This window comes from Leptidea sinapis, chromosome 13 (assembly GCF_905404315.1).
Source record: "Leptidea sinapis chromosome 13, ilLepSina1.1, whole genome shotgun sequence".
Classification (NCBI taxonomy): Eukaryota; Metazoa; Arthropoda; class Insecta; order Lepidoptera; family Pieridae; genus Leptidea; species Leptidea sinapis.
This window is the reverse complement of record NC_066277.1, coordinates 3,014,648-3,303,005: the sequence shown is the minus strand read 5'-3', so window position 1 is coordinate 3,303,005 and position 288,358 is coordinate 3,014,648. Positions and strand designations below refer to the sequence as shown.

Here is a 288,358-nt window from a genome sequence, read left to right as displayed (position 1 = left end):
CATCCAATTCCACTCAGTTTCGAATACGTTTCCACATCGTAGATTTTTATTTTTCATTTTGTAATATTTTAAACTTATTAAAACTTACAAAAAACCTACAAAAATCAGAGAATAAGGCGAGAACCTAGGAAGAATATGTGAATCGGTTCCACATTCGCGTTTCTGGTGTTTTCCTCTCTTTCTCGGGAGAATCTCGCGAGAATGTGGAGCGGGCTTTATTTTAGTCTTTGGGCATATTGCGTTCCAAGATTCTTGTCCTTTTTTATGGAAGAGGAGGGAGGATAACCGCCGCCTAAATTCTCTTGCAACTCCAGTGGAATCACAGGAGCATTGCCGGCCGTTTTGAAAAGCGCTTTTTTAAGGTATCATGTCCTATGTTATTTAACATTTTTTTTAAATTTAACTTACAAAGAAAACAATTATTTCTTTCTAGAGCCTATTTGTTTGTGAACTGACGTACACTTATCTGATACCTTTAAATATATTTATTTACAAATTACAACTGAAACAATTTTTAAATCATCATTAATAATTATCTTTATATAAGTCATCTAGTTTTTCGTGTCAATGTCGCCATAAATGAAATAAAATTGCGTGTTAATAATTAAATTGTTTTCATTTCATTTTGAAACACGCAAGGGCCGGTGTCCATTTTAACAATAAAAATTGTTTATGGTAAGTATAATAGTCAGTAGACAGTTATTTTTGATCATTTAACTCCAGTTTTTTGATAGTTGACTTACTGATAGATAACTTAATCGAACGGCATTTAAAAAAATTGTCATGTTTAGACTAATAGGAATCGGCGCATGAGTACCAAAAACTATTCGACCTCAATTTATTTATGCGATCCTCTTCAAATTGCCCAATTAATTTTAATTGTAATATTATTTAAAGCCAGACTAACCCCCTTATTCATAATGGTCCGCTAACTTTAAACAGCCGCTTAGGAGTGTTTTTTCTCATTCTGATTTATTTATTTATTTATTCAAGGTCCACCAACACAGAATACACAAGACAATTCATAAGATTGTAACATAAATTTCAAAAATCGTGTTCCTGCAATTACAGGTGAACACATCATGCACATTAACATACAAACAATTTAGTTGTTAATTATATAAAAGTAAATTGAAGTTCTATAACGCTAACATGTTAAAACAATTTAAAAATATAAATTAATTCCACAAATCATTACAAGCCACAATACAGTCACTTCAATATAATCACTAAAATACTATAGTGTAGGTACAATATATTTTGTCAATGCGTTTTTTATTATAAATTAGGTCATTACATTTTATTAATCAGAGTGTCAGGTTTCTCTTAAATTGTGCTACTGTATCTCCAAAAACATCTATAGATCGCTTGTTTGAAATTATAGTGTTGTATTGACGCAATAGCCTATTCAGTGGGGAGTTAAATCCGAGATTAGAGTTTGCTCGATCAGGTATAAACGGTTTATATTTTGTCAGCTGAGGTGCTCTAGTTGGCATGTGAATATTTATCTTGCTCAATAGCTGCGGGCAATCCAACATCCCTTTAATGATTTTATATAAAAATATCTGTTCATGGATTTGCCTACGATCCTCCAAGGACATTATTTTATAATTTGCTAGCCTGCTACTATAGCTGTCAAGATGTCTCGTTTTTAGGCGAACGCTAATAATTTTTAGATTTTTTTTTGGATACTCTCAACGCGTTGTATATATTTGTTATAATAAGGGTTCCAAACAACAGAACAATACTCAAGGCAACTTCTCACCAGCGCATTATATAGTACAATCATTGTTACAGAATTTTTAAATTCCTTGGTATTCCGCAGTACAAACCCGAGCATCTTAAAAGCCTTGGAAGTAATGTTATTAATGTGTTGGTCAAATCTTAGGTTGCTATCCAAAATCACTCCAAGATCCCGAATCTGCTCAACTTGCTTAAGAGGTGTATCACTTATTTTGTACACTATATCTTTACAGTTATTTAGCCTTTTTCTTGAAAATCTCAGATGAAAACATTTCTCAGCATTTAATACCATAAGGTTACATTTACACCAGTAAGCTAATCTATTTAAATCCTCCTGAAGCTTTTCAGAGTCGCTTATAGAATTCACACATCTGGCAATTTTTAAATCGTCCGCAAATAAATAACATTCTGAATGCCATCATTCAAATATCCATATATTTGTACATAGGTCAATAATAAACAAATTAAATAAAATAGGACCGAAATGGGAGCCTTGTGGTACACCAGTTGTCATTGAATATCTGGATGAGTTGAATCCATTTACTGCCACTATACCAGATCTATTTGCAAGGTATGAACTGAACCATCTAAAAAGGCTATTGCAGATTCCCGACGCAGCAAGTTTTTCGGTTAAGATTGAATGGTTAACTCGATCGAACGCCTTGCTGAAATGGGTGTATATGACGTCCACAGATCTAGAGTCTACGGTTTCAGAAATGCTTTCAACAAAAGATACCAAATAAGTAGCGGTAGACTTATTCGCTACGAAACCGTGCTGATGAGTAGTTATAATATGTCTTAAATGCTATGTGAGTACTTTGCAAACTAATTTTTCAAATACCTTGCCTAATACCGGTAATATTGAGATTGGTCTATAGTTACTTACCATTTCCCTGCCACCTGATTTGTAGATTGGTACTACGCGGGCTTGCTTCCATTGTAACGGGAATACACCGCAAGTTAAGGATTTATTATAGATCTTTTCCAGTGGATATGATAAGGGTTCTGCACACTTGACAATGAATAATGCTGGTATGTTATCACAGCCTGCTCTTTTGTATATATTTAATCCCTTTAAAAGTTTAGTGATATCTTCACGGAAAATTTCACATGATAATAAAGTATTACAATTTACTGCATTGTCCCGCCTAGTATAACTATGAGTAGCAACATGCTTATATATTGAGGAGAAGTTGGAAGCAAACAAATCACAGATTGCTTTACCATTAGAAGCTGATTTATCATTCAAAAACATTTCGCTGGGATACCCATTTTTATTTTTATTTCTAGTTTTGACGTGTGACCAAAAGATTTTTGGATTGTGCTTCAAAGATTCCTCAAGCCTTACTATGTATGATTTGTAACAGCAACGATTTTTTAATAAAAAAATGTGATTTTATCGAGTGGATTTTTGTATTTTTTAACTTTAAGATGCCAGGTATACTTCTCTTTTAATAGCCGTATTAAGTCTTTAGAAAACCAAGGCGGATACTTTAGAAATTTAGGTCAACAGAGTGAGAATTAGCAATGCTTTAAGTTAGCAGACTATTATGAATAAGGGGGTAAGTATTTAAATATGGAATATAAAAAAAGGTCGAAAAATAACTATTCCTTGCAATCGTTTAAACAATTTCGGTATAAACAATATGACACGGGGTTGCCCCATGGCAACATGCATTTATATCATCAGTAGGGAAATTTGAAGTGGATCGCATAAATAATTGAGGTGGAATAGTTTTCCGTACTCATGCGCCGATTCCTTCTGGAATACCATGCAATTTGACACTTAACTTACAACTGTCAGAAGCTTCTATTTACCAGTGGGAGGCTCCTTAGATTATGGGTATGGGTATCCACAATGGCGCCTATTTCTGCTGTGAAGCCGTAATGTAAGCATTACTGTGTTTCGGTCTGAATGGCGCCGTAGCTAGTGAAATTACTGGGCAAATGAGACTTAATATCTTATGTCTCAAGGGGACGAGCACAATTGTAGTGCCGCTCAGAATAATTGGGTTTTTCAAGAATCCAAGAGCGGCACTGCAATGTAATGGGCAGGGCGTATCAATTACCATCAGCTGAACGTCCTGCTCGTCTCATTGTTGCCTCATATTTAATATTGAAGCATTTCGCACGGCTTCTGTATCCTATTATTGTATTTTGCGAAATAGCTTGAGTTATAACCTAAAAGATCCTTGAACCGAAGTCACATTTGAAAGGAAAATTGTATTGGAAGGCGCGTTACGTATGTACCTATAAGTTATTATTATACATTACTTATAAAGCCGGTTACACATGCTCACAAAGGCTGCAAAGTGCGAGTAAGGATTTTTTTTAATGAAAATAAGGGACAAGACGAGCAGGACGTTCAGCTGATGGTAACTGATACTCCCTGTCCATTACAATGTAGTGCCGCTCAGGATTCTTAAAAAAAAAACGAAAAATTCTGAGCGGCACTACAACAGTGCTCGTCACCTTGAGACATAAGATGTTAAGACTCATTTGCCCAGTAATTTAATTACTGCTTCACGGCAGAAATAGGCGCCGTTATAGTACCCTTAATCTAGCCGGCTTCCTGTGCAAAGGAGTCTCCCACTGGAAAATATGAATAAAATATGTTTTTCATCATTTTAACCTAGTGCAAAATGGTACACTTAAATCATTGTTTAAATAAATCGACACTGTCATGACTATTGTCATCAATAATTATTTGATCACATCACTATCGCATTTCTGAACTCTGCATTCAACTGTTTTATAATCTGCATATCTGTAAGTACCCAAGATCTGGGCATTGGATCGTACACTTCTATACTAATATTATAAAGCTGCAGTGTTTGTTTGTTTGAACGCGCTAATCTCTGGTACTACTGGTCCGATTTGAATGATTCTTTCAGTGTTGGGTAGTATAAAATTGCTATTTTGTAACACAAGGTGTATAATCGAAAACCTATTTTTGCGTGCGCTGCAAAAGCTATTGACAATAGAACAAAATGATGTACAGGCTATAATATAGGCAATATATTATTACTTATAAAACTATCGCGTGAATTATACTTTATATGGCAAAAAAACGTTTGCCGGGTCAGCTAGTAGAAAAATAATTTGACCAATGAGGTAATGTTGCCAGCTTCATGGGCACGGAATGCGGCCTTGAATTATTCATAACTAGGGAATTATATAATAGTTAATAATAGTTTTTGTTTCTTTTTTGTGTATTCTCTTATGTTAAATATGTAAGCACATTTCAATTGTGATTTTTATATATTTAATTCTCTAAATCTGACTTTTTTGTACGTACAACGAAAATGCTGACTTCGTGGCCTTTGGCAGTGTTTCCAGACGACACTAAGCAGCTTGAAGCGCTCCTGTGATTCCTGTTGAGCTGGAGACAATTTGCAGAGGCAGTGTTCACTAACCATCAGCTCACTCTTGTTGAGTAAAAAATGATTAAAAAAAACTCCGAGCTCTAGTCTATGAGCGGCGCGCGGTGTTATGACGTCACGAGGTTATTTCGCGCCGTATAAAATCAAAATCCTCGCTTTATTTTATTATAATAGTTAATCTGGTATGACTTTTAGGGGTATTCGATGACCCCAGGTGTTCCGGCTGGTATACTACCAGGCCCCTGCAGTCATGGTGTGTACGATGTGTCTTTTTGGCTACCGATAGCACAATGTTACAAGTTTGTTGTAGTGTGTGTTACTTTTATACACCTACACACACAGCCACAAACTCTCCAACTATTACACCTAATCTTGGTATAAATACTGAACTAAAAAGAAAATTCTATTCCAAATATTACTTTTACAGTATGTTAGTTTAATACATAAATATAAAACAATTTAAAATATAAATAGCTTATTCGAAGTGGTCTCTATTGGCTGCAATACAGTCCCTTAAACGTTGAGGCCAGTTATCAATAAAATCACGCACTCTTTCCATGGGAAAATTCTTCACCGCCAATCGTATGGATTGTTTTAAGGACTCCAAATTACCATGGCGTTAAGAGCAAGCCGTACTATCTAAAACTGACCATAAGTCCTAATCCATAAATACTTTTAACAGTATTTATTGCCAGACTAAATACAAAATCGCTTGCGTAGTTTAATAAAGGGGCTTATAATCGCAGTCAGAATTATCATTTGAATAACCGAACCTCCAACATCGGATTATTATACAGGCCGTAATTATTCATCATCATTTCAGCCGCAAGACACCCACTGCTGGACAAAAGATCGCCATGACGATTGGTCCTGCGCTGCCCTCATCCAACGTATTAAATTATTCATTATTTATAAGTTATATGACACAAACTTTTCATGATTGCTAAGCAACTAGGTAGTTTTTTTATGCCAATACGGGACGAGACGAGTAGGACGTTCAACTTGATAAGTTGATACACCTTGCCCATTACAATGCAGTGCGGCTCAAGAAAATTGGAAAAACCCGAAAACTCGGAGCGGCACTACAATTGCGCTCGTCACCTTGAGACATAAGATGTTAAGTCTCATTTGCCCAGTAATTTCACTAGCTACGGCGCCATTCAGACCGAAACACAGTAATGCTTACACATTACTGCTTCACGGCAGATATAGGCGCCGTTGTGGTACCCATAATCTAGCCGGCATCCTGTGCAAAGGAGCCTCCCACTGGTAAGCCGCGAAATAGAAATGGAAATATATTTATTTTAAGTTTTTCATTGTTATTTCAAATTTCTCGCTTTAATTTTTCATAGCCCCCGGCTAAAATACAAATACGCTACCCGTACCTCAATAGGTACACATCGCTAATTCAAAATTGATTCTGAATGTTTTCATGCAGTAAGAGTTGCAATATTAGTTAAACAACTATAAGCTAGTTAGTTAGTTACCGGCGCTTGCGCAGTTCTCATTCTTGTCTAACCGCTACCAGACGTATTGCCTTCAGTTAAAAGTGAACCTTACAGTGCATTGTGAGTTTATTGACACATAAGAGAACAATAAGGTAGGTCTTTTGAAGTTATTTGAGTCATAAAAACCTAAGATAATTACAAATAGACAAATTCAAACAATTCCGTAACTTTTAAAGCATAATTTCAGAAGCCTTAATTTATTTAATTATGATAGTATATTAAATTGCTCTCTGTGTACTAAATAAACGTAAACTTAAAACTACAGACTGACTTAAAATATACGTAATTATATTTAAAACGAGGTAAATAGTTTGAATCCATTCACAAATGGTGAAGTATGTTGACTATGGTAACCAAACCGGTGTAACTGATATTAATTAACTTTATGTACAACCTGATTGTCCTGGCGAGTGATCCTGTGAAGATCAATAGCCTGCGATCTGATCAGCAGATTTATATATATATATATATATATATATACTACACATATTATATTTAATTATATATATCCCTGACTACTAAGCAAGTGGTCCCGGTTTCGAATTCCTGTAGGTGCAATCATTTATATGATAAATATGGATGTTTGTTTCCGAGTCATGGATGTTTATATTATGCTTAGTAAGTATATTGTATTAAATATATCGTTGTCTTGTACCCATAGTACAGGCTATGCCTAGTTTGCAAGATAATTTGTGTAAGAGTGTTTCATTATTCTTATTATTATTATTATATACTAGGTGACCCGACAGACGTTGTTCTGTACATAATAAATAAAATAATGTTTTTATTTGAATTTGTTAATAATATATCATAATATCAGAAATTACTTCGTAATATATGCACCCTGCTGTCGTAATGAAATTGTTTCACAGCAGAACTGTCAAACCGTGCGTCAATAAATTCTCTCATAGAAATTATCATATTAAATTATATTATTGGACACATCAAAGGAAAAACAAATTTGTTGGTTTTATTTAATTTAGCAGTATTTATCCTTTTAAACCTTCTCTGGGCTTCCACAAATAATTCAAGACCAAAATCAGCCAAATCGATCCAGCCGTTCTTGAGTTTTAGCGAGACTAACGAACAGCAATTCATTTTTATATATGTATATAGATAGATAACTAACTGACCTGACAGACGTTATTCTGTACATAGTAAATAAAATGCTGTGTTTTATGAATTTGTCAATAATATTTCATAACATCAAGAATTATTTCGTAAAATATGCTCCCTGTTGTTATAGTGAAATTGTTTCACAACAGAACTGTCAAACCGTGCGTCAATAAATTCTCTTATAGGAAATATGTCGAAACAAAATAAATATTGGAAATAATAGTACATAGTAGCAAAGGCCGGGAAGTAGGCAATTCCAGGTCCAGTATGAGTACTTCAGCTTTTTCGAACTCATGATTTTTTTTTAAACATTCATGTATTTTTCTTTTGACTTCGCTGGAAGCAGGTTTTCCATTGCCAGTTTGGCTTCGGATCTGAATTTGGTGAAGTACAATCAATCTCCATTTCACTCTCTGAACCGTTGAAACTAATATTAATTAATATTAAATTATTTATTAAGTAGGTATGTAAATAACAAATCAAGACGAATTTTCAGTTTTGCCGCCAATTTTTTTATCATCTGTACCGACAGGGAAACGCAAACGTTGTTTTGCCATATAAAGTATAATTCACGCGATAGTTTTATAAGTAATAAAATATTGCCTATATTATAGCCTGTACATCATTTTGTTCTATTGACAATAGTTTTTGCAGCGCACGCAAAAATAGGTTTTCGATTTTACACCTTGTGTTACAAAATAGCAATTTTATTACGGATCCCTAATTTTGAAAAAAAAAACATAGCCTATAGCCTTCCTCGATAAATGGACTACCCAACACTGAAAGCATCATTCAAATCGGACCAGTAGTACCAGAGATTAGCGCGTTCAAACAAACAAACAAACAAACACTGCAGCTTTATAATATTATTAGTATAGATTGGCATGTACAAAAGATTTAGAGACATACAGATTATCTAAAGCTGTGTAACAAAATTATAAATTAGCTCCCTTACGCTGTCAATGACATTATGACGAAAGCAGGTTGACATGGAATTAACTAAATTGAGTTGCTGATTATTTTGAGGAAGTCTATTAAATTGGCGACAAATACGATTGATACGAGTGATATGCTAGTTTAGTATGGCTACGATCATGTTTAAATATGTTGTTGGTAGAAACTGTACGTTAAGGGGTTTTACAAAAATTGAAATTTATTTTTGGTATTAATTAAGTATCCGTTTTATTATTAATTATTTTATGAAGTAGCATCGTGTCAAGCAGCACACGACGCAAACATAGAGGATCAAGTTTAAAATATTTAAGTTTATTATTATAAAAGAATTGAGAAGTTACGTGTTAAATTTAAATCAAAGTCTTCGCAGGAATCGTCTTTGGACAGACTCGATGGTGTCAGCGTAAGTCTTTTGGTAAGGGGACCAAACAGGAGAACCATATTCTAAGACACTGCGAATAAGACATGTGTAAAGATGCATAAGGCTTAAAGGATGCATGAACCCTTTTGTAATTCTTAAAATAAAACCCATCATCTGATTAACTTTCTTTTTTTTTTTTTTTGCGCCCAAGCAAGGGAATGGGCTACCCTCCGGGATAACGACGGGAGGGAGGTGGTGAATGCTCATGCATACCAACGCAGCCTAAGTCTGCGTTGGTATGCTTGTATGTACCCACTAAACACCACCTGCAGTTGGCTTTGGGCAGGTGCCCTCTAAGCCTACATCGAAGGCGACCTTCTCTTGGGGAGAGAGAGGCGCAAGCGGCACTCCCTATGGAGTTTCCGCTGGGATATTGCACAGAAGGTGCTATCTAATTGGAACTAGTGACATCAGAAGGATGATCACAAAATAGAGGTGAATCTAAATGCGTCTGATTGTCCCCGGATGCCAAGAGGCGTTCCAGGTCAGACGAGAGTTTGTTAGGGGGATCGGAGAGGGCGTGTCTGGGCCTCCTGACTTGATAACGTGAAGGAGGGGGGGCGGTATAATCCGCTGCCTCCTTAATCAGGGGATTTGGGTGATTGTCTGAGGACTTAAAGAAAGTGATTAACTTTCGCAATAATGTTATTTATATGTAATTTAAATGACAAGGATGTGTCAAAGTTATTCCAAGCTCTTTAGCACTAGTTTTAATAGAAAGTTTGTAATTATAGATTGAGTCAAATTTAACATGATTGCGCATTTTAGCAAAAGTAAGCACAAAACATTTACACACATTTAAAAACATTGCATTTTCTTCACACCACAGTTGAATTGAGTATAGATCTGTCTGTAGAGACACGCTATCTTCAACACTTTTCACATCGCAAAAGATTTATAAATCGTCTGCATAAATGAGGCACTTAATTTTTATGACTGATATGATGTCATTAATAAAAATGACAAAGAGCAGTATACCAATGTATGTACTCTAAGGTACTCCCGATGGAACAGTTATAGGCATAGAATAAAAACCATTAGGAGCAATTATTTGTAATCTATTGGTAACATATGAAATGACCCACCTTAATAAATCCCCATGATCTCCATACTTCTCAAGTTTGTGGAAAAGTAATCTATGATTCACTTTATCGAGCGCCTTGTGGAAATCGCTATAAACCGCATCAACTTGCTTCTTATTGTCAACACAGGTCACTGTAAAATCTAAATATTCTATTAATTTGTAACAGTTGATTTGTTTTTATCAAAACTATGTTCTTGTGAAGAGATTAATGGTTTAAATAAGAAGTAAATATGATCATAAATAATACTCTTAAATATCTTGGCAAAACAATTCAGTATACATAAAGGACGATAATTACTACATTCAGTTTTTGGACCTGCTTTAAATATGGGAATTACATTAGCTACAGTGACTAGAGATTTTTTGAATATTAACATCAAAGGCAAGTGCAAGTTCTTTACTACAAAATTTAATAAAAAATGAGGGTATCCCATCTGGTCCGGGTCTTTTCCTGTATCCTTTAATGCTGCACTTACTGCATACCACGGTTATATTGCGTCAGTTTTACGGTACGGGTTAATACTATGGGGAAACTCCACTAATATTTCAAATGTTTTACTGGCACAAAAAAATGCCAATGCCAAACATGTACAAGAGCTTTATGCAATGTCAGTCCTCTAGAATCGTGTAGACCATTATTCAAAAAGCACCGTTTGTTAACGCTTACTAATAATTTATTATCTATTAATATCTATTAATTCGTATGTTCATTAAAAAACATGGTGAACTTTTTAAACCAGCAAAGGACTATTCCATATTAGGATTAAGAGATCCAACTCGCCTTCTGATGCCATACTGTAGAACAACACTTCATCAAAATTACGCAAATGTTATGTGTATTAGGGTCTTTAACCACCTTCCAAAGAATATTAGAGAGATGCCTAAAACATTAATGCATAAAAAGTTAAAATTATGCCTAATAGATAAATGTTTTTATAGTTTAAAAGAATACTTTAGCCAATAATAATTGTATATAAATATAATTTTTGAGAGGTACCTACTATATTATTGAATTAAAACTGTGAAATGTTTATTAGTGACGTATAAATATAAAAATTCCAATATTGACAATCAAATATTTGTATGCCGATATATTGGCGAATTGTGCTGTACACCAAATAATTGTTAACAACTATGTTACCACGATTCATACAAATAAATCATTTCATTTCATTTGATTTCATTTCATTTCATTTGATTTCATTTCATTTCATTTCATTTCATTTTGTTCGAATCTAGATTCTTGATCTTTTTCAAAATGTCGTTTTCAGACAGTGTTAACTTGTTTAAAGTGTTTGAGGAACCATCGAAGCAAGACTTTGGTGATTTATTTTGGTTATCCTGAACATACACCATAAAATCTTCTCGCCCCAAATACCGCAGTGTCTGAAGACGAAGGTTTTTCAACCAGTGTGTGTTCCCAGTACGGTACGCAGACGTGGTCGCCAACTATGGGCCTTATGAGATAGCTCATGGTGGCTCAGAGGGCAATGGAGAGGGCTATGCTCGGAAATGAGGAGATCCGTAGGAGAATCAAAGTAACCGACATAGTCCAAACGATTGCAAAACTGAAGTGGCAGTGGGCACATAGTTAGACGGGTAGATGGTCGTTGGGGTAGTAAAATCCTCGAATGGCGACCTCGTACGGAAGTCGCAGTGTTGGTAGGCCCCACACAAGATGGACCGACGATCTGGTCAAGATCGCCGGCATACGTTGGATGAGGGCAGCGCAGGACCGATCGTCGTGGAAATCTTTAGGGGAGGCCTTTGTCCAGCTGTCAGGACGTCTTCCAGCTGATCATGATGGTCATGATGATGAACATACACCGATGCAAAATAATCAGAAAATAGCAAATTTCAAACCCATACCAAGTGCACCAAGATACCAAGTGCATTCTGTGAATCCTCCCAAGCCTCAAAAATATTCCTGATGAGTTCAACACCTGCATCCGTAGTCGAGCGTCCCCTAGTAAAGCCAAATTATTTTATATGAAGTAACTTATAAGTGTTAAAGTGAGTAAGCATTTGGCTTAAAATATTTTATTCAAAAATTTTATTTAGGGTCGGCAACACTGAAACAGGGCGATAGTAATACAGGTCAGGAGTGAGTCCCGATTTAAATATAGGTGTAATTTTACTATACTTCAGAAGGTCAGGAAACACGCCATGTTCAATACAGCTATTAAAAACTAGTGCTAGATATGGTGCTATGACGTCAATAACCGAACTTATTATTTTTACAGATAGATGCACTAGTGTGTAATTTTTCTCGTTCTTGTAAGCCGTTCAAATTACACAAAATACAATATAACTTACTAATCATTGTTCACTACTAAGACCTTTAAAACAATTTTTACAAATTTAACTGACTTTATAAACACTATTCCAAAAACAATATATATAATAAATCAAATCAAATCAAAATCAGTTCATTCAAGTAGGTCACGAAAATGACACTTATGAATGTTAAAAAAAAATTTTCTTATTGAATCTACCGCTACATCGTAAAGGGTTGAGCTAATGAGAAGAAGTAGCACGAAACTCATTGCCACTCTTTTATATAAAGATTTACAGATCATTTCAATTACAATATAATTTGTAAAATGTAAAATGATGCAACAAACACACTCAAACGTCAAATAGTCAATGTCTTATGATAATATGTACTAAAAAGTATAAAACTTGTAAAAATTGTGAACAATGATTAGATTATTTATTAATATTGTATTTTGTGTAATGTGAACGTCTTACAAGAACGTGAACAATTACATACTAATGCTATTTACTCGATATCAAGGAAGTATCTTAGATACCTTCAGATCCTTAGAAATGAAAAAAACTGCTGATACCTAGTGCTAGTTGATACTTATTTACATCGCAAATATGTAAAAGCTAATATTTTTCAGCTTTCCCGTACACGAGATAGTGAAAGAGAATTGGCGCCAGTTGGTAAGAGAGATTTGAAGAAATTTACAAACCAAACAATCAAATTTATATTTCCTCACTAAAGGATTTAAGTTTTTTGGATTTAACCACATTTGAAAATTTGACAAAAGCTATCATAATAATATATGTTGATGTCCGCTTACGCTACGTATACCCTGGAAAAGATATCCAAGTCTAAAAGACAAATTTTATTTAATTCAAGGAACTTAACATTTAAATAACCAATTTAACTAATTATTGTATGTAAATAAAAATATTATTTTCTCTCATTAAAGTTTACCTTAACTTATTAAATCTAAATCCCTGTAGAACGTAAAAAAGTAACAAATAAAACACAAGCCAGTAAATAAACATAAAAACTTTCCCCATTACAATATGTGTTCCCCGTGTGATGTTTGATTAATAACCAAAAAACCTCCGATTGAACAGATCTTGATAAGAAAATAGGGACAGACTGACGAACGTAAAACTTATGGCAACCCTCTTTGTCGTCTGGGTTTAAAGAAATACCTAACTCCTACTCCACTGATGTCACTGTCCAAATCGGGTTCTAAATTCAATATACGCAGCTGAAACTGAAGTAGTGTTTACATTGCTGCCTATTGACCAATAATATTTTAAACAACTGGAGTAAACGCAGTAATGTATAGAAATAGCAGTCGAAGCATATTATGGTGTCATTTATGGTATGTGCCATATTTCGACTTTGATTTTGTGTGTGTCTATATGTATAGAACGTCATTGAGGATTATGATACATTTTATATTCAGTGTGTATTTTCTGCTTTTCTTTTAAACATTTGACTAATGATTGACTGAACCAAGCAGGTTATTTTTCGTTATAAATTTTTTGTATGGTGTATTGTTTTTTATAATAAAAAGAGTTTATCATAGAAGATATTAAGAATTTCATTTATATTAACTGATGAATGTAATGTATACCAATTAGTATTCTACAATTCTCTTGGTTAATCGGTTCGTATAAAATCGCATTTTTTAAAATTATAAACCGGATTAGGGTTGTTTTTTTTTTCGAGTATTAGTGACGCTATTTTTAAAATCCACTTCGAAAGGACAATGATGTTCATCCTCCTTACATAATGGCAGGGCTAGTACAAGTTTCAAATTTGAGATGTTAGCAATGAAAATATCAAGAGTTATTTTTTTATTATTTTTTAAATAATTGTATTGACTCACTCCACCTAGATAGTCCAGACATTATAGTAAGTTCACCTGGAATTCGAGATACCCAGCTGTAAGTCTGAAAATACTTGTATATTGACACCCTAAAAGTTGTCTCAAAACCTACACATGGTAGGGTGTACGCAACTATTAAATTTCAAGGTGAAAGGTCACAAAAATCGGTTTTTGCGCTTTTTTTGTAAATATCTCATTTCCTATGGGTTTTTTGTTATTTGTATTTATAATAAATATTGTAGATAGAGATAGAGATTGCAGCAAAAAACCCATAGGAAATGAGATATTAACAAAAAAAAGCGCAAAAAAAACTATTTTTGTGACCTTTGACATTGAAATTTAATTGCGTATACCAAGTGTAGGTTTTGAGAAAACTTTTAGGTTGTCAATATACAAGTATTTACAGACTTACAGCTGGGTATCTCGAATTCCGAGATTCTTACCTAGTTTAAGCTTAAATGACTGGACTATAGAGCTATGAGCAGTAGCAATAACCGTGATTTCAGATCATAAGATATACTCAGGAGTCACTGCTTTCGTCGTATATTTAAATCACCAAGCATAGTAACAGATCCGTCGTGCTCAGAATTAAAATCATTAGACTTACGATAGAATCTACGTAACCGATCAATAGCAATGTCTGGAGGTTAGTATAATAAGCACAGTGTTATTCGTTTTCCTGGGTTGAAAGACAACCATGTACATTCGGAGTCGCTTTCCTAATGAAAAAGTCTAAGTGCTGAAATATTATTCCTAATCGCTCCTAGGATGCCTATGACTATTTACAGAATCCCTATCACGTCTAACAATGGTATAGCGACTATCTAAGAATTCAGTATCGCTTACTGAGCTATCTAAGTTTGTTATGGATCCCAAATCGAAGTAAAAACCATCCTATATCTCAAGTTGGACAAAACTGCACCCCACGAAGTGATCCCTTCTAAAATCCGTTCATTAGTTTAGAAGTTCACTGGAAACAAACATCAGGACACTAGATTTATATATATTATATAAGATATAAACACATATATAACTCGTGATTTCTATTTAAATTTATGCAACTTCGCGTATAACTCCGTTGTATCGTGCTCCCTTCAGAAACTCTAGGCTAGTAATATATATTACCTATAGGCTTAGTTACTTTTAAATAAAATCTTAGCAACAACAAAACAGTCAACAGACAACAACAAAATGTTTACAAATAGGCATTTTGCTTACGACTGGTTTATTCGTATAACGTTTCCCGCGTTTATGTGCAAGGCTGCTTAACATTCCGAAAACTTTAGAATTATCATTATATTAACAATGTTGTCAGCGATATAGTCAAAATTTTCCAATCAACTCTCGGGTATAACTTTGTACCAATTTTATTTGTAATGCCGCAAGAGAATAATCAGTTTTGTGAGTGTGTTTTATAAAACGAAACACTACGGAGTCCCTATCAGTGGTAGTCAGATATTATACTTATTTATTTGTTAGAAACTTTAATAAATAATACATTAAATTTACTTACAATTTTAATACTTAGGTATACTTATACTTACCAGAGATGCAAAGCATTTTAACAAAATATTAAGATTACAATGAAAATTAATATCGTTGGTTTATTGGTGTTTCTATTAGTGATGTTATTATTATGATATTTTTAAGTGAGCCAATATTTATTTACATTCATTTATATAAATTTGAGTATGCATTGTTCACCAGCTCATATTATGTAATAATTATTATTAAAACGATTTTTAACTTATTTAAAAAAAGAATTATTAAGTGCAGTAGATGCATCAACCCAAAGTCCAAACCCACTGTAAATCAACACAATATAAATTTATATCAGTCTCGTGCCAAAGTTTGGCGAGCCAACATCTCCTGATGATGCCTGGTGTAGAGGCGAAACACGTGTCGTATTGTTTGAAGAAAAATATTCACATAACATAAAAAAAATCAACACATTTGGACATAACGATATATTTGTAAAACTATAAATGTAATATAAGCGTTAAAAATTAAAAAAGACATCTGCGGCGTAACACAGTATAAAATATCTTAAGCTGAAGCGTAATGCGATACGTCTAGTTAAGGCGACACTAAATGCCGGCGACCTTGAGCGATATGAGTTCACGGCTCCTATGTAACAAAGCCAATATTTTAAAAATTCTTGCGTCGAAAGTGTAACATTTTAACAGGCAAAAACAGTTTAATTGCTTACAATCCTCATTATTGGTTACTAATCTGAATAAATGTACCTACACAAAAAAGTAAAAGCTATAAAAACCTACTTTTATGAGAGTAGTATACTAAACAAATGCATCATGCCAAGAAAAAACTTGTTTAACTGCAAAGAAAACTGGTAGTTCATAATAGTTCTGGAGTGTTAACTTCAACAAACAGCAAGCATTAGCAACCTACAAGTAAGACTTAAGGGTATGTGTAACATGATAGTGTTCATAGCTCCAAATGCTATATTTTCACCACAGAACTTGTCTAAAAACACCTTGATTTCTGTTTTTTTCTGTTTACCCTTCGCATTAACCGCGAGGCTCAGTTTCTAGTAATATTATCGTACCAGCCGCGGTATTATTGTGTAAAGTTGAGTCGTTGTATAATACCTACCTACTAGAAGTTTCCGCCAATATTGAAAACTACTTATTTAAGTATTTCCTGTTATGGCCCTATGAATTTCTCGGTACTTTACTCGGTTCAAGCTCAAGTAAGTCCTAAAGATCTATAAACCTATAATATGTAACAAAGATTCATTTTTACTAAGGCCACGCGGAGATAGCGAGCGATACTTAATTATAATTCTGATAAAATGCCTTCGTTGCTTCATGTAGGTTGCGTGGTACCTTTTAAAGGGTGAATATAAAATATAATAATAATAGCGGTGATCCTCAGCTATGTTTTTATCTGAGGGGTGGATCTTTAGTGAGCTTGTTATATATTATATTTGTATTATGTAATCTTCAAAATTATCGGCTCTTAGACACACGCGTCCACTCACTTCCGTCGCTCACAGCGGACTGACTGTATCACGATTCACGACCGCACATGCGCTAGAGATGACATAATGCTGCCTTCTCTTTCACTCACATACACTACAACGAGTACGTTGTCTTTGACAACTAGCTTTCAGCTGACATTGATTAATGGTCATCATGAAATCAGATACACTACATATTATATAGTGGACTGTATATTAAATACCGTGACCTACATGAATAAAGTGATTTTGATTTGAAATAGGTGCTAATTCAGCTCAGATACACCAGTATTTGCTTCAATCTTAACCCTTTTTATTCATATGAGATTAACATATGAAAAACACACAGACATCTATTTATGATCTCAATGCAATTTTAATGGACTAAAAAGGTTAATATTATGGATAGGTAAAGGTAAAAAGGTAAGGAACTCACGTGCACACACGGTGATTAATTGTCCTGGGTAACCAGGACATTGGTTTACAAACACGCGTTATAAGCAGGCCTCCGAAATTTCACTGTATTTCGTATTAATTTAATGTTTATAGTAAGTACCACCAAATATTAAGGCTTTACATTAGGTTTAGTATGATTTATTGGGATGTATGGTTATGGTTATGGCTTGTAAAGTGGCTTTGATCCAGTTCATTTCAGCCCTGTTACACTGCGACCAATGTGATCTATTGTGATAGCCACTGTTAACTATAGCTCACTGCAAACATTGATTCTTATCATGAATCTTATTATGTCTTTTGCAGTGAGCTGATGTATCTCAAATGGTTGAAGAATTGGACTTCCCAAAGAGATGCTACGTTTACGCATTAAAGGACCACATTAAGAGAGAATGTGTAGCGGGGTTTCATCTGCACTATTACAGAATCTACACGCTCTGCAATCTCTGAGACCTAAGATTGAGAGGTGTTTGTTTAATCTGCAGTGCCCCGTTAATGTCCTGGTTAATATGCGTAAGTTTTCTCTACTTAGCCCTAGTGCCTCATTCGCAGCCATTTTGTTGAAGGCTTGGATTAGGGTTTTGGAATGGGTTAAGCCCGGAGTGATGCTCCAGAGTTTATTGGGATGTATGTATCGCGTCACATGAGGTCAGCCATTAAGGTTCTAGAACACACAGAAGTACGTGTGTCTAAGGTAAAGGGTAGCGGCGAACTGGTTGTCAAGGAAGGAAATGACAGGAATGCTATATACAATGCATTGACAGCCTAATTAACCAATCAGACAATCAACACTCTGATCGTGCAGCGTTGCCTATATTTGACGCGAACTAAAACGATACTCAACATTCCCCCCGCCTTGACGGAACCCCTTCAAAAAATAGAACATATAGATAAACAAAAAAAAGTTAATAAGATACTAAATAAACTAAGCCTAAACTTATGTATGCTGATTATACTATTGAAAAGGACTTAATTTTACTATAGGTTGTTTGAGCATACCTTATTACGATTACTTATCTTAGTACGAACGTCGGCAACACGCACGACTCCGTTACGTCCAGGGTGCAACCCTGTCACAACACCGAGAGGCAAATGTAGAGGAGTCGCATTTTTACAAATAATTATAACTACAGCACCGATAGTAATTACTGAATGAAATACACCGTCCAATCCAATCGGATTGGACGGCGTATTTCATTCCTCTCGCAACTGTAGATTATTCAGATATCCCGATTTAAAGCGAGACCAAAAGGATCGGACGAGAGAGTGCAACAAAGATAACTTGAAAGAAGGTTAGTATGTCCGTTACTAAAATTAGTCGCAGGTAGAAATGCTAGCGTAGCGGTTGATAAAAAATGTGAAGGGGTTAACGCGCTAAGATCTGTAGGATCGGAACTTAATAAGTATAGTGGACGACGAGCAACTTCCGAGTCGAAAAATGAGTATACGTTCGATGTAGGATATCGATTTGAAATAAGGTCGTAAACGACACGTAAAAGCTTCGACATCAAAAGAATCAAGCATAGCTCTAGACGAGCGAGAAACCAGTCTTTACAGGTGCCACTTTTGATTTAGAGCACAATAAAGGCACAGTGTGCTGACTACTAACTACATAGGCGTATATAACACAACAATATACTTTTTAGGAAGAGTCTGAGAAAGCTACTAAACAAAGCTTAGATATATCGTGTAGCAGATTTTTATGTAGTATAGCTTATGTTGTAATTTTTTACGACTATTCGGAGAAATACATATTATATATCAAATATTTTACATTCAAGTAGAACTTACATGATTACATCATTATTATTATATTATCGAAACATTAATTATCATAACTGAAACTACAAAAATAGTTAATATAAAATACATCATAAAAACTTTAAAAAAATTATAGATATTGAAAAATAAAATAATAGGTTAGGTTTAAAAAAATTCTATTTGGCGTAAAATGCGCTATATATACTCTCCATATTCAATTAAACATTTAATTATGGGCATAGCTCATATAAATGTGTATAAACTATATTAATAATTCAATATTTAATAAATGCAAAGAATACTATACATTTCATATTAATGTATGAATTGTAACTTACTTAGTACCCACGTGCTTATCAGATTATCCGGCACTATTATTTAGACCACTTTCTTCCATAATTTATAGAATTTTCACTTAACTTTATGAAAGTATAATAATAAAACAATTTAAATAAAATAAAAAGGTTCGAAATACAAGAAAGTGAAAGGTGCGTGAGAAATGATGCGCACCAAAAACGTTACTATGCCGTTTGATGAGTAGGATTTACTCTCCATATTTTTCTCATACCTTATATGAAAATCGATTCCTAAGGAGTAAACTCCAAAATACTCATCACATTTTGGAGTAGAGGAAATACGTCATAGAATTGTAAAATGTTCATGGAAAGTCATGAATTCTGGGAATGTTTGCCATCACTACAGCATATGTACATCATAATATAAAATATAATATATCAAAATACTAACAAAATTATTAATTATTAGAACATATAGCTTGTCTTTTTATTAATAATTCGATGCTGATGTTTTGGAAATTTTCTTTCCACACGCGCATTAGCAGCAGTACGGTTTATAAAATCTCATGTCTTACTAGCCCCTGTGTTTATATAGAAAAACGATGAATACTATTAAAAAAAACTATGTTTTAAACGTGTATTGCTTCCCTGGTAAACATAATATTGGTATTGTAACTTTCCAAGACTATTCGTGTATGCTGTCTTGATTTTATTTGAATTGAGCTAAATATTGTCCATCTTTTCAAATAAAACTATACCTAAGAAAAAATATTGGCCAATTATTATTTTAGCTTACGACGTACTTTATCGGTAATATACTTTATCAACCCTGACTACATCATTTCTGGTTTTCGCTAACTTATCGATATGTTTATTCGTTTTCGAACAACACTAGATATTTTGACAAAAATCAAATCTATGGAGTTCCGGTTACTTCAATTTTTATATGATATTTTTCGCAATTTAAGAAAAAGTTCTGAGGTTGTCATAATCACTTTAAGAATATGAGATTAGCGTTATTGTATTAAGTTCGAAATTGATGTAAAGTCTTTTCGAGATCGCGAAAGGCCTATCATAAAGCATCAATTAAGTGTGTGTATTACATATTTACCCCCTTATTCATAATAGTCTGCTAACTTAAAGCATTGCTAATTCTCACTCTGTCTTCTTCTATTGACCTAAGTCAGAATGAGAAAAACACTCCTAAGCGGCTGTTTAAAGTTAGCGGACCATTATGAATAAATGGGTTGATAGATAAATGTGTGAGTTTGGCGACATCGTTTTCCATAGTATTAGTCATGATGCCACTTTTACTAGTTTTTTCTGTTCTGTGATCATAGATCATGTGATAACATCAAAAAGAGCGCGAAGGTTGATTGTCGACCGTATGACGTACATACGGCGTTACGTGATTGATATCTGTTTTCGATTGCGCCGATGAGCGATACTCACACGAAGTCTTATTATCAAAATGTAATAATTAGTGGTGAAATATAGAAAAGCAGTATCGACCTGTTTTATTTGATAAACATCGTATTTAACGTATGTTTATTATAGTTATTGCAATACGATTTAGATTTAGCAAAGTTATAATGTTCGCGTGGAGTAATTTTTATAAAAAGCGGACAAAAATAAAGTAGATTACATGGGGCACACTAACCCCCTTATTCATAATAGTCTGCTAACTTATGCATTGCTAATTCTTACTCTGTCTTCTTCTATTGACTTAAGTCAGAATGAGAAAAAACACTGCTTAGCGGCTGTTTTAAGTTAGCAGACCATTATGAATAAGGGGGTAAAAGTTTTGGACAGCTAGCTAATCGGAACTATTTGAATTTCGAATGTTATATTTTTTAAACGTTGCAACCTTCTTAGTTATAATAAAAAAAATGCAGGTAATCAATTGTGAATTGTTTTTTTATCACACATCAAAGTTCTACGTACGCAATGTAAATGTAATTAAGAGGAAAAGATTTTAAAGTTTATTTCTCTCTCCGCAACACCGTGCCGCTCGTCTTTAAAATGCTTTTGGGAGAGAAGCATCTTGCTTGAGCACTATGTAGCGATGGTTTGCTGAATTTCAGAGAGGTCGGGTTTCTTTACATGGCGAATTTCGTGAAAAGCGGCGTACAAAAATTATGTGGCTACTGTTAAGCGGCTGATTGAAAAGAAAACCGCGGATGACCTATGAGACAATTCGACGACTATTTGGGATTGGTATGAGCCAAATTCAGAAAATTTTACACGAAGAATTGGAAGTTCGGAAACTTTGTTGTCGTTGGATCCCTCATGAACTAACAGCGGAGCAGAAGCGGGCTCGAGTGGAATGGTGCTCACAGATGCAAATGAATTAAGACCACTTCTACTACTCTTCACGTCAAATTCTAATGATGTTTATGACATTGTCGCAGAAGACGAAACGTGGACTTATTGTTTTGAACCCAAAAAAACAGCAATCTTGTGAATGGGTTTTTGAAAATGAGAACAGGCCAACAAAATTGAAGCAGGCGAGATACGTTGGTAAAAAAATGAATGCATTTTTTTTTCTCAGCTACGGGTCCCATCTACACAGTTCCACTTGAAGATCAAAAGATTGTTAATTGCGAGTGGTATTCTACCATTTTTCTCCTACATTATGACAACGCTTCTTCACACACGGCCAACAAAACTAAGTCATTTTCAGCTTCCGAAAAAGTACAACTCGTCACCGTCCTGCACATAGCCCCGACCTAGCACGCTGTGATTTATGTATTTTACCCAAACTCTAAGATTTGATGAGAGGTTTCACTTTTACCAATCCCGAAGAGGCAGTGATAGCGTTTAATTAGCACGTAGAAAACATGATTTCAGATCTGTGGACATCCTGTTTTAAAAAATGGATTTCGATCGATCAAAAATTCGATCGCATGAAAAAATGTTTCAAATGTAAAGGAGAGTATTTCGAAAATTGTTCTTTTAGGTTACGCATAACTTTTAGTATGACCTACGTATAATTGTTATTATTGTTACAAAGAATACAAGTGTGTTTTTGTGATGATCGTTTAGATTTACTAACAAAAGGTTTCTTATTGGAAAGTGAACGAGATAATAATTTATTTTGTTCGTGTATGAATTCAATAAAGTTATCGTTAATATTCGAGGTTCCTCCACAACGTGTAGATGTCACATTGAAACCAGGTCAAACTTCAGAAATTAATCACAATGTAACATTGACCGAAAGTACTTCAAATTATCGCTCGCATGCATAGCTAGTAAGTAGCAAGTAATTGACAATGAGAACAGTCCAACTCCACTGTTCGAAGTCCAACGGCAAATAAGTAGGGAGGAAAGAAATGAAACTTTAAAAATGGAAGAGCGATCAGAAAGTAACAATGACACAATATTGGCTGGTAGAACTTCAAACGGTTGTCCGCATATTGAGGCAGTAGAAAGTGATCATGGAGATAGAATTAAGGTTGTACATAATTTATTAATTGATATTGAAAACATACATATCAATAGTAATGACCCTAATCTAGAAAATTAACCCTCTACATCGAAAGAAGAAATACTAACTAGGAAACGCAAGCAGAATATAAGTGAGTACCACAGTAGTAAAAAATAAAGTCTTAAAAAATTCTAGTAAAGCTTTCGAAGGGAGCAATTTAAAAAAAAAACCTGAAATAACTATAGGCTCCGCATGTGCATGTAAAAAGGATTGAAGCCAAAAATTCCATTCCCGACTCGTGGTCACACCAGTTTGTCACACCAGTGTGCCTACGAGTAATTTTTTTCCTCGTCGTCACTCCAAGGGATAAAGTTTCCATTATATTCGGATGGATGTTATGGGCAGCACAAAAATATTTATATTTTCGCCCTATATGTAAATGCTGTCAAACTTTTAGGTATTCCCATAACCCATCCGTTTTTAAACTAGTCACAGTTAAAACGAAGGAGATTTCATGCATGCACTCGAAGAAAAAAAATTTAAAAAATAAAGTTTTATACCTCTGATCAAATTTATAGCATTATTTTCGATTCAAAGTTTACTGGCGAAGAAAAACGTGTCCAAGAATTAGAACAGTCTCAAGTTTACGATTTAAAACCACTTATAGAAACAAGTGTTGCGATAAAGACGGTAATGTGATCTGGGCTGACGTAATGGAGTTAAGCGATTTACAAACAAATTACTTGTTTTCCAATTAATATAATTTTGAAGACACTTATTCAGAGCTTGGTGTAAATAGCACTCACACTACCTCAGGTAGACGACGAGGACGGAAGCGTACGAGTAAGCGTACAATTAAGTTTATAAAAGAGTGGAGCTACTTCTCGAAGACCATTCTTTTTTTCAATCGTTGACCTGCTCTGAAGCCGGAAACGAAAATATTGTATAGTAGGGGAGAAGAATAAAATTACAGTTCATGTTACTCACAGATACTTAATGGATCATTATTATTAATAAATATTTGTCTTAAATTTAAGGCTTTAGAAATGGGCTATTAAACGCTCATTTATTTACTTTTTATTAAAAAAAAACTTCGTATTTTTTCTTCTTATAAAAATATAAATATATAGAAAAAATTGCTATACTTTTACACATATAAAATGACTAACGCGACGATATTCACAGTACAAACTACATTACATAAATGTTACATGTACATAAATGTTATTTATTTGCCACCAAGCACTAGTGAGGATATATACTTTGAATGGTTTAAAAGTGTGGAGCGTATCTGCTCGAAGGTTTCATGATGTGAAGTGATTATATTGGGAGACTTGAAACTGTACAGCGCAAGTGTTAATGTAAATAATTATTTTCATTGTTTTCTAAGTCTTTGTAATCTTTATCAGTATAATAGCGTTACCAATATGAATGAGAGAATATTAGATGTGGTGCTCACCAGTGCTGACATGGGTAAGGCCGTACGAGTGAGGGAAGCTACCCTGCAGGAGGTGATCACTAAGATCGACCCTCACCATCCTCCCTTGATGATTGAATTAGAGTACCCATATAGGAGTGAAGTACTTTTAATTGATCCTACAAATATAGATAGCAATTTAGACTGGAATTTCGCAAAAGGCGACTTTGATCAACTTTATAGTTTGCTAACGGATACTGATTTCAACGAACTTTACAAAATCAAAGATACAGACGCAGCTCTACAGTTTCTTTATGGAGTCCTTTATGCAATATTGGATCAATCCGTCCCGAAAAAATTGCGAAAAACTGCACGTCATAGAGTATATCCCGTCTATTACACAAACACAATAATTTGTGATATAAAAATGAAAGCTTTCTATTATAGATTATGGAAAAGTACTAGTGATATATGTTTTTATAGGATATTCTCAGAATTGCGACGAAAAATAAAAAGTGATATTAGCTCTGCATACTCTAACTATATACACAGAATTTCAACACAATTGTTAACAGAACCAAAACAGTTCTGGTCATTTGTTAACGCCTTGCGGAGTAAAGGTGGTGTGGAGATTAAAGTCACACGAGCCGGTAAGGAGTATCAGGGAGTCAATAGTGCAAATGCTTTTGCGGAGCATTTCAGTTCAGTATTTGTAGATCAAGAGCCGCGCTTAGACTGGCAGAGTACCAATGCCAATTCGTACTCCCATGCAAGGCACGTGAATATACAATGCTTCTCGGAGTCTCACGTCCGTACTTCTATCAAAAACCTTAAGGCTGCTTCTTCGCCAGGACCTGATGGAATACCAGCATATGTAATTCGTGGTTGCGTTGATATTTTGATTAAACCAATCACTTATATTTTTAATTTGGTTTTACAGACAGGTAACTATCCCTCAGTATAGAAGAAATCTCGAGTTACTCCTATTCTCAAAACGGGATCCAAGACTGCGGTGGAAAACTATCGGCCAATAGCAATTCTTTCAGCTTTAGCTAAATGTTTTGAGAGTGCCTTGTACGACATAATCTTACCGCAGTGTATTCCCTTCGTTACTGAGACGCAGCACGGGTTTCTCCCACGACGATCAGTAAGCTCAAACCTTCTCCACCTTGTGGATCTTGTATCATGGGAATTAGAGCAAGGCAACCAAGTGGACGTCATCTACCTGGACTTCCAGAAGGCGTTCGATCGGGTTGATAACGACGTCATGATTCACAAATTGGGGATGATGGGTTTCTCGCCAAAACTGTTAAAGCTTTTTGCAAGTTACCTATCTCAAAGAGAACAATTTGTTAAATATGATGAGTTTGTATCTAATGCTTATAGAACGCGTTCTGGAATTAGTCAAGGGTCTAATTTAGGACTTTTGCTCTTTATCCTATTCATAAATGATCTCCCAGAAGTCATACAGGATGCTTAGGTGTTACTGTTTGCTGATGATCTGACGTTGGTCAAGGCAGTAAAGAGCTCAGAGGACTCCTTATCTCTACAAAACGACTTAGATCGGGTTTACAAGTGTGTTGATAATAAGCTGTTTTTTAACCTGTTGAAATGTGAATTCATGTCATTCTCTCGCTCCTCCGCCGTGCAAGAGTTCAATTATTTAATTGGTGATGTGCCGGTGATGCGAGTACAGGAAGTACGAGATCTTGGGGTTGTATTCGATCCTAAACTCACGTTTCACTCACATGTGGAGACTATTGTTGAGGCTGCTTACCGACGGCTTGGATTTGTTCTACGTAATGCATCTCATTTAACGAACCAAGCACTTCGTATCCTTTATACGGCGCTAGTCCGTAGTATTCTCGAGTGCAACTCAGTTGTTTGGAACCCACATGAGAGCAAATATACTTTAATGATCGAACAAGTCCAAAAACAATTCCTTAGACATTTGTTTAAGAGGCAATATGGATACTATCCATTTATGTACCCAACACTCTTTTTACAAGGACATCTGAGCTTTGATTCACTGCAGTTACGTAGGTACGTAGCTCTTACTAAGTTTGTTCTCAAAATAATTCGGGGCAGAGTGGACTGCGTATACTTATTACAACGTTTGTTGCGTTTCTTTGTACCGACCTCGTACGTACGTGCGCGGCGACACGCACTATTAGCGCAGCCACCTGCACGCACTCAAGCGCATAAGCACACGCCTGTAATACGAGCCATCTGTCTTCTAAACTCTGTACTTGAGGTAGCACCACAGTGTGATCTATTTGCCAGCTCGATGGAATGTTTCGTCAAAGAATGTAAGAAAAGATTTGAGAGTTTGATGCCTGTAAGCTCTATAAAATAAGATAACTAGTTTATAATTTACATTGTTTGTTTTTTCTTTAGTATAATATCTTTGTAACGCTTTAGATTTAATCTGTAATGTTACATTGTATCTTTGATAAATAATAATAATAAATTACTTCAGATTTACTAAACTCTCATCGAAGGATATTTATAAAAATAATCAACAGACTTAAGTCATTGTTAACAATGAAAAATATCCTGGTATAGATAAGTGTAAAAGACTTATAATTTATAAACTAAAATATTAGTCCAGTTCTAGCGCATTTTATAAATTTTAATGTTTTAAGTGGACTTTATCCGAATAAATTAAAAAGTGCATTAATTAGAAATGGTAGCCATTATGAATATACTATTTATAGGCCAATAGCAATATTATCAGTGATAAATAAGATTGTTGAAAAAGTAATTGTAGTACAAGTGGAAATCATGTAATAGATCTCTTTCTAGAATACGAAAAGGCATTTGAAACTTTAAACCATAATGTGGTGTAAGCCATGGTGGAGTGGGGTGTAAAATCAATCAGTGCTTCAGAAACTACCGTTCAGAACTACTAGGTTATAAACACGATGATAAATGGAACCATTGGTGAAGAAGCTAAGTTGCCCTAGGTCTGCTGACAGGCTCTGTATTTGGCGCTGTTGTTTACAATGCTTTTTCACAGTCTAGTTAACCTCATGCAAAAGTTGTAATATTCATATTATGTAAGCTGTTGACATGTGCCCATCATATGCATCTGAAAACATAGAAAGTGGACTAACGGTTGTCCAATTCAATTTAAAAATAAAAAAATGGGCATATGACAACAGCATCGTATAGAAAAAGCTAATTGCTTGCACATTTTTTCCACCCACTATATTATGACACAGTTACAAATTTTTACAACCGAATAAAACAAAATGTAATTGTTCAGAAATAGAATGTGTAGAAATTACAAATATCTAGGATTAGTAGTCGATAAAAACTATAATTTAAATTTACATGTTAACGTATTATGCATAAAAAGTACTACTATCTAACTACTAAAAGTACTATTTTAAGCAAATCTTATCAGCTAAAGTAACGTAGGTAATAAATAAAAAAACACTTCGTACTGTGTACTATGCGTTAGTTGATTCGCTTATCAACTACGCTGTCGCGGTCGGTGTATATCATGGTCGTACCTACAACACATTCACATAAGAGTTATATATCTTGCAAACCAGAATTATTAAATATTTGGTAAGAAAAAGATAAAAATAATTGTACAGGTGATTATCGAATACTATATTTCCTTACTCAAGTACTACCTGTTGATTTAAAAAGCAAATACCAAATAGAAATACATTTTTATTTTAATGATAATAAATGAAAGTTCCTATACGAAATAAATATAACTCCAGAAGCGTGAGGGAGGGAAAGTTAATGGTTCTAAAGATTAAAAATTACTTTAAGATTAAATGATATGTGGTGCCAGTCATGTACAACGAGATAGCGTGGCTGAGGAGTGATCCCAAGCTTAAAAAAATCAGTTAAATTAAAAATGAGCTGTTGAAAATCATTAAATAACTCTCACTAACTGTTTTTCAATGATACTTAACATTGCTACATGCTAATTTAGGATAGCTTATCTAAATCGTTTCTTTTTTCTAATAGTCCTTTAATTATATTTAGTTTTAATAGTTTAGTTTAAAGTAAAGCAGTATTTAAGTATGTTTTAAGCGCAATAATTAAGCGCAATAACTTGACAACAATCTGTTTTGGCAAGATATAGCAAGAAGTTAAAAGTGAAAAATGAAAAAGAAAACATTAAAAATAATAAGACGACTTTGAATTTGACGAATCAGTGCTGCCAATAACAAAGCGATTTGCTTGGTATAATCGATTTTGAACCTGTTAATAATAATCAATCTGTTTCTTATTGTTGTTTCAAGAAATATATATATTATTACTAGCTGACCCAGCAAACGTTGTATTGCCGATATTAAAATCGCGATACAAAAGTAACTGATGATCGTAGATGGGTGAAAATTTGAAGTTGTATGTATTTTTTAATGTTGACTCATAATCAAACTTAAAATCAAATTTAAAAAAAATGTCAAAAAAATTAAAGAAAAAATTCGTGTGGACCACCCTGAACATTTAGGGGGATGAAAAATAGATGTTGTCCGATTCTCAGACCTACCCAAGATGCACTCAAAATTTCATGAGAATCGGTCGTCTGATATGAGAGCCGTTTCGGAGGAGTTCAAAGTTTAACACCGTGACACGAGAATTTTATATATTAGATAAACAATATGTTATGGTATTATTGTTGTCATCAGATAGGTTTTAAGTAACAGGATTGGGCGTGTTGTCATACAGCCACAATTTACATATTCATTGGATGTAGTAGCTAATATTGTTGCACTGTGCAATTGTTAGGTATAAAGGTACACGTTACATGCAGTATTAATAATAACAGTATTAGAAAGTAATGAAATAGATCAATTAAAATAAATACTTATTCATTCTATTTCTTTATCTATTATTTGGCAACATTTACGTCATTGAAAAATGTCAACATACAGATCAACTTCCGTTTGTATTTGCGTATGCGTTTTCAATGTTGTTTGTTTTTCTCTGTCATTGCTATTTAACCGACGACTAAGCTTTTAACTACCAGTGGGAGGCTCCTTTGCACATGATGCCGGATATTTCTGCTACGAAGCAGTAATATTTAAGCATTACTGTTTCGGTCTGAAGGAGGCTCCGTAGCAGGTGAAATTACTTTTCAAATGAGACAACATCATATGTGTCAAGGTGACGAACGCAATTGTAGTGCCACTCAAGAGTTATTGGGTTTTTAAAGAATCCTGAGCGTCATTGCATTGTTATGGGCAAGGCGTATCAATTGATATCAGCTGAAAGTCCTGCTCGTCTCGTTCCTTGTTGTCATAAAAAAAGCTAACGACAAAAAAATAAACTTATCCACACAAAAGATAGTGATATTTTTGATAGGCTAGGTATGTGTGTTTGTTTGTTGGGAAAGATTAGGAAAAGAAGAGGTCCACCCTGCTCATCTGTTACTGACATAAAAAAAACCTACGATTTTCTAACCCAAAAGACCACGGCCTGTATATGGGTCTTGCCTCATTATAATTATTATGGCCTCGGCTTTCCACCTGGACCGAGTACTTTACAGCCCTTAGATTCAATTCCTGGACGATGTGCTTATAATAAATGACCGTCAAAATAATGCATAAAATAAGAAAAATGTATTTGCAATTCGATAAAAAGCAGTGATAGTATGAAAAGTAAACTTATTACATTTCTTGGCTATTGCTTCATAGTGATATTTAAAAGTTAGTTTCGAGTCAAAAGCAACACCTAAATCCCGTAAAACAAACTTCCGCTCAAGTGGTATATTATCAATGTTATAGTCAAACAAAATTGAGTTTTTAATACGAGTGAAAGATAATGGAGCATTTTTTTATACTCAAACTAACTAAACAACTATTAGCACTACACCAATCGAGTAGAGTATCAACATCCAATTGTAGATCAATACAGTCACTAACAGTTTTAATTTAACTAAAAATTTTAAGGTCATCCGCATAAAGTAGGGAAACATTTCTTAGCCTAGGGATCAGGTTATTTATATATATGATAAACATCAATGGGCCGAGATGGGATCCCTGAGGGACGCCGGATATGATAGAGATCGTCGTGAGCAGAATCCCTTTACAGCTACTAATTAACTACGATTGGATATATAAGATTTTATCCAACGTAAGAGGCAACCATGCAGACCCATAGTCTCCAATTTTCAGGCCAATATTCTATGATTTACTCTATCAAACGCCTTTTGCAAGTCAGTATAGATAGATTCAACTTGACCATGATGGTTGAAAGCTCTACAAATAAAGTCTGTATTATCCATCAAGTTACTGGCGGTTGACCTTCCTTTAAAGAAACCGTGTTGCTTCTGAGTATAGATTTGTATAGATAGATGTATAGATTTGTTAAAAATCTTCCACACTTAAAAATAATAAGTTGTAACAAGCCTTAATCAGAGCCTTGGACCTAGAGCGTAATAACCGAAACTCGTCGAAGTCCTTCGGATTTTTGGTTTTTTTATATTTTTATGAATACGATTTTTCTCTCCTATACATGCATTCAAAGATTCTGAAAACCAGATAGGGTAGTTCAATCGACCAATTCGCTTATATTTTGTGTTTCTCTTTATTGTGTCGTTAAGTATATCATAAAAACATTTTACACTCAAGTTGACATCACTGTGGCTTAAAATACTGTCCCATGTGTTATTATTAAGTTGTAGTATACAATTTTTTGTGTCACATTTACGAAAGTTGGGCACCATAATAGGTTTATTTTGTAGATATATTTTTAATATTGAATTCAATAGACACGTCGATCTCAATAGCTGGGTGGTGTCAAAGTTACGTCTGTCAGATCTTTCATAAAAAGGTCAAGAGTACGATTATTTGAATTGCGAACATAATTATATTGCGACAGGCCACCCACCTTTAGACCACCAGTAGATCAATAAGTAGCGAAGATTTGGTGTCGTGGGCTTTACTAGGGCACAGACGAGGAAGGGAAATGTTATCGCACGACCATGTAATTAATACCAGGCACATTAAAATCACCGAGAATAATAGTTTTTGAATTAGAATTGTTTAGATTTAAGAGCGTATTACAACAATTATTATAAAAAGTGCGACATTGAGATTGAGAGGTAAGTATACAAGGTATATATTTAAGTTAAATCCACGAGGTCCTCGGTTCTCTCGTACTGTTATCCATATATGCTCTAATGAGCTGTCAAGTTCGGGATATCTAATTGCAAATAGATTTTTCTTAAGTGCTAACAGAACACCCCCACCGGATTGCTTTGACAAACAAGTAGATTCGCGGTCTCTACGAAATACGATATACCTATCATATCATCCACAAATTCACTATTAGAGAAAGAGCTACCTAGGTTTGTTTCGCATAAACAGATAATATTATAATTCTCAATTAGGATATTTTTGTACAATTCCGTTAATTTACTTCTTATTCGGTTAACATTCTGCTAAAATATTTTCATAAAAATTTACTGATACTGATATTAGAAAATCCAAATAACGTAATAAACGTATAACCTTAACACTAAATATTTATGCAAAACCATAAGTAATATATTTACACGTATATATACATATATTACAAAATTTGATTATCAAGACTCATGATATCTTTAATGTAAATAGCGGGTGAGGTGACGACGTTGATGTGACAAGTTGACGAGCGCAATTATTGTAGTGCCGCTCAGAATTTTTGGGCCTTTCAAAAATCCTGAGCGGCACTACATTATTATGGGCATGTCGTATCAATTACCACTCATCTCTAATTTTCATAAAAAAAAAAGTATGAATTGTAATAAAATGTCATCTACTTGCATTATTTGTATTGCTAATATATAGGTCAAAAAATATAGATTTCGGATAAATAATCACCAATATATAATACACTAAAACCTTCTCCAAAACACGCTGCATTTTATGGTATAAGTAGGTATTATTCCGATCGGTTCAGCAGTTGTATAACCGCAATTCATGCCATTGTAATATTTTAATTGAATAATATTATTTAAATACAATAATATTATTTTGAATTATGTAATAGAAAATATCCCTAAAATATGAATTCATATTTTACTTACATGTCGGTAAATGGTCTTTAGTTTCAATTGCATGTTATGCATGGAGTTTAAAATCAATAAGTTTTATTCAAAATAAGACGCTGAATTACTTATTGCATAGGACCTGAAAATGTATCACTCATTCCCATATTATATTATACAGTATGGAAATAGCTTAGGTTAGCATATTTGCAGACGATATACCAAAAATTTACGAAATCCGTGCATTGGTTTTGTCAAAAAGTAGGCTTTTCATTTCGAGCCAATTAAATCGTCCTGTAAGATTTAGGTAACTGGGTCAATGATACAATGAACTTTAATACTTAAATATCTATCTAGAAAAGCTGCCTTTGAATTGCGTCGCCCGCGGCCGTCAAAGAGATGGTTATGCCAAGTGATCCAGCCGTTCACAGAGCACTGGGTCCCCAGCAATTTGAGTTGCTCTGCATTGCACGCGGTCAAATGGATCGAGCTGATACTGGGGTGCGCCAGATCTGAGATTACAGCAATAACTGATGGCCGGAGCTGCGCTTTGTAGAGCGCTAGAATGTGGCTGGCTTGAATTGCCTTGTTCTATTAATGACGCCGAGCTTCTTTGACGCCAATTTGGCTTTGCCTTCCAGATGGCTACTGTTCTGGCAATCGCTCGAGATTTCGAGACCCAGTATTCCGATACTAGGCGAGGCTTTAAGGGACATGATGTCGAAGAGCGGTGATACGAAAAATGGGGTTTTTAGTGGTAAATGCGCAAACTTGAGACTTCTGGGGATTAAATTGGACAAGGTTCAATTACTACTGAATAATATGGTCCGCTACCGGCCCGCGTACGATGATTCGGCAGTAACAAATCCGATACAAGATCGCCGAAAATATTCAAAACAAAAGAATTGCGAATTCAAAACAAAAGAATTGCAAATTTGCTTTGAATAAAGGAAATGTTAAAAAACGTTTGTGTGGTAAAGGTTACTATAACATAAATGACTTTCTTAATAACGCCACAGATTGGGAATGGAGTGACCGCCCTCAGGCTATTAAGTAATAAGTTTTATTGTACAATATTACTTTGTAAACATATTTTTGATGAGAAACGAAAGCCCGCTGAGTTTGTTGCGCCCATTTCTCTCAGGTCTGAGGCATTCTTTTTGGAATGGGTGGAAGTTTTTGACTTTCAATAAGTGAGGTCACATCCTATTTTGAATAAAAATATTTGAATTTGATCATGTGTTTATAGCTTAAGATTTTAGGATCATCATCATCAGCCGGAAGATGTCCACTGCTGGACAAAGGCCTCCCCAAAAGATTTCCACGACGATTGCTCCTGCGCTGCCCGCATCCAATGTATTCCGGCATCTTAACCAGATCGTAGGTCCATCTTGTGGGGGGGCTACCAACACTGCGTCTTCCGGTACGTGGTCTTCATTCGAGCACTTTACTCCCTAACGGCCATCTGTCCAGATTTTAGTATGCCTTCTTTATACACACCTTAATTAGACATTCTCTTTCGTTAACTACTATAGAAGGTACTTTCAAAAAGAGCGTGTATACTCAATGTAACGGCCGAAAACCCCTGATGATCCCTTACCATCAGATGGTAAGCCCAAATTTATATACCGAAGTAGTTATGAAGAATAAAAAAATACAATTTTGTCAACATTTATATTGTAATATAACCAACATGTCTCATATAAAACCAACTTCATAAATATAAAAACAACAATAATAATTAGAAGAACTGGTTTTAAAAAGCATCAAAATTACGTCAAAATTTAAAAGTGAAATTAAAAAAATATTGTGTAAATGTTGAAACAAACCAATGTTATGTACATATTTACGGCCGTTTTCAACAACGTATCTACGGTTACGGATAAATTGCTGTCACCGTATAATGACAAATGTTATCTATCCATAGTTTTGTCCAATATAGGTTAAATGTTAGACGATAGATTATTGAAATGTAAGTAAGCGTAAAAGGATAGATTTGTTTACCTCTAGTAAGTTAAACTAAGGATAGATAGCTTATTGAAAACGGCCGTTAATTGACTAACTGCTAGTTGCAGAAAGCGTTCTATAAGTTAATGTTTCATTATATCACATGCTATATTTGACTGTCAAAAAAAAAGAAAGTGACGGTATTACACTGACCATTTACCACTCAACTGGCGGCTGTCAAAGTGCTTTTGTGACTGTTTGACATTCGCCATTTTGGCGCTATTGTCCATAGCGAGAGTCTGCCGAACTAAAACTAGTGATGAGAACCGCAGCTAAACAAACATCGATAGATGGTGGGAAAATATTTACAAAAAAAAATTGCACTATATTACGTTGATATCTGAAGTATAAATAATACGGAAAACGACCGAAGTTAATTCAAAATGCAAAAATACATCAGAGTACTGTACCTACGTTTCTCTCGCAGCCATTTGTATTAAACGTCAAAATTAATTCTCTGGACACACGCGAGTGGCGCTTTAGATAGGCACAAAAAATTTGCTGTCAAAAATATGGAACAGCCTGTCCAGTGGTATTTGTACAGGTCAATACGGTATTATATTTAATGAAACATTAACTTTAAAGATGCACTGATTCCAAATTCACACAAATATTTATTTGTCTAATGATAACTGATGGCAATGTAGACAATTTCTTAAAATTATAAAACTTGCATATTTCCTCTTTACACAGATAATATTTTCTTCATTTTAAAGCCCTAACACACGACACAATCTTCTTAATTCTAACATCACAATGATTTAGGTTACAAATTTAACGTCTTCGATTTAAATATCTAATCTTTGGAATATAAATTCACAGCCTACAAACATAGAAGCCTCTACGATTTAATTAATTTGCGGATACAAGATTACATCTACTAGGCTCCGTCAAATTGGTAAAACTTTGACGGCCTTACAAATAAAATTGGCATAAAGTTATAACTAATCATAAACCAAGAAAATGTAAAATGTTTACAATTAGACATTTTGCTTACGATTGGTTAATTCGGACGTATAACGTTTCCCGCGTTTATTTACAAGGCAGCTTGTCATTCGGAATACTTCAGAATTATCATTGTATTGACAGTGTGGTCAACGATATTGTAAACATTTTGCATATTCTTTGTTTATACTTAGTTATAACTTTATACCAAGTTTTTTTGTGAGACCGTTTATGTGGATTGTGTTACATTTTTATAATAAACTCCCAAATGATATAAAAATATCACCAATTAAAAATTGTTAATGTATCGTAAAAAAAATACCATTTAAGGCACATTATAATGTGAAAGATTATTTGAATGATAAAGATAGTTGGGATTAATGTTTCTAAATTTATTGTTAATGAACATTATACTCATTTGAATGCTATTGTAACTTTTGTACTTCATCCTGACTTGCACTAAATTACTTATAAATTTTTACAGTGAATAAAGATTATTTGAATAGAACTAGATATCGCTGAGCAACACACTGTAGAAATCAATATAATACTTAAAATTTTCAGTGCAAATAAAGCAATTATGTGGTATTTCTATTAGCCAAGTCGAAAAAATTGCCATTTCTGTACGATGGCTGAACCCTGCACCTTCGCATTCTCAAGTTCAGGATGCATAATGCAGTCTTTAACTCGAATTTCAAACAGGATGAGTCCAACTTAAGAGGAATATCATCACATCTTACTTGAAAATTCTCGAACTATATGCAATAATGTCTTTCGCTTCTTTAAAAATAATTTTAAAGGAATGGGAGTCGTTTTGAATTTGTACGTTTACATTGGAAAGGAATCAAAAAAGAATGAAAAGTAAACATAGTTGTAATATGTAGATGTGTTCATTAAACTTCCTTAACAATTAACACAATTGGACGTAATTCCGGGAAAACGTTCCAAACCACAATCATGTCGAAATTGAGTTAAGAACACAAAACTGGTCACGTGATTCATATTAACGGACTGACAAAAAATGGCAGCCCTACTGTCACTCGTTAAATGACATCGTGACTTAGTAACCCACATGTATAGAATATACTAATATTTATTAAACTTTAAACACGAATTCATAACATCATATTTGGTACCTACACTAGGCGTAGCCTGTCCTGTAGGCAACCAATTTACATTCTATGGTTAGCAATATGAACCGAAAGGTCAAAAAGTGCACTCTGTATGTGTGTGTGTGTGTGTGTGCCTGGGTGTGTGTGTGTGTGGGTGTTAAAATGTTATGTTTGTGGCTTCGTACGTTTTTTTATGAAATACATCCAATTGTGTACCTTATGTTTGCCCTCGTTTCATTGTTGCATTCAATGCTTTGTATCTCGTTATTCTTAAACTTGAAACGAAAATTACGTTGAGATTACCTTCATTTTATTCGTGGTTTATTGGATTTGCGTTTGTGCCATTGCATTGCTTTGAAATGAGAGATTTCGAGATTCTAATGTCTCACGGTGACGAGTGCAATCGCGGCGCTCTGAATTTTGAGCTGTCAAAAATCCTAAACAGCACTGCAGTAGTGGGTACGGCGTATCTCACCTTGTCGTTTATTATTTTCCGGTTGTTTGATGCGTATATGAAATCAAATCAGCGCTGTTACGACTTTAAATAAATTTTGTGACAGTACAATATTGTATTTTGTCAGTAGAATATTGTATATTTTTATTAAAAAGAGCGCAAAAAAGAATGTTGGAAGAGTATCTTGCGCCGCTTCTTCTATCTCAGAGCGCCATTTGTTTCCGAAGCGGTTACTGTATCTAGTATATTAGAAATGACATCAAAAAGAATTCTAAAGAAATCAATTTTGAGAAAATAAATGCCTTTTAAGTAGGTTTCTATGTCATGGAAAGCTTCTACTATGGGCTATCTATACTCTACAATTTCTATCCATTGTTTTATAGTTTTTCGTTGCTAATTGATCTAATATAAATAAGTATCCTACTAATGTAAAACTCTCGCTACTGCGATGTCTCATACCAGTAGAACTATTCAGAACTATTCTAAATTCGTGCGCACAGCGAAAATAAATTTCTTCTATAACGGTCGCACAATGCCTCAGTTCCCTCGAACGGAATTTCTCACAATATCCATTCAATTATTACTGTAACGTGAGCTGCTTACAGTTACCTATTGTCTGATGTGAGGGAAAAAATCCCTACAATACAGATTATCGTAAAGCATTATAAAACTAAAAAACCATTGCCTGTTGCGCAGTATAACTAAAAAAAAACAAGCAATTCCAAATTTGCGCGTGACAACTCTTAACATTATTCAATTTGTATTCAATCTAAGGCTTGGACCACACTACTGTTAAACCGCAGCAGTTTTTAACCGTGTGAGTTTATGAAACAAGAAAATGAATACAAGCGGCCGCACGTCTTGTTAATTCCCGCTGTAAATATATATAGTATATACACGGGCGAGAAAAAAAAAAGGACTCCATGTCACCTTACATAACAGTGAGGCATCAAAACAAGTCGGTAAACTTGTAAATACATAGCCCCACGCACACATTTACACTAATACAAGCCGATCGGCCGCCATTATGAGATTTGCCATCGTCTGTGACAGATTAGTTTGCGTTGCAATAAAATATTTTCAAAATGCCGTTATGCGTTGTAAAAACGTATAAAAACAAAGTATTTGTGGATATATGATTATCTAAGGGAGAAAAAATTGTGTAACTGGTATACCCCGTAACCGCACACACACTAGCATAAAGGTGCTTCACTTGCTAATATCACGGCGCGGAGTCCTTGTTCTTTTACTGGTCCGTGAGTATATATAATAAATCAAAAAAATTATTCAAGCGATATTTTCGAAATTTTCGTTGATATATATTTTTTCTGTTTCTTAGTAGATACCAAAGCAACAATATATTGCTCTTTTAATTCCATCTTCAAACTGTGAAAATTGCGCGTAGTTTCGCGGTTTATAACCGTGGTGTTAAGGCCGCTATCCCAAGAAATCGCCAAAATAGCGCATAATTGAAACCATTTCTTAACGGTTTATGGAAAGTTTTTACTATTACAAAAAATAATTATATATCTATCTTAAATAGACATTGCGAAAAAATTCACCAAAGTATCCTTAATTTTTACAGTTGGAGCTATGTTATATATTGAATTCTAATTGCATGAAAATTAATTTACTGTTTACCAATACTATTTAACAAGACATAGTTTTGTTATTTTTGTAAAGAAAATTGTATTATTTTTGTAATAAATTAAAAATGCTTTTAATTATGAATTTCAAAAATGGCGATCTTGTGCGAGATAGGTAACCTAGCTCCGCTCGATTCCTCAAGGCCGTTGATTCGGTCCCCAGCCTTAACCGCTCTATTAGTAATAGTAACCGCATAGTGCGGCCTAAGCCTAATTAAATGTTCCAGAGAAGGAATGACATTTGACAGCTGCCAAACGACAATCTCATTATTTTTTTTTGTTCGCAGATGAAACCTATATTCTACAAACCTACTTTTTAATTAGATCGCCTACAAATTCAATAATGCCATACACCTGTTTACAATATAAGGGTTAGGACGACTATTCCTGTAGCCATCGTCTGTAAGTCAAATTCATAAGGATATGAACTCCCTTGTCTATGGGCCTCACTATGATGGGTATGGAGAGTAAGCCAATGGCGACCGTTATCAAATTCCTCGGAGTCGGTGGTATTTTAGGAGCTTTGTTTTTCAACAAATTTTGGGATACGGCACATATCCTGTAAAGATAAATACCTACTAAATAATATAATAATAATATAAAATTGACACACTTTAACACAAATTATCTTGCCCCCTGTATTAAGGGCACAAGACAATGATATATTTTATACAATATACTTACTTAAACATACATAAATACATATACACATCCATGACTTGGAAACAAACATCCATATTCATCATATAAATGTTTGCACCTACCGGGATTCGAACCGGGGACCTCTAGCTTTGTAGGCAGGGTCACTAACCACTGGTCTATATTGTATTATATTATATATGTAAATTACTTGTCGTACTATCTCATATATTATAAAACTTTTTGGTCAAATTGCTTAATTATCTTAGGTACCCACTCTTAATACAAGTGGCATCCCTAGAACTTTCACCATGGCTTGAACAATAAATGTAGTGGGAGGCTCCTTTGCACAGGATGCCAGCTAGATTATGGGTACCACAACGGCGCCTATTTCTGCCGTGAAACAGTAATGTGTAAGCATTACTGTCTTACGGTCTGAAGGGCGTCGTAGCTAGTGAAATTACTGGGCAAATGAGACATCTTGTCTCAAGGTGACAAGTGCAATTGTAGTGCCACTTAGAATTTTTGGGTTTCTCAAGAATCCTGAGCGACACTGCATTGTAATGGGCAGGGCGTATCAATTACCATCAGCTGAACGTCCTGATAGTCTCGTCCCTTACTGTCACAAAATAACACAGTAACTGTGTAAGTTAGGGCAAACAATAAAAAAATACCGTTTACAAACAAACTAGGTACTCACAATTTCCTACTTATTCCAATTTTTACTCTCTTGAGATTGTTTTTTTATATCATACTAGCCGTTCCCGCCCACTTCGCCGGGCGAAGATTTTAAAAGGAAATAAATTAATGAAAGAACTCATTCCACAGCTTTGTAGTACGTGGAAGAAAGCTCCTTGAAAACCGCACTGTGGAGGACCGCCACACATCCAGATGGTGAGGATGATATCCTAACTTGTGGCGTGTCGTGTGAAGGTGAAATTCAGCGGCAGGAATCAGGTGAAACAGCTCTTCGGAACACTCCCCGTGATAAATGCGGTAGAAGACACACAATGAAGCGACATCTCAACGCAACGCCAAGTGATCCAGCCGTTCGCAGAGCGCTGGGTCCCCGACAATTCAACCTGCTCTGCGTTTCACGCGGTATATGGATACATACGAAACATGTGATGATATGTGATTACCGCCGCTCATACTCTCTGGCAAGAGTTAAATCGCATGAGCGTTGACAGCCTTTAGGTTGGTACGTATTGTAGGAAACACCGGGCAAGGAATCTCAATCCACAGTTTTGTAGCATGTGGAAAAGAGTTCCTTGATAACTATTACTATTTATTCACTTTGCTATGGAAAACAGACGACTATTTTCTACCATTCTGATAAGATGACTCCTAACTTTCGTTTAATACAAGTGAAAACCTACCTTACAGTGAGAATATATGAAGTGACATTTACCTGTTGATGGTGAAGCCCGGTATAATAACTGATGCAAGAGTTTGCCAAATGAATGCATCTCCAGTTTCCACCAATACTCTTTTTGGTCTTCCATCTTTCTGTAAATTGCATATATAATTTATTTGTATAGGTCTGCAGATGGGAGAGCCGATAGTGTTCTTTGATGTCAGAGATTTCTCTCTCTGTATTTTCCCTTGTTATGGAGTCAGTGAAGGGCAGTTAAAATGAAAATGTAACATTGGGTAGATATATGAGTTGCTGGGAACATATGGGTATCTGCTAGCCAAGATGGGGAGTGGAAATAGTTGGTGGAGGGTTTGACCAGCAAGGGATCTAATTTAACAAAAGTACAGAATGAACAATAGCATAATTGGATAATAATATTTTATCAACTGTAATGTAAATCCTGTAGATGGAGCCACAACCCGACAGTTGAACATGACATACCAAGATCTATGGTTGCTGGTCACTGTGGCACTGTTGCTACTTGCTGATATCATTAGCCCATCATTTTTTCAGCCTACAAACTCTCTTTTGGAAATCCTGGTCTGGCATGTCAAGTATCTCTCTTTCTTTGATTAAATTTCTTTATTCTTTTAGGTAATTGGTAAAGGGGCTTCTGTTTCCGCAATTAGATCACTAAGTTGGGTCCATTTTTTGTGCAGGGTTGGCCGAACATTCCAACCAGCCCAGTTCCTTCCGGAACAGTTCAGAACACTCCTGGGGTGTTCGCAGACTTCCTGGAGTGACCTTGTCTTAGGTACAATTTGAAAAGTTTCAAAGTCAAATTTGATCAAATCAAATTCAATAGCCTAAAAGAAGGCCTCCTGAGAAGAACCACCAAGAAACTCAGCCAGTTTTATCCTTCCCTTATTGTTTTCACAGTAAACACACATTTTTACTGTCTCTATATTCCTATATTTTATACTACACTTATACAGGGATATATCCTACTAATAATAAAATAATAAAAAAAGTTATCATATTTTCCAGTCAAATACGTAAAGATAATAAGATTTAAAAATATGTTGAAACGGGTTCACAGAAGAGTTTAAATCTTGAAGGTAGATAGATTACTATGGAATTATTATATTATATAAGAAAACAAGAAACTCTAAATAATTTATTATTTTTTTTTAAAGTATAACCCTCACTTCTAGTATTAATAATATAAAAAAGAATGCAATAGGTTGCGGGTTCACTTCCAGTATTGTTGATAAATTTTGTTTTTAAATTTAATTTGTGTAACAAGAAACTACTATGTAGGCAATTGAAAAAAAAAATACCCTATAAGTATTCCAACTTTTGTCCGCAGTATCCGCAAGACCATAAGCAAATGCAACAGCGTAGCTTGCTCTCACCACCTTCACAGGAATTAGAGGGCGAAACGACTCACCAACTTCATTGGCATATCCTGCAATTATGGACCTTTTCAGTGACCAATATGTAACTAAGGAGGAGGGGTATGTATTCAGTTACAATTTTTAGAATGTACTCTTTTAAGACACTCATTTCTGCCAATCACTACTAATTATCTTATTTAAAATACATATAATTCGTTTATCACACATATATTTAAAATAATTGAACATCATTGGTTAAAATTCACAGAAATAAAATACAAATAAATTGTACCTATAAATTAATTGTATAAGCAATAACAGAAATAAACAAAAACTTAGGGGAGGGTATTGATAGAGTACTTTAAGGGGCTTATAATACCTTATTTATAGTTCCAAGCATTTACAATCTAAGAGATTTAATTGTACCTCAGTGTTTATTTACTACATATATATGATAAGCAATAACTGTAGTTATAAACTTTGCTCATTAATATCTAATAGGCATTTAATAATCAAATCTTTGCTATGTATACCTAATAAAAACTTACCCAAATATCGCACCCAGGTATCTCGAAAGAAATCAACTTCTCCCATTTTAGAATTTTATTCTAAGTAAAACATTTTAATACGTACTAAGTAAATAATAAAATAATAAAATTTAATAAAAATCAGTTGCAAAGTTAGGTAACAGATATTGCTTTTAAACTATTTTTACAAATTAATTATAGTCCAACAACAAACAAAAGAAATAAATTAAACCATTACATACGAATGAAAATTAAATATTCCTAGAAAAACATTCAAATTTAAATTTTCTATGAATGAAAGTCAAATGACAGTAAATAATAGGACAGTTGACACTTGACAGTCCACACAACGAATTGCTAAGTTAAGGTTTCAGTAGGTATACATGAGCGCGTTCAGAACCTATGCTCGGAATGCAACGTTAACTTGGTTCACGCCACTTGCTCGTTCCGGACTTCAAATATTTGCCACATTTACATTACAATAATAATTATTGATGGTTGAAAAATATACAAAATGCTGCGGGAACTAAATGCAACTACTTTATTCATAAACGAATAGCCTTTGCAATAATATATTTAATAGGTGCACATCCACACATCTTGAGTGGAATGGACATATTTTTCAATATATTACAAATCTTATAAAATATTTTTGCTATTATTAAGACATAACAGGTTTCTGTCTTTTGATCCAAATAAACTTTTCGAAGAATTTGACGTTCAATAAGTGAAGAAAATCATATTAAAACTAACAAGACTAAAGATAATGTCACACAATGAAACAACCTAACCCTGAGCTTCTGAACGCACCGCAGGCTCAGTAGTTAAAAAAAATATATAACAATATTAAAAACTTGGTTGATGGATCAGCTGCTAATCCATCAATGGCAACAATATCACATGATTCTTTGATCTGTCATTTAGTACTTAATCTATCTTATGTCATAGCTCAATGTCACTCTCATTCTGACACGCCGCGACCGTGCGATAGTCTGTTCGGAATTGATGTTGGAATAACATCGTAATCGATATTTTGTAGTGAATTTGATCCTGTAAATATCAGCTGTTCGATACTGTGATTAGTGATAATGTGAAGTACATTGCCCATGCAGTTTCTCGGTGAATTTCATCTAATTTTAAATAAGTTTTATATTATTATTATGCTTATTGCCTGGTAGGTTGTTCTTGTAAAGTGATGCAAAAACAAGAATAGTTGTGCAAAATAAGTAGGTATTTTTAGAGCTTTGTCTATCGAATTAATTTAACTAGCTTAATTATGAAAGATATATACAGAGCACGTTATAAAAAATCAACAAATGAGTAAAGTAAAGCGTAAAAGCGATTGAAAAGTAGCAAAATCTAAATGTTTCAATATAAGATATAGGTCTAGACTCTAGAGGGTAGGATTTTTTTTTGTGTAGAAATATCAATTATTAGGGAATTTTGATTTAATGATTTCCATTATTACTGATAATATAATATCCGAACCGGGACGGTTATAGTATAGCGCTAACTCCTGATGGGTTCGATTCCAGGATGGTTCATTAATTTTAAAAGTAAAAAGTAAGTACACACATTTTACCACTTTAGAAGTGCCTCTCGCGCAAACTATTCAGCTTAGAAAAAATGATATTAATAACCTCAATATCATTTTTGAAGACCTATCCATAGATATGGATTTAGAGCTATCCACACGTATGGGTTTGTTGAAAAAAATTCGAGTAAGTAACTAAGTATGGGGAACCCCCAAAGTTTATTGTTATTTTTTTCTATTTTTGGGTGAAAATCTTAATGCGGTTCACAGAATACATCTAATTACCAAGTTTCAACAGTATAGTTCTTAGTTTCGGAAAAATGTGGCTGTGACATACGGACGGACAGACAGACACACATGAAGAAACCGTAAGGGTTCTGTTTTTTGCCATTTGGCTACGGATACCTAAATAACCGGAATAATCCCTACGTATTAGTCCGTGTTTTACTTATTATATGTCCTTATATTATAATTAAAAACCGTTGATCCGATCGCTTCCAAACTCTGCTAATAAGGGCTAATCTAAAAATTGCCTGAAAATTTTATCTAATTCGATCCAGCCATTTTGGAGTCCACAGGCAACATAATTTCATTCACACATGTACTGTTCTTGTAAATTCCGGGTAGAAGGTATTTTAAGGGTATGTTCCGATATGCACTGCGAGCACTGCACTGTAGAAAAATTCGTTCCGTTATGGACTGCCATTATACTGCCGCAGTACCCTGTGGAAATATATGACGTCATAAATCGCCGCCATATTCTACTGTGAGCACTGGCGTTTTAGAGGTAAGGTACTCGCAGTACTTTGATCACGTGATCAGTCAAAACCACTCGAGTGCTTAACGTTTTATAAACAAAACCTACAGTTTAATCCCAAATATTTTTAATTTGACAGTACTAACAGTAGTAATAACAGTTTTTTTTTAATGAACTAGAAAACTCATTTGAATGCTGCGTCGAAAAATACGGCTAACAGTATACGGGATTGAGTTCCGTTTTAAATAGTAACCAATATAACTGGCTATAAAGGAACGGCTTCACAGTATACTAAATTGACGTCACACTGTACAGTGGTCGCAGTGCATATCGGAACATACCCTAGATGAATAATAAATTTCGGACGCGGCCCGGCAAATGCCAATGAATTAGGACTGGGAAACTTACGTTCACTACTGCATTGTTAAATGTAGTACTTAAGTCTACACAATATATTTACACAAATTATTAGTTAGTGTGTAGGTACATCAGATTCACTAAAAAGTAAAAAAATAATTGCTTACTTTAACACAATCTAATTAATCGTAATTCTAGTTACAATTATTGTTATTTTTGAAATCGGAAGATGAGCGACGGCGAAAGAAAGATATGGAATGAAAGAGAAAGGGAAACTGTAGGAAGGAGAGTGAAACTTGAAAGAGAAGAAAGATTATGGGTGCATACCACAACGGTGCCTATTTCTGCCGTGAAGCAGTAATGTGTAAGCATTATTGTGTTACTGTCTGAAGGGCGCCGTAGCGGGTTAGTGTACTGGGCAAATGAGACTTAACATCTTGTTTCAAGGTGAGGTGAGCGCAATTGTAGTGCCGCTCAGAATTTTTGTGTTTTTCAAGAATCCTGAGTGGCACTGCATTGTACTGGGCAGGGCGTATCAATTACCATCAGCTGAACGTCCTGCTCCTGCTGCTGCATATGATATTATACTAACTACACAATTTAATAAAATTATTAAAAACTTGTTACATACTGTTTACCTTGACATAAATTTATATTTCATTAAAATACTTTTTAAATGATTAAAATGCGTGTACACTGTACTTGTAAAAGCCTATTTTTGCTGTGAAGCAGTGTTGTGTAAGCATTATTGTGTTTCGGTCTGAAGGGCGCCGTAGCTAGTGAAATTACTGGGCAAATGAGACTTGACATCTTATGTATCAAGGTGACGAGCGCAGCTCTTATAGTGCCGCTCAGAATTTTTGGGTTTTTGTTTTCGCAGGGCATATCTATTACCATAAGCTGAACGTCCTGCTCGTCTCGTCCCTCATTTTCATTTTAAAAAAGCTGTATTTTATACATAAATAATTACTTATACCTAAAAGTTAATTTTTTTTTAATTTATTAAGTTACCCGATAGTTTTGTGTCTATATTATGCGTATATTAACATTAATATTGTAGATCTCTATTGTATTTCGATAAAATTCTAGAAATCATCCCCACTATCTGGATGTGTGGCGGTCCTCCACAGTGCGGTTTTCAATGAGCTTTCTTCCACGTACTACGAAGCTGTGGAATGAGCTTCCTTGTGCGGTGTTTCCGGGACGATATGACATGGGTATCTTTAAAAAAAAGCGCGTCCACCTTCCTTAAAGGCCGGCAACGCTCCTGTGACTCCTCTGGTGTTGCAAGAGAATGTCAGCGGCGGTGATCACTTAACACCAGGTGACCCATACGCTCGTTTGCCCTCCTTTTCAATAAAAAATAATAATTTGTACCTACTTGGTAATAATCTGTTATTTTGATACTATAACTAGAAAGTTATATTTAGTAGTGGTGGCCAAGATATAGAAATTCGACCATAGTTCATTTAATTTTCATGTTCGTACTTTATAAGACTGTTTTTTAGTCAAAAACTATAATCACATCAAATCAAAATCACTTTATTCATGTAGCTCACGGAAATGACACTTATGAATGTCAAATAAAATATATTTTTTGTCTTATTGAATCTACCACTATTTCGTAAAGGTTGAAAATGAAAAGAAGTAGTAAGAAACTCATTGCCACTCTTTTAAATCAAGATTTACATTTTCATCGTTTTACAAATCATTTCAATTACAATATAATATGTAAAGTGATGAAACAAACATACTCAAACGTCAAATGGTCAATGCCTTACACGAGTAAGTCGGAAAAGTAAATGGAAATTATTAATACAAAACAAAAGTCATTGAGTACTTTTATTTATTTATTTATTAAGGACAATCAACGGGTTACAATTAATCATTATTAATGAGGTACTTACATATTATTAATTGTTAAATTGTAGACCCACTTAGTGATTGCCACAGCTTGCAAAAGAGATACTAGTAAGAAGCAGAAGAAACGAAAAATAAGATGGGCAAGATATTATAAGATCCAACAAGCTGTAACAGTCAACTAGCTGGTTCTAGTACAATGAACAAATAACACACAATTGGAGCTAACATGAAAATAAAATAAAAAGAAAACCTAATAATAAAATTTTCTAAATCTAGTAAAATATAATATGTATCTAGTACTGAGTACAGTAGCTGCATCATTCACATACACCGTAAAGGCACTTTGCGAGCATTTTATAAGTGATAGCTGACCCGGCAAACGTTGTTTTGCCATATAAAGTATAATTCACGCGATAGTTTTATAAGTAATAAAATATTGCCTATATTATAGCCTGTACATCATTTTGTTCTATTGTCAATAGTTTTTGCAGCGCACGCAAAAATAGGTTTTCGATTTTACACCTTGTGTTACAAAATAGCAATTTTATTAAGGATCCCTAATTTTGAAAATAAAAAACATAGCCTATATTCTTCCTCGATAAATGGACTACCCAACACTGAAAGAATCATTCAAATCGGACCAGTAGTACCAGAGATTAGCGCGTTCGAACAAACAAACAAACACTGCAGCTTTATAATATTAGTATAGATTATATAAATAATACCTCTTTAAGTATATGTGTGTGTATATTCTGTGATATTCAAGCAGTGTTGTGTTATATTTATTAATTAATACATGCATTTTTGATGTTATAATTCTTTAGGTGCGTTATGAAAAAATTATGACTGATGGTAAAATTAAAATTTGATAATAATGCTTAGTTAGTGATGTGACGCCCATCATTAAACGCAAGTAAATTATGTTTACATGATTCAGTAGATCGTGACTTTAATAGGGTCAGTCAAGATATACACAACATAGTTTTTTTAAATTTGCGGAAACCGAAGAACGTGAAATTTAACAGGGTTAGGTTTAAATGGAGAAGAAGTGAAAACAAAAAGTGTTTAAGGAACTTTTCACGAATGCGAGTTATTGGAACTTTTACTTATTCCAGAATTATCAAAAACAACTGACAGATTCAGAAATTTTTCACGTTAATGACTAAAAATGCCGTATTTGTCGACATCGCTTCGCTCTAGTGCCTCGCCATATCGGAATAATATCCCGAATATCTCGAGCGATTGCCAATTCCATGGTCACCCGGAAGGCAAGCCTTACCAAATTGTCTTCAAAGAATCTGGGCGTCATAAGGAGAGCACGGCAATACTTTAAACCATCCCAAATTCTAACGCCCTGAAATGGTAGAACTATATTGGTAACTTCCGTAACTTATTTTGGTAAATACCAGTGGGTGGCTCCTTTGCACAGGATGCCGGCTAGATTATGTGTAAGCATTACTGTGTTTCGATCTCAACGGAACCGTAGCTAGTGAACTTACTGGGCAAATGAGACTTAACATCTTATGTCTCAAGGTGACGAGCGCAATTGTAGTGCCGCTGAGAATTTTTGGGGTTTTTCAAGAATACTGAGCGACATTGCATTGTAATGGCCAGGGCGTATCAATTACCACCAGCTGAACGTCCTGCTCGTCTCGTCCCTATGTTCATAAAAACTCCGAGCGAGCTTGTCGTACAAATCTAGAGGAAAAAGTGGTCAAAGATTTTGAAATCACGAGAATAGCACCGCTGAACTTCTTTCACAAGGCCGCTCAGACTTGTCCTGAGCACACTCAGATAAAGACGTTATAAATATATTAAGTGGGCACTTTAAAAGTATTGATAATAATCATATAAGTGACATATCTGATGATAAAACATATTTGTATATTAGTTGCAATCGTGTGCACAAAACACGATAGTTACTAGTGAAGATATACAGTAGGTAAATATGTGAATTGAAAAATAATCAAGCCTCGATCATATTATATTTTGCACAGCGGCCATTTTGGAAAAAAAATGATCCCAAATTCGTTCTCTGCACCCTCGAAAACCTCGGATTCGATACCAATATTGTTGAAATCATAAATTGCGCGGCGGCCATCTTGGATTTAAAAAAAAATGCGCGTGACCGAAAATTGTGACGATTTGCTATAAAATATCTCTCATACGTCGATAAAGAAGTTTCACTTCAAAAACATACCGACGTATTGAGAACTTCCTCCTTTTTTGAAGTCGGTTAAAAAGAGTTGCCGTTAATGTTCTCACGAGCTCAACTTTTTCCAAACATATGGTAAATTCAGTAATTTAAAAGAAATATTTATAGTGACTATTCAAAGAGCATAGTTTAAGCCTAATTGAATTAAGATTATTTAACTTTCACTTTGAATACATATAACATCATGTGGCGTCGTACATTATAGCCTCCTTTCAATATCTACCAATAAACACAAAAATCTATCCCAGCGGAGGAACTCGGGGTATATAGTACTTTCATAGCTGGCAACATATTTTTTTAATGGCGTCTGTTTTGTTTACAAAATATTTTGCTGTTTTGACGAATGTATTAGCTTAAATTAAACGTTGTGAAATAGTATTTAGGTATGAAATGTAATTTTCTTATCCTAATTTTTATGATAAGACGCTTTGTGACACCCTTTTACTGCACAGTTAGTAATTTTTCAATTAAATTTCATGCACTGATTGTCCTAGAAGTTGACAGAATGACACTGACGCAGCGGGAAACGTATATGGTCATAAACGACCACATTGAAACTGCTTCAATTCGCTTGGGCCTACTCACGTTCCAAGCGTTAAATTGTTCTAAGTATACAACTATAATCTGACAACTTTCTGGGCGACCGTCCCACGGGCTGACAGACGCACTTTGGCGGGAACAGGGTAGTTAAGATGTCAGAGGGTAGGGGCTAGTGTTGCGGGGAAGGGCAACGCGTAAAACTGCAGTACTCCGCTACACGCTGACTTCTTAGTACCCCGTCCCGCCACCGTGCGTCTGTCAACCCGTGGGACCTCCCGCGTCGTCTGCGGTACTCTTGATAATGGATGTCATGTACATGATTTTGCCACATACCTAGTGATTTTTACCAAATAAGTAGTTTTTACCCTAAATATCATGTCATCATGTTGTAGAATGTTTTTTCGACAACCCTTGCATATTTTTAACAACTATACCTACGTCGGGTCATAGTTGTAGGTATATGTACTAATACAAATGTTCTGCGGCTAAATACCTAAATGCCGCCAACTATAGCTTCGGTCTGTGGACTCAGAAAGTTGATAAGCACTTGTGAGGGCTATGCAGCTGAACACGGGCTGGTGTATAATGTTAAAAAGAGCAAGTGCATGGTCTTTCAGGGAGGGCCTAGAAAAGTAACAAAGATGCCACCTATAAGGCTAAATGGAACACCGTTAGAAATGGTTGATCTATTTAAATATCTTGGCCATTTAGTAACACCTTCCCTGAGGGATGACGCAGATGTTGAGCGTGTTTTTTACAAATAGACATTTTGCATATGATTGGTTTATTCGGACGTATAACGTTTCCCGCGTTTATTTGCAAGTACTGGACATTCGGAATACTTCAGAATTATCGTTGAATTGACAGTGTTGTCAGCGATATACCCCCTTATTCATAATGGTCCGCTAACTTTAAACAGCCGCTGAGGAGTGTTTTTTCTCATTCTGACTTAGGTCAATAGAAGAAGACAGAGTGCGAATTAGTAATGCTTTAAGTTAGCAGACTATTATGAATAAGGGGGTAGGTCAACATTTTGTATAAGTATACTTGGTTTATTGTCATAATGCATAATATTATGTCGCCGGTATATTGTCAAGGCCGTGATATTACAATTTCATTAGTGATATTATAAACCGGTAGATTGTCAATCGACTTCATTTCTTACAATTTTGTGGCCTGGTTTTAGTGACGTTGTAATGTCACGGGTACACTATAGTGATATTGTAAGCGAATGATATTTTGACTATCTTACTGGTCGTTAGTTTACGAGGTCGCTTCTGATTACGGTGTGCCAGTGGTTAGTGACCCTGCCTACTGAGCTGGAGGTCCCGGGTTGAAATCCCGGTAGGTGCAAACATTAATTGTACGATGACAATGAAATGTTTGTTTCCGAGTCATGGATGTTTATTATAAGTATTTACGTATGTTTAAGTATTTTATTAAATATATCGTTGTCTCATACATTTTAATATCACTGCAAAACTGTTTTTCAATGTTCAATTTATTATTACAATTAGCGATAAAAAGATGTAAATAATTGGTACTATGTAATAAATATTGTACATTTAGTTAATTTAAGTTATTTGCAGTGAGTGTAAAAGAAAATGAAATAAAGTATTATGAAAATTATGAAATACCCCAATGGTATGTAGTACTTATTGGCTATGCATAGTTATATAATATAATATTCCAATGATATAACTTTATAAGTATCAATTTTATTTGTTAGGCCTTTAGAGTTTATAAAACATATGATATTAAGTACTGTATAAATAGTTCAACTTGATAAGAATTGCGAAAAGAATATATTATTATTATCAATGACTTCACTATGTGCCTTAGTGATCTTGACAATAATTAGCAACGTTATGACTAATGATGACTTGACACGTCGAAGGTCACCTTGACAACTTGAGAATTTATAGTCAGTTCTGTGTAAGTTCATACGGAGACAATATATGAATTGACTAGGTGTTTTTAATTCAGTTATTATACCTTCCGAAGTCGCCAGTGCTCCAGGGCACTAGGGATGTGGGCTATATTATGGGTCCCACAACATGGGTACCTGTAATGTGTAAACATTACTGTGTTTCGGTCTGAAGGGCGCCGTAGCTAATGAAATGACTGGGCAAATGAGACTTAGCATCTTATGTTTCAAGGTGACGAGCGCAGTTGTAGTGCCGATCAGAATTTTTGGATTTTTCATGAATCCTGAGCGAACTGCATTGTAATGGGTAGGGCATATCAATTACTATCCTGTCCTGCTCGTCACGTCCCGTATTTTCATAAAAAAAGATACTCCAAAACCGAGTGTACCGTACAGCACACTATTCCCTCACCAAATTCTGACCCTTATTTTGTTTATAAGATGGTTTATTTTGCATGGTCTTATAGCTTCTTTCAATAGCTTTCAGATACATTCACTCAAATCATCCTTATTATAAGCAATCTATTGCTACACGTCAAATATCACGCGTTGACAGAATGCTGCGCGAGCGCCAAAATCGCGCCGATCTGAGGCATACCGCGCGATCAGGAGCCCTATTACGAAAGTCGAAATACGAAGTTTCGGTTGACGAATCGTACATTTTCCTATTACGAAAGTGTTTCGGATCCGAAGATGGATACGAAGTTCGTGATTAGACATTTATGTCTTTCGTTTACCTTATTCCCAAATTCACTTGACATTTACGTTTTCGTTGTTTGACATTGTTGTGATCGTAACAACAACGTCACTTTTTACGATAGACTTATAGGTTTCGTTTTAGATAAAATATATCCATTTTATTATAAAATGGCACGTTTATTAATATACGAAGAGGTCTTTTTAAACGAAGAAAACCTTGAAAGAGCGACGTCGTCTTCGGCAATATTTATTTAAATCCCGGAACGGAAAGGATAATTATTACATCACTTTCGTACAATTTTTTAAAACCCATTCTAGGCAAAGCCTGGTTAATCTATACATATAAATAAAATTGGTGTGTCTGTTTGTAATATTGAAATTACCGTTTTTTACTACATGTATATGAATATATATACGGTACATACACTAAAACAACATTTATTACAATTTTTGTCTGTCTGTCGGTTCCGGCTAATCTCTGAAATGGCTGGACTGATTTTGACGGGACTTTTATTGGCAGATAGCTGATGTAATAACGAGTAACTTAGGCTATGATATTTTAGAAAAATAATGTAATGATGCAATGTCCAAGAAACGGTCTAATTCTAAAAATAATTTATATGGCATAACAACGTTTGCCGGGTCGGCTAGTCATATATATATAATATATATGTCACACTACACACTGAAACAAACAGGTTTCCGTGCACTGATTGTCCCCTTATAAGATATTCCTTCTTATTTAGATCTTTAATATTTAAGTATCTTACCACTTTTCCAATGAAAAATTTAATGTTATATTTAAATCTATACTAGCATAATTAGTAGACATAAAAAGGCATTTATTTTCTCTTCAAGGAATTTGAGGCTACACAGATTCTCAGCCAGCCTTAAATATTGTTTTTATTTTGAAGTCATAACTTCTTATGGTACACCACTTCGTAACGTAACGCGTTACGGCGTCAGTCTATCTGCCTATCCTTTCTCTCACGCATACGGCAGCGGTAGGCAGGCTCCTCCTCTATCAATACACGGTTCAATAATCATACTAATGATGTACGTACACAAAATTCTATTGTATTGTAATCAATAAAAGATTTTACTGCTAATTAACCATTCCTAACATTATAATATTAATATACAATCTTCTTCTTCGTCGGATTACTCTTGACAGAGCAGTCGTGGTCACGTCAAACGACGAACGATTCTACGCCAGTTATCCCTGGCTGTTGCTTATGGCACATGTGTTGAGGGGAGTATTGGTTAGGGCTTTGATCTGGTCTGTCCAGCGCATAGGGGAGCGTCCTCTTGACCTACTGCCGTTGACCCTTCCCTGAACAACAAGTCCCTCTAAGGCATGCTCTCCACGTCGCGTGATATGTCCGAAGTATCTGAGGATACGGGCTCTGACTAGAGATGAAAGCCTTTCTTTCACCTTGAGCTCTTCAAGTATCGAGACGTTTGTGCGGCGTTGTGTCCAAGATACTCGTAGCATTCGTCTTCAACACCAAATTTCTTTTTGCGTCAATCCTTTGTCTCTCTCGTTCTTTGACTGTCCATGTTTCGGCACTATATAGTAGTATGGGAAACACTAGAGATCTTACTAACTGAACTTTAGTAGCTTTGGTGATATTCCTGTCCCGCCATATCCTCGTCAACTTAATATACAATAAATTTAAGTAATAACCTGAGCTTTACTCAAATTAAACAATTTCAATATTAATTATTCCAACTTACATTTTCAGATTCAGAATACTTAAACTACCATGATACACATATTAAGCGGCAAATCGTAGTGTATACTCACGGACTAGTAAAAAAAGAAGGACTCTGGCCCGTGATATTAGCAAGTGAAGCACCTTTATGTTAGTGTGTGTGCGGTTACGGGATATACCAGTTACACAATTTTTCTCCCTTAAATAATCATATATCCACATATACTTTTTTTTATTGAGACGCAAACTGATCTGTCACAGACGATGACAATTCTCATAATGGCCGCCTATCGGCCTGTAGTAGTGTAATTGTGTGCGTGGGGCTATATATTTACACGTTAACCGGCTTGTTTTGGTGCTACACTGTTATGTAAGGTGACATGGAGTCCTTATATTTTTACTAGTCCGTGTGTATACTATACATAATTTTAGTCGTGATATTTAAAGATACAATAATTACCTATTTACAAAGTTACAATAAATACTAATTAGGTAGTAACATTAATAACAAAATAGGTTAGTAACGTATAAAATAAATGAGTCTACATAAAGTAATGAACGAAATACCTACAATATTTTATTATTTGTTATAATGACGGGTTTTTCTTTTTTAAAGTCCCGTTCAGATTAGTTTAAGTTCATCACTGCTGTCGGGCGTCCCGAGACCCTTTTTTTGTGAAGTATCTCGAAATATAAAAGCGCTTGTGAACTGCTTTTGCACCCCCTCTTGCACCAATACACGCTGCCTAGAGTCCTTCACCATCTCTGAGTAAATCCACGTTGGCCAACCTAATGGTACAGAATGCGCAATTTCTTGGAAAAAAATATTGCTCGTAAGTACATCCTTATCTATACTAACATTATAAAGCTGCAGTGTTTGTTTGTTTGTTTGTTTGTACGCGCTAATCTCTGGTACTACTGGTCCGATTTGAATGATTCTTTCTGTGTTGGGTAGTCCATTTATCGAGGAAGGCGTTTCAAAATTAGGGATCCCTGATAAAATTGCTATTTTGTAACACAAGGTGTAAAATCGAAAACCTATATTTGCGTGCGCTGCAAAAACTATTGACAATAGAACAAAATGATGTACAGGCTATAATATAGGCAATATTTTATTACTTATAAAACTATCGCGTGAATTATACTTTATATGGCAAAACAACGTTTGCCGGGTCAGCTAGTTTCTTATATTGTTATTTTATGACAGTAAAACTATAACATGCGGCTGAAACCGCGGTACGCAGCTTGTATATTTACCGCCAGTTAAATAAATAACAAGATGGCGTACTTATCCGGTAATTGCAGATGCTCAGTAAAAATTTGCCCATTATTCGGTTTGATTTTGTTATTGTGTGTTAGTAGAATTATGTATCACCACCGGACATAACGTTAAAATTTGAAATACCACCCCATCACGTTGACGTATCGAATTCCACATCCGCGCGTTTTGCAAGAAATTGTCTTGCACAGCCACCGATAGGACTTAGGGACCTTCCTGGAAAGAGCAAAGGTACTCCCTCCTTAAAGGCCGGCAACGCATCTCTTGACACCTGTTGTTGTGGATGGCCTTGGGCGGTTGCCTCAGCATTCCCTATCCCGTGCCTGTTTGCCCCCTCTTATATAAAAAGAACTGCTTCGTCGGGGCAAATGTAATTACTGACATACGGGACACAGTGCATCTGTGTGCCGTTATATATTTTTTGTCCCTGGTAACGCTAGTTTTACCGCACAGTGACTTACTCGCTGTTCCAACGTTTTGAAAAAACTAAGTTATGATAGTTGGAAATATCGAAGGCAACAAACAGATAGCGCGGTCGTTCTCCTACAAGATGGACTGACCAAATTAAAGACTCGCCATCCAAATTCGCTACGATTGTTAGAGTCGCGCTGGACAGTGTTTCTGTCCATGGTGGAGGCGAATCATCCGCTCCAGATGCAACCCTAATACTGACCATGTACCTCAGACATGAGGGACCGACCCCAGAGAGAGACTTTTACACGTGAGGTTATTTTTGTTGCATCGCCTTACATATTAATTTATTCAAACAACAAATCTTCTATATTTACAATACTATGACTACATAAAATTAAAACTATCATTACGTGGAAGCGTACCAAGAATATTGGCACCATTTCTGCGTTGGATAGCTAGGCTGATCCGTTGACCGAGATAGCTGCCAGTGCTGGAGTTTCCAGTAGCCTGATTGAGGCGCGAAGATAGTATTTTGAACATTCTCCGCACCTCTGGGCCCCACGGGCCAAGTGTCTCGACACCAAACGGAACAAAGATGCTTGCCGCATTGCTTGCATATATATATATTACGAATGATATATATATATATTATATTGTAATTAAAAAGATTTCTAAATTTAACTGAAAATAAGAACATCAAATACTGTACCGTATTACTGTTTTGAGAAGTGCAACCTTAGAGTTTCTTGTTCGTTCTTCTCTAAGGCAATCTGCCTTCCGAATGAGCTGTATGAAAAAATGAAAAATGACATATTTCGAGTGTAATGCAATTTACCTACGAAATAAAATATTTCGATTACCGCGAATTTCTGTGAGGCTGGAAAAAGATGTATCGAACAACATCGAAAGAGAACTAAGAAGCGAAAGAGAAAGAGTGTGTGTTGCGAGGCGAGTGAAAGAGATGGGAGAGCCTTCGCTGGTTTAGGTATGTGAAACAGTTACCAGTGACAATCGTGTGAAGCTGCTGTAGTTGCGGCAATAAAACCCCGCGTAAATAATTCGATGGCTGTCTATGTTTTGCCATAGAACGCCGCGATTTTTTTATGCGAATGTTTTTTTTTATTTTGACTTCACAGAAACAATGTTTAGTTTTCAGATTTTTCGCTATACTTGTAGTATAAGCTATTATTAGCGTAATTATTTGCTAAACTTCATAGGTCAACGGAAAATAGTAAATCTTAGTAAAGTACTTTACTGATTTTCATGCTGTTTTCACCAATGGATAGCATGGTTCTCGAGGAAAGTTTGAGTATATTGTAATTTATTAAGTTTTCGTACACATTAGCAATATTTGTTGGAGGTGTCTAAAAAAAATAAGCCGTCTGTGAGTTTTCAACAAAATAATAATTGTATCGACAAGTACACATCCACTTCTCCGTGTAAATTTACCTTGAATGCTGTTCAAGGTAAATAAATACTTCAATTGTATTATCTACATATTTGTTTCTACCGCGGCGTGAATTGGAAGGCTTGCGACCAATCTCTTTCTATGTATACTACTGTCTACTAGACAAGCTCTGTGGTCTTAAATAATTGCTCACTTGGTTTCGATTCCGATGTCGCATCTCGGTTAAGACATTAGTCCACAGAGTAGGTACCTTTTATATACTAGTAATACAGACATAACTATTAAAATGGGAAAGACAGAGTACTGCCATCTGTTTGCGTGTTTTGATAACATTTTAACGCTATAGCTGTACATACCTATACCTACTTTAAAATTATGTTACTTAACTATGGTTAGTACAATAATAAAACAACCAAAATTATTATAAGACTCCGTGTTATTTAACATACTATAATAAATCACATTATCACAAACAATAACAAAAGAATCACTGTGTGATGATTATATTATTATGTATGAGTGAACGAACGAACTCAACAGATATAGGTGTAAAGCACACAGTATTTGTTCTTCCAGAAAAATCACAAAACACAACACATGTACCTGCAGATGGTGACAGCCATTTGTCATAAATTGACATTTGACAGTGTGCCATGCACGTGACATTTAAATATTTGGCGTTTCAATGACAGCAGCGACATCTCTGTTCAGGTTTGGTACTTATTATAATGCTATCAAATAAAAATGCTATTGTTTGTTATTACTACTGTAATATTTGGTACTTTATAATTTTGTATAGTTATGCGTGTTCTTTATTCTCGTTGCGAATTGCAATACAAGATTGTATACCATGCTTTAGAAATTAGTCCATTGCGAGTAAGCGAGGAGACCAGTGCACTGTTTTGTAAGCCGTGAACGTTGTTTTCAATAAACTAACACCGATATTGTTTAATGTGACCAATAAAACATTGTCAATACATCTGCGTTTGCAAAGCATATTCACATTCACCACTAGGGTCGCCAACTCTTTGTAGGTCAAGAATAGTAGTTCTAAAACGATTATCCACAAATATATAGCAGATAACGAAGAGATGAAAAAATAATAGTAGGTTTCAAAATCAATCAAAAGGACTAGATTGTAAATCTGTCAAGATGAAAAAATAGTAGGTGGTTCCAAAACCAATCAAAGGACAGCGCAAATCGAGACTGTAAATCTGTCAAGATGAAAAAATAGTAGGTGGTTCCAAAACCAATCAAAGGACAGCGCAAATCGAGACTGTAAATCTGTCAAGATGAAAAAATAGTAGGTGGTTCCAAAACCAATCAAAGGACAGCTCAAATCGAGACTGTAAATCTGTCAAGATGAAAAAATAGTAGGTGGTTCCAAAACCAATCAAAGGACAGCTCAAATCGAGACTGTAAATCTGTCAAGATGAAAAAATAGTAGGTGGTTCCAAAACCAATCAAAGGACAGCTCAAATCGAGACTGTAAATCTGTCAAGATGAAAAAATAGTAGGTGGTTCCAAAACCAATCAAAGGACTGCTCAAATCGAGACTGTAAATCTGTCAAGATGAAAAAATAGTAGGTGGTTCCAAAACCAATCAAAGGACAGCTCAAATCGAGACTGTAAATCTGTCAAGATGAAAAAATAGTAGGTGGTTCCAAAACCAATCAAAGGACAGCGCAAATCGAGACTGTAAATCTGTCAAGATGAAAAAATAGTTAGTGGTTCCAAAACCAATCAAAGGACAGCTCAAATCGAGACTGTAAATCTGTCAAGATGAAAAAATAGTAGGTGGTTCCAAAACCAATCAAAGGACAGCTCAAATCGAGACTGTAAATCTGTCAAGATGAAAAAATAGTAGGTGGTTCCAAAACCAATCGAAGGACAGCGCAAATCGAGACTGTAAATCTGTCGAGATGAAAAAATAGTAGGTGGTTCCAAAACCAATCAAAGGACAGCTCAAATCGAGACTGTAAATCTGTCAAGATGAAAAAATAGTAGGTGGTTCCAAAACCAATCAAAGGACAGCGCAAATCGAGACTGTAAATCTGTCAAGATGAAAAAATAGTAGGTGGTTCCAAAACCAATCAAAGGACAGCTCAAATCGAGACTGTAAATCTGTCAAGATGAAAAAATAGTAGGTGGTTCCAAAACCAATCAAAGGACAGCGCAAATCGAGACTGTAAATCTGTCAAGATGAAAAAATAGTAGGTGGTTCCAAAACCAATCAAAGGACAGCTCAAATCGAAACTGTAAATCTGTCAAGATGAAAAAATAGTAGGTGGTTCCAAAACCAATCAAAGGACAGCGCAAATCGAGACTGTAAATCTGTCAAGATGAAAAAATAGTAGGTGGTTCCAAAACCAATCAAAGGACAGCGCAAATCGAGACTGTAAATCTGTCAAGATGAAAAAATAGTAGGTGGTTCCAAAACCAATCAAAGGACAGCTCAAATCGAGACTGTAAATCTGTCAAGATGAAAAAATAGTAGGTGGTTCCAAAACCAATCAAAGGACAGCTCAAATCGAGACTGTAAATCTGTCAAGATGAAAAAATAGTAGGTGGTTCCAAAACCAATCAAAGAACAGCTCAAATCGAGACTGTAAATCTGTCAAGATGAAAAAATAGTAGGTGGTTCCAAAACCAATCAAAGGACTGCTCAAATCGAGACTGTAAATCTGTCAAGATGAAAAAATAGTAGGTGGTTCCAAAACCAATCAAAGGACAGCTCAAATCGAGACTGTAAATCTGTCAAGATGAAAAAATAGTAGGTGGTTCCAAAACCAATCAAAGGACAGCGCAAATCGAGACTGTAAATCTGTCAAGATGAAAAAATAGTTAGTGGTTCCAAAACCAATCAAAGGACAGCTCAAATCGAGACTGTAAATCTGTCAAGATGAAAAAATAGTAGGTGGTTCCAAAACCAATCAAAGGACAGCTCAAATCGAGACTGTAAATCTGTCAAGATGAAAAAATAGTAGGTGGTTCCAAAACCAATCGAAGGACAGCGCAAATCGAGACTGTAAATCTGTCAAGATGAAAAAATAGTAGGTGGTTCCAAAACCAATCAAAGGACAGCTCAAATCGAGACTGTAAATCTGTCAAGATGAAAAAATAGTAGGTGGTTCCAAAACCAATCAAAGGACAGCGCAAATCGAGACTGTAAATCTGTCAAGATGAAAAAATAGTAGGTGGTTCCAAAACCAATCAAAGGACAGCTCAAATCGAGACTGTAAATCTGTCAAGATGAAAAAATAGTAGGTGGTTCCAAAACCAATCAAAGGACAGCTCAAATCGAGACTGTAAATCTGTCAAGATGAAAAAATAGTAGGTGGTTCCAAAACCAATCAAAGGACAGCTCAAATCGAAACTGTAAATCTGTCAAGATGAAAAAATAGTAGGTGGTTCCAAAACCAATCAAAGGACAGCGCAAATCGAGACTGTAAATCTGTCAAGATGAAAAAATAGTAGGTGGTTCCAAAACCAATCAAAGGACAGCTCAAATCGAGACTGTAAATCTGTCAAGATGAAAAAATAGTAGGTGGTTCCAAAACCAATCAAAGGACAGCTCAAATCGAGACTGTAAATCTGTCAAGATGAAAAAATAGTAGGTGGTTCCAAAACCAATCAAAGGACAGCTCAAATCGAGACTGTAAATCTGTCAAGATGAAAAAATAGTAGGTGGTTCCAAAACCAATCAAAGGACAGCGCAAATCGAGACTGTAAATCTGTCAAGATGAAAAAATAGTAGGTGGTTCCAAAACCAATCAAAGGACAGCTCAAATCGAAACTGTAAATCTGTCAAGATGAAAAAATAGTAGGTGGTTCCAAAACCAATCAAAGGACAGCGCAAATCGAGACTGTAAATCTGTCAAGATGAAAAAATAGTAGGTGGTTCCAAAACCAATCAAAGGACAGCTCAAATCGAGACTGTAAATCTGTCAAACTCATTATGAAGTGCACATTTTGAAGCGAACATTATTACTTTGAGTTGGATGCCATTGAAATATAGTAGTTTCAGCTTAGGGTTGGCAACTCTATTCACCACCCTCTCTGCCTCAATTGTACGCAATTCCAGAAAAACGTTCCAAACCACAAACATGTCGAAATTGAGTTAAGAACTCAAAACTGGTCTCGTGATCATACTAACAAATTCATATTGACAAAAAAGGGCTGCCTTTTTTGTCAGTCCGTCCGTACTGTCACTCTTTAATTGACTTTATGACTTAGTAGCCCATCCCACATATTGTATGGATTACACTAATATTTATTAAACTTTAAACACGAATTCCTTAAAATGTGATGATGTTTGTTGCTTGGAACGTTTTTCAGGAACTACGTCCAATTGTACTTACAAACTTCTTATATAGTATATACATAGTATAGTAGTATACATAAAAGAATTTACTTGCGACAGATTAAGGCGACACTAAATGCCAGCGACCTTGAGCGATATGAGTTCACGGCTGCCGGCCCGCCATGTATCTAACAAAGCCAATATTTTCAAAATTCTTGCGTGGAAAGCAGTTTATATGCTTACAATCCTCGTTATTCACTACTAATCTGCATAAATTAACCTACACAAAAAAGTACAAGCTATAAGATTAACTTTTCTGAGAGAAGTACCAAATAAATGCGTCACGCCATGCCAAAAAACTTGTTTAACTTCAAAGAAATGTGGTAGTTCAAAAAGGCTCGGCAGTGTTAACTATAACCAACAGCAAGCATTAGCAACCTACAAATAAGACTTAAGGATATGTGTAACAGGAGTAAGTAGTGTTCATAGCTCCAAATGCTATATATTTTAACACCATGTTTGCGTGTTTTCTGCTTACTCTTCGCCTTAAATAATATGTTGCTACGTAACAGATGAATCTCTTCAGACAAATTTCTCCATACCTACTGGATATATAACCTACTCTGTTATAACAATATTATGACATTCTAACGTCTAAGAATGCGAAAATGTATCTTAATGTTCAAACAATAAATTTGTTATTGCTCTGCGGACGCGTGACCTGCCTGCAGTTGCATTATATAATATACTAGTGGACCCAACAGACGTTGTCCTGTACATACGTCTTAAATTTGAAAAATCGGTCCAGCTGTTAGGAGGAGTTCTCCCAGCCAGTGTTCAGGCATTATCTATAAATAAATTGAAATGTTTTATAAAAAAATGGCTCTGTCGTAAATCCTATTACTCCACTGCTGAATATCTAAATGATCGGACAGCCTGGGACTAGATTGTGATTATTTTATAGCGACTGTACAATATTGTATATTTTTATTGAAAAGAGCGCAAAAAAAAGAATGCTGGGAGAGAAACTTGCGCCGCTTCTTCTCTCTCAGAGCGCCATTTGTTTCCGAAGCGGTAGTAGCATCTAGTAGTATAAGAAATGACATCTAAAAGAATTCTAAAGGAATCAATTTTGAGAAAATAAATGCCTTTTATGCCTTTTATACTCATGAGCAGGAGAATTATATTATATGCACGGAATTGAGAATCTAAACCAATCTCAAATTCACTGAAACAAACGAATAACTCATCAAAATCGGTCCAGCCGTTTAATAGGTAGTTTAATTGTGAATCTAAACCATTCTCGAAACCACCTGAAGACACACACCAATCTCAAATTCACTGGAACACACAAAAATTTCATCAAACTCGGTCCAGCCTAGGAGGAGTTCAGTGACATACACACGCACACAAGAAATATATATATAAAGATTACTAGCTGACCCAGCAAACGTTGTATTGCCATATTGAGTAATAAAAAAAATTCACTGATTAAAATTATTGGGGTATTAAAAATAGGTGACGACTAATTCTCAGACCTACCAAATATGTCGTACATTAAATATAGCGTACTAAAATAATCATTATATTCGATTGTCATCTTGCAACTCGATCGCGTATCTGTGGATTGAATAGAATAATATTAAAATCGTGGTACAAAAATAGGTGTTGATCGTATCGTATGTACTTTTTATCATGAATCATAATAAAATAAAATTAAAAAAAATATGTTTAGGGTCACCCTTATTTAGGAGAACGTAAAAGAGATGTTGGCCGATTCTCAGACCTACCCGATATGCACACAAAATTTCATACAGACAGCCGTTTCGGAGGAGTTTGGTAACAAACACCGGGACACGAGAATTTTATATATTAGATACCTACTCTTTCAGGAAAGCTTATTTGTAAAAAAACGGTGTCGTATCTTATATGTACCTACTGTATAATAATATTAATTTATATGTATATCCATATTAATTATAATATGATGGCTATATTAATAGTATTGTCAGTATGTGAAGGGGCTTTAGGGTTATCAATTTTAGTTTAAATATAATTTATATATATTATGAACGTTTAAAATAAAATCTTGACAAAGCAAAACTCTACATTTATTTTAAAGAATACTTGCTGCGTGTAACAATACAGAATCCAAAAAAATACTTTATTGGAATTTTCGTCTGTATGTTTGTTGGGGTAAAACGTAAAAACTACTAAATTGATTTAAGTCTAATTTTGCATTATCAAGTGGTTGGGACAACATATTATATAGGCTACGTATATTTTTGCTGCTTTATATTATGATAGTTTTATCAATATTTTGATATGTGTAGTTATAATTATTTTTGATCTAAACTAACAATATTATTACCAGTGGGAGAATCCTTTGCACAGGAAGCCGGCTAGATTATGACTACCACAACGGCACCTATTTCTGCCGTGAAGCAGTAATGTGTAAACATTACTATAAGTATTCCGTTCTGAAGAGCGCCGTAGCTAGCGAAATTACTGGTCAAATGAGACTTAACATCTTATGTTTCTAGGTGACGAGCGCAATAATTGTTGTGCCGCTCAGAATTTTTGGGTTTTTCGAGAATCAAATTTTATGCTCTAAAACTCAGAACCCCACTAAATTTTAGGGTTCCGTACCTAAATGGCACAAAACGGAACCCGTATAGATTCGTCATGTCTGGCTGTCTGTCCATGTATGTCACAGCCACTTTTTACCAAAACTATACGAACTATATATATATATATATATATACTGATGAAACTTAGTAAGTTGATGTATTCTGTAAACCGCATTTAGATTTTTCATAAAAATAGAAAAGCAATAATAAATTTTTGGGGTTACCCCACATATAGTACTGAAACTCAAAATTTTTTTCATCGAACATGTGAGGTATCAATGGATAGGTCTTCAAAAATATTAGATACGTGTATTGAGGTTTCTAATGTCATTTTTTTTTTCTAAACTGAATAATTTGTGCGAGAGACACTTCCAAAGTGGTAAATTGAGGTCCCCCCTCCCCCTGTAACTTCTTAAATAAGACAATTATATACCTAAAATAAATAAATAAATGATGTACATTACCATGCACACTTCCACCGAAAATTGGTTTGAACGAGATTTTTTTTATGCGTATAAGTGACTAGCTGACCCGGCAAACGTTGTTTTGCCATATAAAGTATAATTCACGCGATAGTTTTATAAGTAATAAAATATTGCCTATATTATAGCCTGTACATCATTTTGTTCTATTGTCAATAGTTTTTGCAGCGCACGCAAAAATAGGTTTTCGATTTTACACCTTGTGTTACAAAATAGAACGGATCCCTAATTTTGAAAAAAAAAACATAGCCTATAGCCTTCCTCGATAAATGGACTACCCAACACTGAAAGAATCATTCAAATCGGACCAGTATTACCAGAGATTAGCGAGTTCAAACAAACAAACAAACAAACACTGCAGCTTTATAATATTAGTATAGATGAGAGCTCATTTGCACTGTATAATTTTCAGAAAATTTTATTTCATTTTTCCATTTAAATAATTTTATATAACTTTCCTTTCTATATAACATTTATATTATGTTACTTGCTGCTACGGAACCCTTCATGCGAATCGCACTTGGACGATTTTTGAAGGGTTGCTATCAAAAAATTTAGCACAAAGCTTATATGCTGCTAAGGTTGTCATACAGACTTATTTCTTTCGTAGATAAAACGAGACTTGAGAATAATATTGGTTTATTGAACTAGCGTCGTTTGTCTTTTACGGCCGTTTTCAATAACCTATCTACCTTTAGTTTAACTTACGGATACATTGCTGTCACCGTTTAATGACAAGTTCTTATCTATCCATAGTTATGTCCAATACAGTTATAGTCCAATGCTATCTGTCAATATGTTATTGAAATGTAAGTAAGCGTTAAAGGATAGATTTATCTACCTCTAGTAATTATCCAAACGATTTGAGGTTTCTTTAGTGTTAATTCCGCCAATATTTGTCTTCAAACAATTCTACACGTGTTTCACCTCTACTCGAGGCATCCTCGGGACATGTTGAGTCGCCAAAATCTGGCACAGTCTCGTGCCAGATTTTGGCGTGTCGAATTGTTTTAACACTAAAGAAAACTCAAATCATTTGGATAATTATGGATTTCTGCAAAGTAACGCTTACTTTAATAAAATTACCTCTAGTAAGTTAAACTAAGGATAGAGAGGTTATTGAAAACGGAAGTTAATGGTTATGACACGTATGTACACGCAAACCGATGCTCTAACGTGAACTACGGGGCCCTGTGGACTTTTCTGTAAAACAAAATACTGAAAATAAATAAGAAAAATAAAAAATACTAAAGACGAGGCAGTAAGGGCCCGAGCTATAGCCTGTTCGCAAGAACGAATTAAAAAAATGTACTCTGTGGTCCTGTCAAATCAAACATCAATGGGGGTGCGTCCATAACTTGTTATTTATACAAATCACCTAAGCAAACATTTAATTTGTTATTCAAAGAACTATATTTATTTATATTACTATTATTTAATAAGTACAAAAAAGGGCTTAATGGTTTATAATTTGAAGCTATAAAGCGCAATTTTAAAATGTATTTTAAGTATTTTCTATGCAAAAAAACCGCTAAAATCATATCATTTTAGGTTTCGAAACGCAACGCATATGGTTCGAGTAAGAGAGACAAACTTATGCAACGACTGTAGTGCAGCATCTCTTTCTCACACCGCGGACCACAGACAAATTTCTTTCGTTCATTCTTCATAAGCTATCCAAACGCCATACGGTAAAAGGCACTTCATGGTACGAATTTTAGTGATTCAGTTTAGGTGCGTAAACTGAACTGCATCGGAATCGCATCGCTTACTAAAAGTTGATGGTAGGCCCTCTGGGGGGAAATGTGGAAAAATGTCACGCGCGGGCGAAACAGCTGACACGGCGCAGCGTGGTGTGCGATGTCTGACTCATACATACTCGTATACAACACTGTTACATTACCGAGGCCGAAGCGAACCGAGACACTTGTTGTAAGAATATAAATAAAGGTAATTTCGTAATTATTGCGTAAATAATCCACTAAAGGTTGTCTACAAATTGCCGTTTTAATTAATTGCACTTAATATCAAATAAATCTAAATAAATAACTAGAGGATTCCTAAATATAGTTTGAACAATGATAGTGGGTTGTGTTGACAATGAGATAAACTTGTGAAGTCTGGTTATAGTTGTGTGTTAAACATGAGGAACGGATCGGAGCCCAGGGACGGAGAGAAAGAGAAATTGAACCCAAATGGATGGTAAGTAGTTTCTATAAAAATTTCAACATTGAGTACCTACTGATTTTAGGTCGTACAATTAAAACGTCGTATTCACAATAAGCGCTTTATTAGAATTTACAATTACTTCACTTAATAATGTACGAATATGGTATTATAAGGCAACCATGCCAGACAACTGTTGAAGATAAACTGGCCTGCTGATCGTTTGTGTTAAACTCGTAAGTAACCGATTGACAACTTACTGAACAAAGAGTAGGTTAAGTTGTCAGGAGGCAGATTAGAGAGGTTCTCTCTAATTGTCTATGCAATTAAAGTAAAGTAGACTTATGGTTTTAATATTTGTAACACTGTATATATAAGAAAATTTATTGAATCAAGCACTATTTTGCAGAAATCCTTAATTATCCAAATGTTTTGAGTTTTCTTTAGTGTTAATTTTGCCTGGCACAGGCCGGCTCTGGCACGAGACTGGTCCCGTTGCCTCTCGTTCTCTCTAGTTTGGCGAGTCAACATCTCCTGTGAATGCCTCGTGTAGAGGCGAAATAGTATCGGAATTAACACTTAAGAAAACTCAAAAAATTTGAATACCTGCTGTATATAATTTAATATGATTTATAGAATATGAAATATTATAATATTTTTTTTAAAAACGAGACAGCCAACAATAATTCACAAAATCACCCTTAAAATTTTAGAAAGAAAGAAAGAAAGAAATCATTTACTCTGCAACTTAAACCTAGTATACAAGTAAACTTAATTATTAATTTATATCAACATGCAGAATACTGATCATACCCACAGGTAATATGATCAGCGCTGGTCTTCCGGAGAACCCCAGGTGGTCTAGCTGATTATCAAACTACTTAAAGGTTATACATATTATATGAGGGGTTACAATTACTACAACTAAAATAATAATAATATTACAATAAAAAAAGTACTAACACAAAACAAAAATTACATAATATTTCATGACCTAATTCAATAATTAGTAATATAAATAAGAATACTAAAAGCAAATAATAATAAAAATAACAAGTGAGTATAATTGCGTGACTGATTGGGTGCTAATTCTGCTGATATTAATAAGAATCTCTCTAAAAGGAAATGACAATAACAGGTCGTATAATTTATTTTTAAATAGCACTAGTGTCAAGTAAAAGAGTTTCCTGTACTTTTTGATGAGTATTAAGGAACACTTTAAGTTTACTACGAAAACCTAGTTTATATTGGAGGTTCCTTATTGGAGGGGGGATATTATTCCATATTTTGGCTGACGCGAATCGGAAACTTCCTCTGAAAGTAGCTGTGGCATGACTCTGCGTCAAAAGCTGCGTTGCGCATTGCCGTGGCCTAGAGAACGACGACTTGATGCCCATGACAACTTATCATACAAATATGAAGGAGCTTTATACTTAATGACATCAAAGAGAAGACAAGCGAGATGGAATTTGCGCCTGTGTCTCATTTTAAGGATTGAGTGTCTATTTAAGTAAGGTGTTACATGGGCTCTCAAAGGGATATTAAAACAGAAACGGGCGCACGCATTCTCAACTCTTTGTATAAATTTTTGTGTTTTTGCGAGTAAACGTGGACACTTTACCCTTATTATCGGAATCATTGAGAGCAAAATTTAAAGAAATTAATATCTTGACAGTTGCTTCTCAGAATATTCTTGATAATGTTATGTATGAACATAGGCACATAAGTGAATTTGCTAGAAACTGTCATAACCATAATGTTAACACTAGGAACAGACATAAACTTATAATGCCTACTACTCGGCTTAGTTGAGTTAGTAAGTCTTTTGTGGGGCGATGTATATGCATTTACGACAAGATCCCAGAAAATGTATAAAACGAATGTGTTACGAAATTTAAAAGAATTGTTAAAAAACGTTTGTGTGGAAAAGGTCACTATAACATAAATGACTTTCTTAATGATACCACAGATTGGGAATGGAGTGACTGCCCTCAGGCTATTAAATAGTAAGTTTAACTGTACAATATTACTTTGCAAACATATTTTTTCGATGAAAAAAAAGCCCGCTGAGTTTGTTGCGCCCCTTCTTCTCAGGTCTGAGGCATTCATTTTGGAATGGGTGGTAGTTTTTTGAATTTCAATAAGTGATGTCACATCCTATTTTGAATCAAAATATTTGAATTTCAATTTGAATTTGAATATAGTGTTTAAATAATGAAATCACTATGTAGAGCAAAATGATCTTTGTGAACATTTATAAATTTTAATAATGGTTCCGTTTCCCGAACTATCGTGTAACTTTTTGAAATATTTAAGAGGAGCGATAGATGCCGGTGTAATAATATGTAAAAAATTGTACATTTGGATTTCACTATCATTATTTTTATTATCTGTGGTTATATCAGCAATACGTATGCAACGATCCCCGAAAATGTACAAAACGAATGTGTTACGAAATTTAAAATAATTGTTTAAAAAACGTTTGTGTGGGAAAGGTTATTATAACATAAATTATTTTCTTAATGATACCACAGACTGGGAATGAAGCGGACACCCTCAGGCTCTTTAATTATAAATGTTTATTGTACGATATTACATTATAATCCATATTTCTATAAAAGAAACTGCTGAGTTTTTTGCACCCGTTCTCAGGTCTGAGGCAATCTATTTTGAATGGGTAGTTTTTGAAGTTCAATAAGGTTTTAAATAATATTGATTTTGAATCCTATTTTGAAAAAAAAAATCGAATTTGAATTGAATTATTTTTATTATATGTGGTTATACCAGCACTAGTAAAACACTTGGCTTAAAGGACTTGTGTCCAAAGCCGTTAAAATAAATTATTAAAAAAATTGTAACACTGTCAAAATTAAGTCACTGCATAGTATGGAGGGTACAGACAAGGCGAATCATCTCTTACGGGAGAAAAGTTGAAAAAGTGTACAGTTTATGCTGCAAATAATAGTTCAAAAAGCTTCCACAATGGCACACAGGGTATAGCATGAAGTATGGTGAATTAGCAGTTAAAAAAATTAATAATATTGTCTACTAAAGTATTTATTATTGAAAATTTCAACAATTTACGTTGTACAAAATAATGTTGTAGGTAAATACAACCTTAAAGAATTATTATTGGGAAACGTGTAGCTAGAATGATTAGTATTATTTTATATTTGGCGCTTCTTTTAAGATATACCCTGATGCTACTGTAGCGGCACCCTATGGCGGACACTTTTTCTTATACACAGATGATTCCCCTTGCCTACCCTCCATCACGGACGAGTAAAATAGAAGTACTCCGCGCCGTGATATTAGCAAGTGAAGCACCGTTATGCTAGTGTGTGTGTGCGGTTACGGGGGATACTAGTTACACAATTTTTTCTCCCTTAAATAATCATATATGGCCACAAATACTTATATTATCGTTTTTACACTTTTTCACTACGCACGACGGCATTTTTAAATTCCGATATACTATCTACAGATACAGATAAATTACTACCTTCTACTGTCTATAAGTAGCTGTCAATAATGTGAAGCTGTCCCAATATACCCGATAAGTCATTTTTATCGCCTTATATTGGAACGCGTGAATTGCAATTTTTATACCAACTTCTATCGCTGGTAAGCTATACGTCCTCCAATTGACAGACAGCGTACACGGATAAGGTGAGTTACCGTCGATAAGTTTATTGGGACAGAAAAGCCAACGATAGCTTATCTCAAGTACGGCATTTTTTAAATATTTTATTGAGACGCAAACTGATCTATCACACGATGACAATTCTTATAATGGCGGCCGATCGGCATGTATTAGTGTAAGTGTGCGTGGGGCTATGTATTTACACGTTAATCGGTTTGTTTTGGTGCTACACTGTTATGTAAGGTGACACGGAGTTTATATTTTTACTAGTCCGTGCCCTCCATATGTCAAATATGCAGTGTTATGACAGCGCTTATGCCTGCGGCAACAATAACGGCAATATTTTTATATATGGCTATAAAGGCGCCTTATCAGTATAACGAGCACTGATATACTTAAAGAGCTTAACAGATAACATTGAATCTTTGTCGTGGATTTTGTTGTTAGACACTTTTGGGTGGGAATACTCGAAACGTGCATTTTTTGGTTGAGCTAGATCACAGTTTCACAACCTTACTTTGCTCACCGCCCACTTTGAGAATATGTTTTTTACTAGAGTATTTTCGTGTATTTTTTTGCCTTTTTAGACTATATTTTTAATCTACCCACGCCCCATCTGCGCCATCTCAATGCCTCCTAATTTTCTCTGGGTCTTCTACTGCCAACGCCAAAAACAAAAAAGTCAAAACGGTGCGGGCGCGGAGACGTGGCGAGTTCGTGTTCACGTTGACCGCTAGGCGTTTGCGCGAGTTTGACGTGTTGTCAGAGATTGTAAACATGGACGACGATCTTTTATTTTTAACCGAAGATTCATATCTAAAGTGGGAGATGATAAAGAAAGAGAACGCTATGGTGAATTTCGTACTTTATACAATAATTTGAGAGAACATCCTTCCAGATTTTTTGGATATACCAGGATCTCAAATCGCAGTTCTAGCCTGAACAGCACTAATAAACTCTTCTATACTGAAAGACATGACGAAGACGTGGTACCGTTTCTAGCGACAAGTTCATACTGTTCTAGTTGAACTTACCTGACGTCCCGATTAAATCGCGCGCTCCGCCGCTAGTTCGACGTGAACACACAGAAACATCTCACGCGTTTGATATTGCCGCGCCCGACGCTAGTTTGCCCGCTACTTAGACCGCACGTGCGTTTCGTATGTGAACACTTGGATATTACGCTATATGTTTGATATTTCGTGACCGCGCCCGCGAGTCAACGTGAATGAGCACTTATAGCCCACGTTGAGAACCTATGAGCTAGATCCAAGTTCGCTTATCTATACTAATATTATAAAGCTGCAGTGTTTGTTTGAACGCGCTAATCTCTGGTACTACTGGTCCGATTTGAATGATTCTTTCGTGATTCTTTGAGTGTTGGGTAGTCCATTTATCAAGGAAGGCTATAGGCTATGTTTTTTTTTTTTTCAAAATTAGGCATCCGTAATAAAATTGCTATTTTGTAACACAAGGTGTAAAATCGAAAACCTATTTTTGCGTGCGCTGCAAAAACTATTGACAATAGAACAAAATGATGTACAGGCTATAATATAGGCAATATTTTATTACTTATAAAACTATCGCGTGAATTATACTTTATATGGCTAAACAACGTTTGCCGGGTCAGCTAGTATTCACTAATTATTCATATCTTCTTAGATAATTACTGGGCAAATTAGACTTAACATCTTATGCCTCAAGGTGACGAGCGCAGTTGTAGTGCCGCTCTGAATTTTTAGGTCTTTCAGGAATCCTGAACGGCACTGCATTGTAGTGGGTAGGGCGTATCAATTACCATCAGCTGAACGTCCGGCTCGTCTCGTCCCTTATTTTCATATATTAAAAAATCTTAGAGCTTCTTGCTGCTAGACAACCGATGAAAACATGCAAGGCTTATTAGTTTAGTGTGCGTGACAAGCTACGTCTTACACTCGCGATTTGTATGACACTTTGTGTTAGTGTGCGTGTATTGCTCCAAATAGAGGTTGACTGTCAACCTTAATTTTTTTTTGACGTTATCACAGCTGTCACAGTGTATCTAGACGTATTTTTATACTTTCTTTTGATCTAAGCATAAAATTAAAATAGAATTTTACGAGAAGCTTTCCACAATACAAATGGTGAAAAACGCATTTAAATATGCTAAGTCCTTTCTGAGATTAGTATCTATGCTTTTAAACAAACAAGCCGACACAAAAATTGTATTTTTTTTTTTTTTGGAAAAAAATTTTTATTAAATATTTTTTTCGAGAAACACATGGGCTAATTAATGAGAGCGTAAATTTTGCCGCTGAGAATTTTGAGTTCAATCATTTACCACCAGGTGAACGTATTCATCATCAGCAGCCGGAAGACGTCCACAGCTGGACAAAGGCCTCCCCGAAAGATTACCACGACGTTGCCGCTGCCGACGATCCTGCGCTGCCCTCATCCAACTTATTCTTGAGACGAAAGATCTTAGAAGAAGCGGCAGAATTTAAGACTTATGAATTTCTGACATTCATACGGCCTTACTAATAAAATTGACATAAAGTTATAACTAAGCATAAACCAAGAATATGTAAAATGTTTACAAATAGACATTTTAGAAAATTTATTGAATTAGGCGTTACTTTGCGGAAATCAATTAATTCCGCCAATATTTGTTTTTAAAACAATTCGACACGTGTTTCGCCTCTACACTAGGCATCCTAAGGACGTGTTGTCTCGCCAAAATCTGGCACGAGACTGTCGGTCTCCAGAATCATTTGTATAATAGACATTTTGCTTACGAATGGTTTGTTCGGACGTGTAACGTTTCCCGCGTTTATTTGCAAGGCAGCTTGTCATTCGGAAAACTTCAGAATTATCATTGTATTGACAGTGTTGTCAACGATATTGTAAACATTTTGCATTTTCTGTGTTTATCATCAGTTATAACTTTATACCAAGTTTATTTGTAAGGCCGATAAATAACTTATTCATGTGGCGGAAGGAAAATTTCTTATCCTTTGCAACGATGAGTTGAGGTGTTTGTTTGTATAAAGAAGTTATCTTTACTATAAATGCGAGGTTACTTGGTCGATATACTTTTAATTATGAACTCTTAAATGTTGATAGCGAACCACGAGACTACAATACACTTAAGATAACAGTAGAGGTGAACAACATTTGGCATGTTACTGTTTTAACTTGGATCAAATATTAAATTTGACGACAAGAGAATGCCACATGTAAATTTGTCACTATTTTGGCTTACAAATAAACTTGGTATAAAGTTATATCTGAGATTAAACCAATATGCAAAATGTTTGCAAATAGACATTTTGCTTCCAAGAGATATCCCCACGTCCAACGTGTTCCGGCGATCTTGACCAGTCGGTTCATCTTGTGGAGGGCCTACCACCACTGCGTCTTCCAGTACGTGGTCGCCATTTGAGGACTTTACTGCCTTAACGGCCATCTCTCCGTCGAGCTATGTGCCCCACCCACTGCCATTTCAGTTTCGCAACCACTGTGCTATGTCGGTGACTTTGGTTTTCGGATCTCCTCATTTCTGATTCAATCTCGCAGGGAAACTTCGAGCATAGCGCTGTCCATCTCTGAGTGATAATAAGCTTCCTCGTAAGGCCCATAGTTAGCGACCACGTCTGCGTTCTGTATCTCGTCACGGGCAACACACACTGGTTAAAAACCTTCTGCTTCAAGCACTGTGGTATTTTGCACGAGAAGATTTACAGAGCTTCCCGAACGCTGCACATCTTGGAGTTGGATTTTTCGAGTGACCTGCCCAACTGAATCATTCGTCCAAGGTAGACGTACTCATCAGCAATTTAGAGAGAATAGTTCCCAACTGTTACTGACGTTTTGCTTATGATTGGTTTATTCGGACGTATGGACGTATACAGGGTGTGCCAAAACTCAACGATAACCTGGTACCGGGCGAGAGGCCAAGGTATACCAGTTATGAAAAAAATATCTGTCACTTAGTCACGCGATGATAGACATTTTTCGAAAATGTTAAAAATTTGACACCCTTTGTCGCATTTTTAGGTACTGTGATCGCAATTTTCACAATTTTACAGTGATTTTTTTAATAATGTTATCTCAAATAACAGTGCTATTAATGGTAACCACAAATGAAAGTAATAATCATTGTTAACTAAGTAAAATAAATTAAATTTTGACGAGTTATGGTTTATAAAATTTATGTCAGTCAACTTTGACACTCCACGTTGGAAAAAAAATGTACTACACTACCTATGGCAAGTTTTTTTAAAAGATGGCCCATTTAGTCTAGATTTCAAAATAGTACAACACTAACACACACAAATATATATTTCACGCGTTTATCTGAAAGGCATTTGACATTCGGAAAACTTCAGAATTATCATTGTATTAACATTGTTGGCAGTGATATATATATATATATATATATATATATATATATATATATATATATATATCAATAATTTCCATATTCTTGGTTTATTCTCATGCATAACTTTATACCAAGTTTATTCGTAAGGCCGTTTGTGTTTAGTATGGTCGAATGATATTACAACATCCAACGTGCGGCCGCTAGCGGTCCTTTCAATTTGGTGAAAATCACATTTTTAGGACACAAAAAAAGTTTATTTTCTCGGTAATTTTTTTATTATTTCATTTTATTGTAAACGCTTAGCGAAAAATTTATCGTATATTTTGTTTTGGTATTAATTCCTAATGAAGAGCATACATTCAATGAAGCATGCTTATATTAAGAATTGTTCTCCGATGGGCTACCATTAGATACCGCAGGCGTAATTGGTAAATAATTACCTCGTAATATTGTAATGTTAAGAAATATGAAAGAATGTGGGAGGCTCCTTTGCACAGGATGCCGGCTAGATTATGGGTACCACAACGGCGCCTATTTCTGCCGTGAAACAGTAATGTGTAAGCATTACTGTGTTTCGGTCTGAAGGGCGCCGTAGCTAGTGAAATTACTGGGCAAATGAGACTTAACATCTTATGTCTCAAGGTGACGAGCGCAGTTGTAGTGCCGCTCAGAAGTTTTGGGGTTTTTCAAGACTCCTGAGCAGCACTGCATTGTAATGTAATGGGCAGGGCGTATCAATTACCATCAGTTGAACGTCCTGCTCGTCTCGTCCCTTATTTTCATAAAAAAAAATATGAGGAAACTAGCCTACCTAAATAAGTTTTGTCTACCTAAATATAACAATGTATATGGTAAAAGAACCTGTAACTATGTATTACCAAGGATATTAAATACATTACCTAATGATCTAATAGATATATATCTGCAAAAGAAAAATTTCAAAGTAAAGCTAAAAAATACTATCTAGAAGTTAATAACCAGGAATACCTATGATGTTTATTTTTAATAATACTACTATATGTTATATTAAGTCTTAAGTAATTAAAACAATTATTGTAATGCGAACTTACCGCTCGAACATAAACCTTAGAGGTTTTGCGAGTATGTCTTTATTATTATATATATTAAGATAATTTTGTTCATTGAATGAAAAAATAAAATAAATATTCGGAAAGTACGGCAACTAATGCTACGCCCAAGAGTGTGTACTCGAGCCAGTCTCCGACAATGTGTGATGATGACGTGCAACTTGTTCTGTTACTCTTTGTTAATAATTGATAAGTACTAAAATGGGTTGCGTAGTAAAACATTGGAAAAATAATACTACAAGAAATAAGAAAGACACTGGGATCACATATCATCAGTAAGTATTTGTATTTTTTTTAATGAAAATAAGGGACGAGATCAGCAGGACGTCCAGCTGATTATAATGCAGTGTCGGTCAGGATTCTTGAAAAACCCCAAAAATTCTGAGCGGTACTACAACTCTCTCATTTGCCCAGTAATTTCACTAGCTACGGCGCTATTCAGACCAAACCATAGTAATGCTTACACATTACTGCTTCACGGCAGAAATAGGCGCCGTTGTGGTACCCATAATCTAGCCGGAATCCTGTGCAAACGAGCCTCCCACTGGTAAGGTAAGGTATTAATTTCAATGTAACATAACACGAAGCGTATAAAAGTTACAAAATTTGAAAGATGCCATCGAGGGTCAAGATTATAAGATGCCACGCACACAAGCCTTAATAGTTGCCGTAATAAAAGCTATTGTTCTTAGATAGTGTGGTATCTAGTTTGAGCCTAGCGGAGACCATTCCTTAATCTAAGGAAGCAAGTTATATAAACAGTACGTCTTATAGACTTAACACTTTGCTCGTTGTTATTTATAGCTTTGCAAATTGAATCTTATCTAAAACGGATAAGGCTTATTTTGTATTAATAAATGCTTAACATTTTTATTTTATAACTAGGTACAGAATATGTAAACAATTTGTAGTACTTTATAGGGAATTCTGTATCTAAGGTTTGCTACAATACTAGAAATAATGAAATTACTTGTTACTTTTTCCAGAACGAATAAAATAGTAGAATATATAAATATAAACACGCCTTTCATTAATAAATGACTATCTAAAATGTCATTACTGCAAATTATGGCAGTAAGTATAGACATTTTTTACGTGGCCAGTATAAATAAATTATTTAAACTAACTTGCATAGAAATATTAAAAAACTAGCTGACCCGGCAAACGTTGTTTTGCCATATAAAGTATAATTCACGCGATAGTTTTATAAGTAATAAAATATTGCCTATATTATAGCCTGTACATCATTTTGTTCTATTTTCAATAGTTTTTGCAGCGCACGCAAAAATAGGTTTTCGATTTTACACCTTGTGTTACAAAATAGCAATTTTATTACGGATCCCTAATTTTGAAAAAAAAATAGCCTATAGCCTTCCTTGATAAATGGACTATCCAAAACTGAAAAAATCATTCAAATCGGACCAGTAGTACCAGAGATTAGCGCGTTCAAATAAACAAACAAACACTGCAGCTTTATAATATTAGTATAGATTATTACATTGCTATAGTAACGTTTCTCTTTCTGTCTTTTTTAAATAGTTAAGTATTACTATCTTAATATATATAAATTACGTGACACGTTGTTTGTCCGCGATGGACTCCTAAACTAATGAACGGATTCTAACGGGGATTACTTCATGGAGTGCAGTTTAGTCCAACTTGAGAGATATAGAGAATAGTTTTTATTTCGATTTGGGACTCATAATTATTTTTGTTTTCTATATTCGTTTTGTTTGCACATATTTTCTATGAGGGAATTTAGTGACGCACGGTTTGACAGTTCCGCTGTGAAACAATTTCATTATAACAACAGGGCGCGTTTTTTACGAAACAATTCTTGATGTTTTGAAATATTATTGGCAAATTCGTATAAAACAGTATTTTTTTACTATCTACAGAACAACGTCTGTCGGGGCAGCTAGTATACTATAACCCCCTTATTCATAATAGTCTGCTACTTAAAGCATTGCTAATTCTCACTCTGTCTTCTTCTATTGACCTAAGTCAGAATGAGAAAACACACTCCTTAGCGGCTCTTTAAAGTTAGCGGACCATTATGAATAAAGGGGTAAGAATTTAAGTCATTTTCATGTTTAAGTTGATTCTTTATTTCTTTATGTATAATCGTTACCTATATCTTCTTAATAATACAATAAGTAGTAAATTTCAGAAAGAAACAATGACACACAACACACACACGCGCATAAACACACACACATAAACACACAGACAAACACTCACATACACACACACACACACACATCCTGTTCGTATAACATTTTTCTTTTGTTATTTATTTATTTATTAAAGCACACCACATCATACACAATACAATTTTCTTAATCTAATGTTACAATAAGTAGTTCTAAAGCATACGACTATTATGGTGAACATAAAAATTCCAAAAAATACTCCCTAAATACTTCTGAAAAATAGAACTAATACTATCTAAGCTATAATAAAAACAAAAAAATAAATAATGAAAGTACAAATTATAACTTTAACTTATTAAAATAATGAAAATAACGATGAAAAACTACTTATTTGACAAATGCTGACCAGCCCACCACCGAATATATCAAGTTCTGAATTGGTATCGTTTAACTTATTGTACTCGCGAAGAATTCGAGCGAGAGGCGCCTGAACTCCCAGGTTGGTTTTTACAGAAGGAACTTGGAAGATTCTCTTGATTTTGAACCTTGGGAATAAATATGGGACAGCAAGGTTAATATTCTGCAAGAGGTTACTACATTGTATTGGTCAAATAAGTTTAAGAGTTATATTATAATATGTTTATAGATTAAATGTATGATCCCTAGTTTTTGGAACTATTAATATTCAAATCAAATCAAAATCAGTTTATTCACGAGGTCACGGAAATGACACTTATGAATGTCAAAAAAAAAAAATCTTATTGAATCTACCGCTACTTCGTAAAGGGTTGAGCTAATGAGGAGAAGTAGCAAGAAACTCATTGCCACTCTTTTATATCAAGATTTACATTTACATCGATTTACAAATCATTTCAATTACAATATAATATGTAAAATGTAAAATGACGCAACAAATTGATATAGAAGAGCGTGGCCTTCTGGCACAGGAGTAGTGAGGACACTTAATGGAAGGTAACATCCATTATTATGTTTGTACCATTTTTGTTACTAAAAAATTTTTTCATACATTGATTTTTTTTATGAAAATAAGGGACGAGACGAGCAGGACGTTCAGCTGATTTGAATTGATATTACAATGCAAAATTTCTGAGCGGCACTACAATTGCGCTCGTCACCTTGAGACATAATATGTTAAGTCTCATTTGCCCAGTAATTTCACTAGCTACGGCGCCCTTCAGACGGAAATAACACAGACGGTGGAAATAGGCGCCGTTGTGGTACCCATAATCTAGCCGGCTTCCTGTGCAAAGGAGCCTCCCACTGATTTGTTCATCACGTCTGTGAACCCTGTTTACTTCTGTAAGGTGTGACATACCTTACGTGCCTTCTCTAATTTACAACTGTTATAATAAATTAATAGCGTGATTCCTCTGCAAGAGATTATCGGCAGCGGTGATCACAAAACCGTGCGCTTAAAAAAAAAACTATTAAGAAGCGTAAAATAGCGATCATTTATCCATACATACGGTCTTGACTCTTTTGTTCTTGACCTTTAAGATCATTATTTTTAGCACCAGTATCTGTATCCTGTTTTGTTTATTAAGCTATTGCATAGCTTCTATCGCGGGCCTTGAGCGTGGAGACCGAATCCAGAAATTCCGTAACGAAAATAACCTAACACTCACTTACTAGATGTATGTAGATATTTCGGCACGGTCATTACAGTTGCCGTGGAACAGCGGATATCACGAATGGTTTTTGTGCAGAAGGTCCCAGGTTCGAGCCTGGGGTACATCTTGATTTTTTTTAATTTCTTTATTTTTTTATCACGTTTTTTTAATTTTTATTATTATGACAAGCATTTTTATTTAGTTTCACCTGTCCCGTTGTCTGTCTCTAATCAACTCTTGCATGTTAAATTTTACTCACTTCCCGTTTGCTTTTTTTATAAATTAATTTTATCAAAAAAAAATATTGCATAAATGAATAATTACAATTGCATAAGTTGATAAGAATGCTATGCAATGGCTTTACCGCGGCAGTCCCCGAGTGCCACACGTCTTTTTTTTTATATTTTTGTCCTGCAAATAGTAATTTAACAGCTTTTTCAAGTAGGCCGCAACAGAAGCCTGTATACGGATCATTTAACAGTCCGACATAGAATATTGTTACCTTACTATCATCATCAGCCGGAAGACGTCCACTGCTAGATAAAGGCCTCCCCCACAGATCTTCACGATGACTGGTCCTGCGCTGCCTTCATCCAATGCATTACGGCGATCTTGACCAGATTTTTGGTCCATCTAGTGGGCCTCCCAACACTGTTACGTGGTCGCCATTCAAGGACTTTACTACCCCACCCGCCATCTGTCCATCGAACTGTGTGCTCTGCCCACTGCCACTTCAGCTTCGCAATCATATACATATTTCCCTTATTACACTGTTTCCAAAATTACTTTCTGATTGGTTAAGTTTTGGAGGAGGAAATAGAACAAAAACTCGATTTTCGAGTTTTTAACTCAATAATTTTATTCAGAGTTGCCTGTTCTTACGCGCTGACTTCTGTCACGCCCGCGTTAGCGCGACAGAAATGTTAATTTAGAACTCTTAAATCTGTTTACGTTGAAGATCTACGTAACCTTGGGCAACAGAAAGGCACTACTTATTACTGAATAGAATTCTATTATTATTAGTAAATTGAAGAGTTGCAAAATGATTTACAAAATTTAGACCGAAGGTTGTGCGCCCATGCGAAACTGTCCCCAAACAGACGAACATTTATAATCAGCAATCAGTTTATTTATCACCGGTCAATCACTTCAAGTGTACAATTAAATATATATAATATTAACTTAAATGGATTGTTAATGACCGGTTAAGTAGTTGTTTTATTTCATTTGTGTCTAACATCTAAATGTTATAGTTCGTCCACTGCGATATAAATTGTTCCTTTTGAATGTGTTAGAATTAGTCTCGCCATTTTGTTTAGATCTGTATATTTCAAATATGCGATTCCTTATTTTCAAATGGAATAATTTAGATAATCTGTGTTAATTATTCAAAAATCCTTTAAAGTTTGTAAGATGAAGTTTAAAAAGACACTGTTGTTGTTTGAGAACGACTTTGTCAGTTCGATTAGGAATAGTGAATGCAGTGAAGGTGTACCGCTGTTGCAGGATGATTATATGGATCATAATGGTGTTGGTGATGATAATTGGCAAGTATATTTGCATAATTTCTGCAGTTTTCGTATGGGCCTCACTGTTTCCAAACCATTTTTTACCACAAAATAACGCCAATAAAAGTAAAAAGACGCCTGCTTACAATATTGATATATCTATGTTATACACAAAAAAAGTGAAAATTTAATTTTTTTATTGTTTTCTTTCTAATAAAATGCAAAATACACGAAATGATAGCGCATGCGCAATATATTTCACGCTCTCAAACATACAGTCTGGAGCCGGTGCGGACCCGGCGTCATGAAAAGGCATATATTTCCTTAAGGCGAAGAGTGAGCAGAAAACATGCAAACAAGGTGTTTTTAGACAAGTTTTTTGGTGAAAATATAGCATTTCGAGCTATGAACACTACTTAATCCTGTTACACATATACTTAAGTCTTATTTGTAGGTTTCTAATGCTTGCTGTTGGTTATAGTTTTCACTCCAGAGCCTTTTTGAACTACCACTTTTCCTTGCAGTTAAACAAGTTTTTTGGCATGGCATGACGCATTTTTTAGTACAACTCTCAGAAAAGTTATTCTTATAGCTTTACTTTTTTGTGTAGGTATATTTATTCAGATTAGTAATGAATAACGAGGATTGTAAGCATATAAACTGTTTTCCACGCAAGAATTTTGAAAATATTGGCTTTGTTACATAGATGGCGGGCAGGAAGCCGTGAACTCGTATCGCTCAAAATCGCTGGCATTTAGTGTCGCCTTAGAACTAATGCCGTTCGAATATTTTTTGATGTCACTTAAAGAGAGAGGACGCTAGCAGCGTTATTCCATACAAACGTACCTATCTTTTTTCTCCCTGGATAATGCTTCAAGAGCAGTTATTTTTTGACACAAATTCTAGGTATGCTAAATCTATGTCCCTACGTTTTGATTTTTTCAATGAACTAACTATATACGATGTAAGTAAATATGACTTTTCAAACATCGAAAAAATTACATTTTTATACCGCCGTATTCAGACGAATTCAAAACAATATTGAAAGGTTTTTAAAAGGAAAATGCAGGGACATAGACTCGTTCCTCCAGAAAATATTTAGGCGAATAGCCAGGGTTAAAAACTATTTATGAACGAGTACGAAGTAAGCTGAAAAATAAAACGGCATTTGTGGCCAGCGGCGGCGTACGCGCACCTCTTCAAACGCATTACGCACACAAACACCGACTATTCATGCACACATAGATATATGTGCTTCGGGCACGGCGCGACAGCAATAATTGTTTCTTCACAAATAAAATTTGAAAAACAAAATTTTATGAACGATGCGGGATTCGTACCCACGACTTCCGGCGTTCCGTGCCGGCGGGTTAGCTCAGTTGGTTAGAGCACCACCTCTTTGTGAATTAATCCTAGAAGTGAGAGTTATCACTTTAAAAACATAACATATTGTTTAGATTTACAAGAGCGACATCTCACGTCAATTTCCTAATATGCAAATATTGGGGTTGAGCAGATTATCAACTGTAAAGTAGATCCTGTAGATGAAGCAACAACCTAAGAGTTGAACAAAGCAAACAGAATTTTATAACGAGGCGGTACTCGAACGGCTAGCTCAGTTGGTTAGAGCACCGGCACGGAACGCCGGTTGTCGTGGGTTCGAATCCCGCATCGTTTATAAAATTTTGTTTTTCAAATTTTATTTGTGTATTAATTCTAGAAGTGAGGATTATCACTTTAAAAGCATAGCATATTGAATAGTTTCTTCAAATATTATTTTTTTTTATTTACGCTTGACCCGGGTCCCCTCTTAAAGCACTGCAACAGCTTCTAAAACAAATGGCGCGCTGGAAACGACGCAAGCAACTCTCGCATATTTAATTTTTGCACTTTTAATGAAGAAATATATTATTTTTACAATACTACTGTGCCACACTTGCTATAGCTATAAAATAACCTTCATCCATCCAGGTCATTCCATCCTCCACGGTGCCTATCGGTAGCAGGTAGGCACCGTGGAGCCTATCGGCAGCAGGCTCCTGCTGAATGGTCTCTCGCCGAAAGCAGGAGTACTATCGTATAATAATTATATATATTACATGTAATAATTATAATTTAAATTGACCTAAGTGCTTAAAATATAGAGTTTATTAATGTTAAATCAATTATAATAAAAACTAGAATTTTGTAATGAAACGAGTAATGAATTATAATACTTAATAATAATTTTGCATGCCAGAAATGGCCGATAACATTGATACATTAAAACTATTTACATCCATTGTTACATGTTTTCTAGCAAAATAAAGGATTTATTTATTTATTTTATCGGGATTAGGTCAATGCGTATACAACGTGAACCAGAAAGGGTATAACATCCCTTCAATGGTACGTTATTTGGGTCAAATGTAATAGTATGGTGATGTTTAAGTTTTAATAAATAAATATAAAAAAAAAGAAAAGCATTGTTCAAAGAATATTAACGCTGACAGGCCGATGTTTTCAACCTAACATATTTAAATAAACACATAATGTAAAAACACAGTTACAAGTACACTAGTTTTTATCTTTTAAACGTGTTTTATTTAAATGTGTAACTCTTGCGGAAATGAGAGTAAATACTAACATAACATAGTTTCATAATAAGATTAGAATTAACTATCTTTATTGGGTAATACATAACTACAGTAAATACAAATTTAGAAGTATTTTCAATGTCAGCTAAAGCAAATGCACATACAAAATAACTTTGTCTTCATGGCAAAATGAGAACACAAATTGCTTCACAGCTGCAATGAATCGTAGGCATTTTACTAGTATCTGATATTATGTCACATCTACATTTTTCATCTGTTTAAGGTCAAAGAGAGTTCAAAAAACGGCTGATTAGGGTTGAGGGAATCATAGTTTTTGCGAAAACTTAGCACTTTAAATATTGTATTAAAATATAATGCTAATTCATTTCTGACTTCACATAGTCATTAGATATGACCTAAGGAATGTCTGGTTCAATGTATGCATTGAACCAGACATTCCTACGACCATACTAGAGGTGGGGTTAAGCGTTAATATTGCTTAACTTGTTAAAATGCTTATACGAAAAAAAATAACATGTTACGCAAAACGCTAATTATTATAACACTGTTAAAAATTACAATTCACAAGTAACTATACAGCATTATGTTTTCCTGCTTAGTTAAATTTCACCATTTGTTAATTTAACATTAGCACAACATTTTATTTATGTTAGCAGTTAGTTACTATTAATTAGAATATTAAACAATCTGTATTTTTTTGGTATTTATGAATTAGTTAGTTACTGGGTGTTAGACAGGTCACTAAACTAGGTACGACGTGTTAAATTTAAATATGTGACATCAATCAATGAATTTTCCTTCATACTTAAACAGGCTTAGGACTGATAGATTGAATGAAAAACTCTTGCTGCACAAGTTGCAAACAGCACTTTTGTTCTCACTCCTCACAAAATATCCAAATAGCAGCAGTACGTCGTCGTTCCACCATAATAATAAACAAGTTTTTCTTACACTAAACCTAGACCTAAATATTATATTTAGAGTTATTTTAATATTTTAAAGTTTTTGTACACTGAACACTAATAACTAATACTTATCAACTACTTTGGTATTAGAAAAAATAGAGAATTAATTTAATTACCGAAATGAAACTAAAAATCAAAAATATTTCCGAAACAATAATGTTCGACACGGCCCCGCTATACAAAATTATGACTAATTGAGTAACACTGAAGTTGAACAGAGAAAAAAAACATTCGTTATAATTTCAAATTATTAATGTACCTATTTGTTTTACCTAATTCATTGAAGACTTGGAAAATTAAATGCTAATTTATCGTGCAAGTGAAAATGATAGCTACTGATTAAGTCATAAATAGCAAATTTGATCAATATTTCTCAGGTTTAATAACATAAATGCTAATTTTTCTCATTTAAATAAACATAGACTTTATAGTATTATAAATAAGGCAACAATTTGCATCGTATTTTTCTGTCGGCCACCTAGCGTCACTTATGAAAATTAGTTTATTTTGCAATAATAAAAGTTGTGCTAATGGTAAATTAGTGTACTAAACTTTTTTAGATGGCGTTGAAACATAGTCTACCCATCTATGTTCACTTTTAAAATAAATAGTCTTAGATTATACGTCATCTAGTAGTCATCTAGAACAGTGATTGTATCTATCGAGTATAATACGACATATCGGTTTTCGATAGATGGCACTGATCACAGATCATTAATTAATAATTAGGTACCCGAGTCCTGACTTAAAAAATTAACTATGAAGTTAAGTATAGTCTTTTAGAGTATTTATTAATAACATTGTTAATGGTATTTTCTGGTTAACAGTTAATGTTAATTGTTATAATTTTTAGCACCCACCACTAGACCATACCATACCAGACATACTATGGTATACCCATTTAGTTTCACCTTGTATAAGGATGAAAATACCAACGATCTTAAAAATAATACACAAATGCCTCCAGAGGCCTTAAAGTAGTTTATTGCCTAGGCGAAGTTGACGCACATAGGCAGAATTAGACAGACTTATTAGACGCCTCGGGAATTTGAGCGTTCTGGTCACTCGTATTTGCTGTCCAAAGAGAATTCTAACAGTTTATCTTTCCGCCACTGGACACCGATGGATCACCGGGGCCTAAGCTCTTGCAACACCAGAGGAATCACAGGAGAGTTGCCGGTCTTTTTTGACAGTACCCTTGACGTATCGTCCTGGGAACACCGTGCAATATAGTGATGAGGTTAATTAGTTTGTCAAAATTATGTTTTGTTGTAGGCTCCAGAGCAGGTCCAGTCAACAGTTCAACGTGATCAGGCGGGTGTATCAGCAAGAGGCCTTAAACAAGGATGCCGACTACCATGTCCCCAGGAAACCATGTAAGTTTACAAACATCTTTTTTAAAAATCGAGTATATGGTCATAATTACAGTCGATGTATATGGTTTTTTTTATGGAAAAGGAGGACAAACGAGTGTACGGGTACCTGGTGTTAGGTGATCACTGCCGCCCACATTGTCTTGCAACAGCAGAGGAATCACAGGAGCGTTGTCGGCCTTTAAGGAAGGTGTACGTGCCTATTTTAACGGTACCCATGTCGTATCGTCCCAGAAACACCGCACAAGGAAGCTCATTCCACAGCTTTGTAGTATGTGGAAGAATGCTACTTGAAAACCGCACTGTGGAGGATATCCTAGTTTTTAGCGTGACTTGCGAATGGTGACAATGAGTTTTGCCATGTTTTTGAATAATTGGGTGACGCTGACTGTATCTACGGCCTGGATGATCAAAGCATTTTTCCAGGGAGAGTTTCTTTACCGGCTAGATATCGTGATCGGCCCTGTATTGTACTAAAATAAAATACTATCAGGTTTTTTTAATGAAAATAAGGGACGAGACGAGCAGGACGTTCAGCTGATGGTAATTGGTGCGCCCTGCCCATTACAATGCAGTGCCGCTCAGGATTCTTGAAAAACCTCAAAAATTCAGAGCGGCACTACAACTGCGCTTGTCACTTTGAGACATAAGATGTCAAGTCTCATTTGCCCAGTAATTTCACTAGCTACGGCGCCCTTCAGACCGAAACACAGTAATGCATACACATTACTGCTTCACGGCAGAAATAGGCGCCGTTGTGGTACCCATAATTTAGGTCTTGTTTGTCTCGTCACTTCTCCTAGAAATGTGGAAATATTATCTGAAAACGTCTAATCAACGACTAATTTTGTACAATTTCCATACTAATGTGGTAACCTTGACTTATTCTTATCAAGTAACAGCAGTTGAACGCAACGCAACGTTGCAACTCTCAAAACCAGATATTTAATTTACTCATATTGACAAATAAAAAATTAAGGAAAGGATTGTGTGGTTTTGTGAAACCACGGTAAAAGTGAAACTAAACTAATTAAACACTATTCTTTGCTTTTTCCTCGTTGATCAGTGTTTTGAGACAGATTAGAGATAGACAGATTAGACATAAGATACAAGCTTTAAGGGTAAATGTATACACTTCTATAATAAAGTCCGAGACACTGTTCAGGCATTATCTATAAATAAATTTAAATGTTTTATAAAAAAATGGTTCTGTTGTAAATCCTGTTACTCCACTGCTGAATATCTAAATGATCGGACGGCCTGGGACTAGATTGTGATTATTTCATAGCGATAGAAATGACTGTACAATATTGTATATTTTTATTGAAACGAGCGCAAAAAAAGAATGCTGGGAGAGTTTCTTGCGCCGCTTCTTCTCTCTCAGAGCGCCATTTGTTTCCGAAGCGATAGTAGTATCTAGTAGTTATTAGAAATGACATCAAAAAGAATTCTAAAGGAATCGATTTTGAGAAAATAAATGCCTTTTATGCCTTTTTATGCCTTTGGACTCACTAGCTGTGTCGTTGATTACCTTTGCCAATAAAAGTTTAACATTAATAAATAACAACATTTACATTAAACACTGACAAAAACAAACAAAATAGCGTGGAGCACTGGCACAAATGAGTAATAGTCTATACACTACACGGTCAACTTCTGCCACTGCCCTTCAGCCAAATGCGCTCATGGATACGCTCTCTCACCAACGACCTACACAACACCCGATGGATGAATGTCTCAAGCTGTAGACAGTCGAAGGTGGCGATACCTGCACTATCGCCCAAACTGACACGTAGACTTATGAGCCTCAACAGACATGACATCCGTATAATGGTGGGCACCCTAACGGGTCACACATCACTAAACAAACACCTTTTCACAATCGGCGTAACGGACAGTCCTAAGTGCAGAGGTTGTCTGACCGAAGACGAAACGGTCGCTCACGTAATCCTGGAATGTGCGGGGGTGGCCAACCAACGGGCAAAAACCTTAACCAATACAAGGTCGCTCCAAGAAGTCTGTGAACACCCCAGGAATGTTCTGAACTTCTGGAAGGAGCTGGGCTGGTTGGAGTAACCGGCCATTACTGCACGCAAAATGGACCCATGCTAGTGGTTTAATTGCGGAAACAGGAGCCCCTATACCATACCATACCATACCACTACACGGTCAGCTGCTGTGAACTAATAGGCGCCGTCCGACCGTCACGTGACATGCAACACACAGACGGAAAAGGTTGAGACGATGTAATAAAAGTTTCACTTTCAAATAAAAAGTTTGGCGATAAATATTGCCACAACCACAGAGGATGTAAATACTTCTAATAAGAGGCAGGACTGCCAAAGTAAAAATTGAAATTGAATCTAGTATGAAACGTGCGGTGATTTGACATTAGTTTGAAGACTAGACACACAAGAGTAGACAGTGAAACGTGGTGGATGTCGGATATCTCCGTTTTTTACATGATTATTACTTAAAAAAAATGTCTACCTTATTACGTTGATTCCTGAACTATAAATACCACGGAAAACGACCGAAATTAATTAAATCTGCAAAAATACTTCAGAGTATTGTACCTACGTTTCTCTCGCAGCCATTTGTATTATACGTCAAAATCGATTCTCTGGACGCTCGCGAGTGGCGCTTCAAATAGGCACAAAAAATTTGCTGTCAAACATATAGAACAGTCTGTCCAGTGGTATGTGTGCGTGTGTCGATTCCGGCGCTCTATTATGAAGTAAAAGTTCTCTACTATTACCTAATGTATTGTGCCAATAGTAATAAAAAAACTTCCAATATTTCAGTACGTCGAAGATGCAAGCGGATTATAGAGAACTGCGGCTTCGGCGAGTGTTTGCTGAATTCATTGCCGATTGTCCGATGGCTTCCATCGTACCAGTTCAAGAGGGACCTGGTCGGCGACCTGGTTGCTGGTGCTACTACCGCAGTCATGCACATACCGCAAGGTACAGCACTTTTTTTACAATAATATAGCAAATTGTTATGTTTCTAAAGTGATAACCCTCACATCTAGGATTTATAATAATAATAATATTGACACACTTTTTACACAAATTCTTGCCCCAAGTTAAGCATGTATAGCCTGTGTTATGGGTTACAAGACAATGATATATTTAATACAATATACTTACTTTAACATACATAAATTCATATAAACATACATAAATACATTTAAACATCCATGACTCGGAAACAAACATCCATATTCATCATATAAATGCTTGCAACTACCGAGATTCGAACCCGGGACCTCTAGCTTAGTAGGTAGGATCGCCAGCCACTCGGCTATACAGGTCGTCTATTATTATGGATTAATACATAAATAAAATTTGTTTAGATTTACAAGAGCGACATCTCAAGTCAATTTCCTAATATGCAAATATTGGGGTTGAGCAGGTTATCAACTGTAAAGTAGATCCTGTAGATGAAGCCACAACATGAGAGTTGAACAAAGCATACAAGGTTTTATGACGATACGTCACTCGAACGGTTAGCTAAGTTGGCAGAGCACTAGCAAGGAACGCGAGAGGTCGTTGGTTCGAGTCCCGCATCGTTCATACAATTTTGTTTTAAAATTTTATTTGTGTAATAATATATCCCCAAACTAGGCATAGCCTGCGCTATGGGTACAAGACAACTATATTTAATACCAGGACCAATTTCAGTCAAAACGGACTTGAAAAACCTTATAAATAAATAAATATACTTACTTAAAAATACATATAAACATCCATGACTCGGAAACAAACATACATATTCATCATATAAATGTTTGCACCTACCGGGATTTGAATTCGGGATCCCTAGCTCAGTAGGCAGGGTCGCTAACCACTTGGCTATATGGGTGTTCGATATATATTTTGTTTCTACTTCGTCACGCTCGCTTATGTTATTGTGTGACGGCGTCGTGATCCGGGTCGTTCCCTGCCCTCAAATATAGCAGCGTCAGCGAGCAATGGCTGGTCCATGCGTAGTGCTCGTGAACGAGTCATGCTTGGGGTGACTGGTCGATCCGGTCTCCGCGGACTCTGCTGCTGTTATTAAAAGGGATATACTAATTTTTTTTCTAGGTACATTTTGCGTATTCCGGAATCGCCTCTGAAAATTTTCATGTTATTCAATACACGGGTTTTTGGGGGTGACATAATCCGAACTAGTTTAAATATCTAACAACTTATTGTTTTTTTCCAGGAATGGCATACGCGTTACTCGCCGAAGTTCCTCCGATCGTTGGTTTGTACATGGCTTTCTTCCCAGTGTTGCTGTATGTTATATTCGGGACCTCCCCCCATGTCTCTATGGGGACCTTTGCTGTAGCATGCCTCATGGCGGGAAAGGTAATATTACAACATATTAATATTGAAGTTCTCCTCGTGTGGAATTCAAAATCTGCAGTCCGTTCTTCTCCACAATGCCACCGGTTCGATCATCACCTGCCACGTAAAAATCTTACTTAATTTCACTATCTACGCCGACTAGCCCTTCAGACCGAAACACAATAATGCTCATATATTACTGCTTCACGGCAGAAATAAGCGCCGTTGTGGTACACATAATCTATCGGGCATCCTGTGCAAAAGAGCCTCCCTGGTAAAAAGACTGTATGCCCCTCCGGCTAGTAAGTGACCGTTTCAGTACGCCAGTGCTGGATTTAGCAAGCGCGGGGCACATAGCAAATTCTATTGAGAGGCCCTTGGTCTTGTCTATATGAAAGTATTAAAAATTTAATACTTACTCAATACTTTTTGTATTTGGTTAATTTTTGTTAATAACTTATAGCATATATAGTATATATTATAATTTACCTTCTTCTTCTTTTTCATGACACTCTTGGTCATTGTCATCACGAAATGACATCCTTTGGGGCAGATGTGATTCGCTTTACGATCTTCACCACTTTCCCATGCTGGCTGACAGGCTGGTACTGTCGTTCAATGGACTGCGAACAGCAAACTTAATTTGGTCGTTCCATCGCATGATCGACCTTAAACGCCCTCTGGTGCCCTCAACTTTTCCCTGCACCAAAATGATGGGCTCACTCTCGCACCGGGAGACGTGTCCGAAGAACTTCGAAAGAATGCGACTCTGTACTAACACCGAAAGGCGTTGTTTTATGCTTCGTTGCTGGAGAATGGAGTCGTTGATACGAATCTCCCAGCATTCTCCTGCAGCATCACATCTCCAGAGCATCAATTTTCTTTTTTTTCGACTTGTCGCAAATTTCACGTCTCTGAAAGACAGTACCACGTATACTTAACTTCCCACAAAACCTAAACGGAGGGGAAAATGCGGGGCTTCGTTTTACGCGGGGCCTTTAGCAATTGCTACTCTTGCTACGTAGAAATCCGGCACTGTAGTAAGCTCATTTGATATTTCAGGTTGTGATGCAGCACGCAGCTCACCCGGACACGATATCAGTGTCAAACGTGACTGCTGTCGAAGGTGAGATCTTACTTCTAATTCTGTAATCCTTAACTATTTTTTATTATATTTTGGGAAGGAAATCCTTTTTTATTTTTTACTTAAATAAGGGACGAGACGAGCAGGATGTTCAGCTGATGGTAATTGATACGCCTTGTCCATTAAAACGCAGTGCCGCTCAAGATTATTGAAAAACCGAAAAATTCTAAGCGGCACTACAACTGCGCTCGTCACCTTGTGACATAAGATGTCTTATTTCACGGTACGGGGTGAGAGGCGAAAAAAATTTAAGATTTTTCCCCTTAGATCATTTATACGTCTAGATGGATTGTGATAGCTGTGAAAACGTCGAAAAAAATAGAGGTTGACAGTTAACCTTTATTTTGCGCAATGCACGCACACTAACACAAAGTGACATACAAATCGCGAGCGTCAGACGTAGCTTGCCACGCACACTAAAGTTATATTCCTGGCCTGTTTTCATTGGTTGTCTATCAGAAAGAGGCCTCGAAAATAATTTCAACTACTTTCAAGTCAGGTTTGCTGATTAATCTGATGCGCCAGATTATTTATTTACTTATTTATTTTTAAGAAAACTTACAGCTATTTACAACTATGTCGACATATTGGATTTAAATAACAATAAACCATTTACTAGTTTTCACATATATGATTCTAATTAGATTAAAAATTACTAGAGTTACGCGATTTTATAATCTATTACATTAGTTTAGTATAGAATTAATACTTATTTTAAGCTTATTTTAGTATTTTCCACGTGGTCCAAGATACCGCTAGAAGTTTACATTTAATTTAATACCTTCTTAATATATATAAATTACGTGTCACGTTGTTTGTCCGCGATGGACTCCCTAAACTAATGAACGGATTTTAATGGGGACTACTTCATGGAGTGCAGTTTAGTCTAACTTGAGAGATAGGATAGTGTTTATTTCGATTTGGGACCCATAATTATTTTTATTTTCAATATTTGTTTTGTATGGACATATTTTGTATGAGAGAATGTATTGACGCACGGTTTGACAGTTCTGCTGTGAAACCATTTCATCATAGCAACATGGAGCATATTATGTTACGAAATAATTCTCGATGTTTTGAAATATTATTGGCAAGTTCCTATAAAACAGTATTTTTCATTTTCTACTGAACGTCTGTCGGGTCAGCTAGTATAATTATATAATAAAATTACAGGTAATAATAATATTATAATTAAAGTTAACATTAAATACTTACTTTGATAATCAGGGGAGAAAGTATGTTGAGTTAATTTCACAGCATCATGACGTACGGTATTTTGCCGTGGGGTCATGCTACTGACATTGATATTGTGTTTGCTCTGCAAAAGAGAGCTATTCGTGCTATATATCAGCTTGGTTAGACAGTCATTGTCAGAACATTTATGAAAATTTAAAATACGTTCGCATAAATCGTCACCTTTTTGCTCTAAATAGTGATTTTCATTATTATAACTTATATTATAAACTAGAAATAAGGGATTGCTTGTAACTAATTCTAGTAGGCTTCATAAGATACATAATAGATTTAAGGGAAATGTATACGCTTTTATAATAAAGTCCATGTCGCTGTTCAGGCATTATCTGTAAATAAATTTAAAGGATGTATTAAAAATGGCTCTCTCGTAAACCCTACTACTTCACAGCTGAATATCTGAGTGATCGGATAGCCTGGGACTAGATTATGATTATTTTATAACAATAACAGTATATTATTTTATATTTTATTACAAATAGTGCAAAAAAAGAATGCTGGGAGAGTTTCTTGCGCAGTTTCTTTTTCTCATAGAGCGCCACTTGTTTCCGAAGCGATGGTAGCGTTAGAAATGACATTCAAAATTAATTCTAAAGAAATAGATTTGAGAACATAAATGCCTTTTATGGGTTATGAGGGCGATTATAATATAACACTAAAAACGTTATCAGTTAAAAACAAAACAACAGTTACACAACCCTATCAGCTTATTAGTTTTGGTACACAGTTCAGAGTCAGTATTAGCTTCATAATACGCAAATATATCAATCTCATTGTAACAATAAATTTAATTTCCAGATGTAGATCAAATCGTGTTACAATATACATCTCTTCAAGTTCTCTGCACGCTTACTTTGGCCGTGGGAATAATACAGGTATTTTTGTTTGTATTATTTATATGAAGAACATTATATCATATATATCATCATTTAAAAAGAAACAATTCAAAACGCCAAAAAAAATATGAGTTCAGGTAATGCCGCTATAGATTATGTATATTTAATAAAATAGGCCCCAGATGCGAGCCCTGGAGTATCCCAAAAGAAAAAAGACTATATCTCCTGTGTACAACTTATATTTAAATTATTTTAGCTGTTTTTTATAGTTTGTGCAAAGTGTTATAATAGTAAGCGAAATTTTATATTAAGGACATGCATTCAAAACTTTTACCTGGTCTGTGTTCAAAATATATTGCACCATTGTAGGCATGGCTTAACCTCGTGTTAATCCGTTTTTCAAGAGCGATAGTTGTCAAGTATCACATTATAAATACTAATCTTATATATGTCTACTGCAGCCAGCAGTGATTGTTTGTTTGGTTCCTCAAGGAAGTATTCTTGGGCCATTTCTATTTTAAATCTATGTTAATGACATTATTCACATTATGAAATACGAAATGTATTCTCTTTGCGGCGACATTTCCATCGTTGTGGTTTTTGTCAAAAATGCCTCTATAACAAATAAATCGCTCGTGGCTCGACATTCTCAACTACGACTTTTACATGTTACGGGCCAAATCTGATTGATAACAGCGTTTAAATCGGAATAAAACAGCGTTCACTGAAGATAGACCCTTAGATAAAATATAGGTCTTTCACTTTTTGTAACGCGCTTATGACGTATGTTCCAGGTATTGATGTGGGTGCTTCGGCTCGGTGCGGTGTCCACACTCCTATCAGAGCCCTTAGTGTCAGGGTTCACGACTGCTGCATCCTTTCATGTCTTGGCTTCACAGCTCAAGGACTTGTTCGGCATCAAGCTACCAAAGCTTGGAAGCAATTATAAAGTTGTAATGGTATGTTCTTATGAATTTAAATATTTGAATTAGGTTATGATCGAGTGCTAGGATAAGGGACTGATTATTTTATATATAATTTCAAATTGTTTCTATGTAATATAAGGATTGAAGATTAAATTAGTTATTGTACTATCCTACATCTATCTCTAGCAAAAAAAAATCAAGCTGATTGTAGATGAATTGATTATTCAATGATTCGAGCCGCTCGTCCTTGGATGCTGTAGAGCTGGTACTGGAGATCGCTCGCCCAGAGGTGAGAACAGTACGCTTTGTGAGCCCGAATATCCGATTTATATCACTATATATATTTGCCACTACAAACGTTGGCTTAAAGTGAAGGATTGGTAATTAGTCCATGTCTTGCAAGTTGCCAAAGAACTGAACTTTGCTCAATATATCAACGCCGTGTATTCTGATAAAATCTGTGGCAGTTAGATCAGTGCTCTCGGAACGAGAGAGATTTTTATGCGGAAATTCAAATATTTTATCCAAAATAGGATTGAGTCACATATTAATGGTCTAAAACTTAAATTCTTCTTTTAATGATACTTTAGGACCTAGGTTATAAATAACGCGAATAGCCCTCTTCTGCAACATTAAGATGATATCGACATCAGCGGTACTGCCTATGAACCTAATTACTTCCCCGTTTGTCTTTTTTTGTTTATGTACTATGACGTCATAACATAAGATATTTGTATTTTAATGCTATAATTCTTTTTTTTTCAGACGTTGGTGGAGATTCTAAAGAACATTGTAAACACCAACTTGGCCGCTTTAGTTATATCAATCATAGCGTGTACTGCCATAGCCTTGAACAATGAACTACTTAAGGTAAGTTTACCGTGGGAGGCTCCTTTGCATAGGAAGCCGGCTAGATTATGGGTACTACAACGCCACCTATTTCTACCGTGAATCAGTAATGTGTAAGCATTAATGTATTTTGTTCTTAAGTCTCAAGGTGACGAGCAAATTGTAGTATCGCTCAGACTGTTTGAGTTGCGTTGTAATGGGTAGGGCTTATGTTATTACCATCAGCTGAACGTCATGCTCGTTTCGTCCCTTACTGTCATAAAAAAGAAGGTCCAATTACAAACATACATACAAACACACATATACACCACATCTCCCCTCTGGGTAGAGGTAGGTGGGAGAGAAATTTCGGTCTTCCGTAATCACTGCCATCTGTGCCGTTTAATAAGTTAGCTAGGGTTAAGGGCTCCTTCGTTGGTCTTGGGTAGCACATTTTACAATAAAATACCAGACACCATACTAGGACTCACTGAGCACAAATTCAAGAAATATATTAACGGTTGTTTGACAAAGAAGGCTTACTATAGTATAGTAGATTATATAAAGAATAATGATGCATGGTTCTTGTCTGGTTCTGCGCAGGCCACCTAAAATTTGTATAATATTACTAGCTGACCAAACGTTGTATTGCCATATAAAATATGATTCTCAGACCAACCAAATATATCGTACTACAATAATCATTATATTCGATTGTCATCTTGCAACTCTATTGCGTATCTGTGGATGGAACAGAATAAAATCGCGATACAAAAATAGGTGTCGATCTTAGACGGGTGAAAATTTGAAGTTGTACGTATTTTTTAATGTTGGATCATAATAAAATAAAAGTAAAAAATTTTGTACATAAATTAAAAAAAATGTTAAAGGTGAACAACCCTTATTACTTAGGGGTATGAAAAATAGATAGTAGCCGATACTCAATATGCATATAAAATTTGGTAAAAATCAGTAAAGCCGTTATGTTATTGTCACTCCGTATGGTGAATAAATATATTTCTTTTCTCTTCCATTTCCCATGGTCTTGACAAACTTATCTGGCTTCATCCACTAATATCAAATCATTCATACGAACTCCCCAGCTTGCCCCTCAAGTTGAATTACCCGACCGATTTTTTTTTATTTAAATTGCTATTGCTACATGCGACTTTGATACGAAACAAATAATTGAAGTACTAAATTATCACATGCACCTCGTAGGGCATAGCATAGAACAAAGAGGGGCAGATATCAAAAAAAAATTCACTGGTCGAATAGGTCCCTAAAATCTTCTCGTCCAAAATACCTCAGTCTCAGAGGACGAAGGTTTTTAACCAGTGTGTGTTGCCAGTGATGACATAGGGAACACAGACGTGGTCGCTAACTATGGGCCTTATGTGGAAGCACATTGTTGCTCAGAGGGCAATGGAGAGGGCTGTGCTCGGAGTTTCCCTACGAGATTGAATCAGAAATGAGGAGATCCGTAGGAGAACCAAAGCTACCGACATAGACCAGATGGTTGCGAAACTGAAGTGGCAGTGGGCAGGGCCGCAGGGATGGACGTTGTGGCAGTAAAGTCCTCGAACGGCGACCACGCACCAGAAGACGCAGTGTTTGTAGGCCCCACAAGATGGACCGACGATTTTGTCAAGATCGGAATAGGTTTAATGAGGGCAGCGCAGGACCGATGGTCATGGTGATCTTTGGTGGAGGCCTTTGTCCAGCAGCGGACGTCTTCCGGCTGAAATGATGATGATGATAATGAATCATTAATGAAATATTAACTTTTTTCCAAAAGTAACTTCTTCTAGAAACTTATGAATTTTTTAATAATGGTTTCGGTTTCTGTTCTAGTTATTATAAATTTTCATTGACATTAGGTAGGGACCAGAACTGTGTATGTGTGTTATAACAGAGCGCTTTTTTAAAGATAGTCGAGTTCTCAAGTTCTAAGAGGAGTTGTCAAATCTAATTTGCTTTATTTGTTTAAGTAAAAAAAATACATTCATTTTTTTTTGTCTTTTAGCCGTGGGTGAGCAAACGGAGCCGTGTGCCAGTGCCTATAGAGTTACTCACCATAGTTATTGGAACTCTAATCTCTAGGTTCTGTGATCTGAAGGGCCTGTACGGAATATCGCTGGTGGGGAATATACCTACTGGGTGAGTAATTTAACAGAAATAAAAGTTCGTTTGCCCACATTTCGCGCGTGTCAATATGCGAAATACTACGGTCTAATGCGCGCTATTTTCTCGTACGATTATAATTTATTTGTGAATTTCGGCTAATGTGATATTCATGTTTTCTGTATACTTATTTTGAGAATTGTATAAAATAGGTATGTTTTACGGCGCCTTTTCTGCCTTGAAGTAGTAATGTGTAAGTATTAGTGTGTTTCGGTCTAAAGGGCGTCGTAGCTAGTGAAATTACTGGGCAAATGAGACTTAACATCTTATGTCTCAAGGTGACGAGCGCAAATGTAGTGCCGCTCAAATTATTTGGCGTATCAATAACCATCAGCTGAACGTCCTTCTCGTCTCATAAAAAAATCTAGAAGATTGATTTCTAAAGAAAGTAATTTAAAAATAAGACATATTTATAATAAATCAATCATACCGATTTAATAACTATATAGATTCTTAGATTGAGCAAAGTTTAATTGATATTAAAATTTCTTTCTTATATTTGCTTTGTCACTTACATCTCGTATCTCGTTGAATAATGAGTGCATTTAGAAAAGCTTGCCATATCTAAGCCTTTCTGTCTAGATTACTGGCCTAGTGATAAGGCAACGTAGATAAAAATAATAATAATGAAAGATTATAATAAAAATGATTTAATATTATAAGCAGGTGTCGTTTTTCTGTATTCAGAGACTCAGATTAAAATGTCACTGTAGTATCTAATGACGCCGCTAAAGACCAAGCGAGCCTACTAGACGGTCCGTCATTTATTACCAGTAAAAGCTATGCTAAAACTATGTAAAGCTATGCTATGCTATGTAAAACATTTTTTTTTAACGTGCTTATCACTAGATCTACAAGTCAGATTTCAATAATACTATATTTGTGTATTATAGCGAGATATGTGAGGAATAGTAGCCGAACCTATGACCTTTACGCTAAAAAAAATATATAAATATAAATTTATATTTAATAATTTTATGTGCAAACATTTGTATGATGAATATGGATGTTTATTTCCAAGTCATGGATGTTTAGATGTATTTAGTAAGTATATTGTATTAAATATATAGCACAGGCTATGCCTAATTTGGGGCAAGATAATTTTTGTGTGTCAATATTATTATATCAAAAAATCTCAGCCGTAAATATTTTTTGTAAGTTATTCGGCAGAATAAATGCTGGAGGACTGTTGGATTCGCGTGTGCTTACCTGATGGTTTTCTATAAAAACAACATTATAAAAAATTTCAATCCTTACTTAATACAAAAGTAGTTCGTGATACTATACTCCAATTTGTAATAGTTACCTAAGTCACAATATAAGATATACAGGGACGGAGGGAACTGACCTGGTAAATGCTGGTATTCCTCTGCAGCCTCCGGGGGAATCAAATTGGCCTTTATATAAATCCTTTCTTGTTCTTTTAGTTCGTGTTTGGTGGTCAGGTCTGTTATCACTGGTGAGGTTAGTTAGGTGGCGCGTCCGCCATTAAATTATGAAAATACGCGAGTCGCGGAGCGCTGCGCAAGCATGTGAGCTCATGATCCACCGACAAGTGAGGGACGAAGTAGGGGGAGGGTACGTTACGTACGTAAGTTGAGAGGGCACGGAGTGCGGAGTGGAAACAAGAACTTGACAACTGACGGTGACACTGACAGTTACAAGTTCGCTCCGAAATTAGCAAATGAAATATGGCGCCAACACAATAGGTATTTTAAAACTCGAATTTATTAAATGAGGGTAAAGTCGCGGGAGACAACTAGTTGACTTGACAAATCCCACCACCTCCCTATACAGAAAGGGACTCTATTTCACCCCTAAGAGGTAACTAATCCCCCCCTTTGTATTTCAGGCTACCTTACCCTGAGGTGCCTCCGCTAGAGTTGTTACCAAAGATATCTCTGGACGCGTTTACGATCACTATGGTCACCTACACCATTTCAATGTCTATGGCTCTCATATTCGCATCGAAAGAGAAATATGAGATTGATGCTAATCAGGAACTGTTGGCTCTGGTGAGTAGAGAATATTATCTTCTAATCCCTCAAAAATTCAAAGATATTTATTGTTACCCGTAGGACACAAGGTGCCACTTGGGTTACTGTAAATAATAAAAGAACCAAACTTACATTAATGAATTTACCTATGGCAGTTCATGGCAAAACTTAATATTGACTGGGAAAAGAACATTAATACAATTTTATTTTACAGGCTAGAATAACATGTTTTACAACAAAAAGGGACGAAGCGAGTTGAGGTTCAGCTGATGGTAATTAATACGCCCTGCCGCCGCTCAGGATTCTTGGAAGACCTCAAAATTCTGAGTGGCACTACAATTGCGGTCGTCAATTTCACTAGCTACGGCGCCCTTCTGACTGAAACACATTAATCCTTACACATTACTGCTTCATGGCAGAAGAAGAAGGCTTCTATGCACTGGATGCCGGCTAGATCATGAGTACCAAAACGGCCCCTTTTTCTGCCATGAAGCAGTTATGTGTAAGCATTATTGTGTTTCGGTCTGAAGAGCGCTGTAGTTAGCGAAATTACTGAGCAAATGAGACTTAACATCTTATGTCTCAAGGTGACGAGCGCAATTGCAGTGCCGTTTAGAATTGTGGGTTTTTTAAGAATCCTGAGCGGCACTGCATTGTTATGAGCAGGGCGTAACAATTACAATCAGCCGTACGTCCTGCTCGTCCCGTCCCTTATTGTCATAATAAAAATCTCACTGCCCTTATCGCGGTTGCCTCTAACTGGTGCTATAATGACCAATACAGCGCACTAATTTAATTAAAGGATTTTTAATAATAATAATATTAAATCATTTTATTTCAGGCTACATGGCCCATAAAATAAATACCTTTTAGTCTAACATACATATGATACATAACTTACATCTACATCACATTTTCGCGGCGATGTGAGGTGCGGGTTCGGTAGCTTCCGGCGGTCGGCGACGTCCGCGATACTTGCGAAACATGACCCCCTTCGGCCACAGCTGCACGTCCAGGAAGGTTGATATATGTTCTGTCGGGACGCGAACAACAAAAGAGTTGGAGTCTACTGCGTGACGCGTCACTAACTTTTCGACCCCCAATCTTGTCTTCTCCACCAAGTACTGAATAATCTCGGAAGCTTTGGTGGTGTGGTGAAAGCGAAAGACGTAGATATACGTCGCTGGGATTACGGGACGCAGGAGCTGGTTCTGTCCTATCAGTGCTGTGCCACATTGATTATGACTAGGAGGCCTCCTCTTCTTCCGCTCCACCTTAATGAAGCCATCCCTTTAACTATCATTGTTATTACTTTGCAGGGTGCTAGTAATGTGTTTGGTTCCTTCTTTTGCTGCGCGCCTCTTTGTGCAAGTCTGTCAAGATCATATATACAGTATCAAGTAAGTAAATATACTGAGATTAATTTATTAAGAGTAATGTAAATAAATTACTGGGCAAATGAGAGTAACATCTTTTCTCAAGGTGACGAGAGCAGTTGTGGTGCCACTTAGAATTTTTGGGTCTTTCAAGAATCCTGAGCGGCACTGCATTGTGATGGGCAGGGGTCCGGTTCCTGTCGTCCCTTATTTTTATAAAAAAAACATGTGATCATATGGGGTATAGGGTGTAAAATGCATCCACCTTAATTGGTAGAAAGCTTACGAGTATGATGTAAATAATGAATTCCAGGCGGGTAGTAAGACTGGATTGACGTCACTGACCAGCGCTATGCTGATCCTGTGCGTGCTTCTGTGGATCGGGCCGTTCTTTGAACTGCTGCCCCGAGCTGTGCTGGCTTCCATCATCGTCGTGTCGCTGAAGGGGATGTTCTTGCAGATCAAGGAGTTGGCCAAGTAAGATTACATTTAATCTTTACTTACAATAAGTCATCATCATCATCAGCTGGAAGTCGTCCACTGCTGGACAAAGGCCTGCCCCAAAGATTTCCACGACGCTCGGTCCTGCGCTTTCCTCGTCGAATGCGATCCCGCGATCTGATTGAGAGCAGCACAAAACCGATCGTCGTGGACATCTTTTGGGGGAGGCCTTTGTTCAGTAGTGGACATCTTTATGGAATAGGAGGACAAGCGAGCGTACGGGTCACCTGGTGTTAAGTCATCACCGCCGCCCACATTCTCTTGCAACACCAGAGGAATCACATGAGCGTTGCCGGCCTTTAAGGAAGGTGTACGCGCTTTTTTGAAGGTACCCATGTCATATCGTCCCGGAACCACCGCACAAAGAAGCTCATTCCACAGCTTTGTAGTACGAGGAAGAACGCTCCTTGAAAACCGCCACACATCCAGATGGTGGGGATGATATACTAACTCGTGGCGTGTCGTGCGAAGGTGGAATTCGGCGGCAGGAATCAGGTTAAACACCTCTTCGGAACACTCCCCGTGATAAATGCGGTAGAAGACACACTTCTTCCGGCTTAAATGATGATAGACTGATTTTGTGCGTCCGTGATTAATTGTTGATTTTGTTACAGATTCTGGAAGCTAAGTAAGCTGGATGCAGTCGTGTGGTTGATTACGTTCCTCGTCACGGTTCTCGTAAATATTGACATTGGGTAGGTATGCTTTTAAATTCAGTTTATTGAGCCTCCGCTATTCAAATTAAAAAGTTTATTGTGTAGAAAATTTCATTTCAGATGTAAAATACCTACATTAAATCACTGATGTAATACTTGCTCTGCCAGATAATATAGCAATGGAATTGTAACTTTTTTTATGCAGTAATGTTATTTGTGTATGAGTTTGAAAGGCGCGATAGCTGGTGAAATTACTAGGTAAAGTTTCATAAACTTAGCGAGTTAATTCTTAAAGTGACTAAGCGTTTTGACATTCTGCAGCTCACGGAAATGACACTTATGAATGTCAAAAAATGAATCTACCGCTACTTCGTAAAGGGTTGAGCTAATGAGAAGAAGTAGTGAGAAACGTATTAAACGTAAGAAGTAGCAGTAAACGAAAAGAAGTATAAAGTCCCCGACTCCCGAGTTGTTCTTATCTAAGATATTACTTCGGTGTGAAGCTCTGAGGATTGGTTTCATTTTTATTTTATTTTTCTTTTGAATTGAGTAGAAAGGATAAAGCGAAATAGGCAGTCTATTTTCTGCAGAACTGAGGTTTACACATTAAATGGGTTTTGACAAGATTCATTGTCGCGTCATGTTGAAAAAAGGAAGGTTAATCTTGACCAAATACCTACCAAATGTAAATATTGATATAAAATCATGCGCATTGTAATTCTTTAAAAAAATTTATTTTTACACCAATCCAATAATCAGTGGGAGGCTCCTTTGTACAGGACGCCGGCTAGATTATAGGTACCACAACCGCGCCTATTTCTGCCGTGAAGCAGTAATGTGTAAGTATTATTGTGTTTCGGTCTGAAGGGCGCCGTAGCTAATGAAATGACTGGGCAAATGAGACATCTTATGTCTCAAGGTGACGAGCGCAATTGTAGTGTCGCTCGGAATGTTTGGGTTTTTCAAGAGTTCCAGATGGGCACTGCATTGTAATAGGCAGGGCGTATAAATTACCATCAACTGAACGTCCTGCTTGCCTCGTCCCTTACTGTCATTAAAAAAAATCAAAGTCGTTTACTTGTATGTTAAAATAAAATCAGTATTATTTCAGTCTGGGTGCTGGTATCCTGGCAAGTGTCGGCGCCTTGTTTTGCCGGTCTCAGAAGCCTTACACCTGTCTTCTTGGAAGAGTTCTGAACACCGATCTTTACTTGGACATCAATCGATACAGAGCGGTAAGTGGTATTTTTTATTTCACATCAGGCAAACATTTCTCCTTAATTCATCATTTATACGTTTCCATATTCAAATTCAAATATTTTTATTCAAAATATGATGTGAAATCACTTATTCAAAGTCAAAAACTACCACCCTCAGACCTGAGAAGAACGGGCGCAACAAACTCAGCGGGCTTTGTTTTTTCATCGAAAAAATATGTTCACAAAATAATATTGTACAATTATTATTTAATAGCCTGAGGGCGGTCAATCCATTCCCAATCTGTGGTATCATTAAGAAAGTCATTTATATTATAGTAACCTTTACCACACAATCGATTTTAAGACTGTGACAGCAGCTGTGAAAACGTCGTAAAAAATTGAGATTGACAGTTAACCTCTATAACCTGAGAAGAACGGGCACGGGACACATGTAGACACGGACTAGTAAAAAAAGAAGGACTCCGCGCCGTGGTATTAGCAAGTAAAGCACCTTTATGCTAGTGTGTGTGAGGTTTCGGGGTATACCAGTTACACAATTTTTTCTCCCTTAAATTAACATATATCTACAAATACTTTTATAGTAGTGTTTTCACAACGCACGACGGCATTTCTAAATATTTTATTGCGCAAACTGATCTGTCACAGACGATGGCATCTCATAATGGCGGCCGATCGGCTTGTATTAGTGTTATGGCCCAAAATGTTACTATACTACTATGTACCCAATATACTATCTACCGATAGAGATAAATAACTACCTTCTACTGTCAGTAATTAGCTGTCATTAATCTGTAGCTGTCCCAATATACCCGATAACTCATTCTTATCGCCTTATAGTGGGACGCGTGAATTGCAATTTCCATACACACTTCTATCGCTGGTAACGTATACGTCGTCCCATTGACACACAGCGTGTGTGCGTGAGTTACCGTCGATAAGTTTATTGGGAAAAGTCAACGATAGTTTCAATTTTTATCTCAAGTAAGAGATTGACTGAATATTGGGAACGGCCGTAGGTGTGTGCGTGAGTCTATGTATTTACACGTTTACGGCTTGTTTGGTAAGACAAATAATACAACATAACACTTTGAAAAATTTATTGATTTGTTAGCACCACTACTTCGTTTATCGTATCGAGTTCCTCGTCAGTTTTTAACGACAGGATAATGAACTGCACACAACACATAAACAGAATGTTCAGATAAAGAAAGATCCACCATCTTGTCGAGTCTAAAACACCGACCTGGTATGCATGAGTGAACGGATACCGTTTGTCTGAGAAAACCCGCATTTCATGGCTCTCTAAAATCAAATTTACGTGAAAATGGTTCCATTAAATTGCTTTGTTATGCTTTGTACACTGAAATATTATTTCTGTTTTGACATTGAAATGAAAAATATGTCAAACTTTTTCGAATTTTTAAATTGCTTGAAATGATTCTACTTATACGGCCTTATCATTGACCTGTATAAATACCACTGGACAGGCTGTTCCTTAAGTTTGACAGATATTTTTGTTTGCATATTTTAAGGGCCACTCGCGAGCGTCCAGAGAACTAATTTTTTTTTTTCTTTTTATTTAATTAAATTGCGTTATATGCGACTTAGTTAAACAAAATTGTAGAACTAAATAATTGTAATAAGGCATAGCTATGAACATTCAAATATATTTTTCCTCTAGGTATTCATTAATAGAATTTTCCAAAAGTAACTTTTTCAAAGAGGTTATGAATTTTTTAATATTGGTTTCGGCTTTTAAGTGTTCTGGTATCTTATTATAAATTTTAACTGACATTGGGTAGGGACCGGAACTTTGTAATGTTAATTTAGAGTTAGTTTGCTTAAGATTATTTTTAGAGGTAAGTTGTACCGTATAAATTTTGACGTATAATACAAATGGCTGCGAAGGAACGTAGAATACTATGAAGTATTTTTTCATTTGAATTAATTGAAGGCATTTATTTTCTCAAAATTGATTCCTTTAGAATTCTTTTTGATGTCATTTCTAATATACTAGATACTACTACCGCTTTGGAAACAAATGGCGCTATGAGAGAGAAGAAGCGGCGCCAGAAACTCTCCCAGCATTCTTTTCTTGCGCTCTTTTCAATAATAATATACAATATTGTACAGTCATTTCTATCGCTATAAAATAATCATAATATTTTTTTATCGTTTTCCGTGTTATAGGTACTCGTACTTCAAGAATCAACGTTATAAAGTACACATTTTTTTGTAAATAGTTTCCCACCATCTAATCGATGTTTGCTAAGGTTGTCATCACTAGTTTTAGTACCGCAGACTCTCGCTACATGGCCAACAGCGCCAAAATGGCGAATATCAAACAGGCACAAAAGCACTTTGACAGCCGCCAGTCCAGTGGTATATAGTAGAGGTCAGTGGGCCTTACAAATAAACTTGGAATAATGTTGTACCTTGAGAATGCGAAGGTGCAGAGTTCAGCATTCGTACAGAAATGGCAATTTTTTCGACTTGGCTAATAGAAATACCACATAATTGCTTTATTTGCACTGAAAATTTTAAGTATTATATTGATTTCTACAGTGTGTTGCTCAGCGATATCTAGTTCTATTCAAATAATCTTTATTCACTGTAAAACTTTATAAGTAATTTAGTGCAAGTCAGGATGAAGTACAAAAGTTACAATAGCATTCAAATGAGTATAATGTTCATTAACAATAAATTTAGAAACATTATCTATCAACTATCTTTATCATTCAAATAATCTTTCACATTATAATGTGCCTTAAATGGTATTTTTTTACGATACATTAACAATTTTTAATTGGTAATATTTTTATATAATTTGGGAGTTTATTATAAAAATGTAACACAATCCACATAAACGGTCTCACAAATAAACTTGGTATAAAGTTATAAAGTACTAAGTATAAACAAAGAATATGCAAAACGTTTACAATATCGCTGACAACACTGTCGATACCATGATGATTCTGAAGTTTTCCGAATGTCAAACAGACTAACAAATAAACGCGGGAAACGTTTTACGTCCGAATAGATAATTTATACGTCTATATAGACTGTAACAGCTGTAAAACCGTGGAAAAAAATTGAGGTTGACTGTTAACCTCTATTTTGAGCAATGCATTAGCTCAGTTGGTAAGAGCACTCGGACGGAACCCGAGAGGGCGCGGGTTCGAGTCCCGCATCGTTCATAAATTTTGGTTAAAAAATTTAATCTGTGTATTTTATCGCGATTACAAAAGCACATGTTATAGTTCATGTTTTCATTTCTATCTGCACTCCCGGAGTGCAACTGTTCTTTTTCTTTTCAAATCTAGAATGTTCTAGCCGTCACTGTACTCTAAATTTTCGCACCAAGAACGTTTTATTTCAATCAAAATAATTTATTTTAACCAAATTGACATATTCATACTCAAACCTCTAAAAATATGTTTTTTTAACTTTTCAGGCCGAAGAGATTCCTGGTATCAAGATATTCCACTACTGCGGAGGTCTGAACTTCGCGAGTAAGAATTTATTTCGGTCGACACTCTTCAGAAAGATCGGTTTGTTGAGGCCCGAGGTAAACGAAGACGAACTTACGAAGAGTGACTCCTACGAGTGGGACTCTAACATCTGCTCCAGGGTTAGTATTAATTTTTTACTAGGTATCATTTCAAATACTCGCTTCCTGCGGGATCATGTTTTATGCGCTTTTTGGTCTTACAGAAAGTATAATTACGAACCTAATACTTTTTTTATGAAAATAAGGGACGAGACGAAAATGACGTTCAGCTGATGGTAATTGATACGCCCTGCCCAACGTTGCAGTGCCGCCCAGGATTCTGGAAAAACCCCAAAAATTCTGACCGGACTCCAACTGTGCTCGTCACTTTGAGATAAAAGATGTTAAGTCTCATTTGCCCAGTAATTTCATTAGCTACGGCGCCCTTCAGACCGAAACACAATACCGCTTACACATAACTGCTTCACGGCAGAAATAGGCACCGTTGTGGTACCCATAATCTAGCCGGCATCCTCTACAAAGGAGCCTCCCACTGGTAAAACTAATGTGTGTAAATTATTATAAACAAACTGTTTTATACGAATTTGCCAATAATATTTCATAACATCAAGAATTATTTCGTAAAATATGCTCCCTGTTGTTATAATGAAATTGTTTCACAGCAGAACTGTCAAACCGTGTGTCAATAAATTCTCTCGTAGAAAATATGTCCAAACAAAACAAATATTGGAATTTAAAATAATTATGGGTCCCAAATCGAGATAAATACTATCCTATCTCTCAAGTTGGACCAAACTGCACTCCATGAAGTACTCTCCATTAAAATCCGTTCATTAGTTTAGGAATCCATCGCGGACAAACAACGTGTCACGTAACTTATATATATTAAGATATTAAGATAAGATATATGATATTTCCACTTATGTCCCTTTACGATATCTCGGTAACTGTAAAGCCTAGAAACTTCTTTGCCAGAAATTTTCTTTTCGTGGAGTAGAGGAAGAACGAAATTTTGCGATAAAAACCTGACAAAACAATTTGTTATGTTTTTAAAGTGATAAACCTTACTTCTGTGATTAACACACAAATTAAACTGAAAACAAAATTTCCTAATATGCAAATATTTCGGTTGAGCAGGTTATCAACTGTAAAGTAGATCCTGTAGATGAAGCCACAACCTGAGAGTTGAACAAGACAAACAAGATTTTATGACAATACGTCACTCGAACGGTGGGCTCAGTTGGGAACAGCGCTCGCACGGAACGCGAGTCCCGCATCGTTCATAGAATTTTCTCTTCAGTTTTATTTGTGTAACCTGACAAAATTTTAATTTTCCAGATTCAGTGCGTCATAATAGACGCCACGGCTTTATCGTACGTGGACGCACCAGGGATCAAGAGTTTGGTGTCAGCTCAGAAGGAGCTCGTGGCAAATCAAATTACTGTGCTTTTAGCGGGCGCTAATGGTAATATTACCCTATTTTATGGGAAATTATTTAACGCTAGGGTTATAATAATAATTGTTATTATTCTTTGAGTTTACTCCTTAAGAATCGATTTTCATATAAGGTATGAGAAAAATATGGAGAGTAAAACCTACACATCAAATGGGATAGTAACGTTTTTGGTGCGCATCATTTCTTGCGCACCTTTCACTTTTCATGTGTGTGTGTGTGTGTATATATATATATATATATATATATATACTTGTGTGTAGCAGTATAATATGTAGTATAGTATACCTATCAGGGTGTGCCAAAATGTAACTTCCTTGAAGGACCTTTTAAAAGTTGAGTTCCGCTTTTAACAGGAGTTGTGTTTGGGCATTTCCTGACATATTTTGAGCGTTAATGATTAATTATTACGTTTTTATTAGCTTCTGCTGTATGTCTGTTTGTAACCGACTCCATTGGACTTGATTTTGTTTAGTACCTGTTCAAAGACAATCGTTCTTGAGCAGTAAACTCCAGTCGTGTGTGGTAGCTGACATACACACCTTTTTTTTTAAATACGGTGTACTTACATTAAGGATTGATCTCCGCAGCGTTCCAACTAGATACCGCACTACCTAAGAACAATAGCTTTTTTATTAGGGCAACTATTAGATCCTTGTGTGCGTGACATCTTGACATATAAATACAAAAAGAGTCTTACATATCGCGAGTGTTAAGACGTAGCTTGTCACGGACACTAAAGAAATAAACCTGGCCTGTTTTTTTATCGGTTGTCTAGCTGCATGAAGCTCTATCGAGACCAAAAAATTATCAAAGAAATAAACTTAGATTAAGGATTGGTCTCCGCTGTGCTTCAACTAGATACCGCAGGCGTAGTCGCAAAGTGCGGCAACTAATACTACGCCCAACTGGGCGTTCTCGAGCCAGTCTCGAAGAATGTGTGACTTTCACGTGCCACATTTTCTGTTAAACTTTGCTAATAATTGAAACTAAAATGCCAGGTTGCGTAGTAAAACTTTGTAAATATAATAACACGAAGCGTATGTTACAAAATTTGAAAGATGCCATTGAGTGTCAAGATGCCACGCACACAAGCATCTAATTGTTGCCGTAATAAAAAAGCTATTGTTCTTAGACAGTGCGGTATCTAGTTGGAGCGCAGTGGAGACCAATCCTTAATCTTAGGATATGAATAATATTATATCGTTTCGAACAATTTTTTTGTGTTCAGGTCCCGTGCTAGAGATGATTGAAACATACAACTCATTGGAAACAGAACAACTTCAACTGGACACATTCCCTACCGTGCATGATGCTGTAGTGTACTTCAAACTGTTAGACGCTAAAAAGGAGACAGCAATAGCGATTACCTCGTGATTTTTTTATGAGATTTATGTAAATGTGCAATCAATATGTTTATTTAGAACATACCATAGATAATTTTTACATCTAGACTCAAAAGATGTCGAAAAAAAATAGAGGTGAACTGTTGACCTCTATTTTCGCACACTAGCTGTAAGTTACGTCTAGACGTATAAATTATCTAAGGAATGTACAATGAAATATATTAAAAGGCTGTAGCTATGAGCTTTTACAGCAGATCAAAAAAATATATTATATTGGCATGTTAGTTCTAGATGCTTCTACCGTGTGTGGAAGTAATAAATACAATTTGTAATGTTTCAAAGTGATAACCCTCACTTCTGGGATTAATTACACCAATTAAATTTAACGACAAATTTTATGAACGATGCGGTACTCTTCCACTGAGCCAACCGTTCGAGTTTGTTTAGATTTGGAAAGAGCGACATCTCAAGTCAATTTCCGAATATGCAAATATTGGGGTTGAGCAGGTTATCAACTCTAAAGTAGATCTTGTAGATGAAGCCACAACCTGAGAGTTGAACAAGACATCAAGATTTATGAACTTTACATCACTCGAACGATTGGCTCAGTGGAAGAGCGCTCGCGCGGAATTCTATAAATTTTGTTTTCAAATTTAATTTGTGTAAGTAATAAATACCGCATTACATTGTTTTCCTCTTTTTAATTGGGTCATAATCGCTAACTATGGGATTGTTACCAAACAATTTGTCGAGTTATAGAGTTTTATACATACAAATGATTTAAGTTTTCTTTAGTGTTAATTCCGCTGGCACGAGACTTTGATTTTGATGAGATGATTTGATGAGATTTTGGCGAGACAACACGTCCCGAGGATGCCTCGCGTAGAGGCGAAACACGTGTCGAATTGTTTAAAACAAATATTGGCGGAATTAACACTAAAGAAAACTTAAATCATTTGTATAATTATGGATTTCCGCAAAGTAACGCCTACTTCAATAATTTTTTTTTAGAGTTTTATACTTATACTTGAGGTATTTATTGAAATACTAACTTTTTATCTTTGAGGATAATTTTCGAATAATCCACTTACAAACTGCTGTTTCCGCTGCTGGCAGCGGTCTTCATATATATATATTATATGAATATATACAGCGTATATCCCTTGTCATTGTGGACAGTCTCATTAATAGTATTTCTCTGTAAACTTTAATCTCCTATTTCATCTATGCTCGAATAAATGTTTATAAGTTATTTCTTATAAGTGTCTACATACAAAGATCATGGTTTTATCTTCGATAGTGACGAATTTCCATACAGACTGCAATCCCCTATTTCAGCCCCTCAATTATTTTTTTTGCAATAAAAGGTAATCTCTGTACTAAATTTTATTAAAATCGATTCGGTGGTTTAGGCGTGAAAGCGTAACCAACAAACTTACATTCACATTTATAATATTAGTAGGGATTTGCAAACATTGCTGCTCAACCTCTGATCTTAACATAAGTCGTTTTGTTTACAAATGACGTATGTAAAATACGCTCGAGGAGGTCTATTACCAAAATCGAAAGCTGATGTTTCGGTCCGACACGAAAGACAGAACTTCGAATTAAATCCTATTACCTACGTACGGCGCCTATTTCTGCCGTAAAGCAGTAATGTGTAAACATTAATGTGTTTCGGCTTGAAAGGCGCCGTAGCTAGTAGACTAAACATCTTCTGTCTCAAGGTGACGAACGCAATTGTAGTGCCGCTCAGAACTTTTCAAGAATCCAGAGCGGCACTGCATTGTTATGGGCAGGGCGTATCAATTGCCATCAGCTGAACATCCTACTCGTCTCGTCCCTTATTGTCATAAAAAAAAATTTCGGATCCGAATACTGCGGAAGGATTTCGTTTCGGAACAATAGATATAACCATAGAAAGTTGTACTTAGTTACAATCATATTAATGTCAAACAACGAAAATGTAAATGTCAAGTGAATTTTGGAACAGGATTAAAAAAAGACTTACCCCCTTATTCACAATAGTCTGCTAACTTAAAGCATTACTAAATCTCACTCTGTCTTCTTCTATTGACCTAAGACAGAATGAGAAAAAACACTCCTAAGCGGGCACTCAAAATAAGATCAGAACCTCTAAAACCGCCTTGGGTCTAATTTTTTAAGATGGAAATTCGAGAAAGAATTTATTTATGAAACCACGGCTGACAGCCCGTGAGTAATGTCTCCACACTCGTCTTGCGATATGTCTCCCTCAAGTTTGTCATGTCTCTTCGACACACTATTCACCACGGTACACAAGTACCATATTTTCTGTTCGTTATGTGCTATACATACCTAACGCAATTCACTATAACTTCATCATTCCACCTTCGCACGACACGCCACAAGTTAGGATATCATCCCCACCATCTGGATGTGTGGCGGTCCTCCACAGTGCGGTTTTCAAGGAGCTTTCTTCCACGTACCACAAAGCTGTGGAATGAACTTCCTTGTGCGGTGTTTCCGGGACGATACGACATGGGTACCTTCACAAAAAGCGTGTACACCTTCCTTAAAGGCCGGCAACACTCCTGTGAAGTTGCAAGAGATTGTGGGCGGCGGTGATCACTTAACAACAGGTGACCCGTACGCTCGTTTGTCCTCCTATTCCATAAAAAAAATATCAAGTTTTTCGAACTTTCGTGACAGTTTTTTTGCATGATAAAAATGTTGTACTTAATAAAAAAAAATTGTACTTAAAAAGCCAATAGATTTTGTACTTCTTGAAGAACTTTGCCCACCACTTTCACCACGACGAGTACCTATTCGTGCCAACAAAATAACTTCTCTTTTTGGAATCGCAAACGTTCAGATATTTATTAAATTTGCATATTTACTTCAAGATAACTGTGAAATAATGAGATTTAGATTTAGAGTACAATAAGATTTGTTCCTATTATAAACACAGTGTAATATAATATAGGTTTTTATATTATAAATGTCATCATAACTAGTTATTTAAAAATTATAATTGAATACCTACTTATTTTTTTTAATAATTTAATAATAAATTTATTCAAATACTTACGCACTCGTGAGAAACCTATTCGATAATGCATAGTGTCGGTATACAACACGCATATGTGAATCAGCTGTATAAGGGATGTATATGGGAAGCGCAAGGTTTAAGTACCTATCTATATATATAAAAATGAATTGCTGTCCCTTAGTCTCGAGAACGGCTGGACCGATTTGGCTAATTTTGGTCTTGAATTATTTGTGGAAGTCCAGAGAAGGTTTAAAAGGTGAATAAATAGGAAAATGCTGCTAAATTAAATAAAAACAACAAATTTGTTTTTGCTTTGATGTGTCCATACATAATTTCTATGAGAGAATTTATTGACGCACGGTTTGACAGTTCTGCCGTGAAACAATTTCATTACGACAGCAGGGTGCATATTTTACGAAGTAATTTTTGATGTTATGATATATTATTGACGAATTAATATAAAAACATTATTTTATTTATTATGTACAGAACAACGTCTGTCGGGTCACCTAGTTTGTAATAAATCAGTGCGGATGAAAAATATAAAAAAACATGTGTTTATTATGTATGTTTATATAACATCAGTATAGCATGCAAACCCGACTCTAGGAAAAGATAATTTTGCTGTCAACGACGATCAGCCTAACTAAAGCTCGAAGTTAAAATCTGTCTTTGCCGGATGCCGGCTGGATTATGGGTACCACAACGGCGCCTATTTCTGCCGTGAAGCAGTAATGTGTAAGCATTATTGTGTTTCGATCTGAAGGGCGCCGTAGCTAGTGAAATTACTGAGCAAATGAGACTTCACATCTTATGTCTCAAGGTGACGAGCGCAATTGTAGTGCCGCTCAGACTTTTTGGGTTTTTTTTATGAAAATGAGGGACGAAACGAGCAGGACGTTCAGCTGATGGTAATTAATACGCCCTGCCCATTACAATGCAGTGCCGCTTAGGATTCTTGAAAAACCCCAAGTATTCTGAGCAGCACTACAAATGCCGTCTCCTTGTCTCCTTGAGACATAAGATGTTAAGTCTCATTTGCCCAATAATTTCACTAGCTACGGCGCCTTTCAGACCGAAACACAGTAATGCTTACACACTGCTTCATGGTAGAAATAGGCGCATTTTTCAATAACCCTGAGCGGTACTGCATTGTAATGGGCAGGGCTTATCAATTACCATCAACTCAACGTCCTGCTCGTCTCGTCCCTTATTTTTATTTAAAAAAAAAGCAGATTCGTGCCATGTGCGATAACGGCAAACATATTCGTGACTCGAGAGATAGTTGGGTTAAAATACGTTTAGTGTTTACAAAAGAAATTACAAATCGTTTTGGGCGTTTTCAAAATCCGTAAAACACCGTCCGTAGTAGTCGTAGAACTATTTCTATGGTAGTTTACTCACTAGATCCGGCTTTGTCATCCGTATTTCTTTCCGTCAACCGTAGACTACACCGGACCTTATTTCACGGGTTCGGATCGGATTCGGATCGGACTAGTGCGAAAGCGCTCATACTGTTGTCAATATTACAAGTGCCTACTTAATGTTAGTGTAAGATGAATTAAATGAAATGATGTGATATTTTGTACCTAAGATGAAAACAATTTGTACTTTTATAAGTACATTATTGTTTTAATAAATTGTTATTTGAAATAATTATTGTTTTATTATTCTTTTTTCGAATTAATCCACGAATAGCAGAACTGTGGTTCATTTGACATGTCCCAAGGCTAGATGGTAAACAACTTCAGAAATATATGAAAAAAGATACATCTCATGTTCTTTAGATATTATGGTATTAAATAAAAAAAGCAGATTTTCTCCATTTTTTAACGGATTTTTGTTTGTTTACCCTCTATTTTGAGCAATGCACGCACACTAACTCAAAGTGTCTTACAAATCGCAAGTGTAAGACGCAGCTTGTCACGCTCACTAAACTAATTTTCCTGGTCTGTTTTCATCTTGACGTATAAATTATCTAAGAATTATACGTCTAGATAGACTGTGACTGCTGTGAAAAACATCGAAAAAAATTGAGGTTAACAGTTAACCTCTATTTTGAGCAATGCACGTACACTAACGAAGCGACATACAAATCGCGTGTGTAAAACGTATCTTGTCACATACACTAAACCAGGCGTGATTTTATCGGTAGCAAGTGGCTCTAAATGCTAGACATAAAAAATATCTGAGTTTGCAAGTGCCATCAAAAGTTGGCGCATTTATCCAGGATTCCAAAATGGTACAACACTTTTTGGGTTAATACTAAAAAATGGGTAAAAATATAAAAAACTTGAAGTAATCCTATTTTATGCGAATCCAGGTTACTTAGCAAAAATGATTTTGATTCGCAAAAACTCTTTGGCGGTCCTTTATGGCAAAATTATACCGCGGATAAACTTACGAATTAGGCATAAAAAGCATTTATTTTCTGAAAATGTGTTCCTTTATATTATAACATATATAAAATAAATTACTATATATTATAACACTAGAAATAAGGGATTGCTTGTAACTAATTCTAGTATGCTTCATAAGATATATAATAGCTTTAAGGGTATATGTGTATACACTTTTATAATAAAGTCACAGCCACTGTTCAGGCATTATCTATAAATAAATTTAAATGTTTTTTAAAAAAATGGCTCTTTCGTAAATCTGTATTACTCTGCAGCGGAGCTTAGGGAGAGTTTCTTGCGCCGCTTCTTCTCTCTCAGAGTGCGATTTATTTCCGAAGCGGTAGTAGTGTCTAATATACTAGAAATGACATTAAAAAGAATTCTAAAGGAATCTATTTTGAGAAAATAAATGCCTTTTTACGCCTAGGTTCCTAAATGTATACACTTCTATAATAAAGTCCCAGCCACTGTTCACGCATTATCTATAAATAAATTTAAATGTTTTATAAAAAAATGGCTCTGTCGTAAATCCTATTACTCCACTGCTGAATATCTAAATGATCGGACAGCCTGGGACTAGATTGTGATTATTTTATAGCGATACAATATTGTATATTTTTATTGAAAAGAGCGCAAAAAAAAGAATGCTGGGAGAGTTTCTTGCGCCGCTTCTTCTGTCTTAGAGCGCCATTTGTTTCCGAAGCGGTAGTAGTATCTAGTAGTATAAGAAATGACATCAAAAAGAATTCTAAAGGAATCAATTTTGAGAAAATAAATGCCTTTTATGCCTTTATAATTTGTTTACGTCAGAGCCATTTTTTAATAAAACATTTTTTTTTTATAAATAATGAATGAATGGCACCGACTTAAAACCGATCAAAAGGTAGCACATATAAATAATAGAATTTTATTAATATTAAAGGTAAAGGTGTATTAAATTAATTAATTTTTAGTTATTTGATCATTTTCAGTTTTTGAAGTCGGTTTTTATAAACGGATTTTTTTTTATATATATGTGTGGTGTACTTACTATAAAATTTATGAGCAATTTATTCTAAATATCTTACATAATTTGTACGTCTTAATAGACTTTGACAGCTATGAGCACGTCGAAAAATAGCGGCGAACGATTAGCCTCTATTTATTTTTATGTTATGGAAAAGGAGGACAAACGAGCGTACGGTTGACCTGATTTTAAGTGATCACCGCCGCCCACAATCACTTCCAACACCAGAGGAATCACAGGAGCGTTGCCGGCTTTTAAGGAAGGTGTAGGCGGTTTTACGAAGGTACCCATGTCGTATCGTTCGGAAACACCGCACAAGGAAGCTCATTCCGCAGCTTTGTAGTACGTGGAAGAAAGCTCCTTGAAAACCGCACTGTGGAGGACCGCCGCACATCCAGGGCTGATATCCTAATTTATGAGTTGTCATGAGAACGTGGAATTCGGCGGCAGGATTCATCTATCTATTCATCAACGCACGCACACTAACATATCGCGAGTGTAAGACGTAGTTTGTCATGCACACTAAAATAATAAACCTAGCATTTTGTAATGCGTTGACTTGCAAATTATCTAAGCTAAATATTTCCTCATACTGATTGTACTAAATATTTTGCCAGTATTATCTGAGTTAGTAATTCTTATACAAGATTACGATATTTAATTAAGCAGCTAATACCGCTGTGATATCAGATTATTGATAGCATTATAAGAATTATATTATGTTAAGTTGTTTGTATTAGTGCGAATTATCTAGTCAAAATGAGAGTTATTGTGTTTGGTTCTCTGTTTTTCTTGATTGCGCAGGTGATTATATTTTTTTAATTAATTACTGAAATGAATTTTTATTTACAGGAAACATTGGATGTTAACGTAATATTATTGATAATCCAATATGTTTCGTCAATTGAAATGCAAAATATGTTACAAAATTGTCTAAACACTACTGTTATACTGAAACTTGTCGGATTTCACAATGCTATCATTAATATTTATAAAATTTAAATTTAAAGATATTATAATAAGAGACGTAAATAACCTAATAATTCATTTAGTACCTATGTCTAATGTTAACAAATTCAGTGTCATAAAAGTATATTAATTCTATACTATTCATTTTGTATTGAAAAATTCATTTAAACTATAGAAGCACTTATTTGTTAACCACTGATGCAGTCTTCTTTTAAAAACTTTGAAAGGTAAATCTTTCAATTCATTGGGCAATTTATTATATATTTTCACAGACATGCTGTTACAATTTCTACTAAAAGATGCAGTTCTACAGAAGGGCATTATGAGTTTATTTGGATACCTTGTGTTTAAAACCTTCTGGTTTTTTTTTGTATATTACTGAAGTAGGTACCTACGTTAAGACCTCGAGATTTTCCCTCAAGGCTCTAAAACAAGGGTTTAAGATTTCGTTTCTATTAATAAATCTTTTTTTAAGTTTTTATGTAGATACTTAAATAGTTATGTAGGTTTGCAATGAAACGCTGTTGGCGTTCTGTTAGCTCATTTCATCAAATTTTTAAAAGTTATTTTCCTTTTCCTCCTCCTCGCGTCATTTTCCTCATTACTGAGGGTCGTGACTCCTCCGCTGCATCAGTTTCTCCCGTACAATTTATCTCCATATGCTGCGATCCTTGTGGAAGTTGATGTCCGGAGAAGATCGTATTTGGCCCAACCAGCTCGTGGGACTAAGTCCTCTGGGACGTTTGCCATCTACCTTGCCTGTCACCATCAGCTGTTCAAGATGTGACCCTCTTTACGAGCAATATGTCCGACGAATTCCAGCACCCCACGAAGGCATATTAAGTGTGTGTTAGTGGATAATCTAGTTTTGACATTAAGCTCTCTCAAAATAGACAGGTTGGTGCGAAAAGCGGTTCAAGGAATCTGTACCATTTTTCTCCAGCTCCACATTTCAAAGGCGTCTGTTCGGTCTCTTTCAGCCTTTTTCAGTGTATTCACTACATAACTGAATATGAATTTGCCGTTTATCAACCCTTTTATTTATATTACAGACTCAAGCGGTCATTGAAGAGTATGATGAGACAGCATTCATTGAGACAATTAGAAGTAAAGGTAAGTTGGTAGATACCTTGTTACTATTTGGACGTAACTGTTTACAGTATCTATGACTGTATGTGTTCTAAAAATTAAATAAAAAAAATCTGAATAGAAAAGGCGCTGCTTGGTACCTTGCTGGCATTGTCTTCAAAGAAGCATCCAATTGGTAGATGTACAGTATTTGTACTAATTTATTCAAACAAAACAAATTTTATGACTATATTTACAATACTAAGATTACATAAAATCAAAACTATCATTACGGGGTAGCTTACCAAGAATACTGGCAGCATTTCCACGTTGGAGCTGAATATAAATAGGCCGAAGATAGTAGGTACTTTGTACATTCTCCGCGCCTCTGGGCCCCACGGACATAGTGTTTCGACACCAAACGGCACAAAGATGTATGACTCACTGAAATAGTATAGTATGCAATATTTTATTTTATTTTATCTGGGAAACTTACAGCCATTTTTACAAAATTTTACAAAACAAATTGATTAATAAATGCTAATTACAAGCTTCCACGTATGTTTTTAAATTGCTTAAGCTCAGACTAATATATAACACAATCAATAATGTAATACAAAATAGGTTAAATAAATAATTTCATTGTACACCGTACCGGAAGACGCAGTGTTGGTTGGGCACCCCACAAGATGGACCGACGATTTGGTTAGGATCGCCGGAACACGTTGAATGAGGGCAAGCGCAGGACCGATCGTCGTGGAAATCTTTGGGGGAGGCCTTTGTCCAGCAGTGGACGTCTTCCGGCTGATGTAAATTATCGAAGTCTCCCGTACCCATCATAGTGTAACAACACAACACCGGCCTTCATACATATGTATGGACTCTCAGCTTTCTTATTTGTATTTCGAAGAGTATTTAAAAGTTTGACCTTAGATTTCAGATTTATAACATTTAACTGTACAAAAGTTCAATCGCCGTTGGTTGAGGTGTGGTGTGTATGTACAAATTTACTAGGGGGGAGTGGGAGGCTCCTTTGTACAGAATACCAGCTAGATTATGGGTACACAACGGCACCTATTTCTGCCGTGTAAACATTATTATATTTCGGTCAGAAGGGCGCCGTAGCTAGTGAAATTACTGGGCAAACAAGATGAGCGAAATTGTTGCGCCACTCAGAATAATTGCATTTTTAAAGAACCCTAAGGGGCTGCATTGTAATGGGCAGGGCGTATCAATTACTAACATTTATGAAAATTTAATAAACGTTCACAAAAATTATCACCTTTTTGCTCTTAATAGTGATTATCATTATTATAACACTAGAAATAAGGGATTGCTTGTAACTAATTCTAGTAGGCTTTTTGAGATACATAATAGCTTTAAGGGTAAATGTTAAGTCCCGACCACTGTTCAGGCATTATCTATAAATAAATTTAATGTTTTTCTTAAAATGGCTCTGTCGTAAATCCTACTATACCACATCCACAGCTGAATATCTAAGTGATCCCACAGCCTGGGACTAGATTATGATCATTTTATAACGATGGAAATGACTGTACAATATTGTATATTTTTGTTGAAAAGAGCGCAATAAAAGAATGCTGGGAGAGTTCCTTGCGCCGCTTCTTATCTCTCAGGGCGCCATTTATTTCCGAAGCGGTAGTAGTATCTAGTATATTAGAAATGACATCAAAAAAAATTCTAAAGGAATCTATTTTGAGAAAATAAATGCCTTTTTATGCCTAGGTTCTAACTTAAGTGCTTCTTTTTTATGTTATAATTACATCAAGACTTCGTAAGCACATTCTTACCTACACGAGGACTACAAGTAAAGAGGTCAAAGCAGAACCTGCAAGTAAAGGTAAAGGGTATACTTTAAAAAAGTGGTATATTTTCTAGCACCACAGGGTCGTATTGTAGCCGGCTGGGAGGCAACGGAAGGGCAAATTCCGTACCAAGCCAGCTTACGTACTGTGAACGTGGCTGGTGCTGTCAATGTATGTGGGGGCACCCTCATTCATCATAACTGGATCCTAACTGCAGGGCATTGTCTTGCTGGGTAAGTTTGTAAGGATATCTTTGACAAAATACATTTTATTTCGGAGCTTACCAGTGGAAGGCTCCTTTGCCAGCTAGATTATGGGTGGGGTACCCAAACAACGGCGCCTATTTCTGCCGTGAAGCAGTAATGTTCACTGCATTATTGTGTTTCGGTCTGAAGGGCGCCGTAGCTAGTGAAATTACTGGGCAAATGAGAAGATGTTAATCTTATGTCACAAAGTGACGAGCGCAATTGTAGTGTCGCACAGAATTTTTGGAGTTTTTCAAGAATCTTGAGCAGCAGCCCACCGTTGAAGAATTTTTGATTATGAATAGCATAAAAATATTTAAAAAAATTATAATGTTCTTGCCATCTTAGAAGAGTTGAGTTCTCATTTATTTTTCTATTATTTTCAGCCAAATAACGATAGTGGTCCGCTTAGGTTTAGTAAATATCCATCAACCTGAGGTTATTGTTGAAACAACTAGAAGATATTTTCATCCGCTTTTCGATTCCGAAGAACTTCGACGGACTCAACCGAACGATATAGCTCTTCTTGGGTTGGATCAACATATTACTTATGGACGTAAGTGCGAATTTTATTGAAGTCTATCATAGCGTATTCGAATAATATAAATACTAAAAATACATCGAATCAGAAATGAGGAGATCCGTAGGAGAACCAAAGTAACCGACATAGCCCAGATGATTGCGAAACTGAAGTGGCAGGGCACATAGTACATACAACGGCCGTTCCCAATATTCAGTCTATCTCTTACTTGAGATAAAAATCGTAACCATCGTTGACTTTTCTGTCCCAATAAACTTATCGACGGTAACTCACCTTATCTGTGCACGTTGTCTGTCAATGGGACGACGTATAGCTTACCAGCGATATAAAGTTAGTATGGAAATTGCAATTCATGCGTACCAATATAAGGCGATAAGAATGACTTATCGGGTATATTGGAACAGCTTCAGATTATTGACACTATAATATTCTAGGAATATCATTAAAATAAAGCATAGATAATCCTTTCAATAGTAGTAGCGACAACAAAGAGGATGTAAATACTACGTAATAAGAGGCGCGATAAAAATTGAAATTTAGATTAGTATGAAACGTGCAGTCATTTGACATAAGTTTGAAATAGTAATTACAATAAGGCGACGAAGTATAATCCGGCTAAGTTTGAAAGCGAACAGTTGCTTATAACGCAGTGCATTTCAGCTGTCTCCATTTTTTACAAGATTATAGCCGTCATCTGTTAATGTATACTGCACGTTTTATATAATCGCTTTTTTCTAGATTTTCGTTAGGCTGGAGATATATAAGATTTCATAGAATTGTTAAAATTCGAGCAAGCTTGTCGTTCAAATATCGTTGACGCACGGCTCCGACTCAGTTATGGTTCTAAGGGGCCCATCCCTTAGATTAAGGATTGATCTCCGCTGCGCTCCAACTAGATACCACACTACTTAAAAACAATAGATTTTTTTACGGCAACTAAGATGCTTGTGTACGTGGCATCTTGACACTCAATGGCATCTTTCAAATTTTGTAACATCCTACGCTTCGTGTTATTTTACATTGAAATTAATAAAAAACGAAATACCGATGATATCTGATTTCATTGTCTTTCTTATTTCTTGTGGCATTATTTGTACAAAGTTTTACAGGCATTTTAGTTTCAATTACATATTAGCAAAGTTTAACAGAACATAGTAGTTGCCGCTCTTTGCGACTACGCGGGCGGTATCTAGTTGGAGCGCAGCGGAGACCAATCCTTAATCTAAGGGCCCATCCTTTTGTACTGTGTGTGCCATTTAAACATTTTTGGCTTTAAATTAATCTTTCGACGATTTTGTTTGAAGCCAACATCCAGCCTTGTCGTATTCAGAGCAGTCAGCAGAAGACTTGGGGTGCAGGGCTCAGGCTGATGGTCAGTGGTTTTGGATGGGTCGATGACTGGTGGAATGGTAAGATGTTTCAATTGATCGTTTATATAATATTTATTTACAAGATATTTATTTATTTATTTAAAGATAGTTGGGTTTAAAGCATTTGTTCATGTTCGCATATTCAACTTGACATGCTAAAAAAGATGACCACAGTTCACTCACACAGAAAATAAAATCAAATTGTTCTGACCCAAATATCTTTGGCAATATTTTAAATAGTAAACAAATTTCAAAATTCAACCTTTTTCGAAAAGAAGAACAGAAAGTTAATGACGGTGACGTGAAAGGTGCTGCATCTATACTTTTTTCAAATGATATTCTGGCACCCGACTCAAATGAAACTCTTTTGGCTTTACAAAGTAAACACCCATCACCAGATGCTAATTGTGTTATTCCCGAACCAATTTTTTTTTTCGATAATCATCTACGGGCTAATGATGGTGATGTACTAAAAGCAATAATGTCCTTTAAGACTGGTTCTGCCCGCGGCCCCGACTCCCCAGCATCTTAGAAATCTGGTATGTCCTTCCACGGGGGATGCGGGTAGAGCTTGCTTGGGGACATTGTTCTCTTAGTAAATCTCATGCTTTCTGGAAAATTTTATAGCGAAATTACCGAAATTATATATAGTGCGAATATATGTGCTCTTAAGAAAAAAGATGGTGGTATTCCTCCTATACCCGTGGGCTGCACATTTCGACGCCTTGTTTCTAAAATTTGTTGTAAACATATTTCTCCTTTACTGTCAACTAAATTAATTCCAACTCAGTTGGGTTTCGGCTGCAAAAGTGGTTGCGAAGCTGCAGTCCACGCTGCGCGAACTTTTTTGGAGAGCAAAAATGCTTGACTCTGTTGATAGGGGAGCTCTGCTGAGAGAAGTTAAAAATTCAATTCCTTCAATCTATCATTATATTTGGCAATGTTATAGTAAACCATCCAAATTATTATTCAAAAATCATAATATTTGGTCTTCCGTTGGCTGTCAGCAAGGCGACCCTCTTGGCCCAGCAATATTTAGCCTTGCCATTCATTCCGCCATAAAAAAACTAAAATCAAAATTTAATGTTTGGTACTTGGATGATGGTACTTTGGGTGGTGAAGTTTGTTTTAGATGATTTGAAAGTTGTAATAGAAAGATTTAGCTCAATCGGCCTTGAGTTAAATTTTTCGAAATGCGAGCTTTTTTTCGGGGAAAATTTCCAAATTTCAGACCGGGTTGATACTACCAATAAATTTAATGTTCTGGCCCCCAATATTACAGTTTTGGATAAGAAATCACATCACCTTCTTGGAGCTCCATTATTTCCTGTTTCAATTCCAACGATCTTAAACGATCACATTAAGAAATTTAATAACGTTTCGGACAGATGATTGAAAATTAATTCTCATATGGCCTTAACTATTATTCGGTCTTGTTTATTTGTTCCAAAATTTACGTACCTCTTAAGGTCTAGCCCGTTATGGAAATTTCCAAATTTACTTGATGTGATTGATATTTCACTTAAAAATATTTTAGACACCGTTTTGAATTGCGCGTTTACAGATCGTGCATGGTCTCAAGCCTCTTTATCAATACGGTTTGGGTACTCGCAAAGTTTCGGGCGTGGCCTTACCAGCATTTCTATCTTCAGTTCATGGTGCGCAGCCTTTGGTTACTAGAATTGTAAATCATGTACCAGGTAACTCGGAGATTGTGTATTTGAACGAAGCTAACAATGCTTGGCTAAATATTGCAAACATCCAAAATTTTCACGACGATTTAAAGTGTCAAAAAGCATGGGACGCACTTCTTTGTAAGTCAGCCTTTGATGATCTTTTGATCTCATCTACTGACATAACAGAGCGTGCTCGTATTTTGGCCGTGACACAAAATGAGTCGGGCTTTTGGTTACAAGGCTTGCCTTCTGCGCCGATTGGAACGCTACTTGACAATATGACATTGTCAATATACGTATCACTCCGGCTAGGTATAAAACTGAATGAACCACATCAATGTAGATGTGGCGTTCAGGTCTTGGACGTCACGGGTTATCCTGCCTAAAATTAGCAGGCCGTATCAGTCGTCACGCCAGCATTAATGAAGTCATCCGCAGGGCATTTGCCGCTCTTAATATACCAGCTGTTTTAGAGCCAAATGGTATTACCCGCCGCGATGGCAAGCGTCCTGATGGAATGACGCTGGTGGCTTGGGCACGGGGATGGGCGCTTGTGTGGGACGCTACTTGCGTCGACACTCTGGCTTCTTCTCATGTTCAAGTTACGTCAGTTGGTGCTGGGGCTGCTGCTTCGACTGCCGAAGACAGCAAGCGTCGCAAATATGTTGGTCTCAGTGAGTCATACATATTTGTGCCGTTTGGTGTCGAGACACTTGGCCCGTGGAGCGCAGAGGCGCGGAGAATGTTCAAAATACTATCTTCGCGCCTCAATAAGGCTACTGGAAACCCAAGCGCTGGCAGCTATTCTGGTCAACGGATCAGCCTTGCTATCCAACGCGGTAATGTTGCCAGTATTCTTGGTACGCTTCCACGTAATGATAGTTTTAATTTAATGTAGTCGTAGTATTGTAAATATAGTTATACGATTTGTTTTGTTTGACTAATAAATACTTAATTTACAATCATAACATATTATACAACTAAGTCCTCCGCCGCGTCTGTCTGATCGCGATAAACTCAAAAACTACTGCACCGATTTTCATGCTGTTGTTCACCAAAGGATAGCGTGATTCTCGGTGAAGGTTTTACTATAGGTATAATTTATTAAATTTTTGTATACATTGGCTAAAATAAAACGATATTTGTTGGGGGTGTCGGAAAAAAACCGTCTGGGACCTTTCAACGAAAACGCTGCCTTAACCCTTTGAGATATAACAAAATAATACAGAATTTTTTATGAGATTTCATATTTTAAAGACCGTTTTCAATTATGCTTTACTTTATTTTTCGTTACTTTTAAGTGCATTATGCCCATGTTTGAATGAACATAATTGAACAATTTGATTATTTAATTAGATATTGAAATCACTTTTTAAGAAAGGATTGGTTACGGAAAAACTTTACGTTTACGTATACTTAATCTTTTAATTTCAAAGAGAAATTTATTATTTAAAATGTCTTCAGTATAAACACATATACTCGTACAATAGTAATCGAAAGACTCTTCCAATTTGGCTGTGGGCAAACAATATATAGTACAAGCTTTGGGCCTTATTGCTATTAGTAAAGTTTTAAATGTTGTAAAAATTCTTTCTTAATTTATGAGCCTTATTAAGCTTATATGAGATCCCAAATCAAAGTAGGTATCTATTTTAGAACATTGATGAAAAGTAATGTAACATGTTCGCAAATAACATACAATTTGCGATGATAAATTGGGGAAGATTACTTTACAATAAACCAAATTATCTTGATATTTCAGGTGGTGAACAATCTGACGTCCTACGTTTTGTTTACGTTCGTGGTATTCGATACGAGCAATGTCGTCAACATTTTCCGAGGTCTACTTCCCTCCAACGAGACACGACACTGTGCGCACAATTCTATAATGACACATCACAAGGATCGTGCAATGTATGTATAAAGTATAAACGCTAACAAGACGTAATAACGGCCTTACAAATAATCTTGGTATAAAGTTGTAAATTAGAATAAACCAAGAATATGCAAAACGTTTACAGACGTTTTGCTTATGATTGGTTTATTCGGACGCAGGGGTGGGACAGACGCCTTAAAGTGACGTTTTCAGAAGACTGTAGTGCCATCTGTTAGTTGGCCCGAAAATGAAAGCTTTGTAAGTTGTCACTCGCTTTGAAACCTTTCAACTTTCCTTTAGTTGTGTCACTGCCCACTGTCATAAAATGGCGGCTACTTCTAGCGTTTGCGCATGTATGTAGCTCTCGTGTTCCATTTTACATATTTATACTACTAAATCTATCCTCTATGTTCTATGTTGTGACAAAATTAAATAACTAACTCTACGCGCAATTTCAACATTTATTAAAACAAAAATTGCAATACCTACATTAAAAAGTAGACTTAGTTATTTAATTGCGTCACAACATTAAAAATGAATTTTATAATTTCAAGCTTATATATAGTTATTTTCGGGGCCAATCACCAGATGCCGCTAGTTTTCAAATAGACAGCTCATAATGCGTAGAGAGGGCTCTCTTTTCCCTATATATTATTATACTCTTTGTTCGGACGTATGACGTTTGCCGCGTTTATTTGCAAGGATGCTTGACATTCGGAAAACTACAGTTTTTTCATGACCATTGATGCGAATCAATGGTCATGAAAACGTCAGAATTATCATTTTTTTATTTAGTGGTACGGGCCGCAAGTCTACGGATACTGTAGCTGCCAATCATATTTTTAAAAACTATTTTATCAATGATTAGGGTAAAAACCTCCAGGGTTGAAATGGGCTGGGTGCACGTGATACGATTTACTTAGATTTTTTAAGAATATTGTGGATCACGTTATAGTAAATTGATAAATTAGATAATACAATCACTATGATGTCATTACGTTATTTATAATATTAAATGGTTATGATTTGATTTATCAAACTGAACTAGGGCGTATTCGGTCTGATATGAATACGATATTTGGTGAGTATTGCATGATATGTAGGATTATATGGATGTATTAGGATTATTTTATTGTTGTTTGCTGAGTTCTCGTAACAGGTTTCATCATGCTCGCTTAAATGTCACTGCTTGTGGTGGCGACATGGGATGGGTCGTCCCCTTCCCTAAAATATGGTTGAGGGAGGCGATGGCTGGCTCATGCGTCACGGGCGCTGCTTGTGGTGGCGGGGTGATCCTGTTGCCGGGGACTCGGTTTCAGATTCTTAAAAGTTATTGTGTATATAATCAATGTATATGTATGGATATATACATGTTTATTTATTTATAATCGCTTATAAAATGCTTACAGAATACCTTTATTGATTTATGGTGTATGTGGATGATGCAGCTACTGTACTCAATAACTTTTGTATTAATTTACAATTATTTTTTGACTTACTCGTGTAAGACATTGACTATTTGACGTTTGAGTGTTTTGTTGCATCATTTTACATTTCACATATTATATTGTAATTGAAATGATCTATAAATCTTGATATAAAAGAGTGGCAATGAGTTTCTTGCTACTTCTTCTCATTAGCTCAACCCTTTACGAAGCAGCGGTAGATTCTATAAGAAAATTTATTTTTTTTTGACATTCATAAGTGTCATTTTCGTGACCTACTTGAATAAACTGATTTTGATTGATTTGATTGATATATGATTTATCCCAAAACATTTTTAAAAACAGCATAGGTAATAATTTCAGTAAGGTTTAAAGTTTTTTTAAAGACCCACTCTCAACAGGCTCAACTATTACCACAGAGTAGGCATGGATACTTACGTATTTTGTTTCGATTGCTAAGGGCTTAGAGCGTCGTGACTTTTATGGGTAGCATTTTGAGTTACAAATTATTTACACTTATTTCAGGGTGACAGCGGCGGACCTCTGGTATACGAGGATATTGACCGCAAACCCACATTGTTCGGTGTCGTTAGTTTCGGTCATTTTATGGGTTGCAGGTCTTTCGAACCAGAAGGTAAGGTCATTACACCACAATATTTATTTCTCTTCTTTTTATGGAAGAGGAGGAAAAATGAGCATACGGGTTACCTGATTCACCACCGCCGCTTACACTCCCCCCAAACAAGAGGCATCACAGGAGCGTTGCTGACCCTATAGGTACCGACTACCGACATAATATATTAATCTTATCCAAAACTGGCGCTTTCTAACATTTAAAAATTCACGCATTTCTGATTTCCGAACAGGTACACCAGGGTTTATCACAAATATTTCTATACGTTTATTAGTAAAGTCTAAGCTCTAGACCGATATTATTTTAAATACTCTGTGTTCGTTAGATTTGCAAGCCATAGACTTAGGTCAAGCCTATTTGCCATAAAACACTTTTATTATGAAATAATGCATAAAGGCTGCCCGCATGCCAATGAATTATACGAACAATTTATGGAATCAAAAGCGGCGTTATGTACTTTGGTGTATCTTTTATTTGGAATTTTGATGTCCTACAGACTTAGAGTAGGTAAATATTAGCCCGCACATTGATAATGGGACAGTCCGCAGGTAGAAATAGGCAAACACTTCAAAAACATGACAATGGACGGCAGTCACTGTTCCAAATATTTTAGGTTATGTTATGATATTATTATAATGTTGTTTTAAATATAATATGAATTATATTTTCCAGCTTATGTTCGCCCAGGATACTACCATGATTGGCTCACTGAAGTGACTGGGATCAATTTTGATTGGAATTATGCTGATTATATACCGTTCTTGCGGAATTTCTCAAATTTGGAAGGATCGGAATTTATTAACAGTTCATCAGGATTCAATTAAATTGGCAAACATATTATGCTTTGGTAACATTCATAGAATATAAATATCTACTTACGGATGTACTGGTGCAATATTATAATTATATGATTAAACAAGAAATGTAGTTGTTTTATTTGGTGTAATCTATTATCATGTATCTTAAGCATTCATTAAATTGATTTTTCTTGCAGTTTTACCTGTCTTACTCGTTAACCGTACCTTGACAATCGTTCAAGGATCTGGTCCACATGCTCTTTTTCTTCCATAGCTTTCTTTCGCCAAATTCGTTATATTATGTGGACCCAGCATAAGGTGAAATATATTATCCTTGTGATTGTATAGGGTGTGGATGTTTTCATACCAAGCTCTACAGTATCTACCATTTGGTTGTTTACTTACAATGCAAAGAAATTTAAAAAGAATAGACCAACAATAACTTGGCGGCTAAGGTTTCGCCTTGAACTGCGTAGTGATCAAGTGACCTATACTAACAAAATGGCGTTTGAATTTTTATGTGCGTTCTTTTGGAATTAAAACACAGGATGTGCCGAATAGTTCTGTTTTGTGGTGTAAAAATAGAACAATACTTCAAACCACGCTTTGGTTTCTACAACATTTCCTATCACACTTAGTTTACAAGCGGTTTACGGTAAATACAAATTTTAAAACGTATGTTATTGTGTATAATGCTACCAAGTTATAATAGTTGCTGTTTCTTGGCATATAAAACAACACAATCGTCATAGAACTTAGTCGTATAATAGTTCTATCATAATGTGTCTGGCGGATAGCGATGTGCGGGGCCAAAATATATGATAGGTATCTGATATGGACTTATGGCGTGTTTCAGAACGCTTTTATGGGGACTGCTAACGCGTTAAAGGCTAATCTGAACCATTTAAAAACTAAAATTTTCTAGCGGGCACTGAAAATATTTAGATTTTATATGTTATTGTATATATTAAGTCACATCCATTATTTTGATGTATCAGCTCAAGTTACCGTTTGACATAGGTTTGACAGGTTACGTGAGTCACTTTTTTGTAATTTCAAATTAACAAATTTTTTCTTTTCAGTTTGCTGTTGCAGTAATAAATTCGTTTATAAATAATATTTTAGTCGAAACTTCGTGTGAATTATTTGTAGACATCAAATATACTAAATAAAGTACAAAAAGATGAGTTTGTGGCCGGAAATTTCGACGGCAAAGTCGGAAAACAGGCATGAAATAAAATTATCCGGCGCTGCTATCTCGAAGCGCATTTCCGAGGAAGGTTTAGACAAAAATGTATTCAAATTAACCAATATAAATCTTTTAAATATAAGTGAAACTTGTCTCGAGATTATTCCTGATGAAATCAAACAGCTAGTAAATCTACAATCTCTTCTTTTATACGGAAATAAGCTGACAGTTTTTAACGAAAACATAACCTTATTACCGAAATTAAAAGTGCTTGATATATCTAGAAATCAAATAACTAGTATTCCAGAGAGCTTAAATAAATTGAAAGAATTAACAAGTATCAACTTCAGTTCAAATCAAATAGTTGAGATACCTGCAATTGGTGAATTACCAAATCTTATTAGTTTTGATGTTTCAAACAACAAATTATTGAAGTTTCCGGACACTCAAAACGCTAGTTTACCGCATTTAACAGACCTTAAAATTAAGGGGAATCTGATTGAAGAAATACCAGCTACAATTGCCAGCAGTTTGCCATCTTTGAAGAATTTTGATATTGGTGAAAACCAAATTAAGATCATACCTGGAGAATTAGCTTCTATGGCAAAATTGAAAGGTATTTGATTACTCTTTGTTAAAAAATATTTTGCTTCTTCTTTTATGACTACACTTTTTGTTAATCATCTACTGACTGTAATTATTCATTATGTTCTCTGGCTGTTTTTATGAGGAAGAATGCCATGTTGCCTAGCATTTTGACAGATTCTTTGTAGTATTATTATTCAGTATTTATTTAAAACAAAAAAGCATTACATACTATATACTTTCATATTGTAGCTTTCTATTTATTCTATAAAATATGTGCTCGTTTGGCTCTTTTGGAAAAAGTGCTCAGACAGAAACCGATAGGTTTTGGGTTCCAGTCCCGCATCATTGATAAATTTTGGTTACAAAATTTAATTTGTATAATATCATTTAATCCATTTGAAATATGTTTATCTGTATAAGTTTTGCCATTTGTAAATTATCACTTACCTAGGTGTTGGAACACTGTATCTCAACAATGTATGAAATAATTCTAATAAGAAATATTTAACAAAGAATAATTTCTACATCATTTTGAAGGTGATTTGGTTTTTGCGATTGTCAGGTCCATCTGAGAATAATATATTGGTAATAATTGTGTAAGTTAAAATATTACAGCTATATTTATAAACAAACTAATAAAAAACAATTTTTACCAACAGATAGGCCTTACAAATAAAATTGGCATATTATTTTTATCTAAGAATATGCAAAATGTTTTCTAATAGACTGCTTACAATTGGTTCATTTGAACATATAACTTTTCCCCTGTTTGCAAGATTGCTTGACATTCTGAAAACTTCAGAATTATCATTGTATTGACAGCATTGTCAGCGATATAGTTAATATTTTGCATATTCTTATCTTATTTTCAGTTATAATGTTATGGGACTAGATTGTAATTATTTTATAGCGATAGAAATGACTGTACAATATTGTATATTTTTATTGAAACGAGCGCAAACAAAGAATGCTGGGAGAGTTTCTTGCTTCTTCTCTCTCAGAGTGCGTTATTAGAAATGTCATCAAAAAGAATTCTAGAGGAATCAATTTTGAGAAAATAAATGCCTTGTGCCAAGTTTATTTGTAAGGCCGCTAACATTTAATTCTAGAATTATATTCAAACACTGCACTTTAGTATTTAAGTATTTATATTCCAGAGTTAAACTTGAAAGGCAACAAGTTATCGGATAAACGATTGATGAAGCTAGTTGACCAATGCAGAACAAAGCAAGTCATAGATTATATAAGAGAACACTGTCCAAAATCTGATGCCACCCAACCAACAGGCAAATCAAAAGGAAAAAAGAATAAAAAACAAGACGAACCGCTTCCTGGTGATGATGTCGAAGAACTTTGCCACACATTGAAGATTTTACATGTTGATGATGATCTAATGAAAGTGAAGATAATGGAGAGTGAAGTGTGGAATATCAGGCCATTTATCTTATGCTGTGTTATAAATAATTTAAAGTTCAGTGAGGCTTCTTTTAAGAAGTTTATTCAGATGCAAACAAAACTACATGATACAGTGTGTGATAAAAGGAATGTTGCAACAATAGCCACACACGACATGCAGAAAATACCACCAGGTTAGTATTTGGATGTACCAATATCATATTAAGATAAAGATAGCCTTTATTGCTAGATATTAGATGTATTAAAATGTTTAATTGTATTTCCTCTATTTTTTAATTACTTCTAGCTTTTCCACTGACATAGGCCTACTCTAAGACCTTCCAGTACACTCTCCTGGGCTTCTTAATTTTATTCCAATAGGCTCCTCTGCATCCATAGGACATACATGGTGTTATGCAGGTGTTTAAAATCTTGCCTTTTTCTAGTTCTATGATTTCTTCCAATGACCAGTAGCGTTTCCAAGAGTTACCAAACCTTTTATTGATCTCTTTGTCCATTTGGTCAGTTGGGGATATTGTCTGGCCTAGATATTCATATTCAACCACATACTCTAAGCTTGTACCTCTTAATTAAATTTTAGCCTTTAGCATCATATTGGCCTTTTTAAATTGTCTCGAGTAGGATATATTGAAGAATTGTTTCTGATTTCAATTATAGAGTAAGCCTCCCTATTACTCCTATAACATGGTCAGGCCCCGACATAATGCGGGGATTTCCCACATACATATTTCTGTATGGTGCAATTTGCTTTGTACCGGTAATAGATAGCACATGGGTCAATTGTGTTATTATAAAATTTAATTATTAATTAAATTTGTGTATTAAGACCCTTAATAAAACAGTAAAACACAATATACGGACTTAACTTGTAACATATTTTCCTATAACGCGGCATATCTGTTTATAATATAAAAAGGTATCCAACACCCTATTGTTTCAGTAAGCATACAGTCTAGGAGTCTGTTTTTAAATCTTGCGCCACAAATTTATATAAACCGAGGTGTTCAATAGACACAGTCACACTAATTTTCTTTTTCTGAGCAAATATGTAGTTTTTGTGCAAATTTTTTGTGAATAAAACTCAATAATTTAGTGAAACTTGGCGAAACATAGTTTCTGTAAAGATCAAGTATAAACTTAATAATCATTAATGGTTAACTTTTACTTTACTAACTTCAGAAAAAACACAATTTTTAAAAATTTTTTTTTGTTGAAATAAATCGAAAAGAGTTTAGGTTCTTCTGCTGCCCCCCCAATTCAAGGCGAAAGATTCAAAACTTTTACCAGCAAACATCTTTTAAAATTGTATAAATCTAATTTATGATGACTCTGCATGATGTGTTATTGTTTTCAATTTTTTAATATGTTATTAAAAAAATTCCATCAAAATACCTTTCAATAATTTTGATATTTTTTTTTAAGTTATTAAAAAGAATATCAACAATTTTAAAAATATTTCTGCACAGTGTCAAGTTTTTCTGTGACCTATGTTTTTAATGTCTCAATTTACAATATTATCTATTATATGTAAATATATTTAAGGTGATTTGGTCTACACTGCAAGAGCACCGTCTCAATTAAAACTAACACCATTGTCAAGAACAAAACAGTTTACTGGTGAACAGTTGTTCCAACAGCTGACTGCTGAAGCCGATGCTTTGAGAAAAGAAAAGAAAAGGAATGTCTACTCTGGTATCCACAAGTATGTATTATACATTTGATTTATATACTTATATTGGAAACAACCCAACCAGGATTTACTTGTGCACTTATAGTTCAGGTGGTAGGTGGATTGGAGAAGTCAACAAGTGGACCAAAGTATTGTGATACAACATTATATTTTACATTTCATTTCATGAATTGATACAAAATTAAATGACACATGATAATTCGAGAAGAGGAAGAGGGAAATAATGTCCCACATTCTTCTGCAACACCAGAGGAATTACAGGAGTGTTGCCATCCTTTTAGCAAAGTGTACTTATGTAGTGTATTATGTATGTGTAATTACAGTATATTATAGTGATTAAAACGTAGTTATTATTTAACGAAATAGTATTATAATAATAATATTGACACAATTTATGTTGCCCCAAATTAAGCATATAGCCTGTGTTATGGGTGCAAGACAATGATATATTTAATAAGATATACTTACTTAAAAATACATAAATACATATCAATATCCATGATCGGAAACAGACATCAATTATACCTTTATGTTTTCTATAGGTGTGATTTTTAGAAAAACAAAAGAGCGCTATTGCCCCAATTTGTTATGGTTATATAGGTAGTGTTTTATTTATTAAAGTTAAGATCTATTTTTGTAATACATTTTTCTATTTTGTATATTTTTGTTTCCAGATATCTATACTTACTTGAGGGTAAACCAAAGTATCCGTGTTTGGAAGACTCAGCAGGCAGGATTATTAGCTTTCCACCAATAACAAATTCGGATGACACTAAGGTAAGAATATATCTGAGCACCTTATCAATGTTATGAAGATATAATAATAATGAATATAAGAAAACAAATATATAAATGTAACAACATAAAGTTTTCTATATAAGGATCATCCTACGAGCACAAGTATTCATGAATGAAATTTGGAAAAGACCGTCACTTTCTTTGACCATATTTTATTATTAAATATATAAAATTACTTCTGTGGTGACCCTGAAAAATTATATCTTTATTGTAAAATGACAATCCAACAAAAATTGACATAAGACTTTATTTTCTACTAGCTGACCTGACAGACTTTGTTTTGTCAATAAACGGTTCGAGAGATATGGTAAATGCGTGGGTGAGGGTGTGGGTGGGATCGTGACAAACTATATAAATGTTAACCTTTCTTGAGCTTCAACGAATCTTTACAAAAGATGTCATTGAGATCGCTCAAATAGTTTAGGAGTTATTAGGGAACATACAAACATACATTCTCTATTGCTACTAAGACTACATATACAGTTCAAATAAATAATATAGATCGAGGATTTGGGTTGCTGCTGAATGATGGTCTGTTATTCTTATATGTGTAATAATAACAACTTACTAGAAGACTTTGATAAAACCTTAAAGACTTTGAAAAGAAAGAGAATAGAACCTACAACTCATGTAAAAGGCCAGCCATGTAATTCCTCCAGTGTTAATGGGCGAAAATATATTGATCATCTTATGGAATATTATATTCGTAATTCTGTTACTTATTCGAAAATAATTTTACAGTTTATGGACACCGGATTTTAATAATCGAAACGTTTTATTGCAACATAAATTTTTGTTTTGATTTAACCTGTAATTTTTTTTTTCTATTTTAAAGCCTGATTTATGTAATAAAATTTGCTTTTGAGACAATTAAATATTGGGGCATTTTTTTTGCCTTATGCTCACTTTTATTGTATTTTAATTATAACAGAAATTATATAATATATTAATGATCTTACTCAGATGTCATTCGAAAGTAAATCGATGCTTGTTGAAGTAACCTCACACTCATCACTCGGTGCTTGTAAAATGGTTATGGACAAGCTGCTTCAAGAGTGCTTACTACTTGGTATTGCTGATGAAGAGGAGAATTCTAAGTATCACACTATTACTGTGCAGCAGGTAATTGATTGATAATACTTTTGCAAATATTGACCAAGAAGCAATACCACTTCTGAAATGATTATCAGAAGTGGGATTTAACCACATCACCTTCATGTTAAGAAGGGGAAATTGCCCTCCTGTCAAACTTGGCTCTGAAGTTCTACCAGATTGTGAGAAAGTGAAATACCTAGGCTTTAACTTAGACAGAAGATTCACCTGGATTTCTCACATAAAGAAGAAACGGGAGGAAATTAATCATAGTTTCCGAAACCTTCACTGTCTCATGGGTAGAAACTCTGTCCTGTCTACTGACAATAAGCTTCTAATCTACAATGCTGTATTGAGGCCCATCTGGACCTACGGAATTCCACTGTGGGGCTCTGCCAGCAAAAGCAACATCATGCTTATTCAATGTGTGCAAAACAACATCCTGCGTACCATCACAAGTGCCCCATGGTTTTCCAGAAATGACGAGATCCATCAATCATCCGCTTATAGTCTTGCGACTGATCGCAGTTCCTACATAGATAAAAAAAAAAGAAGCGGGATTGACTGATAATAATGTCAGTAGTATTAGTCTAATAATATGATAGAAAGGGTCTTAATAGCTAGTTAAATACTTATAAGCTAAGCATAGTCTATACTCAATGTCTATTGGACTGAGAATTGTTCTCAAATGGAAATTAAGCTTAGTAATAGAATCCTGCGAAAACCTACTGTAAAGTACATATTTTATTATTTTCATATGTTTACATAAACATTTAATTAATTTGCAGGTAAAAGTTGTGGACATGGAGGGCAACCTGAAGAGTGTTTATCCATCGCGAACAGACTGTGCGTATGAGGGATCCAACATTAAAGTGTACAGGCTACCAAAAAAATAATTGCATTACTCCATGTATTGGAAAGATATCTTCACACGCTGCACTTAAAGTTTATTATTTGTAAATTTCAAGCATTAAATGCATTTTGAATATTAGATTATTATTACATTGAAACTGTTTTGAAAATAGTGTTTTTTTTTACTAGTAAAAGTGACAAATATGTTTTCTGATTTTAAGTAATACACCCAGCACATTACAGTGCAGTGCCACTTAGAATCCATGAGCTCGTCATGATACATACGATATTGTCACTAGCCGAGTATTGTCCCTTAGCTACGCCGCCCTTCTTACCAAAATCCAAATAGTGCTTGACGGCAGGAAATAGGCGCCACTGTGGTACCTAGTCCGCATCCCGTGCAAAGGTAATATACATGAGCATAATTAAACCTAATGAAAAATCTATAGCTATTGCTATTACCACTTTACAAAAATCTGTATCAATAGTACCACTTTACAAAAGTCTGTATCAATAGTACCACTTTACAAAAGTCTGTAGCAATAGTACCACTTTACAATAGTCTATCAATAGTACCACTTTACAAAAGTCTGTAGCAATAGTACCACTTTACAAAAATCTGTATCAATAGTACCACTTTTCAAAAATGTGTAGCAATAGTACCACTTTACAAGAGTGTGTAGCAATGGCACCACTTTACAAGTCTTAGCAATAGTAGAAAAGTGGTACTATTAAGTACGTATTATTATGCAACAGTATACAATAGATTTCGTTTGTAAGGAACCTATGAATGACTCAAAGTCAAATATTTTGCAAAAATTTTAAAAGGTTTTCATTGTTCTTATTTGATCTGTTTTGGATGTACTTGTGGTCAATGAGTTTTATTATTAAGTTTTGCTCTTACCTGTATGTCAAAATTTAAGTTTCTTTCATTAAAAATAATGATATAAACTTCGTTTGTTTGTACCTTAATAGTTTAAATCTATATTACTTGATTTATTGTTTCTATGAGTCAATTACATAATATAGATTTAAACTATTTTATCTGTCTTGTTGGTTAAAATAACTTACTTTATAAAGCATTATGTAGTATAGCTGTATTTTTTACAGAATATTGACAGAATGCATCAAGGTTGCAAATGTGTTCAGGTAGTTTACGGAATGGCCTATATTTTTAAGGCAAGAAAAATAGTATTATGCACAAAGTTATAGTTATGCAATTTCTTTTTTGAATGTACATTATTTGCTTTTTTGCTTATAATTCTTAATGTAAATTTTTCACCAAAATCACGCCAATTAAATCCTCTTGTAGCTTACAATCAATCTCTCCGAGATATTCTCATTTTGGTTAGTTATAAATGCATTAAATTAATTATGATTTAGTGTCCTACGTTGTGACGTTTTCAAATAGATTGTTTCTTGTTCCAAATACACGTGTTATACTTAATTTTAAGAAAAAATAGGGTAGGCGCTACGTCAATATGACGGTAAATGTCAAAGTATGCTGAATAAGTGTTGTAAAGGTTTATTTTGCGAATAAGTTGTCTAATCTGTGATTTTTGTACTGCTTATTAACGTGCATGTAAAAGTTGAGGTAATATATACTACGTACTAGAATACAAAAGGATGTCTGACCTCTCACCTTGATCTTTGGCCAAGAGATGGAGCCAGCTGTAGTCAACTCACTCAGTGTATGCTAAGCTTTTGTAGCAATAACACGTATATGAGTGCTGGGTGTTTAATATGGTTTCGTGAGTCTAAAGTAAAAGTCAAGGAGTGCTCTTTCACCACTAAGTTCTAGATAATATTTTTAAACACGCATAATAATTAATTCTGTCGTTATTTTTTTTTAAATATATTCTATCGTTTTAACTGGTGATGACATGTGATCGGATGTATAGCTGCTTGTATTACCTCAATGCATGTAATAAATTAATGATTTATGTTGTATCAAAATATAAAATATAAAAAAACATTATTGTTTTATTCGTTGTGTGTGAAACTTACTAGGTACTTTATTTTACATGTAACGGATGTTATAATAACAGCGGTATAGATACAGATATATCTGCATTATAAAACAAAACATGTAAGTATGTGTCTGTTTCACAATTCACTCCCCGTGTAGGTATCGAAGTCGTCAGTACTCAGTACGCGCGGCGGCCACGCCAGCGTAGCTTTCCACGAGCGAGCAGACTGGTCGCTCGTCACTGCGATCTTTGTCACGTACTTTACCGATCCGACCGATGTATAATAGCTTCTAAAGGTCATTGCAATCTAAATTTTTTTTTATGATTTTTAAAGATGCCGAGACAATCTGAATAAAATTGATTATTATTATTATGAAATAAGTATTCATGATTAGCTATCATCAATAGGTAGCCCTATTTATTACCTGAGTACGTGTAAATCTAGCTCGCGACATGGTTCCGTTTAAGTTCGTATATACCTAACTAGCTATTTAAAAAGTTCCTACTTTTTTAAGGAAAAATGAACTAAATTCACTATGTCGTGGTCTTCCAACACATATATTACTATCAAGTAATATAGGTAGAATGTTGGTTTAAAATAACGATTACATATCTATTTTTAGTGTAGAAAAACAGCTATTTTTATTAGATGACCTTATGGTACTAGGATAGGTACATTTTTAAGTAAAGAAGTCAACCCTAATGTCGTCCGAAGAGGTAGGAGTCATGCGATAGAAAGAGAGGTAACTTCTGAATGAAAATAATATGAATGGTAATTTGGTGCAATAATTGTGAATTAAAATGTAGGCTAATAGCGCTGTGCGATCTGAATTGCACCTTATTGTAAGAGTCCCTATTTATTTATTTGATTTTGCGGAGTGAGCTGTCTGTACTTGTACTGTTATATATATATTCTTTGCCACAGTTGAAACAAACCTCTAGTCGTTCACTTCCAAGCTCCGATCAATTCGTATATTCTTAATGTAAGTTCTTCTAGTAGCGTCACTTAATATGATAAAATCGTGTTGTTAATTTAATATACCTACTCCGTGATTTGATAAAATCACTTAGGGAATTGGCAAAATATCTGTTAAAATCATATCCCTGTGACATATATTCTTCTAGTGTGTTATTGTCAGATTGTGAATGCGTAAGCCTTTTTACAATACGTATTTAAAAAAAAAAGTGTGTTTGTACTTATATAATGCACGCAAGAAGTTATACTTTTTTGGCCTAACGAAGCAAAAATCATTAAAATGATTTATTCCTCGTGCTATTCTATGTTTTTAGGAAGAACAATGTTGTAAAATTGTTGCAAAGATGGCTTTGACAATTAATTAGAAAATAATGCATACGGCTGTATGGGCTTGAACACTTTGCTTGTTCTAATAATAGACGAAAAAACCAAAAAAAAAAAATAAGGAATGACGCGAACGCCAGAAAATCTTAGGAACCAACTTCAACCTGTTACTTTTTTTTTCACTCTTATCATTTTTTCATAACTTTTAGAGATGTATTATAAAATGTGGATAGATTTCGCATCAAACCCATTTGAATCTCTTAAAATATTGATAAAATATTCAGTAGTCAGTAGTCACTGATTGGTTAATAACTTTCCCACCATTAGAAATTTTTAATTACAAGTTGAATAGAGACGTGATCAAGTGTTGTGAACGGATTACGGAATCGACTGGACAAATAAAAAGAACAATGTGACACAATTTGATGGAAGATAACAATCGATTCGGCCGCAGCGGCACATTAATAACTAAGGCAGCCAATGTCATATTTTAGGCCAAAAACTACACCAAATTTTTATTGTCACATAATATCCGTGGTTTAGTTAATCATTGGTAACAAAACATTCATACATATTATGCATTTATATCTCTCTCGTTATCTCAACAATTCAAACACGAAATGCGACAAATAAAAGAGGTAGGACGAGGATTTCATGGGGTATAAACACGGACTAGTAAAAAAATAAAGACTCCGTGTCACCTTACATAATAGTGTAGCACCAAAACAAGCCGATTAACGTGTAAATACATAGCCCCACGCAAGCAATTACACTACTACAGGCCGATAGGCGGCCATTGCGAGAATTGTCATCGTCTGTGATCTGTCACGGTTTGCGTCTCAATAAAATATTTTAAAAAAGCCGTTGTGCGTTGTGAAAAATTGTAAAAAAATAACATAAAAGTATATGATTATTTAAGGGAGATAAAAATGTGTTAATAGTATCCCCCGTAACAGCACACACACTAGCATAACGGTGCTTCACTTGCTAATATCACGGCGCGGAGTCCTTCTTTTTTTACTCGCCCGTGGGTATAAAATTTTAAATAGAAGAATGCAGTAAAGAACGAATAATCCAGGTTTCCCTCATAAAGACCTAGCTAAAATTAGAATTAGACCCATTCGTCTTTAATTTTAAGTTTAGCTAGAAATATTGGAGTGCAGGCGGGGTTTATACGAAGATTTGGTGGCATATTATTAGTTGAGATTTTTTTAAAAGATTCTCTTATTTTGATAATAATATTGGAGAGTCTCTTTGACCGAACAAGAATTGCGAGAATTGATTGAAGGCAACTTTTGGAGTCTGGAAACATTTTCTTGTCATTGCCAATGTCAGTCGTCACTCGTCAAATATTTAACAATCATCTGACATCATGTTTACATTAACTTACAAAATACAAATACTGAATGCCTACAACCAAAAACTTTAAGATTGTCATTCAACATCATAGTTTTATGTTAACTTTAGTATCATGTTATAATCCTAATTCTATTATTTACAATGCGGCGTAGTCAAGCCCCAAGCCAACTTGGTTCTAGTGATAGTGTGTTCAAAAGTCCTTTGATGAATTATTCACGCCGAAAGAAGCGGGAATGTACAAAAATACCTCTCGCCCAGAAATCGCTGTCACAAACTTTAAATAATTCAGACCACGAGAATCTGATTCGGCAGATACTGAGTAAACCTTTCAAAGTACCATTACCAAATTATGTGTCGTCATATTGTGGTAAAAGTTTAGGTTTAAAACGCACACAACTTAGACGAGCACTGCACGATCCAGATGAACCAAATGCTCTCGTTCTATATCGGCCACCATATATTCCAGAACATGAAAAGATGAAAATGAATCCAAATGACATTAAAGTAGCAGTTGTTGTTGATCCTGTTCTAGGAAACATTCTTAGGCCTCACCAAAGAGAAGGAGTCACATTTATGTATAATTGTGTCACAGGAAACCAAATCGAAAATGCATATGGGTGTATTATGGCTGATGAGATGGGTCTAGGTAAAACTTTGCAGTGTATAACATTACTTTGGACACTTTTACGGCAAGGGCCTGATTGTAAACCAACTATAAGCAAAGCTATTATTGTCTGTCCTAGCAGTTTAGTAAAGAACTGGTCTAGTGAGATACAAAAGTGGCTCGGACAGAGAATAAATTCCTTACCAATGGATGGGGGCTCAAAAGCTGATATAACTCTCAAATTACAACAATTTATGAACACTTACAATGCAACTAGAGTTGCAACTCCAGTTCTTATTATTTCATATGAAACATTTAGAATATATAGCGCTATTCTACATTCATCAGAAGTGGGTTTAGTACTTTGTGATGAAGGGCACAGGTTAAAGAACAGTGAGAATCAAACTTATCAAGCCTTGATGGGACTTAAAGCAAAAAGGCGAATATTGATTTCAGGGACACCAATTCAGAATGATTTGACTGAATATTTCAGTTTAGTACATTTTGTTAATGAAGGAATACTTGGCACAGCTCAGGAATTTAAAAAGAGATATGAGAACCCTATTCTAAAAGGCCAGGACGCTTTAGCATCGGACACAGAGAGAGAAAGGGCACAGGAATGTCTTCTTACTCTTACTACAATAGTCAACAAATGTATGATTAGAAGAACAAGCAGCTTACTAACTAAATACTTGCCGGTCAAGTTTGAACAAGTAATATGTGTTAAAATGACTCCGTTACAAGCTCAAATATATAAAAACTTCATAAACTCTGATGCAATACGCAACAAGTTCTCTGGTAAAGGAGAAAAGAATACTCTAAGTGCATTATCCAGTATTACGACATTGAAGAAGTTATGCAATCATCCAGATTTAGTTTATGATAAAATCATGGAACAGTCGGAAGGGTTTGAAAAGGCTAGGGATCTCCTTCCAAGTAATTATGACATTAAAGATGTCAGACCTGAGTATTCCGGCAAATTAATGATTCTTGACTGTATTTTAGCAAATCTTAAAACAAATACTGATGACAAAATTGTCCTTGTTTCAAATTATACTCAGACATTAGATCTTTTTGAAAAATTGTGTCGCAAAAGACAGTATCTGTATGTACGTTTGGATGGATCAATGACAATAAAAAAGAGAGCTAAGGTTGTTGAAAGTTTCAATGATAAGAACTCCAAGGAATGGATTTTTATGCTTAGTTCAAAAGCTGGAGGGTGTGGCTTGAATCTCATAGGTGCTAACCGTTTAATTATGTTTGATCCTGATTGGAACCCTGCGAATGATGACCAGGCAATGGCAAGAGTCTGGCGAGATGGACAGAAAAAGCCTTGTTTTATCTATAGGCTACTAGCAACTGGCACTATAGAGGAAAAAATTTTCCAACGTCAAGCTCATAAAAAAGCATTAAGCGACACAGTTGTTGATCAAAATGAAGAGTCTTTGCGTCATTTCACATCTGATGATCTCAAAGATTTGTTCCGTTTAGAAGAAAATACTTTATCGGACACTCACAGCAAGTTTAAATGTAAGAGGTGTGTGAACAATATTCAAATATCTATGCCACCTGAAAACTCTGATTGTACTTCGGATTTATCAAACTGGTACCATAGTGCTGACAAGAAAAATCTAGCAGATTTAGTTTTAAAACAATGCTGGGATCTGGCAAAGAGTATTTCATTTGTGTTTCACCATCGTTCTGCCAAAACTGAGGCACAAGATAAAGAAGAAAACAAAGAGAATATACAATCCAGTAAAAGAAGAAAGCTGGAAATTGATGAGGATTATTCTGAACCGGAACATAGTAGTGATGAAGATTATGAATAGTTTTGTATGGTTTTAAATATCATTTGCAGTTAGAGCTACATTATTAAGAATGAAAAGAATCAAAAACAAAAGAGATTGTTGACACAATAGTGAAGAGTCTCAGACCGTAAGTTTTATCTGGATTAATTCCACTATATGTTAACATGTGATAATATATATTTAAGTATATTTCATATTAAAGAAACTTGTCCACAGATCAAGTATACAAATTAGAGTTTAAAGGATAATAGTAATTGTGTGACATTGAAATAAGTGTAAAGATAGTATTGAGTTAGTTATATAATAAGAGTTGTTTTGTTTTATAAATTATGAATTGCAATATATTTCTGATATAATACTAGTCTTTTAAATCCGCAAAAATAAAAAGTACTCATTGAAAACGCAAATATATAATTGTAACAAAATTTATGCATTAATTAGACAATTCACAATAATATGTACAAAATTAATATATATTATACATTATGCATACACAATAAATAATCTATGAAAACTACAACAAAATTAACAATTTATTTAACTACTTTGATCGAAGAATCATTTAACATGAATGCTGTCAAGAAGACATCAATTCTATGCTAGTTAACTTTGAAATTATCATTAGAAAAAAAAAATTGTTAGTTTTTTTTATACTTTCAAGACAGCAATTGGAAAAGGAAGTAATTTTATGAAAAATGGTCTAAAAAACTTGTTTCAATTTTGATTATCTCATTATGCAAAAAATAATTAAAATTAACATAAAACTAACACCACGGCTCCCCGCCCCACACTCAACGTGGAATTTTGCAATATCAGGGGAATTCACTCCAATTTAAACGCCGTCCACCACCACCTTGAGACGGCGCAGCCGGCCTTGTGTATCCTTACGGAGACGCAGATATCTCGACCTAGCGATACGTCATATTTAACGTACCCCGGGTACAAAATTGAGCACAATTTTTTGCCTCATGTCGGGGTATGTGTGTACGTTAGGAAGGATATCTGCTGTCGCCGTCTCGGCAATTTTGAGGGTAGGTCTAGACCTGTCCACTCTCTGGCTCCACGTAGATTTAGAGGACCGCGTCAGCATCTATGCGTGTGTCTACAGGTCCCATAGTGGTAACGCAGAAACCGATCATCTCATGGGCTGCGTGCAAGCGGCAATTGACGACGTGCTTGCAAAGATCCCCTCCGCTGAAATCGTAGTCTTGGGTGATTTCAACGGGCACAATGCCGAATGGCTTGGATCACGTACCACAGACTACGCAGACTCGAACTTGGGTTGCGGCGCTGGGCACAAAGGATCCGAACTGCATAGTTCTTAAGAGGAAATACAACCGTGCCTCCAGATTTTTTAAGCGGAAAATCGCCCGTGCAAAGTCAAAACACGTCGTCAAAATCGGCGAGCAGCATTCCAGTTACCCGACCGGAACACGCAAGTTCTGGTCGTTGTCGAAAGCTGCTCTTGGTTACTTCGGCCAGCCGTCCATGCCGCCGTTGCACATGAGGAATGACACCCTGGCCCATACGGCAAAAAAGAAAGCCGATCTCTTGTGCGCTCTTTTCGCCTCTAACTCGACTCTTGACGACAACGGAAAAACACCGCCGACCATCCCGCGGTGTCAGAGCTCTATGTATAAGTACAATTCAGACGGAAAATGTTAGGCGAGCTCTGTTTTGGTTGGACGTCAGGAAGTCGAGCGGGCCGGATGGCATTTCTCAAATCGTGCTTAGAACGTGTGCCCCTGAGTTGACGCCGGTGCTTACGCGTTTATTCCGGCACTCTTATTCAAAAGGCGTAGTCCCTGACTCATGGAAGTCAGCCCTTGTCCATCCGATCCAAAAAAAAGGAGACAGTTCGGATCCGGCAAACTACAGGCCTATTGCTATTACCTCCCTGCTCTCCAAAATCATGAAGAGCATGGTTTCGCCATGGTCGGTCGGCAGGTGATCTTCTGGTATACCTAACACATAGATGGGCTGCGGCTATTGAAAGCAAGGGGGAAGGCCTGGCAGTTAGCCTGGATATAGCGAAGGCCTTTGATCGTGTATGGCACAAGGCGCTCCTCTCAAAACTTCCATCATTTGGGCTTCCCGAGAGCTTGTGCAAGTGGACCTCCAGCTTCCTCACTGGGCGCAGCATACAAATCGTTGTCGACGGATATTGCTCGAACCCGAAGCCCGTGAATGCTGGAGTGCCCCAAGGCTGTGTGCTATCTCCCACGCTGTTTCTTCTGCATATCAATGATATGTTGGACACCTCCAACATTCATTGCTATGCAGACGACAGCACTGGTGATGCCGTATACATGGGCCATGCAGGTCTCTCTCGGGAAATCGTCGACCAGTGCCGGGAGAAACTTGTGTCGTCTATGTCGCGAAATGGGGTAAATTGAACCTTGTCCAATTTAACCCCCAGAAGACTCAAGTTTGCGCGTTTACCACTAAAAAAACCCCATTTGTCGTATCACCGCTCTTCGACAACACTTCCCTTAAAGCCTCGCCTAGTATCGGAATACTGGGTCTCAAAATCTCGAGCGATTGCCAATTTCGTGGTCATCTGGAGGGCAAAGCCAAATTGGCTTCAAAAAAACTGGGCGTCATTAATAGAGCACGGCAATACTTCAAGCCGGCCCACATACTAGCGCTCTACAAAGCGCAGGTCCGGCCACACATGGAGTATTGCTCTCATCTCTGGTCTGGCGCACCCCAGTATCAGCTCGATCCATTTGACCGCGTGCAACGCAGAGCAGCTCGAATTGTCGGGACACAGTGCTCTGTGAACGGCTGGATCACTTGGCGTTGCGTAGAGACGTCGCTTCATTGTGTGTCTTCTACCGCATTTATCACGGAGAGTGTTCCGAAGAGCTATTTATCCTGATTCCTGCCGCCGAATTCCACCTTCGCACGACACGCCACAAGTTAGTTTATCATCCTCACCATCTGGATTTGTTGCGGTCCTCCACAGTGCGGTATTCAAGGAGCTTTCTTCCACGTACTACAAAGCTGTGGAATGAACTTCCATGTGCGGTGTTTCCGGGACGATACGACATGGGTACCTTCAAAAAAAGTGCGTACACCTTCCTTAAAGGCCGGCAACGCTCCTGTGATTCCTCTGGTGTTGCAAGAGATTGTGGGCGGCGGTGATCACTTAACAACAGGTGACCCGTACGCTCGTTTGTCCTCCTATTCCATAAAAAAAAATATTACATTACAAGCAATAGGAGGCCTTATCCCTTAAGAGCGACTTCCTCCAGGCAACCTATACTGACTAAACTGAAATAGTTTTAGTTGATAAAATCACAGTAGGTGGTGTTATCGATATACATATAATTTAAAAATACTCATACAGTAAATAAAACCAGCAAAAGAACTAATGAATTTGTCACAGTGATAAATAATAATTAAGGAGCATTGTTTTGAGAGATTGAAGAGTTTGAGCCTTTCTGATTTCATCGGAAAGAATTCCATAGTATATATATAGAATAATATAATTTTGTCAATTCTTGAAAATTAATTTTATTTACTATCAACAACAAAGCAAACATTGTAAAGCGGCTGTCCCCAAAAGGTGACAGCCCTATCCTAAGCTCAATAACAATCAGAATTCTGCGCACGCGTCATTTTGTGACAATATCCAGTCTGTTCTCTTATAACTTATATATATTTATATAATTACCTGCACTTCCTAATCTTTGTGGCATAAATAATTAAGAGAGTTATAAAATATTACAATTTCAAATACATGGATACTCAAATATTACAATTGCTTTCATTTTAGTTAATTTTAATCTCGACTGCAACACAGCCGTTATATTTTGATATTTATTCAACATATCTAAAAAAATTATCTGGTTTTTCTTTTTGCAGCCATATTTTTCTTATTCAATAACTTAAGATTCTTTTTAATAGTATACTAACATGATTTATTCACATATAATCAATAACTTTTATACAGCCATAGCAAACTACTCAAATATGTTAATTTATGAGTTTTTCTGGACAATATCACCTACATATATATACATGTATCCATTATAACTATCTATTATTTAAAACAATTTCATATCAATAATATTAACTAAAATCAAAAAAGTAAAACCTAATTTACTAAAATCATTTATAAAATCAGTGATTAAAATTGTTTGAGATTAGCATCCACAAACAATGCACAGACAAAAATTTTATAGTAATTTTAGATCACTATATTTTTATTTTATTTAATGTAATGTAAATTGAACTTTGCTGAAAATTTCTAATATAAACGGTAATATGTTCTTATACGACTTAAAGCCTTTAAACGAAGCACACGTCCCACCACCAATAACCATAAACTTAGCTAGAACAACTAAGTTTAAGCCCATAAGACCAGCTGGGTGGCTGGGAGGAATATCCCAATTTTTCAGCTTCTTCATTCACCTCATACGGCTCCTTGAACACTTCCAACAAATGCCGCACCTGGAAAGAACAAATAATTGAATCATCACTATCTTTTATTAATCTGTGGGTAGGTACATCATACTAATCTGACTGGATGGTTTAAAAGACGCGTCCAAAGCTGTTAATAAATTTAAAAAAAAATTGACTGGATTTTCTGGACCAATCTTTAAACTTTAAATTAAAAATTCATTTCTATTCATTTTTATGTTATACATAGGCTGCACTAAAAGTATCGGGAATGGAATATTTCCACTGTTCGTGTCATATTAAAATCTTTTTAAATGAAAACTCCTTGGTTTTAAAATTCGAATACCATTTATTTATTTAAAAAAAGATTCTCGGTCTTGTCACAAGGTCTTGTCAAACTTGTTTAGTCGTTGAGAAAATGGAATTGACTCGAGAAAATTCTAGAGCGATGATTTATTATGACTTTCGAAGTGGTTTAATACAAAAACAGTGTGCTGACCGGATGATTTCTGCATTTGGTGATGAAGCCCCACCCATAACCACAATTTAACGCTGGTTTGCTGAATTTCAACGTGGACGTGTTAAGCTCAGTGATGATCCCCGTCAAGGTCGTCCATAAACTGCAGTCACCAAAGAAAACGTTGATGCTGTGCGTAAGCTGATTGAGGAAAATCGACATGTGACATACCGCGAAATTCAGGTAACTTTAGACATTGGCATGAGTCAAATACAAATAATCTTGCATGAACAATTAGGTGTAAAAAAGTTGTTTTCCCGATGGATACCGCATTTGCTCTGTGAAGAGCAAACAGCGGCTCGCGTTACTTGGTGCGTCAGAACTCTCGAAAGATTCCACGCAGGATCCTCAAATGCTGTATACAACATCGTATCAGGTGACGAATCCTGGATTTACGCGTACGAACCCGAAACAAAAAACCAGCCACGAGTTTGGGTGTTCGAAAATGAGTTAAAGCCAACAAAAATTGTTCGTTCACGGAGTGTTGCAAAAAAAATGGTGGCCACGTTTGTCTCCAAAACCGGCCATGTTGCGACTACTCCTCTTGAGGGACGGTTAATGCAGAATAGTATGCTAGCATTTGTTTGCCACAGGTCGTTTCTGAACTCCGTAAAGAGAACTGCAACCGCCGCATCATCCTCCATCACGACAATGCGAGTTCTCACACCGCGCACAGAACAAAAGAGTTTTTAGAGCAAGAAAACATATAATTATTAGACCATCCGCCGTACAGCCCCGACCTAGGCCCTAATGATTTCTATACTTTCCCTAAAATAAAGAATAAATTGCGTGGTCAGAGATTTTCATCACCTGAAGAAGCTGTGGACGCCTACAAAACGACCATTTTGGAGACCCCAACTTCCGAATGGAACGTTGCTTCAATGATTGGTTCCATCGTATGGAAAAATGTGCCTAATTTCTCGGAGAATACTTCGAAAAGCAATAAATACATTTTTAAATAGTAATGTTGTGTCACTTCCTTGATTCCCAAATTATATATCGTTATTCAAACTCCCTTGTCATTTGAATAACGATAGGTACTGGAACATTACAATGTACATACAAACAGACAAAATTTTAACTTTAGGTATATATAGCTTATTATTGATAAAGCCATTTGTGTCTATGCTCTCCCTTACTTGACTTGAAAAAAAAATAGAGATAATTACAATGTATAACTGTACCTTATGGAATTTATTATTCTCAGCGTCCGCTATGGCCTCCTGCAGTATCCAGTTCCTCGGAACATAGATCGGATTCACAGAGTTCATGAGCTCAATGCGATCATTTTCATTCACTAAAACAACAACAAAATGTTAAAATAAACAACACATACAGCGACTCAATATCTGTGTCTGAAGGCACAGCACAGGGCTCAGTAATCGGGCCATTACACTACATAACCTATGTTAATAGCCTACCAAATGTAGTTACACAGCACACTGTGTCTCCGCGAATTGGAACAGGTCACAACCTGTTCCAATTCGCGGATGACACCTGTCTGCTAGCCTACGGGAATAATCCGAAAGATGCAATGCAGAAACTACAGCTTGACTTTGACAAAATAATTGAATGGTCACATGACTGTGTCTTATTAATTAATGATAAAAAAAATAAGCTTATGTGTATAAGTTCAAGCCATAATAGAGCAAAATACGAGCCTAGACTAATATTACATAGCCACAATTGCTTACACACCAACAAACATACTTTACACAAAGGCTGTAACTGTAAGGCTATTGAGGTTGTAAGTAATCAATTATACCTGGACCTTGTCATTGATAACAGAATGAACTGGAAAATGCACATTGATACAGTATGTGACAAGCTAAGAGCCCTTCTTGCAAAGTACGCTGTTATTAGGAATAGGGTTCCATTTAAAACGCTTCTATTACTATACAATTCACTAGCTGAATCAATTATCAGTTACGGGCTCTCGAGCTATGGAAGAACTTATAAAAGCCACATAGACAGAATATACACTTTGCAACTTAGAATAGTTAAAACTATTGTTCCAAAAAATATTTAAAAAAAAACTTAAGAAATTTAGACCCTAAATTATTAGAATTCTGCAAGATACTACCATGCCATGAAAAGATAAAACTTGCGATATTAAGTGAAGAATATTTTAACGAAAATCTTAAAGTGATTAAAAAAAAACGATAATGACAAAGTATGTACCCGCAGTATTCGGGAGTCAAAACTACTTTTACTTAGATTTTTTAATGGCTATGGTAGAAATAAACTAAATTACAAGGTACCATTTCTAATAAATAAACTTCCTACATCTTTAAAACAGGAGATAACAATAAAAAATATAAAAGTGAAATTAAAAAAATATTATCTTGATAATTACATAATAAATAATAAATAGATAAGTATGAAACACAAACATCCTGTCTACCTTACCCTCAACAGAGAACAATAATACACAAACGTTAGTGAATTAAGGGTACTAGTAAATAAGTATGCGGTAAGAAAGGTTTGTTTGTTTGTAATTTTATATAATAAGTTTGAAGTACTGATATTATGTCATATAGTATATTCTTAGTTTTCTCTTAGTTTTTTATAACATGCGACGAGTGTAGTACACGGTAAAATCCGAATGGGTTTATATTTGTACTTAAATTAAAGTAAATTGTAAGATACTTTTTTTGTGTGTAAAATAAAAAAAAAACAATTACTTTGAACAAAATACTTTCTAATAGACTAATTAACCACACGAATCGAAAGAATCCAGGGGGCCTAACATCGATATTCGATATATCGTGGCATTATTCGTGTCGAATCCTACTCTTAGTGGCATAGTATTCAATGTCGAAACGATGATTGAACGAACGAAGTATTATTCGATATTGTCGGTCCTATCCCTACTCTTAGATGAAAATGTCAGAGACGAATATTCGAATTTGACAAATAATCAAACGTCACTTTTACGATAATCACACCGACACCTTCTAAGCTGTCGTTGCTATTATCGTTTTAAGTTGCACTTTTATTTTGATTGTGGGGTCAATTTCTTGAGTCTTTTGGTGCACATCAAATAAATAAACATATGCCAAATATTAAACATTAATTACATATTCAACAGGATTTTTCTTTGACTACCAAGTAAATTAAGTCGTTTTATTGATCGTTTATGGGTAGAAAGAAAGTAATGCAAATGGCCGCCTGACAAATACGAAGTCGACGAAAAAAGGTTGAGTTACTTTTTTTTTACATTTTAATTATTCGCAAGTTTTGTATTATTTATTCAATTTTAAATAGTCATATTATATTCATAACATAATTCTTGAATATGTACATTTTGTACAAAATATGTAAATTGTTGGGCCAGAGTCTGTCATGGTTCTTTGCGTCTAAACTATGTTTTGAATTTTGACACTTAACAGCGACATAGCACAGAAAATATTTAGTTTTTTTTAGGTTTGCATATAATTCATTCACACTAACATCGTAAAAAAATCAAAATATTAGTCTATGGTTACGATAACCGACAAGGAATTCGAACATTTGTTTGAGTAGGGTAGTTGCGATATATTCGGAGTATTATCGTATCGTTCCGAATGTATCGTTGTCGATTTTGCGAGTAGACCTCCAGAAGCGTTTTCTTTATCACTTGGCTTTCTCAATTGGGAAATCTAGATCACTCCCAACATACTCTGAAAGACTTACATATTTTAATATACTAACTCTGAAACAACGTAGGGACATATTGTATTTACTTTTCTCACACAAAAGTATTAACAACATTTATGACAACTCCTTTCTTGTGTCTATGTTTAATTTTTGAGTGCCTAGATGCCACTGACATGTTACTATACCGCTGGACAGGTTGTTCCATATGTTTGACATCAAATTTTTTGTGTCTATTTGAAGCGCCATTCGCGAGCGTACAGAGAACTAATTTTAACGTATAATACAAATAGCTGCGAAGGAACGTACAAAACTCTGTAGTATTTATGCATATTGAATTAATTTCGTGTTATTTATACTTCAAGAATCAACGTAATCAAGTGCACAATTTTTTTTTAGTAATAATTTCCCACCATCTATCGATGTTTGCTGAGGTTGTCATCACTAGTTTTAGTACCGTAGACTCTCGCTATATGGCCAACAGCGCCAAAATGGCGAATATAAAACGGGCACAAAGAACTTTGACAGCCGCCAGTCCAGTGGTAAAAATAGTAGAGGTCAGAGCGAGATGCCCACCTTCTCGCAGAACTATTTTGGGGATCAATTCACCTGTGTCGCGATTATGCAAAATTATAAACGATTATAAATGCTAAGAAACATTCAGTGATTCGTTGCCAAGGTTTCGCAAAATGTAAAAAAAATATATTGTAAAATAATAATTAATAAGTATTCTTGATTTGCTTAGTACGTTTATCTTGACTTGTTTGGTAGATTTTGTTAATTTCTTAATTTTATTACATTATAGAATGTTTGTTTTTTAACTTATACTTATTTTATATAACAATTTCACACATAATTTGGCATGCGGTATTCACCTTAAATGCATTTAGTAATAAGACCCTTGTAAATTAGCATAATCTAATTTATAAAATTCTCATGTCGCGGTATTTGTAGTTAAACCCTTGCTTAGTTAGTTAGTAAAGTTAAACGCTTGACCGATTCTCATGAAATTTTGAGTGCATATTGGTTAGGTGTGAGAATCGGACAACATCTATTTTTCACCCCCCTAAATGTTAAGGTGGTCCACGCCAATTTATTTTTTATTTTTAAATTTGTTTGATTATGAGTCAGCATTAAAAAATACATACAACTTCAAATTTTCACCCATCTACGGTCAACAGTTACTTTTGTATCGCGATTTTAACATCGGCAATACAACGTTTGCTGGGTCAGCTAGTTATAAATATAATATTGTAATTACCACTAGTGAATCAAAATAAACAAATATTAATAATTAATTTATATTAATTATATTTAATTAATATTAATACTAAAGCGTATTTATTATACGCCATAATGCTCAAAATTTAATGTTTCAACTACAGCAACGCTTCGCACTTTCAAATGTTACAGCATTCGTAATTATTGCAATCAATGGATTGGACGCATTGCATGGATGCAATTATTTATTTATTTAGTACACTTCTTGTTGGTGTCAAAACACCATATTAACGAAATATAACTTAAATACTTACTTACATACATACATATAATAATATCATATGGTGCAAATGGCGGCTTATAAACTATTTAGTGATCTCTTCCAGTCAACCATTTGTAATAACATAAAAGAGAAGAGTACATTAAACGTTTACCAGTAGGTTCCGCACCTCGCTGCATGTCAGCCTTTACTGAGACCTTGTCTCTCCTTCTCTTTCACTCGATGCGCTACACATACTCTTTTCCTGTTCATCTCTATGTTCCAAACATTATTTCTCTGTCGTTAGTTAGGCGATGAACACATGGTCGATTTTGGTCCGACCGAACCATCGGACGCGGTTCAGGAGGTCTACTCGGAAAATCGACAACGATACATTCGGAACGATACGATAATAACCCGAATATATCGCAACTAACCTACTCTAACAAATGTTCGAATTCCTTATCGTTTATCGTTACCATAGACTAATATTTTCAGTTTTTTACGATGTTAGTGTGAATGAAATATGTTCAAACCTAAACATTATCTGTGCTATGGCGCTGTTAAGTGTCAAAAGTCATAACATAGTTTAGGCGCTAAGGACCATGCCAGACTCTGCACCACCAATTTGGGATCATTTACACATAATCTAAATGTTAAAAAAATATGCCATGAATATAATATGACCATTTAAAATTGAATAAATAATACAAAACTTGCGGATAATAAAATGTAAAAGAAAAGTAACTCAACCCTTCTTGTCAACTTCCAATTTCTCAGGCGGCCATTTGCATTATTTCTACGCATAAACGATCAACAAACGCTAATGTTCTACGCATAAATGACGTAGTAGTAAAAAAATCCTGTTGAATAGTAAATCACATATAATTATTTCAATAATATTTATTACGTTAAGTAATTATTAATGAAACGATAATAGAGATCGACAGCCTAGAAGGTGTCGTTGAGATTATCGTAAAAGTGACGTTTGATTATTTCTGAAATTCGAATATTCGTGTCTGACATTTTCACCTAAGAGTAGTGTTAGGACCGATAATATCGAATAATGTTTCGTTCGTTCAATCATCGTTTCGACATTGATTACGATGTAACTAAGAGTAGGATTCGACACGAATAATGCGACGATTTATCGAATATCGATTTTAGGAGTAGGACCTCTGTACCGGATCGTATTCGCTGGTATGTGGCATTGTCAATCGCACAAAATCTGATAATAATAATAATTTTGTGCGATGGACAACGCGGCTTACTGTCGAATATTGTCCGCTACAAGACCGCGTCCGATGTTTCGGCCGTACTAAACCCGATCATGTATTTATACAAACAAACAAACATACAAAAATATTTTATTTCGTAGGTAAATTGCATTACACTAGAAATATATTAGTTTTGTATACAGCTCGTTCGGAAGGCAGATTTCCTTAGAGAAGAACGAGCAAGAAACTCTAAGGTAGTTATTTTCAGAACAGAATGGTATTACAAGTTCTTATTTTCAAATTAATTTTACAAATCATTTCAATTTTTACAATGCAATAAAATACACAAACGTCAATTACTAAATGCCTTACACGAGTAAGTAAAACAAAATGTAAATTAATAAGTAAAAATATAGTTATTGAGTACATATTTAAAGTACAATACAGTAGATGTATCAATCCACACATACCGTAAATAAAATAAAGGCTATACATTATACTATAGCTTTATAAGTGACGTAGGACTTAAATCACCTATTTCTTAGAGAACGCAACTAACCTTGTTCGTCCGACAAGCGTTGAATGTATCTTCGAGCCCACAGTTCCCATCGTTTCGCTTTCCCCACCTTACTCAGAGCCCACTTATCTTTCAGTGCATCAGTATTCAACAGCTCATCTGGTTTCACCTGGAATCACATCGTTAATCAATTCACTATAAGAAAATTTATTGAATTAGGCGTTACTTTGCGGAACAAAGGTGATGGGACTAAATTTTGTTACGTGTCTCTTCCGGGGGTAATACGTCACAACAGCCGGCCAATCACAGTGCGTCATTTCATGGGACGAGGGTATAAAAGAGCGGCTTCCGGTTCATTTGATTCAGTCTCGTGCCAGATTTTGGCGCGACAACATGTCCTGAGGATGCCTCGTGTAGAGACGAAACACGTGTTGAATTGTTTTAGAAAACAAATATTGGCGGAAATAACACTGAAGAAACCTTAAATCATTTGGATAATTCACTATAACACAATCCAAAGACACATTACCAAGAAGGCTTTCACTAAATCCATTTAATTTGACATATAAGATATAGGTGCACAGCACTAATATTGCACAATACGTCAGCTGTATGGCTACAGAAATACTGCTATAAGCATTTCCTTGACGCGAACTCAGGAGATTTCGCCCATCCAAAAAGTGTCTAACTATATATATTAATATTTCAAATTATACGTTTATCGCGTGCGCCAGTCATGAGCATGTCGGCGACGCCAACGCCATGAGTATTCCCTTCAAAAAGGTCATCTTGCAAAGCTGTCACAACGAATCGAGAGGGCTCACTACATTATATCAGCATATAATGGAAAAGTCAATTAAACGCACTCAACCATCATTCACTCAAGACCACACTGACAAGTGCATGACCATCGTCATTTTTTATAACAATTAGGGATAAGATGAGCTGAACGTTCAGCTGGTGGTATTCGTTCAATTACGCTCATCACCTTCATTTGCCCAGTAATTTCACTAGCTGCGGCGCCCTTCAGACCAAAACACAGTAATGTTTACATATTAGTGCATAACGGCAGAAATAGGCGCCGTAGAGGTACCCATTATCTAGTCGTCATCCTGTGCAACGGAACATCCCCTCTGGTAAATGCCCTTAATCGCTTATTACAACACCTTTAGGCCTGGGACTTCCCAACTCTTTTTATGCCCCGGAAAAGTATACGGCATCTGGTGGCTCGATAAGAGGTTATTATTGAATATGTTTTTATATATCGTCCCAACTCCATGGGCTGGTCTGTGTTGTCTTTTTTTTATGAAAATAAGGGACAAGACGAGCAGGACGTTCAGCTGATGGTAATTGATACGCCCTGCCCATTACAATGCAGTTCCGCTCAGGATTCTTGAAAAACCCCATAAATTCTGAATGGCACTACAACTGCGCTCGTCACCTTGGTACATAAGATGTTAAGTCTGATTTGCCCAGTCATTTCGCTAGCTACGGCGCCCTTCAGACCGAAAGACAGTAATGTTTACACATTACTGCTTCACGGCAGAAATAGGCGCCGTTGTATCTATCAAAGTGTCTCAGTCTACCAATAGCAAAAAAGTTGCACCGACTCTTGTGATGAAAAGTAACTGTAAATGCTGTGAAAGTAACTCAAAGTGAGACGAGCGGTTTTAGATGACGAATTTTTTCACAGCATTTACTACAGTAGAAAGTCTATCCGATATAATATTGTAACGAATGAAGTGAGGAGCGGGTGTCAAATTCAAATTCAAATATTTTTATTCAAAATAGGATGTGAAATCACTTATTGAAAGTCAAAAAAAAAGAACTACCACCCATTCCAAAGTGAATGTCTCAGGCCTGAGAAGAATGGGCGCAACAAACTCGGCGGGCTTTTTTTTTTTCATCAAAAATATGTTTTACAATTAAAGTAACATTTACAAAGTAATATTGTACAGTTAAACTTATTATTTAATAGCCTGAGGGCGGTCGCTCCATTCCCAATCTGTGGTATCATTAAGAAAGTCATTTATGTTATAGTAACCTTTACCACACAAACGTTTTTTAACAATTCTTTTGAATAACGTAACACCTTTGTTTTGAACACTTTCTGAGATCTTGTTGTAAAAGTATATACATCGCCCCACAAAAGCCTTACTAACTCGACTAAGCCGAGTAGTAGGCATCATCAGTTTATGTCTGTTCCTGGTGTTAACATTATGGTTATGACAGTTTCTGGCAAATTCACTCACTATGAACATTCATTACATTATCAAGAATATATTGAGAAGCAACAGTCAAGATGTTAATTTCTTTGAATTTTGCTCTCAATGATTCTCTAGGACTTAGGAGGGAGACGCTAGTGTAGCCTTGTGAAGTAAGTCGAGTTAGTAAGTCTTTTGTGGGGCGATGTATATGCTTTCACAACAAGATCCCAGAAAATGTTCAAAACAAAAGTATTACGTTATTGAAAAGAATTGATAAAAAACATTTGTGTGGTAAAGGTTACTATAGCATAAATGACTTGAATGATACCACAAATTGGGAATGAAAAGATCACCCTCAATATTAAGTTAAATTGTACAATATTACTTTGTAAACATATTTTTTGATAAAAAAAAAGCTTGCTGAGTTTGTTGAGCGCATTCTTCTCAGGTCTGAGGCATTCTTTTGGAATGGGTGGTAGTTTTGGACTTTCAATAAGTCACATCCTATTTTTTAAATACTTGAATTTGAATTGATAGATGGCCCAATACATGGAAATTTTCACAAAGGAATGGTTTATGGCATAGCTCATTGTATCTACCTCAGCCAGTTGTCTGAACGTCCCAGTAAAGTCAGCTGTAGTCTCTTGCATCATACCGAGCAGGTCTTTCACAAGAACATCGTCCCCATCTTCAATTATCGTCAGGCCTAGCTTTTTGTTAAATATTATCCTGAAAATTTAACATAGAATATTATTTCTAATGATTTTTATATGTATTTACAACTTTAGTTGACATAATAGGGGTTAAAGCTTAGGTAATTTATAAGTCTACGAGACTCTTCCTTTTTTTTTATGGAAATATGGGACGAGACGAGCAGGACGTTCAGCTGTTGGTACATGATACGCTCTACCCATCACAATGCAGTGCCGCTCGGGATTCTTGAAAAAACCAAAAATTCTAAGCGGCACTACAATTTATGGCGCTCATCACCTTGAGACACAAGATGTGAAGTCTCATTTGCCCAGTAATTTTACTAGCTACGGCAAAAACACAGTAATGTTTACACATTACTGCTTCACGATAGAAATAGGCAATCGATGCAAACGGTGCAGGTTTATTACTTTAGTGCGCGTGACAAACTACATCTTACACTCGCAATTTGTATGTCACTTTGTGTTAGAGTGCGAGCATTGCTCAAAATAGACTGTCAACCTCAATCTTTTCGACGGTTACCCAGCTGTCACAGACGCATAAATTATCTAAGACTAATAAGTATGTTACTGTCTTTTTGCAATAAAAAAAAAAAACAAAATTATTTTTATTTGAAGTATTTATCCTCACTAGATATACAGTTTTGTCATCTCACGGGAAAGTGACACTCTGTGAAACAATTCTCTATTGCTTCTTCTATTTAAATGTCGCCTTGCGAGCCACGTCCAAAGGTCGCCACTGTTGTGTGTTAAATTAGAATCAAAATCAAATCAAATCAAAATCACTTTATTCATACTTTGACCTACGTCAAGGAAATGGCACTTATGAATGTCAAAAGTTTTCTTTTCATTTTATTTTTACCGCCACATGGGAAAGGGTTGAGCTTTTAATAAAAAGAAGTGGCACTCTTTTAAATCAACATTCACAGCTACATCTTTTTACAAATCATTTCAGTTACAATATATGTAAAGTGATGCAACAAAAATATACAACGCCTAACACGAATAAGTAAAAAAAAGTGTGTGTGTACTTATATATGCACGCAAGAAGTTATACTTCGTTGGCCTAACGAAGCAAAAATCATTAAAATGACTTATTCCTCATACTATTCTACGTTTTTAGAAAGAACAAATATGTAAAATTCTTGCAAAGATGGCTTAAAAAAAAGCGCATACTCCTTCCTTAAAGGCCGGCAACGCTCCTGTGATTCCTCTGGTGTTGCAAGAGATTGTGGGCGGCGGTGATCACTTAACACCAGGTGACCCGTACGCTCGTTTGTCCTCCCATAAAAAAAAAGATGGCTTTGACAATTAATTATTAAATAATGAATACGGCTGTATAGGCTTGAACCCTTAGCCTATAATGGACGAAGAAACAAAAAAAAATAACGAATGACGCAAACGTCAGAAAGTTTTAGGAACCAACTTCAACCTTAACTTTTAACTGTAACTTTTGTGTTACTGTGATGCGCGCGTATCTTATAATTTCACTCTCATATTTTTTTCTAGTATAGCTTAAAAAAAAGTAAATGTTAATAAATACGTAAAACCAAGAGTTATTGTGTATAGTCTGTACAGTAGATGCATCAATCACCGCAAATAAATAAAGGTATTTTGCAAGAATGACCAAAATATTATGCTTATGTCCTACCACTTGCCTAATTTTATCTTCAACATATTTCTCAAGTTCTCTTTGTATATCACGCGCCTTGCGAATCTGTTCCTCTGTCAATATTGGTATCAACGCCTCTAAAAATTTGTCCAAATTCCATAACAGTATCTGAAAATTAACAGATAAAGCTGTAATGCATTATCTGAATGGAAGCAGGTTATTCATTGTGTCTGTAGAACTTATTACAACGGACTTACTGAAGGACTTTCATTGTAGACCCGTGCTGAAGCCTTTGAAAATGATAAAAAGTGAAAAACAAAAAATAGCAGGATGGAACCCATTGCAAAGGAAGAAAATATAACAAAAGTGAAAGCTAATAAATTACGGGCGATCTGAGGTCGGAAGTGGAAAGGGCTTAAGGGTAAAAAACGGTTAATATTGATTTCCAGCGAAGCACAATTCATATGGAAAAAAAGATAAATAACAAAGTTGGAGGTAATAAAAAGATCTACAACTTTTGTTTGCACACTTTTTTCACATGTCCTCAAAATTTATGTGAAAAATTTAAATAACCAACCTTTTCCACTTCCCGACCTCGGATAGCCCGTAATTTATTTTTCTATTCATTTCTGTTATATTCTCATCCTTTTCCAGTGGGCTTCACCCTACTATATACTTTTTGGTTTAAAAAATTATCGACCCTGGTCTACTGTCTATTTTCTACAGAATATATCAAAGTAAGGAGTGTTTCGAAGAGCTATTTGACGTGATTGTTGTCGTCGTCAGCCCGATGGAACCACACGACACATATTTAGATATAATTCATTCATCATTCATTCCTTCGCAGTGCAGTTTTCAACCAACTTTTTGTTACGCACAACCAAATTGTGGAAGAGCTTATTCGCAGTGCTTACAAGACATACAACATGGGTATCTTCAAAAATGTGCGTCCAACTTCCTAAAAGGTCATCCACACTGATGATGATGCGATTCCTCTGAAGAGAGTGCAGGAGTGGTTACTTAACATCAGGGGACCCGTACCATCGTTCATTCTGCTCTTCCAAAAAATAGTTATAATTATATATTAAAATAGTTCCAAATAATACTCGTGGGCAAGGCAAGCAAGGCGTTTGAAATATCGTCATTCGGATGTTTTACTTACGTTTTTTGACCCTTCTTTTACAACTGCCTTAATAAAATTTCCTAAACGTTTGCCCTCTGACTATTCAATAACTTTTTCTAATGCAATTAGAATGGCTTTCTTAATGATGGACAGCTTAAAAATGGATGTTCACCCTGAGACAATTTAACTGAAAAATTTATTCTAACGAATTTTTTTTTTAAGAAAAGTCCGCTGAGTTTTTATCGCCCATTCTTTTCTTATATTTTGAAAAAGGGAATTAGTTTTTTCGTTCGGAGGGTGATTTAAATTTGTATTTATACGTAATCCAACGGACGCCATTTTGATGGATATCGTTAAAACTCTTCTCACCTCCGGTTGCATTTTGTAGGCATATCTGCCTCTATCGTCCGACGAATTTGGCACGTAGTGGTCATAATAGTGCTCTACGAAGCCGTAAGGTCCGTAGTCTATGGTCAGACCCAGTAAACTTATGTTGTCTGTGTTCAACACGCCGTGAGTGAAACCGAAACCTAGAACCAACAAATTTGTGTCAAAGTATTTGTTTTACTCATAAACTTAGTATATTAGCGGAATAGACAACACTCTCCTCATTACGGCGAGACTAAACTTAAAATGTTCATGTGTGATAGTTTTACAGATGTGTTGGTGAGTTGGTGAAGTATGTAGTATTTTGCTTTTAGACAATCCCTATGACAAATATTGATAAACGGCGTCATATTCACGTATACAATATTTTATTATCTAACACATATTTTCTTAAATGATTTTAATCTTGAGAAAATAGTGTTTACTGCGTATACAAAATGTAATATTTAGTATTTTAGTGTCTACGAAAATAAACATCACGAAAGAAGTATTGAAGGATCAGTATTTACCTGCGAAAATTCAAATTAAAAAAAATTTCATTCACTGTGTAACTTTAAGTTATTTAGTGCAAGTCATGATGAAGTACAAAAGTTACAATAGCATTCAAATGAGTATAACAATATTCATTAACAATAAATTTAGAAACATTAATACCAACTATCTTTATCATTCAAATAATCTTTCACATTATAATAGGCCTAGGTAAGATATTAATTTATATTTAACGATACAATTAAATTTTTTAATAGGTAAGTAATATTTTAATATCATTTGGGAGTTTATTATAAAATATAACACAATCCACGTTTTGACAGGAGACTAATAGACACTAAATTGTGTCAAAACTGTTTCATGGTCGTCATCTGTTCCGTCTCTTTCTTACACCTAGGTTTTTATGTAAGAATAGTTATCTCACTCTCACACATGGTTCGTCTATTACCCTAATATAAGTACTAAGTGTATATTTCTACTGCTTTATTTACATCTAATATATAAAATTCTCGTGTCGCGGTGTTTGTAGTTAAACTCCTCCGAAACGGCTTGACCGATTCTCATGAAATTTTGTGTGCATCAATATTATACCAATGGTAGGTCTGAGAATCGGACAACATCTATTTTTCATCCCCTTAAATGTTAAGGGTAGTCCACCCCATTTTTTTTTTAATTTTTAGATATTTTTTTTTATGTTACAACTTTAAAAAATACACACAACTTCAAATTTTCACCCGTCTACGATAAACACCTATTTTTCTATCGCGATTTTTATATTATTCTGTTACATCCACAGATCCGCAATAGGGTTGCAAGATGGCAATGGATTTTTTTTATTTATTACTTTATATGGCAATACAACGTTTGCTTGTTACAGTGTTCGATTGAGATCTGCAGTTATTTCATGTCTACAATGAACAACTAATACTCGCATTAACCCTTTCATGCAGGCTTAGGTACTTAATAATAATATAATAATATTGACACACTTTTTACACAAATTATCTTGCCCCAAGTTAAGCATATATAGCCTGTGTTATGGGTTACAAGACAATGATATATTTAATATAATACACTTACTTAAACATACATAAATTCATATAAACATACATAAATACATTTAAAACTCCAAGACTCGGAAACAAACATCCATATTCATCATATAAATGCTTGCACCTACCGGGATTCGAACCCGGGACCTCTAGCTTTGTAGGTAGGATCGCTAACCACTCGGCTATACAGGTCGTTAATGTAAGTGTAAAATGAAATAAGTTACATAAATATGCATTGATACTCTCGCATATATCATAAAAACAAACAACAAAAAATTTGTGAGAAACATGTTAAATTTAAATTAATCTATTCAGTAGTTTTGCGTTTTGCCTGGACATATAGGCGAAAATTCTATAAACTAATTTCACGCAGCAAGTATTATTTAAAAAAAATATATCCAATTTACTGTATTAAGTATTATTACATGTAAATACCTTGCCACGAGGCGACCATGTCTAAGTTCCTATGAGCCACTTCTGAGAATAGCTTGACGTATCTGTCTTCATCTTCCAAACTGATGTCTGGGAAATGGTGCTGGAATACCACAGACTTTTTATCAGAAAATAACAGTGGGAGGCTCCTTTGTACAGGATGATTGATAGTTCCGCTGTGAAGCAGTATTTCTTTTTTAATGAAAATAAGGGATGAGACTAGCAGGACGTTCAGCTGATGGTAATTGATACTGCCCATTACAATGCAGTGCCGCTCAAGATTATTGAAAAACCCAAAAATTCTGAGCGGCACTACAACTGCGCTCGTCACCTTGAGACATTATTGTGTTGTAAGCATTACTGTGTTTCGGTCTGAAGGGCGCCGTTGCTGGTGAAATTACTGGGCAAATGAGACTTAACATCTTATGTCTCAATAACTAACAACACTTGGTCTAATTACGATAAACGAAACACAGCCATTGCACACATAGACCAAGTATAAAAACTAAACATCGGTTTGGCGTGGCCAACATGAGACATATAATATCCTATATATATAGATACATAATATAACACAAGTGTTCTTTCACTATCACTATTACATCGTAAAACACAACATCGCACCATACTTCCATCTATTGAAAAAAAAAGGGAAAAATATTTATTTTTGTAACAAAAATGGTACAAACATAATAGTGGATGTGACCTTCTATTAAGTGAGAAACACCTGTGCCAGAAGGCCACGCTATTCCATATCAATTAAAATTAACAGTACCAAAAACTAGGGATCACAAATTAAGTCTAGAAATATAATTTAACAAAAGAAAAATATTATACAAACAGGATGTCTGATTGTGCGTGTGTGTGGTGTGTGTCATTGTTACTTTTCGTAAAACACGTATTGTACTATCAAGAAGGTATAACTAAAATTTACTCCGTGTAGTTAAATAGCTCTTCCATTTCCTCATAATTCATGGATTTCAACCAAGTGGTTAAACTTCGTCTACATTCCACTTTGTTACGCGTATAGATCTTGAGTTTTTCATTAATAAGGTTATAAACATGTTCTGATTGTTTCATAAACTGTCGAATTGCAAAAGTGGTGTTTACACTAGTTGGCTTAATAATTACATGTTTTGTTCTTTTCTACAGGTAACAAGGATCAGGGTGTCTTTTAAGAGTAACATGAAGGCCATAAAGTTTTCTAACGGATAGTACGTCGCAGTCTTTATATAATCTATATATAATCGATTCTACTTAAAATTGTCGCTGATGTTGAATAAATGGTGGTTATTTCACACGTTTCACAACAATAATAGCTTATTTTTATAGACGCAAATAAAAGTAAACAAAATATATGTGCAGCGCTGTCAAGTTTGTTTAGCACACCGGGTGTGCTGACCTTGAAAAAACCGGCACGCATTGCGAAACAAAAATCTAATCATTCTATTTCATTTCTTTACATAAGACTCACATAAGTTTTTCTTTTTCTCGTGTGAGTGAAACGGAAGCTATCAATTAGTCTAGTTACTATACTTGGCCTATGATTGCACATACTTATTACAGCTAATAAATAGGTAGCTATCATGAATGGTACTTTCTTAATAATAATAATCACTTTAAATAGACATGTTTTAGCGCCTTTAGCTAAAATTTAGATCGCAATTAAAATTAAAATTTAGATCGCAATGACCTTTAAATATGCTTTGCTTTATTTATGTTTTTCTTCTAAAACTTGACCACATAATGAAATTATTTAAATAAGAATACTTAATAAAAAAGAAATACAAGATGTCTGGAACAGCATACTTATGTATCGGAAAATACCTTTATGACAAAATCAGCGAAGGTAGCCTCAAGGGTGTACTCCTTCTTTCTGCACAGTATCTCGAAGGATCCGATGCGATACCAGGCCGGTGCCAGACGCATCACCACGGCAGCTCGCTCCTGCTTGGCCATACCGCTGTAACTCTTGTCACGCCACACCTTGTGGTCGTCACTCACTGCAACCAAGAGTCACGCAGTCAGGCAAAATGGAGGATAAAAATAGAAAATGCCGGATGCCGGTTAGATTATGGTTACCACAACGTCGCCTATTTCTGCCGTGAAGTAGTAATGTGTAATGATTGCGTTTCGGTTTGAAGGGCGCTGTAGCTAGTGAAATTACCGGGCTAATGAGACTCGCAATTGTGGTGCCGCTCGGAATTTTTGAGTTTTTCAAGAACCCTGAGCGACCCTGCATTGTAATCGGCCGAGCGTATTACGATCAGCTGAACATCCTTTTTTTTATGGAATAGGAGGACAAACGGGCGTACGGTTCACCTGGTGTTAAGTGATCACCGCCGCTCACATTCTCTTGCAAAACCAGAGGAATCACAAGAGCGTTGCCGGCCCTTAAGGTAGGTGTACGCGCTTTTTTGGAGGTACCCATGTCGTATCGTGCCGGGAACACCGCACAAGGAAGCTCATTCGTCCTCGTCCTGCTCATCTCATTCCTTTTTTCATAAAAAAAGTGAGGCAAAATGTAGGACAACACGGTGCTTCATGCAGATGGCATTGCTTGCGGCGGCGTCGCGTTATCACTACCATCATGTTCACGAAGCATCCTTACACAAACATTGAATTCAAGCTCTAAAGGTTGATGCGTTTATATTTATTACTATATAGTTAATTCTTTATCTAATATATAAAATTCTCGTGTCACGGTGCACGGGACCGAACTTCTCCGAAACGGCTTGACAGATTCTCATGAAATTTTGAGTGCATATTGGGTAGGTCTGAGAATCGGACAACATCTATTTTTCATCCCCTAAATGTTAAGGGTCCACACGAATTTTTTTTTAATTTTTTTTAATTTTTTTTTTTAATTTGTTTGATTATGAGTCAAAAAATACATACAACTTCAAATTTTCACCCATCTCGATCAACAGTTACTTTTGTATCGCGATTTTAATATCGGCAATACAACGTTTGCTGGGTCAGCAAGTAACTTATAAAAGGCCTTCGACCGCGTCCCCAGGGATGGTACAGAAACGTGACGCCTTCTTGCCGTAACGGACTGCTGGTTCTTTTGTATTGTCGTGCAGTTACCTCGTAGTTGCGCCTAAAAAAGTTTTCTTCAAAAAAAATTACAAGATAAAAGTTTTATTTATACATTTCTTTTGGCATTTAAATGTCAATGACATGCTACTTGAAATTCTTACCAACCAATCCCGCAGCTCTCGTGGTAGGTATCCCAAGGTGGTAGCAGGCTTCACTGGCGATCATCTCACGAATTGAAGACCGGAGCACAGCACGTCCATCTCCGAAGCGAGAGTAGGGTGTTTCTCCTGATCCCTTCAGCTGAGGTTGCCATGTTTCACCTTTACTGATATAAATAAATACGGTAATATAGCATTAAAACAAGGAGAACGATAATAGTTATTAATGCAACTGTTTGGTAATAAGGGGTATTAAAACACGAATATGGGTTTATGATAATAGTATCACACAAGTGTTTAATTACCTAATATCAACAGTTGCATGCAAGACTCGATCTACACCCATAATATGAAGCTTAATGCTAACATTAAAAAAGACAGTCCTAGTAATCTTTGCATCATCCAAACGAGTGTTGTAATGAAAACGGATGATGTAATGTTGTACTGAATTTCATTACAACACCCGTTTGGATGATGTAATGGTTATTAGGACATTGTGTGTTTTAATGTTGGCAATAAGCTAACTGTTTTAGAATCTTTAATAGAGGATTTAAAGCATCTGTGTAGAAAAACAGGTAATACACAAGGTGTGAAAATCGACACGACAACTATATAAGTGGCTACTCTAGTATTGAAAGTAGTTTACCATTACGAGATTACCAACACTTCGATCAGAAATGCCAGTGGTATCCAAATGTCTTAGTCAAACGGACAAAAACACAAGCACCCAAACTATTTCTCATTGGACAGTTTATTATCAAGACTTATTAAAAGTACACACTTCATAGCACTCCAAAGTGATAAAGTAATATAGTAAAATCTACCTGTTAGTATACTCTCCGAGTATGTGAGCCCTTCCGTCACCAAGCTGATCCGCCCAGAAACCAAATTGATATCCCCCATATCTGTAAAGTTTTGTTAAATAACAGTTAAGTTAGCATATTATGCCATGTGATTGGCACAATTGTTTTTGACACTTCTATCTCCTGTTTGCCAGCAACAAAACACAGTCAAGATATGGATATCTAATATAATAAATATCTGCAGCATATAATAGAACTCTTGCATCTCTTTAAATGAATGTCATGAAGTTCATTCATGAATAATTCATACAAGTAACATATTAAATCAGTTTTTAAAAATAGAACATTCATTTTGTATATCTTTCTTAAATTGCTACCTTTCCACTATACACACACACTATACAAAATAATCTCATTACAATAACCCCTTTTGAGCATGTATTGTAATAGTCATTGGTCTAGTACACAGTTGAATTCCACAAGAATAAAGTGGACTGCGCACAATTAAATTAATCAACTATGCACTGCTTACTAAACCGATACTTGCAATGTACAACTACAGGTATAGTATTACAGTTATATTCTGTAGCAGTACACCTCACCTCAGACAAGCAAAACAGCAGAGCCCCAGGAGATTTTTCAGATACACCAAAACCGAGTGTGCAGTACAGCACCCTACTCCCTCAACAAGTTCTGAACCTTATTTTGTTTATAAGATGGTTAATTTTGCATGGTGCATGGTGCTGGTTTCAATAGCTTTCTGATACATTCACTCAAATCATCCTAATTATAAGCAATCAATTGCTAGATTTAAAATAATACACATTGACAGAACTCTGTGCGAGTGCCAAAATCACGACAATCTGAGGAATACAGCACAATTTGTGATTAGAGTTTCTGTTCTCTGTTATGCAGGACCCAAGCTTACTATACAAAAACCCAATTTTTATCTACTTATAAACAGTAATATGACTAATACCTATGTGACACACAGTATGCACCTTCTGGATAATACTTTCCAGCCAAAAAGTTGGTAAAATCCTCATCATCTGCAACCTTTGGATCTAAGTCAAGTATATCAGTTAGAGCTTCTTCTGATACACAAACTAAGTGCAGCTTGCCAGTTAGTGGCTCAGTTGGCACCTGAAATTATTTAAGAATTTTTAATTTCACATACATTTCTGACTCACAAAGTCTGTTTTGAAATGCTACTATGTTTAGTAGTATAGAGTGTTAAAAGCTTCTTAACTCATAATGATAAAAAAATTATTCATTAGCTTAATGGAAAAAAGTACAAGCTCGACTAACTTCGACAAGGGCCTCTGTACTATGTGTGGACCCTTACTTCTGGGTGCCATCCACCAAGACTAGAAAGACAAAATACTGAGTGGGGATATAATTAAATTACACAATGTGTGTGTGTATCACACTAAAACATTAACTAAATTTAAAGGAAATTAAAAAGAATAAAGAAAAAACATGTGGAAGACCTGTGTGTGTGTGTATCAACCCATGTGTATGGAAATGTACTTCAATATATAGATACTGCTTGTTCAGATATTATGCAATGTACTGATTAGTCAACAGCTTTTCAGTTTCGTCTTAGTTCAGTGACAATATAGTTTTGGTTAAAACACATTTTATTTCAATTTTTGGAAGTTTGTACATGTCAGGCCTGCTATCATAAAGCATAATTCATGCCTTTGGGGATAGGAGTGAGTGTGAAAGTCCATTATTATTATGTACAGAATAAAACTTTATATTAAATAGTCATTTTTGGAGATAGCGATTTGTATACAATTCTTAATGGGTAGAATCAGGTGAGCCTCATCCTTATCGCATATTTCAATAAAAATAGCCACTTCTGCCAATCTATATTTTCTTACATATAATATTTATATGTTTTTGGCATGCTAAGAATAATTTACCTTAGAAAATATGAAATTATTCACAGCAACGGGTACGTTATACTCAGGGTTCTCGCTTATAGGAAGCTCAGCATAGCTCGGTGGAGATTTGAACTTGAACTCTTTAAAATCACTAATCATCTTAGTTAGACTTAACATACTGAACTTTTGTTGACATACAGCCATTGTACACAAAACGCGCCTCATGTATGATACTGAAGTATCTGATGTATACGTTTAATATGAATTATTAAGAAATAATTACAAACAAAACATTGCACAACATTCAACAATCGTCAATCAGTATTTTACAATTTCCAATATCAATTCCTACAGCTGGAAATTGTTTTGATTTTCAAAACTTCAAGGTTGACAAGTGACATCTAACGTTAATCAGCTGTTCTCTTTTTTCTTAATTTTAATGGCGGCATTGTGTTTAATTCAGCTTGCAGTGTAATTTTCATCAATTTCAGAGTTCGACACAAATCATTTATCGCCTCATAATAAAATGCATGTCGAAGGTCTAAAATATTAGTTAAACGTATTTTAAGCCTATCGCATGTTCAATAAAATTATTTATTCATTATCGTCTGTTAAACCTACTATAATGCCTCTATCGTATGCAATGTTGCTGTAGGGACAACGCCGCGCCATTGAGATTTGTATGTCAGTCGGATTCGGGTATTCGTAGACATATAAGTATATAATTAATTGTTTTAAAAAAGATTATAAAAACTATTCCTCTATTATAATATTAAACTACTCCAAAATGATGCAACGCAAGTACGAGTCTATCGCTATCCTTTTTATTTTTAAGAACATAAAGTACGCGAACTCTCTTTCTTTAAATGAACGGACTAGAAACAGCTGCTATACTGTATCTTCTTCTATCGCATGGTATTGTTGGTTGGGTACTGTCAATCGCACATATTCACTCTCGATAATTTTCTATTGCAAATAACATTTATTTATTTTAGAGTGTGTTAGTTTAGTACGTTAATATAAAACAAAAATATAAAAAGCTTATTCGAAGCTGCCAACCATTAGCTGCAATATAGTTCTATAAACGTTGAAGCCAGTTAATAGTTATCAATAGAAGTACGCACTCTTTTCATGGAAAAATTCTTCACTGCCAATCCTACGGATTTCTTTAGGGACTCCAAATTATCACGGCGTACGTTTAGAGCAAGCCGTACTCTCTAAAACTGACTATAAATCATGGTAATGGTGTTGTTAAGGGGCTTCACTACCTTCTCAAGAATGGTATCTTGATACCCTTGTGCCCATGTTAAAGGCATAAAGGAATTTATTTTCTTAAAATTGTTTCCTTTAGAATTATTTTTGATGTCATTTCTAATAAATACTAGATACTACTACCGCTTCGGAAACAAATGGCACTCTGAGAGAGAAGAAGCGGCGCAAGAAACTCTCCCAGCATTCTTTTTTTGCGCTCTTTTCAATAAAAATATACAATATTGTACAGTCATTTCTATAGCTATAAAATAATCACAATCTAGTCCCAGGCTGTCCGATCATTTAGATATTGATACCTTTCCACAAAACTATGGCACAGTCACTCCTTCATAGCTAATACTCCACCAAACCATCACTGAAGTCGAATAGTGCTCACGTTGCACTCTGTTGACTAATCGGAAAGCTCAGGAATCCTCAGAGCTTTGAGCATAAATACGGTCATTTTGTGTGTTAAAATGTTGCCCAATTGTAAAAATTATCTCATCCGTAAACAACATTTTTCTGTGACCTCAAATTGCGTACCGCTTCAGTAATTTTTCAATTATATTTATTTTTATTTTATTTTGGCATCATACAGTCATCAAATTACAATTTTAATGTTATATTATTACTAAAGAGAAGACTTATAGTACCGAAAATTACAATGTTAAATTATATAGCAGTCCTAAACATTAATATAAAGTGTTAACATTTACAACAAACGTGTACAAAACAATAACTTAGTTGTTTCGATTTAACCACCCTATTCTTTTTCAAATTATCAGTTAAGTAATGACCAGTACGTCTCTTATAGGCTGCAAGTCCTAAGTCATCTTTAAAAATACGCGACATGGTTCTAGGTGCTATCTTCATCTCCCGAGATAAAATCTTTTGCTTTCGGACAGGATTTCTTCGAATTCTTTCCCTTACTGCTTTGACCACCTTTTTCGTACGAACAGTTCGTGGACGGCCAGATCTTTTTCTGTCACAAACATAGGTACCTATTAATAGCCCGGTACACAAACAAACCAAGCGTATGGATAGTTTTAAAAATTGCATTTGGCTCCATACCTGCTTTGTGTAATGCAATTACAGCAAGCAACAGAACCGACTGTTTATCACCCCACTCCATTATATCACATAATATTGTCCAATGTATTGGTGAATGTAGTGCTTCAATTCTCTTTGATACACACCGGGAAAGTGTTCGTGATGAAATTTAATCTTTATTTTCATTTAACTTTAATTCATTAACTAGTATCGATTTATCTGTTTATGCCTGGCTACCTGAGAGTTGTGATGGGCAAAAATGGAGAACCTAACGTCTACATATTCTATGGGCTTCATACTTTCGATTGGTATTGAATTTGTCTATAAACCAAACCGGTGAGTTTATTTTTTATTAAATTATTAATTATTCATACCCTGGACCGAAATTTTTTAGACAACCCATATGCATTATATTATTTAACATTACATTGAACATAAAATATGTTGCATCCATTAACCAGCTCGATGGAGGTGGTTGTATATCAGGATCCTATAGTTATTGACAATACGAATTATTATTTTAATCAATTCGAAAATATTTGAAAACATGCTGACAGATTCTCGGATTTTGTTAGTTACGTATGCGGTTCCTCATTTATTAAAATCTTGTTTTTTAACTGAATGTTTGTTTGTTTATTATTAGGTAGTATTTGTTGGTCAACTAGGAGTTCCATCATGTTACGAAAATAAGTTGTTACAAGCTTTCCAGTTGTAACATTGCTTACACTTATAACTTATATACATCGGTATCATGATATTGTCTTATAAATAAATCTTACCTCATGACAGTTGAAGATAAACCCACTGAGTTTCGTACAAATCGGCCGAATAATTTTACTTACTTTTTATTAAAGTCAAACAAAATTTACAATAATTTTGCTAGGGCAGAGCAATTTAGTGCTTTAGAGGACTATAAATTTTTAAGAAATAATAACATGCTGTTAATTTTTACGTAACTTTTTATTGTATTGCGTCGTATTGCAGATGATCCACAGTAGAGAACGCAGTAGCCCAGACTTTCGTACTCAATTTTAGAAGTTAGCTGGAACAGCTTATTTTCAAAGCGTATGCCCACTGCGGCGGTTGCGCTGAAAATCCACGTCGTTCAGCCTCCGGTTGCACTTCGTACGGATTTTTCATGACTTGCATTATAAAATGTACCTGGCATTTAATATTATTTAAATTACTTTAGTTCTTTAATCCATATAATAATACTTATTAGTAAATATTATGTTATATCTGTCATTGTGTGTTTAGTTAAATCAGAAGTTCCTCGCGAATAAGTCGTAATCCCAATGAGGCTTTTTGATCAAAAGCAAAAGTATTTTTTTAAATCGTTTAGTACCTACTGAATGGTTGAAACAACAAATTGTTTAAATTGTCATACTAATGGACAGACTAAGACACGTTGCGTTTTATCTTTTATAAAGCTGCTGATTTAAGGTCGGAATGCATTAGAGCGGTGCTGCGCCGCGCGTCGCACCACGTCCCTCGACAGTACCTATCGCATTACAAGTGAAGTTATCGGTAGTTCATGTTTATTTGTTATGGAAAAACAAAACAAACGAGCGTACGGGTCAACTGGTGTTAAGTGATCACCACCGCCCACATTATTAATTAACAAACGTTGTTTCTATCCTGGTCCTGGCGTTGCACATCAAAATATTTTCTCGGAGGCAACTCTGCTGCGACGTGCATCAAAACACAGTGAGCGCTGCTCTAGTGCGAATGCACCATATGCAATGATTGAAATAATATTTCGACGCACTATGCAGTGCTGCGCAGCGCCGCTGTAGTGCGGTCCGGCCTTTAGATTTAAGTCCACGGTGAGGAAGAGGCAGGCACGGCTAGTTATTTCCATATAATATAATATTGTGAATTTATCAAAACATTGATTACATGACAAAAATATTTTTAGTTTAGGTTTTTGTTCTCATGAAAAAAAGCAGGCTATGAGAGATTAGTGTTATGGACAGAACAGAATCTTGGTTACGAAAAGTTCAAACTTTAATCTTTTTATTAGTAATGGCGAGCAGAGAAAGTGTCATCCAATGGTCATGCCCACGCCAGAGTAGAACATATAAAAAAAATGGCCTTACTACACTAGAATAGGTTCCTTATAATTATTAAGAGAACGCTCATTAGGCACCTTTTCAAAGTCATCTCTTTCTGCGTCAAGTATAGCTTCATGCAGAAGCCAATTTCTAGGTATATACACAGGATTCACACTTAACATACGTCTCCGACGCTCGTCTTCAAATAACCCCTGAGAGACGGCATCAACTGAAATAATGTGTTACAATAATCATTTATTTGTTACATTTAATATTAATATAATTGGAAATTTTTGAGAAATATAATATATATATTTGTAATGTCTTAGCAACTCATAGTGTCATCAAGAATATCAAAATTAATTACTTAAAATATAAACTTGAACGAAAAATCTGTTGATCCGACTTCAACGAACATCATTTACGATGCTTATCTAAAGCTTGCCCAAAAATCTCATCAAAACAGCCCAGCCGTTTTGGAATCCATGGAGAATGGAATCCGTTTGTTATACATGAGTGTAGATATAACGATGCTCATATTTTTTTTCTTATAAATAAAATATCATTTAAATACTAACTCTATATTATACCAAAGAGTACTGTATGACACTTTACAACAATCAATGTCAAATTGGACTTATCCCTATAGACCCTATCTTTTATTTGTAGAATAGTACAATAATTATTATAAATTATATGAACCTATTGAAGTTTTCAAATTAATGTACCTACACTGAATATAAGTATATTTTTTTCATCATTTCAGCAGTCGTGGAAGACGGCCTCCCCCAAAGATCTCCGCGACGATGGTTGCTGCGGTGCCCTCATCCAACCTAGATCTTGACCACCATCATCGCTCCATCTTGTGGGTGGCCTACCAACACTGCGTCATCTGGTACTTCGCCATTCGAGGACTTTACTGCCCCAAAGCCCATCTGCCTGTCGAGCTATGTGTCCTGCCCACTGCCACTTCAGTTTCTATGAGGCTATGTTGGAGACTTTCATTCTCCTATGGATCTCCTAATTTCTGATTCGATCTCGCAGGGAAACTTCGAGCATAGCCAATGGAGTGCCATTACGCTCTGAGCGACCATGAGCTTTCTTATAAGGCACATAATTAGCGACCACGTTACATTTTTTTTTGCTTTTGATTATTTAAACTTCTGTACTAACCAGGTTCCTTGTTTAGCCTTTCTCGGTACTGATCCAGCCAGCATCCCCAAGACGCGTGCGTAGACAACCGTTTCAGTGACCATTTCTTTTCCATCTTTAGTTGATCAACCATCTCATTTGGTTCCAGCTGATTCAGATATAAAAATATTATTATTTTATCGAATGATATTGGAATTTCAATCCGAAAATTTTTATCGTCCAAAGTAATCATCTGCCTAAAAACAAAATAAATGAGCGGCTTCTACTCTAATTTTCACAGTAGTTAAGTAAAAAGATACATTAGTTTTTGCCTACAATTCGGAATTTTAGTGCAAACAATATTGAGTCAATTTAGTACAATGTGTTAATGTACTGCCAAACCAGCTTAAGGACTACAAGAATTCCTCAACTGATAAGATGGAAACTCGTGGATTACGAATAAGCCGAGGAAATTGGGTGCGATATTGTCAAAGACTACAAGCCCCACTTAAATAATCCTGTTTCAAATACCACCGCTCATCATCATTGCAAATTTAGATAATGACGTCAGCTGGATATCTACGTCAGGGTACCAACCTTGTGACCCTAGATTGCTAGTAAAAGGAAAAGACTAAAAGAAGTAGTTAGATCAACCATTACCTATACGGATCAGAGTGCTGGACCGTGAGAAAGACACATGAACAACAACTACATGCAACGAAGTGTAAATGAATACATCAAAGGCTTGTTCAAGGTCTCATCAGCTTTGGGAGTCTAGGCTGATATGATATAGATGTATTATAATAAGGCTGGACGAAAACTATGGTACAAAGAAGGAGGTGAAACTTTTTAATAAACTGAGGATGGGGCAAATTTGACCAACCACTAACAACCATGGATCGCGTATTTTGGCGCCGAGACGTGGAGGCCAGACCGCAGATAAACTTCCCAGTTGCCCATGGAATAAGATCGTGCGTGTGTCAATATAGATAGCAATTTAATAACCGCAATGTTTTAGAGTCTTGTTTCTATTGACTCGGCTAATAATTATTCATCCCAATCCCAATACTAACTTATTCGCCGACTTACATGTAAATCAGAAATACCTACTACACTTAAAAAGGTAAAGTCATGAAATTTACTTCAGCAAGCTGCCTGAATGTTGCCGTGAAGTCAGCCCCAGTCTGCTGCATCATATCCAAGAGCTTTTCCACTAACTGCTCGTCACCCCATAGTTCTTCCCGTAAGCCGATTTTCATAAGAAATGTCTTTCTGTAAATAAATATAAAATATGTCATTAATAGAATCTTCATGCAACCAGTCTAAACTATAACCAAAATGCTACACTGCTCGGGAATCCAAAAATCTTCTATATATATATAAAAGAGAATGTAAGTTTGTATGTTCCCTAATAACTCCTAAACTATTCGATCGATCTCAATGAAATCTTTTGTAATAGATTCGTTGAAGCTGAAGGAAGGTTTACATATATAATTTATATGGCAAAACAACGCTTGCCAGGTCAGCTGGTATCGTAATACTGTTAAAGCTTAGTTTTCTGTTTAGACTGCGTGAAATGGAATAGGAAAAACAAGACCCATGTCTTGCAAGTACCACGTAGCTATCGCTAGTGTATCACAATTATGTTGAGTTCCGCATCATTGCCTCAGTCGTGATTAGCTATTCCCAATAGCAGATCCAGAGATTAGTGTGTTCAAAAAAACAGAAAAACATTCAGCTTATTATATATACAGGGACTGTCCAAAAGAAGCGACCCGTCCACCGTCTCTCGCAGATTATAGGAGTGTCGACTGTCGGCTGTCGCAAACGATTTTAGCTAGGGTATACATTTTGTGCAACTAAAAGCTTACAGTATTTTGTTCTTGCAATACGTGTCCAATGTTTTCAAAATATGCGACATGTGAACTTGCTGCGATGGAGACACGAGCGGCTTGAGGGAGTTTGCGAGCTGACCGATGTTCCAAACGATCACCTGGAATTTAGTTGTTAAAGAGCCCGTACTACTTCAGCTCAAAATCAGATTTACCTCCGCGCACTTCATACTCGCACTTATAATATTTCCGCGCAATAAAGGCGCGGCTTAAGGTAATGCGAGGTCATATGAAAGAAGTAATTTTGTTACAATATTGTATTATGATCACGGACTATTAAAAAAATAAGGACTCCGTGTCACCTTACATAACAGGGTAGCACCAAAACAAGCCGATTAACGTGTAAATACATAGCCCCACGCACACACTTACACTACTACAGGCCCATAGGCGACCATTATGATATTATTGTCATCGTCTGTAACAGAACAGTTTGCGTCTCAATAAAATAATTTGCTGTCGTTCGTTGTGAAAAAGTGTAAAAACGATACTTATAAGTATTTGTAAGGGAGAAAAAATTGTGTAACTAGTATACCCCGTAACAGCACACACACTAGCATAACGGTGCTTCACTTGCTAATATCACGGCGCGGAATCCTTCTTTTTTTACTCGTCCGTGATTATGATAAATTAAGTTGTAACCATAAAACTTGTTTCGATTTATTTTAGATCCATACTTTATTGAGAGCGTTTATAATTATTATCTAGTAAGTATTATGGTATTTTAAAACCTAAAGTGAGTTTATTTGTTACTATTTCACGGATATACCTACACGAAAATAGAACGTTAATATCAACTCAATAAGGTAGTTACGTCAATAAATCTGCGTATCTATAATTTTAAGCTAGCTGTTACCCTCGCTGCTGATTGCATCCGCATTTACAGTGCAACCATATTAGTTGGTGTTCCAAAGCTGTTACATGCATAATATATATATATAAAACAATCATAATATGTAATCTTACAGCAGTTTGCTTTGCAGTTGTAGCTGTACCTACAACCAATAATATCAATTAATACAAATGTCTAATACCTAACTTGTAACGTAGGATTATAGATCGTAGAAATAGTAATCGTGCATAATAACAGTAATAAGCGTATGCCGAAAGATTCGTTCTGACAAGAACATTTTATTTTATATAACGTAATATTAGCTCTGATTTCATAATGCTGTACATCAACTCATAGAATCACACAGATCACCAGTAGTCATCTCAGTGAAGTTTCAAGCATCGTACTTTCTCTCGACGATCGCAGACATACTCACGTGATCAGTCATATGCTCCGCGTTATACAACCGCACAGCAAGGCCGAGCGTCCTCGAATGACGCGTCGGGACTCGGGCGTCGATCGCTATTCATGCAATTTTAATCAATGAGCAATAACGTAGGTGCGGAATGCTCATTGACATCGTATGATCGAGGTTCGACGCGAGTTTACACAAACTGCGATAGCATTAGTTTTAGGGCGAGATAGAACACATAATATTATTCTCAATTCTTATTGAATGAAACGTTTTACTATTGGTTAAAATGTAAGCTTTAGTATTGGTGTATATTTTCTGAACTTGTTAATATTTTTAAATAACGATTGTAATTGGGTAACAAGTTTTAAGGATTTTGTATATATATTGTGTAACTTTTTAATAAATCATATATCTTCCACATATTCCTCACAGTCAAACAGTTGTTTTACAAATTCAACTCCTTTATAATAGTAGTATAGATTGTCATTGGACTCACATCAGGCTGTTTGTCTAAAGCGTATCTTCCTTCACCGTCAGACGAGTTGGCTATAAACCCACCGTCGTAGGAGTCAACAAAACCAAAAGGTCCGAAGTCAATAGTCAGACCCAGGAGGCTCATATTGTCCGTATTTAATAGACCATGTGTAAAACCTAATCCTGAAAATATGTATTATATATTATGCTATCATAATTTTAGCTATGCATACCTTTTTTGTGGAAAAGGAGAGTATACGAGCGTACGGGTCACTTGGTGTTAAGTGATCACCGCCGCCCACATTCTCTTGCAACACCAGAGGAATTCCCGTATCGTCCCAGGAATACCACTTGAGGAACCTCATTCCACAGCTTTATTGTACGTGGAAGATAGTTCCTTCAAAACCACACTGTGGAGAAACATCACATGTCCAGATATTGGGGTGATATCCTAATTTGTGGCGTATCTAGCGAAGGTGGAATTCGGCGGCAGGAATCAGGTGAAACAGCTATTCGGAACACCCCCCGGGATAAATGCGGTAGAAGACATGATATAAAGCGACGTCTCTACGCAACGTCAAGTGATCGAGCCGTTAGGCACTGGGTCCCCGAGAATTCCTGACTACAATGACTGAATTTAAGACCTTGCAGCCCGATAATAACAATATCGTGAGCTAGTGGCTTAATATTCGAAAATCTATAGATCAAATGCGAAAAGTGGCGTATACAGTAACAATAATTCCCGTTCTTTTTCTATATTGCTGTATCTCCGTGAGGATATTTTTAGTCGATTTTTTAACGGAACAACACCTGTAACGGAATTTTTTCTTTTTCCCTGTTTTCAGGGAGGAAAGTGGCACTTTGGCAATCTAAATTTGTTAACGTATTGCTTTTTTACGCATTAGCACGTGGATTACCGCGAAGGTGCTGTAAAAAAAAATTCTATCATCTATAAGAATCCATATCAAATGAATTGCTTAAATCAAATTTATTCAGATTAGATTTTTATAGAGTTTAAAAGTGGACTGTACGTTTTCTTACTGTCTTACCTTGCCATTGAGCAACAAGATCCAGAGACTTGTGGGCAACGTCGGAGAAGAATCTGATAAATCTATTCTCGTCCTGAAGTGGAATATCCGGATAATATTCCTGTGAAATTTATATGAACTTACTTATACTAAAAATATTATGGGTAATGATCGGTAAATCGATATAGTTATATTTTCTACGACATTGCCGGTGGTGGATTAAATTAATTCTTGGGAAAAGCAAAATGACCTGAAATAGGTTTTTTATGAGAAAAAAGAGCGAAATGAGCAAGACATTCATCTGATGGTAGTAGTCTCCACATAACATAGCAGTGCTGCTCATAAATCTTGATTGAATACAAAATTCTATGCGGATTTGAAATTGATCGTCTAATTAGCCGAGTATTGTTAATTTTCGCCAAGCTACGATGCTCTTCAAACCGAAACATGCACATACTAAACAGTTTGCTAAACTTCTCTTCTGGGATTAATTACACAAATAAAATTTGAAAACAAAATTGCGTTACTCGAACCCATGACTTCTTGCGTTCCATGCGAGCGCACTTCCAAACGCGTCAACCGTTCGAGTGACGTACCGTTGATAAAATCTTGTATGCTTTGTATGCGTTATCTTCAACTCTCAGGTTGTGGCTTCATCTACACGATCTACTTTCCAGAAGTGAGGGTTATCACTTTAAAAACATTACAAATTGTTTAGATTTTCAAGAGCGACATCTCAAGTCAATTTCCTAATGTGTAAATATTGGGGTTGACCAGGTTATCAACTGTAAAGTAGATCGTGTAGATAAAGCCACCATTTATACTTTTACAGTTTGCATCCGAACCATACTATATATATTATAATAAAAAAGCAATATTATAGTCTTCTTGACCTTGATAATAAAATCGACTAATTGTTTCAGAACTGGTAACTCGTCGCTCTTCGACAGTACTTCAAGTGAACCGTATCGGAACCACGACGGCGACAGTCTCAGCAATATGGATGCCTTCTCTCGACGTGGATGGCCATTGTAGTGGATATCCCGATTTATTAGATCATCGCTTGCTAGAATATTAAAAAAAAGTTTTTGAAAAAAATTACGACATTAAATAGAAATCTAAATAATAAGGTATCTAATAGAAATGTTATAAGTGGTAATTCCTTCCAATAAGATCTCTACTGCAGAGAACTCATGCAATTAAAGCAAGAAATTTAGAGAAAGCAGCCGGAATTGGTCAACAAAAGGGTGTGATCTTTCATCACGGTAACGCTAGACCACAAAAATCCTTAGCCACTCGTCAAAAAAATGTCTAAGTTAATAAAATTGTTAATGCATCCGCCACATAACCTTGATCTTGCACCTTCAGATTTCCACCTCCACATCAGGAGAGGACTGCCAAAATTACTTGTAAATTTTTTACAGAAGTCCCAAAATTTATTTATATATTTTATCATAATAAATACTTTTATCGCTTCTGGTATTCAACGTAGATAAACTTTGTTTTTCACACTACATAATTTAGACAAATATTTCAATAGTTATGGCGATGACCAACCGAGTGCGTGATACTATGGTGCGGTCTGGCGGCGGGCGAGCTACTCAATAGATTTACTTTAAATTTTACAATTTTAATAAGCGATCACGATAACGATGACATGGCCAGCAACTAGTTACAATTTACATGTATAGATACTACACTAACCTACTAAGGCTGCAGCTCTGGTGGTGGGTATACCAAGATGATAGCATGATTCTGAAGCTATCATCTCCCGGATACAAGCTCTCAGGGTTGCCCTTCCGTCGTATACGCGAGAGTAAGGTGTAAGACCAGATCCCTTCAACTGGATTTGCCATCGCTGTCCCAACCTGGACCAACACAGATTAATTATTATAATAAGTTTCATTCATCTTCGACGTCTGGGAATTCAAGATGCATTAAGCATTATTTTGTTATTTAACGATAGAAATAGCGTGCATCATAAAATTTTGCTCGCATTTGTAGTAAAAAAAAGACTTATCGGTTTAACCGTTTTGTATTAAATATTAAATGGCCTCTCCATTTAGTTTAGTTATTTTTCAGGTAGTCCATGTAATGGCAAACGGTTTTTGCATAAACATTAACTCTAGCTGTTTATATAATATTATGTCTTTATAAAGATCTTATGTACGTAATATTAGTAAGTATTAAAAAATAATAATGGTATCCTTTTCATGTCGTTTCTCCTCTCTCGGAACGAAATATGTTGCCATAGTAGAAGTAGTTATTTAATTAACAACAAATGGAATTTTCAAGGAATAAATTTAAAAATAGTAGGTAACTAAATAACTAATACTAAAATATTGCGTGGTTAATTATTTATATAATACGTTGAGGCTATAAGGCCTAATGTTAGATAAGTTAATTTAATTAAAATATAGTCTAGGCATTTATTACTCTGCGTTTCATCTTAATGAGAAGGTAATAAAGATGATATGAGTTATACTATTACTTGCGGGACAATGACATGAATATGACCATATGGTATAGTTTCCTGTGCATTCCTGTGGTCAGCAATTTAAAAAAAATAAATATTTATTACCTGTTGACATATTCGCCCAGTATGTGAGCTCTGCCATCACCTAGTTGGCCAACCCAGACTCCGTACTGGTGTCCACCATATCTACATAATATTATTGACTGTTAAATGGCCTTTTAATCGTGTATATATTATAAGAATTCTATTCCCCCAGTAGGGCGTTAATCAGTGGATTAACTGTATTTTATTTTACGTCGAGCCTTTAAAATGTACAATTTTAGCTGTAACGAAATTGTACAAAATTTTTGAAGAAAAAACAAGCCCGCTGAGTTTGTTGCGTCTGTTCTTCTCATGTCTGAGGCATACTTTTTGTTATGAGTAGTCGTTTTTGACGTTCAATAAGTGATTAATCCTATTTTGAATCAAAATATTTGAATTTGGACATTGTACGTACGTACATAATATTATTTTCATTAAATTCAATTCATTTGTGTTTAAAGTAGGTTACACTAAAAACTTCAAATCATAATGAGTTACAGTGTCATTAAAAACATCAATTACCTATGAGCGACAGGTAAGGCACCGTATGGTAACTTCTTTCCAGCTATAAATTCGACAAATTCCAGTCGATTACAGATTTCTGTGTCCAAATCCAGTATGTTGACTAGTGCGTCTTCGGAATAACATACTAAACGTAAGTTATGCTCCAACGGCTGTGGGGTTACCTATAAAATTAATTTGCATGAATTCCTAAGGTTGGTAAGAATATTTTTCCTTGAATGGCTTCTATGAAATGTGTGTACTCCGTAAAAAAAGCAGAAAAAACTCTCCACTATATATCTATAATGCAGCATGATAGACAGGGTGGTACTGGTGGCGTTCGATCATTCACCAAGATGTGAAACCACCCGATTGCTTATCCTCGCTTCATTATCCTCATCATCAGCCCGAAGACGTCCACTGGTGGACAAACACCTCCCACAAAGATCTCGATGACGATTGGTCCTGCGCTGCCCTCATCCAACGTATTCCGGCGGTCGGCATCGGTGAAGTGGTCGCCATTCGAGGATTTTACTGCCCCACCGGCTATCTGTCCGAGCCTTGTGCCCTACCCACTGCCGTCTCAGTTTCGCAATAATTTCATATCCTCGCTTACTATAACTGAAATACAAGCTATGAAAAAAGTACATTCGGAAATAACGGATATACGTATTTAAAACATAAAATTAGTATTATTGGCATGACGCAATAAAACCGTTATTTTATATTTTTAAATTTGTCATTTCTACCTCCGAATAGACAATATCAGTAATGTTAGGTCGTATAACTTGATCACAGTTCTCATCAATTGGCAACAAAATATATTTAGGATATTGGCTAAATCTCCATTCAGTAAAATTTTTCATTAATCTTGTTTCGCCTTCCATCTTCATTATATCAAATAATACAGAATTTGTGATTAATTATTACAACACAAAAATGTAGGAATGTCTCAATAATTTTGAAAATGGGTTCAAAGATAATTTAAGCACTACGTTCAATGTGTTATGAAGATTGTGAAGTGTGAATGTTCCTCTAGTGACAAATTATTAATGTACCTGTCATAATCAATTTTATGTGTCAATAATATTTTTTATCAAATGCTAAATAAATAAAATATAAATCATAAATAAACAGAAGACTAGGCAAAAGAGGTAAGCTATAGGTTTATTTTAATAGTTTCAATAATTTTTCTATATGTACACTCTGTACTTCTCAAATTTGAGTATTTGCTTTTAATTTAGCAGGTAGCATTGACGTAGGTACTATAAACAACAAGCCTCCCAATTGCCTATGAAAAGGACGTCAAAATGTCCGAGCGGCGTTTTATATACGTACACATTAATTTATAAAGATACATACATACATAAAATCACGCCTCTTTCCCGTAGGGGTAGGCAGAGACCACTTCTTTCCACTTGCTACGATCCTTACATACTTCTTTCGCTTCGTCCACTTTCATTATTCCTTTCATACATGCTCACCGGTTTAGGGTACTCTTGACCTGGCCTTTTTTCAAGACGTCCCTGATTTGATCTTGAAACGTCCGCCTAGGTCTACCCCTTCCAACACTTTCATTCACACTGGCCTTATACACTTTCTTCGTCAATCATTCTTCATTCATTCTCTCGACATGTCCAAACTATCTCAGCATACTTTTCTCAATTTTTGTCACAACATCTTCTTTCAGACCACAACGTTTCCTTATCTCACTATTTCTTATCCTGTCACTCAGTTTAACTCCTATCATACTTCTCAACGCTCTCATCTCAACTGCATTTATTCTGCTTTCATGTTTCCTCTGCCATACCCAACTTTCACTTCCGTACATGAGTGTTGGTCAAGTCGGTCAGGTCGAGTGTTGGTCGAGTCAACACCCCCTCATGCACAGCCAAGCGAGCCTTATTAGACACCTTCTGACTGTTCATAAAGGAGTTCAAAGCTCCATTCACCATGTTTCCTGCATTCACTCTTCTTTCAATATCACTCTCATACTTTCCATCTCTTGTAAATTTAGAACCCAGATACACAAACTCATTCACCTGTTCAATTTTTTCATCTCCAATCACGATATTGCAGTCTGTCACTACCTCATCTCTTTCAAGCACCATCACTTTCGTCTTCTTTACATTCATCTTCATTCCCTTTCTACCAAAAGCTTCATTCATAGCAGTTACCATCTCTTGCAACTCCTCGGCTGAAGATGCAAGTAATACTTGGTCATCAGCATAGAGAAAACATTTGACGAGTAACTCATTCATTCTCAACCCACTGTCATTCTCTTTTAAACCTGTCAAGCAATTGTTCATGAACAGATTAAACAGCCACGGTGACGCTACACATCCCTGTCTAACACCTTTTTCGATATTAAACCATTCAGTGTATGCCTCGTTTATCCTTACACAAGCACTAGAATCTTTATAAAAAGATTGCAATGCTCGTATGAGAACACTGCAAACACCGCTCGCGGACAATGCTGACCACAATTCATTCCTCACCACTCTATCATAGGCCTTTTCTAGATCCACGAACGCGCAATAGACCTTTTTGTTTTTAGCTAAAAACTTTTCGGCTATGCACCGCAAGGAAAAGACCTGATCCGTACATCCCATTCCCTTTCTAAATCCCGCTTGTGCATCCCATACTTTTTCATCTGTTTCATTCACAACTCTTTCAATCAACACTTTTGCATACAATTTACCGACGACGCTGAGAAGGCTTATACCGCGGTAATTTCTGCAGTCTTGTCGTGACCCATTTCCCTTATACAATGGCACGATTACAGCTTTGCACCAGTCTCCTGGTACTTACCCATTTTGCCAACACAAATTGAAGAGGCGGTACAGCTGGCTAGCCACTATGCCCTGACCAGCCCTCAGCATCTCGACGTTAATCCTGTCATACCCTGCAGCTTTACCTAATTTCTCTATTTCATCCATGCTTATCTCACTTTCATCAACATTTATATTAGTTTCAATAGAAGCTCCAGGATGTTTTTCATGCACTTCCTCTCTTTCAAACACACTTTGAAAATACTCTTTCCATCTCTTTAGCACACATTCTTCTCCTCTTATAATGTTCCCATAAAGATAACAATGACATATTCAAATTCAAATATTTTTATTCAAAATAGGATGTGAAATCACTTATTGAAAGTCAAAAAACTACCACCCATTCCAAAATGAATGCCTGAGAAGAATGGGCGCAACAAACTCAGCGGGCTTTTTTTTTTCATCAAAAATATGTTTTACATTTAAAGTAACATTTACAAAGTAACATTGTACAATTAAACTTATTATTTTATAGTCTGAGGGTGGTCGCTCCATTCCCAATCTGTGGTATCATTAAGAAAGTCATTTATGTTATAGTAACCTTTACCACACAAACGTTTTGTAACAATTCTCTTGAATAACGTAATACTTTTGTTTTGAACATTTTCTGGGATCCTGATGTAAAAGCATATACATCGCCCCACAAAAGACTTGTTAACTCGACTTAGTCGAGTAGTAGGCATTATAAGCTTATGTCTGTTCCTGTTTATTAATTCAAATAAACACCTTAAGTCGTGGCAGTAATGTTCAAGGTCTATTGTATACGCATAGTTACGATCTTGTGCATTGATTAGTTAATAATAATTAATAAGTTAGTATTACACGATTTTGTTGATTTAACTTTCATGAAATACAACACTCCATCCTTTTTAAGTTTGGATATTTTAGACAGTTTTTCCCTGCGACTGCGACTTGACGTTTAAAATGTTGAAATAATAGCTATATTATAGTTAGCCTGTTAAATTTCGCATTGGCTGCACGGTTATCAAAACCTACTATATTTTTTCAGGACTTGAATCAAAAGAAACGGCTACGGAAGTTATTAGAAGTTGAGGCGCCTGATACTTTCATGTTTTGTTTTAGAATTTTGTGGCCGTATGTTACCTTTCTCTGATTTGTAACTCATTAAGAGCTTTAACATTATTCCCTAAGTTACCCTTACCATCTTTGCAGAAAATTTTGAAGGAAGTTTGGTTTAAAATTGAATGTTTTCTGTCAAAATAAAATCGTAACTGTCAGAACACCGGCGCAATCTTAAATCTTTCAGATGAGCTATCTGCAAGAAGTATGGTATTAATTAACGACCTTAGATGCTTTGCCTCAGGTGAAGTTTATTTGAGGCAGTGGCATCGCTCCGCGCTAGTGGCATGCATGATCTACAATCCTACATTTGTTTTACAGTCATTGTTACCTAATTAACGGAACTGTTTAAAAGAATCCTTAAGGGCACAATGCGTGGTATATAGAATCTGAGGACTTTGTGTTATTTTTTATAGTTCCCCGAGTTTTCAAAATATGTAAATTGACTCATGAATTTTCGGTAGGTAATACAATTTATTTGATTTGAAGCAGTCATAGTTATATTAATTGCAGTACTGTGTACTGCAATGTACGTAGTATCGATAGCAGAATCGTGACTGAACAACACTTTTTCGCAAATTATTCAAAATAATTGCCAAATAAAAAAAAACATACATCACTTATGGTCATGGGCTTAGTAGTGACAGTTGACATTGACATCTGACATATTTGAAATTAATAACATAACCTCAAAAGTATATAGTTTAAACCGGTTGTCTGTATTTAGAGTGATTTACCGTTGTTATTTATAACACGAATAATAATTTTACCGTTGTCTGATCAATTATGGTGTATACAGAAGAATATATTAAAGAGAAACTAACAAAGGAACTGGATGCCGTTCATGTTGTAAGTACGATCTGTCAAATTCTATTTTACACGGTGTACAAAAATGTATTAGAATAAACATTTTATTGAATAGTTAAAAAGTGAAATACAGCATATACAATGACGAAAAAATCAGATCCACTAAAGTTTACTGTCACCAAAACTGCATTGCTTCCTGGTTTCTTTTTTGCATTACTTTTGCGTTGGTGTGTTGCCGCGTATCCTTATTCTGGATACAATAAACCGCCAATGTATGGAGATTATGAAGCTCAGCGTCATTGGCAAGAAATTACCGTACAAACACCATTGATAAACTGGTACAGAAATACATCGCACAATGACTTGAATTACTGGGGGCTAGACTATCCGCCACTTACCGCATACCACAGTTATCTGCTTGGACTTATTGCCGACTGGTTAGATCCAGAATCAGTTCGCCTTTTCGCTTCGAGAGGATACGAGAATGAAAACCACAAAAGTTTTATGAGATGGACTGTTTTTTTGAGTGATTTGTACTTTTATATCACAGCAGTTATGTGTATATGTATTGACGTGGAAAGAATAAGAGCGAAAGATGATAAGAATGTATTTAAAAGAACAGATATATCATTCATTATGTTTTTATTATATCCGGGCTTAATTTTAATAGACCATGGACACTTCCAGTACAATTGTGTATCACTTGGATTATTTCTGTGGGCTACTTTTTTTATAATCGCTATAGAGAATGATATATTGTCAACAATATTTTTTGTTCTTGCACTTAATTATAAACAGATGGAGCTGTACCACGCATTTCCATTTTTTTTCTACTTTTTAAGAAAATGCTTTTGTGGAGTGCCAAATAGAGGTAGAAAAGCGCATATTATAAATAGATTTATTTGTTTAGCTGTAACAGTAGTGACATGTTTTGTAATTATCTGGTATCCTTTCATTACTTCTTGGGATAACTTGGTCCCTGTTGTGAAAAGATTGTTTCCATTTCAAAGAGGTGTCTTTGAAGACAAAGTATCAAACTTTTGGTGCACTGTTAATGTTTTTATTAAACTTAAAAATGTCTACACAAACGATGAAATGGTCACAATGTGCTTTTTAACAACCTTAATGGCATCAATGCCATCTTGCTTAGATCTTTTTTTTAGAATTAATAGGAAAAAATTTGTTCTTTCTCTCATCAATGTCTCCTTGGCATTTTTCTTGTTTTCATTTCAAGTTCACGAGAAAACTATTCTCGTTGTAGCAATTCCTGTGGTAATACACTTTCCAGATGACCCATTTATGTGTTTCTGGTTTTTGTTAGTATCAACATTTAGTATGCTGCCACTTTTACTCAAAGATCATCTATTGATACCATATATTGCAACGGGCTTAGTATATATATCTGCTTACAGTATAGTATTAAATTTAGCGCAGCCGAATTCATGGTTTTTGTCATTTTTAAATGCTAATGGAGTGTATAGCATAGTTGCCCCCAATAATAAACATAATTCTGTTTGGTTAAAATTACTAACAACATGTTTCTTTCTATCTCTGCAAGGTATGTTTTGGTTGCATCTTGGCACCATCTTTGTTAAGCCACCTGATAGATACCCCGACTTATTTCCTGTACTTATATCCGTATTCTCGTGTTTGCATTTTATATTATTTTTCATATATTTCCTCCAGAAACAATTTTCAATGCCAACTGATTTGCCTATAAAAATTAAGCCAAAGAAAAATAACTAGTTTATAATATATTTAGATGGTTAAATGTTGTTACACATTCCAAATAAATGAATTAATGTAGTTTCTGTATAGTGTTTTATTTTTTCTTAATCTAATATATAAAATTCTCATGTCATGGTGTTAAACATTGAACTCCTCCGACACGGCTTGACCGATTCGACTCATGAGATTTTGATTGCATATTCGGTAGGTCTGAGAATCGGAGAACATCTATTTTTCATCCCCCTAAAGGGTGGTCCACACGAAAAATTTTTTTTAATTTTTTTTGACATTTTTTTAAAAATTTGTTTGGCTATGAGTCAGCATTAAAAAATACACACAACTTCAAATTTTCACCCATCTATGATCAACAGTTACTTTTGTATCGCGATTTTAATATCGGCAATACAACGTTTGCTGGGTCAGCTTGTAATAGTATATAAACAGTAAGAAGTGACTTTCCATAAAGTGATCTGACCATAAGCTGGGCTTATAGGCTGGGCTTATAATTTGTAAAATATCTTATTAGTTACTTCCAAATTTTTTTTATTTTGTAATTGGCAGACAAAATCTTATTAATAATTGGATGTAGTTCCTGAAAAACGGTCCAAGCTACAAACATCACATTTGAAGGAATTCGTGTTTAAAGTATAATTAATGTATGTATTCCATATGTGTAGGTTGGGCTACTAAGTCAAATTGGTATTTAAAGAGTGACAGTAGGGCTGCCACTTTTTGTCAGTCCGTTAATATGAATCATGTGACCAGTTTTGTGTTCTTAACTCAATTTCGACATGATTGTGGTTTGGAACATTTCTGTGGAATTATGTCCAATTATGGTAATGATCCAACAACCATACACTTAGTATACTAGCGGAAGAACCCTGTGTGAAAGTGACATAACTATCCATACATAAAAACCTAGGTGTTAGACAATAGTCTATTAGTCTCCTGTCAAATTGGACCACATTTTATTTAAGTGTTTTTATCATTATTGTTTTGTGTTTTAACAGGTATTAAATAAAAAATATAATGGTATTAATAAATATAATAATCATGTTCTGTATTAGATTGTGTTGTTACAAATTGTAACAATCCAACTAAAGAAAAAATGACCTGTTTAACATAAAACTCGCTCTAACCAGATTTGGTGGGTAGGTGGAAAATATAAACAAACTATCGACAAGAGTCGACATGAGTACTTTAAGGTTATACGAGAATATAGATAAGCATCTTTTTATATGTGAAAACCGTCAATGGTTAATAGATGAATATTTTTTAACCAATTTATTTTATTTAATACTGTTTGTTTTATTAATAAAATAATAATATATCTATGGCGTTCGTACATTTTGAATGAAAACGTTTTGAAACAGCTTCATTCCTGCGCTGCGCCTACGCCGTTTCTGAGGTTAAGCGTATGCTAAGACGCAGACGACGTAGCGCACGACAGAGCAATTTTTGTAATAATATATGTACGCACTAAGAGCTACGTACGCTGCGGCGAAAATACGTACTGCTCAGACATGCGTCTGTCCTGCTCTGCGTCTCGTAGCGTCGCCACAGATTTCTGCGCTATGCGTGCTTGGTTTTTAACGCTAATTCAACTTTGTACACATGTTTTTCTCCTCGTTTGTATTGTTATTAATCATCGAGACTATTCAAAAAGGACATTTTTGCTTTTGCGCCCGAACAAGGGAAAGGACTACCCTCCGGGATAACGACGGGAGGGAGGTGGTGAATGCTCATGCATACCAACGCAGCCTAAGTCTGCGTTGGTTATGTGGGACTCACGTAAAACCTAGGTGCCTACCCACTAAATACCGCCTGAGGTTAGCTTTGGGCAGGCGCCCTCTAAGCCTTCATCGAAGGCGACCTTCTCTTGGGGAGAGAGAGGCGCAAGCGTCACTCCCTATGGAGTATCCGCTGAGATAAAAAAGACATTAAAAGAGTTAATACTAGATACCTCAAAAGTGTCTTGATGCCTCGCAGCATACACTCGTAGCCTATGTCTGCCTCGCCTGATCTGCCCTGATAAATCTGTACTGTGGTGTGCTGCGTCACGTGCGTCTCAGCATACGCTAAGCCTGATACTCGTTAAAGGCCAAATGTACACGAGTCGCGGTTCACAGCAGCGGCGATACGCATGCAGCGTGAAATCACCGCTGATAACCGCTCCTTCAAACTACACCAACGCGGTTGCCTGCTATTGCTTCACTCTGCACGGTAACTTGTGCAAGGGTGCGCACGCGTGTTGGGTCTGGTGCCGTGACAATGTGTTTGATACCGAGCGTTTTATTGATGAAATACATTGACCTACTTTTTGTGTGTTTGATGTGAAGTTCAACAAAGAACTAAACATATAAAACAAAGTTATGCACTTAATGGTAGCACAATTAGGTGACCTTATCGCTATTAAGCAATCTCTTCCAGGCAACCTAAAGGTGTAGGAGATCTATTTTTAACTTGACATACTCTGTAACAGAAAAATGACAAAGCACTACGCAAATCAAGAATTAAAGGTAACAGCCAGCCATAGCGCTCTTTTAGTCAAGTCAAGTCAAAAAAATCTTTTAATTACTATTTTTTACTTTATAAGTTATTTAGTGCAAGTCAGGATGAAGTACAAAAGTTACAATAGCATTCAAATGAGTATAACAAAATTTAGAACATTAATTCCAACTATATCATTCAAATAATCTTTCACATTATAATAGGCCTTAGATGTTAATTTTTTACGATACATTTAAATTTTTTAATAGGTAATATTTTAATATCATTTGGCAGAATATAACACAATCTATTAATTTGATTATAGTAATTCTATTAATAAAAGAATTGCAAGAGTAATAAACGACATTCCGTATAGCTTGGTCGACGGCAGCTCAGAGACAACCGCTCGTGTATTATCAGCCTAAAATACTTGCAACGCACTAACCATCAGGTGACCCGGCGCTTGTTCCTCCTTTTTATGACAATAAAGGATGAGACGATCAGGACGTTCAGCTGATGGTAATTGATACACCCAGAGCATTAAAATGGAGTGCCATTCTTGAAAAACCCAAAAATTCTGAGATAAAAGATTTCACCTTGAGATAAAAGATGTTAAGTCTCATTTGGCCAGTAATTTCACTAACTACGGCGCCCTTCAGACAGAAACACAATAATGCTAACACTTTACGGCGTAAATAGGCGTCGTTGTGGTATCCATAATCTAGCCGGCATACTGCGCAAAGGAGCCTCCCACAAACTCCCCTTCCTCTCATCCATATTCATAGAAATGTGCAAAAAATAGTTGCAAAGTTCTCACATATATTTATTATACAATAACTCAATACAATAAGACTGACGTCACGTTATGACATTATTCATGGTCATTTATTTGCTAGGAGGTCGCGGACGAGAGCGACGGCTGCGGGGCGAAGTTTAGCGTACTGATAGTATCTGACAAGTTTCAGGGGAAACCGTTGCTAGCCAGGCATAGGTGAGTGCATAATTTAAGAAACGAAAATGTCGGTTGCATTTCTCATTATGTTCATGTCCTCTGTATTTGAAGCGTGACCATAAAAATCTAAGTAATAGCTCGGGGTCTTTTCGCATAATATTAAAGTATGTATAAACTTGTAATAAAATCTCTTTGGTTGTAATATTTGTGTCTGGCATGTTTAGATGTTATTAAAAAGATTCAATTAAAACAACAAGAAATAAGTAAAATGGTGTTTCTAGCTATTTTTCACTTGTATTTCCTTTATCAACGTCGAACGAAATGGCACATATTTACATCCATACTGTAATTAAATGTATAAGAACTTTGAAAAAAAAAACCTTTGTAATTTTTATATGTAACAGAAGGAAACGTTGTTCGCAATTTATTATTATGAAATTACCATTCATGATAGCTACCTATTTATCTTCTATACTAAGTAGGTTTGTCTATGTCGTTGTAACCTAACTAATGTGGGTTAGACAACGAAAGAATTTTGTTTTAAAATTACGATTTTTTTTATATTATAGAAAACCTGCACTATGTTTATAAGACGACCTCATACTAAGTAGGTACCGTTTTAGCTACAAGTCAACCCTAATGTTGTCAGAAGAGGCGAGAGACACGCGATAGAAAGAGAGGCAACTTCTAGGTGAATAAGATGTAGGTTAATAGCGCTGGGCGATCTGAATTACACCTTAATGTATGATCGCAAGAGTCCCTATTTCTTTAATTGATTTTGCGGAGTGCTGCTTATGTAAAATGGCACCGCTGAGGTACTCACCTAAACCGGGATCCGGTGCAATAATGCCCCCCCCCCCCACAAAAAGATCCTCCTCAACGTATCGTATATATATTTTTTTTATGAAAATAAGGGACGAGACGAACAGGACGTTCTTTTGATGGTAATTAATACGCCCTGCCCATTACAATGCAATGCCGCTCAGGATTCGTGAAAAGCCCCAAAAATTCTGAGCGGCACTACAATTGCCCTCGTCACCTAGAGACGTTAAGATGTTAAGTCTCATTTGCCCATTAATTTCTCTAGTTACGGCGCCCTTCAGATCGAAACACAATAATGTTTACAAATTACTGCTTCACGGCAGAAATAGGCGCCGTTGTGGTACCCATAATCTAACCGGCATACTGTACAAAGGAGCCTCCCTCCCATATGTAAGAAGTATGGTATACTAGATCTGTAGTTTATGGTGTGAGCGATTCTTTAATACAAACTTTTGTTACAAGCTAACAAAGGACGAGCTTATCTATAACCAATCATAACATTATGTAAATTAAATCTTAAATTATCCATTTCCGCTTCAGGTTAGTGAATTCAGTATTGCAAGAAGAATTGAAGACGATCCACGCATTTACCCAAAAAACCCTGACCGTGGAACAGTGGAAAAAATGATCGCTTAATGTAATAAATTAGCATAGATTTCTGGACTAGAATGGAGGGTTGTGTTGTCAAAGTGTCGGCGCCTGGTAAGGTGATATTGCACGGCGAGCACTCTGTTGTCTATGGGAAGACCGCCATTGCTGTCAGTTTGGGGTTAAGGACATCTGTGTCTATAACGGTACGTTGTCTGTATTTAAACTAAACAATTTGTTATTTTTAAAAGACATCCCTTACTTCTGCGATGAATTAAAATTAATTTGTAACCAAAATTTATGAACGATGCGGTACTCGAACCCGCGACCTCTCGGGTTCCGTCCGAGTGCTCTTCAAACTGGGCGAACCATTCGAGTGACGCATTGATCGTAAATCTCGGTGTGCCTTGTTCAACTCCCAGGTTGTGGCTCTATCTACAGGACCTACTTTATAGTTGATAACCTGATGAATCCCAATAACTGTATACCTATTAGGAAATTGACTTGAGATATTCAAATCTAGAGGTTTAGTACGCAAATTTAATTTCTATTTAATGTAATGATAAACATAAATACACAAAAAAAGTTGTTAAGAGTTGCGCTTAAAAAAAGTAACTCATGATAACACATGTCCTTACGTTAAGAAGTTATACCTGAGAATAAACCAAGAATATACAAAATGTTTACAAATAGATATTTTGCATATGAAAGTTTATTTTGAAGTATTACGTTTCCAGCGTTTATCTGCAAGTCTGCTTGACATTCGGAAAACTTCAGAATCATGTATTGACAGTGTTGTCAGCGATAAAGTCAACATTTTGCATGTTCTTTGATTTTTCTCAGGTATAACTTCTTAACGAATCAGAAATGAGTAGATCCGTAGGAGAACCGAAGTCACTGACACATAGTTGCTGGGCTGAGCTGGGCACATAGTTCAACAGACAGGTGGCCGTTGGGGCAGTAAAGTCCTCGAATGGCGACCACGTACCAGAAGACGTAGTATTGGTAGGCCCCCCTCAATATGGACCTACGATCTGGTCAAGATCGCCGGAATACGTTGGATGAGGGCAGTACAGGACAGATCGTCGTGGAAATCTTTGGGGAAGGCCTTTGTCCAGCAGTGGACGTCTTCCGGCTGATGATGATGACAACTTTTTACCAAGTTTATTTGTAAGGCCGATACATTCTAGGATGAAGGCTCAATGATGGGTGGATTTGCCGTGAACGTACACCCGAAAGGGAGAAACAATCCTATAACCCGGACGAATTGAAAAGCTGTAAAATATGGTGACTAGCTTGGCCTTTGTTCGTAAAATGATAGATACCTGGAGGTAGATAGGTAGTCCGTTATCAACTTTTTATTCTGTGCCAGTGTATATTATTTTCTTCTTTGTTTTTTTTATCAGTGCTAAAAATTTCCTTTATTATGGAGAAAATTTAAAAGTGATTTGGTCGCCTTTGACTTTTTATTAATTACCATCGACGAAATTGATTCACAACAAATTTTACTGTTAATTCTTTTACAGTAATAAAAACATGATTATATTTGCACGACAAAAATTGTATGACATTTGGTGGGCTGTCAGTGTCTAATAAAATGATAAAAGTTACTTAGGAAATGTATTTTAAAGCGAATTTCGACCTACTCGTTTATAATGACTGTAGAAAAATTATGTTGACCTCTGATATGCCAACACATCTTGCGAGCCCACACAAACCACTTGAAATGCTATAGCCACTTGTGTTTACAATAGTCGAGGTATCATTATGTGGTTTATGTTAAGGGTTGCTAGATAAGCAAGCTTGGTTATTGTAAACAAAAAACGTTATTAAACTATAGTAGTAATAAAACTCATAAGTGGTATTATGCTGCGCTAAAAACACAGAACGCTCGATGAGTCGCGGGTCGCGAAATGATCGAGTCTTTTGGAGATTGAAGATCGGGTCATTCGTGTTTGGAACGGGATTCGATCATTTTGATTCAATCAATCGTGATCAACACATCTCTAGTATAACCAGTATTCTGCACAGGATTCTAATTGGTTTTCAATCATGTTATTTATTTATTTTATTTTATCGAAATAAGGGACGAGACGAGCAGGACGTTCAACTCATGGTAATTGAAACGCCATGCCCATTACAATGCAGTGCCGCTCCGGATTCTTGAAAAGCCTATTAATTCTGAGCGACACAACAATTGCGTTCGTCACTTAGAGACATAAGATGTTAAGTCTCATTCGCTCAGTAATTTCACTAGCTACGGCGCCCTTCAGACCGAAACACAGTAATGTTTACACATTACTACTTCACGGCAGAAATAGGCGCCGTCGTGGTACCCATAACCTAGCCGGCATCCTGAGCCTCCCACTGGTAGGAATTAATGGATATGTACTTATTTTCAGGAAAGAACTGGTACCGATTTCATTATAAACCTACCATCAGTCAAACTCAAACAGAAGATAGCATTAGCAACTCTCATCGATGGTTTACTTAACCAAACTGGCACACAAAATCCTGATTCAGTAGTCCATGAGATACATTTGCAGAAAATAGACGAATTTATCAACAAGTTCTTAGGGAATATTTCTGGAGACCAGCGGAATGCTATTCGCGGTTTCTTGTATTTAACATCGGGCATTTTAGGCGGGTCGAATTCTGGCCTTCTGGATCAGGGTTTGGAGGTGGTGCTGGTTTCCGAGCTGACCATTGGAGCTGGGACTGGTAGTTCTGCGTCGTTTGCTGCGTGTTTGGCTGGGGGGATGATACAGTTCGCGAGGGTTAAGAAGAGTTGTGGAGCAAAGGAGTTTGACGAGAGTGATAGGAGATTGATATCGAAATGGGCGTTTAATTGCGAGAAGATTATGCATGGATCTCCCTCGGGTAACATATTTTATTATTGTTCATTTTCATGATAAGAACTGACACACTGAAGACGTACCTGATGGTATATGATATCCTACCCACTACATTGCTATGCCGCTCGGGATTTTTCAGGACAACCCAATTCTGACCCAAGTTTGCGGGACAGTAATTTTGTTAGCAAAGAAATATCCGCTTCCAAAAAATCCCCAATTTTTTTTATGGAAAAGGAGGACAAACGAGCCCGCGTCACCTGGTGTTAAGTGATCACCGCCGCCCACATTCTCTTGCAACACTAGAGGAATCATTGGAGCGTTGCCAGCCTTTAGGGAAGGTGTACGTGCTTATTTTGAAGGTACCCATGTCGTATCGTTCCGCAAGCACCGTACAAGGAAGCTCATTCCACAGCTTTGTAGTACGTGGAAGAAAGCTACTTGAAAACCGCTTGAGGATCCAGTTGGTGGGGAATGATATCGTAATTTGTGGCGTGTCCTGCGAAGGTGGAAGTCGGCGGTAGAAATCAGGTGAAACAGCTCTTCGGAACACTCACTGTGATAAATGCGGTAGAGGACACACAATGAAGCGACGTCTCAACGCAACGCCAGCCGGTCACAGAGCACTGGGTCCTCGACTTTTCGAGCTATTGCTGTGATATCGTGTTTTTCTGTGGATTGATTTAAATTGAAGACGAAGGAGTACTATTTGGATACCGAATTCTGTTTCTGCTGTACCTACGACTAATTCCTTACTAGTATTTAGGTACTAGTACTTAGTAGTGTGTAGGTAACTACAATCTAGATAGACAAAACAAGCAAAGCGGAAATCGGAATGAAGTAATGAAACAACAGAGCAAGTGACAGAATATTATTATGATCCTTAGATTATGGATTGGTCTCCGCTGCGTTCCAACTAGATACCGCTCTACCTAAGAACAATAGCTTTTTTATTACGGTAACTATTAGATGCTTGTGTGCCTGGCATCTTGACACTCAGTGGCATCTTTCAAATTTTATAACATACGCTTCGTGTTATTTTATATTGAAATTAATAAAATACAAAATACTTGCTGTTGATAATATGTGATCCGAGTGTCTTTCTTATTTCTTGTAGTATTATTTTTACAAAGTTTTACTACGCAACCCGGTGTTTTAGTTTCAATTATTAGCAAAGTTTAACAGAATATGTGGCACGTCAACGTCACACATTGTTCGAGACTGGCTCGAGTACCCCATTTGGGCGCAGTATTAGTTGGCGCACTCTGCGACTACGCCTGCGGCTAGATACCGCATTGGAGCGCAGCGCAGACCAATCCTTAATCTAAGTTATGATCTATGTTTGACGTTTATTGCTATGACGATGGAATTCATATGGGTCGTTAGAGCACCGCCATCTAGCGAACCTATCAGAAAAATAAAATTTAAAAACATTTTTTTTTATATCTGGCAGGTATTGACAATACCACGTGTACTTTCGGATCGCTTGTTGCGTTCCGGAAGGGCATCGAACCGCAGATCCTTGACTTGCGACTGAACCTCCGTATCCTGCTCGTGGACACCAGGGTTAGCAGACAGACGCGAGCGCTCACGGCTCGAGTTGTCGCGCTACGGGAATCGAACCCCCGTGCCGTCGATTGCATCATGGAAGCTATTGATCATGTAACCATCAGTGCTAAGCAGGTTGGAGTTTTTACCTTCTTTTTATTCAAATTCAAAACAGGATGTGACATTACTTATTGAAAGTCAAAAACTACCACCCATTCCAAAAAGAATGCCTGAGACCTGAGAAGAATGGGCGCAACAAACTCAGCGGGCTATTTTTTCATCAATAAAATATGTTTACAAAATTCAACTTATTATTTAATAGCCTGAGGGCGGTCGCTCGTTATAACAATAATAATAATTAATTATTTATTTTATGCATACAACCCATAGAATTTACAAACAGATACATAAAAATTCAAATTATTTTATATAAAAAAAAATTTTAATTACAATTTAAATGAACACAATACGATACGCTTCATTTATATTAAACTTAATTTAAATAGTTGTCATAAGTCACAAATGTCATATTTCCAACAGTGATACATTATTAAATTACTTTTATTTTTTTTATTTTATAATTATTTGGGAAACTCACAGCTGGCTTACAATGACAACTTATGAAATACACAAATTAAAATTGAAAACAAAATTTTGAACGATGCTGGACTCGGACCCGCGACCTCTCGCGTTTCGTGCGAGAGCTCTTCTGCTGAGCCAGCCGTACGAGTCGCGGGTTCTCACATTAAAATAATAGTTTAAAAAACTAAAGAACACGCTTTATATAAAATTCAACTAAAAAATAGAAAATAAATTTAAATTGAAAATAGTGTAAAAAAATATTATATATTTCATTATAAAAAAGCGTGGGGTGTTTTTACAGACATTATTAAAATAATAATTTCTACTACATCCCACACTTTATTATTTTTTAAACTATTATTTATTATTCGTTTTTTAGTTAATTTTTTTAGATTGAAAGAAGGGATTTTAATATTTGCGAATAAAAATATTTTAGTTATATGGAAAGATCACTTAATTCAGCTACCCGAGATCCCCGAACTAGCTCTTATAATAATCAGCTCAGTTAAATCACGCATTAATAATTTATAATGGAAATATAAATTCACCGCCATCTATTCGCTCCTAAACGAATTAGATACTTTAATTTTCTGGAACTGTCTTGACATGTCGCGCGTTTCCTTTGTAGTTTACAATAAATTACTAGATGGCGCTTATTAGTGATTTATTTATTTAAAAATTATATAAATTAACAAAAATCATATTTTGCAAATTGAATAATTTTATTAAATTAGTGTAATGTCTACAAAGTTTGAACGAAATCTAGCCGTTTAAAGTGGGTCAAAATCGCCCCTAAAGAAGTCGGGTAAAAACATACAGGTGAAGCTAATAAAAAGCGATTAAAAAAAATAACAAATTGTTTAGGTTTGTAAGAGCGACAGTTCAAGTCAAATTTCTAATAATATTGGGGTTGAGCAGGTGTCAACTGTAAAGTAGATCCTGTAGATGAAGCCACAACCTGAGAGTTGAACAAAGACGTATTAAGATTTATGAACGTTACTTCACTCGAACGGTTGGCTTAGTGGAAGAGCGCTCGCACGGAACGCGAGCGAAGGATCAATCTTAACATTTTGTCTACCAGTCTGATTTCAATTAAAATGAGGATTTTTTTATTTAGATATTGGAGAATCTGGGCTGTAGTGGACCTAATGGTGACACCAGTTCGGAGTATCAACGATTGGAGGTATGTCTTTAGCTCTTGTTCATTTATACTCCTTCGCCACGCATACATATAGGTACAGAAATCGTGCATGTTGAATGCTGGTCCGGCCATGGAGTATTGCTGTCATCTCTGTTCTGGCCCACCCCAGTATCAGCTCAGACCGCGTACAACGCAGAGCAGCTCGAATTATCTGGGATCCAGTGCTCAGTGAACGGGTGGATCACTTGGCGTCGCTTCATTGTGTCTTCTACCGCATTTATCGTGGGGAGTGTTCCGAAGATGTTGTTTGACCTGATTCCTGCCGCCGAATTCTACCTTCGCACGACACGCCACAAGTTAAGATATCATCCCCACCTCCACAGTGCGGTTTTCAAGGAGCTTTCTTCTAAGTACTACAAAGCTGTGGATTGAGCTTCATTGTGCGGTGTTTCCGGGATGATGTGACATGGGTACCTTCAAAAAAAGCGCGTACATCTTACTTAAAGGCCGGCAAAGCTCCTGTGATTCTTCGGGTGTTGCAAGAGTATGTGGGCAGCGGTGATCACTCAACACCAGGTGACCCGTATGCTCGTTTGTCCCCCTTTTCCATAAAAAAAAGACGGGGCCTGGTGTAAACATCTCCCCCCGCTTTCCGCAAGCCTCGCCTCGCGTACCTGCCGTCGTTGACAGTTATCCTACGCTTACCGTGTTATCCCGCTCATACTGAAGTTGCGAAGCCGTATTTTTTTTAATTTTAATAATGACTGACATTTAGAACAGTTCATGATGGACTCGTAGTCCATCCAAAAGAAACAAGTTTTTATTCATCGCCAACCACGAGAAATGGCGAAAAATGATTCAGACATGTGTGTGAATAAAGGCTTTTAATATATGGATATTAATGGATAATATAATAAACTTAAAGCATTGTTTAAATTTATCGACACACTCATGATGGTCACTTGTCGAATCCAACTCGGATAGGCAGCGTTCGGGAAGCTCCGTATAATCTTCTCGTCCCAAATACCGCAGTGTCTGAAGACGAAGGTTTTCAACCAGTGTGTGTTGCCAGTGATAACTTACGGTACGCAGACTTGGCCGCTAACTATGGCCCTGATAGAGAAAGCTCATGGTCGCTCAGAGGGCGATGGAGAGGGCTATGTTCGGAGTTTCCCTGCAATAAAAAATGTGAAGATCCGTAGGAGAACCAAAGTCACTGACATAACCGAAATGATTGCGAAACTGAAGTGGCAGTGGGCAGAGGACATAGTTCGACGGACAGATGACCGGTGGGGCAGAAAAGTCCTCCAATGGCGACCACGTACCGGAAGACGCAGTGTTGGTAGGCCCCCCACAAGATGTATCGACGATCTGGTCAAGATCGCCTGAATACGTTAGATGAGGGCAGCGCGGGACCGATCGTCGCTCGTCGTGGAAATCTTTGGGGGAAGCCTTTGTCCAGCAGGGGACGTCTTATGATGGGTGATAGGAGTAAAATGCTTTAAATTTTCATATGTACTAAATAGTATGTTGTTTTAGGAACTGTGGAATATGAACCATTGTCTGCTGGCATCGTTGGGAGTGTCTCACCCAACCTTGGAGAGTATCCGGGCCAGTGCGTGCGCGCACGGATTGGCGTGCAAGCTAACGGGAGCTGGCGGGGGAGGGTGAAGATAATATTTATTTAATTTTTTTGTTTGTTTTTGGAGAATCTAAAACTGAATACTTTACAATAGATATAGGATAAAGTAACAAAAACCCATTTACCGATTCTCACAAGTAGCTAGTTGATATGAAACAAGTACAATGTGAGTAATTGAATTTTCACGTGATTGTAAGTGACACCTTTGCCTACTACAACTCAGGCTGATATCTTTGGAGCGTGCTTAAGACCTTGCTTACGTAAAACTTAGCCGAGTCTGATAAAACACAAACCATGTGCCAGCAACAGCCGGTTGCAAAAGTCAAGACTTTTGCATTCGGCTCGCGACTCAATAGCATAGACAGACCACCACAGTGGGATCTATTTGCCAGCTCGATGGAATGTTTGGTCATAGAATGTAAGAAAATATTTGAGAGTATGATGCCTGTAAGCTCTATAAAATAAGATAACCAGTTTATAGCTTTGATTGTTTTCTTTCTTTGCTATAGTATCTTTGTAACGCTTTAGATTTAATCTGTAATGTTACATTGTATTTTAATAAATAAAAAATAATAAATTCTGCTAAGTTTTTCGTAAGTAAAGTCCGAGCAAGTCTAAGCTCGCTCTATAGACATCAACATGAGAAGTAAGTGGGCAAGTGTGTCACTTACAATCACATGAAAATCGTCTAGTTAATTTAAAAATAAAATTTATTATACATATCTACTTAGAGGTGCGTACAGACTGGTGAAACGTATTATTCTACATTTCGTTGCAATTTTGCTGCAACCGTGAACGCATAGTGCGCTAAACCAGCGCATTCAGTACGAACCTCCCGCGTACGTCTGTTTCCACCATTCAGCCGCGAACGCGCACCTTTGTATTCGTTTGAAAAACTCACTCACGGGTCGCTCCGAGCGCGGCTTGTAATTGCTTGCTTGCTAGCGTGCGCGTGAAATGCTCGTTTCGCGCGTACAAGACGTCGAAACTGTGAGAAATTGTTACACAGTGTGTGTTACCTTTCATGATACATCGCTGCAATGTGTACAGCGAATTATTTCATTGCATGATACATCATGTTACGTTACACCAACCTGTGCGCACCATAATAAGTTCTTGTAAAATTTGAATATAAAAATAATATTGATTGGGCACGGGAAAGGGCGCTAGCGTCGGCACTCTAGCTCCTTCTCATGTCCAAATTACGTCAGTTGGTGCTGGGGCTACTGCTTCGACTGCGGAAGACAGCAAGCGTCGCAAATATATCGGTCTCAGTGAGTCATACATCTTTGTGCCGTTTGGTGTCGAGACACTTGGCCCGTGGGGCCCAGAGGCGCGGAGAATGTACAAAGTACTATCTTTGCGTCACAATAAGGCTACTGGCAACCCAAGCGCTGACAGCTATTTAGATCAACGGATCATCCTAGCTATCCAACATGGAAAGTTGATATTCTTGGTACGCTTCCCCGTAATGATAATTTAATTTTATGTCATCATAGTATTGTTTTAATAAAAATAATATTAAATGTTCAGGTATGCTATAGTGTTGGTGCCACCATCAACAGCACAATCTGCGGTAGACGCCTTAACCACTGAGCTGACTTCTAAAGGCTTTGCGGTGAAAGACACACAGCTTGGAGGTCCAGGGGTCATCTTACATTAGAAAAAGTACATAATAATTTTTGCGGGTAGTTTGGGATTTCAAACGACGGTAGTTTATAATTTTTTTAAGTACAACGCTTAAGTACATAATAAATATTTCTTATTCAATATGTTCAAGTTGTTTCAATTATTCTTCAACATTTTTATGTAACGTCAAATTAATATAACTCTACATAATTTCTTTTTTCAAGTTATGTCTGATGTTTGGAATTAAGGATTAGACTATAAACACACTTAAATGATTTACTAGCGACAGTCGTTGTTCTGTACATAATAAATGAAGACTATGTTTATGAATGATTATGAATTTTTCAATAATATTTCATAACATCAAGAATTATTTCGTAAAACATGCTCTCTGTTGTTATAGTGAAATTGTTTCACAGCAGAAGTGTCAAACTGTGCGTCAATAAATTCTCTCAGAAAATATGTCCGTATAAAACAAATATTGGAATTTCCATAATTCATACAGAAGAACTATGTATTATATATTTTTTCTTAGAATATATATATATATAGAAATGGTTTGTTAGGTATAACTGATTACTTCTACATATACAGAGGGTATGTTTTTTTTTATGGAATAGGAGGACAAACGAGCGTACGGGTCACCTGTTGTTAAGTGATCACCGCCGCCCACATTATTTGTGGTAAGTGGAAGAAAGCTCCTTGAAAACCGCACCGTGGGGATGATATCCTAACTTGTGGCGTGTCGTGCGAAGGTGGAATTTGGCGGCAGGAATCAGGTTAAGCTGCTCTTCGGAACACTCACCGTGATAAATGCGGTAGAAGACACACAATGAAGCGACGTCTCTACGCAACGCCAAGTGATCCAGCCGTTCACCGAGCACTGGGTCCCCGACAATGTTTTGAGTAGTAAAGGTTTAGGGGGGTAAAAGGGAGAGGAAAGAGAGGTAGGCCATTTATACAAATTTTTATATTTGGATTTTGGTTATCAAAGGAATAAAAAAAACACAAATTGTTTCATTAATTTTATTAGGTACTTTAAATTATTTAAATAAATTAATAACATTGTAAATAACGTTAAAATAAATTCTCAAATAAATATTAATACTGGTTAGATCAAGATCACAAAATGATTCGGAACGAAAATAGTAAAATTAAATTTAATTACCATTGTAAATCATAGTACTTATTAATGTAAATTGAACACTTTGCTTGGGAACATGAACTATTTCATAATACTTCGCTACAAGTATTAAAACTCTTTGGATAGCAACTTACAAAGAGTATAAAATGTAAACCATAATATTCTACAAAATTTGTAGGTACGTCTGTTTAACTATTTAAATTAGTTTGAATTTAGAACAATGACAGATCCTTTAGAACCACTATTTGTTAATAATGATCAACTTTTTAAAGATTAAAACGCGTGTTATTGTAACTGTTTTTACATTAGATTTTGCGATAAGTCCCCCTGAAAACGAGATCTGGAAAGGTCTTAAAACGTCGGGTTAACCAAAATAATAATAAAAGTTTAACTTTTACGCAAAATCGAATGTAAAAGCAGTTAGAATTACACGCGTTAATCATAAAAAAAACAATAAAAACACGAGTAATGTTCTTTTCGCCCTATTAACTATAGAATTGAGTGGAAAGTCTATAGAAATAACATTTTCTTACATCTAATCAAGGCAAATTTCGTATGCTACTAAAATCTACCAAAATTCTAAGGCAATTTTATTAGTGCACTTAATGAAATTTCAAATTTACAATAGTAAATTTTTATTGTTTTTATCAATATCACATAGTTTTTTTTACAGATTTCTACCACAATTATGGCAACCCATCGCTTAGGATTGGGATTATTATGTACTTAGCAATTTTTTTTGGAATTTCATCATCCTCATTTCAGCCGGAAGACGTCCACTGATGGACCTCCCCCAAAGATTTTCACGACGATCGGTCCTGCGCTGCCCTCATCCAACGTATGCGATCTTGACCAGATCGACGGTCCATCTTGTGGGGGCCTACCAACACTGTCTTCCGGTACGTGGTCGCTATTCGAGGACTTTTCTGCCCCACCGGCCATTTGTCCGTCGAACTATATACCCATGAAACTATGTTTTTTATAGAATTAACTCTACGTAATACATATTTTATATATATTATAGATATGGAATGGATATTGTTATATCTATACATACAGCATAATATATTTTTACTACTAATGAACCAAACAAAACCTAAAATTTAAAAATAAAATTAGTTCCAAATCGTAGTATAATGGGATATAAAATTAATATTTTTTTCAGAATACCTACTGCAATAAAAAATTTGCTACACTTAAAATAATATCTATTAAATATAAAATTATATTTTAAGCTCAAATCTTCAATGAATAGAATAACCAAAAATTTCAATAGTTTTCCATGTTACATTTTAATATTTAACTCGCACACAGTGAGATTTTTTTTATAACTTATACATATTAAAATTTATTTAATTCTCGTCCATTCTCGGCTGGGCCAGTAGACACACAAACAATGAGTTCAAGCTCTTAAGGTTGATGAATCCAATATACGATAATTTATATTTATACATTTAATTCTCTATTACTTTTAATGAAATAATTTATATTATTTAAACACGACTCATATATTGGACACAGCACCTTACAAACTAATTTGTTATGTATTTTACAGCCATTGTAAAATACTCTATTTGATTGAAAAGAGTAGCCGTTAAGTTCCTGTATGTTCTTCTCACAAGCTTAACTTTTTACGAATCCATGGTAAATTTAATAATTTAAAGGAAATATTTGTAGTGACGATCAAAAGCGATTAGTTTAAGCCTAATTGAATAAAGTTTATTTGACTTTGACTTTGGTCGCTGAAGTAACATGGTGGTGATACAAATGGTCTAGTTGACCATCTAATGTCAGGGTGTCGGTATGCGCGCGCATCGTAATATTCAATCTGATAGGTATTTTGTCCATAACGCGCCAAAAGAAGTAAACCTTGAAATGGATGATTGTCTTCCGACGATTTATTGCGTTAATTAAATACCTACCTACGTGTGGAATTACGCCTAAGTTGACTAGTAAGGCATTTTGCTATATAGAATTCTTGTTCGATAGTTTATATTTTAAATTATTTATACTTCTAGAAAGACAATGACAGCTGTCAAAATAAATTGAATTTAGAATTAATCTTTATTTTGACTTTGATCAGTTCACGCACACAAACGAAGTGTCATACAAGTCGCGAGTGTAAGACGTAGCTTGTCACGCACACTAGACTAATATTCCTGGCCTGTTTTTATCGGTTGACTAACAGCAAGAGACTATCTAGACGTATAAATTATCTAAGGTTTATGTCATACTAAGAATTGAACTAATATAACCACAATCTTCGAACGAGGGGGCAGGGGTGATTGTCAAGACAAACACAAGTGCGAAAAGGACAACTGTAACTCCGACTAAAAACCATGAGTAAATGTCTCAAAAAATCAGGAAATTTAGGAAACCGATAAGGACGGAAATATTCCGTGGCGGACTGTTTTAATTTTCTTTTTATTTCTTTTCTCTTTCTTTGGACAGGCTGTTCCATATGTTTCACAGCAATTTTTTTAATAGGAACAAAAAAAGCGTCCAGAGAACTAATTTTGACGTTGACGTAAACGTGAACGTTTTCCTTGTTATTTATACTTCAAGAATCAACGTAATAAAGTACACATTTTTTTTTGTAAATAGTTTCCCACCATCTATCGATGTTTGCTGAGTTTTAGTACCGCAGACTCTCGCTACATGGCCAACAGCGTCAAAATGGCGAATATCAAACAGGTACAAAAGCACTTTGACAGCCGCCAGTATCGTCAGTGCACAACCACAAGCCTCTATACTCAGTCTTTCTCTTTCGTTTCTTAGCTTTCTTATGTTTGTTATATCTGCATCCAGCCGGATACATGTATTGCCTATCACGCTTTCCCGTCACTCGAAGAACATTGGTATCTTTCAATGCGCTCTTGGACAAGAATGCTCAATGTCCACCCATCATTGAATGGGTGGACTTCTCTGAAATATTTAGATACGCGGAGAGCATTGAAATTGTATAATTCGTTTAATTATTCTTTAATAATCTAATTAGTGTAAGTGGCACTGCCGTGCTAATTGGAAATAAATAAATTGCAGTACCAAAAACAGGTTTTGTAAATTCAAATACACTAGACTATCCAAATAATCATAACAATATCTAACATATACCTCATGACAAGTTATATTTACCAAAAGGCACTATGTTATACTTAAATCCTCAAAATGAGATCCAAATTCACTTAACAACACTATACGAATGCTTTTATTCATAAGAAAAAAAAAATAAAACGAGTACTAAGTTACTGGAAGTGATTCCTACAAGCCTTAATCAAAGAGGATGTAAATACTGAGTAAAAAGAGGCGGGGCTGCCTAAGTATAAACTGAAATTTAGTTTAGTATGAAACTTACAGTCATTTGACATAAGTTTGAAATAGTAGTAATTACAGTATCGCGATTGGCGACGAATTATAATCCGGCTAAATTTGTTAGAAAAGAGTTGCTTAAAACGTAGTGGACTTCGGCTATCTCCTTTTTTTACAAGATTATAGCCGTCATCTGTCAATGTCTGAACGTTTCATAGAATCGAGTGAATCGCTTTTTTCTCAGAGAAATTCGTTAGACTGCAATGTAATTCTATGCTTGAAAGTTGAACTAACGCTAGCGTCATATGACCAAACTTAACGACTGAGTTAATGTTATGAACAGACGAAAAATATTATTCGTACATCCTGCAGTGACGTACAATAAATAACTAGATTCACAATCCGAAACAAACTCTGCCTACGTATCTATAAGCCAGACTTTTCGTTCATAACTTAAAGATTAGTGCCACCAAATGAATGTTTTAATATTATCTGTATAAGTTAATATCAACGCTGCTCGGACATATTTTGACGACCTTTTACTAGGCGATCGTAGATAGAAGATGAACAATAGATACGTCACTAAAATAACAATAATAATGTGGCAGAGACACATATATACTTTGGTATTGAGAGTAAGCGAGATACACTGCAATATGTGCTATCCTTTTCGCGTATGCGATTTTTTTGTTTGAAGTTTGAACCCAGTTCATCGGCATCGTTCATCGACAAACAATGGCCGCCGTGGACAATACTATTTAATTTAAATTCTTATTGAATAGATTCTGAATGTGAGTGATTTGGTGTGAATGAGACGTTGTTGTCTATACGTTGTACAAATCGTCCACAATGAAAACATAACACACGTCACAGACTATCGCTATCTCATTTACATACGCTGACAGCAAATCTAGTGTTCATCGTAGGCGATTGAGTATAATTTTTATAATATGTCAATGTCATGCTGTCAAAAAATCATAAGGAACAGAGAAATAATACAAAACTTAACATGTAGACACACAGTATACACTTGTAGTAAGTATAATATACTATAAAGGGCCAAGTTATAAGAGGATTACTTTCATGGAACAGGTAAAAAAGGCTGGAAGGGTAATGTAACTACGTCAGTAGTCACCATCTCACTCACGTCACTATGATTATAATGTTTTCATGTGTAGCGCCTGGAACGGAGCTACGATAAATAGTGTTATAAAGCCGCGATATGATATAATTACTTGTAGCACAGACTTCGAATATCGACCGAGGAGGTATATTTTTTATTCCCGACTCGTGCTCACACCAGTTTGTAACATCAGTATGACTAAGAGTAATTTTTTTTCCTCGCCGTCAGACTACGGATTTCACTACATACTGTCATTAATATTAGTGATATATCAATTTCAATTTTCAGCATCTCAACATTCTCGATAGTTTATATTTGATAGTGAATAATTGTGGACGGAATTGTGGTTTCCCCTCGTAGGGCTTAGATCAGAGGGAACTTTTAGTATTTTTGTAATAAAGTTCTGAAGTGAAGTTTTCCGCTTTCGATCATACCGTGACAAAGATGCTATTGCAATAAGCCAGAAAAAAATATACATTGCTCCCCATGCATGCGCATATAAAGCAACGTGCGTTCGTTATCCGCAATGGATAGCGTCCTCTGCGAAACCCACACTTCTTTTATTGCTAGTATTTCGGTATTTCGATTGTACGTCGAGCGCAGTGTTCGCGTTAGTGTGACAACCTATCAATAGCAAACCCGCGATTGAAGTTGTGTGATTTATTTGAGTGCGTAACGCGCGTACCTATTGGTCCCTGGTTTGTAGTTAAATTAAAGATAGTGATGAGTGACAAGCGGCGATACGAATTAGGAACTATTTCCTTTCTAACCTCTTTTACCTGTTCTGTGATTTCTTTAGAGAGTTAAATAAACATTTGGCAATAAATGTTTAGGTAGGTACGTTTCTGTTCTCGTATTGTGACTATATCATTGAAATATTTGCTTAGAACAATGCAGACTATAAGGAGATTAATTAACATATTTGGATGGTTCCACTGGAAGCATTATATAATTATTTAATTCGATTTTTCGCTACTGCGAACATAAATATTTTTCAACACGTCTATTAATAAAGCTGCTTTTCGCTAATATTCTATGATACTGTTAATTAGCAAGTCTTTGAATGTAACGATAGTTAGTTGAAGTCATATTAATAGTAGATGAACATTTTAACTTTATTATTCTTAATCGATTGAAACTACTCCTACAATCATAATGTAATTAAGATACTTCAAGTCATCTTGACGCGTGGAGCTATGCGAGCGTGTGCTTGTAAATATGCTGCTTAGACCTGTGTGACAGTGACATTCAGCGGCTCAACGATGATGATAATTATTATTGCTCGGACGACGGCTGCCGCGTCATTATCACACAGATCAAAGCTGCATATTTACAAGCACTCACACACATAGCGCCGTGCGTCAAGGTGACTTGAACTATCTGTAGTATGTTTTGCACAGTGATGAAGACCGTAACAACTATAGGCACACTAGAGCGTGGGTCATGTATTCAGACGCCTGCTGGGATACGGACCTTATTAAATAAATTAGTCGCATTTTCATCTATGTTGATATACATTGGCCGCTATAGAAATCTAGGAAAAAAAATTTAATGAGGGGGTTGGTTTTTTCCGCCGAGATGGAGTAATAATGATTCCGCAGCTAGTGCAATAACTAAGCTAATATGCCTAAACCTTGCTATGCTACTAAAAAATTTTGTACCACAACAGATGGGAGTTGTAATTGGTCAACGCAACAGCAGTTAAGAACGTATCGTTACACTGAAACCTTCTAAATACCTGACTACTGTTAGTTTTAGAACACTTCTGTGTTCTAATTGTTAAGGGTTAGTTATCAAATGTGGTTGCAAGTTGACTATCACTAGTTTCAAATGAATGTTGATTTAAATAGTTTATCGGAACATATCAAGGCAATTTGGTGGAGTGACTATACTAAGCTTAATAAATTAGAATCTTGATTGTAACTAGTTGACTGTAGCTAGTTTCTAACTAGTCGCATCTAAATAGGGGACTTGTGCTAGTAGCAGATCGCCTCTGGGTTCTGTGCGCTTGCTAGTTCACTATCACTAGTTCGTAACAAGTGCGCTCAAAATTAGTGCACTATTGCTACTATCAAATTCAGATCGCTTCTTGGTTCTAATTGTTTATAAAAATGCGGAAGCAAGTTGAGTATCGCTACTTTTTAAGTAGTCTATCTAAACAGAGTACTAATGCTAGATCGCGTCTAGGTTCTGATTGTTCCAATGAAAAGAGTGAGCTTGCTATTTGTTCTATCACTAGTTTGAAACAAGTGCAGTAATAATTCGTGGACTAGTGCTAGTATCAAATTAATATCGCTTCTTGGTTTTAATTGATAAAAAAAATGTAATAGCAAGTTGAGTATCGCTACTTTAACTAGTCTATCTAAACAGTGGACTAATGCTAGCATCAGATCGCGTCTGGGTTCTGATTGTTCGAATGAAAAGAGTGCGCTTCCTAGTTCACTATCACTAGTTTGAAACAAGTGCGGTCAAAATTAGTGGACTAGTGCTAGTATCAAATTTATATCGCTTCTTGGTTCTAATTGGTTAAAAAATGCGGTAGCAAGTTGAGCTACTTTTTACCTAGTCTATCTAAATATTGGTCTAGTGCTAGTATCAGATCGCGTATTGGTTCTGTTTGCTCATATCGAAAAAGTGCGCTTGCTAGATCACTATCACTAGTTTGAAACAAGTGCGGTTATAACTAGTGGACTAGTGCTAGTATCAAATTAATATCGCTTCTTGGTTCTAATTGGTTAAAATGCGGAAGCTAGTTGAGTATCGCTACATTTTAACTAGTCTATCTAAACAGTGGACAGCTAGTATTAGATCGCGTCTGGGTTCTGATTGTTCAAATGAATAGAGTGCGCTTGCTAGTTTTTCTATCACTAGTTTGAAACACGTGCGGTCAAAATTTGTGGACTAGTGCTAGTATGAAATTAATATCGCTTCTTGGTTCTAATTGTTTAAAACATGCGGTAGCTACGTGAGTATCGCTAGTTTTAACTACGTAGTCTGTCTAAATAGTGGGCTAGTGCTAGTATCAGATTGCGTCTTTGTTTGGTTTGGTTGTATCGGTAAGAGTGCGCTTGCTAGTTCACTATCACTAGTTTGAAACAAGTGCGGTCAAAATTTGTGGACTAGTTGCTAGTATCAGTCATGCGTCTTGGTTCTAATTCATCAGCAAAAATTAGTATCAGAAACAATGCGAGTTTTAGCTGGTTAGGACTATGGTTAGTTCAAAACGAGTGCCAGTTGAACTAATTAGTAGACTGCTGCTAGTAGGGGACACGTCTGGGATTGATTATCGATTAAAGGAAGCGGTCGATAGTTACATCGTCTCACATGCCAAAAGACTGGACTAATGTAACCCCAAAATCTTCTAAGGCCTTTTTAGTTTTATGACCTGTTTTTCTGTGAACTGAACGCGAGAGCATTTGAAGCGATTTTAGCGCTTTATTACTTTAGATATCTACATTTATTTGGTATGAATTTCATACGGACCATAAAGCAAAATTTTCTAGTATTTTCAACATACTGCCGCACAGTTCGAGGTAAATTCCTTCGTTCAAAACAACGTCTAGATATCTCCTATCAATTGCTAGAATGTCGAAATTCCGTGTTCCGGAAAATAGGCGTTAAAATACGATTTCAATAATCAAGATATTATTGTCTCTTTCGTGTACTGTTATTACGATAGTGATAACAATACAATTGATCATACATTACGCATTAAGACATTAAGAATACGGATTTTTAGCTGCGTTTGCTGGTTAGTCTTCGTACAGTATTTTACAACTGATAAGCCGATCGTATGTGGTTTTCGCCATCTGGTTGCTGGATCAGGGGAGGTGATAGAGGGTCCTCGCTCGATGTCACTGTCGTGGAAGGCTGGAGATCTGAAAATATTAACAAAGCTTATAGATATAACGAACGTATGTATAACGAAGAACCCGCTTATCGAAGTCTACCAGTTAAGGCTCCTTTGCACAGGTTGGCGACTAGATTATGGGTACAACAACGGCGTCTATTTCTGCTGTGAAGCAATAATGTGTAAGCATTAATGTGTTTAGGTCTGAAGGGCGCCGTGGCTAGTGAAATTACTTAGCAAACGAGACTTAAAATCTTATGTCTCAAGGTGACGAGCGCAATTGTAGTGTCGCTCCGAGTTATTGGGTTTTTCAAGAATCCTGAGCGGCATTGTAATGGGCAGGGCGTATCAATTACCATCAGCTGAACGTCCAGCATGTCTTGTCCCTATTTTTCAAAACAAATTTCATAATAAATAAACAAAAATACAAATTAAATTATTCCAATGATGGTGAAAGCAGAAAAAGTGACACGTCACACATACCAAGAGAATATTGGGAAAGACAACAACAATTGCAACAAGAGCTTCAAGAAAATAGCATACATTAAAGGCCGGCAACGCATCTCTTGACACCTGATGTTTGCCTCATCCTTTTGTGGTTGCCTTATCATTTACCATCCCGTGAGCCTCTTGCCCGTTTGCCCCCTCTTATATATAAAAATATATGTAACAACAACTCAACACATTGTAATTTTTAACATTATTTCACCTATAGAAATGCACATTACGTCAATGCAGTTTGGGGTTTGTTTTAGTTCCACATCATTTTCCTATAATACCTTATTCATCGGTGTAACCATAGAGTAGGAATGGATTTAGTATAAGTATTGGGCGTGCGCTGCAAAATCTTCAATAGATGATGCATAAAATATGGCCGATAATAATAAGAATTACAACCTACCTACCGAGGCACATAAACATCTTAGAACAAGATTTCCTGGGTGGAATCGAAGACATTTACTTATATTATTTGAACAGCTAATGGTAAAAAGATAAAAAAATATTATCAATCTGACAGCTGTTTAACTGACCCGCGAGACAGATGTCTGTACATGATAAATAAAATACTGTTTTTTTTTTTATGAATTTGTCAATAATATTTCATAACACCAAGAATTATTTCATAAAATATGCTGAATATATATATATATTTCATATATTATATCCCTGTTGTTATAATGAAATTGTTTCACAGCAGAACTGTCAAACCGTGCGTCAATAAATTCTCTCATAGAAAATATGTCCATACAAATATTGGAAATAAAAACAATTATGGGTCCCATATCGAAATAATCTTATGTTTCAATTTGAACTTAACTGCACTCCATGAAGTAATCCCAATTAAAATCCGTTCATTAGTTTAGGAGTTCACTGGGAACAAACATCAGGGCACTGGATTTATATATATTAAGAACATATTTTATCAGTCAAGATCTTGGTGTTACTCTGTGTAGAATCAGACTACTGCCAACATTTACATAAAGTATTGCTTCCCACTAATTTTTGACTGAATCCGTAACTGCAATTGAATCTGTAGTCTAGGAAATAAGATGAAATGGGATTTTTTATAGCAAATTTTAATACCACCTACTAAAATTTCACATATAAGTTAACATTTAAATAATTACTGTAAGATTAAGTTGAAAACTGTTACAAAACTTTAAAAGAAACGACCTCTAAGCTTCTGAGACTAAATTTCGCATTTATGACACCATGTCTAATATTTGAACAGTAATCGGGCAGTTGCAGCGGAAGTGTGTCGACGCCCGGGACGACATCACCTATTATAGCATCTTCACCCTGCCCACATGTCACTGTCAACAGTAGATTATTCGGGGCTCTTTGTATAAAATTATCATAAAATACAATAGAACAGAGCGCAAAATAAATAATTCGCCTACCCTCATTTTCAGTCTCTTCGGCCAACCATTTCTGTATCTCAGACTGATACATTCTCCTTTGTAAAACCTCTTTCGTCCGTGGTCTTGTGCCTAAGAACGTTACTTGGACCTGAGAATAAAATTAGAAATATTAAATTAAAAAATAAACATTAAATTACTTCAATCTATTGCATGAGGTGATGATGATGATTCTCCTTATAGTTTTTTGCACTTTGGTACAAGGCAATATGTAAATAAATTTTTACATCGTCTGAATACTTAGTTATTAAACTTAACATCCGTATAAAAGTACGACTGTGTAAGCATGGTGTTCTTAAATCGGTGACAATAGATATATCAATATTAATTTAAAAATAAATTTAATTGGTAATAAATCATTTATTTCAGGCAAGGAGTCCATATTAATAAGATTGCTTATCCTATGTCATATAACTAGCCAATCTGGCAGATTTTGTTTGGAATAGTCCAATCTGTCAACAATCATCTTCAGGATGCTGCTGTCGCTAACAGATTCCATTGCCTTTTTTATTGTGTTACACAACTAATATACATGCAACTTACCCAATACAATAGTAAAACGTATCCTGATAACTAACTATAAATAAAGATAACTTGTAAAAAAAATATTCAGAGAGCAGGAGACTAGATCGATTTAACCAGAGGTATTCCTTTGGCCTAAAAGTATAATCTAACATAAAATAAGCCCATTTTAATTGATTGCTAATATTAGGAATACTCATTTATACAAATATAATATTTACATACCCCTGGTGGCAAATGTGCCCTGAGCTGGTCTGCGAGCTCTCCCGCTGCGCCCAGTCTCTGCGCCTCCTCCCAACTCGTGTGGACTTCCTCGTGGAGGAGTTTCTCCTCTGCACACACGGATAGAATCTTATAAATCTTAGAAGATACATATTAACTGTAAGTTTTTTAAAGCAAGAATAGGACAAACGAACGAGAGAAGACTTTGCAACTCTGATAATATATCGGATTTATCGATGATAGTATCAAGGCGGAGTCCAGGAATCCATCAGGAAAAACTGCCTATATGGTTTCTTTTTTTTTTGGTCTAAATCTGCTGAATAAGTAGGAGTTCTGAATGGTTATTAATAGGCAAGTGGCTCGTCTGTAGCAGCCACGGTTCGCAGACTTAAAATCTGTTGATTTTTATGTTTTGCTACAAATCTTTATAGATATATGGATGTTTGTTTCCGAGTCGTGGATGTTTATATGTATGTTTAAGTAAGTATATTGTATTAAATATATCGTTGTCTTGTACCCATAGTACAGGCTATGTGTATACCCTAGTTTGGGACAAGATAATTTGTGTAAGAGTGTGTCAATATTAATAATATTAATATTATTAATAACAATATACTTAGAAATAACAAATCTAGCATAAATGTAGTTTAAACTAATATAAGCAGAGGAATTAGGATTCATTCGATTTACTTCCAAATTTTCATTAATCGATCGACTTAATTTATTGACTCAACCGCGGCATCAATGCTTCTGCAGTTGGCACCTGCCGATTCCGTCGGGTATCAGATACAAACAGTCCCAAGTCTAAGTTGTAACTATGGTAGAAATTAGTTGACGCAATGAAAATGCGCAAGACTTTGCAAGCTGGACTGCACAAGGAAACGTGCTTGGTCCGATCCTTTAACTGACTTTTACTTCAAATCTTACCGTGATAGACGAAGTGGCGATCTAACTTCCGTTAAACAGCCTTAATTGCTTTAAACAGGCACAAGCAAGTAGCAGATAAAAGCAAACGATCGATGATACAGATGATCTTGCGACGCAACGCGATATATGACCCCCTGTATCGCTCAAAAGATTACAGAAATAGACGCTCAGCAGAGGTATTCAGATACTTGGGGCTTTATTTGGATCGCAGTTATACGTGGATTAAAGAGATCTTCACAAGACGGATGGCACTAGGGATTTAGTCAAAGAAAATCTACTGGTTGGTCGGTAAATAATAACAGTTGTCACTGAGAACAAACTGCAAATGCATTCTGAAACCAATCTGGACTTACGGAGCTCAACTATGGATCTAACTCTCCAACTCGAACCTAGAAATACATCAGAGGCTCCAGTCCAAAATTATTAGGATAATTAATGCACCTTGACAACCACCCAACAAAGACACCACTTTAAATTTAAGCTATTCAAGAAGAGACACTTAATGAAATTATACAGTAACAGACTAGAGATTCATCCAAAGTCCAAACATATAAGCTAAGCACTGACCTAAAATAATTCATCATTCAAAAGGCTAAAAGACCGGTCCCGAGAGATTTATAAGCATAATTATAAAGGTATAAAAGGCATTTATGTTCTCAAAATTGATTCCTTTAGTAGTATTTTTGATGTCATTTCTAAAATACTAGACACTACTACCACTTTGGAATCAAATGGCGCTCTGAGAGAGAAGAAGTGGCGCAATACGTAAACTACAAAAGTTCAAATTGTTAACTTACCGTCACGTTTGGTCGTACTCCTCTTGTACTGTATCCTGAAGCGGAAGGCCTCCAAAACACTGGCCACCACTATTGTGAGGACGACCATCGTGAATAGATAGAATACCTGAACACAAATATTAATGTAACTATTAGGAAGTATTTGCTAAGAAAGTAACTCTTGTAACTCATATGTCTACTGAACCACAACCAATGGACGAGAATTAAATAAATTTCAACTTATATAGAAGTTTAAAAATAAAAAAAAATATTTTTTCTCTAAGTGTATAAAAATAACTTAATGAATTACACGTTATTAAACTAAATTATTCGGTATAATAATATTTTCATTACCTTCTTTATAACAATATTGTCTTTTTTAGAGCGTAAAATAGCACGAGTAGTAAACTTGTTTCAGGTTTTTTGTTTTATTACGCCGAAGAAGATTAACTTCTTGCATGCGTACATCAGTACACACACATTTTTAATCATATTAACTAGATATATTTTATTTTTACTTACCATGAAGTATATCCGACTGAACTGCCCCGCAACAGTCGCGTACGCGTTCATCAGAATGAACCAATTGTTGACAACTGTCAGCTCGAACAAAGTGACGCCGCTCGTTAGAATGTTCTCGAAGTTGTTGAGGTAGTAGTACCCCAGTGGGCTCGAACTGTTCTCCGAGAACCGGTAGAAGTCCTCCACTGTTGTGTTTCTGAAAACAATCATTTATTGTGGCCAATTATTTTAGGATGAAAGGATATAATTAATTTCTGACTCTGAATTAACGCTCAGGATCACGCCAACGACCTTCAGCGTTTGGGCGGAGCTAATTATCTCGATTCACGGGCGCACACTAATTTCGTGTTAAATTATAATTCATGAGAAAGTCAACGGCACACTGTCTCCCGTCGCCCGCATACCGGCGGCCATTTGTAATGAATATAGTATAAAGGCCCTTATGTCAAAGTTATATGTTTATTTTTACTTTTAAAATGTTCTCTTTTTAGAAAAATCAAATAGCTATTCTCTCTTGTTAGAGCGATAAAAATATCACCAATAGTTTTGAAGAAGTAGCAAATTTAATGTGTGTCAATATCTGTGCCACGATTGAAGTTAGTTATTATTGTCCATCAGTAGAGCGCTCATTGAGAAGTGGCATTCGTCTTCAATCTAGCGCCCGCGCCGTTTGTGCGCACTGATCGACTTAAAACAACATGGAGGATACCAACACCATGACGCCCGATTTTAAATCCAAATAAATCTCCGAGATCTATATATTTTATATGTTAAAGCGACATACACGCAGCAATTCCTCAGGTTGTAAGAGGCGAAGAGTTCCATGCCGACGATGGCGAAGAAGTAATACATGACCAGCATCACGCAGCCCGCCGAAGACATGAGCGGCGACAGAAGCACCAACGTGCCGAACACGTCGCGGTAGCGCTTCTTCAGCTTGTATAGACGCATTAACCTGGAAATAAACCATCGTATAGCTTCCGAACAATCCAATATTAACACCCAATAATAAATGAACTTGTAAACATTATATAGGTACGCTTCTATCTATGATCGCTTTGTCTATGGATAAAACTATTGGTATTACATAATGGTGTCTTTGAACCGGGTAATAAGGAGGCTATTTGGCTTGTATGATTTAAAAAATGTGCTTCATTTTTGCTCAAATAGAAAGGCATTGATCATTCAACGAAAGGTTTTGTTAAGGTCTGATTAAATAAGGTTAATCTATATTTAACGGTCTTTTGTTAAATATAACAAAAATAGCCGACTTTTGAAGACGACATTTTGACAAAGTGCTCCGCGATTCGTGCAATCCCAGTGACTGCTCGGTGACCACGCGTTTCGTTATTTATAACTTAGCTTTCAGTTATCATTAAGTTAACCAACTAAGTAAGCCTGCCTAAGTCGATCCAACTGAGCTTCAATTCCGTTGATTTCCGAGCGATGTTGGCGCGCGAAAAGTTTCGCGTGCGAAAATGTATCTATGCATATTATTTTACGTGTAGAACAAAAGAATGCATATAGGACGATTTCAGTAAATGTAACTGAAAACAATTGAAAAAAGCCAAGACCATGCATTAGTAGATTTTACAACGAGTGCACAAAACGAACCATTTTCATCCGAGGGCGAGGGCTGACAGTAATCTCGAGGATAAAATGGTTTTGTGGACGAGTTATAAACTCTGCTTTTCATTTCGATTGCGAGGAAATAAAACAATAGTAATTAATAAACCCACGAAAAAACAAGACCTGTTTCCCGGCGCTTTTTTTTAATCTTACGACATTGGTATTAGACTTGGGCTCCAGACCTATACAGCCTGCAATTAAATTAATTTTGTAATATATACATATCTTATTATTAATTACATAACCTACCGTATTTTAATTTAAGTTTTAATATCTTTTGTCTTAAAAAACACATGAGGCAAATAAATTAAAGTAAATATTATAAAATAACAACTTCTATCTCTGAACTTTTTATTGAGTTTGGCTGTATGGCTCATTTTCTTTGCCTTAATGTAGAAACATTTATGAGTAGATACGTTTATGCACTTGTGCACAAAAATCGATTTTGTGCAGCCTATATCGTGCACAAATAAGCAATTTCAGAGCATGAGAAGTGAAAAAGTAATTCTTATTGCGTTTTTCTTTATTTACACACACGACACCAAGTTGAATACCCGTTTTATTTTAGAATAAATGAAAATAATTTATTTTATTTATTAGTGTGCATGGTTTTATAATCAACTTTATGTGTTCTTTCTATAACAAAACTGAATTCATGCTTTCATCGTAATAATATGAGATATTTATTGCGAAAGATTAAGAAGAACCCCTTGACCTTGATCGACTTTGAAATACGAGATTACTTGTAGGTATATGATATAAAATGCAACTATGCCATATTGGGACAGAATAACTACTTATTGAAATATAGTTTTTTAAGTAAAGTAAACATATTCCAAAATGAACAAACAGTAAAAAACAGACAAAGAAAACGTCGTTTCAAAGTCCTTATTAAATTTGAATAGTCGCTTTTTGAAGTTGAATTTATATCAACAAATACTATAATAATATTATAATTATGCTAAAGTCTTCGAAATATAGTCTCTTAGGTTCGCTGTTTCTTAGAATTTTCAGCATCGAGCCAAAATTACATTTCCTTCGGTATCATTATGTGGAACACCAGGTAGATAATTCTTTCCCGCTTTACCAGGATATAGTTGATTCCTCAGATCCTTGAAATTACCTGCATTCAGCAACTTGTGTATGCATATGTATATCTTATATTTTTTATATTTTTATTTATTCATGTATAGGAAACAAACAGTATTACAATAATAAATATTAACAGAACTTATAACTCACACTTTCACCAGTGAAGTTTAAAGTTTTAAGTGAAGATAAAAACCACAATAAAAAAGGAATATTATACACACCTATTATACAACACTACAATGAACTAGTTACAATGAGTTAAGGATTCAGAAAAATATATATATAAGAATGAGATTAAAAAAATCAGTAATTACTTTAGATTTACACAAAACAGCGACCTGAAAACATTTAACTTTTGATGAAATATGTCAATATGACTATATACTCTATTATAACAGCTACTTGCCCGAATTATACTAGAATAAAACTTAGCGCGTGGTTTTACACGTCCACTTTCTAACAAGCTGTGTGCTGAATAATAACCATAATATACCTGAGTGGTCTGAAAATGACGACTGTGAATAGTCCAGGAGCCAGAGTCAGCATGAAGGCTCCCATCAGAGCCAGCACTGTTACACTCAAGTCGAACACATTCCACCCGCTTTCCAGATAGACTGCTAAACCCGATGCCATTATCCGAATGCCAGCTTCCAGGAGGAATACTGAAATTATACAAACTCAGGTTATTATTAAAATACTATGCCCATATCGTACTGAAATAATAATAATATTGACACACTCTTACACGAATAATATTGCCACAAGGAGCGTTACTTTTCATTTCATTCAAAAAACATAGAAAATAACTTGATAATTTATTAAATAACAAAGAAAGATACAAACTCACAAGACAAGAAGAGCCATGTATCCCAGGATGCGCACAAGAGTTTAGCACTGTCTTGAAGATCACCAGCCGCTTCCAGCACTCGAAGAATCATCGATACTCCGTTGCCGATTATCAGCGCGACTGTACATAGGCAATATACATCAAATAAACAACGCCGATTTGCTATACTCAGAGTTTCTCTGCGAGAACGACTCAGAAATGAGGAAATCCGTTGGTGAACCAAAGTTACCGATACAGGCCAAATTATTGCGAAACTGAAGTGACACTGGGCAGGGCACACAGCTCGACGGACAGATGGCCGTTGGGGCAGTAACGTACTCGAATAACGACCACGTAACGGAAGACGTAGTGTTGGAAGACTAACAAGATGGACGAACGATCTGGGTAAGATCGCCTGAATACATTGGGTGAGGGCAGCGCAGGACCGATCGTCATGGCGATCTTTGGGGGAGGGCTTTTACAGCAGTCTATTACTAAGACGTATACGTCTTCCGGTTGAAATCATGATGAATGATGAAACAATGGCACAGATCAACACCGAAGCATATGTGTAGGTAATAAGTACAAATAGTGGGTCAACTTCTTTATTCAGCCGCTAAGTCGCTAAGTACGTACATGGTCAGACGTGTAGTTGTTAAAAATATGGTTGCACAAAAACTTGAAATAATATGTATGTTGACGTACAGCCACTTACAGCATAATATCAAGTAAGCATAATATATAAATTTTAGGTATACCGGAGGGTTCAATTTTAGGTCCTTTTCTATTGTCGTTCAATATATGTTGTTTTTAAATACGCATTACATCTAGCGAGTAGCAATAAAGGTACTCACAGACTAGGTATTCAAAGTGCGGCCAACGCACGATGGCAGAGGCGGCGCGACCGAGAGGCTCAAGCGGCGTGTCGCTATACCACGGCGCACGACTCGATTGAGCGACCCAACGCAGAGCGAATACTTCGTAAATGTTTGCGAACTCTGTACGCGACAAACCCCCCGTGCCTGATTGGTTCAGCTGCTTGAACATTAAATATACATCGAGGCCACCTGGAACAACAAGGGCAAAAAATTGCTTTGACTTATGAATATCTCTTACTATTATTACTCATACTTTTACTTTTAACTACGACTTGGAAAAAGTTGAACTTAAATAAGCTAATTTCCCAGGTTAATGCACGGGCAACTTTCGTCCGTGGCAGTCTAGGTATTTATTTAAACAGCATTGTGATTTTTCATAGTGCGGCAGAAAAATTTCGCCTCGCGAAGAACAAAAAGTTGAATTTACAAAGCTGACTGCCAACATTCGCTAGTCAGAGAGGCACGCGAAGAAGAAGAAGTATTTTTTTCCTATTGCTGAAGTTATTAGGCTATCATTGTAATCATTTAGTTTAAAATATATTTTGTTTTATAAGTGCTCTTCGTTTTTTTTATAAATAAATATATGAATAGTACGTACCATAGTGGGGCGCATAGTGCGACACCAGACCGGCGAAGTGCCGCAGCTTGACCGCGTGCGGCGCGCGGCGTGACACGAGCAGTCGGAACGCACGTCTGGCTGCGCCACGCCGGTGTAGCAACAACGCGCGACATTTCTCCCGTTCGATCCGTGTGAACGTCTCGTACACAACAGCCAACATCTGATCAAAGACGACGTATAGCTAATATTATGTTGGGTCAATAATAATAGAACCCTGACCTATGCCCTTGTCCTCATATTTACGTACATATAAAATTATTATCACTGTCAGCAATCGCTTTCTAATTTATAAATAAACCTATAATCGGTCCAGGTCCTTGTATATCAGATTGCCATAATCTGTCGTTTAAATTTTCAAGATCTAAGATATCGAAAGCTTTACTTAAGTCAAGTACAAACATGATCTATATATATAGCAACCTGAGCCGAGAAGGAACTATACTATAATATACTCTATAGAAGCTATAAAATACAGATCGAACTCACCAGATTCATAAGCACGTAAAGAACTGTTATAATGTAGAGGATGAAGAAGACGGCGTACCACTTCGATTTAGCGTACGAAGGCATCATTACATCGGGGAAACTGAAAGCAGTGCACAATTTAGTAATATAAATTCAAACTTACAATGTTAGTTGCAAGGCATATTGAAACAAAATGGCTACCACCATAAAAGGTCAACACAATAGAAGATGAGTAACACTGTAAAAGCACAGAAACATGATTACGAACAGAATAATATTAGGAAGTAGGTTATACAAATAATATATCTACAAATGTTTGCACACGTCGAGACTTGCTGTCGTCAAATGTACAGTTCACTCATATTCTTTTTGTTTCTCGTTTATTAAATATTTATCTTATCTGATCACCAATTGACACAAAAAACACAAAAAGGTCAGACTTCAAAAACGATGTAATAAGTATTATTTTGCAACTTACTTGGCTGTCGTCAGCAAAACGAACATACTGACGAACGAGTCGCTCAGAGTTTGGAAATGGCCGTTGTCTATATGTTCTGAGAACAAATAATACCCAAGCAACGAGTACGTCGCTACGAAGAACATTAGTAAACCTGAAAACATATAAGAATCTAGTAAACACCATCAAACATAGTATTTTTTATGACAAAGGGATAAGATGAGCAGAATGTTCAGCTGATGGTAATTGATTCGCCTTGCCCATTACAATGCAGTGCCGCTTAGGATTCTTGAAAACCACAACAATTCTGAGCGCCACTACAATTGCGCTCGTCACCTTGAGACATAAGATGTTAAGTCTTATCAGCCCAGTAATTTCACAAGCTACGGTGCCCTTCAAACCGAAACACAATAATGCATACACATTACTGCTTAACGGCAGAAAATGGCGCCGTTGTGGTACCCATAATCTAGCCGGAAGTCATCTGTCAATCTATCAATGACTACACGTTTCATACAATCACTTTTTTTCTTAGAGAGTGTTGCTGCCTGAGAGTAAAAGTTGATGCGTTTCCTTTCATGTCGTTCAAGTTTCGTACCAAACTGACCATAACAAACGTAGAAAAACTGTGTTTTGCATATCACTGTGAAATAAACATAAATATGTTCAATTTATTTTATTTTACTTACCTAACATGTCAATAATGGGCGGTAATGACTGCAGAATCTGTCTGATAAACCGCCGGACTCCGCCACAGTGTCGCGTGTCCACTAGGAAGATTGGACGGAGGGCCCGCGTCACTCTGAAGTGAGAAGACTGCCGGCAAAGCACTACCACTGCTTCCAAAACCATTATTAACAGTGTAACGCCCTGGAATTATATGAATTTCATTTAAGAAGAAAGAAACAAATGATTTATTTATTCAAACAAAACAAATCTTATAAGTTTATTTACAATGCTATGATTTAATTTAATTAAAACTATCATTACGGGGAAGTGTACCAAAAATACTGGCAGCATTTACACGTTGGATAGCTAGGCTGATCCGTTGACCGAAATATCTGCCAGCGCTTGGGTTTCCAGTAGCCTTATTGAGGCGCGTAGATAGTACTTGTTACATTCTCCGCGCCTCTGGGAAAATGTTATTTGAACATTGTGGAAATAATGATGAAGGGATGGGAATACTGACATCTGTTGGTCGTGCTGAGAGTATGGATACAATTAGACTAACTTTAATTCATAATGCGTTATATTATGTGGACCCCCACATAATATAACAAAAGACGGCAATAGATGTGGACGCTCTAGGTCTAGCTTTAGGTGCCTAAAGAGACCGCACTTAGCAAAGGGCATCAAAAGGGTTAAATGCGAAAAACAACTTCAATTAAAAATATAGGTATGACGTTACACTTCTTTGGAATAGCAAAACAGAAATACATAACGAACTGATTATTCATACAATGGCGGTATCATAAAAAGTTAAAACTACTTTGAAAAGAACTGTCGTATTCTGGTATCTTGGCGATCAAAGAGGATGTAAATACTTCGAAATGAGAGGCGAGACAGCCAGAGTAAAATTAGAAATTTTAGTATGAAAAGTGCAGTGATTTGACATAAGTTTGAAATAGTAGTAATTACAGTATCGCGATTGGCGACGAATTATAATCCGGCTAAGTTTGATAGCGAACAATTGCTTGAAACGTAGTGGATTTCGGCTATCTCTGTTTAATACAGGATTACATCCGTCATCTGTCAATCTATCAATGACTGCACGTTTCATACAATCGAATCGCTTTTTTCTTAGAGAGTTTCGCTAGGCTGTTAGCAATCATTTCACTAAGTTTATTGATATGTATTGACAGTGTCACTTGCTAAATAAATACCTGGTATATAAATTCACAGTATACACTCACAGAATACCTTTATTTATTTATGGTGTACGTGGATGATGCAGCTACTGTACTCAATAACTTTTGTATTGATATAAAAGATAGACTTGATATAAAAGAGTGGCAATGAGTTTCTTGCTACTTCTTCTCATTAGCTCAACCCTTTACGAAGAAGCGGTACATTCAATAAGAAAAATATTTATTTTTTTTGACATTCATAAGTGTCATTTCCGTGACCTACGTGAATAAACTGATTTTGATTTGATTTGATTTGAATATACAAGAGTCTAGTGCAGACATTTAGAAATTTTATGGACTAACTTCACGGTGTTGTAAAATCGGGACGCATGCATCATAAAAAATACACTCTCATCTTTTTAAAAGAATCATAAGAAGTAAAACTTCAACAAATTAAAAGCAGAATTAATTACCTTTATCATAGTACGTTTATGCTTAAAGATAGTTCCCCAGCCGATCCATTTTAGCTTCAAGTGTAACTCGACACCTATTATTGTGAGAGCCAGGAGTTCTATCGTCCCGTGTGCCCAAACAGGAAGCTGAAAAGATGTGAACAATAATAAAAAATATATCTTTGTTAATGTTATTTATGTACAGACAGAACATTCCAGAAATTATAATAATATTGATATTAATGATCAATCTTTAAGATCGCGTCACACACGTTTTGCATATTCCCAAATCTAATAAAAATTATGCCCAAAATTCGAAAATACTGCGTCTGTCGCGAACTTATAATAAACAATGGGTACGTTGAGTTTGAAATATTTAACTTATAAAAAATGAAGTTAAAAAATAGGTACTTAACGCATAAAACGCAGTAAGTACTCACACACTCTAACTCGCGCGCGCTCTCTCTCTCTCTCTATCACACGCACACACACACACACGCTGTTGTAATCTTTTATTCTTTTGTGGCTTTATGTAAGACCGAGATTAAGATTGTAAAATAATTTTTGTGTTAATTTAAAAACTAAATAAAAAAATCAGTAACAAATAAATAATTTATAATATTATTAGTTACGGCACGGTAGGTGTGTGGTATTGACCAGACCCATGGGATTCTCTTGGCACGGCGGAAATATTTATTATCTATACTTATTTTAGTTCAGGCAGACATGTCAAGAATTAGGATTACTTTTCGAGAATCCATTTAAAAATGTGATAATTCTTCAGAATTAATTTCGGGACGCGTCGTTATTTTCCCTAAGATATGTGTGAGGGAATCAATGGCTAGTCCATGCATCATGCTCGTGAACGGCCGCCGCTTGTAGTGTCTGGTCAGTTACTTCATCGGGGACATTGTTTAGATAATACAACATTTAATTAATATATCTTTTTTAGTTTAGATTAATTTATTCAAACAAAACAAATCTTATAGCTATATTTACAAAACTATGACTAGGTACATAAAATTAACACAATCATTACGTAGAAGAGTAACAAGAATACTGGTAGCATTTCCGCGCTGGATAGCTGGGCTGATCCGTTGACCGAAATCCCTGCCAGCGCTTGGGTTTCCAGTAGCCTTATAAGGCGCGAAGATAGTACTTTGAACAATCTCCGCGCCACTGGGCCACACGGTCCAAGTGTTTCCGACACCAAGCGGCACAAAGATGTGAGTCATACTCACTGAACTGTCTTCGGCAGTTGAAGCAGCAGCCCCAGTGTGTAGGTATATATTTTTTATGTTCTGAAACTTTATGTTCTTAACATCATTTCAGCCGTCCACAAGTCACTTCCGCTAGATCACGCCAAATTGATGAGTAGAAGAAATGATAAAGTAGCAGATACCATTACAGTTCGCACTACTTTTGCTGAACGACAGTTTAGCTGTCAATCAGTGTTCTTATATAATAAAATAAATTGTGTCCTAAATATATATCCTATGACATTACATCTATGCAGAAAAGCTTTAAATAATTGGCTAACTTGTCTTGCTTATGATGAAGTGGAAAATCTTCTGATCAGACTGATATGATAAACACACGCATTGCATAGATGGACCCAATCAAAGGTCCAATTCAATCCAGTCCAGTCCCACATCCACACACTTACACACTTACTCACTCACTCACACACACACACAATTAATTGTAAATTGTAAAATTTGGTTTATAATAATTTCTGTTTATTTTTATATTGTTTACTAAATAAAAAGTTATCTGCTAAGGAAGTTGCGAGATATTCCCAATACAAGTGTCCTAAGACAACTTACTGGGAAGTCTCAACCACTAAAAAATGTATATGTAATCTTTGAAATAAACTAAATTTATTTAAGTCTTTATTCAAGTCTTATTAAAGAGGCGGGACTGCCGAAGTAAAAATTGAAATTTAGTTATGTATTATTTACAGTATGGTGATTGGCGACGAAGTATAATCCGGCTAAGTTTGAAAGCGAACAGTTGCTTGAAACGTAGTGGATTTCATCTATCTCTGTTTTTTACAAGATTATAGCCGTCATCTGTCAATCTATCAATTCACAATTCACTCGACTGTACATCTCATACAATCGAGTGAACCGCTTTTTATACGCTTTTTATTAGCTTCACCTGTATTTATGCTTGTTTGTAACCAACTCATTTGGGCGCGTTTTAGACTTACTTTAAGCAGCCAGATTTCGTTCAAACTTTGTAAATTTATCGAGGACCGATGACAATACATTAATTTGATGAAATTATTCCATTTTTAAATTACAATCGAATGAATCGCTTTTTTCTTAGAGTTTTGTTAGGCTGACGTATGTTTGACATTCATAAGTGCAATTTTTTGTAACATAAAGGGATCAATGATTTTTGTTGGTTTGTTTAATGTAAATACGAAAAGGTTACATACAGTTCTCACGTGCAGAGGTTAAATGATTCAATGCGTATATCTTCAATAATGTGATTATTATTACGACCGACTCTAGCACAGGTCAATAGGATAAGTCAGATAAGAATACTACCGTAATCAAATCGATACAGAGCTCTTATGAATTACTGCCGCAAGGAAGTTTTACACGTCAAAAGAGCAAAAGTTAATTGCAAGACGAAACTTGTTTAGGAAATATATAGAGCGCTGAAAGGAAGCAACATGGCCAAATCTTAGATTAACTAATTACATCCCAAAATGTCATAGATATTTATGAGAAAAATCGTCATAATTTTTATAGATAAAATAAAAAGTGTGTGTGCACTCAAGAAGTTATACTTCTTTGGCCTAACGAAGCAAAAATCTTTAAAATGATTTATTCCTCGTGCTATTCTACGTTTTTAGAAAGAAAAATTTTGTAAAAACTTGCGAAAATGGCTATGACAATTAATTATTAATGTCAAAGCCATCCAGCCAATGATAAATGCGGCTGTATGGGCTTGAACCCTTTGCCTGTCCTAAAAATGGACTAAGAAACCAAAAAAAAAAAATAACGAATGATGCAAACGTCAGAAAATTTTAAGAACCAACTTCAACCTGTTACTTTTGTGTTACAGTGATGCGCGCGCATCTAAAAATTTCTCTCTCATTATTTTTTCATAACGCGCCTAAAGAAGTATAACTTCAATAAACAAAAAAAAACATTTAATTTATAAAGATACATTAGGAAAAAAACGCAACAGGACAACTACAGGATCCTTAAATTCATTTGCATTTTTAACCGACTTCAAAAAGGAGGAGAAATTTTATCGTTTTTTTATGTATGTACACCGATTACTCTGAGATTTATAATCCGATTTACGTAATTCTTCCCATAAAAAAATTACATAGTTTGGCCCAGTAGTTTAATTTTTATGAAAATTTTTGTCTGCCTGGATGATATAATTGTTTTTTGTGTATGGCTTTTTTAAGAGTTTTCATTCAAGTTGTTTTTATATATTTTAATAATTAAAAACTGACACCAAAAAGTAAAAAATAAAAAATAAAAAAGTAGTATTTTAATAATATTAAAGGTAAAGGTTTGCATAAGAGGTGTATTAAATTAAATTTTAAGTTATTTGATACTTTCAGTTTTTGAAGTCGGTTTTTTTTTAAGTTTAAACTTCTTTAGCGGCGTTGAGCACTTTTCTTTGGATGGGTATAAAATGGGTATAAACGGGCGCAAGAAATTCAGCGGGCTTTTTTGGTCTTTTTTCGGTTTGATCTGTTGGTTTGTAGTAGACAGTGGATATTAATTTTTTATGCAGTTTTAATACTCCTTGTAACGAGAACCATCCATAAGTGAACATAAGCCCTCATCCAAGTAAAAAATATATTAGTTAAGTTACCTCAAAAGCCGGTACAGCAGGATCTTCAGTGAAGGCTAATAGGATGAGCACCAGGGACGCGAGTAGATCCAGTCCATGGTACCAGGGGTTGTGGACCATCAGATACGCTGGCAATTCCTCAGGACTTGATGGATGGGAGTCAAATTTCTCATTATTTAATCCTTCCTAGAAAAAATATTAGCTTCAACATACCATTCGTTCATTTTTTATGCGTCATCCAACTAAACATTTAAGTATTTCAATTAAAACTTTCACTATTGAATTTGAAATGAATTAAAGAACTCAACTAATTCGTCATATTATGTGAACGTAATGCGGAGTATTTCACTTTGTTTTACCCATGTTTTACCCAATATAAACCAATTACCCAATTAAAATTATTGAACGTAATCATTGTAATTTTTTTAATTGGTTAATTATTAGTCTATAATATAATTATTATTAGTCTTATTATTATAAACTATTTGCCCCGTAGATAGAAGATGAACACTAGATTCGCTGTCAGCGTATGTAAATGAGACAGCAATAGTCTGTGACGTGTGTTATGTTTTCATTGTGGACGATTTGTACAACGTATAGACAACAACGTCCCAAATTTTAATAATAACTGAATTCACAACTAATCACTCAATTATGTATTAATAATCAGAATACATTCAATTAGAATTTAAATTAAGTAGTATTGCACCACGGCGGCCATTGTTTGTTGGGAGCCGATGAACTTTAAAGGCCGGCAATGCTCTTATGAGACCTCTGTTGCAAGAGAATGTGTGCGGCGGTGATCACTTAATACCAGGTGACCCGTACGCTCGTTTGTCCTCCTATTCCATAAAAAAAAAGAACTGAGTCCAATCGCATTCGCTAAAGCAGTGTTTTTAGATTTGTGGGTCGCGACTCGTAGGTGGGTCGCCAAGCTTTACTTGGGGAGTCACCGGCAGAAAGAAAAGAGCAAATATGAATTATAATCCTATTCCATAAAATAAAAAAAAAGATGGGCTTGTATAATTTTCAAAAATTTCTCAAATTGTGGTGTTAATTTTAAAATGATATTAACAACAATGTTTTCTTATTAATCTAAAACTCTATTTTTCGTTTTAATCTCAACCATTGAAGTGAATAACAGTTCACACAGGTACCTATGTATGAAAAGGCAAAAGGTAATAGCTTTGAGCTTCCCTTGCCAGCTCTGGATATTCATGTTTTTTTATTTAAATTATTAAGAATTTGTCTGACTGACGAGGGGGTTGCCAGAATTTTTCAACCTGTAATAGGGTCGCGCAATAGGTAAATAAGATTGAAATTAGAAGTGATAACAGATATTGTAGTGTATCTCGCTTACCAATCTAATTTATGTTTCTGTGTCACATTATAATTGTTATTTAAGTGACGCATCTTTTATTCATCTTCTATCTACGATTTGCCCCGATGTTTTAGTCACTTGTATATTGACGATGACGTCACTGCCCTAGATACGCAATACTCGGCGACTGATGTCACGCGTGTATATACGACACGTAGCATATCAGATTCAAATTCAAATTCAAATATTTTTATTCAAAATCACTTATTGAACATCATAAACTACCTACCCATTAAAAATAGACTGCCTCAGACCTGAGAAGAACGGGCGCAAGAAACTCAGCGGGCTTTTTTTTTATATAAAAATATGGATTACAATGTGATATCGTACAATAAACACTTATAATTAAAGAGCCTGAGGGTGTTCGCTTCATTCCCAGTATATGGTGTTATTAAGAAAATCGTTTATGCTATAGTAACCTTTCCCACACAAACGTTTTTTAACAATTCTTTTAAATTTCGTAACACATTTGTTTTGTACATTTTCTGGGATCATATTGTAGAAGTATATACATCGCCCAATAAAAGATAAGTCTTCTAGTTAGTAAGCTAACTCGACTTAACCGAGTAGTAGGCATAACAAGTCTATGTTTGTTCCTCGTGTTAACATTATGAATGTCACAGTTTCTAGCAATTACCTCAATGTGCTTGTGAACATATAGAACATTATCAAGAATATATTGAGAAGCAACAGTCAGTGTTTATTTCTTTAAAAAAATCTAATAACATAGTTTTTCTTATTCATTATACCTCTAAGTAAATAGCGGCTTCGTGATAATTCATCTCCCAGTGTTCGTCCTCTGATAGCTGCATACTGGTGTGTAATGAGGACCGGCTGCCCATGTCCAGGGCACTGGAGTCACCGGCCCCATCTGTACCTGTTCTTGTATCTGGAACAGGGTTACAGAGTAAGTTAATAAATACTATATCAAAGGCTAGGATTTTTAGATTTGAAAAAGCGACATCTCAATTTACTAACATGCACATTTTGGGGTTATCGACTGTAAAGTAGATCCTGTAGAAGCAACAATCTGACAAGTTGAACAAGACATCTTGTATGTGACATCTTTATGTACTTTACGTCACTCGAACGGTTTGTTCAGTAGAAGAGCGCTCGCACTCAACAGTCAACAGAGGTTGCGGGTTCGAGTCCCGCATCGTTCATAATTTTTTTTTTCGAATTTAATTTGTTTAATTAATCCCAGACGTGAGATCACTTTAAAACATAACAAATTGTTATGACTAGCAGACTTCTTGACACAGGATGCCTCATGCCAGCTAGGTGAGTAGCACATAACAGGTGAGAAGCAGTAATTTAGAAGTCTTACATAATTTAAACGTCTAGATAGAGCCTCTTGCACCTAGACAACAAGTAACAACAGAACAGGTTTATTACTTTAGTGCAGTACTACGTCTTACAAATACTACGCACTACGTCTACGCACTCGCGATTTGTATGCCAGTTTGCGTTAGCGTGCATTGCTCAAAATAGAGGTTAACTGTCTACCTCAATTTCTATAGACGTTTTTATAGCTTTCACAGTCTATCTAGACGTATAGATGATCTAAGGTGGGAGCATTAATCTGTTAGTTTCAAAGTCGCCATAGCTAGTAAAATTACTGGGCTAAAGCGTTTGAATAACTTACTTAAATGCAAAACAGATGTGTTTAATAAAAGTTGATTTTTTTCTGAATGACCCTGGTTGCTTGGGTACGGGGAAGGGCACAAGTGTGGGACGCGACCCGTGTCGACACTTTAGCTCCTTCTCATGTCCAAGTTACGTCAGTTGGTGCTGGGGCTGCTGCTTCGTTTGCCGAAGACAGCAAACGTCGCAAATATATTGGTCTTAGTGAATCATACATCTTTGTGCCGTTTGGTGTTTTGGGAAGCGGAATTCTAGGTACAATTCCCCGTAATGATAGTTTTAATTCAATTTTAATCATAGTATTGTAAATTACATTATTACGTTACTTAAATAAATAAATTAAATGTGTTTATGTCAACAAACATACGTACATAGGTCAATAGATAAATAACAAATAATTAATTCTAAAAATTAAGATTTATAATCGACCAATTAGTACCTAAAACATGTGGAATCGTTGAATTATTTTAAAAACAAAACTGCACAAGTAATGAAATTTCGTTAAAAATAAGTGACGGCCACGTAAAAGAAAGATATAAGCGTGTTTCTCTTAAAGAAAAGCAAAAGATTTTATTTAATATTCGAATCATAATTATAGACCCTGAAAGTACATCATGTTCAACAAATTAATGTATTGAAAAATATTTTTTAAGCTAATCTTGATAATTGTCAGAAATCGGTCTTATGCAAAAAAAAACAATTTGTTTCAGAGATTCATTATATTCGATTTTTAAATATGAATATGATTTAAATATGAATACTTACATCATTCATTTTCAATATATTTGTATATAGATGAGACGTTCTAGTACTGAAGAAGCACAAATCATTCACGACCATTAAATAAATAGATAAAATATGAACTACGTAAATAATAATAATAATAATACGTAGTAAGTAATCAAGTAAATAAGTAATCTAAATAGGTATTCTTCTACAGTCTACACAATTTATCTTTTGTCAGAACATCGACTTGAATCCATCACGCCAGTATTTATGAATAATAATATCCACCTACCCGCATAATTAGCAAATGCAGAATAAACTCTTGCAGTCACTTGATCTTTCACTATATAAATTATCTTATCGAGTCGCATAACTGTGCTTCCTAAAGACACAACTTTTACTGAGGTGTTTTTTTTTATGAACTGATTCATTGCAACCGGTAGCTGATAAGGTACGGTGCGCATGTAAATTAAAATATTAAAATTCATACATTGAAATCGAATTTGTTTAAACTAAGGTTTAAACTAAGTCTAAGGACTAAAACTTGTTGAAATTTTTAAGTGTAAAGTACACGAGCTACGGAAACATGTTAATAGGTAATATGATTTAATAAACCCGTAGCTAGCAACACCAAGACTTTAAAAGTAGAATGACAAATTCCGATCAAACTCTCACTATTGTAGATCAACTGAACTGAATGTGAATTGGTCTCTTGGTCTCTTGCAGTTGCGAGCCTTTTACGTAGATGTAGGTACGCGCTTTATTTGACCCATGTCGTACTAACTTGGATAGTGCGTGCAATACATTTTATAAGTTGGTAGTAATGAAGGAAGACCACTAAATAAAGTTAGTTGGGTGAAATTCGAAGGTGGGATTGGGGCGTGACGGATCAGGTCAAAGAGCTCTGCGAAACAATCCCCGTGAAAAATGTGTTAGGAGACGAAGCGATAATTCTAATAAGGGCCAAGTCAAGCAGGTCGTTCAGCTGATGGTAATTGATACACCCTGCCCATTACAATACAGCGACGCTCAGGGTTTTTGTTAAATCCAAGAATTCTGAGCGACACTACAACTGCGCTTCTCACCTTGGAGACATAAGATGTTAAGTCTCATTTGCCCAGTAATTTCACTAGCTACGGCGCCCTTCAGACCGAAACACAATAATACTTTCACATTACTGCTTCACGGTAGAAACAGGCGCCGTTGTGGTAACCCATAATCTACCCGGCATCCTGTGCAAACAATTTATTCATTTAGGTAAAAAAAAATACAATATCAATGTTATGACATTTTAAGATTTAAGGGGTTTACCCTTCCCGAAATGGTATTGAGTATGAGGAGTGGCAAGAAACTCATTGCCAAACTTTATTATTTAAATTAATATCAGCTATAATATAATCACAGCGACATCATTTTATTATGCAAAGCGATGACACCACAAGAGTTATTGTGTATAGTTGATGTATCAATCCGCACACACCGCAAATAAATAAAAGAATCTCTGCAAGACATCCTAAATATTTACATATACCCCATTGTGCGTCAAATTACAAACAAAACTGATTCTTCTCAAGAGCATCTCACTACATAAATAATCTTAAAGGCTTTCCTGATTTTGACCTGTTTAATTCATCCACAAATTCTATCAGATCAAAAATGACTAAAATCTGGTTTAATGTGTTTCCCTAACTGTTACTATAAACATAATTGAACGTAGTGTTTAAATGGCTGTTGTTGGTGTTGGCAGTATCACCACGGCACCCCGCTCCACACTCAACGTGGACTTTTGCAATATCAGGGGAATTCACTCCAATTTAAACGCCGTCCACAACCACCTTGAGACGGCGCAGCCGGCCTTGTGTTTCCTTACTGAGACGCAGATATCTCGACCTAGCGATACGTCATATTTAACGTACCCCGGGCACAAAATTGAGCACAATTTTTTGCCTCATGCCGGGGTATGTGTGTACGTTAGGGAGGATATCTGCTGTCGCCGTCTCGGCAATTTTGAGGGTAGGGGTACCTGTCCACTCTCTGGCTCCGCGTAGATTTAGAGGACCGCGTCCGCATCTATGCGTGTGTCTACAGCTCCCATAGTGGTAACGCAGAAACCGATCATCTCATGGGCTGCGTTCAAGCGGCAATTGACGACGTACTTGCACAGATCCCCTCCGCTGAAATCGTAGTCTTGGGTGATTTCAACGGGCACAATGCCGAATGGCTTGGATCACGTACCACAGACTACGCAGGGCGATCTGTGTATAATTTTGCATTGGCGTATGGTCTGTCCCAATTGGTTGAGTCGCCAACGCGGCTCCCGGATGTGGATAGCCACATGCCGTCCTTATTGGATCTTCTGCTGACTACACATCCCGATGGTTACCAGGTCTTTGTCGACGCCCCTCTCGGAACGTCCGACCATTGTCTGGTCAGGAGTGTAGTGCCTATCCGACGCCAACGTCGCAGACCACCAGCGACCCGCCGCGTTTGGCACTACAAGTCAGCAGATTGGGATAGGATGTGTTCCTTTTTTGCATCCTACCCTAGGGGCAGGGTTTGTTTCCCTTCGGATTATCCTAGTGCCTGCGCCGTTGCAGTAGCCGATGTGATACTACAGGGTATGGATATTTTTATACCAAACTCTGTAGTACCCATCGGTGGCAGATCACAGCCCTGGTTCGATGCGTCTGTTAAAGCAGCATCTGACTGCAAAAAACAGGCGTATCGAACTTGGGTTGCGGCGCTGGGCACAAAGGATCCGAACTGCACAGTTCTTAAGTGGAAATACAACCGTGCCTCCAGATTTTTTAAGCGGCAAATCGCCCGGGCAAATCTAAACACGTCGTCAAAATCGGCGAGCAGCTTTCCAGTTACCCGACCGGAACACGCAAGTTCTGGTCGTTGTCGAAAGCTGCTCTTGGTAACTTCAGCCAGCCGTCCATGCCGCCGTTGCACATGAGGAATGACACCCTGGCCCATACGGCAAAAGAGAAAGCCGATCTCTTGTGCACTCTTTTCGCCTCCAACTCGACTCTTGACGACAACGGAAAAACACCGCCGACCATCCCGCGGTGTCAGAGCTCTATGCCTGAAGTACAGTTCAGACAGAAAACTGTTAGGCGAGCTCTGTTTTCGTTGGACGTCAGGAAGTCGAGCGGGCCGGATGGCATTTCTCCAATCGTGCTTAGAACGTGTGCCCCTGAGTTGACGCCGGTGCTAACGCGTTTATTCCGGCACTCTTATTCTAAAGGCGTAGTCCTGACTCATGGAAGTCAGCCCTAGTCCATCCGATCCAAAAAAAAGGAGACAGTTCGGATCCGGCGAACTACAGGCCTATTGCTATTACCGCCCTGCTCTCCAAAATCATGGAGAGCATAATTAGCTGTCAGCTCTTGGTATATCTAGAGGGTCACCAGTTGATCAACGACCGACAATACGGGTTTTGCCATGGTCGGTCGGCAGGTGATCTTCTGGTATACCTAACACATAGATGGGCAGCGGCTATTGAAAGCAAGGGGGAAGGCCTGGCAGTTAGCCTGGATATAGCGAAGGCCTTTGATCGTGTATGGCACAAGGCGCTCCTCTCCAAACTTCCATCATTTGGGCTTCCCGAGAGCTTGTGCAAGTGTACCTCCAGCTTCCTTACTGGGCGCAGCATACAGGTCGTTGTCCACGGATATTTCTCGAACCCGAAGCCCGTGAATGCTGTTGTGCCCCAAGGCTGTGTGCTGTCTCCCACGCTGTTTCTTCTGCATATCAATGATATGTTGTACACCTCCAACATTCATTGCTATGCAGACGTTAGCACTGGTGATGCCGTCTACACTGGCCATGCAGGTCTCTCTCGGGAAATCGTCGACCAGTGCCGGGAGAAACTTGTGTCTTCTATCGAGTCCTCTCTTGAGAAGGTCGCGGAATGGGGAAAATTGAACCTTGTCCAATTTAACCCCCAGAAGACTCAAGTTTGCGCGTTTACCACTAAAAAAACCCCATTTGTCGTATCACCGCTCTTCGAGAACACTTCTCTTAAAGCCGCGCCTAGTATCGGAATACTGGGTCTCGAAATCTCGAGCGATTGCCAATTTCATGGTCATCTGGAAGGCAAAGCCAAATTGGCTTCAAAGAAACTGGGCGTCATTAATAGAGCACGGCAATACTTCAAGCCGGCCCACATTCTAGCGCTGTACAAAGCGCAGGTCCGGCCACACATGGAGTATTGCTGTCATCTCTGGTCTGGCGCACCCCAGTATCAGCTCGATCCATTTGACCACGTACAACGCAGAGCAGCTCGAATGGTCGGGGACCCAGTGCTCTGTGAACGGCTGGATCACTTGGCTTTGCGTAGAGACGTCGCTTCATTGTGTGTCATCTACCGCATTTATCACGGGGAGTGTTCCGAAGAGCTGTTTAACCTGATTCCTGCCGCCGAATTCCACCTTCGCACGACACGCCACAAGTTAGGATATCATCCTCACCATCTGGATGTGTGGCGGTCCTCCACAGTGCGGTTTTCAAGGAGCTTTCTTCCACGTACTACAAAGCTGTGGAATGAGGTTCCTTGTGCGGTGTTTCAGGGACGATACGACATGGGTACCTTCAAAGTAAGCGCGTACACCTTCCTTAAAGGCCGACAACGCTCCTGTGATTCCTCTGGTGTTGCAAGAGATTGTGGGCGGCGGTGATAACTTAACAACAGGTGACCCGTACGCTCGTTTGTCCTCCTATTCCATAAAAAAAAATCTTTGAACATAATAAATGTAATACCTATGTAATTATTAACATATTTTATATAATACTTGTATAAGAAAAAAGAAGACGTACCTGTATTATGCTATGTGTTATTAGAAAAAATATGCGAAAACTATTAAATGGTGTAAAATGTTCACACTATTGTATAGTAATTAAGTTATTTTAACACTGTAAGTTTTCCAAATAAAATAAAATAAAATTATGAAAATTCAAACCTACATAGCAGAGAAGCTTATTATGACGCCATTGTGAAAAAATTGTGATAGTGGTTTTTTAACCGACTTCAAAAAAGGAGTAGGTTCTCAATTCGTCGTTTTAAGTTTTGTTAGAACCTCAGAACTTTCAACTGGGTGAACCGATTTTGATTATTCATTTTTTATTTGAAAGCTGGTGCTTCTCGTGTGGTCTCATTGCATTTGGTCCAGATCTGACAATGGTACCTATCCTATATGGTATATGAGAAAATTATCTAAAAAGTCCATAAAAGTGTTAAATTTGCTATAAGTATGTATGCGACAAATTTACGAATAACTCAATATCGCGCCAACCAATTTCGATGATTCTTTTTTTATTGGAAAGGAATAATACTAATAAATAATAAAGAATATACTTCAAAGGTACTTGGGTTGGTTCTGATTATGCCATCCATGACAAAGTAACGGAACTCTTCAATTACTAGGAGTAAATAACGATACTCAGCCGAATCCTTTTTATGCTATCAGGATACTTGAGTCACATACCATAACTTCGTTATGATCAAGTAATTGTCGAATATGATGATCAATGGAACTCCTTAACGACTTACAGTAAGGGTGCGATCTGTGGCAGAATTTCTAAACGCCTGTAACCAAATCGCAAGACGCTTATGTTCATTGCTGCATTCGAAAATTGTGTAGATCTACACATATTTAGACAAAATATTAGTTAGTGTACTCCAGCTACGCTGTGCATCACCATGAATTACCAATTACAATGAAGTTAGTCAATATATATCCCTCTAAGTCACTATATACCTATCTCTCTAGTATAGTGTAAAGTGACATCTATATCTATACTAATATTATAAAGCTGCAGTGTTTGTTTGTTTGTTTTTTTGTTTGAACGCGCTAATCTCTGGTACTACTGGTCCGATTTGAATGATTCTTTCAGTGTTGGGTAGTCAATTTATCGAGGAAGGCTATAGGCTATATTTTTTTTCAAAATTATTAGGGATCCGTAATAAAATTGCTATTTTGTAACACAAGGTTTAAAATCGAAAACCTATTTTTGCGTGCGCTGCAAAAACTATTGACAATAGAACAAAATGATGTACAGGCTATAATATAGGCAATATTTTATTACTTATAAAACTATCGCGTGAATTATACTTTATATGGCAAAACCTTGTGTTACAAAATAGCAATTTTATTACGGATCCCTAATTTTGAAAAAAAAACATAGCCTATAGCCTTCCTCGATAAATGGACTACCCAACACTGAAAGAATCATTCAAATCGGACCAGTAGTACCAGAGATTAGCGCGTTCAAACAAACAAACAAACAAACCAACACTGCAGCTTTATAATATTAGTATAGATTACTTATACACACTCTAATATTGTTCGTCTATCTGTACACACTACACAGTATAATGTTATCTATTAAGTACACGCCGCAACGTAAATAAGCTCCCAAATTCAGCCAAGGTTGTTTTACAGTTATTTTTGTAACGTAAACATTACCCCTGCGCCATGGGAATCCAAACCACGTAATTACGGTCGAGCCGCAATGTACTGTAAACACATTTGTGTCAACAATGTTGGCCGATTATGGTAAACCACGACGCAAAATTTGAAAAACCTGCCAAGTTCGAAGGAAACAAACAAGATATAGAACTTGTATGATGGCACGGAACCTGTACAAGCCACTATCACGGACGAGTAAAAAAATAAGGACTCCGCGCCGTGATATTAGCAAGTGAAGCACCGTTATGGTAGTGTGTGTGCGGCTACGGGGGAAACTACTTACACATATTTTTCACCCTTAAATAATCATATATGGCCACAAATACTTATAAAGTATCGTTTTTACACTTTTTCACAACGCACGACGGCATTTTTAAATATTTTATTGAGACGCAAACTGATCTGTCACAGATGATGACAATTCTCATAATGGCCGCCTATCGGCCTGTAGTAGTGTAAGTGTGTGCGTGGGGCTATGTATTTTCACGTTAAACGGCTTGTTTTAGTGCTACACTGTTATGTAAGGTGACACGGAGTCCTTATTTTTTTACTAGTCAACAATGTGCATTTTAAATAGTTTTCTTTAAGGTTGTTTTAGTTTGAATTGTGTCCATTTTAAAATACGCCATCGCGGTTTAATTTATTGTTGTTCTAGTGGAAATAGTACAGTACAGGCAATACGATTATTTCTGTAATTTTTTTAACATCTATTCCCGACCTAATCTAATAATCTAATAAGCCCGCTGAGTTTGTTGCGCCCGTTCTTCTTAGGTCTGAGGCGTATCTTTTGGAGTGGGTGAAAGTTTTTGACTTTCAATATTATATCGTATTTTGAATAAAAATATTTGAATTAGAATTCAAAGCATTCTTAATGTGGAATAATTTGAGAACAGCGTCCAGCGGGAACGGAACAGTCGAAATCGTACTTCATTGTGTACTCATAGTAGAAATTTATGCTCAACAGTAGACTCGTGCCAGAGTTTAGCGAGTCAACATCTCATGAGGATGCCTCGTGTAGAGGCGAAACACATGGCGAATTGTTTGAAGACAAATATTGGCGGAATTATATATAATTATACTAGCTGACCCGACAGACGTTGTTCTGTATATAATAAATAAAATAATGTTTTTATATGAATTTGTCAATAATATATCATAACATCAAAAATTACTTCGTAAAATATGCACCCTGCTGTCGTAACGAAATTGTTTCACAGCAGAGCTGTCAAACCGTGCGTCAATAAATTCTCTCATAGAAATTATGTATGGACACATCAAAGGAAAAACAAATTTGTTGTTTTTATTTAATTTAGCAGCATTTTCCTATTTATTCACCTTTTAAACCTTCTCTGGACTTCCACAAATAATTCAAGACCAAAATTAGCCAAATCAGTCCAGCCGTTCTCGAGTTTTAGCGAGACTAACGAACAGCAATTCATTTATATATATATAGATAGATATTTTTTTCAGTGTGTGCGTGGTTTAGTATACAATTTTTTTTTATGGAATACGAGGACAAACGAGCGTACAGGTCACCTGTTGTTAAGTGATCACCGCCGCCCACAATTTCTTGCCACACCAGAGGAATCACAGGAGCGTTGCCGGCCTTTAAAACTAGTGTGACGGGATATGGCTGACGGCTTACGACTAATAAATTAAAGTCAATTACAGTTCAATAATACTAACATTCAATTCCCTTCCTTTTCTACTAATATTGAAGAATGACTGACTGAAAGTGCTTTTGTGCCTGTTTGATATTCGCCATTTTGGTGCTTTGTCCATGTAGCGAGAGTCTGCGGTACTAAAACTCAGCAAACATCAATAGATGGTGGGAAACTATTTACAAAAAAAATATTGTGTACTTTATTACGTTGATTCTTGAAATATAAATAACACGGAAAACGACCAAAATTAATTCAAAATGAATGCAAACATACTTCATAGTACTGTACGCTTCGCAGCCATTTGTATTATACGTCAAAATTAGTTCTCTGGACGCTCACGAGTTGCGCTTCAAATAGGCACAAAAAATATGCTTTCAAACATAAGGGAACAGCCTGTCCAGTGGTATTTGGTATGTATACCTGTAGGTCAGTGTGCGTGATTTTTTTTCAATGTGTCAGAGTGGTTTAGTAAACAAAATACTAGTCTGACGGGTTGTGACTGACGGCTTAGGACTTGTCAATCAAAATCAACAGTACCTAACATTCAATTCCCTTCCTTATCTACTGATAAGAACGTCTGTAACTAAGATATCTGTTAGTGACGAACTGCTATATATACATAAATGATAGACAATTCCACCATACATTATTTTTATTATCTAAAAGGGTTTTTTTTAATGAAACTAACCGACGAGGAGCACGTTCAGCTGATGGTAATTGATACACACTGCCCATTACAATGCAGTCCCGCTCAGGATTGTTGAAAACCCCCAAAAATTCTGAGCGGCAGAAGTTAAACGTTACTTTTGACACATTTCTAACATATTAATTTTCAAAACACTAAAAAGGATACTGAGACTATTTACTGAGCAAAACGAAATGGTAAGTAGGTACGCTGTCCTATAAATCTGTACTTTTCAAATTCAAATATTTATATTCAAAATAGGATGTGACGTCACTTATTGTAAGTCAAAAACTACCACCCATTCCAAAAAGAATGCCTCAGACCTGAGAAGAATGGGCGCAACAAACTCAGCGGGCTTTTTTTTCATAAAAAAATATGTTTACAAAGTAATACTGTACAATTAAACTTATTATGTAATAGCCTGAGGGCGGTCGCTCCATTCCCAATCTGTGGCATCATTAAGAAAGTAATTTATGTTATGATTAATAATTAATTAATTAATATATATAAAAGAGAATGTATGTTTGTATGTTCCCTAATAACTCCTAAACTATTCTACCGATCTTAATGAAATCTTATGTAATAGATTCGTTGAAGCTCAAGGAAGGTTTACATATATAATTTATATGGCGAAACAACGTTTGCCAGGTCAGCTAGTAATTAATAAATCTATATATATAAAAGGGAATGTATGTTTGTATGTTCCCCAATAACTCCTAAACTATTCGACCGATCTCAATGAAATCTTTTGTAATAGATACGTTGAAGCTCAAGAAAGGTTTACATGTATAATTTATATAGCAAAACAACGTTTGCCAGGTCAGTAAAAAATATAAAATAATTAAAAAAATATGTTATAATTAATATAATATTAACATTTTAATTGAACTCTGAAATAATAAATACTCTAGTACGTCCAAAAAGTTGGCAACGCTAAATTCTACACATCCGCATTACGTATCAATCTATAAATAAATCAAATAGATCGCGATGATTGTACAATAATCAATCACATAAGGCAAAATCCAACCGTGATATCTAACTCCAAAAATCCATGAAAATTACTGCATTAATCTTGTTAGAACTGGAATTACGTAACATTGATGTCTCGTTCGACGCCGAGCTCATTTCAAATGAAAAGTAGGTCCAAGCAAGGTCAAGCTCTTGCACATCTTTGTGACAGCAACGCGAACACTGGCCGTAATGTGAAGTACCTACAGTTACTTTCCCGCGCGAATGACTAAATTGAGTAAATAAGGACTAAGTTTAATAATAATCATTATTTGCATTTATATAAGGTCAGTTTTACAATCGGTCTTATTTTATTTAGATTACGTTTGTCTTATTCTAAATACAAGGCATGCAAATATATGTAGTATAAAATTGTATTTTAAACAAAATTGAACCGAACCATTAAGTACCTACCTATTATAAACTGAGCAATACAGTATTCATGTCAAATTTATATGATACTAGCTGCCCCGACAGACGTTGTTCTGTAGATAATAAAAAATATACTGTTTTATAGGAATTTGCCAATAAAATTTCTAAACATCAAGAAATATTTCGTAAAGAATGCTCCCTGTTGTTATAATGAAATTGTTTCACAGCGGAACTGTCAAACCGTGCGTCACTAAATTCTCTCATAGAAAATATGTCCATGTAAAACAAATATTTAAAGTAAAAATAATTATGGGCCCCAAATCCAAATAAAAACTATCCTATCTCTCAAGTTGAACCAAACTGCACTCCATGAAGTAATCCCCATTAAAATCCGATCATTAGTTTAGGAGTCCATCGCGGACAAACAGCGTGTCGCGTAATTTATATATATTAGATGAGTCCATAGCACAGTACGAATGACAATTAAATTGTAGTATAGTAAAGTGAAGAAACTATGTGATTTTGACAACATATTAATGTGATTTATTGGTATGAGATCATTTTTATTCCTACTCAAATTACCAGTCCTACTGTTCAGCAAAAAATGTAGTAAAAAACTACATTTTTTTATTTCCTGTAAATATATGACGATATAAAAGATTAAATCCGTGGGAGGCTCCTTTGCACAGGATGCCGGCTAGTACCACAACGGCGCCTTTTTCTGCCATGAAAATGGCGCTGCCAATGTCTCAAGGGCGCCGTGGCTAGTGAAATTACTGGGCAAATGATACTTGGCATCTTATGTCTCTAGGTGACGAGCGCAGTTGTAGTGCCGCTCAGAATTTTTGGGTTGTTCAATAATCTTGAGCAGCGCTGCATTGTGATGGGCAGGGCGTATCAATAACCATCAGCATCAGCAGGTATAAATAGATATGTACATATATTTCAGTATTTTTAATGTAACCACATTCAGAAGTTAAACACTGATCATAACCGATATAATTTGAATTACGAACACCGCCAAATACTCATTACTTGATGGTTTACCTAAACCAGACATTGGCTAAATTGTTGAGACCCTGTCTACAAAACCGCAATAAACAAAGCGGCCAAGTGCGAGTCGGTCTAGCCGGTGAATGGTTCCGTAGCAGCAACATAATACAAAGTTCTTGTAGTTCGTTGTAACTTTGATCGATGTTTTAATAATAGTGTATTTTTTTAAATTAAGTTATTGAAGTAAACATTACCTTTCACGAGCCCATATAGGCTAATGAAAGGTAAATTGCGGTTTACGATTTATGACGTATTAAAAAAGAACTACTTACTTAGATCTCGTTCAAACCAAACTTTCGGTGGAAGTTTGCACTGTAATGTACATCATATGTAGTTTTTAGTTTTATTATTCTGTTATTTTAGAAGTCAAAGGGGGGACACATTTTACCTCTTTAGAAGTGTCTCTCGCGCAAACTATTCAGTTTAGAATAAAAAATGATATTAGAAACCTCAATATTATTTTAAGACCTATCCATAGATAACTCACAATTATCGGTTTGATGAAAAAAAAATTTAAGCTTCAGTTCTACGTATGAGGGAACCCCCATTTATTGTTTTTATTTTTTTATTTTTGTGTGAAAATCTTAATGCGGTGCACATAATACATCTACTTCCCAAGTTTCAACAGTATAGTTCTTATAGTTTCGGAATGAAGTGGCTGTGACATACAGACGGAAAGACAGACATGACGAATCCATAAGGGTTCCGATTTTGTCATTTGGCGACGGAACCTTAATAAAAAAGGATAAAATCAGCTCTAAACAAACAGAAAATATTAATAAATTTATTAGATTATGTACAACAATAAAGGCTTTTGAGAATAACAAACCATGTTTTCTCTATATGTGTAGTTGTATTTGAAATTGAACACTATAAATGACATGAATATTCGCGACTGCCACGAAACCTTACAAAGTTTATGTGGTAGGGTTGATTAATACGAAAACGACTAATGAGATTATGGTTTGATTTCAATCAATAATTTTTAACTAGTTATTTGTTTTAAATCAAGACTTGAGGGTTAAAAATACTCATCATATAATCAAATAGTATTATTTTTATGTTTTAGCACACCAGACTTTGTAAACAAGAAATTTTAATAGGACAAACGGATTGGACAGAAATATATACATATTGTTTTTATTGTGTGATTAAAAGTACTAAACCACCTGCCAATGAACATCAGCAATACCAGAGACAAGTGAGGAGTTGCCAGTATTTGAGATATGTTATAATGTAGCATAGAATAGGAAATATAATACACGCAACAAATTAAATTAAAAATTATGTACATACTCTTTGCTATCTCCCAGACAAGGCAATTAATAATATAATTTTACCCACCATTCTATAATTAATATAATTATTGAAATGCTGATTGCTTCATTAATTATTATTAATTAATCAATTAAGCTTGTTAATAAAATAATTTAATGAAAATGGTCTTTGAGGCTCAATCACCCTTAAATCACTAATTGTATCGACATGAAACTACCACCATTCAATGCTAAATTTATCCTAGATGTTTATGGCTACTTATTTTTCGAATTCCAACGTTCCTTCCTTTTAAAATTCGCCCAGTCATGCAGGTGGGATGGCTAGTAATGTAAAAAGGTTACAAACCATTCAAGGTCAAAAAAATTTAAATAGTTAAAATTTTATAACAAAACATTAATCTGTTCAGTACTTACATGATTTAAATTTATACCAATTGTATCTTATAAAATGATAAGAACTAGTCGGTATTTTTGCTAATTTTGACATTATTAATATATTCAGTAACAAATATATTATTTATTTAGAATAAATCATGTTCCTTCACATGTTAAAAACTATACAGTAGATAGATGCTTATCAGTTAGGTGTGCTCATGATTGATAAGGACTACAAAATATCTGGTTCATTCATCTTATATTAAGATAACTATTTACACAAGAATGTCAGCGGAATATCTATAATGTAATTTGGTTTTAAATCTGTATTCAAATTTTTGTTTTTATAAAGGTATGCCAGTACATTTGTAATATCCCATGTTTTGATTGTTTTTGAATGAGAATTTTTTAATTCTCATAAATTTCAACAAATTTTCTTTTGTTGAAATTTATACATATTAAGTTCCTCTTTGATTTATATAGGAATATATTGTACCTACTAATTATTTATCTTGTTAACATGGTATTATCTGCAACTTAAATGCAAAAAAATTTACATTGTTCGAACAGAACATATAAATTATTTAGTTTTAATCTTGTAAACAATAACCCCCTCATTCATAATGGTACACTAACTTTAAACAACCACTTAGGAGTGTTTTTTCTCATTCTGACTTAGGTCAATAGAAGAAGTCAGAGTGAGAATTAGCAATGTTTTAAGTTAGCAGACTATTATGAATAAGGGGGTAAATTTTCACACTATTTTACTCATAATATACATACTGCTTTGGAGGCCATGAGAATAATTTACCAAACTACATTTCTTACAGTTAAAATTATTCAATTATTAGAACCTGGGTAGTCTTAGTTTAATAGATCAATAATTATTAAGAAATCACAAACTTAAAACTGTAAAAGAATGTAGTTATTATTATAGTTGTATATTATAATCATATAGATTTACTTAATAATACAATAATTGTGCCAATAAGCAGTTTCTGAAAGCGATAATATTAAACCTGCATGCAAAGGGTGGCTTAACGTGCGAATATTTGCGGATAAAGTGCATACTATAGCAGTTACATGAATCCATTAGTGTAGGTAATTATTGAAAGGATGTGGGTTACATTGTGTGAAAGAGTAATTTGTGCTTTTATTAAAATAACTAATTAAGATGAGTTATGTCGTTCGTCTTCGAGCTACTACATAGCGATTTATATTTAAATAAATGTTAAGACGAGAAAATTAAAACACTATTTAGATGAAATAAAATGTATTGTTAAGAACATAAGCGTACACATAAGACTGATGCGGCTACTGTGCATGGAAATATAGCTTCTTGATTACTTGCGACGTTTGAGCCGTAATTGTTGATGCTGGTATTCGCGAAATCATCACTAAACCTTTTATAGCCATCAGACGGCGAAGACGGGCTCATCAAAGAAGCCATCACGAAAACTAGTAGTAAGAATGACAGATTGGTGCATTGGTGATATTTTGCGTCAGAATTAAAAGTCACATTCGATTGACATATAACTGTCATCATAGAAATTATTTGAGAGTAGGTAAGTTTAGGAATAAAGGGAACTTTGTTTGTGTATCTAAAAATGTTGTTCTGGGGTGGCGTTCCAGTACCAATTATATTGTAAATAATTTCTTTTATTTTACGATTATTTAGATGACTTTCTATTTATCACAATATTTGAAGAAATAGTAGTTTATGTGATTGTAAATGAACAAATGAAGGGAATTAAACACGAGTGCGGGTTTATGGAACGAGCCGAAGGCCAGTTAACGAGTGATGTGATGCCTAATAATGTGCAGTTACACACACTACTTTATCCACGCACATATCAGAAGCCTCCATATTGCATTCATGAGCCGCATAAGATGACCACCATAAATTTTGAACGGTTATGGCAATGGTAATGAAAAGTTTATGGCAGGTGTCATAGTTATTTTTAATTCAGACAAGTATTAGAGTCGGCCCCAACTATCATATCGTTCGATATCTAACTTACGTGCAAGATTTCTCAAATTGGTTTGCAAATTGATATTATTTCATTTTGAAGTAAACGTTATCTCGAGTGATATTAGAATAAATTTTCGCAATTTGAATTAAATAATATTATCGATATCTATGTTACTTTTCAGAAATGACATTGTCACAGATGGGAAATTTGTGCTAACTAAACAGTCTATTTTTATACATCATAAAAATAGCGCACATTGTTTTTCTAGTTAAATTTTCTGCGTATATATAATAGACCTACGTAGTGAGACCATATTTGCCACACATTTGTTTAATGTAATGAAAACTGTAAAAATAAAAAAGCAAATTATATGAGCATGGTATATCTAGTTGTCAAATAAAGATTATATGAAAACATGTACATATCTTATTATATTATCTATTAATATTATTTATTATATACTAAATTTATTATTACTATTAAATATTACTATTTACTACTATAATAGTAATATTATGCCTAAGAATAAGACCAAGGTACTAACCCTTGAGGCGTGCGTTTAGTTTAGTTAAGTATGACAATAATATTACATTCCATCTACCTATTAGCTTTGTACAAATACAATAGCAGCAGTCGTCAACAAGGATCAAACCCACGATTCGTAAACCACTGATTTGTTGAACTATCACTATTGCCTGAATGGCTTTTTATAATTCATGCAACAATAAATAAATTATTTTGCGTAAGACATTTGGGAGAAAGCAGATTATTCATGCATATTACAATGGGTAACTACCATGAGTAAGCAAGTGCAAATCACCTTATATTAGCAGTAAGGAGGTCCAGTTGCTAAATATTCTATAGAACCAAATTTTTAGCGAAACATTTCTGGATCGTCTAGCTCCACCTTCAGTTCCGGAACACAACCATTTTTGTAGTAATATTGCTTCGTACATCTTCCAAAACCAATGTATCATTAATTCTACCTTCACTATGCAAGAACTACAAGGTGCTTTAACTTCGATCAAAGACTCTGCCCCAGGTGAAGATGGTACTCCATATTCTTTTTTAGCAAACCTTAGTCAAGATTCTCATCAGTATTACTTGGATTTAATTAATATAATAATTATATCGGGCAATGATCCGCCTTTTTGGAAATCGCAAATTATTATTCCCATTCTTAAACCAGACAAGTCACCGAGTCTAGCATCATCATATCGCCAATAGCACTATCACCTGTAATCGCCAAAGTTGCTGAGAATTTGGTAAAAAATCGTCTTGAATGGTTCATTGAAAATCGTGGAATACTACCCAAATCACAGTTTGGATTCAGGAAAGGTAGGAGTACACACTTTGAATAGTGTGGGTACTTATACAACAGAAATACGATTGGCTTTTACACGTAATGAATAAGCTATTGCAGTCTTTTTAGACTTGCAATCAGCTTATGATAATGTCAATCTCCATATTCTTCAACATAAAATGAATAAACTTGCTATTCCGAATATTCTAACTAACTTTATTATAAACCTTCTGTCAGGTAGAACAATAAAACTTGACCAAAAACGGGATCAAAGTAGACTTTTGTGGAAAGGACTTCCACAAGGATCTGTACTCAGTCCAATACTTTTTAACCTATATACTCATGACTTGGAATCTTCACTTCCGGACTCTATTAACATGCTTCAATATGCTGATGATTTAGTAATATATGCCATGGGTAACACATTTAGTTCATTATGGCGCCGAATATCAAATTCCTTAGATTGTTTAAAACTTTGGATGGATGAAAATGGTCTCAGCATTTCACCTCTTAAAAGTTCGGTAGTTATCTTCACGCGTCAAAGTTTACATCCTCCAATTTCCATATTTTACGATAATCGTCGAATACCAACTAATAACCATGTCAAGTTTTTGGGAGTCGTTTTGGATTCAAAACTGACAGGAACGGCTCATTGTGAATACGTAGTTACTAAATGTGTAAAGCTTCTTAATTTATTGAGCTGCCTCTCTGGTGTTTGGTGGGATGCACATTCCTTTTTCTCTAAAGCTACTTTACAATGCTACAATACCTGTAATTTAGCAGGTCTAAGAAAACTAGATTCTATCCAATCAAAAGTTATGAGAATAATAACTGGAGCCATGAAATCTAGTTCTTTGAATGCATTACAAGTAGAGTGTAACGAACCCCCCGCTTTATTTAAGGCGCCAGTTTTTGTCTGATCGTCTATTTTTTCGTGTTTTACAATTTTCAAATAGCCCCTTGATAACCAAATTAAATACCCTCACATATCTCATTGAATCATCAAGTTATTGAAATAACAAGCCACTCCCTTGTTTGTTAAAAAGTAATTTGAGGTTTAAATCTATTCACTACCCGATACATCTCCAAAGCTTGATTTATTTAAATGTAAATATTGTTGCGTAGCAACGCTGCAACGTAAATGACGAGAATGTCAAACTTCAAGACATTGTTAATTTCAACAGTTCCGTCAGCAATACTCTTAGCTCAGCGGAAAAGTGTATACTTTAGGCGCTGTAGACCCGGGTTCGATACACCTACCAGTGTATGGAATTTTTTGGGTTTTGTTAAGTTAATGGAAATTTCTAGTAAGTTCAGGATCAAATCGAACAGAAAAAAAGGGATGGAAAATGTGTAAGCACTATAGAAATAGTTAAAAGAATTTTCTAGTACAATTTAAATTTAAAGATGGAATGAGAGAATCATTTTAAAAATAGTACAGATCCCAGAGGGTATATAAGCCGTACTAAGCGTGGCCTACGGCAGTTCTAGCTCTAACTCGAAGTGTAAAGAAGAAGAAGAAGAAAAGAAGAAGTAGTGATAAGTGGAAGTGTTTCAAGAAGAAGAAGATAGAAGAGACTTAGTGTTCGGTGCGGTGTGACGCGTTGAAGGTACTGCCGCCCACAAGAGGAACAGCGGCAGACCGGCGAAGTGCAAGTTCGCAAAAGTGAACACAAATAAAGACTCGTTCCTATAAGCGGAGTATTATTTCCAATCCTTGACCCACTCCCGTGTCAATATGAAGCCTTATCTACCATTACGACTGTTCATTATATAACAAATATTGAAAAATATAATGCCAATAACTATTTTAATTCTGTTGTTAAAGAAAACTGGCCAGGATGGCATTATATTTATACCGATGCGTCAAAACACAATTCAGAAGATTTTGAAGGAGTAGGAGTTTATCATGCCCAATATAATATTGTCCAAAAAATAAAATGCCCATCTAACACGTCAGTTTTTACTGCTGAATGTCTTGGCATCGCCAAAGCATTAGAATATGTTTTACTTTGTAAACTTAATAATAGTTTAATTTTATGTGATTCCAAGAATACTTTACAGGCTCTTTTACGATTTCCCTTCAAATCAAAATCATTTTTCTCTATTATAGCAGACATAAGAAGTAAACTTTACGAATGTTCAACAAAAGGTCTTTCAGTCACTTTTGTCTGGATACCTAGCCACTGTGGCATAATAGGCAACTAAACAGCTTGCAAATGAAGCTGTGGTGTGTGGTGACAAATTCCACTTTAAAATATATACTCAGGATTTAGCTGTTCCTTCTGGTCCTTATCTCAGGGACTCCTGGGGTAAAGCCTGGGCAGAAAGTAGCCAATTTAAAGGCAAAAATTATTGCGAAATTCAACAAATAATTCCTAACAAGTCATGGTTCTCTGTCATTAAATTTGATAAAATCATTATTGATAAGAATGCGCTTTGGACACACCAATTGTCCGGCCCATCTTCCAAGGATTCATATTATAGATAGTCCACAATGTGAATGCGGACATGACTTTGGTGATCTGGATAACTTATTCTTTTCCTGTCCTAAATATGACCGAACTTCCTTTTTAGATAGTTTGATATCCATCCATGTCCCTTTCCCCACTTCTATAAAAACCCTCCTGAGTTCTGTTGATCCTATATAGTATAGTATACTTTGTAGATATATTTATAGCAATAATAATAATTTAATAAAATTGTAAATAATATACATAAATTAAAGTACCTAATATATTTTATCTGAATATAATAGTTTTCATCTATTTTTTGTATATGTTTATTTACCTGAATTTATCTTAACCATATCAAAATTCTCGTGTTGTACATTTTTGTAACGTGATTCATTTCCCTACCTTAAAATAAATAAAAACACTTTGAAGTAGAACATACAAGAACACTTCCAATGTGCATCGATGAAAGAAAACTTAAAATTAAAAAAAAAATTGACGGTGACAATGACAATGACTTATGTTTTCACATTTTAAGATGACATTTTGAAATAGGCTTTGACGTCAAAATATAGATTCTTTTTCTTGAATCCTCCGGTTCAATGTGAGTTGGAATTGTTTACCATTAAATTAAATCCGTCTTAATACTTTTGAAATAGAACTTTTTATGAAAACGAATGTAAGATATAAAAACTAATTTAATTTAAGAAGTGGTTCTGTGACATATTTTAGTGAAATATTCCTTTATAAGTGAAATATTTTGATTGTACCATAACATTAAGATTCCATACGATTTAGTGTTTCTCTGTGTTTATTTTGTGGGTCTTTTAATATTTAAATAGTTTAAATACAATGATACAATCTTATATATTTCTAAACATCTTGTTGAACAATTTTTTAATTTTGTAATATAACCTTTAAAATAAACTTGTGCTTAGCCAGATGATGTTAGATGGTCGTTAAGCTCTGTACGTGATTTCTTTTAGATCATAAATGGCTCCACCACAGCCTAAAGCGGCGGCTAAGGCTCCCGCAGCCGCCGAGGGAGGTGTCAAGAAGCGAAAGGTTGGCACACCAAGGAACTATGATTTGGGTAATGGTATTGTCCGTTTCTCCAAGACTAGGATGTTCCATAGAACTGTGAGTATATTTTAACTATCTTTCTATCTAAATTTTAAAAACTTCTATTTCATGAAACGTTTTGTCTTGCCAATTATTTTACCTCTAGTGCAGTGTTTCCCAAACATTGTTCTGCCGTGGCCGGTAATTTTCCCACTGCCCCTTCGTGAACCACTCAATGCTTAAAAAACCCAAGCTGGTTCAATTTGGTAATACAATACACATTTATTAATATATATAATAGTAAAAATGTTTTAATAGTACTACATACTTTGTTATCGCCTATTGAGTCACAAAATTTTAGTGTGAGGTATGGAGTTTCTGCTAATTTTTTACTAAAGAATCGTAGTTTTATCTTTTACTTTACTTTGATGACCTGGCAAATGGGAAATGCTGCTCTAGTGTAATCTATAACTACATACTTAATTTAACACAACTTAATATTTTAGTGTTTGGAAAGTAGTAGTGATGTGCCAAGTCGCCGTTTTGGTGGATCGAGTAAATTCAAGTTGATTTATACGGTATTCAAATCATGACTGGAATCCAAGGTTTGAGTCCGCTACCAATTTTAGAAAAACAAGGAAAATAATTGAAATGGAGTTAAAACAACATGTACCTTTCATATAATGAATGACACAACAATAATACATCAAACAATTTTAATTAAATTATTTTTTAACATTACAAAAAAAGATAGCAACTAGGAACCAGAAATGATATTTATTTTTATTTATTTAACACCAACAAGACAAACACTAAGAAAAGTATAATAATATTATTACAATAAATAATAAATTCTAAGTGTTGGCTTAATTATAGGTGTTACACACATTTCAAAAACATAGACACAAACATTTAATTAAAATGAATGCAAACATTATCGGAATATTTACAAATTCAATTGAACATAAATGGTTGGTGCTTAATCAGCTGTGCCTAAGCTGCTAAGTAAAAATATGTTGTTAACTGTTGGTGGCAATTTTAGCAGGGGCTAGACAGAGCACTTTGATATAGAAGATGCTTTTAAACTGTACTTAAGCAGCTTTTTATATGGGACCTATGCACATATGTAATACTTTTTGAATCTCTATAAAATACACTATTTGATTTTATACAGACAGTATGTTTAAGGTGTAAAAATAAAGTAACTATCCAAGTCAAACATAGAGTTAAAGAATTTTCAAATTTTCGGTATAAAAACTTACAGAATCATAAAAAAAAACATTTTCTGTTAGTTTTAATGCACACTATTCATTAACATATATAATTTATAAAAACATACCACATATCATAATTTTTTTATCAGTAGAAATTTCACAAAAAATCGGCACTAATAATCGGGAGGTTCATCTTGTTAATTATCTAGGCAAATATAGCCTATCTTTGTTCTACAATCTCACATTATTATTTGTTAGAGCAGTACAGAACCACTTTTATATCATCCTGCAGCAGGAGACTGCCAAATGCACCATTATTTTTACCTGGCATGAGCTGGAGCTTGCCACATACACCGAAATGTGCTAAATGGCGGCTGCCAGGTGAAGGGTAATGTGTAAATTCCATGAATATTATTAATAGATATGTTATATATTGCTTTTAGGCAAAATACAAGTTTGTTGGCAAGAAGAATCCAAAAGCAGTCAAGCCAAAAAAACCTACAGTTGTAGTAAAGTCCATTGGTGGTGAGAAGAATGGTGGAACTCGTAATGTACTTCTCCGTCGCAGAAGATCCTTCTACCCCACCCAGGATAAGTACGTTATTTTCTATTTAAATAATTTCATTTTCAACAATTAATTTCTATTGTTATATTATGTATGACATGATGATTTTGATAATTTTGTACACATGCAAATTTTGGATTTTCATCGAAATGTTTTGGAGAAAAAAAGTTCTTGTTACCTTGTTTTAAGCATTTGCATGATTATAATATTAATTACTATTTTAATATATTATTATTAAGTAATGATATCTTTGAGCTCCCAAAAAAAATATTAATCTTTGTAAAAAAAAATCTATCTTTGTGTTCTAAAACCATTGATCAGCTTGTGAAACTGGTTGAATAATCTGTTGAGTATTTTGGGGATGTCCGTGACAGTTCCTGGCCCAATTAATCTGTAAGGTCAAAAAAATACTGCTAGTTACATTAAAATTAACTTTCCTGTAAGTAGTCCATTGTTGAGCATACTACCCCATTTTGATTCATTTATATAATTATTTTATATACTTTTGGCTCTATTTATATAGATATAATTTTCTCAGGTATTCTCAGCAGAATATATGACATCACTGATTGATAGTGGGAATGTTACCTTAGATACTAAATTTGTTATTGGTAAAAATTAATCAATTTTGAATCATAATTTTATATCATACAAGTATTGTATGTATTGAAGTAGAAATGGGGTAGCAATTTCTAATAACATCTGTACAATAAAGTTTTTATTAGTTTTTTCTTACAGATTTGTAGAACAACAGATCACAATTAATTTGATGATAGTTGGACAGATTTGTAATTAATTGTTAACAATTACAGAATCAAGAAGCATCACCATCACAAAACCTTCAGCAAGCACGTTAGAAGGACAAGGCCAAGTCTAACAGTGGGTACCGTCTGCATTCTGCTAGCTGGACGTCATTCGGGCAAGCGTGTAGTGCTTGTTGGTATACTACCAAGTGGACTTCTGCTTGTCACGGGACCTTTTGCAGTTAGTATTTATAAGAATAATAACTACTATATTAAACATGATCAAGTTATTACAAATTGCATACGAATACCATATATCAATATGTTTTCAATTTTCCAAATTCTTATGGTGAATGAAAATATTGTGAAATAAACCCACATACCCGCAAACGAAATTCACAGGTTGTGTGTGTAGTTGGCCTACTTGCATAAGGCTTAAAAACATGCGCAGAACATGGCTTTACACTCAAAATATGTTAATATATCATGGAATAAGCAGATTTATTTTCATATAAAAACTAAGAGACATTGATCCCTCAATTGTTGATATTATTTATTATAAATCTTAGCTTTTTGCAATGTTTCATGGTTTTTATTGACCTCTATAAATTATAGTAACATTAACCACACACTCCTAAGTGATTGATGTAGTTCCTGACTACATCTATCAGCAGGAAAAAACCTCAGGCACTGTGTATGTTGGAATACACCTTTTGATTTGGGTGTTAAATTCCCATAATACTTAGATTTCACCAGGGAAGCCAGACTTACTTTTCTCGGAATATTAGTAGGTACCACTGCAGCACTTTTTACTACTTACTTTACTTTGGGTGCTGTAGTTAATAAAATTACACATCATGTGTGATGACTGCAACTTCAATACCACTCACAATTTTGGGGTATTCATACTAAATAACTCTGCATTGTAATAACAGAATGAAAAAAGTCCTCATCAATTATTTGAATTATAAAAATCTGGATACCTAGTAGTAGACAATGTGTTTTTTGTAAAATGATGTTAACAGACTCATTGACAAAAGAAAACCTTTTTTTTTCCTATAGTACACTTAAATTGGTGAAAAGGAAGATAAAAAAACTTAATTGGGGATTGTATCCAGGTCATTACTATACCAAACAGTTTATTGCAAAAGTGCCTCTGAATCTAAGCTTGTGCCCTATCCTCATCATAAATCTGTGTTCTCACTAGAAACCCACAACTGATATTTATTTTAAAATGAGTCTGTATTGACCAAATTATAAAATAAATAAATTTTGAAATATGAATTTCATTGCTTTTGAATGAACTTTTTGAATTAGGAAGTAGGGGTGTCTCTCGCCAACTGCTGCATAGTGTGCGCGCCTTTGCATACATGTGAAAAACAGTGTTTGATCACACAACAAATTTTAGACATCTCTGTTTTACTACTGAATAAAGAGATGTGTAAATTAAAATTGTAATACTTGTCTAAATTCTATCTCTTCTCTCGTTTTAATAAAAGCTTTGGTGGAGTCTAGCATTTAATAAAGACACTTAGAATTTTCAGTATAAAGCTGACAAATTAATTTTTGTTACAACATTTTAGTTCAACTCATGCCCACTCCGCCGCATTCCTCAACGGTATGTGATTGCAACAAGCACAAGAATTGACCTTGGTGACTTCAAACTGCCAGCAAATCTTGATGATGCCTACTTTAAGAAGAACAAGAAGAGTGTTAAGAGAACCGTTAAGAGGAAAGAGGGAGACGATATCTTTGCTAGCAAAAAAGAGGTATGTTTTAACTAACTTTATAATATTTCTAATCCATAAAATAAACACTCTGTAATTGCCATGCTGCTGCAATGTGAGTGAATGTGATAATATCAGTGGCGGTGATCACATAACATCAGATGACCTGTAATTTTTAGGTGCTTAAATAGCCTCCTACCAGACATTGTAATTTTAAAATCATTTTAATTAATATAAAATTTCGTGCGTACATAGGACACATGTCAGAAGTGAAACCTGTATTGTACATGAACCTCTTAACTGCAAATGATGTCCTGTTACATATTGCTAGGATGCCACATGATTTCAACCGCTATGAAAGACTACCATCACAACTACCATATTTATCTTCTCCTGGTGTCTATATAATAATATGTCAAGCGCATGACATCAGAATATATTAAGGTATACTCACATCAAAAATAAGACAATCTCTTTTTCAACTATGATTGCCTGGTACCAAAACACTATTTATTGCTTCCTTTCTCATCTTCTCCCTTCACTTCAATAATGGTTTTAATTAATAACATGTACCTGTTGAATTTTATAATAATAAGAATAGGTCTCCAAATATAAAATAAAAACATACATGGAGTGTAAATATAAAGATATTTTGAAGAAAAAATATTTTGTTATCAGAGTTGATTTTTACATTTCGAATTTACCTCCCAATCAATAAATTTACTTACTAATATGGGAAAGACAGATACTAACATGGGAAGATGATATAATGAAGGTTGCTGGACCAGTTTGGAGTAGAGAAGAGCGGGAGAGAGAGCACCGGAAGGTCTTAGAGGAGACCTATGTCAGTGGAGAATTTAGATATATTGTTAAAAAATAGAGGAAATAAAAATTGGACATGTTACTACATAACTAATACCTAGCAACAAAGGCTATATTTATCTTTAATATGGGTTAATAATGTTAACAATATTTTACAGAAATATGTACCATCTGAGCAACGCAAAACTGACCAGAAGTTAGTTGATGATGAGGTGATCAAAGCTATTGGTAAACGGGAGGATAAGAAGGTCCTGAGAGGTTACCTCAAGGCTGCCTTTGGTCTCCGTTCCAGCCAATTCCCGCATAGGATGCAGTTCTAATTATTAGGATTAATAAATATCTATTCCTAAGCTTTTATTTCATTTTTAATATCCTTCAAATATTTTATAGGTAATAAATTACATTCAATTTGTGGAAACTTATCGTGTTGCATATAAACCACACAACTTTTCTTAATTTTTTACATTATCTGATACAGAAAAAATACTGAATACAAGCAAATGCTTTAAAACAAACTAAGAACCAAAGGCAAAAGAAATCTACAATCTTTTAAAGTTGGTTTCAATTAACTTTAACCACAGTAGGGATAGTTTCTCCGCAAGGGAAAGCACTGCTGTGAGGCAAATCGTATGTCTTACCGGTAGTGCGGACACTCGCCTAGCGCGTAATATTTGGTGATCTACATAAATTATAGAGGGATGGATACTTACGTACCTACTAACATATCATTGCTAACCTCCGAAAGGGAAATCACTGCTGTGCGGCATATCGTATGTCTTACCGGTCGTGCGGATACTCGCCTAGCGCGTAATATTTGGTGATCTACTTATATTATAGAGATGCTCTTTTTGCGTGTTCGTCTAGTGTCTGAGGCGATTTTTTTTAAAGCACGCTATGCGTACGTATAAAACGCCTTATAGCGTGACTGACGTTGCACAGTCCTATTAGACATTCCTGGGGCTAGATGTGTAATTTAAATAAAAAAAGAATAACATCAATCCCGATATTGGTACACAACAAATAAAAGGCAAATTTAATTAATTGAATATTAGGACTTTATTTAAATTTTGTTGGCTGCAGTCGCATCTTCGCAGAGGGAGTATTCCTCTGTTTCTGTCCATAACGCTCTCGCCATTCCGCTTCCAATTTCGCGTAAACTCCACCAGCTTAAATGGAATGCAGACACCGAAATCTTTATCAGTACAATCACAGATATATTATTAAAAAATGGCTTGTTCAATATTTACGAAAAAAAAATAACTATTCATGTTTACTCTAGATTTCACAGATTACTACATCTGGAATACTAAACGGAATATGAACCTATATTTTATTGAATCTATGGGCTACATATTATCGATAAATATCTTAGATAATTTATACGTCTAGATAGAGCCTCTGGCTGCCAGACAACTGATTATAACAGGCCAGGGTTACTACTTTAGTGTGCGTAATGCACAGCTACGTCTTACGATCTCGATTTTTATGTCACTTTCTGTTAGTGTGCGTGCATTGCCCAAATTAGAGCTAAACTGTCAAACTCAATTTTTTCGACGTTTCCGCAGCTGTCACGGTCTTTCCAGATGTATAAATGATCAAAGATAAACATGCATAATATTATTCCAGTTTACCACCAATCGGTCAAGGTTTTTTTCTATAGTAATGAACAAAATGTATGTTACGAGGTCTTCCAATAATATTTAGATTTTAGAGAACCGTGAGTAAATATTAGTTAGACCTGGTTGTGGCTTCGATTTGGCAGTTTGATTCAACTTTTTTGCTAATGTTGCACACATGTGGGAAGCCGCGCGCTCCTCGTAACGTCTCTGACCGTCCTGGTTACTGCGAGCTGACACTGTTGCTGCCCACAGTCTTCCGCCGCCTGACGTGCCCCAACGTCGAGATCTAATCAAAAAAAAAAACTATAATTATAGCAGAGTACCCCGTACTCTATTCTCGTGCTAAATTCTAATTATGTGATAAAAAATAGGTACATTTTTCAACCAAACGAAGTGTGGATATGTCAAATAATGTCATGTCTTTTTCGTTAAGCGCAACCGTCGACAGGTCGGTCGTAGGAGGCGGTAAGGCGAAAAAAAAATGTTTTAATTAAATGTTCTTTTTCATATTATAAATGTTTTTTGGTTTAAGCTGACAGCCTTGTTGCTAATGCTTTTTGTACACATTTTTGTTTTTAGAAGGGACCAGTGGGAGGCTCCTTTGCACAGGATGCCGGCTAGATTACGGGTACCACAACGGTGCCTATTTCTACCGTGAAGCAGTACTGTGTAAGCATTACTGTGTTTCGGTCTGAAGGGCGCCGTAGCTAGTGAAATTACTGGGCAATGGGACTTAACATCTTATGTCCCAAGGTGTTGTAGTGCTGCTCAGAATTTTTGGGGTTTTTCAAGAATCCTGAGCGGCACTGCATTGTAATGGTCAGCTGGACGTCCTGCCCGTCTCGTCCCTTATTTTTAGGTGGACAAACGAGCATACGTATACGGGTGACCTGATGGTTTGTGATCACCATTCCGTGGTGAATCAAGGTGGAATCATAAAAGCTTTGCTGAAATGAGTCGAAAAAGGTACATACGACTTAGAACACCAAAATCATATTGGTACTTGGCGGGCAAGGATCGAACAGAGGGCATTGTGGTGAGAGTTAACGCCACAGACGCAATAAAATAATAAATGGAGAAGGCAGAGAACCATAAAGGAAATCCATTTATGTATGTTAAAAGGTGTCCGTGTAAAAGATTTTAACGGGTTTCAAGATGGTGCTGCCGTTCTATTAGGTGGGTTTTAAATTATATAAGTAATATTATCATGAAGTAAAGTTTCATCACAAGCCGGAAGACGTCCACTGCTGGATAAAGGCCTCCCTCAAAGATCTCCACGACAACCGGTGCTCCGTTGCCCTCATACAACGTATTCCGGCGATAAGAATCAGAAATGTGAATATTCGTAAGAGAATCAAAGTTACCAACATAGCCCAAATTATTGCAAAATTGAAGTGGGCAAGGCACAACTGTTCGATGAACAGTTGACCGGTGGGGCAGAAAAGTTCTCGAATGGCGACCAGTCGCCACAGCGGTAAGGCCCCCCACAAAATGGACCGACGATCTGGTCAAGATCGTAGTCTTAAGATATATTACTAATAAAATAATGTGAAACTTTTCATACATCATAATTCTGATTAAAATGAATGTGACAAAAATATAACCAATTGCTATCTAACTTAGTCACCATAACATATATTTTTTTCTAATCTACGCACTTCACTCCGTCAATAGGTCTGTTCTGGGTGTATTTGGAATTGTTATTTACTTCGTAGAGCCAGACACTTTTGTGACTATTCTCCCAATCTCTTAATTTTTTTTAATAATGAAAATAAGGGAGGAGACGAGCAGGGCGTTCAGCCGATCGTAATTGATACGCCTTGCCCATTTCAATGTAGTGCCGCTCAGTATTCTTGAAAAACCCTGAAAAGAAATCTGAGCGCCACTACAATTGCGCTCGTCACCTTGAGACATAAGATGTTAAGCCTCTTTTGCCCAGTAACTTCACTAACTACGGCGCCCTTCAGACTGAAACAAAATAATGCTTACACATTACTACTTTACGGCAGAAATAGGCGCCGTTCTGATAACCCATAATTTTGCCGGCACCCTGTGCAAAGGAGCCTGGTATGCAGAGAACTATGGCAGCAAATGGTGGGCCAATTTATGCTGGCTCATTACAATTATGTAATGTTGGCTACTGAATTAAACCCGTAATGTGCATACGAACTTATTTCTCATTGCGGGCGGCGGCAGGGACCGCAGCCGTTGCCTGGGTTTCCTCGGTGGTGTGTCCTCGTCAGTTCTGACGCTGTCTGAGCTCTGTTCACTTTCATCGGTATCTGAAGTATCATCTGCCGCCTCTACACCGCCGTCACTCTTGCCAGGTGCGCCTGGCTTTGCATAACAAGAGAATATATTTTCACAATGGCACATGTAATATTCATGAAAATAAATATCGAAAAAGAAAACAGACTGCCTCTACACCATAGATAATACACTATACACTAGAGATAGATGTGCAACGCATGTTTTTATTTTGTAAAATCAGTGTACCCAGGCCAAGAGATGGCGCTGCATTATTTTTACGCTCTTAAGGTTACCGTCCGCGTCGCTAGACCGCTAGTTAGAGCTAATTATGTTTATAGTTTTTACTATTGTTAGACCGTATTGAATGCATATTGATGTTTGTTTTGTGTGGGTGGAAATTATTATTCGTTTATTAAGTTCAGCAGTCACCTGTATATAAGGAGAGCCATTCTATGATTACAACACGATAGTCATGTCTTTAATAAGTAAGTTAAGTGAGTTTTTTGCTATCACGAGCTCCATCTATCCATCTATCATGTATGTTAAATTATCGCCATCGTGGTGAAGTTGCAGCCTAATAGAATATAGATGGCAGCACTTTCAATGCAAATTTTTTTCATGTGCCTATGTAGGGAAGTTGCACCCCCCTGCTCTACACTGCTCGGAAAATTGACCGAAATTCAAAAGCGAATTGTTATATATTTGAGTGTAGTGGGGTAACCACGGATTTGACTCGGGCTTTACGGCCAAACCATATTAGCTTATTAAAATAGTGGTCATGAATTTCTTGCCACTTCTCATTATGGCTCAATTTTTACATAGTAAAATATATACCTTTTTTTGTTATGGAATAGGAGGACAAACGAGCGTACGGGTCACCTAGTGTTAAGTGATCATCGCCGCCCACTTTCTCTTGCAACATCAGAGGAATCACAAGAGCGTTGCCGGCCTTTATGGAAGGTGTACGCGCTTTTTTTGGAGGTACACATGTCGTATCGTCCCGGAAAACCGCACAAGGAAGCTCATTCCACATCTTTGTAGTACGAGGGAGAAAGCTCCTTGAAAACTGCACTGTGGAGGACCGCCACACATCATTGTGGCGTGTCGTGCGAAGGTGGAATTCGACGGCAGGAATCAGGTTAAACAGCTCTTCAGAACACTCCCCGTGATAAATGCGGTAGAAGACACATAATGAAGCGACGTCTCTACGCAACGCCAAATATATACCTTATGACATTCATAAATGTCATTTATTACCATATTGAATAAATCTGAATTGAATTGAACGTCAGTAATCGCCATCATTTCTTAATTAAATCGCCTATAATTTAAACGATTAAAACTAACTCAAAAGTACCTGGAAACATATCGTTCACAATTTCTAATTTAACTATTTTAAATAGCATGCATAAAATACTGCTTAAACCAATAAAATCGTTTCAAACTAAGTACCTAATTATTTTTTTCGCAATTATCTACGTGTACCTAATTTACTATTATTGTGTAGAACGTTTGCGTTTACTGTCGCGTTTGAAGTTACACTCATTACAATTAATGAGTTCTGCATCGGGTTCCGTCCGAGCGCTCCTACCAACTGAGCCAACCGTTAGAGTGACGCATGGTTCGTCAATCTTGGTATATCTTGTTCAACTCTCAGATTGTTGCTCCATGTACAGGATCTACTTTACAGTTGATAACTCAACCCCAATAACATGATTGCAGGTTGCAGGAGGTTGCAGGTTCAAGTCCCGCATCGTTCATAAATTTTAGTTATAAATTAAATTTGTATAATTAATCGCAGAAGTGGGGGATATTATACAGGTATATGATATTGTATAGATAGGAATTGAACTGGCTTAACAGTATTATAAATACCTACCATAAAAATATAACTGTAAGACTTAAATAATTGATACGTCTAGATAAAAACAGGCCAGGAATATTAGTTTAGTGTGCGTGACAAGCTACGTCTTACACTCACGATTTGTATGACACTGTGTTAGTATGCGTGAATTGCTGAAAATAGAGGGTAGTTCTAAACTCAATTTTTTTCGACGTTTTCACAGCTGTCTTTAGATAGACTATCTAGACGTATAAAATATGATATAAGCCGTAGGAATTCAAATGGCAGGATCTGTTACAATGTGATTCAAAATTCCCAGTAAAGAATGAATCTTATTTATAATAATAATGTTTATCTCAATGCTTTTAGAACGCAAATGAGGACACTCTAAAATCAAGAGATAATTATATTTCAAAGCGCAGGTACGTGACATATGAAAAAAATATTGTTAATTTACTTACCTTCTGTTTGGGACTTTCCTCCCGGATTGGTTTGACATTGACAGCTTTGGGGATCGGCGAAGCGCAAGGGGCGCTAGTGTTGTTACCGGTGAGTGATTGAGCTGACGTGTGAGCCGTGCTCAGAGAGGGCGAGCCGGGCCGGGCGTGAGCTGTGAGTGTACTGAATGATGTTAATACTTTGTGACCAAGTGCTAAACTCCATATTAGACGAGCCAAGGCATTAAGTATTTTGTAAAAAACTTGAGACCATAATTGTTAATTTACTCTTTGATGGCATAGTGTCATAATAGTTACGCATTGAAAGACTGAGACCCGCGTTTGTGTTTTGTTAAATTATCTTAAAGTTAAGTTAACAAGGCTGATAAAGGGAATGTTTCTCGTAACAAAAGTAATAGAGTGACACTTTAATGATTAATCGTTGCTTTTTCCCCTTCCGGAAATGTCTATGTTTTATTGTGATCATTAATTTAAAATAATTAAGTTTAAATGTTATCCGCAATTCATGGATTTTTCCACACATACCCAGACCTAAGCAATCCTACTATCAATGCTAGTTTACAGATGATGCAAAATATAGTGTATTTACAGCATTGAAATAAAAAAAAAATCTATTTTAATGTAGCATGCATAACATCGTAACGATTATAGGCACAAAACTTAATAAGGTGCATCACTATTTGTCAAAATTTTATTATGACTTTCTGCGCTATCTACGACTATCGAGAAAGTATTATACACTATAAACGATATTGTTGCATTTCTGTTGAAGTACCAAAATTATATTTCTGATGGATATTGAATTATATATTGCAAATTGACGCTCTTTAAATATAACTCAGCGTCTTATTTTGTAACAGAATTTAAAATTTTGTTGATACCCAAATTTTTGGGTTTATTCAAGAGTAGACATAATATTTTTTATCCTAGTTTTGATATGATATACTTCTTTAGGCACATATGAAAAAATGATGAGAGTGAAATTTAAGATGTGCTCATCACTGTTACACAAAAGTAACAGGTTGAAGAAGGTTTATAAAATTACGTACGACGTACGTTTGCGTCATTCGTTTTTTTTTGGTTTCTTTGTCCATTATTAGGACAGGCAAAGGGTTCAAGCCCATACAGGCGTATTCATTATTCAATAATTAAGTGTCAAAGCCATCTTTGCAAGATTTTTACAATATTTTTCTTTCGAAAAACGTAGAATAGCACGAGGAATAAATCATTTTAATGATTTTTGCTTCGTTACGCCAAAGACGTATAACTTCTTGCGTGCATACATAAGTACACGCACACTGTTTTTACAGGCTAGGAGTAATATTATTTCCACAGACACTGCTTCCCATTTCTGTTTCCATAATTTATTTCCTGTATTTCCTTATCCCGAGGACGACGTATTTATGCCAGAGTTTAGTATACATTTTCAGATTCCGTACTAGGGAGAGCTGTTAACCCATTCAAAACGGTATTATCATTCATAGCTTCAAAACAGGTGTGCGAATCTCACGGTTGAATTTGTTGCTGCTGCTGTAGAGTTTCCCCAGTAGACCTAGGGTTGGACGTGGTGGCACCAGCTGGATCCCCTCCCACCAGAATACCTCCTTGCACTGGAGGCGACCATCAATCTCATCGCCCGCTTCTAAAAACAGTAATAATTATTGGGTCAGTTATATTTTTACGCCATTTATTTCAGTTAAAATTTTATGTCCAAAATGTTGCCAACGAAAAAATGTAATTTCACGGTATTTTCTGTCAAAAACTTACTTTTTCACTGATTTACAAATCAAAATATTAACACAAATGATATGATTTAGTTTTATTTAGGTATATTGAAATACAAATAAGTTGAGGTTAATTGAGCATAAATAAATTTTAATATCTTATTGAAATTCAGGTATTGATTCTATTTTAATGGCGAAATGTCGAGATGCCTCTGTAGGTCTACTCGCAAAATCGACAACGATATATTCGGAACGATACGATAATACTCCGAATATATCACACCTACGGCCTACCCTACTCTTATAAATGTTCGTATTCCATATCGTTTATCGTAACAACATAGTAACATCGAATTAGGCGCAAACCTTGAAAAACTTAATATTATCTGAGCTATGTCGCTGTTAAGTGTCAAAAGTCAAAACATAGTTTAGGCGCTAAGGACCATGCCAGACTGCACCACCAATTTGGTATCATTTACAAAAGATATAAACATTTAAAAAATATGTAATGAGTATAATATGACTATTTAAAATTGAATAAATAATACAAAACTTGCTGATAATAAAATGTAAAAAAAAGTAACTCAACCCTTCTCGTCGACCTCCTATTTCTCAAGCGAACGATTAACAAAATGACTTAAATTACTTGGTAGTAAAAAAATCCTGTTGAATAGTAAATCACATATAATTATTTCAATAATATTTATTAAGTAAGTATATTGTATGGCAAATATATCTATACAACTTAAAACAATAATAGCAACGACAGCCTAGAAGGTGTCGTTGAGATTATCGTAAAAGTGACGTTTGATTATTTGTCAAATTCGAATATTCGTCTCTGACATTTTCAACGAAGAGTTGGGTTAGGACCGATTATATTGAAAAATGTTTTGTTCGTTCAAACATCGCTTCGACTAGTGGTGGGTGCTAAAAGGTATAACAATTAATATTAAGTTAACCAGAAAATGACATTAACAATGATATTAATATATGCTCTAAAATACAAAAGTCACAGTCGAACAGAGTTAAGAATCGGGTCGCGAAATCTAGGGCGTAGCACTTAATATAATATATCGATGTTGGTACCTATACTAATCAGTATAGACTTGGATACCTCTAGGAACAAGTCTGGTGAGCCGTTCGGGGAACATGAGCTGCGGGGGCCTCATGGCGATGATTTCACGAAAGTTATTGTAGATCTCCATCACAGCCGCGTCGCTCCCGAGACTCTCGTCTGGTACGTGCTCGCGGAACTGGCAACCCTAGCAACATTTATTATTTATATTAAATTTTATTGTAATCACAAGACTATAAAACTGGTGCAAGCTGCAGAGAATGCCACGAAATAAGCAAGGAATAAGGTACAATAATTGCAACAAAACTGCTTTTAGGGTGCTGGAAACTCCACTTAGCTTTGAAGCTTGGGACGTGCTCGTGAAACTGGCTACCCTAGCAATATATAATATGTATATTAAAATTTATAGTAATCTCAAGACTATAAGATGGGTATAAGCTACAGGGAACCATGGAATAAGCTCGTATAAGGCACAATAATCACAACACAATAAAACTGCAATTAGGGAGCTGGAGACTCCCCTTCAGCTTAAGGCTTGGGATGTACTCAGGAAAGTGGCTGCCTTAGCGGCAACTATGGATATTATTCCAAAATCTAAAACTGCTTGAGGTGCATACATAAGAACGCGTCTCAATACGTTATTATGTCCTGTTATGTAGACAGTGTCGACCTATATTAGATCTCTTAACGGACACAATACGGATCTAATTATTATTTTATTTCAATAACTCGTGTTGATCCACCTCTAATTCCGTCTGCCTCCTAGTGTAGAGACGATTTAAACTTGCGTTTTCGGCAGTAAGTGACCACACATTGGATATATGGTTTCACTCAGGCCGTCAGTCTGTCTTCATTACTGTGATTATTAGCGGCAAATATACTTGATCATGGTAATCCATAATGTATAAGAACGCCTTTCGGAATACCTCAAGAGAAAATTTTGATCAGTGACAGACTGCAATTACAAGCAACATTAGTTGCTCATATCGGCCAGCAAGCAGCATTCAGGTTCAGAATATCTTTCTTCGGTAAAATCACAAGAATCACATTGAATCGTGAATCCATAAATATTCATTAAACGAACAGGTAGCCATTTCGCTATTTTTTTTATGAAAATAAGAGACGAGACGAGGCGAAGAGCTGATGGTAATTGATACTGCCCTAAAACTAAACGGGAGTATGATAAAATTCTTTACAACGATACAATTATCGAATGTGTGGATACCGTATTCCTGGAGACAGTTTCAAAGAGATATGCGCGCTCGCCGCAACACGGATACCGCCCAGCTGGTAGAGGTGCTCTGCCCTCGACGCCGAACATGTGCGCACATTGCTCATGATGCGAACACCACTCCATCTAGTACCAGAAAAAAATGGGTGTGTGTACTTATAATTGGCTGCAAGAAGTTATACTTCTTTGGCGTAACATCAAAAAAATCCTTAAAAGTTTTCTCGCCCTAGATTACTTTTGTAGAAAGAACAATATTGTAATAAAGAAGATATTAAATACTGGCTGTATTTAATATCTTCTTATATATGAAAATATTATTATACTACATAATTTATTTACCTAAGTAACGTTTATTAATATATCAATAAATTAATATTATGCAATAAGAAGGAAATATTAATTTTTTATATTATTTTAAATATCTTTATATATATAATTCTTGTGTGCGTGTGTATGTCACTGAACTCCTCCTAGACGGCTGGACCGATTCTAATGAAACTTTCTGTGTGTATTCAGGTGGATTCGAGAATGGTTTAGATTCACAATTGAACTACCTCCTAAACGGCTGGACCGATTTTGATGATATTTTTGTGTGTTCCAGTGAATTTGAGATTGGTGTGTGTCTTCAGGTGGATTCGAAAATGGTTTAGATTCACAATTAAACTACCTCCTAAACGGCTGGACTGATTTTGATGACTTTTTTGTTTGTTTCAGTGAATTTGAGATTGGTTTAGATTCTCAATTCCGCCCATATAATATAATTCTCCTGCTCATGTGTATGTTAGTGAACTGCTCCTAACGGCTGGACCGATTTTTCAAATTTAAAACATGTGTACAGGACAACGTCTGTTAGATCCACTAGTTATTTATATTATTCTCGTCCAATGGCTGTTCGTACTCCGTACAATATGAGTTACAAGAGAAGTAATATGGTAGCTGAAGTATGTTACAAATGGTCTAGCTGACCTGAACGTAATGAAAAATGACTGTATATAAAAGCATTTTTGCAATTTTCACGAAACTTAATCTCATGCAGTAATGAGACTTTATTTTATAAGTGGATTAGGGTTTAACTAAAAAAAAAAAACCCACTCAAACGAAATTTGATTCATTTTTAATTTATTTCAATTTTAATCTATTTGCCGGTTAAAATATATAGGGTGTTATTCCACATACAACTCCATAATTTTAAATGATGCTGATTTAGATCTCTTCAACGACAATTTAGCGGATCTCAAACCAAAATTACTTGCAATTGCCTAATATTGTCATAAGATTTTATTGTTTATATAACATATTAATAAATTGTTAATTTCAATCATAATAATTTGTAAGAAGTTTAATTTAAAAGTTAAAAAGTTTTTGTGTTTTTGTCTATTGCAAATATCTATTATGAAATACTGTGAATGTCTTTAAGTAATAGATATACTAGACTATATAGAATCTTAATAATGTGTAAGCAAATGTCATGTATATCTATTGTTGGTGTTCCAATAAATAAATAAATAAATTTTTAAATTGACACGTAAACGAAATATTCACGGTTAGTGGCGTGTAATCCCGCCAGCGTTCACAACTTGGACCGCGCGGATTGGACACGCGCGATCAGCCTGTCAGGAATGACATTAGTAAATTAGGTTCGGATGTATGTAAGTTTACAAATGTATTCTTTAATGAAATCCAGCGTTTCTTTCCAACGCCGCGTCACTCAGAAACGGACATTATTAAATTTCTTTGCAATATTTTTTTTGCATTCTGATTAAACACGGATTATACTGTCTTAATAGCAGCAGTAGACCAAACGGGAAGCACCAGCTTTCAAATAAAAAATGAATTATCAAAATCGGTTCACCCAGTCGAAAGTTCTGAGGTAACAAACAAAAAAAAAGTCGGTGTCAGCCAAGGTAGTTTGGTAACTACAAACATAGTTTTAGGTAAGATGTGCTTGAGTCGCACGCGAAACATGACCGGCGAGAGCGGGGCAGCGGCGGGAGGACACCGATTCCAAATATAACAATAATCGTAACAAGCATTAGATTAATTAATTAGACTGTCTAAGAATACGAAATTATTTCAATTGTTTTGGAGTAAGTAGTGTTCTTGAAGAATTTTTTTTCATTAATATTATTATATAACGCAAAGTTATCTACAGATTTTGGCATACATTCGTGATTCGTGAAAATAAATTATGGAATTAGCACAAATCGTTTATGTCATTTGTATTTTTTGTACCAGATTATGATGTACTAAAAATATGCAATACATTGAAAGTCAGGCATTCAGAGCTTAATTGGCTCCCTTTAAATTATGGAACGCGTCGCCCCGGTTTACGGTCTTCAAGGTCACCAATCTCATGGGATCATTGAGCAAATCGGAGGATACAGGTTTGAATAAGATACTGGCAACGCAATTCGATATTACCTGATATGCAGGGAAAAAGTTATCGCAGAGTTGGCATCTCAGAAAATGACAGTCGGCCCAAAGTCGCCAGTACACCCTCCGCCACGACCTCAGCTCGTCGAACAACCACTTTATGTACTCGTTCAGACTCCAGTTTGCATCTCTATGTAAAATTTAAATCAGTTATTAACTGTAAAGTAAGTGCCAAACAGGATGTAAATACCTACTACGAGAAATAATGCTAATAAGAGGCAAAGAAGTACAAATAGTAATTACAATAATAAGGCGACGAATATAATCCGGCTAAGTTTGAAAGCGAACAGTTGCATAACGGCCGTTCCCAATATACTATCAACAGATAGAGATAAATTACTACCTTCTACTGCCAGCTATTAGCTGTCAATAATCTGAAGCTGTTCCAATATACCCGATAACTCATTCTTATCGCCTTATATTTGGACGCGTGAATTGAAATTTCCATACATACTTCTATCGCTGGTAAGCTATACGTCGTCCCATTGACAGACAGCGTGTACGGATAAGGTGAGTTACCGTCGATTATTTTATTTGTACAGAAAATTCAACGATAGTTACGATTTTTATCTCAAGTGAGAGATAGACTGAATATTGGGATCGGCCGTAAGACGTAGTGAATTTTAGCTATCTCCGTGTTTTTATAAGATTATATGCGTCATCTGTCAATCTATCATTGACTGCACGTTTCATACAATCGCGTGAATCGCTTTTTTGTTGAGTTTCGCTAGGCTGGTAAGTACTTGCAAAAGATTACGCTTACGCAATATGGCGTTGATAAAAACGCTACAATGCCACTTCGGATAGTTTGTTTTTCTTCTCCATTTGATGTTCAAATCAAATCAAATAAGTATATTTCTCCCAATATGTAATATATAATATAGTTACAATAGTACAGCAATACTTATTCTTAAAATGTTAAAACTACAGTTGGGAAACAGGAGTTCAAACTAGGTAGAACCTGTACTATGAGTCGCCTGACCCCCCCACTCTTAACTAATCATATCACTGCTTTTTATTGTCTATATTCATGAGACTAAATCTTATATCTTTAAACGAGATTCTTGTATATATATATATATATATATATATATATAATCTGAAACTCGGAAACGGCTCCAACGATTTTCATAAAATTAAGTATGCAGGGGATTTCGGGGGTGATAAATCGATCTAGCTAGGTTTCAATTAAAAAAAATGGTTTTATCCATGTTTGAATGAGGAACACTACAATAACATTAGAATACAAAGGTAAATTCGCCACTATATACAAGACTATTATAGCTCAGATGGGACATTGGGTGATCCGGAAACAAGAAGACCCCGGTTCGAATCCAGATGTCCTATTAGTTTCTTTTTTGTTCAAGTTAACATTCTTAAAAATCCGAGCAAGGCTCGGTCGTCCGGATATTAAATATAAAATATATAATATAAACTATGTTTGTGTGTGTATACATTTGTGCATGATTATGAATGCTTCGAAGAGAGTGTCGTTCTCTTTTCAGTTTGTCTGTGTGTTCAGTATGAGTAAAGACGATAAATATTATATGAACCTATATGTATCTCTATTTATTTGTATTATAGTAACATTGGGGCTAAAAGATTTTCTGTTTCATCATAATCGTGTTTAAGAAGCAATGTTATTAATTCTTTCTTGCAAGAATAATATGTTTTATTAATTAAATTTAATGTATTATTTGCCGTGGTATATAAAGTCAAACTTCATAACGTAGGCATTCCTAAAACGAGGTTTTTTACAAACTTCATATCGTCGGTATCGTCATTCGTGGATTCAGATCAGATTACAAATTAATATCGCCCTCTGGTTGTGGGCCTATAGCGTCTTTATATATTTGTAGTGCAACAATATAGTAGGTTTTAGGCCAGGTTGTATCATATAAGCTGTTATAGTTATGGTTTAAGTCAAATTTAACGTTAACAGTAACGCTGTCTTTAACATAGACAACGGAATGTGTTGCACCATCGCATTCCTTGGCATTATTAAAGTTAAAAAGTGAAATATCAATTCAGTATCGAATATTTATTTGATACTTTTGACAGGTCGCTATTTAGCTGTTTAACAATAGCTTTACGCCCGTTTTCAATAACGTATCTCTAGTAACGGATACATTGCTGTCACCGTTTAATGACAAGATCTTATGTATCCATAGTTATATCTAATATAGTAATTATAGTCCAATGCTTTATGTCGATAAGTTATTGAAATGTAATTACTTACATTTCAGCATAAAATGATAGGTTTGTCTACCTCTAGCAACTTAAACTAAGGATAGATAGGTTATTGAAAACGGCCGTTAACCAGCGGAGAATGGACGGTTACAGTTAAGGTTATGACGTCATCTAAAATTGTCAATGGTACTTTAACATGATTGTTATTGCTAAAGTTAGTTGGTACAAACCAGCCTTACTATTATATTGTAGCTCTACAGTTACTCTTTTAGTTAATAGAGTACTTATTTAAGACTACTTGTATCTTAAATAAATTGTAGGTATATAGTGGCTAACCGAAACTGTTTACATTTTGTTGTTTCAGTAACGAGTTCTATCTTGGCTGTCAGTCTTGTAATAATAATAATATAAGCCTTTATTCAGAGAGTATAATTTACACATATAAGTATTTACATACTATCCTTAACAAAATATCTACCACTATCTGTTTGTCTATTGACATAGGCGTCTTCCAACTTCTTCCACTCTTTTCTATCTTTAGCTATCCTAGACCATGTCTTGCCTGCTATCGTTGTTAGTTCGTCTGACCATTAACTGTATTGTTCCCCCCGTTTACTTTTTAGGTTTCTGGGATACCAGTCTGTGATACATTTGCTCCATTTGTCTATACCCTGAAGGGTGTGTCCCGTCATGTCAATAGAGAATGTAAATTTACAAAAATAAAAATTGGATTCAGCAAAGCTGCTATGAAATTTACTAGTATTATAGTGATATAAAATAATCAATCAATGCAGGGTGATTTGATTTAATTTTAGCCTAATTGCCACCTTTTGCATTGATTGCAGCTAACTGCCGGCGAACTTCAAATGTAATACTACCGAATAAAATTTGTAAAACACAATTTTATGAACGATGCGGGAGTCGAACCCACGACCTCCGGCGTTCCGGGCCGGTGCTCTAACCTATCATCATAAAATCTTGTATGCTTTGTTCAACTCTCATGATGAAAAAGCCTAGCCAAAAATTTTGGAAAGCAAGCCGAAAATTTTGTTTTCAAAATTTCAGGTCGTGGCTTAGGCTTAGTCGTGGATTAGTGCATTAATCCTAGAAGTGAGGGTTATCATTTTAAAACTTAACAAATTGCAATACTACCGTCTTCAAAAGTGTAGTCATTGCCGCCAAGGAACAATCGCTAATAATGTGATCTTGTCATTAGGCCCGGTATCCACCAAAGCGGAGAGGGAAGAGACGAGAGGAGACAAGCCGTGAAGCTGTTAGGCTATTTCCACCAGAGCGGAGACGAGATATGAGCCGTGAATAGCGGAGACGTGAGCTGTGAGAGCTCGAAATCAGTCAAGTGATGTCTACGAAAGACGTCCAGACGTTAAAACAGTTATATTTTAACTTGCTCGAGCAAGAGGAGTTAGATGTTGAATAAACACAATTAATTCTTCAATATATAAACTATCGAAAGAAACACAGATTCTGGATAAGGCGCCGCCAGGCCCCCGCCTTTTTTTTTATTTTTTTTTTATGGAATAGGAGGACAAACGAGCGTACGGGTCACCTGGTGTTAAGTGATCACCGCCGCCCACATTCTCTTGCAACACCAGAGGAATAGAGGAATCACAAGAGCGTTGCCGGCCTTTAAGGAGGGTGTACGCGCTTTTTTTGAAGGTACCCATGTCGTATCGTCCCGGAAACACCGCACAAGGAAGCTGATTCCACAGCATTGTAGTACGCGGAAGAAAGCTCCTTGAAAACCGCACTGTGGAGGACCGCCACACATCCAGATGGTGGGGATGATATTTTAACTTGTAGCGAGTCGTGCGAAGGTGGAATACGCCTATACGCATCTCCGCTCTGTCGCGCCGCTTGAACGCTCGACGCGGCACAAAATTCTATAGATAAATTAGATATCTCCACTTCTCTCCTCTTGATCCATTTCCACCAAAGCTAAGCGGAGAGGACAAGTGGAAATAATGAACTCTGGTTGTTTATTTTATTTGAATTTGAATGAACATATATGGAACATGTATATAAATATTATTTTTTACTAATTGCTTGTTATTCATTTATTACAACCAACGTACTTGGTGTGTGTAGAAATCACATTCCCTCGTCGATCGATGCGCATGCTCGCCGGCTGGCATGGGACTTGCTCCGCTATCTGTCTTCCCAACAGTTTATTACATCTGGCAACATAATTTAATCACTTAAACTGTGGCAAAGTGGTAAAACACTTGTCCGAGGCACGTGGAATCAGTAAAAGTATAAACAATAAATTATTGTGGTACATAAATATTGCTTCCATCTTTTATCTTGGTAGTGATACATTTAACAAGGAATATAATTAAACGTAATTCCAGAAAAATGTTCCAAACCACAATCATGTCGAAATTGAGTTAAGAATACAAAACTGGTCACGTGAATCATATTAATGGACTGACAAAAAATGGCAGTCCTACTGTAGTGCTGTCACTCTTTAAAAGACATCATGACTTAGTAGCCAAACCTACATGGGTTATATGGCATGGAATACACTAATATTTATTAGTCTTTAAACACGAATTCCTTAAAATATGATGTATGTGGCTTGGAACGTTTTTCAGGAACTACGTCCAATTATTGTAACTACATTCTGTTCGTTACTACGACCATTTTAGATACACCTGTAGTTTGCTACCGCTGCGACCAAATGTTCCGTACAAATGTTACAAATCTATAGATTTCAGCAGAGAGTATGTAAATACTACATAAGAGGCGGACAGCCAAAAGAAAAATTGAAATTTAGTTGAGAACGAAACGTATAGTGATTTGACATAAGTTTGAAATAGTAGTAATTACAGTACGTCGATTGGCGACGAAGTATAATCTGGCTAAGTTTAAAAGCGAACAGTTGCTTAAAACGTGGTGATTTTCGGCTATCTCCGTTTTTTACAAGATTATAGCCGTCATTTGTCATTCTATCAATGACTGCACGTTTCATACAATCGAGTGAATCACTTGTTTCTTCGAGTTTCGCTAGGCTGGTTTTCAGATTTTTACCTATACTTGTAGTATGAGGCGGTATTTACATGACAGGGAGAAGTTCTTTTTAAACTTGGAGTAACTTTAAACTGCGTTTATTAGTAAGACAGTTCAAGTTTTGATTCCATTGAGAGTGTAGAAATATACGAATTTTGCGGAATAAACGGCCGTAGTTATTTTTACGTTACCTTAGAAGTTTAATTATTTGATAAAGATTCGCGAGACGGAAGACTGAGTATATCGTTTATGCGCCGGGTGCTTATAACACTTAATAAATTTTAATATTACAAATCGCCTAAAATTTTAACATAAACACACATCTAATTCCTTTGCGTCAATTATTATTCGTTAGATAATACCTACTCTTTGTTTCCGTTTTTGAACATTTAATTTTATTTCACCGTAATCCAAAATTCAACCCGGCAAAATTGAGGCAGTGTTTTCTAAATAATGTTATTAGTTAAGATTATATTTAGTTAATAAGTGATCGTCTTTGAGGCCCGGGGTAAAACACCAAATAAAGTACCACCTGTAATGCTCAATGGTACAGCGTTGGAGAGTATCTACGTCAAATATCTTGGTCATATTTTGACTTTCGACCTAAGGGACGACACGGAAATCGAGAGAGAACGGAGGGCGTTGTCGGTGACAGCGAATATGCTGACTCGCAGATTCGTGCGTTGCTCGAACAGCGTCAAGATGTTTAGAGCCTTTTGTACAACTTTCTACACGTGCAACCTATGGGCCATGTACACTCAAAAATCCTACAACGCTCTTGTGCAACATCAGGGATGTTCACGGAAGCGCGGGTCGACTGTTTTTATGCGACTATACGCAAAAGATGTGGATCCCTGGCGGGCAGAGTGCGGGGCAGTACCAATAGCATTCTGAAGATGATTGCGAGCAGGTTGGATTGCAGATATGTGGGTCATTGCTGCAGTATTTCTAACGGAATGGCGCAGCGGTGACATTAGGATAAGTACTAATATAGAAAATAAGTTTGCTGTATTACTAGCAGTTAATATGAGTCATGATACTTGAAATAAAGTTTTATTATTATCTTATTAACTTGGCTTACTTGATGCACTTGAATAGTGTTGCCAACGTTGCGTAGTGGCCTCGTAAGGTCTCAGGCATCGGTTCGGCCAGGGACATGATCATCTTGCAATATAAACGGGAGTGGATCTTGTCCTTTCTGTCTCGGATGCACTCGAGCTCCACGTTCGTGTACATCGCTGCTAATCTGGAGATTTAATGCAAATTATCTACACTACATCTGTAAACAATAATGGAGGACTATCGCAGGCTTTTGACTTCTAAACCAATATAATACGACGCGGTTCCTGTAGCAGGACCAAGGTCGTAGCTAGGATTTTGTTTAGGAGGGGGGCAGGGCAGGACAAACCAAGAATTTATAAGATTCGCCTTCCAATAGAATCGACTTAGTTTTTTTTTTATGAATATAGGGGATGAGACGAGCAGGACGTTAAGCTGATGGTTATTGATACGCACTGCCCATCACAATGCAGTGCCGCTCAGGATTCTTGAAAAATAAATAATTCTGAGCGGCACTCTAGCTACGGCGCCCAGAGTTTCAGACCGAAACACAGTAATGTTTACATATTACTGCTTCACGGCAGAAATAGGTGCCGTTGTGGTACTTACCATAATTTAGCCGGCGCCCTGTGCAAAGGAGTGCAATAACTTTATGGTTTGTGAGCATTCCTACATTTTCTTTTCATGCTGATCGTTTGAACAATATAAAAATCGATTTGAGGCAACCTATTTATATGAAAAATAAAATTATTTTTTATTGCTTTAATGCAAAAACACAACATTTGTGCTGGCGTCTCTTTTTATGCATGAAATGCCTCGAAAGGTTTTCTATGTTCACATAATCATAACTCATTATCCATGCAGTTATTATTTTCTTGCATTAATTGTACGATTCTGTGTATAAATATGTAGAGAAATGACTACGCATTTATCGAGCCGATTCCGAGCACGCAATTGGAAAGCACTTTAAACTTTTACTGTGTTATTAGAAAAAATTAAACATGTATTGAACACTTATTTTAAAAAAGTTCCATTGCAAAGCTGTGTCTCTCTGTTGTTTTGCGTAGGTACTTCTCAGACAACGCTTATATTTAAACAAGACTCGAAGCTTGTCTAATGTGTGTCTAACGAAAAGATTATAATTTATATTCCTAAGGAAGATTTAGATTATATGATGAGAGATAGATGACAGCTGTCAAAAGTTGCGTCACGTTCCTCTAGTTGTTCCTGTACACTTCAGTTTACGTTGTGTTTATTGACGTTTTAGTTAAACACAAGCTAAATACTATATTGTAATAGAAAAAGATTAAACTCTATTTTAGAGGTCGTTATTGTAAGGTCACTGACGTTGTTATAATTACGTGTTTAAGCCGTCTTTAAATTAATTTAATGGCTACGTGGCGTTACTCCAAGTGGAGTTCTCTGGGAATTTGATCTATTCTTACCTCGTCAGCAACGCGTCGCTGAGGCAAGCAAGATTGGTGGTCGTCTTCACGATATCGTTCATGTGTGCGTGGCAATAGATCAAACAGTCGTGCAGTAGTGGCTCCATCTACAAAATAAGGTAAAAAAATTTATTTTTTTAAAACGATAATAGAATTGTAGTTATTAGGCGCCCTTTAACCAGAAACACTTATAAGTACGCAATTATTGAGAGTGAATAAACATTTGTACTAAGATTTATGAGTGGTGTAGTTATCAGACGGTTGGCTTACAGTCGTTTCCAATATACCTACACTATCTACAGATAGAGATAAATTACTACCTTCTACTGTCAGTAATTAGCTGTTAATAATCTGAAGCTGTCCCAATATACCCGATAAGTCATTCTTATCGCCTTATATTGGGACGCGTGAATTGCAATTTCCATACAAACTTCTATCGCAGGTATTCTGTACGTCGTCCCATTGACAGACAGCGTGTACGGATAAGGTGAGTTACCGTCGATAAGTTTATTGGGACAGAAAAGTCAACGATATTTACGATTTTTATCTCAAGTAGAAGACTGAATATTGGGAACGGCCGTTAGCTAACTACAACATGGCGGCAGATATAGACGGAACTGTGGTACACATCGGAGCGGCACTGAAAAATATTAGGATCTGGGGCATGGTAGTGCCCCCGCCAATTAGAGCAAAAACAAGCGGCATGGCCGTACCATCCTTTTCCCGAGGCAGTTCAAGGCATCCTTTATCAATAACTTCGTTATGGACAAACTAGAGGCTTGAATTTTCGGTCTAATCTAATATAATCTAGTTAATCGATTTATATAAAAGATTTTTAATATTGATATGGTCACTATAAGATGTTGTTAGGTTAGCTAATTACGTAATAATTTAAGAAAGAAGGACCCGTAAATATTTGGCTTTGTTATTACATGGATCTCACAACATCTTACAGTAGAAGAACTGAGTTGAGTGGCATGTTTTTTTTTATTATGGCGAACAACTGAGCAGTCACCTGAAGAAACGAGGCTGAGACTAGAATAGGCACGACGTTGTGAGGGTCCAGAAGTGGCCAATCAGCAACCAATATTGAGTCTCGCTTTACCCAGCGCATCAGCCAATCGAATATCTGCAAAATAAAGTTCACTAAGATTTTTAAATTTTATTCATATCGCTATAGAACAAAATTGCCGTTAATATTTATTTTGGCTGCTATTAAAGCATCTTAATAAGTTTTTTATACTTAGATTAAAATCACCCGTTGTATCAACGCTCTCCGACAAAATTCCTATTTTTGCCAAAATGATAGGGTACCTTAAAAAAAAAGTGGGTACACCTACACTTTCCTAAAAGGCCTGCAAAGCTACTGGTGTTGAATGAGAGTGTGGGTAGCGGTGGGACGGGATAAAGTTCTTGTTGCCACCCCGTACAACATAAACTAGCGGCCTTCCGCTGCTATGTTCACAGATTAATGTCAGTCCCACTGCTCCGTGACAGCTTCGCGAAAGAACTTAATACAATATACCAATTTGCGGTTTCCAACGGCTATACAAAACAGTGAACAAATTAATTAAAAATAAACAAAAACATTTAATTAATTCAGAACTTTATCCCGTCCCACCACAATCAAATCCAAATATGTGGGTAGTTTGACATATATTGGTCCAATATCAGACAAAATAGCTAAAATATTTAGGAAAAACAATATTAATGTGTCCTTCCGAACGAATCACAATGTCAGTCGAATATGTAATGGCAAAGATCGATTAAATAATTCCGAAAAATCCGGCGTTTATAAACTAAGTTGTGACACTTGTAACGGGGTATATATAGGTCAAACAGGTCGAAATTTCGAAATTAGATTAAAGGAACATATTGCCGCATTTAGGAATAATCATCCCGAAAAATCACACTTCGCGAAACATTTAATTGATACAGGTCACTCACTCGGAAACAATAATAATTTTAATATTTTACATAGACGTGAAAAAGGATTTCGATTAAATGTGTTAGCAATTATTAGAAATAATAAAACACAAAAATAACATGTTTACATTGTTGAATGAACAAACAAATTTAGTCCCATCACCTTTGTTACGTGTCTCTTCCGGGGGTAATACGTCACAACAGCGAAAAATCACAGCGCGTCATTTCATGGGACGAGGGTATAAAAGAGCGGCTTCCGGCTCATTTGTTGGCTGTCAATGCCCACTGGTGTGTTAGAAACGCAGACCTTCACCGGGACTTAGAGCTCCCCACCATCCAACAACACCTTAAGTGCTTGTCTGAAACTTTCTTTAAGTCCTCAGACAATCACCCAAATCCCTTGATTAAGGAGGCAGCGGATTATACCGCCTCCCCTCCTTCACGTCATCAAGTCAGGAGGCCCAGACACGCCCTCTCCGATCCCCCTAACAAACTCTCGTCTGACCTGGAACGCCTCTTGGCATCCGGGGACAATCAGACGCACTCACCTCTATTTTGTGATCATCCTTCTGATGTGACTAGTCCCAATTAGATAGCACCCTCTGTGCAATATCCCAGCGGAAACTCCATAGGGAGTGCCGCTTGCGCCTCTCTCTCCCCATGAGAAGGTCGCCTTCGATGTAGGCTTAGAGGGCACCTGCCCAAAGCCAACTGCAGGTGGTGTTTAGTGGGTAGGCACCTAGGTTTCACGTGAGTCCCACATAACCAACGCAGACTTAGGCTGCGTTGGTATGCATGAGCATTCACCACCTCCCTCCCGTCGTTATCCCGGAGGGTAGCCCATTCCCTTGCTTGGGCGCAAAAAAAAAAAAAAAAAACTCATTTGTTTCAGTCTCGTGCCAGGTTTTGGCGAGACAACACGTCCTGAGGATGCCTCGTGTAGAGGCAAAACACGTGTCGAATTGTTTTAAAAACAAATATTGGCGGAATTAACACTAAAGAAGACTGAAATCATTTGTATAATTATGGATTTCCGCAAAGTAACGCCTAATTCAATAAATTTTCAGAAATAAGTTTGACAATCTCTGATCTACGCGATACCAGACCGGCCACTGCTCTCGTGTTGAAATACTAAATTCACGGAAGGCAGTTATAATTAAAATACGATTAAAAAAATTTTACTAAATTGTCTAAATTATAAAAAAACACTAACCTGAATATCACAATGAACAGAGATATCCATATCCTCAAGCCGTTGTCCCGCCGTGACGTCAGCAAAATAGCCCATTTTCGACACTAACAACTTCTGCGGACATCTGAAGTCCCTTTTCAAGCCTTTCATCTCATCGCAAACGTGAATTTCAACATCTCCACTAGAAAATTGACAATTTTAATATGAACACATAAATTAAATTGAAAGTCTCTGAGAAAATAATCACTTTTTACAAAATGCACATGAATCATGCGGAGGATCATCAGGACTAATACCAGAAAACCAATTATGTTTGCCTGTTTTTACCCGCTAACCGGCTTCTGTGTTGTGCCTCAAAAAATATTGTAAAACTTAATTTATAATAAGTAGTTTTGCTATAGGTTGTATGCATACTTATTACTTTTAAATGCATAGGTACCTACTTATGATTTATTCTGTAATATTATCATATCGCGATGGTAAGCCTAAATTATGTATTGGATATCTGTGGATACTTCGTTGGTTTGGGACTACTTATATATGTTTTATAGTCTAACCCCCTTATTCATAATGGTCCACTAACTTAAAACAGCCGCTAAGGAGTGTTTTTTATCATTCTTACTTAGGTGAATAGAAGAAGACAGAGTGAGAATTAGCAATGCTTTAAGTTAGCAGACTATTATGAATTAAAATCATATAAATAAATAAATATAGAAACATCATCAACAGTTATAAGCAGAAAGCCCATCTTACAAAGAGTAAGTTGCTGAAGTTAAATTTATTTCATGAAATGATTAGGAATTTATTCTAAAAATCAAAAATTTCAGGATTCTTCGGAGATGCCGGCGCTCTCTCGTATGTAATAAAGTTCAATACTCTTGGTATATTCGATCAATAATATCGAATGTAGAGGTGTACATACTCTTGTTTCTGATTTGCACGTTCATGAGCCGCAACAACGGAAGATCTTCTTCTACCCAAACGATCGCGCGAATCCTTCTCATTCACAAAACCTGCCAAAAACATCTTTCATGTTAAGTGAACACCCTACTTCAAAGTGCTTAGCAAGATTTTGAACTGTACCAACAACTCTACATTAATTAAATTATAATATGCTTAATAATATTAAGGATTGGTCACCGATATATACTACTATTTCAAACTAATGTCAAATCACTGCCGGATTTGTACTAAACTAAATTTCAATTTTTAAGTAGGCAATCCCGGCTCTCATTACGAAGTATTTACATCCTCTTTGCCTCAGACCTGAGAAAAACGGGCGGGAAGGAAATCAGCGAGCTTTTTTTTAGAAAATTAATTTGCATTGAATACAATTTTTATCACGTTTATAACCAGGATAAATTCAAATTTAATTTCACGTCGTTTACCTCCAAAGCTTGCCGGTTTCTTGACCTCATTTGAGATGCTCGATTGCGACTTCTTTATGATAGGAAAATAGATACTCGTAGTCTTTGATGGCCGCTTGTAGCCCACCAGGTAGGGCAGAATAGAATCCAGTATTCCTTCATTTATCACCTGCAGGATATTGGCAAGAACTAAATAAAGGAATCGAAGGTGGGTACATCGACTATAGGCATCCATGGCTATGCATTTGTGATTTAAAATATGGCAATTAGCATTTATCTAAAACCACACTTTAAATCAGATCTATTTTGTAAAGAAAATTTATAATAATCCATAATTATCCAAATTCCTGCGTTATTCTGAGTGTGAATTCCGCCAATATTTGTCTCGCGTTTCGCCTCCAAACGAAGCATCCTCAGGAGATGTTGACTCACCAAATTCTGCTGAGATACTTCAGTCTCGTGACAGAATTTGGCGAGCCAACAATAGCAATAAAATCTTTGATAAACTATTTTCGATTTATAATATTTTTACTTTTCCGTATGAAATACATACTGTCTATCTATATCTACTCTGATTAAATTTAAAACCTAGATTGAGATTAGATATATTTTACGAAAGAAGCTGAATATCAATTAAGACAATGCACATGGAAACCGATTACTATTATGTAGGTAGTATTTTTTCTTTAATTAACGCGAGTGTTTCACATTTATATAAAACACTTTTTAATGGATTTAAACGCGTGTAATTATTGTAACTGTGTTTTTACATTCATTTTTACAAAAAACTTATAGACCAACATGTCCCGGGAAAGCGTCTACGAGAACTGGTACAAACTTGTGTCTGAAATCAAGACAATGCTTTGCAAAGTCTCTGAATGGGGCTGACAAAATTTTGTCGAATTCAACCCCAAGAAGACACAAGTTTTTGCGTTCACCGCTAAAAAGTCTCCCTTCGTCGTATCCCTTCGATTCGAGATCACTCCTCTAACTGCCACAGCCTGTATTGGCATACTTGGCGTCGATATATTGAGCGACGTTCAGTTCCGTGGTCACTTGAAAGAGAAGGCCAAAATGGCCTCTAAAAAGCTTGGGTGGCCTACTCAGTCAGGCGGGACTGTACTCCACTATAAGCCACCCAAGCCTGCAACTTTATAAGGCGCATATCCGGCCTAACATGGAGTACTGTTCTCACCTCTGGGCGGGTGCTCCCCTTTATAATGACAAATATGACTAATATTATGTCGAATACTGTCAACCGCAGTCTCCCTGAAAACGTGCTCTGAATAGGTCACGAAAAGTCGGGTTAACTAAAATATTAATAAAAATGTAACTTTTATGTAAAAAAACAGTTATTAAAACGCATCTCTTAAAAATTGTTTAATTTAAACATTGGTACGTGGCGGGTGACGTACGAAATGGGGTCACCGCGACGTGGCAGCCCTGTCTTACTCCCCGTGTATGTATCAAAGTCGTAAGTACGTGTCGCGGCCTCTACAAAGTAGGCCAGCCAGTAGGGACTCACGAGCGAGTAGTGAATTGTTTGTGACGAACAAAGAGCTTTGTTCGTCACCTACAACACCGGTCCGACCGATTATTAAAAAATGGGGAAACATAATAAATCTAAACATATCAAAGGTCATTGCGATCCAAAATTGGACGTAATTCCAGAAAAACGTTCCAAACCACAATCATGTCGAAATTGTGTTAAGAACAGAAAACTGGTCACGTGATTCATATTAACGGACTGACAAAAATGGCAGCCCTACTGTCACTCTTTAAATGACATCGTGACATTGTAGCCCAACTCATATGTATGGAATACACTAAAAGTTATTAAACTCTAAACACGAATTCCTTAAAATGTGATGTTAGTGACTTGAGACGTTTTTCAGGAACTACGTCCAATTATCTTTTTAATATAAAAATGTAGTTTAATAGTGCTGTGCGATCTTAACTGGACTGGAAGGTTACTACCTTACCTTACTGCATGGCCGTAGGAGTCCCTATTTCTTTAATTTTGCGGAGTGAGACTTCTGTTCTTTACTATTACATATTCTTTGACCGCAGTGAGGTGTGGTAGTACCATCTATGCGGTAGAGGTAGAGAGATCTATGTATTTCTTTCTCCACTCCACTTATTCCACTCATGCATAACATAAGTTTAGTATTAGCATAAAGATAACTCACATCATTCAATTTACAGTTCAGGTTGGCTTCTGTCCAAACGCCCAGCATTTCCACCCTGGATTCGGGATGGAGTTTCTGCCCGTTTGTTCCTGTGAAATTATACTGTTTTACGTCATCCGTTATAGACATGCACGAAGTTTTTTTTATGGAAAAGGAGGACAAACGAGCGTACGGGTCACCTGGTGTTACGTGATCACCGCCGCCCACATTCTCTTGCAACACCAGAGGAAACACAGGAGCGTTGCCGCCCTTTAAGGAAGGTATACGCGCTTTTTTTTACCCATGTCGTATCGTAACAAAAACACTGCACAAGAAAGTTCATTCCACAGCTTTGTAGTACGTGGAAGAAAGCTCCTTGAAAACCTCAGTTAACCTGATGGTGGTCCCGATTGTCTAAGCTAATATTTTATAGAGAAAATATTTGCCTAATGATACGTTTGTTTGTTATAGATAAAAAGAAAAAACTTCTCAACCCATTTTAAAATATTCTCGAATTAATAAATGACGTTTTAATGGTAGTCTTGGTAGTCTTCTGGCGGCAAATCCTCTAGTGGCGGATTATTTTACGCAATAACAGTATGTTTTAAAAGCATGTTGTGTATTCCAGGCTTATGCGTGACTTGTTGCTAGGTTACAAAACATTTCCAACATATATACCACTGTTCTACAGATAAATACGAACAACGCTGTCTCAACGGATAGTCGCTTAAAATATGCGACAGTTTTCTTCATCTGTATGCTTATGCGCGCTAACTCAAGTAACTGCGGTTTTCGTATAAGTTACTATATATTTACCATTACATGCCCATCGGTTCATGAAAAATGTTAATTTAAATAATAGGCCGATATCTACGCGGGTACAACATATAGTTAGAGATAGGTTAGATGAGGAACCTACCTTCAATCTCACTACAACTGTAGCGCTTTTCAACTCTCTCCGCGCTATTCTTTCTCTCAATAACTGTATCACTCTTGCTAACGTTCGGCTTATGTTCCGTAAATGCGGTCTGAGCCAATAAATCCCTCTCGCCTTGTTCAATAACATGATTTAACACCGTCAACTTCGTTAGTTCTTCCCAGTCAATTTTATTTCCATCATCCTCCCCTTCTAAATGTTCGTAAACTTGATATGCAGTTTTCATAAAATCAAAAAAGTCCTTAACAGTTATAACCTCTGCATCAATTTCAGCTGACCTTGAAGGTGATAGTTTTCTGGTTGATCTGCCACTCCTATCTTTGTCAACAAACATAGATGATGGATCTGCATTTTCATTATAGCTTGCCATTTTCGATCAGCAACACCAAACAGTATGCTTCATTATCGATCAAACTTTGGTTATCATGCTTCTTTCTCTTGTTACGCTGTACATGCAATTTTACCAATACTTTGTCTAGAACCGGCTGAAATCTTAAATTTTAAGGTGAATTATTTACAATATTAATAAGAAACAAAATAAAATAACATGTATTTATACAGCCTGTTTAAAATAATCATGACAAGTCAAATCAAAATAAGTAATCTATTTTGACATAATGTAACATTGACTATGCCCTGAAAAAAGTTAAAATATAATGTAATTTTGTTCCTGTGTGATATTAGAAGAAAAAAGACAACCCCACACCATTTTAACATAAATAATCGAGTGCCAAGTAAAAGAATAAAGCGTTTTATGTATTAAGTTTGCAGGGGTCGGGAAAATATAAATTAAATATTTGTAATGCATGCCATAGATTTTTTAAAAAGGAAGTCTTCTTTACGTACGCTGTGCTTAGAGAAGCTTATTTTGTGGATATGAAATAAGATTGACCTATCACACTGGGCTATGTCACGCTCTTTAGGGCAAACTCGGCTCGAGTCGACCAAGTGAAACTCGCTCGGAGGGCATAGTTGTACATTGGTCATAAATTAAGGATTGGTCTCCGAACGCTCCAACTAGCTACCGCAGGCGAAGTCTGAAAGTGCGGCATCTAATACTATGCCCAAGTGGGCGTATTCGAGCCAGTCTCGAACAATGTGTGACGTTCAGCCACATGTTCTGTAAAACTTTGCTAATAATTGCAACTAAAATGTAGGATTGCGTAGTAAAACTTTGTGAAAATAATACAATAATGAATAAGAAAGACACTGGTATCACAATATAATATTATCATCAGTAAGTATTTTGTACTTTATTTTTTTCAATGTAATATTATAACACGAAACGTATGCTATGCCATTTTGTGTCAAGATGCCACGTTGTGTGCGTGGCATCTAATAGTTGCTGCAATAAAAAAGCTGTTGTTCTTAGGCAGTGTGGTATCTAGTTGGACCGCAGTGGAGACCAATCCTTAATGTAAGACATAGGTATTTCATTTTATAAACTTGCTTTGATAAACTTTTCACTTCTACGTTATGGTCGCACGCACCGTTTTTAAAGCATTATGATGGCTGAAGAAATAACTAGATATCCCATGGGCCTACACCCGAAAGGCACAAACAATTCTATTATCAGGACAAATAATAATACCTGCACTTTGGAAAATTTTAACTAAAACGATATACTTTTTCCAATTTTATTAACAATTTTTTATGTATATTACAGGTATTTTAAAATACTCTAGTTGATTTAAAATAGTAGTCGTTAAGTTAGTTCTATATTCTTCTCACGAGCTTTACTTTTTCCGAACATATTATGGTAGATTCAAGTAGCTAGGTTTAAGTAACTGCATTTAAGTTTGAATTCCAATTGAGGGAAACTTGACGGGCAACACCCAATGAAACAGGCAGGTTTTAGAAAAAACTACACAGTACTGGATCATACCCATGCTGTTAGGCAAATCATTGAAAATATGCGGAATATCAACTCATATATTCTAATCTAGCATTGTCGATAACAGCAAGGTATTCGACTTAGTTATACATACAAACTACTCGAAGGCCTTACGAACAAGGGATAGAAGCAAAATATATAAAATTAATCAAAAATTAAAAATATAAGGCCTCGGCGTACATTCAGCGACAAAAAAAAGGAGATTTGATTAAGATTACAAAAAAAGGAATAAAACAAGGAGATTTTCTCTCTCCAAAACTTGTCTAGGCTGTTTCGGAAATGATCTTCCACAGCCTTTGTCACACTACACAATTAAGATTTGCCGATGATATTGTGTTATAGGGTAAAAACCTTATTTCCTTACATCTATACATTTAGATATTTACTTATAAATTGTATTTGTTAGTATGTGTTAGTATTTCACTATTTTAAATAAAAATACAATTTTTTTTTACATAATTTATTATTATTTTCGACATAAGGACCGCCTTTAGCGGTAAAAGCCTCCCCCATTGATTTCCACTCGTCCCTGT

At 35.8% G+C, this 288,358-nt stretch overlaps 12 protein-coding genes and 1 long non-coding RNA gene across 23 annotated transcripts; 8 read left to right on the top strand and 5 right to left on the bottom strand.

Annotated features, from left to right (window-relative positions):
* Window positions 1–36,765: 36,765 nt before the first annotated feature.
* LOC126967800 (mitochondrial fission process protein 1) lies at window positions 36,766–43,056 on the bottom strand. The gene is made up of 4 exons (XM_050812501.1): window positions 42,796–43,056; window positions 42,191–42,318; window positions 40,905–41,002; window positions 36,766–39,413 (listed from the first exon to the last, which is right to left on the bottom strand). The coding sequence occupies exons 1-4, from the start codon at window positions 42,839–42,841 to the stop codon at window positions 39,236–39,238; spliced, it is 450 nt and encodes a 149-aa protein (XP_050668458.1). The 5' UTR covers window positions 42,842–43,056; the 3' UTR covers window positions 36,766–39,235.
* A 15,583-nt stretch (window positions 43,057–58,639) lies between these two features.
* LOC126967803 (uncharacterized) lies at window positions 58,640–61,418 on the top strand. 8 transcript variants are annotated; one of them, XR_007730079.1, is made up of 5 exons: window positions 58,640–58,719; window positions 59,420–59,699; window positions 60,540–60,749; window positions 60,890–61,029; window positions 61,310–61,418. It is a non-coding gene; the product is annotated as an uncharacterized LOC126967803 (long non-coding RNA). The 8 variants fall into 8 exon arrangements; XR_007730080.1 differs by having other exon boundaries at window positions 60,890–61,099; XR_007730082.1 differs by having other exon boundaries at window positions 60,540–60,819.
* A 5,059-nt stretch (window positions 61,419–66,477) lies between these two features.
* Window positions 66,478–114,637, top strand: LOC126967766 (prestin). The gene is made up of 17 exons (XM_050812446.1): window positions 66,478–67,099; window positions 86,287–86,387; window positions 89,189–89,350; window positions 90,597–90,742; window positions 91,784–91,847; window positions 93,915–93,991; window positions 94,747–94,911; window positions 95,644–95,748; window positions 97,733–97,866; window positions 99,743–99,905; window positions 101,207–101,287; window positions 101,577–101,740; window positions 102,379–102,459; window positions 103,532–103,655; window positions 107,095–107,271; window positions 108,490–108,616; window positions 109,836–114,637. Exons 1-17 carry the CDS (start codon window positions 67,041–67,043, stop codon window positions 109,979–109,981), a joined length of 2,076 nt encoding a protein of 691 aa, XP_050668403.1. The 5' UTR covers window positions 66,478–67,040; the 3' UTR covers window positions 109,982–114,637.
* Window positions 114,638–117,088: 2,451 nt separating this feature from the next.
* On the top strand, window positions 117,089–128,959 carry LOC126967782 (collagenase-like). Its single transcript, XM_050812475.1, has 8 exons — window positions 117,089–117,190; window positions 118,408–118,468; window positions 120,323–120,482; window positions 120,881–121,050; window positions 122,340–122,444; window positions 125,844–125,995; window positions 127,928–128,036; window positions 128,709–128,959. The coding sequence occupies exons 1-8, from the start codon at window positions 117,146–117,148 to the stop codon at window positions 128,858–128,860; spliced, it is 954 nt and encodes a 317-aa protein (XP_050668432.1). The 5' UTR covers window positions 117,089–117,145; the 3' UTR covers window positions 128,861–128,959.
* A 934-nt stretch (window positions 128,960–129,893) lies between these two features.
* On the top strand, window positions 129,894–138,433 carry LOC126967771 (leucine-rich repeat-containing protein 47-like). The gene is made up of 6 exons (XM_050812452.1): window positions 129,894–130,638; window positions 131,768–132,199; window positions 133,569–133,728; window positions 134,391–134,493; window positions 135,478–135,636; window positions 136,395–138,433. The coding sequence occupies exons 1-6, from the start codon at window positions 130,017–130,019 to the stop codon at window positions 136,500–136,502; spliced, it is 1,584 nt and encodes a 527-aa protein (XP_050668409.1). The 5' UTR covers window positions 129,894–130,016; the 3' UTR covers window positions 136,503–138,433.
* A 2,666-nt stretch (window positions 138,434–141,099) lies between these two features.
* LOC126967764 (DNA repair and recombination protein RAD54-like) lies at window positions 141,100–143,857 on the top strand. The gene has a single exon (XM_050812443.1). It carries the CDS (start codon window positions 141,229–141,231, stop codon window positions 143,518–143,520), a length of 2,292 nt encoding a protein of 763 aa, XP_050668400.1. The 5' UTR covers window positions 141,100–141,228; the 3' UTR covers window positions 143,521–143,857.
* Window positions 143,858–143,893: 36 nt separating this feature from the next.
* On the bottom strand, window positions 143,894–169,543 carry LOC126967767 (protein adenylyltransferase SelO-like). Its single transcript, XM_050812447.1, has 12 exons — window positions 169,220–169,543; window positions 168,271–168,434; window positions 167,313–167,393; window positions 166,492–166,655; window positions 165,116–165,291; window positions 163,292–163,391; window positions 161,295–161,455; window positions 159,849–159,970; window positions 158,080–158,209; window positions 155,316–155,442; window positions 149,608–149,720; window positions 143,894–147,957 (listed from the first exon to the last, which is right to left on the bottom strand). Exons 1-12 carry the CDS (start codon window positions 169,403–169,405, stop codon window positions 147,835–147,837), a joined length of 1,647 nt encoding a protein of 548 aa, XP_050668404.1. The 5' UTR covers window positions 169,406–169,543; the 3' UTR covers window positions 143,894–147,834.
* A 2,879-nt stretch (window positions 169,544–172,422) lies between these two features.
* On the bottom strand, window positions 172,423–183,368 carry LOC126967768 (protein adenylyltransferase SelO-like). The gene is made up of 12 exons (XM_050812448.1): window positions 183,115–183,368; window positions 182,387–182,550; window positions 181,889–181,969; window positions 181,012–181,175; window positions 180,201–180,373; window positions 179,329–179,428; window positions 178,302–178,462; window positions 176,538–176,659; window positions 175,809–175,938; window positions 174,709–174,835; window positions 173,631–173,764; window positions 172,423–172,642 (listed from the first exon to the last, which is right to left on the bottom strand). Exons 1-12 carry the CDS (start codon window positions 183,256–183,258, stop codon window positions 172,520–172,522), a joined length of 1,623 nt encoding a protein of 540 aa, XP_050668405.1. The 5' UTR covers window positions 183,259–183,368; the 3' UTR covers window positions 172,423–172,519.
* Window positions 183,369–186,942: 3,574 nt separating this feature from the next.
* On the top strand, window positions 186,943–203,202 carry LOC126967778 (bolA-like protein 2). 2 transcript variants are annotated; one of them, XM_050812467.1, is made up of 7 exons: window positions 192,198–192,292; window positions 193,616–193,869; window positions 196,066–196,543; window positions 197,969–198,198; window positions 199,763–199,828; window positions 201,326–201,453; window positions 202,962–203,202. In XM_050812467.1, exons 2-7 carry the CDS (start codon window positions 193,744–193,746, stop codon window positions 203,089–203,091), a joined length of 1,158 nt encoding a protein of 385 aa, XP_050668424.1. In that variant the 5' UTR covers window positions 192,198–192,292; window positions 193,616–193,743; the 3' UTR covers window positions 203,092–203,202. The 2 variants fall into 2 exon arrangements, with proteins under 2 accessions (XP_050668425.1, XP_050668424.1); XM_050812468.1 differs by lacking the exons at window positions 196,066–196,543; window positions 197,969–198,198; window positions 199,763–199,828; window positions 201,326–201,453; window positions 202,962–203,202 and adding an exon at window positions 186,943–187,125 and having other exon boundaries at window positions 193,616–193,850.
* LOC126967770 (dolichyl pyrophosphate Man9GlcNAc2 alpha-1,3-glucosyltransferase) lies at window positions 187,132–188,894 on the top strand. The gene has a single exon (XM_050812450.1). The coding sequence runs from the start codon at window positions 187,225–187,227 to the stop codon at window positions 188,827–188,829; it is 1,605 nt and encodes a 534-aa protein (XP_050668407.1). The 5' UTR covers window positions 187,132–187,224; the 3' UTR covers window positions 188,830–188,894.
* Window positions 203,203–204,069: 867 nt separating the features above from the next.
* LOC126967761 (two pore channel protein 1-like) lies at window positions 204,070–247,578 on the bottom strand. Of its 2 annotated transcripts, none has more exons than XM_050812437.1 (17): window positions 247,473–247,578; window positions 231,595–231,734; window positions 229,486–229,650; window positions 225,658–225,783; window positions 224,027–224,207; window positions 223,359–223,491; window positions 222,902–223,001; window positions 222,395–222,575; window positions 221,773–221,985; window positions 220,940–221,059; window positions 220,586–220,754; window positions 218,156–218,326; window positions 217,372–217,567; window positions 216,871–216,976; window positions 215,150–215,256; window positions 214,385–214,493; window positions 204,070–212,511 (listed from the first exon to the last, which is right to left on the bottom strand). In XM_050812437.1, exons 1-17 carry the CDS (start codon window positions 247,573–247,575, stop codon window positions 212,405–212,407), a joined length of 2,427 nt encoding a protein of 808 aa, XP_050668394.1. In that variant the 5' UTR covers window positions 247,576–247,578; the 3' UTR covers window positions 204,070–212,404. The 2 variants fall into 2 exon arrangements, with proteins under 2 accessions (XP_050668394.1, XP_050668395.1); XM_050812438.1 differs by lacking the exon at window positions 247,473–247,578 and adding an exon at window positions 233,508–233,597.
* A 4,793-nt stretch (window positions 247,579–252,371) lies between these two features.
* Window positions 252,372–258,337, top strand: LOC126967790 (60S ribosomal protein L6). Of its 2 annotated transcripts, none has more exons than XM_050812488.1 (6): window positions 252,372–252,458; window positions 252,841–252,994; window positions 254,574–254,725; window positions 255,508–255,679; window positions 257,022–257,207; window positions 258,146–258,337. In XM_050812488.1, the coding sequence occupies exons 2-6, from the start codon at window positions 252,848–252,850 to the stop codon at window positions 258,305–258,307; spliced, it is 819 nt and encodes a 272-aa protein (XP_050668445.1). In that variant the 5' UTR covers window positions 252,372–252,458; window positions 252,841–252,847; the 3' UTR covers window positions 258,308–258,337. The 2 variants fall into 2 exon arrangements, with proteins under 2 accessions (XP_050668445.1, XP_050668444.1); XM_050812487.1 differs by having other exon boundaries at window positions 252,400–252,533.
* Window positions 258,338–259,019: 682 nt separating this feature from the next.
* LOC126967759 (SANT and BTB domain regulator of class switch recombination) lies at window positions 259,020–286,481 on the bottom strand. The gene is made up of 17 exons (XM_050812433.1): window positions 285,914–286,481; window positions 285,016–285,104; window positions 282,848–282,995; window positions 282,382–282,472; window positions 281,481–281,640; window positions 279,357–279,470; window positions 278,342–278,448; window positions 276,919–277,083; window positions 274,904–275,005; window positions 270,609–270,750; window positions 268,182–268,313; window positions 266,996–267,143; window positions 265,668–265,799; window positions 264,161–264,309; window positions 261,777–261,943; window positions 259,726–259,892; window positions 259,020–259,153 (listed from the first exon to the last, which is right to left on the bottom strand). Exons 1-17 carry the CDS (start codon window positions 286,299–286,301, stop codon window positions 259,044–259,046), a joined length of 2,511 nt encoding a protein of 836 aa, XP_050668390.1. The 5' UTR covers window positions 286,302–286,481; the 3' UTR covers window positions 259,020–259,043.
* Window positions 286,482–288,358: the final 1,877 nt, after the last annotated feature.

Excerpts from the sequence above, each read along its gene's own strand:
- LOC126967771 (XM_050812452.1), top strand. The coding sequence starts at position 130,017 with ATGAGTTTGTGGCCGGAAATTTCGACGGCAAAGTCGGAAAACAGGCAT. Across the intron at positions 134,494-135,477 it reads CAAATTCGGATGACACTAAG|ATGTCATTCGAAAGTAAATC; the intron begins GTAAGAATATAT and ends GATCTTACTCAG. Across the intron at positions 135,637-136,394 it reads ACACTATTACTGTGCAGCAG|GTAAAAGTTGTGGACATGGA; the intron begins GTAATTGATTGA and ends ATTAATTTGCAG.
- LOC126967759 (XM_050812433.1), bottom strand. The coding sequence starts at position 286,301 with ATGGCAAGCTATAATGAAAATGCAGATCCATCATCTATGTTTGTTGAC. Across the intron at positions 275,006-276,918 it reads ACACTATTCAAGTGCATCAA|ATGTAATAAACTGTTGGGAA; the intron begins GTAAGCCAAGTT and ends TTATGTTGCCAG. Across the intron at positions 265,800-266,995 it reads CACCAGACTTGTTCCTAGAG|AAGCGGGCGATGAGATTGAT; the intron begins GTATCCAAGTCT and ends TACTGTTTTTAG.
- LOC126967766 (XM_050812446.1), top strand. The coding sequence starts at position 67,041 with ATGAGGAACGGATCGGAGCCCAGGGACGGAGAGAAAGAGAAATTGAAC. Across the intron at positions 99,906-101,206 it reads ATCAGGAACTGTTGGCTCTG|GGTGCTAGTAATGTGTTTGG; the intron begins GTGAGTAGAGAA and ends ATTACTTTGCAG. Across the intron at positions 102,460-103,531 it reads CTCGTAAATATTGACATTGG|TCTGGGTGCTGGTATCCTGG; the intron begins GTAGGTATGCTT and ends GTATTATTTCAG.
- LOC126967764 (XM_050812443.1), top strand. The coding sequence starts at position 141,229 with ATGCGGCGTAGTCAAGCCCCAAGCCAACTTGGTTCTAGTGATAGTGTG.
- LOC126967790 (XM_050812488.1), top strand. The coding sequence starts at position 252,848 with ATGGCTCCACCACAGCCTAAAGCGGCGGCTAAGGCTCCCGCAGCCGCC. Across the intron at positions 254,726-255,507 it reads TTCTACCCCACCCAGGATAA|AATCAAGAAGCATCACCATC; the intron begins GTACGTTATTTT and ends TAACAATTACAG. Across the intron at positions 255,680-257,021 it reads TTGTCACGGGACCTTTTGCA|TTCAACTCATGCCCACTCCG; the intron begins GTTAGTATTTAT and ends ACAACATTTTAG.
- LOC126967778 (XM_050812467.1), top strand. The coding sequence starts at position 193,744 with ATGGAGGGTTGTGTTGTCAAAGTGTCGGCGCCTGGTAAGGTGATATTG. Across the intron at positions 196,544-197,968 it reads TATGCATGGATCTCCCTCGG|GTATTGACAATACCACGTGT; the intron begins GTAACATATTTT and ends TATATCTGGCAG. Across the intron at positions 199,829-201,325 it reads CGGAGTATCAACGATTGGAG|GAACTGTGGAATATGAACCA; the intron begins GTATGTCTTTAG and ends ATGTTGTTTTAG.
- LOC126967782 (XM_050812475.1), top strand. The coding sequence starts at position 117,146 with ATGAGAGTTATTGTGTTTGGTTCTCTGTTTTTCTTGATTGCGCAG. Across the intron at positions 117,191-118,407 it reads TGTTTTTCTTGATTGCGCAG|ACTCAAGCGGTCATTGAAGA; the intron begins GTGATTATATTT and ends TTTATATTACAG. Across the intron at positions 121,051-122,339 it reads TCAACATATTACTTATGGAC|CCAACATCCAGCCTTGTCGT; the intron begins GTAAGTGCGAAT and ends TTTTGTTTGAAG.
- LOC126967761 (XM_050812437.1), bottom strand. The coding sequence starts at position 247,575 with ATGGCTTCTTTGATGAGCCCGTCTTCGCCGTCTGATGGCTATAAAAGG. Across the intron at positions 216,977-217,371 it reads TCAGTCGGATATACTTCATG|GTATTCTATCTATTCACGAT; the intron begins GTAAGTAAAAAT and ends ATTTGTGTTCAG. Across the intron at positions 215,257-216,870 it reads GAGTACGACCAAACGTGACG|AGGAGAAACTCCTCCACGAG; the intron begins GTAAGTTAACAA and ends CCGTGTGTGCAG.
- LOC126967767 (XM_050812447.1), bottom strand. The coding sequence starts at position 169,405 with ATGAGGCGCGTTTTGTGTACAATGGCTGTATGTCAACAAAAGTTCAGT. Across the intron at positions 161,456-163,291 it reads CATGGTCGCCTCGTGGCAAG|GTTTCGGTTTCACTCACGGC; the intron begins GTATTTACATGT and ends TGTTGGTTCTAG. Across the intron at positions 159,971-161,294 it reads CCTACAAAATGCAACCGGAG|ATACTGTTATGGAATTTGGA; the intron begins GTGAGAAGAGTT and ends GTTAATTTTCAG.
- LOC126967770 (XM_050812450.1), top strand. The coding sequence starts at position 187,225 with ATGACGAAAAAATCAGATCCACTAAAGTTTACTGTCACCAAAACTGCA.
- LOC126967768 (XM_050812448.1), bottom strand. The coding sequence starts at position 183,258 with ATGAAGATGGAAGGCGAAACAAGATTAATGAAAAATTTTACTGAATGG. Across the intron at positions 180,374-181,011 it reads CAGAGCTGCAGCCTTAGTAG|CAAGCGATGATCTAATAAAT; the intron begins GTTAGTGTAGTA and ends TTAATATTCTAG. Across the intron at positions 178,463-179,328 it reads TCTTGTTGCTCAATGGCAAG|GATTAGGTTTTACACATGGT; the intron begins GTAAGACAGTAA and ends ACATATTTTCAG.
- LOC126967800 (XM_050812501.1), bottom strand. The coding sequence starts at position 42,841 with ATGGGAGAAGTTGATTTCTTTCGAGATACCTGGGTGCGATATTTGG. Across the intron at positions 42,319-42,795 it reads TACCTGGGTGCGATATTTGG|GATATGCCAATGAAGTTGGT; the intron begins GTAAGTTTTTAT and ends CCATAATTGCAG. Across the intron at positions 41,003-42,190 it reads AAAGTTGGAATACTTATAGG|AAAGATGGAAGACCAAAAAG; the intron begins GTATTTTTTTTT and ends TGCAATTTACAG.